We start from the raw sequence: 288,358 nt of genomic DNA, 5'->3' as shown, positions 1-288,358 counted from the left end.
TAAACATTATCTTAGGATTTCTAGCTCCTACTTGTTCCTGACAGTGAGGCGCCGGCTCCACAGTATAGTGTAAGTAATAGTCAGTGTGGTAAATGCAGTTGTAAGTCTAAGAAAGAAGAGTCTCATCCCTCATTTATCAAGTTAAACACAAATCTAATACACGTGTAATGGATTTTTGCAAATACAGTTAAGGTTATTAACCAGAAGAACTATAATTTTGAAAATTATTCTGTATTATCTGGATGGGTCTGGTGTAATCACATGAATTCTTAATGAATGAGTGAGACACATAGTTCAATTTATAAGCAACAGAAGAGAAAGGAGAATAAAGCAGGGAGACATAGAAAACTACTGAAACATGACTAGCACTGATAAATCTCTGATTATCTTGGTACATGGAAAAAGAGAGACACAAAGATCACATATCATGTGATTCAATTTGTATGATCCTTCAAGAAAGACAGAAAGTAGATTCGAGTCCTGTGGCTGAGAAAGGAGTGGATAGGAATGAAGTGAGAAGATAATTGATGTGATAGCAATGTTTATGTCTTCATTCATCAGAATTTTCACAGACACACACAAGTACATATGTATTACATATGATATATGTATATATTGCACATATTACATGCTATACATATTCCTTTTATACATATTTGTCAACACTGAATGACCTCTCCTCATTTTATGGCATGTAAACTTAAATTCAGTGTATCTTCTTGGTTTATGAAAAAAGGAGAAAGAGATCCAAAATACAATTGCAATGATCACTAAAACTTGCTATCCAACATACTGAATAAAAACCTGAACAAGTTGGGCACTGGTGGCTCAGGTCTGTAATCCCAGATACTCACGAATCTGAAATCTGAGGATTGTGATTCAAAGCTGGCCCAGATAGAAACGCCTCTGTGAGATTCTTATCTCCAATTACCCACTCAAAAATTGCAAGTGGAGGGGCTGGGGATATAGCCTAGTGGCAAGAGTGCCTGCCTCGGATACACGAGGCCCTAGGTTCGATTCCCCAGCACCACATATATGGAAAACGGCCAGAAGCGGCGCTGTGGCTCAAGTGGCAGAGTGCTAGCCTTGAGCGGGAAGAAGCCAGGGACAGTGCTCAGGCCCTGAGTCCAAGGCCCAGGACTGGCCAAAAAAAAAAAAAAAAAAAAATTGCAAGTGGAACTCTGGTTCAAAGTGGTAGAACACTAGCCTTGAACAAAAGAGCTCAAGAACAGTACCCAGGCCCTGAGTTCAAGCTCCATGACAAAAACAAACAACAAACAAAACCCCAAGTAAATAAAAAAAATTGAAAAGAAAAAAAACCGAACATAATTTCAAATTAGACATTCTTCTCAACTGGATTGTTCTATCTTGGCAACTTTTCTACAACACTGAAAGTCTGTAATAAATTGGAATACCTCTCTCACCATTTCTACCAAAAATTTGTCTCTGCTTTAAAGCTTTTACTTTTTTATTTTTTTTCAGGTTTTTCCTATATCAACCCCTCTAAGCCTCAGGAAATGCAAAAGACCTGGTAACTTATGAAATGGCAGCTTATATATGAGTCAGGTGAAAGGGAGACTAGCAGGCTGAAGAAAGTACTTCCTGGACTTACAGCTTGTGCTGGTACTTCTAGTTCTCAGAAATTGTGTATCTTTCCATAGGCAGAGCTGCTAGAATAAATTACATCTGGGCATCACAGACCCGGGGCTGGAAAATTTCCAGGTGGTTCCTGGATGTACATCTAAGGTGAAATCTGATCTGTGATAAATCATCAGCCCAGAAATAATCTTTTCTGCCTTTGCACCATATCCTGAAGCCATTTGATGTAGTTTCTTCTTCTTTTAGACTGCTGTGGTTGGTGTGAGAGTGAATGAATTTGGCCTCACTTTTAACAACGTTACTCACCCTGGCAGTTTTAGCACCTTTTCAACCTTTTTTCTAGTTCTAACATCTTTCTGTTAGTGTGAATTTCTCTGACATATCTATGACACACTCTGTACCCAGCACCTATGGCACACTCAATGAATCATGTTGCACTGTTGTCCTCATTACACTTGTCAACATCTTGATGCTTGTTCACTGTCTCTCTTGTCCTGTCCCAGAAGAATGGCATCCAACACCCTACCCTTTTACAAAATCCAGAGATGCTACTTAGCCCAAACTTATATTTGAGGAATATTTTGGGACAAATTAAGCTATACAATATAGGGAGAAATCTTTTTCTTTCTGTATTTTTTAAGTTTTTTTAAATTTATTTTTTATTGTCAAGGTGAAGTACAGAGGGGTTACAGTTACATACATTAGGTAGTAAGTACATTTCTCATCCAACTTGATACCCCCTCCCTCATTTTTCTCTCACCTCCCCACCTTCTCTGCCCCCTCCCCAGTTTTACAGTTAGTTTACAGAATATTATCTTGTAGTATTGCTGTTGCATTGTTTTGCCTTTTATCCTTTGTCTCACCATATTAATATTCCCCTTCCCTTCCCTAATTCAGACAGATATAAGCAAAATATCCAGGGTACCAGAATCAAATACAGTGACAACAGAGACTAAATCATAAGGAAAATGAGCAGAGAAAAAAAAGAAAGAATTTCACATATTATGTTGAAAATAATAGCCTCAATGATAAATCACTTGCTTACATATTTTGGAGGTCATTTCTCTTAGTGTCATCTTATGTGATCATATGTACATAGCTACTGAGCTATTGTGATCATCTGCTAGGACTATCCTAGATATAAACTAATTATTAGCAATAAGGGAGACCATAGAGTTTATGTTTCTTTGGGTCTGGCTCACTTCATTTAGTGTGATTTTTTTTCCCTAAGATGAATGGATAAAGAAATCATGGTATATATACACAATGGAATTCTATGCTTCTGTAAGAACAAATGGCATTGTCCCATTCATAAGAATATGGAAAGACATAGAAAAAATCAGACTAAGTGAAGAGAAATCTTTTTTGAAAAATATATGTTGATGCTTGATAAACACTTTACCATGGAGTTCTAGCACCACCTGTTTATAAAATTCTATTCTTAGGTGGGGCATGTAGGTGCAAGGCCCTGCGTTTCACACACACATACACACACACACACACACATACACACACACACACACTTTGCAACTTGAACTAGCTGGCTGGCTTTCAACCTTCAGTCTTCCTGCATCAGTCTTCTGTATGCGGGAATTACAGAGCATGACAATACTTTAGGAAATGTTGTTTTCACTATAGCGATCCTAGTATGTGAGAAGAGGACTTTAAAACATTCTATGTTTTGTTAAACAGATTCAATTTAAAGTTTACTATTTAACTATCTTTCAGCACACATATTAAGTGCCAATAATGGCATTCACATTTAAAAAAATCTACGTCCTGTTAACTAAAGTATGGTATGTGCAGGAAAGAATTCCAGTGTTGTAATTTCATTTGACAACTGACTTACAGTTTAACAGAGTGAACAGCAGTAATCTGAAACATGTGTTGTTAGCAGGGGTGAGGTCGCTTTGTGAGGGAAAGATGAACGAAGAAAGGAAAGGTGGGAAAATGCACTCATAATATTCAATGCACAAGTATGAAAACTGGAACTTGATGAATTGAAAGGATGGGTGGGGTTGGGAAAGATGGAGGAGAATGATGCAAAGAGTGGCACTGATCAGAATGCATTGTACTCAGAAACTAACCTGTTGCACTGTAACCCCTTTGTACAACTAGTTAAGAATAACTTTTGGGGCTGGGGATATAGCCTAGTGGCAAGAGTGCCTGCCTCGGATACACGAGGCCCTAGGTTCGATTCCCCAGCACCACATATACAGAAAACGGCCAGAAGCTGCGCTGTGGCTCAAGTGGCAGAGTGCTAGCCTTGAGCGGGAAGAAGCCAGGGACAGTGCTCAGGCCCTGAGTCCAAGGCCCAGGACTGGCCAAAAAAAAAAAAAAGAATAACTTTTAAAAAATTAAAAATGTCTATCTTGAGCTGTGAACCAGTAGCTCAGGTTTTAATCCTAGATACTCAGCAGGTTGAGATTTGAGGATTATGGTCAAAGATAGCCCAAGCAGGAAAGTCTGCGATATTCTTATCTCCAATTAATTACCAAAAAAGCTGGAAATGGAGTTATGGCTCAAAAAATAGTAGAGAGGTTGGGAATATGGCTTAGCAGTAGAGTGCTTGTCTTGCATGCATAAAGCCCTGGGTTTGATTCCTCAGCACCACATAAACAGAAAAGGCCAGAAGTGGCTCTGTGTCTCAAGTGGCAGAGTGCTAGCCTTGAGAAAAAGAAGTCAGGGACAGTGCTCAGGCCCTGAGTCCAAGCCCCAGAACCAGCACAAAAACAAAACAAAAAGTAAGAGTGCTAGCCTCGAGCAAAAAAACTCAGGGACAGCACCCATGCTAAGGCCCTGTGTTCAAACCTCAGGACCAGCATGTGTACACACACACACACACACACACACACACACACACACACACACACACACACACAGAAAAGAAAATTATGTTGAATCTATACTTTATTTCCAACATTATTCACTCTTGATAAGCAATAATAGTTATTCAAGTGAAAATATTTTCAAGTTATCACCAGCTACTAATAAGTGGTATATAAACAAAAGTTAACAATATTCAAATTAGATTTTTACTTTAACTTTCTTTGAAGCATTTTTAAATGAAGGCCAAGTTTAGTCTTTATGATGTATTCAACATTATTGAGGCACCAAGCAGATATGTACATTTCTTCTATGTAGATATCAAGGAACTTCACTTGATTCTCTGCCCTTTTCATGGTTCAGAGATTGCTATTTCAAAGCTACAAATAAAAGTTAACTGGAAATATGGAAATGTTCAGAGTGATGTTGCTTAGTGAATGAAGTTTCAATAATAGAGGAAAGACATGCAAGGAAGATTGGCAATATTTATAATCTTTGATATTTCTGGAAAGGAAAGAAAAAAGCAATGATGACTCAACAAGTCTAAATATCCTTTACTATAGTTAAACTATTTAATGAAAAAAATCTGAAAGCAAGAAATAAGCAATCTAAACGAATACCAAAAGAAGTTTTTTCCTTCTGCAAAAAGATTTCTCAGTGAGTACAATGACAAATTTAATAAAAAATTATGGCTCCTCTTCGATTTATGAGTATATTAATCATCTGCTTAGGATCTCATTGTCTCTAGTTGCGTTGATATCATGGCTTTTATTTTCTTTTAAACCAGGGCTGATTGTTACAATCAGTTGCATTATATTCCATGTCATCAAATTATGCCCATATTCTAACCCCTGGTATCTATGAATCTGATCTAATTTGGAAATAAGGTCTTTGAAGGTAAAATAAATGTAAGGTTCTTGAAATATTTCATGTGTTTTAAGGTGAGGCCTAAATCCAATGCTTAGTATCTTTTCATGAGGAAGGAAGTGATGCCATACAGAAACATATAGAAACAGAGGAGATGACCTAAGTCAAAGGAATATGGGAACACAGAAGTAGAGATTAAAGTGATATCTCAACAGACCAAGAAATGATAAGAATTGCCACCAACCATCAGAAATTAGGAGAGAGATATGGAATAGATAGGATTTTCTTGAGTCAGAAAAATCCATCCCCAAAGACACCTTAATTTCAGACCTATGGCCTCCAGAGAGAAAATGTTTCTGTAATTTGTAGTAATGTACTATGACAGTCCTAGGCTTTCTCTGTGTCTACAAATTTATAGATCAAGGCATCTTGTTACTTTGTAGACCACTGTGGGGCACTGTAATCTGCATCTTTGGGAAGTAGCCTTTGAAAGCTCTTTAATAAAAGCTTGTGTAGGCTCTTTTGCAATCAGTCTTTTATTTGAGAAAACAAGTGTCACATTTGATATTCAGCCATCACTAAAAGGTCTGTTTTCTTATTTGCTAAAACTTAACATTCTTGCAGAGAGAAAGTCATCTGTTAGCAACTGCTTCCCTTGGAAATAAAAACATTTTTTTCTTTAAAACGATTGCTTGATATAACTGTTCTTTATTGTGGTCTGTAATATTTTTATTTTAATGAATCACTTGCACATTGTCCTTCAATTATTAATAACATAAAAGAAAATCCAGGGAGTGGAAGAGTAATAATCTATGCTCTTCAGTGTTTATAACATCTACTATTGGGCTTGAGCTATAAAACTGAATTGATGATCTTCAAGGTAAAAAATGAGGAGTTAAAAATGTGCGACCTTTTGCAGTTACGTAAACAACTTGACTATGACTCAGTCATTGCAATAGAAATTTTTAGAAACAGTCTTGACAGCTACTTTGCTCCTTTCCCTGTGAAACCATACTGCCATTCCCATGGAAAAAAATCTTTTAAATTTCTTTCCGACTCTGTGTCTCAATGTCTCCACAAAGGCTCCAGTCACTTCCTGATTAGATATTCACAGTATGTTTCTAACCAGGCTCCCATCACAATTTGTTCCAATCCATCATCCAACTACTTTGCTTCTAGGGTTACATTCTTTTCTAAAACAAATCACTTCCTGTGAATATAAATTCCCCAGCATGATACAAAAGGCCTTTTGTTCTGACACCTGTCTAGTTCCCTAGTCATTTCTTCTGACTCCCTCCACCCTCATTTTGTGCCTGTTTGAACAGATGTTGGTAGTTGCCTACTGAATATCTAATCTCTCCCTTTTTCCTTATTCTTAGAGCTGTTTTATTTTGAGACATCTAGATACCCAGCTTAAGGGGGATATATATATATATTCTCCTCAATCTTATTTCAAGCCAGGACTGGTTGGCTGATGGAGTTCCTGCACATGAGATGCTGGAGGGAGGCTCTGGGAAGCATATAGTTTCTTGAAATAGTTTCCTCGTTTTTATTTGCTGTTTTGATTTCAGCCTGGCTAAGTGGACTGGGGGTGGGATAGTCTTCTGCTGCTGTGGGACAAACACAAAAGTTGTTGACCATCCACCATCGCAGTAGGTAGTAGTGCAGAGATGGAAAGAGCCTGGGGAATCACAGCTGTCATTGGGTCACAACTCCTGAGCCGCCTACTCCAGTGCATCTTTTTTTGAGAGGAAAAAAAAAATCCAATCTATGTTTGCTTATTCTATTAAATCATGTCACTTTGACATGTAACCAAATGTAATTATTCTAACAGCAAGGCCCATTAGTAATGTACCATTCATCTTTTCTGGAATAAGTCTTCACTATCAAGCTTCTGACGCTTGGTAATTCCTTTTGTGGCTTGAAAATAATTTATGTATTATTTACATTAAACGTATCTCAAATCATACCACGTCTTAAATGCATTTCATAACACCTTCCTTTGTAATGATTACCTTATCTCAGTGCCTGGCAGTAGGGACATAGCCTTAATTAAGAAATGTCTCTTCCTTTGAACAACTCTCTGGAATCTAAATCTTGCCTATAATTACAAGTACATCCACCTAGTATTTTTTCAGACTCTTCTATTAGAAAATCTGAAAAAAAATTAACTCATAGTCTATGAAATCGAAAAGAGAAGTTAACATTTAAGGGCCAGCCACAAGGGTACAGGCCTGTAATCTCAGCAGCCAACAGCTAAGGCAGAAGGACAGCAAGTTCAAGGAAGGCCCTCCTAGGCTATATGTGAGATGCTGTCTCAAAATGAAAAGGTAGACTAAGAAATAAATATTTTAAAATATATAATTAAATATATAAATAATATTATATAATAAGATATATTTAAAGTAATATAGTTGTAATTACCTTATGCATTAGAATGTACATGCGTGTGTATTTATATACATCTGAACACAGAGTATGTATAATATGTTCATGTGATTATATGAAAGGTTTAAATATTTATATAAAAGTGTAAATTCTTTGGGTCTGGCTGACTTCACTTAGTATGATTTTTTCTAAGTCTTTACATTTTCTTATGAATGGGGCAATGTCATTTGTTCTGATAGAAGCATATAATTCCATTGTGTATATATACCACAATTTCTTGATCTGTTCATCTACTGAGGGCATGTGGGTTGGTTCCATATTTTAGCTATGGTAAGTAATGGTGCTATGAACATGGTTGTGCTGGTAGTTTTAGTATGGGCTTGTTTGCAACCCTTTGGGTACATGCCCAGAAGTGGGATTGTTGAGTCATAGGGGAGCTCTATATTTAGCCTTTTGAAAAACCTCCACACTGCTTTCCAGAGTGATTGAAAAAGTTTACACTCCCAACAATGGTCCCACTCATTGATAATAATTAGTATATGTCTAGAGTAGTCATAGCCGATGACTACAACAGCTCAATAGCTATGTACATATGACCACATAAGACAACGCTAAGTAAAATGCTCTCCAAAATATAGAAACAAGTGGTTTATCATTGATGTTGCTATTTTTTAACATACTGTCTGAAATTATTTCTTTTTTATTCTGTTCACTTTCCCTATGATTTAGCTCCAGTTTTCACTGTATTTGATTCTGCTATGCTGGGTATTATATGTATGTTTGTCTGAATTAGGAAAGGGAAGGAGAATATTCAAACTGGCGAGACAAAGGGTAAAAGGTAAACCAATCCAACTGCAATACTTACAAAACAATATGTTGTATGTGGTAAACTGTACAACTCATGTGGGAGTGCAGAGGAGGGAAGGTAGGAGAAAAAGGAGGGGGGAGTAACAAGTTGGACAAGAAATATACTCACTACCTAATGTATGTAACTGTAACCCTTCTGTACTTCACCTTGACAATAATTTTTTAAGTGTAAATTCTTTATAGATAGAAATGGTTCTATTCTGTACTAGCACAAGTCACCTTTAATCTAGGATAATGTCTCTTGAACTTTTTAAATGTTAATAAAAGCTCATCTGAGGATTTTTAATAAAGATCCTTAGGGTGGGGCCTGTGACTCTTAATTTCTAACAAGCTCCAAAATGTTGTAGATACTGCTGGTTCCACTGCAACACTTTGAGTAGCAAGGACACAGTGAAGTCATAACCTAAATGTGTACAGACAAATGTCTCAGTACAGGTACAGAAATTTTATCACCATTTTGCCATATTGTCTTCTGAGGACCTACCAAAGAGAATAAACTCCTTGAAGACAAGGACTACATTTTCTTTATCTGTTGATGCACTTTCTAGCACTTAGTATATATCAGACACTTAGCAGTCATTTCATAAACTGTACCATATAAGCATTATTACACGTGTGACATACTGCAAGGGCTGTTTGTACTTGTCCTATGGATAAGAAGCCAAGGAGCTTGCCAAAAGGGGAAAGCTTACATGAGTTTTTATAGGTTGCTTGTGGATAGAGAATTTACATGAGTTTTTTAAAGGTTGCTTAGTGGATAGACGGAATTTTGAGCAGCTGAGACTGGAAAGGTGCAATTTCACCCACAGGAATTATGAGTAAAAAAAATTAAGTCATGCTTCATGAGTGGGAAGAAGTGAGAAGGAAGAACAATGGAAAGTACTGGTTATTGTGGATAAAAACTTAAAGTGCAGTGAGAAAGAAAAGAAGGCAGTAAATACATGAAAGCATTGGTAAACAGAAAAGGCAAGGACGTCTGCTTGGAGGAAGTAAATAAAGCTGCAAAACAAAAGCAGTGTGTGGAGATTTGTACTTAAGGTTCCTCTTACTGAGTTGAGAATCCAGTAGGGTTTAGAGCACAATAGGTTAAAAACACATAGCTCAAACGCCCAGCTCTTGATGAGCTTAGACTTGTAAAATGCTTTATTTTTCCATTTTTTTTTTGCCTCAAACAAGTCAGTATTTATCAGGAAGAACAGATAGAGAACCACAATCTATCTCAAGAACTATGAAGGTGAGATAGGGAAAGTGAGCTCTGAGATCAGCTTGAGAGCTGATCAGCTATGAGAGCTTGGTTGTATCTTGGTCAGACATTGGAGGGAGTGGATCAGGACTATATTTGATGTGGTCCTCATCTCCTGTGGTTTGGTGGGGGGAATGTCCAGGAAATCCACTCTTAAAAGTATGCTTTACTCTTCATACAAATCCTTATTTTGGTGTGGTCATTGGTCTTCCTGCCCTCTTGCCATCTTACTTGGAAGCTTCTCATTCGGCCTTCTCTAAACCTCAAGGACAACAGGCAACACCATGTTTGCTGTGTATATGTGGAGATATGCATTATCCACAGAATGAAATGATGGACAATCTCTACTATCCCTAAAAAGTAGGATAAATAGCTTATGCCTGTGAACAAATGCATTCACAGGCCATCTATGTGTGTATATATATATGAGCTTTATCTATGGATTCAACTAGTCTTGGATGGGAACTATCTGGGAAAAATAATTGCATAGTTATCATTATTTCCTCGATGACAATGTACAGGACATACTTACATAGCATTAGTATAGTATTAGGTATTAGACATAATCAAGAGATTATTTTAAAGTATACAGAAGGATACACATAGGTTACATGTCAATAGTGTGTCATTTCACTTAAATGTGATCTTCATCACCAGATTTCTTTATCTTTGTGTGGTCCTGGAACCCACTGGATACCCCATGGGCATGTGAGTTCTACAAGCAGGTAGATCTTGGTTTGAAAACAGGCTCTGCCTACCATTAGTATGTGTGACTTTGACATCGTCAAATGAGTTTTCTTCATCATTGAGAAGTAGGTAAGAAATGATACATATTCATCATAGAGATAAATCATCGAATACAGAAAGATATATAGCTAACCTTATAGGTTATTTCTTTTCACACACTCAGAACCTCTAATGTCTCTAGTGCATAGTTGTCTATTAGTTCAATTATAACTTACAAAGTCCACAAGAGGAACTGGGCTTGACCTAAAGTTCAAGCTCTTCTTTTGGGAAAAGATCTCCAGTCATATAGATTTACTTTTACATATGACTAAAGACTACTTATGAATGAACCATTGAGTTTACTCTTAAGTATAGTAAAATGTGGTATGTTAAAATGATCACGTCCTTGAAATTTCTGATGATAAATCTCGTATTTGGTAAGTGGCTTAGTTCTCAAAGAGCATTTAACATCTTTGCAAAGATCATGTGATCTACCAATAATCACAAATATTCAGTGTGACAGAGGCTGGATATCTATGCTCTCAGTTCTGTTACACTGGTAAATCCAGCTACACTAGTTTTTTAGCATCTGTTTGATTTAAGCATAGCCATGTCACCGTCTAGCCATTGTGACACCTATCCAGCCTCCTGTAATCTTTCCACAGGTGATCATTTGTGATTTTTTTTCATTTATTATCATCTTGATGGAGAGGCAGAGAAGAGAAAATCATTTCTTTCTTTCCACTCATTTTAAGTACATTGGCTGGAGCCTTGTAAATTACATTGAAGAAGAGAGATTAACACTAGAAAAGTATACACATTGTGTTCATTGTAAATTTGATGTGATATTATACATTAGGAAATGAAGATGTAAAGAAAAGGTTAATTCTAAGCATGTATATACCAGGTTTGATGGAAGAGTGAGGAAGTATAGAAAAAACATGACATGACTAAAGAACATAAGTTAACTGTAGTCCGTTGAGGGAACCTTAGCAAGCTTGTTCATTCAGATTCCTGACTGTGTTTCTGTGTCTGGGGTAAGGATGTGTTTTCCACTGGGTAGTTAGGGTACGTCTCATGTGATAGTCTTTTGATCCACCTCAGGGAAAGGCCAGAAGCTCCTGTTATTGTAATCCCTCATATTCCTTTTGTGTAAAATATTCAAAATGCCAACTTGTTATGCATTTGAGAACCCTATTACAGAGGGGCATGGTGAACTTGGAAGCTATCTGCTGGCAGAGACAAAAGAGAGAAGAAGCCTGCAACTGCCTTAGGGTTTATAGGAGAGCCCTCTGCTAGTGAGAATCAGTCATTTTGACCTTATACAGTGAGAAATAAAGCTTAGCTATTTATGCACCATTATAAAGTTTCAGGTGCTAACTTTCCAGTACATTGCCTACTGTGTTTAATGCTCTTAGAGTTTTATAATTTTGAAGAAAGATAAAATGAGAGCAGTACTTGATTAGAATGGGCTACAGTTCCCAATGCCCTTTATGTAAAATATCTTATCAAAATATGTATTTATATACATAATGATCTATATATCTATTCAAAGATGACTGAACCAAGCTAATTGTAAATTATGAAAATCATCTTCTAATTTGAATAGTTACTGTGTTATTCAGAGTTAAAGCAAACATTTAGAATGCATATAGTTTCTCCAGTGAAATGCAACAGAAACTGCAGGAAATGTTTTGGACAGAAAAAATAATAATATTATAAGAAAAATTCAAGGTGTGTGTTGCTTTTATTAAAATATGCATAAATGACAACTCAAACTTAAGAATAAACAGAACTTCTTTTTGAAAATAAATTTTAATGAGTAGTACTTAAAAGAAAAACCACAAACCCCCTCTTCCAGACATACAAACTTAAAGCATGGAAAAGGACATAACAATTCAAAGTATCAAAGTTCCCTTGATGAGTAGGTGAAGGGTAGGAAATTTAGAAAAATACTTGAGAAGTGGACATCAGAGAAATAAAACATAAAGAAAACCAATAAATGCTTCTAGGATCCATTAGTATTCTTTGTACTTCTACTTGCACATTCATACTATTTATAATAATGATTTGGGAGAATGATGAAGGGGGTGACATTGATCAAGATTCATTGATTCATAAAATGCTTTGTTGCATGGCAACTTCTTTGTACAACTAGTTAAAGATAATAAAAAGTTAAAATAGCCTTTCAAGTAAAGGCAAACTGAATATAATGGATTCACAGGCCTTATATGTTTCCTTTTATTTTATTTTCTTAAATATGAGCAAAGAAGAATAATTAGGGAAACCAAGTACAATGTAGCTCAAACCTGTAATTCTATTTACTCAGGGAGGCAGAGCTATAAGAATGAAGGTTAGAAGCCAGCCCAGGCAAATATAAGTTCTAGAGACTAGATCTCACCCAATGGTAATAACAGCATCCCATTATCAGACAACACAAGATTGGATGTAGTGGTATGTACTGTCACCGCCCCCCGCCCCACCCCAACACACATACACACAACACTAGGGAAGTAAAAGCAAGAGGATCATAGCCCTGCCAGGACTTAAACGTGAAAATAGAGTGCTGAGAATATGGCCTAGCAGTAGAGTGCTTGCCTCACATACATGAAGCCCTGGGTTCGATCCCTAAGCACCATATATATCGAAAAAGCCAGAAGTGGCACTGTGGCTCGAGTGGTAGAGTGCTAGCCTTGAGCAAAAAGAAGCCAGGGACAGTGCTCAAGCCCTGAGTTCAAGCCCCAGGACTGGCAAAAACAAAGTGAGAATAACCAAGTAAAAACCAATACCTTAAAAATAACAAAGGGAGAAAAGAAACTGAAGACAAAACTCAATGAGGAGAGCACTGAAAGATCCTGAGTTCAATCTCCAGTACTTCTAAAAAGAAACAGTTGTAGGAACATAGTAGATTTTATTTTAAAAAATGTTTATTTTATAGAAATGTCAAATAAAATTAGATCCTTATATTACATTGTCAGATATAAACAGATGAGATTATTATTTATATATTTTTCCTACTTAATCTTCACTTTTAGTTGTTCCTACTATTCACGTACCTCAAAAGAAAAACAAAAGCCCCAAACAATGCAAACTAACAACAACAGTGGTTTCCTGAAGCCACCCATTCAGTTTTGGAGATCCCACTTGGGCCCACTCCTGACTACTTGCCTGAAAAAGGCTGATTTGACTTGGGAAATTTGGGGCTATAATCGTTCCTGGTTTTGAAAGAGATCATGGTCAAGTTGGTAAGCTACCCACAATTTTGGCCCTTCCATACAAAAAAGAGATAAGGTGATCAGATGCTTAACATAGAGCAAAGATTAATTTTAAAATAGATTAAAAAAAGAAAGAAACAGCAAAGGAGAGATTTAGCAATGAAGACCACAGACTGGGTGCATGCCATGGAAAGTGGGCTGGCTGGGAGTGGACTCCTCATTGGCCCACTTTGACCAAGAGAGGAATTCACACCAGTTGTGGAACTTACTTGATCACTTTGCTGCAAGCAGATGCATAGCAAAGGGAGAGAAAGGGAACAAAATGGTAGTGATTTAAATGTTGCCATTTTCTAGGAGGAAGCTATAGCAAATGATGAAAAGGGGGCTCTCAGGATTATTTCTACCTTTCAGTTGTTCAAGTGAACTCTGTTGAGCAGACCCTGCATGTAACTGAAAGCCCACTGTGCCTCAGCTCTCCTGGAATTGATAAATGATGAAAGGCAGGGGGCAGCAAGCCCTGTGCCCTTTCAGCTTAAAAGCTATGCCAATTCGGTTCAACCCAGCTGTTTGAGAGTCCAGGGCAAGATATGTATATATATATATATATATATATATATATATATATATATATATATATATATATATATTTTTTTTTTTGCCATGAATTAAACCATAGCTTTGTGTTTCATTTAGGAATGCTCTGTATGAAACCCACCATGAAGCCTTTTCCCTCTCCAGTCTGGGGATTCAGCACATTGTGATGGTCAGGACACAGTATAGCACCTTGTTAACATGAGCAATTAAATTCCAAATTTTCACATGCAGACACAAAGATAGTGAGCAGGGTACCCTGAAACGTTGGCCATTCTGTAAGTGGAAAATGTTAAATATAGACTTTTCTCCACTTCAGATTTTCTATAATAATCAGCAGTTGTCATCACAAAAGAAACCTAACATAATTTCCAACTAAGTATTATAGACAAAGAAGCAAAGATAATTCTGGAGTGGTTACTCACTGAGTTGTATTAACCTTTAACCCCAACAGTAGTTAGGTATTAAGGAGTCATAGACCTGAAAAGTGACATAGCAGAAAGACAGCAGGTTAAAAGTCAGGCACTGAATCCTATCCTCACATGCTGTGATTCTGACAAAAGACTTCATTTTTGTATTTGTTTGTTTATTTATCTGTAGCCATTACTTGAGCTTGAGCTCAGAGCCTTTGAGCTCTTGCTTGGCTTTTTCACTCAAGCCTGTTAGCAATTACTTGAGCTACAACTCTATTTACAGCATTTTCTTTTTCTTTCTTTCTTTCTTTCTTTCTTTTTTTTTTTTTTTTTTTTTTTTTGGCCAGTCCTGGGCCTTGGACTCAGGGCCTGAGCACCATCCCTGGCTTCTTCCTGCTCAAGGCTAGCACTCTGCCACCTGAGCCACAGCGCCCCTTCTGGCCGTTTTCCATATATGTGGTGCTGGGTAACTCTTGCCACTAGGACATATTCCCAGCCCCTCCAGCATTTTCTTGAGACAAGAGTCTCCTGGATCTTTCTGCTCTGGCGGGATTCCTCCTATTTCAATCTCATGAGTAGTTACGATTATAGACATGAGCCACTAATGCTCCATTTGTGTTCCTTTATTCTTGTCTTATTATATTTTAGCCTGAATGCCTAAGGTAAACCTTTATATACCTTAAATATTAACAAAGACATCAGCAAAGGTAAAACTTATTCTGATCTGTGTTTTCAATGTCTAGCATATTGCTAAAATCAGCCATTCAGTAACTGTTAGGTAAATGTATGGCTCTCTCCTGCCCAATCAACTTACCGGATGAAAGAGTGAAGATGTATCCAAATTAAGCTTAGTCATTTCATAACACTGAGAGCCTGCAGTGTATCAGAATGTTGGTGGATGGTGATAATTATAAGAAAAATATGATTAAATCAGATGTAGAAGATATATGGAAATCAGAAAAAAATCATCACATGATGATGAGTTTAGTGAGCTGCTGTGATTGTAACAAAGCATAACAGTTCTAAAATTTTTATTAATGTATCCCTATATCATTTTCTATAGGGGAAAGTCTTATCTTAGTATGTGTAAGAATTCATTTCATCTTCTAGGAAATAGTCTTCCTCCTGCTTCCACTTGAATGGCTGATTTTCTAAACCTTCTTGGTTTTTGCTTTGCTCCACACATAGTGTGGTCTCTTGTGTTCAAAGTCTCGGAGGCAACAAATAAGTATTTTTAAATTTTTTAAATTTTTATTTTTTTGCCAGTCCTGGGGCTTGGACTCAGGGCCTGAGCACTGTCCCTGGCTTCCTTCTGCTCAAGGCTAGCACTCTACCACTTGAGCCACAGCGCCACTTCTGGCCATTTCTATATATGTGGTGCTGAGGAATCAAACACAGGGTTTCATGTATATGAGGTAAGCACTCTTGCCACTAGGCTATATTCCCAGGCCAATAAGTCATTTTTTAAACATTGAAATAATAGTAATATGTGACACAAATCACAGATTCACAAAGGAACAAAGCTCCTTTAATTATATAAACATATATGTGTATATATATGAATATCCAATCATGTTTTGTGTCTTTAAAGTTATAATTCTTTTTTATACCATTGCACTTAAATAAATTTTCCTTTTCAATGCCCATGAGTGAGTATTTGCAATTTTAACTTATTACCTTTCATGAGGGTAGCAAGGGCAACTGAAGATGTATTAAATATATATCACAGTTAAATCATGCAGAAAAGAAGTGCCTTTTTGCTTTTGGAATTTCAGCTACATTTATATAGCCTGAATAAAATAGGTGTCAGATTGTAATGTGCTCAAGTGGAGCAACTCATATTTTATGCTTTAAAAGAACAACAAGGTGAAATCCACAATGTTCAAATATGGACTTAAATACTTGTCATTAGCAGTCCTAAATGGAATTTCAGCCAAGATTTTTTTTGCAAAACACACAGGCTGCTTCTGACTTTTTTTTATGGAAATGCAGACAGCACTTATTGGCAGAGGTAATCTTCAATAAGAACAAAGAAAGCCAAATTGTTAGAAGTCAGTACCTGTGCTACTGCTGCAGTAATGCCACAGTGTGGTATCAGCTCACAGGCAGACTGATGGGGTAGAATGAAGGCACACCGGCAGGGTCAGCTGATGTCTAACCGGATGGCCCTGCAGTACAGTGTAGAATGATCTCTTAATACATAATGTTGGAGTGAGAAGAACACCAGAGTAACATGACATATTATAACACTTAATCTTTTTTAATGTTACATATTCATTGCACGTACCTTTTATGTTCCCTGTTCTTAAGAATTGCCTTGTGTTTTTTTCTTTACCTTAGTTTTGAACATACATATTATTATTAATGCATCCCTAAAATGGATCCATCCAAAATGTGACTTATACCCTGCAAAAAATTAGTTCCAGTAGACAAAAACCAAAGTACAAGAGTAAAACACTAAAGCTGGACAAATCTGTAGGAATACATCCTCATGACTTTGGAATAGGCAAGTGCTGTAGATGATTCTATAAACTTTCCTGGTTCCTGTTGGTGGCTCACACCTTAGCTAATCAGGAGGCTGAGGTCTGAGATCCTGTTTCAAAGACAGCCTGAGCAGGAAAGTCTCTTATGCCCAATTAATCAACAAATAAGTCCTCAATGGAGCTATGACGAGTGGTAGAATGCTATCCTAGAGTGAAAAAGGTGAGACACACATGCACATGCGCGTGCACGCACACACACACAGAATTTACTGTGTAGTTGAAACATGAAGAAACACCAGATGCCTATTATCAGTATAATGGCAAATCAACTGATACATATATATGGAATAGCACGAAAACACAATTTGCAGGGCTCACTGTAAAGTTGCCACACAGATGTCTTGTTTGGAAGCATAAGGTGCTCACAAGGAGACTTAACAACAAACCCTGCACTGGATGTCTTTCCTGATTTACTTTCACAAATGACTCATGGTGGGTGGATGTGAGTATCTCCCTAGTAAGGGGTAATCTTTCACAGAACCTCAATTGTTCTCATTGGATTCTTTGCATTAAACTGTATGATACACAAAGAAAATAGAGACGCTCCAGAAGATTTTCATGGGATGAATGTAGAAATGTGTCATGGAGCACTGTAGCCTTTTCTCCATTAGGCAGAACAGAGCCCTATGATTCCATGATGCCACAAGTTACAAAGGAAGCTGGGAAATACACCCAGGCACCCAGAATGTACAGAGAAGGTTTTGGTAAACAGACTATTTCTTTTCCTACAATCTACTAAAAATATTTATGTTTCTACCCTCAGTGAGTTTTAAACTTTTGTTTCCAAGTTATTTGCTCTCAGATGTATGTTGTTTATTTTGGAAGGATACATTCATACTATTACTACAAAGTACATGTGCTATTATATAAAGTTTCTGCCCAATTTTTTCCAGGCTATTACTTAATATTATTTTTAACATGGAGAAAGAGACCTTCCCATGGGTTCTACCTAAAATTAAGGAATAGAATTATGGGTGGATCATACCTATTAGACTTTTTTTTTTTAAGGAAGGGCCCAAACACCTTTCTTGAAGCAAAAGTCATGAATTAGCAACATTTCCTTGATTAACCCTGAGAAGAGGAGCTCTGATCTCCTTAGACATATGAAAAGAGAAGAAAATTAAAGAATGTGACAGTGAAGCAAACAGCTTAATTTTTTGTTTTGAAAAATAAAAGGGGGGGAAGTAAGTTTCCCCTCCTTCCTTAATTGGTCCCTAGAGAGCTTAATGTTTCTAATTCATCACTTCCCTTACAAAATAAAACACTGCACAGAAAAATTAGATTCTGTTGGGAGATGGGTCTTACTGTTGGTTTTGTCAAGATGCAATTATGGATTTGTACCCGAAAAAAGGTAGTGGCATGAAGTGCCAAGAATCAGAAGAGCCAAGGGAAAGCAGATCACTTTGAGGACCTTTAGAAGACTTGGTTGTAAGAGTAGAAAAAGAGCCTGACTAAGCTCATCTCAAGAATGGACCCCTGTCTTGAGTGTGTCTGGCAGAGCCCATCATTTATTCAAAGGGATTTTCAGACATCTGTATTATAATGATCCAAACTTCATAAAAAGACTAATGCCAACCTTAATATCTCTAGGTTGAAATGATACAAGGCAAGCACTCTAACACTAGACCATACATATTCCTAGCCTCTGGGCTGAAATGATAACGACTGAATGTAGCAGAGGTCCACCCCTTCTGCACCCCCACACAGTTTGGAAGTGTCCCAGAGTAGATGACCCTAAGCAAAAGAGGAAGAATAGTGTGACCCAGCTGTAAAGCTGCAGGAAACAGTAAGTTACAAGTGCTCTGATACAGAGGCTTGCAGGGTTTTTGTTGTTGTTCTTGCTGTTGTTGTTTTTGACCTTCCTGGAGCTTGGACTCAGGGTGTAAGCACTGTCCCGGGCTTCTTTTTGCTCAAGGCTTGAGCCACAGCGCCACTTCTGGGCTTTTCTATATATATGGTGCTCAGGAATTGAACCCAAGGCTTCATGTATATGAGGCAAGCACTCTTGCCACTAGGCCATATTCCCAGCCCAGAGGCTTGCAGGTTTATTTCAGAAAGTTTCTTGGGAACAGAAGCTGTATTTTGTACTTATTGGCATTACTGATTATGCTCAATAATATCTTTCCTATAGGAGTAACACTTTTAAAATGATGACTGACAAAAAGCACAGTCAATATAGTGTTGATGGAAGGTAATTAAACATTTGGAAATCAATCTTGTCTTGGAAGATCTTCCAAATAAATGACAGATTTAGGATTTTGGACAGTACATAAAACAAAGGCACACATTAAATAAGTAATTGACAAACTAGAAAAGTGCATTTTGAAAGGTACAGCTTAAAGGACACAGTGAATGTTTTACATGGGTTTGATCTACAGAATATTTTCCTGAAAGGTTCATATTTTTTGATACTTTGAAGGAGCTTCAAACATACTGCATTTGAAATTCTAGGTTAATTTTGGGGCCTTTGATAGATTTTTCATGGTCATTTGATTGTTTTGCTTTCAACCCAGTAAGAATCTTGAAGGATGGTGGTGAGTAAAAAAAGACCAAAACTTACTTGTTAGCAACTTACTTAATAAACATTATTGGGTGCCTTCCAAGTGAAAGAAACCTAAGCTGGGTGTATTGACAATAACAGATCAACACATAAAAATATTCAGTACATTTTGCATAATAACTTATGTGAATGAAAAATAAAACCAAAATAAATCGAGGCAAATGCCTTCTCTGTTTTCAGATTTGACACCCAGACTATCAAAGCCTTATTTTAAGTTTTGCTGAATAGTTTCTCAAATATCATAGATGACTTGCACTTGAGACAGAATCAGGCAACTGGTTAAAGCACTTTAGGTTAATTAAAAAATTACGACCAAGTGGTTTCTGGTGGCTCACACCTGAAATCCTAGCTACTCAGTAGATTAACATCTGGAGGTCTGAAATCCAAAGCCATCTCAAGCAGAGAAAGTCAGGGAGACTCTATCTCCAAAATAAAGAGCAAAAAAGCTGAACTGGAAGAGTGCCTCAGGTGATAGAGCACAGCTGAGCACAGAGTTCAAAATTCTAGTAATGGCAAAATAAGAAAAAAAAAATCATGGTGAGAGTCTGTGGTCACTCTTAATCGGTGCTGAGAGGGCTTTTCAAATTACTTTATAGTTTGAAATAAAAAAAATGTTTAGGGAATTCTTTTTATGTTCCTAAATCCTAAATCTTTTCTATATTCCCTAAATTTTAATTCTTGTAAACTCCCTACTGTTCAACCTGATGCTCTCTTTATATGCTTTCTTTTTAAGATTAACGAAGAGATTTCCCTTGTACTAATGTACTCACTACCTGTCTTACATAGTTGTAACCCCTCTGTACATCACCTTTACAATACAATGCAATACAGTACAAAGAAAACCCAATACCCCCCACAAAAATAAAACCCAAAGCCTAAAACTGCAGTACCTTTAAACAAATAAGCAAAAATGTTGCATTAAAAATATGAAATAAAATTCTTAAAACTTATGATCTTTTTAACTTTTTTGTATAAGCACATAACAGTAGGAATAATAACAATGATGATAATAATAATAAAGTATGTATCGTAGGCGGTGAACCTCCCCCCCATTAAATAATAAACACATAAGTAGGTGGCACCAAAGAGGTGACTAATTATGTCCCGACTCAGCTCCCGTAGCACTTCCGCTTGCAAACGCCGCGGCAGGACGGAAGTGACGTCAGGAGGCTTGGAAGTGGCGGGAAAACTCGTTTGGGAGTGGGATTCCTTCCTTACGGCGCCCGAAGCCGAGCGGCTATGAGCCTCTGGGTGGACAAATACCGGCCGTGCTCCTTAGGGCGGCTCGACTACCACAAGGAGCAGGCGGCCCAGCTGCGGAACCTGGTGAGTGCGCCGCGCGCGGAGAGCGGAGTGCGGAGCGCAGCGGGAATGACGGAGGGAGGGAGGCCGCAGCCATGCTTTCCCGGGGCCCGGGCGCCCCAGCTGTCCAGGCCAGCAGGGAATAAAGTGAAGAATGCACCCTGCGAGTGTGTGTGTGTGTGTGTGTGTGTGTGTGTGTGTGTGCGTGCCAAAACAAGTGCAAAACCCTTGGGTCGGGAGAGGGCACAGCTTGTCTGGGAACTTCTGGAAATGTAAAACTGTAGAAGAAAAAGCCAGCCTGAAGAGTCGTGGGAACTGAGTATGTTTGGGGAGGTTGACCGCGCCCCCAGCCCGCCCTTTCCACATCACTACACAAGGAACTGGGACCAAGCTGGAGGGTTTTTAAAAAATATAAATATATCATATATAACATATGTAATATTGTAAAAAAAGTATATGACATATTATATAATACTATCCTCTAGTTGTACAGGTGAGTTGCCATTCAACAAAACAGTTTATGAATCCAGTGCATCTTTGATCAGTGTCACCTCTTTCCTCATTCCTCCCCCATGTCTCCCAACTCCACCCCTTCCTTCAATTTTGCTGTGGAAGATTTTGAACACCGAAGCGACATCAGTTGACTTACTTTTCGTCATCTTGTTTAAAATCTGGTACACAGAGAGGTTTCCTTTCAACATGTGAAGTCCTCTGTGCAACCATTTAAAGATTGAAAGAATAAAACAGCATGTTTTTGTCCTTGTTTGCAAGGAAGGGGTGGGATTTCTTTCCTCATGTCATTTCTAATTCTCCAAGTGGGTTGTGCTGGGACTTCCTTGAGTTTAGTTCCACAGGGAAGATATTTTTCCTCTTCTTCACTCTGATTTCCCATTTTTATGTTGTAGTTGATAAAAAGTGCCTAGTGGCAGTGTGATACTGATGCTAATGGAAATATTTTTGCATAGCCCTCTGATTTCCAGGCACCATTTTGGAAATAGTAAATATTTTTAATTATGTAATTATTAGTACTTTTTAAGAACCAGGGTGATTTAAAAGAAAAGGGATTATTATATATAAAGGAAAATTTATATATGAAAGTCTTTAGCGAGGTCATTATTAGGAAATGGAAGGGATTTTTTTGTCATTCTTTTTATTGATACTACATGTACACTAAGAATAGATGTATTAGAGCAATATACTTAATGTTTATTACATTCCCTTTTTTTGCCTATTACATTCTACCAACTTTAAATGGCCTAGCTATAAATACATTTGATTTTTTTCCCATGTATACTTTCCATTGTACAGCATTTGGAAAATGTATAATATTATTCACATGCTTATTATTGAATCTACAACTTAATAAAGCCCTATAATATGTCAAGTGTATCTTTCATTTTTTGTTGTACTTATTTTCCAAATACTGTATTAGAAGAATACTTCCTTTCTGTTTAGGCTTTACTTTTGCAGTGGCAGAGATAAGTTCATAAGGTATTAAAGCTTACAGTAAGGAACACCTCTGTTACATTATTTATTTTGGCCAGTCCTGGGCCTTGGACTCAGGGCCTGAGCACTGTCCCTGGCTTCCTTTTTGCTCAAGGCTAGCACTCTGCCACTTGAGCCACAGCGCCACTTCTGGCCGTTTTCTGTATATGTGGTGCTGGGGAATCGAACCCAGGGCCTCATGTATACGAGGCAAGCTCTCTTGCCACTAGGCCATATCCCCAGTCCCCCTCTGTTACATTATTTAATTCACTTTGTCTACAATGATTATTCACAAAGCTTTACCTTTTATTATTAACCTGAAGGTAAAGCCTCTGTCCTTGTTATATTTATAACTATCATAACGCTTGTTCCCAAATCTGACTAATCATCACAGTCACGTTGGAAGCTTTTAAAAACCACTCAGGCACTTCCCTAAATCAGTGGACACAATCAATATCCTGCCAGTCTTAATGCTCTTAGTGTATGTAGACAATTTTCAACTTTGTACGTTTGTGCTGTGCCTAATGGCTTTTCTCTTGCTGAAATCCCTAAGCAGACTTGAAATGCCTGGGAATTATGCTCACTCTTTTTTCTATATACTTTCCTCCTAAGCAGGTTTCCATCTAGGACTGATGAATATTTCATATTCCATCTCCCTACCCCTTGGGTGGGTTAACATTGTATGTGTTTATATTGGCTTTGTTTCTCAACAGGGTAAAGCCCAGTTATCTATTGTGGTATCTAATTTAATAACACATTCTCATTGGCTGTCTCCCTTTTTTTTGTATTGCATTCCCACTTTCCTGTGAAGTATTTCTTTACCTCCCAAGTAACCTAACAGCTAAACCAAATGCCCCCCATTCTTATCACAGGGACTATTTTTGGGAGCTCACGTAAGATGAGCATCTGTCTGAAAATTACAGAGTTCTGATCTCTTGGATAATGGAGTCCAGTCCTAGGAGATTCTCTAGGAGATTCTGATTGCCAGCCTGGATTAAGAGTTCCTGCTTTCCCTTATTGACTATAGTATTTTGATGTTCTGTGCTATGTATATAAGTTAGATTAATGTCAGGGGAATAGAGTTTATTAAATATAAATTCATATACTTGAATGGGAGAGTTTGGTAGGTATGCGGTATTTGAGAAAAACAAATCTTTTGAGAGCATTTTGATTTGATAAAATAAAAATGCCTGTTCTCCACCGCCCCCCCCCCCCCCTGCCCGGCCCTAGGTTCAATGTGGTGACTTTCCTCATCTGCTAGTATATGGACCATCAGGTGCTGGAAAAAAGACAAGAATTATGTGTATCCTACGTGAACTTTATGGTGTTGGAGTGGAAAAATTGAGGATTGAACATCAAACCATCACAGTAAGCTTTTCACTTTGAAAATGTTTATGAAAATCTTTCATTCTCTAAATGTTCACAGCAGAGTCTCTCAGTTCTGGTCATGTCTTCACCCTCCCATCAATGGCTACCTAAGGTGTGATTAAGAAAGAATTTCAGGATTGAAGGTATAGCTCAAATATAAACACTCAGTTCAAACCTCATTACCCAAACCACACATACAAAAATAGAAACAAAGAATTTCAGGTATACTAGATAAGGAGAGTTTCTGATACTGAGGCCAAAGTCATTTATGTTAGGAAATATGGGATGTCTGAGAATGTTTTGACTGGAATAGAAATAAAATATCTGAGGTATTATTATTGTTGTTGTTATTAGTTTGTTTGTGTGATACTGGTTCTACAGCTTGAACTCAGGGCCTGAGTGCTGTCCCTGAGTGTTTTTGCTCAAGGCTAGTGCTCTACCACTTAAGCCACACGTAGCATCACTTCCAGAACTTTAGTGGTTAATTGGAGGTGAAAATCTGATCAATGTGAATCCCTTGTATAGTCAAGCTGTCTGAAATTGGAAGACATAATAAAGCATACTATAAGCATAATGTAGTAAATGCTAGCAAATTCAAGGACCATTTGTGTGTGTTTGTGTAACCTAAAATAGATGACAAATAGTAATTGTTGCCAGTGGAAAGTGTATTGTTAAATTGTTTAATGAAAATAGATTGTTCTCTTGACAAACACACATAGGCAAAAAATGAAAAACAAAATGTTCATTAGGATAATTACCTTTGGAACATCCAAACTAATGGCCAGTATAGAACTGTAACATACCAATTGTCTGAGAAGTATTGCCACAATACATTGTTAAGTAGGAAAAGCAAAGTGCTAGAGGAATGATTTCCAGTTTATGTCTTTTTCAAATTTATCTTTTGGGTTTAATATGGAAAAATCTGAAAGGATATATGCAGGTTGCTTATGGATGATGGTTTGGTAATAATTGAGGATGATTTGGAGATTTGTGGAGGAAATAAAAAAAATCAGTCATAAAAACAACATGATACCACCCATGTTATAAACATGTTTGCATACACAATAAGGATGAAGTTAATGACTACATTAAACTACATTAAGCTTTATTTTCAAGGTTCAGTTGCTTATATGATAGAAGAGCTCCACATGAAAAATACAGAAATGAGGGTAAATAGCCAGTATATAATGAAAAAATTATTTTTGTTTACAGACACCATCTAAAAAGAAAATTGAAATCAGCACTATTGCAAGTAATTACCACCTTGAAGTTAATCCCAGGTAAATTGCTACTAAGCAATTTTAGAGAAATGGTTGGAAATGAGCATCTTTACACAAAAGGGTTTAAGACATTTTAAACATTGTATCTCTTTAAGTAAAACCATAGGTGTGTGAGAGCACAGTATATTAAAGTAAAACTGCCTTCTTCAAAATGTGGGGCCTAATTCCCACTTTTCCTTCTCTGCCAAGTAATTTCAGTTTCAGTTTCTGTGTTCTACAGGGCTCCATATTTTACACAAAGTACATGGTATTGTCATCGACTTTTTGTTAAATTCTACTGTCTTACTCAGTGCTGATGAGCAAAGTGTGCCTACAAGTTTTAATGTGTATTTCTGAAACTAAATTTCAGTTGCCGTCTCTTTTCCTTGTCTGATGTTTTAGTGTCTAGTATGATATAGTAACATTAAAGACTCCTGCAGTAGAAGTGAAGATGGATTCTTGAAGGAGAAAGGAATGGAGGACTTTTTCAGGTCCATTTGAAAGAAAAGAAAATGAACAGGAAATGAGGAATAGAGTTTTAAGCTAATGTGGATATGTATGTAATAGGAACCACTGTGTGAAAAGCTTTCTAGGGACCATGATATTTAGTCCTGGAAACATGCTTAACAAATAGGTATTCATTTTAAAGGAAATAAAAAGAAATAAAATGAGAGGAAACAAAAGTTGGAGTGTTAATTCTAGAGGCAAGTGGGAAATTTTTTCAGTTCATGGCTCAGAAAATGATCAAAAGTGAAGCCCTGTATATATATTGATCTAATTATAGTCAGTTGGGAGAAGCTTAATGGCTATCTGGGAAAGTTAAGCTTTTTACTTCTGTCACTCACTATGCTCTGTCCTTATGAGATCCTCTGAGGAAAGGATAGCCAGTTAGAGATGAAGATGATTGTTTCTCAGGTGTTTGAAGTCAGTATTCATTTAGCCTAAATAAACTAGATGACTGACTCGTTTTGGCGTGAGAAGTGCTTTACCCAAGTGCAAAAGCAGTATATGGATTTAAGTGTAGACTTATGTCTGTAATTACTCAACAGTTTGTATCTTAAACGCCATTACTCAATTGTTAGAACTTAGTGTAAATGTATTACAGAAATATGTTCAGTGTTTGTTTGTGATAATCCAACTGGTACATTGTTTATATTTGTTCTTGCTGGATGGTACTGGGGTTTAAACTAAAGATCTCACACTTGCCAGGCAGACACTCTACTTGAGGAAGGCGCTCAGCCCTTTTTGCTTTTGAAATTGGTTCTCATGTTTATTTGCACTTGTGAGAACCTAGGCATGGGCTGGCTTTGAGTTGTGATCCTCCCCATTTCTGCTTTCTAGTTGACAGCCACTGTGTCTACCTATTAATAGTTTTAATGATCCTAAATCATTTCTAAAGGTGTTAACAAGTTTTGACCAAAATTTTAACCACTTAAAAATTTCAACAGTAGCCAAGCACGGTGGTGCCAAAGCAAGATCAGGAATTTGAAGCCAACAAGTCCTAAATAGTGTGTTTATGTCAGCCTGGCTGCATAACAATATCCTGTTTCTAAGCATAAAATAAAATATGCTGTTGAGCATTTTCCTTATAAGAATTAAGAATGTGGACATACATTCTCATAACTATTTTTCTTGTTTTGTGTAGTGATGCTGGAAATAGTGACCGGGTAGTAATTCAGGAGATGTTGAAAACAGTGGCACAATCGCAGCAACTTGAAACAAACACTCAAAGAGATTTTAAAGGTATGTGATGAAAGATGAGGTTGCTGTTACATGTTCGTGTCCCTGCTTTTTTTTTTAATTGGCGTTTCTAAAGTGAGGAAAGAGAAGCATAATTTTTATGCTCAAGGGAATTGAATTTTGTGGGAAGAGCAACATTATTTCATTATTCACATGGTGAGTCATTAATGGAAAAGCACTTTATTTAAAATAAAAAATTACATGATATTAAGATAATTGTTCTTAACAGGCACTGATGGTTTGCACCTGTAATCCTAGCTACTTGGGTTGAGATTAGAGGATGTCAGTTAGAAGCTGGCTTAGACAGAAAAGTCTGTTAGAGTCTTTATCTGTAATTAACTGGAAAAATGCCAGACTAGAGGCATGGCTTAAGTAGTAGGTAGAGTGCCAGTTGTGAACAAGGAAGCCGGCTGAGAACTCAAAGCCCTGAGTGAGTTCAAGCCATGTTACCAGCCTGCACACATGAAATTAAATAATAATTATATTTATGACCGAAGTGTGTTTTTTCCTTTTTTGGCCGTATTGGGATTTGAACTCTGTCCTTTGTGCTTGCTTGACTTGCTTTCTTGGTTACTAATGTACCATTTGAACTGTACCTCTAGCTCTTGTGTTTACTGTTTTTTTTTGGAGATGGGAGTCTGGAAGACTTGTGGACTGGCTTTGAATTACATCTTCTGGATGTCAGCCACTTGCGCAGCTAGAATTACAGATCCACTGGTGCCTGCTGTGATCAAATTTTGTTGGAGTATCAGTTATTTCCATGAATAGAAAGAAACTTAAAGCCCCGTATAACCTTATTCCAAAAGGAACTATTAAGGTTGGTCTCTGCCAACTAGTATTTTCCCTAAGCACCTAATTCTTACAGATGAGATTTTATGATGTTAAATATACCAATATTTAATGCTTTTTTGAAGTATTCTTCCAAATACTTCATCGGAAAGAAGAAGTAAATATGTATTTATCACCAACATTTACCAACACTGCAAATAGTTACTTTTAATCTTTGTCAGTTTGAGTGGAGAAAATACTTCATTTTTCCTTCAGTGTGACAATTCTTATGAATTAGTTACAATTTCTGTGAATTGTCATAATATTTATGGATTTGTTTTTTGCTAGTGCAAATGAAGTCTTATATTTGGCAACTTTTTTATTTTTGTGACAGTTACTGATGTTAAATATTTTAAATATTGTATATCCTGCTGTGTTGTTTAATTTTCTAATTGTAGTAGTCTTTGCTTTCTTGTGGATTTTATACATACACAACATACACATACATATTGTATATAAATAGGATTTTTATCTTCCTTTACAATTTGTGTGATTCTGAATATTTTGCCTTAATTTTGGCCAGATGCAGTATCAGATGTCTGGTACAGTACTTGGTGGCAGTGAACTGACATCCAAGTCATGATTCTGGAAGGAAAGCGTTAGCACTTACTCATTTAGTTACTGGACTCTGGCATGAGTATTTAGCCATAGTAACATTGTACTCATCACTTCCTATTTTATTGTTTCTACACTTTATCTAATACTTCTTCCACTTCCGTAAATGTGGTCGTATGTTTTTTCTTCTTTGTTTTATTAGTTTCATAGGTCATATTACTGATTTCCTAATATTAACATTTCTAATACTAAATGTTTTACATTTTTCACTTGGTCATAATATTTTAATACACTACTATTCTATGTCTACCTGGTACTTTTCAGTCACTGTAGGCCTCACTACACACCAAAAATAAAGGAAAAGATATGTAAACTTTTTAAGTTAGTGTTTTTTTTTTATTGTGCCTGTACTTGGGCTTGCACTCAGGGCTCTCTTGTGTTCTCATTCATGGTTAGCTCTCCATCACCTTTGCTTCATTTCTTCTCTGGAATTTTGCTTATTAATTTGCTCTGAAGTGTCTGTCTTTACTGCTGGGCTGGCTTCTTAATGCAGTCCTCAGACTCAGTGGTTTAGGACTACAGACCTAAGCAACAGGTGCTTGGACTTTGTCCTTAATATCTTTTGTTATAGTAAGAAATCTGCTTAAAAAATGTAAATGTTGATCGGTAGCACCTAACTATAAGGAGTGACATTGATTCCAATGCATTGTACTCATAAACTGGCATCTTAAATTGAAACCTCTTTGTAGAACTAAAGGTGATAAAAGAGAAAAACAAAAGAGAAAAACTCTAAAAATAAATATAATTATAAATTTTAACAGCTAAAGATGTTAGTAACATTAAGAAATACTAGCAGCACTCAATAATACAATTAAATTAGATCTCTAGTATTAAAAACAATCTTCTTACATTAAGTTTCCTGTCTTAAAAAAAACAGAACTACCACATAAGTAATATTTTAGCAAATATTTTTAAGTCGTCTATACCCATAAAGATGTTCTGCTCCTGCTCCCTTTTTTTTTTGGCAGCATTGGAGTTTGACCTTAGGGCCTCCTTTTGCTAGGCAGGCATTCTACCACTTGAGTCATGCGCTCAGCCCTCTTTCCCTCATTATTTTTTGGAAAAGGTCGTGTATTTTTGTCTAAGCCAATCTGGACTGCAACTGTCCTACTTACACTACCCTCATGTAGCTGGGATGACAGTTTTATCTCATCATGCTGGCTTATTGGTTGAGATGGGATTGTACTTTTGCCCCGACTGGCCTTTAATCTAGATCCTTCTGATAGTAACCTCCATAGTAGCAGGGATTATGAACATGAACCACTGTGTCAGGCTCCTCTGGATTATGACTCTGAATTCAGCTGTGATTTTTTTTCCTATTAAATATTTGTTTAAAAAAATGAAGTGAAGCCTGGTGCCATTGGCTCATGCCTGTAATGCTAGCTACTCAGAAGGCCGACATCAGAAAGTCCTGGTTTGAAGGCAGCCTGGCAGGCAGGAACGTCTGTGAGCCTCTTCTCTCCAATTAAACACCAAAAGCCAGAAGTAGAAGTGTGGTTCAAGTTGGTAAAGTGCTAGCCTTGAGTGCAAAAGTTAAGAGACAGCATCTAGGTCCTGAGTTCAAGTCCCAGAAATATCACCAAAACAAAAGATGTGAATTTTCCAATACCTTCTAGGAAGGAGGAGGCTAGAGAAATTTTCTAAGATTAGGGCTCTGCAAAGCAATAACACACATGATGTGTTCTGAGCTCTATCCACATTTTCCCTTCTCCCATTCTTTTAGCATATGTCTATCTCTTTCACACTCCAGTCACCTTGGATTCTGCTTCTGGGATCTCTTGCTGAGCAGTATCATATTAGTAGGGAGCTTGGTTTTGTCTTTTTCAGAATCTCCTGTTTTCCCAAACCTTACTGCATCAGGGTTTCCTCGCTTTCATCCACCATTTGGAGTCTGCTGTTTTCAAATTGTCTATTATTTCCACTGTATTCCTATGGGCAGTTTTGAAGTTCTTATCTTAAACTATTCAATGCCTGCTTCTGGAAGTTCCTCCCATTCAAGTGCTGAGGCTGTGTGTGTCTTTTCAGTTGTACTTACTCATGTAGAGTTTGGGGATAAAATTTGTCATTCATCTTATTACTATTTTCGTTTCAGTGGCGCTAGGATTTGAACCTTGTAATCTCGTACTTGCTGAACAGGCATTCTAACACTTAAATCATATATCCATAGCCTGTCTTTTAGCTTGAAAGTCAATCAGTACTCATGAGTAAACTTTTGTTTGGAATCTTTGTTTTGTTCACTTTTATGTGGTGATTAAAATACTAAGCTGTTGACACGGTCATCTTCTAGAGGTTATTTTTTAATGTGATGGAAAATTCACAAGCTGTACTCAGCCCCTGTCTGTGTACTGTTCCTATGTGACTTTAAGGCCAGTCCTAGATACAGCCAGGTAGAATCTCCCCATGTAAATGTTCAGACAGCCTTTTACTTTGTTGGCTATGTGCCGTATAGTAATGTTTTCCAGTGTATTCTTTAAGGTTGAAGATGCAGCATATTATACCCTTCTCATGGTAAATTGTAGTGCATATCAATAGAGTCTAGAATGAATTGGACAGCAAGTGTTGCTTACTTATGGAATTTTGTGTTTTATTTGTTTGTTTGTTTATTGGGTGTTGGTCCTGGAATTTGAACTGAGAGCCTGGGCACTGTTCCTGAGCTTTTTTGCTCATGGTTAGCACTCTACCACTTAAGCCACAGCTCTACTTCTTGTTAGTCAGAGATGCAAGTCTCACCGACTTTTGCCTGGGCTGTTTTTGAACCATGATCCTTAGATTTCAGTCTCCTGAATAGCTATTATCATAGGTATGAGCCACTAGCACCTAACTTGTTTATGGAATTATTTAAAATTAAAAAAGAAACTTACTCTTAACATATATGTAACTTAAATTTGTCTTTGTCAAGGGAAAGAGGAAAATACTAAGTGTGGTATTTTGAATTTGACTATCAATAATGAAAAGAAAGTAAAAGAGACAAGTTAACTCCAGGACAAGTTAACTGAAGTTAAAAATTGGCTTTATTTCTCTTCGAATCAGTGGTGTTATTAACAGAAGTTGACAAACTCACCAGAGATGCTCAACATGCCTTGCGGAGGACCATGGAAAAATACATGTCCACCTGCAGATTGATCTTGTGTTGCAATTCTACATCCAAAGTCATACCACCTATTCGTAGTCGGTGCCTGGCAATTCGGGTGCCTGCACCCAGCATCGAAGATGTAAGTCAGAAAAAATACTTCTCAAATCCTGTGACCTGACATGTTTGTTTTTTGGAAAATATGGTGAATTATCAATAATTTTAAAGATATAGATAGGATCTGAAGTTCAAACTATATATAGACTAACGTATATAGTTGTAAATACCCAAGACTAATATGTAGAATGTGTTCTTTTCCTAAATACACCTTTTGCTTTAAAGAAGTATTACAAATTCCATGAGCTAGATAGGGGTTAATTAATTATTTAGTATGTTCTATCTCAGTATGTTTTATTTGGTGTAGGAGGAAACTTCAGCATAGGAGAATAGATTTGGCAAGTAGATGATGTGGGAATACCTAGTCCCTATGTTGGGAATCAGAGTCTCAAACAACATATAGTATTGTTTCTATCATTCTTAACAGCTATCAACAAAACAGCTTTTCTACTATTAATAGAAGTTTGTAGATTTTATTCAAAGTAATGATAATATGAGCATTGTGGTAGGGGCAAAACAAGTAAAATACCTGTATTATAAGTTTCACTTGTCATACTTGTGGAATAATATGTTAAAAGCACACGTAAAGAGGTTATCAACAGAAATTTTATCAGTATGTTTTCTCCTATTTTTCTTATTTGCAGATTTGCCATGTGTTGACAACTGTGTGCAAAAAGGAAGGTTTGACTCTCCCACCACAGCTGGCTCACAGACTAGCAGAAAAGTCCTGCAGAAACCTCAGGAAAGCCCTGCTCATGTGTGAAGCCTGCCGGGTACAGCAGTGAGTGTCAGGGAAGTTACCTCCGGGAACATTGGGGCATGACTGTTCTTTTCTCTGATGGACTATGTTCTCCTCGTTCTGTAGATATCCTTTTACTGAAGATCAAGAAATCCCTGAAACAGACTGGGAGGTATATCTGAGAGAGACTGCAAATGCTATTGTCAGTCAGCAGACACCACAAAGGTAACCATTGTGAGATGGATGATAAAGCTTTCCTTATTGAGCTTTCCTTATTGATAGGTAGTGGCTGTGGTTTGTTAATACCCTGCCATTTAGAATTGTAATTAAATACTGAATCTAAGTGTTGAACCTCCAATGAAAAAGTCATATTTAATTCCTGAAACTCAGTGGTCCAGAAGAGTAAGTCTTTTGTTAAGCTTTTAACTTGTAAAAGTGGAACTTATACATAAATTTAAGCTTGGAATTTTTATTTTCCTCTCACAAACATAGGTGACTTAATACTAATACAGAATAATGTATCTGGCTTCCTAATAATGAAAAGAATAATGTATACTCTCACAAGTGAAGCATAATGTGCTAGAAAGACACCAGATTTCTAGTTAATATCCTAATTTAGCTGAGTATCCTTGAGTAGGTAAGTTCATCTTGGAGTTTCCACTTGTTCATTTGTGTCAGGAGAATGCTATTTTCATTACCTTGGCAACGATACTTGTGCCTTTGTTATGAGCACATAAGAGATTGTGTGATAATGGTTTGAGAAGTAGAAAGTGCTGTGCTCATGCCTGATGATGTCTATTAAGAACAATATTGTGATTTTCACATGAGTACTCAAAATATATTTTCCACATTTGCTGCAAAATTGTTTCCATTTACTGCTATAGGTCTATTATTAAGAGATGGACCATGCTGAAAATACTCCAACCACTCATTGTTTTATGACAGTTTTGCCTGAGAAAGACAGTCCATAGCTCTTTAGATTAAAAAAAAAAATGAGTCTCTTTAGGCTCAATACCTTTGGAAAGTGTGGAGGAAGTCCCCCAGACTCACTAGCCAAATATAGCTTCTTATCCTAGTAGCCTGTCAGAACCGAGAAACCGATTTTGAACTCAGTCATTTCAGGGTACAGAGTAGACTGAGTACAGTCATTGGACCTTCAGCTTCCCTGATTTAAATGAAACATGTAGAAGAGCATTCCATTTTTTTTTATCCTCTGAGTTGATACATCTGATGAATTCTAACTTTTCAGAGTAATTCTTAAAAGGGATTTTAAAACTCATTCTTTGTAGATAGTAATATATTAGCGTGACTTAGTATTTCATTGGGGCTTGCTTTAAATTCTATTTTAGTTGAAATCAATTTTCAAAAAATAACAAATGCTATATGTAGCCTCATCAGAAAAAAATGTTATCAGTTCCTTCTGTTAAATGTTGATGAGCCAAGTGGAGACATTTTATGTATTAAAAAGATAAAGTTTGAATAAAAAAGGCTTTAGAAATGATACTTCTATAAAGTATTTCCCCCATTGAAGTTGACTTTCTTGTTTTCTAATTTTAAAGAATAAAAACTAGTAGAATTTTCCTACTTCTAAGAGATTTTGGTGCAGAAGACATCTGTATGTTTTCAATTTTAGTTTGCATTGCCTAGTTCTTCTGTCTACTTCTGTCTTTGATTTTCCAAGAAAACTTTAGGAACTCATACAAAAAGCGTTACTGCTGTTTTGCACTGAAACTGTGAACTGTGGAAATTCATTCTTTTGTGCATATTAAAAGAACTTTTGCGCAATTCCAGAAGGCCTTGAGGCTGACCAAAAATACTGATAGGCTAATGTTATCTGACCACTGCCTCTTCTCATCAAATGCAATGTCAACTTTTGACCCTGTGGTCTTATTTGTTCTCCTGATTCTCATTTGATCTATGTTATTTATGACCTTCCAATTTGAAGAATAGCTAATACTTAATGATTACTCTGTTGTGTCATGTAACTCTTAGCCATCCTGTGAGAAAAGCATTATCATCATACTTTGTAGATGAGGAAGGGGATTTAGGGAGAAGTTTTTGGGAACATTGACTTATTGAGGTGGAGCTAGTCCTATAAAGCCCATATTTCTCTGACAAAAGATTTATACTCTTAATTGCTTGCAGCACATCAAGACATAAAAGGACACAAGCATAGTAAATTTAGATTTTATTTTTTGTGCCAGTACTGGGATTAAGTATATTAAATTCCATGTTGATAATAAACTCAGCCCTTACCGTTCATGAAGTTTAAGTTCTATGGTACTTTCATGATTGATATAATGAATGCTCTTAATATTCATTTCTACTTTATAAGAGTGCTGAAAAAAAATTAAATCAGTGGCCTGGGGATATAGGTAGCTCATTAACTGTTCAGTGCTGGCTTCTGTGAACAAGGCCCACAATTCAATCTCTAGCACCATGAAAACCAAGTTAAAAATGAACTGAAATTAAGAGAAGCTTCTGTATGTCCACCCTGTGTATGAGAAACTACTTCAAATTATGCCTTATTTTCATCACAAAATTGGCATTGTTTGTTCTTTGTTTCTATGTAGGCTCCTTGAAGTTCGTGGAAGGCTTTATGAGCTTTTAACTCATTGTATTCCTCCGGAGATAATAATGAAGGTAAACTGATTTCAGATCTCTACTTGTTTACAATCATATTTGGACTTTTCATGTGTGGTCATGGGACTTTCACACTGTCTTCCCTTTCTTTCTGTTGTATTGATTCCACAGATACTTAACATCTAACCTCTGCTGTCTGCTGGGCTCTAGTAGAGATAGCCAAGAAGGCAGGGACAGGGCCTGATGTCAGGGAAGCTGAGCTCTAATAGAGTGAAATAAGAAACCATGAGACAAGAGGATTTCAGAATGGTCCAAGGAAATAAAATGAAGTTTTTATAATGGAGAGTGGGACTATGAATGGCCACTGACAGCTTCACTGAAAAAGAGAATTATAAACTGACACTTGGGAATAAGAAAGGGGACACAGGTGAATAGCTAGGGATAAGCTTTGTAGCCTGCAGGACTGGACTCAGTGACCCATAGAGAATGAAGTTCAAGAGGAAGGCAGAGTCCAGACTGGAGGTTGTTTCTCAGCTACTTAGCCAAATTTGTTGATTGTTAGAGAACCTAGAGGTTTTTGTTCTTACTAAAAAAATCACATAGTAATACAAAAATCAAAGTATTACAAAAACATACAAAGAAAAACATGCAAGTCCATTTTTACCACTTTTAACAGACTTCACACTGAAACTAATACATTATATGTGTATGTAGTTTCAAAAAACAGTGCACTGCGTTTTCAATCAACAATTTAGCATGGACATTGTTTCTTGACTACAGATTTATTTTTAGTAGATGGATGATATTTCATTGTATGACTATTATAGTCTTTGTTAATATGGCCTCACACTGATGGGATTTTTAGATTATCTACAGATTATTAGTATTGTAAATAATGTAGCAGTGTCTTTGATTAAAAAGTCTTTATACTTCCATTTTTCCATGTACAATTAAATACAGACGTGCCTTGGTTTATGTTGCAGTCACGCTCTGATAAACCATTGTAAGGGGAAAATTTTATAAGTTAAAAAAAAAATAGCAAGTCGTGATGACTCACCAGCCTGGGCAACCTAATGAGACCCTATCTCTGTCTTTTTCTCTGTCTCTATCTCTGTCTCTGTCTCCTTCCTCTTCCCTCCTCTCTCTTTCTCTCTCTCTCTCCCTCTTCCTTCCTCTCTTTCCCATCTCACCCCCTGTCTCCTGTCTTCTCTCTCTTTTTAACTGTATTGATACAATTTTGTTAGCATATTGCATGGTGAACAGGACAGTAACCTTTAGAGTCTTGGTTATTTACTTCTTGATTGTGTGGTTTCTGGGGACAGTGGTATTCCCCCTGTCCCCAATATCTTGAGAGCACCTTATACTAAAATTCAAAATGCAATTTCTTCTGACTGTGTATTGCTTTTGCATTGTCATAATGCTAAAAAGTCATTCATTTGGACTATTGTTAAGTCAGGGACTGTATGAATTTGCAATTCATTATTTGGTAGCTACATTTTTATATTACCAAGTATGAGGTGTTTTTTTTTATTGAGGACTACTGGTTTACAAAAAAGAAGTAAAAAAATCTCAGATATATGAAAAGTAGCATGTATACATTTTACTTTCTGTGAGTGAGAAAAGTAAAGCATATTTGGCTAAGTTTTAAATGCTTACTTTCTGTGTTACTAACTGTTTTTCTTTAGGGCCTTCTCTTGGAACTTTTGCATAATTGTGATGGACAGCTGAAAGGGGAAGTGGCCCAGATGGCAGCTTACTATGAGCACCGTCTGCAGCTGGGTAGCAAAGCCATTTATCACCTGGAAGCCTTTGTAGCCAAGTTTATGGCACTTTATAAGAAGTTCATGGAGGATGGATTGGAAGGCATGATGTTCTGACTGGCAGTAATTTTTTCAACTGTTTGTCAGAATCAACATTTATTGATGATTTATATTAGGAGAGCTATGGGTAAAATTAATAAACTTTACTTCACTATGCCTTACTTCTATTTTTTTCTTTTACTAGTAATTCCTCTGTTTACTATTAACCATCCCCATGTTAAATAATTGCTCCTGTATTGTTAGAAGTATATTGAAAGGACACTGGTAATCATTAAAGCCCAAGAAAAGAATTTTACTGTAAAATAATTTTACTTTTGTTTTTCAAGTGTGTGTTTCCTTTTGTTCTCTTATGTCTGGTCTCTTGCACATTGAAAGATTTATTCACAAGGAAGCAAATATGATTCTTGTCCTCCACACCACCATTTGGCAATAGATACATGATTTTTTTTGCATGGCTAATCATACTTTCCTTCAACCAGGCAGTGTATTATTTATGGTACCCAACTTTATTTCAGTGATTGACAATATTGTGTTGGTCTTAAGAAATAAGCATTATTTCATTATTTTAATTTCTTGGGGCTCCTGAGGTATATGTATCATATAGTTCAGTGTCCCTGGTCAATGGTTTTGTGTGTGTGTGTGTGTGTGTGTGTGTGTGTGTGTGTGTGTGTATCTTAGAGCCTCGATGGTTACTTCATTTCTAGAGTCCTCTTTAATTTCTGATTCGTCTGGCAGTGGTCATGAATGATACCCTCAGCTTTGGGCTAGCAAAGCTGCATGTGGCTTTCCTTTATTCACCAAGTTTGCCACTTTTATTTAGCAGAGCTATAGATTTCCTTCTTCCCTGTACTGAATCATTACACTAGACTGAAACCAATTTTTCATGATAAAGGTTTGGATGCAGTGTGAATGTCCTCACCAAAGGCATCTTTGTAAACCTTATTACAGTCCACTCTGGTCTGTCTGATAGGGCCTTTGGGATGTTATTGGGAAAGCTTAAGGGCCTCAGGTGGGAGCTCCATAGGGGACTTAATGGTGACCATAAGAAAAAGAGCTAAATATATACTCCCTGCTGCTTCTGGATTCTGTTGACAAAAGACAAGAAGACTGGCATCTGATCCTGTACTTCCAGATCCATAAGCCAAAGCAAAGTAGGTCATAGTGCTACTTAGCCTTGAAATCAGTTTTAAGTCACAGGCCCAAGCCCCAGGAGATCTACATGCTGAGTCTGGACATTTTCTCTAACATGCCAGTGAGTGAATAGTGAATGGTGAAGGACAGAGAAAGAAAGTCTGTTAGGTGGCATAGGGCATGCTATAGGAAGAGGCAACGTCAGCTCTCTAGCAGTCTTCATGGTATAGACATGATATTTAGGTTTAAATAGATAATTTGGGTTGTGGACAAAAGGTATGAATAGATAGTCATAGGTGTGTTCTATTGTTACATAGGTGTGTTCATTGTTACAGCCCCTATTTGGGGAGGGGTAGCAGAGAAGCTGTCATTTGAGAGGACCATCATAAACCAATCATGATAAACTAGTTAACTGTTAACTGGCATATGGTCTTTTCTGGTAGTCTATTGCCTTGACAGTTTTATTCATCCCTCCTTGGAAACATAGACCAATCCATTTTAAGGTGACTGCCAAGTGAATGGATTAAATAAAGACAGATACAAAAATGGAGGCAGGAATGCCAAGCTTTTCTACTTACAGTTAATCTGTGGGTTCACATAAGGAGTGAGTGCTTTTCAGTAAAAGCAGTTGAACTTCCTGTTAGAGCCTCGGGTAAGGAAAATTGACTAACACTAAGTGACAAGTGCATGGTCATAGAAGGATTTAGTCTTGCTATCATTTTTTTTTTTACCCAAAGCTAAACAGTTTTTCAATTTGTTGTATGACTTTGATCCTTTTTCAGTGTCCTGCATTGTCTTTTTTGACAGCTTTGTCAACTTATATGCTTCTCTATAGAGGAACATCAACTAATATGTCTATTTCTATTAGTACAAGGATATTTCCACTGCTGCTTTCTAGCGTGATATTTTTCTTTGGCCTGAAAATAATTTCTTTAACAGTTTGGTAGTGTCCTATAGGTCATGGAGCTTCTTTTTTTTACAGCAGTCTTCTCAGTTGGAATGGTAAGAAATGCTTAAAAACTGCTCTTTTGTTGAAAAGCATTGATTTCTCCTATGAATTAATAACTAAAAGCAGCATAAAAGCTAGGCATCTCAGGCTCGTACTTTGTCCTGAGCCATTCTGTCCTGCACTTTCTTACAGCCATCTGAGAATCTAGGAAGGGCCAGACTTCAGTGACTATTTGTAACAAGACTTCACTTGAGTAATCCTGAGGCTGTGGACTGTCAGAGCACCGCACCTCACAACCTGCCCATGACTGGGGACTGTTTCAGTTCTATGTACCTATCTTACCCTTGCCTGTGTATTTAAAGCCATTGCAAATGCCTCCACCCTTGAAGATGTATTTAAGTGCTGTCTTCCCACAGTTACCATGTAAGAAATCTCTTCTCTTGGCTCTCATTTACCATTAGTTTGGTGTATCAGACCTAACATAAGCATAAGGGAGTCCTGGAGTTTAGGCCTAGGTCTAAAACGTCCCTTTTGTAACCAGGTGTGGTTGTGCACACCTGTAATGCCAGCTACTCAAGAAGTAAAGGCAAGATGATCTTGAGTTCCAGGCCAGCCAAGACTGGAAGGTAGTAAGACTGTCTCAACAACCACCACAAAAAAGTAGTAGGTAGTTCACTGATCTTTAATTTGAGTTGTTTCTGTTGCCTCAAGTTCACTAACTTTTTCCTTTCCAGTCTAAAGACTAACAAGTAAATATTTGAATTTATCAGTTCTGGATATTTATTTCTGACTATTTTCTACATTTCTCATTCTGTTGGTGTTTTTTTTTTTCTTCAAACCTGTTGACGAAGTGCATAATAGTTCTTTTGAAGTCTTTGCATATTGTATTATATTGGCTTTTCTGACTTTGTTCTGTTGACTGCTATTTTTGCTGAAAATGTCACTTTTACCTTTTTATTTGTGTGTTAATTTGTTGGATACTGCCTATTTTGGTATATTTGTGTTGTTAAGCTATCCAGTGTTGGTTAAAGTTTGTGGTGTCACATTTCAATGCAATTTTGAATTGCTTTTCTGCCTGAATTTTTAAAAACTTTTTAAAAACTTTTGGCACAGAACAACTTAATATCTTTTTGTGCTCATTTTTGTTGGGTGGTCCTAAAGGACCCTTTATTCTTAGCTTTGCCTTACAGCTGATACATGAGGTTTGTAATGTCTTTTACTGAATGCCTCAGAAATTGTTGAGTTGTCACCCTTAGCCTTCGGAACTAAGGCTTCCAGCCATGTGTGAGTTCTAGAAATTGTTTAGCATACCATTTCTAGTCTTTCTTTTTTCTTCCCCCCCCCTTTAATTTCCTCTTGTTTTATGCTTGTTTATCCTGTTTTGCTTTTTCTTTGCCTGGCCTAGTAGAGCCTCATACGCATCTTACTAATTAACCAAAGATGCAAAATTTCAGGAGTGCTTTTCTATGTAACTCTTTTCTCTCCAAATCTTTGTCCTGAAGATGCAGCTAAAACCAAGCTTTTAAATCCCAGGCTCAAGGTCTAGGAGTCCTGAGTTATATCTAGTCACTAGTCTTCATATACCAAATAAAGAGTCATGGTGAAGGGCAGATTTATTACTTGGAAAGGAAAGGAGATTTGTTACATGGTTACCATGTAATATATAAAGTTAGTACTTCAGTGCATCTTTCGCCATCATCAGAGGTACAGATTATTGGCTCCAGATTAAATAGAGAAATGGGGTAAAAATTGGGATAAGCAAAATGGCATTTAAAATTTAAACACAAGTCAGATATGGTCTGTTTGACCATTAGCTCCAGACCAAAAGCAGGGGAGCAGTAGTGTGTGTGTGTGTGTGTGTGTGTGTGTGTGTGTGTGTGTGTGTGTGTGTGTGGGTGGGGTTGAACTTTTGGGGTTTCTTTTCTCTCACCATGGTCTCAGTGATGTTTTGCCCAGCTTATTCACTGTATGGGAGTGAATCTAATCAGTTATCAACTAGTAGTGAAAGTCTAGAAGTTGGGATTCTAATCTATGGCTTTTGTTCCTGTGTGTGAATTACTGTTATGTAAACATTTCCAAATATATATATATGTATATGTATACATATACATATATACATACATATACATATATACATATACATGTATACATATACATATATACACACACATATATATTTTTTTGTCATTCCTGGGGCTTGAACTCAGGGCCTGAGCACTGTCCCTGGCTTCTTTTTGCTCAAGGCTAGCACTCTACCACTTGAGCCACAGTGCCCCCTCCAGCTTTTTCTATATATGTGGTGCTGAGGAATCTAACCCAGGGCTTCATGTGTGCAAGGCAAGCACTCTACCACTAGGCCACATTCCCAGCCCTTATATTCTTATAAGATAAACTTTTATTCCAAGGAATGATGTTGGACAATATATATCAATATATACAACAACAAGTCTTGGTTTTTTCCCAAGGTGCTGTTTTATATTGCACCTTAGTGAAATCGGAATTAAGTAATAATAAAATTTTATTCCTAAATTACAGTGCTCTAAATCATGAAAGCCATTCCTTAGAAATAAGAAGTCATAATTTGGGAGCAGTTTTCTCTGTACTGATATGCCAAGTAAAACAATCATTTCCTTAATTTCAGAATGATGAGCTAAATTTCTCTATTTATTTGCCCAGTTTTCTTTCCTGTTTACAATTCCTATGGAAATTTGGAGCATTATCACAAGATGGTATATAAGACTTTCACTAAAGTGCTTTTCTCTCTGTTGCTCTGCAAGAGTAGTAGTCTCTATAAACCTTAGCTGGTATCTAAATGGCAGCCTAATACTAATTTACAAATTCTATATGGTACATTTGTGGCTTAGTGCCTTATGTTTCTTCTGTAGCTGTGTTGATTAGCTGATTGCGTGCTGAAGTGACCTTCTTCATACAACAGCATGAGAAAGTGAGTGACTTCCCAAAGAGCAGCTGTGCAAAATAATCACTAGCTGTAAGCAGGGAGCAGTGGTCACATGATCTTTCCAGAATAATGTTAAGACCCTTGATGTGAAGGTGGTATGTCAGATTTTATGGACATTTTTTCATTTCTGACAAGCTTTGTGTGAGATATTATTATACAGTTTTACAGATGAGAAACTGGATCCAGGCAAATGAGCACAAGGTTCCAATCTGTTTCATAGTTACCAACCAAGAAATGGGCCCTCCACACTGACACTCTAATCGAGTCTACAATGCCTCTTTTAAAACTTCATTCAGGGCCAATAACCTTACTTCCTTATCTGCCAGCTAGCAAAACCAAATCTATGCATTCCATATTTCTAGGTCTTCATTTGTATGCATCCTAGGTTACTCTGTCTTCATTTGTATGCATTCCACTTTCTCCAGATAAAATGAGAGGTTGCTCAGCCTCCCACCCCCCTTTTTTTTTCTAATGTAATCCCTCTACCTGTGTCTTGAGTTTCACCAATTTTATCCTGTCTCAAAAAAAAACTGTTTAGTATCTTTTGTCCTTTCAGCCCCTCTGCAATAACTGGATCATTTCTTTGCCTTTGATTTTTCTAATTTTAAGGTTTCAAACAAAAAAATGGCAGCACTCATACCGATATTTTAAAATAAATATGTAACTGTAGTTGCTTGGTCCCATATATACCCATCTCACCATTCAGTCATCATTTTACATTTTTGATGCACTTCAAAATGAGTTAGACACCAGTATATTTCCTCCAATGCCTGTTAATATGCATGCCATTCACTAGATACTTTAATAAGATTTTTTATTTTTTAATTAATTTACTTTATTGTTATTATGGAGGTGATCTACATAGGGATTACAATTACAGGTCTATTCCATTAGGAAAACAAAAGGAAGAAAGGAAGATAGAGAAACCTTTTTTATATTCATGTATTAGATTATTGTTTTGATTGTTTACCTAGAAAATCATAACCAACAACTTCTTCTTTTGCGGGGGGGTTGGTTGGTTGTGGGGTTTGAACTCTCTGGGTGCAGTCTCTGAGCTTTTCATCTCAAGGCTAGCACTCTACCACTTGAGCCATAGTGCCACTTCTGTTTTTTTTTTTTTGTTGTTGTTGTTGTTTTTTGTGTGTGTGTGTATGTGGTTGATTGGAGATATGAGTCTCAGGGACTTTCCTGCCTGGGCTGCCTTTGAACTCAATCCTCAGATCTCAGCCTCCTGAGCTAGAATTACAAGTGTGAGCCACCTGTGCCTGGCTAATAATTTCTTTAACGAGTGAGTTTACCAAGGTCACCAGATATAGATTTAATATAGCTCTAGTCTATGTTAGGTTCTGCGGTGTTGTTTTTAAATTTGTTGTTGCTTTTTTTGTTCTCATACTAGGACTTGAACTCAGGACCAGGGAACTTTCTAGACTTAGTTCAGTTTATAGTTCTTTGCCAAAAAGATTGTGAGCAGAAGACAAATGTTCTCAGTGTTTTGCAAATGTGTTAATTTTAAAGCACACTCAGTATTCCTCATACTCCAATATCCATACATACATGTTTTAACAATGTTTTGTTTTCATGTTGACTATATTTTCTCGCTTCTCAACACATTTCTACCTGGTTCACTGTCCCATAGCTTCAAAAAACTACCTTGGTCTTAATGAGTGGTGTGTGTGTGTGTGTGTGTGTGTGTGTGTGTGTGTGTGTGTGTGCGCGCGCACGCGCGCGTGCATGTGAATGTTCAGTGAATTTCTGCTCTAAATTTGTATTTTAAAATTGCATTACTCTTTCTTCAGTCTCTTCTCATGGCTTCTAGGAAGCAATTTCTCCTGTTGTCCCCAGGCTGCTCACTTTACTGGCTAATTCTTAATAGCTATCAACTAACTGTAGACCATGGTTTCTAATCCTTCACTCTTTCTTGTATGATTTTCTCCCTACATTCTTATCCCTGTGCAAAGCTTCAAATGCCACCTCTTGGATGCTGACTGTATCTATGTGAGCACAGGCGATCTGAACTTTATACTCATACATCTATATACCTGTAAGACATTTGTTCACAGATATGTCATTTAATATTTATGTATTGCCCTTATGTCTTTTTCCTTTTTCACTTCTGGTCCATGGACCAACTTAGTTTTGAATTTGGAAGTGATGGAGCTAGATTCTTTAGGGACTTTTTTCCCCCCTGTTTGGTCCTGAACCATGATCCTCTGGATCTCAGTTTGCTGAGTAGTTAGGGTGAGTCATTGCACCTGGTTAGAAATCTTACCAACTTAGTAACTTTTCTGAGCCTCACATTTCTTCCCATAATGAGAATTAATAAGCTTGATTCCTACCATGCAGGCTTGTTACAATTATTAGGGGGAGTAAATATCTAAAACTATTTACAATATATAAGGTGCTCAATACTGCTGATTATTTTTGCTATATATTAATGTTATTTCATTTTCCACTAGATTTCTTGATAACAAAGAAATCTAGTGGGGCTAATCAAAAACTTTGGCAAAGTAGCAGGATATAAAATAAACCCTCAAAAATCAATGGCTTTTCTATATGCCAATGACCTGAAGACCGAGGCCGAAATCAAGAAAGCAACTCCTTTTGCAATAGCCTCAAAAAACAAAATACCTAGGAATAATCTTAACCAAAGAAGTGAAAGACCTCTATGATGAGAACTTTAAAAACATGAAAAACGAAATTAAAGCAAAACTGAGGAAATGGAAAAACCTCCCATGCTCCTGGATTGGGAGGATTAATATTGTCAAAATGGCAATATTGCCAAAGGCTATATACAAATTTAATGTAATACCCATTAATAACCCAACACCATTTTTTAATGAAATAGAGGAAGCAATCCAGAAATTCATATGGAATGATAAAAGACCCTGAATAGCAAAAACAATCCTAAGCAGAAAGAACAGTGCTTGAGGAATTACAATACCAAACTTCAGGCTGTATTACAAAGCTATAGTAATAAAAACAGCTTGGTATTGGCACCAGAACAGGCTTGAAGACCAGTGGAACAGATCTGAAGACCCAGAAATGAACCCACAGAACTACGCCTACTTAATCTTTGATAAAGGAGCTAAAAAAAATAGGATGGAAGAAAGATAGCCTCTTTAACAAATGGTGCTGGCAAAACTGGTTCAAGACCTGCAACAAACTAAAACTAGATCCTTATATATCACCTTGCACCAAAATAAATTCAAAATGGATCAAAGACATCGAAATCAAAACAGATACCCTGAAAACACTACAAGAAGGAGTTGGAGAAACATTTGGGCTCCTTGGCACTGGATAAAACTTCCTTAATAAAGGCCCAGAATTGCAACAAATCAAAGAAAGGTTGGACAAATGGGACTGCATCAAACTGCAGAGCTTCTGCACCGCAAAGGACATAGCTTGCAAGAAAGCCCAGAGATTGGGAAAAAGATCTTTACTGATCATACAACAGACAAAGGCCTCATATCTAAAATATATGCAGAACTAAAAAAAACAATTTCCTCCAAAACAAAACCTCAAAGAACCAACAGCCCCCTCAACAAGTGAGCTAAAGACTTAAAAAGAGACTTCTCTGATGAGGAAATGAGAATGGCCAAGAGACATATGAAAAAGTGCTCTACTTCACTTGCCATAAAAGAAATGCAAATCAAAACAACATTGAGATTCCACCTCACCCCAGTAATAATGTCCATTATCAAGAAAACTAACAATAACAAATGTTGGAGGGGATGTGGCCAAAAGGGAACCCTACTAAGTTGTTGGTGGGAATGTAAACTGGTTCAGCCACTCTGGAAAGTGGTATGGAGATTCCTCAGAAGGCTAAACATAGAGCTCCCCTAGGACCCAGCAGCAATGTTCATTGCAACACAATTTGTCAGAGCTAAAATATGGAACCAGCCCAGATGCCCCTCAGTAGACGAAAGGATCAGGAAAATGTGGTACATATATACACAATGGAATTTTATGCCTCTATCAGAGTGAATGACATTGCCCCTTTCATAAGGAAATGGGAGAACTTGAAAAAAATTATACTAAGTGAAGTGAGCCAGACCCAAAGAAACATGGACTCTATGGTCTCCCTCATAGGGAATAATTAGCACAGGTTGAGGCTAGATATAGCAGAGGATCACAAGAGTCCAATAGCTATGCCCTTATGAACACATAAGATGATGCTAAGTGAAATGAACTCTATGTTATGGAAACAAGTGTTATATCATTGTTGTAATTACTTTCAACATGCCATGTGAAACTGTAGCTTTTTTGTTGTTGTTGATGATGATCCTCTTGTATCCCCTTCCTGTGGTTGTACCTGCACTATCACTGTATGTCATCTGAGTACCCTGGGTACTGTATATACTGATATTAGAATTAGGGAAGTGAAAGGTAATATTAAAATTGAGAGACAAAGGATAAAAAAACAAATGACTCCAAAAGCAATATTTGCAAAAACCATTTGGTGTAAACAACTGAACAACTCATGGGGGGAGAGGGAAAAGGGGAGGGGTGAGAGGGGTGTGAGGGAGGAGGTAACAAATAATACAAGAAATGTACCCTTGGCCTAATGTATGAAACTGTAACCCCTCTGTACATCACTTTGACAAGAAATAACTAATTATTATTATTTTTTTAAAAAAAGAAGAAAAACTGAAGCCCCAAGAAATTAAAGTCAAAGTCCTACAATTAATCAACAGAAAGAAAAAACCAATCCTTGCACAATATTAAGAGAATGATAAGAGGGTGGATAATATTGAAATATAATGTGTCCATATATATATAATGGCATAAGGAATCTCACTGAAAGCTGGGTTAATTTTTCCCTCTTTATCCAAGTGCTTAAACCATTTGACTCCAATCCTTCACTTATTCATGTATTCTGAAAAATGATTTTGAGTCCCTATCAAGGTTCCAGATCCTGGAGCTCAGCTGCTGCCTGACTACACTGAGATGTGACTTTGGCTGTCCTGGAACATTATTGGTGACTCTCTCCTTTGCACCTTTACTGCTCAGATACTTAACTTATCTCTCTAAATGCTTATCAGTGGGAATGGCCATTTATTTGTTTAACTGAATTGCCTGGCTTCTTTAAATTTTAAGTGATTTGCTTTCAGGAATAAGATCTAGGACAAATCTGCACTTTCAGAAACTGAGACACTGCTTCTCACATAATAGGTCTTCTTTAAAGCAAGAACTGATCCATTTTGCTGAGGAAAATCTGAACTACGTTGTGTGTTTTTGCTTTTGTTTTGTTTGGTTAGTATTATTCTTTTAACAGTGCTCATCAAAAAAAAAATTTTTTTTCTGTAGGAGAATGCCAGCAATAGCCTGCCTAGAAAACTTGAGGTCCTGAGATAAAATCCTAGTACTACCAGATTAAAAAAAAGAAAAGTTCTGGGAATATGGCCTAGTGGTAAAGTGCTCACTCGTATACATGCAGCCCTGGGTTCGATTCCTCAGCACCACATACATAGAAAAAAGCCAGAAATGGCACTGTGGCTCAAGAGGTAGACTGCTAGCCTTGAGCAAAAAGAAGCCAGGGACAGTGCACAGGCTTTCAGTCCAAGCCTCAGGACTGGCAACAAAAACAAAACAAATAAACAACAACAACAACAAAACATTACTAGAGGCATGGCTCAAGTGGTAGGACTCCATCTGTGAACAAAAAAGTTGAGAAAGAGCACAGGCTCTGAGTTCAATCCCTGGTAACAACATACAAAAATAAATAGGAAAGTAATCATTGAAAACATTAAAAATGTGATTTGACTTATACTTGTTAGTATTTCCCCTCCTCAGGTTCTCAGCTCCTCCCATTAGCCCCCAGATCCACCCAGACCTAAACTCCCTGCCTGAGAACTATAATGGGCCACTCCCACTCACCATTCAGACCTGCCTAATTCCCCTTTAGTTCCAGACCTATATTAGCTACCACCTGGATAAGGTGCAGAGGCCGTATTGCTCCCTCTCCTGTGGGACATATCGCCCCATTAATAAACCTCCTTATAAACCTAAAAAAAAAAAAAGAAATCTAGTGAGATATTTTGTAAATTTCTTGATATAAAAGGGTATGTCTTCTCATTGTGAGTCTACTTCCAAGGATAAACAGCAAAAAGCTGGGCAGGAAGTGTAGCTTCAGTGGCAAAGAGCCAGCTGAGAAAGTGCCTGAGTTCAAGCTCCAGGGGAAAAAAGGGAGGGATAACAAAGTGAGGGGAAGAGAAGCTTGGCTAATTCAAGAAAAAATGCATGAGCATATTTATTTGCAATTGTGAAGAATGTTCCTATGTATAATAGAATCTTTCTAATGTGAAGAAACAATATATTGTTACAATTCAGTCATAATATTAATCATGATTTGATATGGAAAAGATGAGTAAGTTTGCCATTGATTTATTGACAAACCAAATTTGATCAGGTTTGGATTTTAAGTTGAATAAATATTCCTATAAAAATAATTATTTACTTGAAGTAAAGCTTGAGTTCAAATTTACTTAAAGTTGTCAGGATATCAAAACAATTTTCAAATATCAACTTAGGACTATTTTCATAAGTTAATATTCAGTATAATAAATATTAAAGAAAAATTAAATTTAATAAAAGTATACTATGACCAAATTATTTAAAAAATACCATGTTTCTGGTCTATTACAGCACAAGTATTTGAAATTTCACTGAATTAAATCATATTTAATTATATCAATGAGAATTTTAGTTTGAAAATGACACCCATGAGTATCTCAACATAAGAAAGTGTACTTTACAAAAATGTCTTGATGTATTTAGTATAAACTGATCAAAACTAGAAAACAAAGCCGAGGCAATTCTGTAGTAGTTGATGTTAATTTTGGAATTTTCTTTTTTGCACAAAATAAATCCAGCTGGAAGAATGTGGAACTTGAGTGTATTCCTTTCTACATTCTGCACAGATAGATTCCTTTAAGAAATAAACTAAACCTTTTTCTGGATGGAAAATTAGTCCCATGAACTAGATGCACTCCATGAAGTCTACATAAAGCAGTAGGCTTTGCTCAGCATTTGGGAGCATTATACAGGTATTTATACAAAGTCTAAGTGAATTGTTGAAAGAAACAAGTCTTGCTAATGGAATCCAAAGAAAAATCTACTTCAAAAATTTGCCTACTTCCTACACTAGTCTTGTAAAGATCAAATCCTGTGAATGGATAATAAACCCATCTAAATAGATCATGTTTTTGTGAGTAGGGCCATTCTTAAAGTATTCTTAACACACATGATTCAACTCACTTATTCCTATTAAAGCTCGGTATTCAGGAAACTATTTGGCCAGATATGATTTGGTTTACAGTCTTATGGGAAATCAATATCTAAACAATTACATAAAATATCTAAGTACAAATGCATTCCTCAGATTGCATAAAGACTGAATTCTTAAATTGGCTTTCTGGTATTTTATGAGAATGGATTATTATTGGTGTTATGAAACATTGATATACCATAAATGGGATTTATTAAATTGTAGTGCTATATAGTACTGAAATTAAATATGAGAACAGTTCACAATCAGAATTGAATAAATATCTTGAGAAAAGATAGCTCCAATATAAAAACCAGTCTGTGAAAAAATATAATGATATTTGCAAGTATACTTAGCTGGAAATAATTCTTCCCCATAAGCTTCTCGTGGATATGATTCATTAATTTAATTCCAAAGCCTTCTTCTAACTTTATACATCTCCTAGAGGGATGAAATACCTTCTTTCATTGGGAACTATGAGCAGAGTAAGCAAACCTACTTGATTGAGTGCTTTCTGTCTGTTGGGACTGAACCTGTGTGTTCTCAGTTGTAAATGTCACAGATCAGACTTCTTACATATGCCAAGGCCTATGCTGTGATTTCTGTTAGGTACAGAGGACATATTGGCTTCATCTTCTTCTGTTTTGTTGTACTTCTAAACCTGTTCTAAGCTGAGTGTAGAGTAAGGGTGATGTTTATTGGGCAGTAATCCTGGGAGGGCCCCTAATTTGGCATATTCTCTAGTCACATTGAGAACAACAACAACGAAGTGAATCATCATACTTTTAATCCTAACCACTCAGAAGTCTGAAATCTGAAAGATTGTAGTTTGAAGCTGTCCCAGACAGAAATGTTTGCTATACTCCATCTCCCCAAATAACCCAACAAAAATCAAAGCTGGAGTTGTGATGCATGTAAAGTACCAAACATGAGCAAACAAGCTCAGCAAATTGAGCCAGCACAAGGCCTTTATTTCAAACCCTAGTACCACTAATAAAAAGAAAAGAAGATGGGGCTGGGGATATGGCCTAGAGGTAGAGTGCTTGCCTCATGTACATGAAGCCCTGGGTTTTATTCCTCAGCATGACATATATAGAAAAAGCCAGACATGGCACTATGGCTCAAGTGGTAGAGTGCTAGCCTTGAGAAAAGAGACAGTGCTCAGGCCCTGAGTTCAAGCCCCAGGATTGCCAAAAAGAAGATGAAACTGTGAGAGAAAAGTGTTGTATACCCAGTGGCTACAACTGTGGGTAGTTTGGGGAAGAAAAATATCTGGTAGAGATGATTTCGTTATCAATGTAGGCCAAGGTTTTCTTAAATTGAGACAAGATTTCATTGTAAAGACTTTTCCACATATGCTAATTATTGGGGGCCAATGACCAACTTCAAACACCTGAGTTCTGCATATATAATACAGTACTTGATGGGATTTAGCTTTATCTAGTACCAAGACTATTAGGTAACCTAGATTGGTTATTTCAAATTCCATTTCTCTTCTAACATCAAAGAAGGCTGTGTGGAGGGATAGGCTAACCTGGAATTTATAGCCATTTCTTCAGTCTTTAGACACTATCTCACCACAGTATCTCAAATGGGTTCTGATTATACTAATGTGGTAAGTTTTAATCACAACTAGGTGCCCAAGACCAAACTTTTGGTTTGCCATTGACAAATATGTGTTTTGATTAATAATAAAAGGTGTGGGCTCTTATTAGAAAGAAACACCATGCCCTTAAGATAGAAAATCAACTGATGACATTCATAATGTGAACTTTTGCTACAACCCAGTCTGAAAGGCCATCATCCCACTGTCCTTAGATGCACTAGTCTAGGTAAAAATACATTCCTGAATACACTTAGGAACTCATAAAGGAATTATTCTTTGGTTTTAATTTTTTCTCTTGGAATTTAATAGTGAAAGGGAACTTGTGATAAATAAGCTACATCTCTTTGTTGAAACTTCATTGTGGAATCGTCTCCAAGATAGCAGTCTCATTGTGGAACATTGTCATCCTTCAAGGGATAGCCTGGGCATAGTTTTGGACAAAAATAGAACAGTAGATACATTTTTCAGCTTTTAGTAATGTATGGACTCAAAGTTTATGTATTGCATATATACTGGTACAATTCACTGTAGATTCTTCTGGTGATGACATCTAAGCTGCCTGTCATTGGAACCTTGGGGAAACACAAGCAGTAGTGAATGGTAGGTGTAGGGTTCATGGAGGCAGAGCATGGCTCTCCTGAGGTAGACAGCTTATTTGCTCACTATAGGCTTCATGCTTAAGACCAATGAGTTAAAGGAAAAGAACAACAGACAAGTCTTCTCTTGCTTTTTTTTCTTATAAAAATAACTTGGAAAAAATAAAATAAAAATAACTCAGTTATAATTTTGAGCTTCCTTCTGTCTTTTGATCCGTCTGCCTCTGACATGAAGATTCTTAGCCTGAGTCCATTTAGGATGAAGAAGAACTGGGCATGCTCAGCTTGCCTGCTTCTCTTGGAAATAAAGCTAAATCCTCCCTGATTACTCTACATTGGGAGACCTGCCCTGACCAACTACCTTGGCTAGTTTCAAACACTGGAACTGATAATTAACAGGTCCGAAGATCTAAGCTGAGTCCTCCAACTTGAGCTCTATTATATATAAAAGTGATATTTTGGCTTAGGTCTTGCTCTGTTTTGATAACTGATCTAAATCTTGGCGCTCTGTTCTCTCAAAAGGCTTTTCAGAATTCCTGACTTTTTCAGAAACCCTAATTTCTTAATATAAAATGCAATCCAATTCAATAAATATTTATTCAGTGCTTATATTGCTATGCTGGACATTAGAAAGACAAAAAGTAAATAACATTGCATTAGGTGGTGATACTTACATGCTTAAGTCTAATAATAGGAAATATTCAAACTGTAAAGCTAGTTCAGGGAAGAAACATGCCTGGTGGTTTGAAGGCAGGCAGTCATCAAGAAGAAAAATTATGAACACAATGACTAAGCAGAGGAAGCATATTTTGGCAAAGAGACCAGCAGATAATAATTACATAAAGATATGGCACAAATGTTATTTTAGGGCAGTAGAAATAATCAATTCCTAAACATAATTTCCATGTTATAAAATAAGGATGGGAACCACTTCATGTCTGTGCAAGAAGCCTAGTTATGAACTTTGCCCTAGGGCATAAACTGTCTCTGCACAGCCTTAATGTAAAATGGTGCATTCCAGATCACAAACTGGTCAGTTGGGCCAAATGACTTCCGTGTTTCCTTTAGCTTTCCAGGCCTCTGATTTATGTGCTGGGGCCTTGCTATGTGTTGACAACACTTACTTCTCAGCTATCCTAAATCAGCTGTGTGCCACACTTTACTAAGCAAGGTTAGATTTGTAGGCGAATTTTTGTGAAGCCTGTAATAAATTATAACACTAAATGAAATATAACAGAAGTTTATTTATATCATGTAACAGTTGGGAGAGACAGTGTGGAAAGTTTACAAACTTGTTGATCACTGTTCATCACTTTTATATCACTGTGACAAAATATTTGAGATAAATCACCCCTGGAGTGGGAAGGTTTGACTCACCTTTGAGGATGACAGTAGGGAGAAGGAAACTAAATAAGATATTGTAGAGGGTAACAATTTCTTCATGGCCAGAATTTAATCTTCTAGTCACAGGTGTGATTGGGGAAAGCTAGGCATACAAGTGTACCATTTCTTTTAGTCAAGAAGTAGAAGATAAATATCGAGGTAGGTAGTTTAGTTGTCTCTATTTGATCGGTGGGAAATTTTATGTATTTATTTACCTGTTTGCCTGTCCATAAAAACTAGAGAAAAAGATCGTTCTTATACAATATAGTTTTATTTATTTATTTTTGATGCCAGTCCTGAGGCTTGAGTTCAGGGCCTGTGTACTGCTCCTGAGCTTTCATGATCAAGGCCAGCCCTCTACCACACCTCCACTCCCAGCTTTTTAATCATTAATTGGAGTTCAGAGTCTCATAGACTTGCTTGCCTAATATTTCAATCTCCCAAGTAACTAGGATTACAGGCATGTGCTACCAACATTCAGCTCAATATATTTTTCTAATTCTGTCCTTCAATCTTATCTTTCTGTTTAGATGTCAGAGTCATGTTGACAGCATGCCTTAGTGACCTGCAGATCTCCCACTAGGCTCCACTTCTCTACCACTTCCCAATTGTGTCATCCTGGGACCAAACTTTGAACACATAGTTCTTTGGGGACAATCATGATCCAAATATATCAGTATGTTTACATAAACTTATTGCCAGAAATGAAAATAAAGTTTCCTCTTAGAGGTGCCAAGGGACATTTGGATATTTGCAACACCATTTTGGGGCCATACATAACATTCAGTCCATACAGACAGGCCTAAAGCAGCCAATGAGAGGTTTATGTGTCTGCCTGTCATGTGCCAATTGATTTTAATGGCCTTATAGAGTCCATAGGTCAAAGGTTCCTTACTCCTATGATAGTCCAAACAGCCTGTTTTATGGAATATTGGATGAGTAGAATTCAGTCCTGTCTGAATGTTACAGATTGAAATGTGTTCCTACAGAATTCACCTGTTGGTATCCAATCCTTCCACTTGTGACTGTATTTGGAGATACGATCTTTAAGAAGGTAACTAAGATGTCATGAGAGTAGGGAATTAGTTCAGTAGGACTAGTTTAAACACATAGTTTTACAAAATGTGTTGGCCCCCAAAAGAAACTTAAAACAGTTGAATATGATGTGTCAACTTCAAGCTTTGTTATAATACTGAAGGTGCTTTTAACATGGCACTGGATTAATCATGTTAGAAAGGGATCTCATTTTCCCAAGCATGCTCAATGTTGCTGACTTCCGGACAACTTTGAGAAGGGAAGAATGATCACATTTCCATGTTTTAAATAACATGTAGATTTACTTTCTATGGATGTGGTTTATTTTGGGTGAACAAATGCAGCTCCACTTAGATCCTCAGATGATTTTTAAAAATTCAATTTCTTTTAAAAAAAGTATGTGCTGGAATGGGGGATTTCTACTTCTGGGTTTATTGCTTGTCCATTGGAGAGAGATAGGAGCATACAGTATTTACTGCCTGGGTTGACTTTACACTGTGATCCTTAGATCTCAATCTTCTGCGTAGCTAAGATTACAGGTGTAAGCCATGAGTGCCCAGTTTACTAATCAATTTCTGACCAGAACTAGTTACATCATATATAAGGCTGTAACAAATAAGTTTTGTAACAAAACAAGCCCTGAAAAGGTTAGAATTGGATTTTTTAAGCAATAGGGAAAAATACATTTCTTGAAAATGATAAGAAAAAAAATTAACTTTTACTTCAGGTGCGGAAAGTTGCCTGCAAAAAAAAAAAAAAAAAAGCCTTCTTGCTCATTCATAGGAGTTGTGGAAAAAAGTATTCTACAACAAGGTTGCAAAGGGCCCATCCTAAAGCATTATAGGTTAGTTTTGTGCATCTCACTCAAAGACATTTTAAGATGAAAAGTTTGTCCTTTCAATTAATCAAAAGTGTTGTTTCTTTCCACTTAGCTAGGTCACTTGGGTCTCTCAGTCAGCATTTTCTATGTTATTTGGCTGACTTCCATCACTGAAGAATTAGGTCTGGTAATTAAATCCAGTCTCAGCAAATTTTTTTAAGCCAGTTTATTTAGGTTCTTTGCAAAATGAAATCCCTTAAGGACAGAGAATGAACATGTTGTGGTATATAATTGCTGCAAAACATATTTAACAGTTATTTTAGAAGGAAGAGCTTGGAGATTTCCCTTGTCTTGACTCATCTTTGATATATTGATGTAACTTTTTCTATTTATACTTCTCAGCCTTTGTAATTAGGTATTTTCTGTTCTAAATGCATAAATTGCTTTTGTCAACGACTTAATGTAAATCAATATGTCTCCCACAACTTCATATACACACATCAAAGTAGTTTTGAAAATGAAATCCTAGCGTTTAAAATGCACATAAAAGTACTATATGTGTGTACAATATATTAAGCTTAGGTATTTATAATATTCTGTATTTTAACTTTTATTTTTTTGCCAGTCCTGGGACTTGGTCTCAGGGCCTGAGCACTGTCCCTGGCTTCATTTTACTCAAGGCTAGCATTCTACCACTGAGCCACAGTACCACTTCTGGCCTGAGGAATTGAAGCCAGGGCTTCATTTATAGGAGGAAAACACTCTTGCCACTAGGCCATATTCCCAACCCTTTAACTTACTTTGATGTAAATATTTTGATACATAACTTCTGTAGTGTAATGGTATCTTAAATTTTATGTAATTTTATCTGATCTCTGTGCAAGTTACATTTTATTTTTTTCTCTTAAAAATTATCTTTAGTTGTACAAAGGAGTTTCAACTCAATATGTCAGTTTATGAGGCATTTTGATCCATGTCACCCCTTTCATCTTTCTCCATCTCTCCCCACTTCACCCATCTCCTCAAGTCAATTTCTCATATGTGCATTTAGTAATGTGGATTTTATTTGCCTGCCCTTCCTCCTCCATTTGTCTACCCCATCTCCCTTTGACCTCTGTGCTTTACAATTTAAATGTTTTGAATTTTTACCAGAAGTAGGAGAATCAGGATGTAAAATTAGAGTGAGGGTTGCTGTTTTTCAATCACCTCTAAGGTCATCTTATTTACTCTATCCCCAAGTTTCTAGCTACACTATTTCATCATAATATGTAATTTACAAACAGCTTCTCCATGCTCTTGGGTTCTTATTATGTATAATGAGTTTTACAGGAGTTTCTAAGAAAGATAGTGAGAGTGTGTTTCTGGAGACTCTTAAGGATAGTTTTTCCCACAGAGAGCTTTGGTGGGCTTGGTCAGTTAGTGGGTGGGTGTGGTTCTGTGTATAGGCATATTTAGAATCATGATTCTATCAGACACAAATTTCATAAATAGATAGCTGATTTTGCACCATAGTATGTATATCCATATTAATGGACTAATAACTGAATGTACTCATTCATACATTACATATAAAGATATATGTCATGTAACAACATGATGGTTAAACATAGACCACTTACAAGATACATGATAGTAGTCTGATAAGATTATAATGGAACTGAAAAATGCTGCCTAGTGACAACATTGCTGTGGCTTGGATAGGGAACATGTCTGTGATGTACTGGTATAAATAAACCAACTGTGTCTGTCATAGAATAGTTATATAGGACATATGATATTTGATGATGATGGCAAGTGGCCATGTTATTTCTTATTGTCTTTTTCCTGTGTATGCCAGTACTGAGGCTTGACTTTAGGGCTTCACATTGTTACTTGGCTTCTTGTCTCAGGACTGATATACTACCTCATGGACCAATCCTACACTTCCTGTACTACACTTTGCAGAGTGTACTTCTCCTTATAAAGAAACATATTTACTAGAAAACATTGTGCTGTGTTATTCAGCTAACAACCTCATTTGTCTCATGTGTGTCATGAGATCATATCTCTTGTTAGTATCTTGAATGATTGAACTGGACCATCTAGGTTTGTGTAAGTATGCACTGTACTATTCATAAAACTGCCTACCACATTTCTCACAACTAAGAATTTATCCCAGCCATTAAGAAACTCATGACTGGGCTAGGAAATTGGCTTAGTGGTAGAGTGCTTGCCTAGCATGCACGAAGCCCTGAGTTCGATTCCTCAGTTACACATAAACAGAAAAAGCAAGAAGTGGTGCTGTGGCTCATGAGATAAAGTGCTAGCTTTGAGCAAAAGAAGCCAAGGACAGTGCTCAGGCCCAGAGTTCAAGCCCCAGGCCTGGCAAAAAACAAAGAAAGAAAGAAAGAAAGAAAGAAAGAAAGAAAGAAAGAAAGAAAGAAAGAAAGAAAGAAAGAAAGAAAGAAAGAAAGAAAGAAAGAAAGAAAGAAAGAAAGAAAGAAAGAAAGAAAGAAAGAAAGAAAGAAAGGAAGGAAGGAAGGAAGGAAGGAAGGAAGGAAGGAAGAAGAAGAAAGAAAGAAAGAAAGAAAGAAAGAAAGAAAGAAAGAAAGAAAGAGAAAGAAAGAAAGAAAGAAATTCATGACTGGTAAGAAGCACCTAATGCATACATATAGATAAGAATCTTGAACATAAAGTCAGGCATTTAAATGATGATTGCTATTATTATTTTTGTTGTTGTTTTATTTATTTTTTAATTTAATTTTATTGTCAAGGTGACATACAGAGTGGTTACAGTTACATACATAAAGTAGTGAGTACATTTTTTGTCAAACTTGTTACCTCTTCCCTGATTTTTCTTCCACCTTCCATCCTCTCTAATCCCTTTCCCCCTGAGTTGTAGGGTTAGTTTTCAACATATTGTCTTCTAAGTATCACTGTTGCATAGGTTTGCCTTTTATCCATTGCCTCACCATTTTGATGTTCCCCTTCCCTAATTCATATAAATATATGTACAATACCCAGGGTACAAAAATCAAATACAGTGACAACAGGGGCTAAACCATAGGGAAGAAAAATTCAAGAAAAAAGAAATAATTTTACATAGTACATTAAAAATAACAATGATGAAAAAACATTTATTTCTGTATTTTGGAGTTCATTTTGCTTTAGCATCATCTTATATGATCATATGTGCATAGTCATTGAGCTAGGACTATCCTAGACATATACTAATTATTACCAATATGTGAAACCATAGAGTCTATGTTTCTTTGGTTCTGGCTCACTTCACTTAGTATGATTTTTTTTTTCCAAATCTTTCCATTTCCTTACAAGTGGAGCAATGTCATTCTTTCTGATAGAAGCATAGAATTCCATGTGTATATATACCACATTTTCTTGATCCATTAATCTACTGAGAGGCATCTGGGTTGGTTCCGTATATTAGCTATGGTAAATAATTATTACTGTTGTATCTGAGTTTAATTTCTGTTTGGACTTTCCACTCTGGTAGTTAGCATACATTACATCTTCGCTGATTTATGCTCTTCCTCTCTCCTGAGCAGGAGGAGCTGGTTGGTTGGTTGGGAGAAGGCAGGTTGGTTGGGCTTTGTTGTATTCAGCCATTGTGAGAAGTCATGAACTTGTGTGGATTTGTTATCTGACTCTAGACATGTCAGCTTATTCCCACTGGCCTTGGGTCATTTCATCCAGATAATGTTTTTAATGCTTCTAAACATAAGAACTCACAGCCCTAGGGGCTGTGTGTGTTGACTCCCCTCTTCCTCACTATGTTCTGCTCTCTAGTGCAATGGTATAATTTTTAACACTGCATGGACACATAGGACTCTATTAGCCCACCAAAGTCCAGTGTTCAAGATGTGCCTTTGGACTGCCAAGCAAGCCCTTGCTTTTGCATACACTGAGGTTGAGATCACAAGAATTTTTCCCCCATTTTTAGGGTTCTTCTATGTATGCATATGCTCCCTCTATTCTCAGTTTCCCAAATATTTTCAGTGTTGTTATTTTATCTTTTCTCCTCTTATCCTGAGAGGCTGGGTCCACTCAAGTGAGAATCCTTGAGGAGTAGTTCAGGGGTTCTTTTTGTTTATTTGTTTTGTTTTTGTTGCCAGTCCTGGGGCATGGACTCAGGGCCTGAGCACTCTCCCTGGCTTCTTTTTGCTCAAGGCTACCACTCTACCTCTTGAGCCTCAGCGCCACTTCTGGCTTTTTTCTATATATGTGGTGCTGAGGAATCGAACCCAGGGCTTCATGTATACGAGGCGAGCATTTTACCGCTAGGCCATATTCACAGCCCAGGGGTTCTTTTTGTAGGCTGAGATGGCAATTGAAGTGCTGCAAGAAAAAGAAAATAATTTTGTCCTAAGATGTCCAAGCCAAGTGACAGGTAGTTGAACAAGAATTGGGAACAATAATTCAAACAACGGATACTGTTACCTTTATAGGAAACTAAAATGATAGACAATTTGAAGGATATAAGTCACGTAGATTTTGGGTGTAGATAATTGATTATGAGTCTCCTGATTGGAAGCTTGCTGTATCCTTCTTGATACATTTAAATAAAAAAAATAAAATCTACTTATCATATGAAACGGAGAAAAGAGGCTTGACTTGACTTCTGTGATAAGAATCATATCCAGTACCTATCTCTGAGCCATATTGTGAGCCTGGAGCCCTAAGAGTGAAGGCAAGTCTGGGACCACAGAAAGGACCAGTTAGAAGGTCAAAGTGCTTTCTTTTTATATTCCTGCTGGTTTTCCTTGTAAGGATGATAGCCGTTATCATGGTAACTCAATCTTAGGGAAGGGAAAATGCCCAAGTATTCCAGAGAAGATTTCACAATGCCTCCACCTCAGGCTAATTGCTAGATAGCCCAAATTCTATTGAGGTCTACCAGAAAAAAGCAGAGATAATAATTAGAGTCCATTAAGTTTCTGAACATGGATATTTACCTACTTCCTAGTAAATTTAGACGTGTGGATATATGTATGTAAATATATATGCATACATACACATATATACCTACATATGTGTTGGCATATAGTGTAAACTATATATGTGTATGAATGCATGTATACATATGTGGATTGCATACTACGATTATGTGTATAGGTTACTGCTGGATTATGAAAGTACTCAACAATGTCATGAAGAAAACAAGTGTAACTTTAGTACTAACTGAATATCAGGACTATGGATACTTCCAACTTTCTATGTTTTCTGATTTTTTTTCCTCTGAGGAGCATGCAACTTTTTAAATAGTAAGTATATGTAATATATGTCTACGTGTACATACACATATCTGTGTATTTGTGGTTTGAAATAATAATGTAGTTGCCTAAGGATAGATGAGGCAGAAAGAGCTATCTGGAATAATTAGTAGATATCTTTATTATCTTTCTGACTCATGAAGTAAGGGCTGTTATAGTAAGAAACCCCAACTAGAAATTAAGTCATAGTAAAAGAAAGTAGTCAGTGAAACTCACCGAATTACTGATCTTATTCCCACAAGAAGCAACCAGCTTTACAGAATGGTCCAATGAAAGACAGAATACTCAGTGCTCTGATGTGCTTTGATGGCAACTGAAATGAACTACCCTGGATTCCACAACCAGATGTAATGACTGGAATTCAATAATTAGTGTGTGTGTGTGTGTGTGTGTGTGTGTGTGTGTGTATGTGTGTGTGGTGGGGGGGTCATCTACCTGGATGGTTCCCTTACAAAACTCAATTCTTTTGCCCCTGTGACTCTGCTTATGTTTCTCATTTTATTTCCTTTAGGAGAACTCCATCCTTCGACAAAGCATAACAGCTTTTAAGTTTCATCCTTTTTGTACCACTCATGTTATTGGAATAGCAAAGGGAATAAAAGAATTCATGGTATTAGCTGCGATGATTGATTCTGAGTTTAGAGAGGAAATGGGGTTCATTACCCCAAAAGAGAAGAGTATGGATAATTTTCTGGGAAGCATTCTGTGGTTATTTTTTTATCAAGTAGTAAAAGTTAATAAAAAACAAACAAATAAATGACAGTAGCCCATCCCATGCCAGATTCATAAGGACTAAGGTCTTCCAGATGGGAAAGATTCATGTAATCCATGTACTGTGGACTTTACCTAAGCTACAATACCAGCTAAAAACAAAGGACAAATGAGCCTCTATAGGGAAGGGAGAAATCCTGAATGCCAACCGTACCCCATGATGACTATTTCCTCCTTATCATGCATGTTTATATATTTTGACTAATTTGCTTTCTTTCTTTCTTTCTTTCTTTCTCATTTTTATAATATTTTTCATTGGATAACTTTCTATTCCACTTCAGGCTATTAAGGTGGGGGCAAGAGAAATTACATCACTCAGAGCAAGATCCTTTGAGCTCTTAGATTTTGAGCTGGGCTTTATAACTAATAGATCATAGGATAAGGTTGAATATGTCTTGTGATTTAAACTGTTTGAGGGCTATTGCATTACACAGAGGGGAAGAGTGCTTTCGAGTAAAGAAAATACATAGACACTGAGACTTTGTAGAACATCAACTATTGTTTGACTTCTTAGCATCCTGACACCTTGTATAATTCTTGGTGGAAGGGAGGCCTTTCTTCCCAATGTAAGCTGAAATGATCAGACACTCCTTTCCTGTGTCCTCTGCTGCTGGGCTCTGTGCTTGTTACCTAGCATTGAATATTTGAATATTCTTAACAGACTGACATAAGACTACAGAGGCAGGTGAAAAAAAGATTCTAGGTCTTAATTTGATGATAGTACCAAATCAATCAATAGCAGTGGATGGTGTTTGAGTTAGAGAGGCAAGAATACTGGAAGTATCTGGTGCTGGCAACACCGAGTTGCTATTGTTGGTGGCTTTGTGGTCCGTATGACACTCACATAGTGTACCTAGTTGCCAGATATTCACTCCACCCTCATCATTCTATCTCAGTTTCTCATCCTGGCTTCTTTGACCTTCCTGGGTTCTTTGATTGAGTGCATAACACAATATTAACTTAGTAAATGCCTTTTCTCCTTCATTAAAGTTAATGATATTTGGTCTGCAGCATTTTTGTCCAAGAGCTATGGCCTCTATAAGACTAATTCATGGGTAGCATTTGATTTTGATCTGAAGCTTGAGCCACAAAAAAACTGGAAGCTACATAAGCACAGTACAATTTCTTTTTGTAGTATGGTGGCTGTTTTCTTCACTCCTCTGCTTCTTCACAAAACAAAGTAGAAAACAATAGGTAAAATAGAATTGCTTTCACAACAGAAAATTATATGCTTCTGAGTAAATTTACTGTTTACCTACAAAGCAAGATTCTGTTAGATTTTCCATGTACTATTTGCACCCATATTTCTGCCTTTTATCTTAGGCTTATGTGTGATATCTTTGTACTTTTCTTCTTCATCTCCTTCAGCTGTTGGTTGGAGCTGCCTGGGAGTTACGTGGGAAAGGAAACCGAGTGCCTCAGCATCTTAGACAGAGTGGGGAGGAAGACAAGGACAAACCTTATAAACTTTTGACCTTCACACTGTGAGAGCTAATCTTTTCATTATATCTTCTTGTGCTAAAACAATTTCAATCACCTCAGCCTCAAGTCATGTTTTAAAAGGTCCTGATTATTGCTCAAATGTTGAGAAACTCTACATTGGAAGATGGTTGGTATTGAACACCTGACCCTCTACAAGCCTATGAGAAAAGAGTAGGCAAGTCTGTCTCTTTTCTCTTTTCATGAAAGTTTTTAGAAGGGGAGAGAGCAATCCTTGCTCAAGCTGACAAAATGCAGTATAAAATGTCCCTGTCAGAATTGCCAAGTACTTTAAATATGGTTCTTAAATCTGTACTTAGAATATTTTGGCTTCTATTTTGTTTTTGGTGAAAATCTTTGCAGAGTCTTGCAGTCTATAGGCAATTCACATTTTAGCTTCAGACTAATAATAATATAATAAAACAAAAAAAACTTTTCACAAGACTAGAAAAGGGGAAAATATCTAGGGTAGGCTCTTTATTGTAAAGAAAATAAACAGAATAATGGAGTTTCTTTAACCCACATAAGCTCCTCTTGTGAGTGTTAGAATGGGAAGTGGTGCAAAGAGAAATCTACTTCACTGACTGTTAGAGCACCATGGAAAGAAATGGCTGATATCATGTTTCTAAATATACCACATTGGGCAACAGCTACTTGAAGCAAAAGCAGAGGGTTGAGCACGGAAAAATAGTGACTTGAAGTTGCTGGACGCTATCCATGTCCAACAGTTTGTCAGGAAGTGACAGGTGTGGCTGGCTTACCACCTGCCACGAAGGCTGGCGCTTGCTTTTATTAAAATTACTGCACCAGAGCTGGGAGGCAACACCCAGTGGGTATAGTGGAATAGTGGGGCCATATGTCAAGTCAGAACCAAACAAAGTCATTTCTCCAAAATAAACCTGCCTAAGGCAAGCATCACTTTTTAATATATACCTTATATAGGAAGCAAAAACATCCCAAGATTTTACAATACATTATACATGCCTTTGTGTTTTCAGAACTGGTGTCTGGGATTTATGACCTGGGTATATAGTTGCTTGAAGTCTCCTATGGCACAGAGAATGTAATTTAAATTTTAGAATGTCATCAGGAGGACAAAGAAGATGTTAATGTTTTTTTTCTTTTTTAATCAGCACATAAAATTTTGCATATTTATGAGGTAACATGCAGTGTTTTAATACATGTATACATAGTATAATGTTCAAGTCTGGATTAGCATAACTGTCTCTCAAACATTTGTCATTTCAATGTGGTTAAACTACTTAAAATACTTTCTTCTGGTTATTTTTAAATATATAGAACATTATCATTCTCTATAGCCATCCTATTATGCTAAACTATCCCAGAATTTCTTACTCCTAACAGTAACCTAGACCTTTTCAACCAACCTTTTCCAACCCTTTTCCCACCTCTTCTCCCCTGCCTCTGGAAATCACCATTTTATTCTCAACTTTTTTTAGACCAACTTTTAAAGATTCCCTATCAGTGAAACAATGCACTATTTGCTTTCTGTGGCCTCCTTTATTTCACTTAATTACTGTCCTTCCATCTATGTTGCCTCAAATGACAGGATTTTCTTCTTTTTCATGGTTCAGTTGTACATCGCCATTGTGTTTATGTAACACATTTATTCATTCATCAGCCCATGGACACTACAGATTGAGTCTATATATTGGCTATTATGAGTAACACTGAAGGAACATGGGAGTGTAGATATCTCTTCAACCCGCTGTCTTTATTTCCTTTGGATAGTTACTCAGTAGTGATATTGATGGGTCAAATGTGGGGTTTTTTTGGGGGGGGGGCATGAGTCTGGTTTTGTTTGTTTGTTTCGCTTTTTGGTTTTTGTACTAGGAATTGTATTCAGAGCTTTGTGCTTACTAAATGAACACTACCATTAGAGCCATGCCACAGATCTTTTTGCATTCTGTTCACCTTTGTTTTTCAGTTTTTAAAATTTTGTTTGGGTTGGCCTCAATCTGCTATTCTCCTGTACTTGCCTCTTGAGTAATGGATTACAAGCATGTACCATGATATCCAGCTCTATTTTAACTTTTTTCAGGAAGGAGGATGTTAGTTTAAGTAGCTCACTTAGGGCTCTGTGCATTCTAGACTATTATAGCCACAAGAGTCCAGTCCTCTGTGTATAGTTAAATCAAGATGCAGACAAGTGACTTGTATAAAGATCTACAGTTGGTCATGGCAGAGTTAGAACTGGAGCCAAGATTGATTCTCATTCCTTTGCTCTTTTCAACTAGACAACATAGCTTCTCATTTGGATTACTTTCACAGCTGCTATAACAAATGACCACAAATTTAGTAGCTTAAAATAGCAAACATTTATCATTTTACTGTTCTGAAACTCAGCACTTTCATTGGATTGAAAGCATTGGTGTCAGTAGGATTGGCTCCTTGGGAGGCTGAGGGGATCCAATCTCTCAACCTTTCCCAGTTTCTAGAGGCTACTCACATTCCTGGGCTCATGGCTCATTCCTGTATCGATCCAGCATCTGAATTTCATCAACTCATCTATTGCTAACTCTGAACTCCTGCCATATAGATACCCATGTGAGAGCACTGCACCAGATTATCCACCATAATCTCCCGTGTCCAGAAACTTAATCGTATCTGCAAAGGTATAAACATTTTTGGTGAGATCACTATTCTGCAAACAATACCTGTCTAAGTTTCCTTATCTCCTTGGAAGCCAGCCAACATAGGAGGGATGTCTGAATCTTAGACCATGTCATTTACAATTTGTGGAACACATGGGTGTTTTTTCCCACTGGAATCAGCACCTGTGTTCTTCTGGGTTCCTCTGAGCCACGGTTGATTACAAGGACTAATATTACTCTTACTTTACAGATTAGTTAAAAAAAAGATGAAAGTTTAAGAGTTTTGTTCATTTAGAGATTGGTTCTTAAGGAATATTTGTTTATAGCAAGCAATATTTAATGGCAGTGTTATGATGGTATTTTTCTTACATTTCATCTAGATTTTTTTGGGGGGATAGCAGTTGAATTACACATTTTTCTGAAAAGCAACTCCGGCTTGAAAGCTACAGCAGTTTCATTTTATGACATAAATTCAAAGAAATATATTCAACTAGAGAAATCATAAAGCATCCATAAAAGGTCCCCAAAGCAAATTAACAATTAAACTGGATCTAGATAGCTTTCGACTTTTAATCTCCCTTATAGATATTGAATAAATAAATATCACATCATCTATCAAAATAATAAAAAAAAAATTAAGTGTCACCAACAAAATACCACTGGTGTGGTTCAGATTTCCTTCTTCTCCAAAATGAAGAACTCTTCATTTTAATGGGAATGTGACTCAAGTGATAGATTGCTTGCTTAGTAAGATTAAGGTTCTTGCTGAGTTCAGATCCACACACCACCAAAATCCTTTGGTTTGAATTGTTTCTGGTTAACGTTCAGAGAATGCACTTGTATTTATTTCCTCTTTCAGTGTTTTTCCTTTATTTGTATAGAAATGGATAAGTATTTGCTTAACATATTATTCAATCTCTAGCCCTTGTGCTATGCCAATGTATAGAGTGTATGATAAAGAAAATTTATTCGTCTTATGCATACTCTATGTGACCACTCACAATAAGGAAGTGGCCCTTGGTGAAGGCCATGAGCGAGGATGCAAAGAGGAGGCCTCATTAGAGGAGAGAAGGTTGTCACCCTGAAGAGTTCAGTCATTTTTCTGCTATTCACAGGCAGATTAAGCATGTCACTTTCCCAATTTCTTTCTAGACAATGATTAGAAGAGGCAGTGAAAATATTTACAAGTCATATGAACTTTACCATTCTCCAAATATCCCGAGTACCTGGCATTATATTTTATTAAAAACAAATCTAGTAGGCACGCAATAAATGTTTGTAGAGAGTTGAATGAATAAACGAATCATTGGTTGATTGCTCCCAAATGAAGCATGTTGTCTTTCTAACTTATTTGCTTTTTCTACATTGAATTATTAAAGTTGGGCCAAGTAAACTTTGGCCTATGGGTGAGAAAGGGTTTGCTTCAGTTCACTTAGAAGACAAAAATAGAAGGAAAATATTTTTCTAGACTCTGTAGAGACTTCACTTTTCTTTTTTTCAAAATAGTAGCCAGTAAGTTTTTCCACATTAATCTAATGGCTTCTTGACGTTGATGATTAATTACTTGTCAACTTGGCTGGCTTGGGAGATGCCTAGAAAATAGGTGAGGCATACTTCTGAGGGACTGACTGGTTAGCAAACCAAGTATGGAACCCTTCCCTTCATGTGGCCAGCACTGTCCAATAGGCTGAGGCCATGGATGGAATGAACTCACATGTGCTTGACACATCTTGAGTGGTTGGGTTTATATCTGCAGCTGTCAATTATAGTCATCATGCCCCAGATTCCTCAGCATTGAAGGCAGACTTACACCAAGAACTTTGCAGAGGTTTTCAGCCTGTTAGCCACAAGTGTGTCATTGAGCAATCTTTCCTTGGAGTGTTCTTAGTTTCTTGGCCTGAGGAGTTACTGGTTTTCCTAGCTCAGAAGCTTAGGGATAGCTAGGGGGACTCTTCGTGGGACTCTTCAGCCTTTTCTTATATAAGCCAATTATAACACACACACACACACACACACACACACACACACACACACACACACACACGACATTCTTCTTTGGGATTCTTGGAGAACCCTAACAGATTGAATAATTCTGTAACTCCAGACTTGGGACACGTCTCGGGGGAACCCTTGCAATTTCAGAGGGCATTGTAGAATGCAAAAGCAACCATTGAGATGGAGCCAACAAGTGTTTAGCACCTACCCTCTTCCAGCCCATTGCAAAGATATTATTTCATGAACTCTTCTAAATAACTTTATGAAATAGGGATCAGCCCATTTTCTAGATTAAGGAAGCTTTGAGAAAGCCTAAGTAATCAAGATTCAAGGCTCAAGTATTGCAAACCCTTGTGTTTTTTTTTTTTTTCAACTCCAGGTTCACTACTGGTTGTCTTGGTTTTGCCATGGTTTAATTTTACACCAGAAATTTTTTGTAGAAAAAATGGACAGAGAAAATACCCGTGGAATATCTAAGAAGAGAGCACATAAATTATCTTTTTAAAAGGAAGTTTTAGGTGATCAAGTGATATAGAGCAAGGTTTTTATAGTTTTGCAAAGGGCTAGGAATAGGAGCTCTAAAGTCCAGTGTGTTGAATCTCAGGTCCACTATATTAAGATATGGAAAGAGACCTGAACCGTTCTTTGTCCATTACCCCATCTTTCACATAGGGTGGGCAGCTACATCTGCTTGTTTATTCCTTGCTATTGTCAGTAGTGACATCTGTGTGATGTGCTTAGCACAGTGGATGGTACAGAGTAAGAATTCCAGTAAGTCCTAGCCATAATTATTTGGCGATGTCAAAGCCTTTTTAAAAATCAGAGTTAGTCTTCCTTGAAGCCTCTTTCCTCTTTAAATAGTCAGAGATTCTGAAGTTTTAGATTCTTATTTTCAGGATGAATAGGCTTGTCTGTCAATGTTTAATGCTTTGGGTATATAAAGATTTCCACTTTAATTCAAATTCCTCTATAAAAATTTAATGTTATTGCTCTTTTTCTACCATATCCTCAAGTCATCCCATTTTGGTCATAACTTTAACCTGTGTGCTATCATCTCCTTCAGGCCTACTCCTAAGAAAGGAAGACATTGTGTATCAGTTATGAGGCATCCATTATGAAATGAGTGGAAACCACAATAGACAGTCACACTGCCCACCACCCTACTCCATTATAATCATGGCTTAATTAGTAACAAACACAGCTGGGGCTCATCAGAGGCAGTGGGATGGGACACTGGCCAACAGCCAGCTAGTTTAGGTTCAAGGCCTAGCAGTGCATTCACTGTATGGCATCTTTCTCTTTGAATAGCTCCATTCCCTTTCCATGTGAGACTCTATGATTCAAAGAAGGCTGTGACTCTGACTGAGAATGACTCAATCCAGGAGGAAATATGTGCCTGAAAAATCCCTTCCAGATGGCAAACCCACATAAAATCCTTTGCTTGAGAAATGAAAGTAGATAAGGCAGTTGGTTCAAGTGCCTCATTTCTGTTTACAACCATATATTCGGGTTTATTCCTTTCCAAATATTTCTTCTGCTTTGTGTCAACAAATGGTAGGAAATGTTGGATTTGCAGATGGGATCTCACTTTGACTTTCATTTCATCCCAGGCCTGTAGAAAAGATTTTGAGAGCCCACCTGTGCTTTTGGTTATTGAGAACACAGCAGGGGATTAAGGCTCTACCAGAGTCTTCTAAAAGGCCACAAGATGGGGATGTTACTCTATACACGTAGATGCTTTCATTCATTCAAAAACTAAGTATTGAGTGCCTACTATGTACATGGCCTTGTGCCTGGCTTTGAGGTCACAGCAATGAATAAAAAGATCTTGTAAAGTAGAATTTTTGGTCACATTGATAAGACAGATGTCTTAGTGAGCTTAGTACTAAGTGGCAGAAGTCAAATGAGGGCGATTCGATTGCAAAGTAAGAACCCTAATCTCAGTTTGAAGAGGGCCTGGATGGAGTCATGGAAGATTCCTTGAAGAAAACATCTAAGTGAGCCTGATGGTACATCACTGGGGAACAGAACTCTGATCTAGACAGAAGACCCAGAGGGAAATCAAACTAAGCCCTTTTAAACAACAGGAAAGTGTTTAATTTTTTTATTTACCATTCAAAAAGCTTAAAAGTAGAGGATGGTGAGAGATACGACTGGCCTATATTTAGAAGGGACATGAAGGTCTTGTACAATCCTTGGTAAATAGGAAGGTGGCTCCTCTTAAACTGGATCACCATCCAGGAAGGTCTTTCCTTATAGGCAGGATTGCAGCTCCTCTTTCTGGTCTCATGTTAAATGGCCTTCTAGACATGGTTGTTGATTACCAAGGCTGGAGTCAGAGTATCTTTTGGGGGTTCCTTGACACACTGTATGTACTCCATCATTCATACACAGAGTAGTTGCTACAGATACCATTTAGGACATGGACTCAGTAGGCCAGGTAGATTCCTGTCCTATTGTCCTACTGCCCAGTGGTTTTCTTTTTCTTTTTTTTTTTCATGTTAAGTGCCCTTGTTGTAACCTTGAAAAATGCTGTGGCTCAGTTTCCTGTGCTAATCATGCAACTCTCCAGAGGGTTTTCTTGAACCCTAAAAGTGCCTAGTATATATTCCTGGGTACATAATAAATACATAATACATTGTAGCTATTGATTTGAATGAATTGATTTGAATGACTCCTAAATGTTAACTTTTGAGGTCTATTGTTTTGAATTATAGTTTCTTTTCTTTCTTCCTTCCTTCATTTTTTAAACTTTTCTTCTCTTTTCATTTCTTTCCTTTTCTGTTCTTTTCTTCTTCTTATTGCAATGGTGAGGTACATGTATAGAGGTGCTGCAGTTACATAAGTCAGATAATGAGTACATTTCTTTTTGAACAGTGTCACTTCCTCCCGCCTTTCTCCCAGTTTTCCACATGCTCTTCCTCTCCAAGTTCATTTACAACATAGTGTCTAGTGAGTATCATTTCTGCATTTGTTTTGCTTTTTGTTTTGTGTAGTTCCTGGGGTTTGAACTCAGGGCCTAAGTGCTATTTCTGAGCTTTTTGCTGTAGGCTAAGGCCCTACCACTTGAGGCATAACTACTTTACTTCTGGATTTTTGGTGCTTAATAAGAGTGTCATGGATTTTCTTGCCCAGGTTAGCTTCAAACCATGATTCTTAGCTTGCTGCCTGCTGAGTGTCTCGGATAAGAGATAGGAGCTGCTGGTGCCCAGCTTGTAGTTTCTTTATTGCTCATCTGCCTCTACTATTAACCCTGAGGTTCTTGAGAACATTGAGAATAGAGATTGCAAAGCCCTAGCTTCTACCTTCATGCTTAGAACAAGGGAAGTGCCCAGTCAATACTCAGCAAATAGGCATAGTCACTGTACTAACCAAGATGAACTTGGCCACACTGAAAACTCCCAGCAGATGTAGTTGACAACTTCATGGTAAAACTCTTCTGTGAATTCTCCTAGTAGAGAATTGTCTGAGTGCAGAAAAATTTATATTAAACTGAGCCCTGGTAGTGCACACCATTAATCTAGTTTACAATCTGGTGGCTCTCACCAGTAATCTAGCTCATGATCTAGCTCACATTAGCTACTCCAGAGGCCAAGACGCAGAGAGTAAAAGTTTGAACCTAGTCTGGGAAGAAAAAATGAAACTCTCTTCAGTTAACAAGCAAAATGCCAGACTGGAGGCATGGCTCAAGTGGTACAGCTAAGCAAGCCAAGCAAGTAAATTGAGAGAGGGTAAAGTCCTATGCTCATAGCCCTGGTACCAGCAAAAATCTATGCAGGGCTTTAAAATCTAACTTCATTTTATATTTCAAAGTTTCTCTTGATAAGCATTTAAATCACTATCCAGTGCTTTAGAAATTGAATGAGTCTTATAAAACTAACAGCCTTCAAATTTTTAACTCAGTGACAATATTCATATCATTATGTTAACCTTCATAAAGTTCTTCAGAAAGCATATTTCAACAGGGCCTAAGTTCACTTTTACTTAAAGTTTAAACTTAGCTGTAGACATGTACTTAAATGAACATAATCAGTTAAACATTTAGGAATTAAAAAGATATAGGGCTGAGAACCCTCTAAAATCTTGTACATTTCTTGGTAGTTGGAAAGGCATGAAATTATATATTGAGAGATTAGATTGATTTTGCCTTAAACAATCTGTGTAGCATTAAATGTCAACTTTTCATTTATGAGCCCCCATGTCATCTCTGAACTCAGCCAAAGTGAGCTGGATTTCAACTAAGTTTCTTTCTGAGCTCATAAATCTTACAGCTTGCTTTTTTGATGTTCAGATGGCTTCTGGCACAGTGGACTGATGCGTTTAACATTAAGTGTTGATTTCTCTTTACAGCCATACTTCTAGTGCCTGCTTTGCTGGAAAGTTGAGATTGACACTTGAAAGCTAATACTTTCGAAGTGATTTCTTAGTTAGGCTATGTGCTTGACATGCATTACCTAATCATATTCATAGGAAGTCCATGAAGTCGTTATTATTACTTGCTGTATTTTGCCTGTGAAAGGCTGAAGTTCAGAGCGGTTGAGTGACTCAACCACAGTCACACAGCTTTGAGTAGTACATGTAGGATTATTATAGAGCCCACTTGTCACTGGTATACTCTATTTGCTGATGCTTATAAAATCTACTGGCTGTCAGGCTGTTTGGTAGGAAATTTGTAAGCATCATTGAATGCTTACAGCATGTCTCTGGAGTAAATCTCATTAATTTCATGTGTTTTCTTTGTAAGAAGAACTAGACATGATAAAATTAAGGTGTGTTAGGGAGAGAGACAGTCCAAAAACATAAATAGCAAAAACCTGAGATTTCAGTTTACAAGCTGTTTAGGGAATGTAAATGTCCTTTTAAAGGCTGTAGCTTTCTTCTGACATAGATTTTCATCATTATCTACAAAGCTGGCAATGACTTTGTCTGAAATTCATTTATTTTGACACTAATAGAAAATAAGTTCCACTATAGGCTCTTAAAGCCCCCAGGAATCTCAGGTTTAAACTCTGCTCATGATTGTGAAATCTTTATTTTATTTTATATTTGGTGGTACTGGAATTCTGAACTGAAAACTTTGTGCTTGCTGGGCAGGTGCTCTCCCACTTGAGTCATGCTCCCAGCCCTTTTTGCTTTAGTTATTTCACAGATGGAGTCCTCCATTTATTTAGACTAGACAGGCTCCTCTGTAGCTGAGATAACAGGTAAGCAGCTTGTATTGGTTGAAATGCAGTCTTTTGACCTTTTGGCCTGGTCTTTCTTCAATCTGTGATCCTCTCAATCTCACCCTCCTGAATAGCTCAGTTTACAGGTGTGATTCACTGCACCTGGTTGGGAATGAGTAACTTTTCTGAGTTTTAGTTATCTCATCTACAAAGTGAGTGTGATTCCTATCATGTAAGGTTGTTATGATTATTAGGGACAAGGTATGTCCATCATCGAGAACAATATTTACAAAACAGAAGATGCTCAATATTTTTGTTATTGTGATATATTATTGTTGCCTATTGCTCACTAGATTTAATTCCTTGCTATCAAGCAGTTGATTTTCCTACACTGAGTTTCAGATAACAAACACAGACAAATATTTTTATGTAAGGGCTAAGGAGATTTGCTGTTATTATAGACCCTTTCAATTGGCTGGCTTGGTTAAGAGAAACTAATTAGAATACATTGATGATGACAAGATTCTCTACTTCATTAGAATTTGGACTCCCTAAACTTCTGAGTCTTTTCGTTTTGAGGTCTTTTTTTTTTAATTTTGTCCAGCCACTTTATTTTACAGCTACTTAAAAAAAAAACAACCTTCTGTCATTTATTTAAATAAATGCTAATTTGGAAGCACCAAACTCCATTTGGGAGAAAGTTCAAATGAAGTTAAATTAATTAAGTTTTGTGAAGAACTATGTTTGGTTTATCTTTGTTTTTTGTTTTTTTCAAATTTTTATTATCAAACTGATGTACAGAGAAGTTACAGTTTCATACGTAAGGCATTGGATAGATTTCTTGTACTGTTTGTAACCTTGTCCCTCATACTCCCCTCCCCCTATGTTAACAAAGAACCCTGATAATTCAGTTTAACAAGAAAATTCCTTACCTTTGATCTGAGATTGCCCTCTGTGTCTGATTGGGTTTCCTCATCCTTCACTTTTCATTCCTGTGTAATATATGATCAGATTCTTTTTGTTTTCATTTTATGCCAGTCTTGGGGCTTTAACTCAGGTCCTGGACTCTATTTTTGCTCAAGGGTAGCACTGTACTACTTGAACCACAGCTCTACTTCCATTCTTTTAGTGGTTAATGGAAATAAGAGTCTTTTAGACTTTCCTGCTCCGGCTGTCTTTGAACTGTGATTCTCAGATGTCAGCCTCTTGAGTAGCTAGGATTGCAGTTATGAGATGCAGGTTCACTGACAAGCTAGCCTGTCTTAAACAAGAATCAAGTTGACCTTACTCTGCTCTTTGGTTATGAATTTCCATTGTTCATTCCATTGCAGAAATGAACTCAATATTTTCTCCCCAACGATAGTACCCATTGTACTTACCTTGATGGTCTTGAGTTAAGTCTTCATTACTATGCTTTATCAGATATTATTCATTACCTATGAGATGGACATTTTCTGGAAATGGATATAGAGAGAGGTGAGAGTACTTCAGAAATCTAAAAAATAAAGAATGGTATGGATTTGGTGATGGAATAGAAATGTTGAGGGTTGAAAACAGTGATTATTTGTGGCTAATAGCTTTCTGGCTTCAGTGGTTGGGTCAGGAAAGTTACAAGAAGAAAAAAGTTGAGTAGAGAAAGGTTGAACAGACTTCTGTGGCATACTAAATCTAAGATGGGCAGTAGGCAACTGGATATATAACTATTGGCAAGAGCATTGAAAAAAGATCAAGAAATTATTTATGACTTTTATTCTAGCATCCACGAGCTTATCTGCTATCTAGATTATATTATGTATCAAAATTCTCTCTCTCTCTTTTCTCTCTCTCTCTCTTCTCTCTCCTTTGAAAGATCCTTACTTTGTTTTTGTATTTTCTTGGCCTCTTCTATTTGTTTTCAATTCCATATTGCAATTTAACATTGTTTTTCAAATCTTCAAAGGACAGGGGGACTTGGATAGCATGAAAAATACAGATAAGTGAAGATGGGATTAAATATGTGAGTTTGGGAAGTTTTAAAATAATTTCTTATCTCTCATTACATCCAGTCTTTTATTTATTTATTTTACTTCTATTATTATTATTATTGTTATTATTAGCGCGTGTGTGTGTGTGTGTGTGTGTGTGTGTGTGTGTGTGTGTGTGCTGGTTCTCGGGCTTGAACTCAGGACCTGGGCACTGTCTCTGAGCTATTTTGCTCAAGGCTAGCTCCACTTCCAGCTTTTTTTGGTGCTTCATTGGAGATAAGGGTATCCGGGACTTTGCTGCCCAGGCTGGCTTTGAATTGTGATCCTGAGTAGCTAAGATTACAGGCATGAATCACTTTTGGTGGGGCATATGAGAATACTAACTTGTGTTTTAGCATAATTTTTTATCATTTCCCCCTTTTTTGAAAATATTACTTTATGTTTTGTATTTTGACACTAACATTCAGTGTTTATTGTCTTCAGAAGCCATTAAACTAAGAAAATGCTAAGATGAAAAATAAAATCTCATCCGATAACACATAAATCTGAGTGATTGGACACAATAGAACAATTATAAAATTGCTTTCCAAAATAGAATTGAGCAGAATTTCCTAATGTTCTTAAAGATTGTATCATTTCTTTGTCCTTTTCCTGAAGCAAAATAGGTTAGCTAATTTTATCCTGAGTATTGAGAACTCCATTGTCATTTCCAGGCAAACAACTGTGTCTTATTAGCAACTCTGCACATAGAGACTCAGCTCAAGTCCTGCTCTCTTCTTTGACCCAACCTCTCACTTAGTCCTGTGAAGTTTGGGGTCACTTAGTCCATTATGAAGCTTCAATATGGTGGGGAAAACAAAAAAGTTTCCTGAGAGTTTAAGTATCACTGATTCATTGAAAGTCTGTTTCCTCTCAACTCAAATAAAGAAATAAAGATAAAATGAACAAAAGAAGGTTATACCACTTGTACTGAATTTTGAAAAGCTTTCTCTATTAGATTCTTATTGCTACTAGACAACTGCCTATAAACCTAGTGTTTTAAAACAACAGATCTATTATCAGACCATTCTGGAGCTTAGAAATCCAAAACTACTTTGGGCAAGATAAAATCAAGGGCTATGTTCCTTTTCAGAGGACCTAGGGAAGAATTTTTCCTTGCCTTTCTCAGCTTGTAAGCATTATTTGGGTTCAAAACTCATTAATAGTTTTAGTCTTTCTCATATTGAATCACTCGGATATCAATACTTTCTTTTTTTACTCTTTCTCCTACTTCTAAGGATGTTTATGGTTATATTAGGCTTGCTTTGATAATCCAGGAAAATGTTCCTGATTTATGTACTCTGTTTTTTCTCATTGTGACAGAATATGTAGAATAAACAATTTACAGGAAGGATTTATTTCAGTTTTTGAAGTTTGATGGTGGTGGGAGGTTGTGACAGAGGAGATGCTCACCAAATGGCTGCCAGGAATTGGAGAGAGACACACACACTCCATGGCTTGACTTCAAAGACCAGATTCCCCCAATAAGGCTTCATCTCCCAATAACACCACCAAGCTATGTATCATTCAAAGGATGAAGGCATTTGGTAGGTCACATCTCAGAATCCTAAGCTCATCAGCTGACAATCATGCCCTTAACACATTAGTCCTTGAAGGGGAATTTCATATTCAAATGATAACAGAACTCAAACCCAACTGATCAGCAAACCAAATTCCATCTGCTTACTTCCTCATTGTCATGTAACATAATATGCTCACATGCTTTACAGATTAGAATGTGGATTTCTTTGGGGGAGAGAATGTTATGCTGCCTATCATGCCCTTTTCATATTGAGCACACACGATAGTATATTAGATAGCACCTAATAAGAAAGGATGTAAAAGGTATGAGAGATGCATAATGGTGCCAAAAATCAATCAGATAAACGTGACATGCTGATAGTTGTATTTTGAATGTAGGAAGCCATGCCGATGAAAACTTGGAGTGTTGAACTTCTTAAGGTATGAAAGAGGAATAAAGGGTCAGGAAAGGCAGACTGAGTTAAAGTAGATCTTTTCAGGCAAATTTGTTCACTAGATGATGAACATGTTCTATTTCTGCACCTTCCGACATGGTTGCCATTTACCATTTCCTCTGAAATGTGGTTCCTGAAATTGAACACTAAGTCTCTACTTTTAAAAAGTCTAAATCTTAGCAGTCATGTGGTGCTACTAACTACAAAATTTTACATAATCAAGAATACAGAAGACTAGCAATTAGTACCACCTTATATTTTAATTCTTTGAATGGAAAGGTGTGTGTGTGTATGTGTAAGTATATAGATAGATAGATATAGATATATGCATACATTAAAAATGTTCATGGTGATTAGAAATCTATGGGTCAGTATTTACCTGTTAAAATACATAACAGGCTTAAAATAAATAACAGGCTATAAGTGTTATAACAAAAATGAGCAAGATGATTTGTCTTTATTATGAAATGCAGGCTAGCATTTTTTTTTTTTTTTTTTTGGCCAGTCCTGGGCCTTGGACTCAGGGCCTGAGCACTGTCCCTGGCTTCTTCCCACTCAAGGCTAGCACTCTGCCACTTGAGCCACAGCGCCACTTCTGGCCGTTTTCTGTATATGTGGTGCTGGGGAATCGAACCTAGGGCCTCGTGTATCTGAGGCAGGCACTCTTGCCACTAGGCTATATCCCCAGCCCAGCAGGCTAGCATTTTAAAAAGAGAATTTAATTGTTGTTCATCATGTTGATCAATCAGTGCTAGTCCCTTATGAGAAAATAGGAGTATGATAGGATTCATTAATTCTTTCATATTCTTGAATCATGAGATTCATTCATTAGTTCATCAAGTCCAAGGTATTTGTGTAGACTGAATGGGAGAAGCTCAGGTAAGCAAGGCACAGCCCCTTCCTCTAGGAGGATTACACTGGTCCATCTCTTTCTTCCCATTTACACCACTCTTGTTTTGGTCTGAGTGTCTAGTCTTCTAATTCCTGGACACACTCATACTCACTGTCATTATTTCATGGACTCTGGCTATTTACCTCCTTTCCTAGGGATATTTATTGGGTCTATTGTGCACTCAGGATCCACTCTCTTAAATTAAATCAGACACATGTTCACAGCCCAACACCTCCTGAACATCTCAGCCTCATCTCCAACCCTGTTCTCAGTTCCTTTGAAATACCAGCCCTCAGCCCCCTGATTCATTTGTCAATCACCCCTTCATAATAGAGAAGTCTTTCCTTTCTCTGTGTCTCCTCCGCTTGAATTTGTTCCACCTAGTTAGATAACCTTCCTATATTATTTGAGTGTTTATCTTCCCAAGCTCAGCACAGGGTAAATAAGAGCACCTCAGTATAAATAACCCTGAAGTCTGAAGTTTGAAGTCTGAAGTCCTGAGACTCAAATCTCAATTTGGCATTTTAACGAGCCGAAGAGCTATTTATAAGGGAAACTTATTTCATCTGCATGAATCTTAGCTGCCTTCTTTGTAAATTGACAAAAATATTTCATTTGCTTATTATAAAATAATTTTAGACTCACAAGAAGTTATGAGGTTAGTACAAGGAATTCACCTGTACCATCTTTCTAGCTTTCTCCAATGTCTGCATCTCACATACCAGACTACATGATGAAAACCAGAAAAATGAAAATGGAGGCAATGCTACATACTAAGCTACATGCCAAATGAACTAAGCTGCATACCAAATTCAGATGTTACTCATTTTTTTGTTGTCGTTTTACCAGTAAGCATTTGGAGAGAGGGGTCCAGTTCTGTAAAACTCTATTACATGTATAGATGGACTTTTCTTCACAGAATGGTCTTGAAACTATGCTCCCCTAGATTTCAGCCTCCTGAGGAGCTAGGATTATGGGTGTGTCACGAGAATCCAACTGACAGTCTGTTTGTTATGATAATTGCACACATGATAGTAAAATTTGATAGCATAATCTACTGTATCAGTGAATCCTCATTATTTTCCATGCTGACTAGTGTAGACCAAAGTCAAACAGTCCAGCTTGTAGGGATAAACCCATAGAACTCTAAGATACACTTCATGCCTGGGAGAAGAGACTGCATGGAACATTTGAAGACTCTATGATCAAGATCAATTGGTTTAATACTGGGTAGCAGCAGCTGTGGTCGCCATGGTGAGTAAGGCTCTGGCTATAATGACAAGGTTTGGCTGGCTGGATTGATTGCAGGGGGAAATTCTATATGAATAACACAGAGCTGGTCCCCTTACTCTGCTTACCTTCAGCATATTTCTGAGAGTCACCAAAAATTCAAAAGATGATACCTTTGAAGAGAGTGTAGAAACTGGGTCATTTTATTCTGAGGCTTTTCAAAGACTGTTCTTTTAAACCAGGCAAGGTTCTAAACAGCTCCCAGTATCTACAGCTAGAATTCAGAACTGTGGTCATGTGTTGACTTGACCTCATTTCCCAAAGTGAAGAATTATCTATTAGACAAGTAAAAATAGAATTTCCCCAAAGCAAGCACACTTGGGTCAGGGGCAGAATCCAATCAAGCTGAGCCTGTAGCATGCATTGAAAGAATGGGAGAGGTCAAGGTGGAGTTTTTCTGAGAGGCTATTAAGCATTTTTTTAAGAGTGAGTACATAATGTAGAAAAATATCATTTTCCTAGGTTTGGGTTGTTCCATATATTTCAATCATGCAAATTATTGTACAGCTATTCAAAAATAATGTTTCTAGATGATGATTAAAATATTGGTGCAAAGTGAGGGGCTTCATTATGGTATTTCCATACAATATACTTTGATTATATCCATCCCCTCTACTAGAGTTTTTAACTGAATCATGTACACTCTAAAATTCCAATGATCATTTGAAGACTAAAGACTGGTAAGAAAACCCAGAAATAGAACAAAGGGTTCTTGTGATTTATTGTTGAAATAGATTCAGCTTCATATGTTCACATGAAATTGTAAGAAATAATACAGAGAGATCCATGTACCCTGTACCCAGTTTCCCTCAGTGCTAAAATATCACATGATTATGATAAAGCATCACAAGTAAAATATTGACAGTGAAGTGATGCCTTCCTTATTCAGATTTCCTCAGTTATAGGTACATTCTGTGTGTGTCTGAATGTCTGTGTGTGTGTTGATTTTTTCTGAAATTTTTGTCACATGTATGTTCCTATATCACCACAGTCAAGATATAGAACAATTTTTTATCACCTTTAGAATCCATTATGAGCCTGACACTGGTGGTTCATGCCTGTAGTCAAAAGGTTGAAATCATGGTTTGAAGATCATGGTATGAAGGCCAGCCAAGGCTTAAAAGTATATGAGATTCTATCTCCACAAATATCTAGCAAATAAAAGCAAGACTGGTGGGATGGCTTAAGTGAGATAGAAGCAGCTAAGCAAGTTTGAGGCCTTGAGTTCAAATCCTGATATAGCAAAAACCAACACAAATCTATAGTATCATATTACACTATCACATCATATTATAATGGACTAGAAAAACATAAAAATTTTAGTTATTATAGGGGAAAAAACTAGTCTATCAAGATCTAGGTTTTATTAATTTTTTTCCCACCTGGGTTGCATAGTTCCTCCTTGCTTCACATTTCTCTGCAAATAGAAATAATATCTTTTCATATAATTTATGTTATGTAATGCGATATGTCATATATAATATATATTATTAATATAACATGTTATATATTATATATAATTTTATAACATATTATATATAACTATATAATATATTAAATATAATATATATAAAGCATACTGATCTTGAGAAGTTTAAAAAGAAACATGAATCATTAGAAGTTATAATCTCAAGTATAATTTTAGAAGACATAAAAAAGTCTTAATAATTTGAAAAAACAATAGTCGGTTCTAGAAACAAAAAATCTTCATCTTTTCTTAATCTGAGAATAGTTTGGATGCACAATGAATTACCTAACCAAGTCCCTTCCTTTATTTTACTTTCTCAAAATGACTAGCTTAAAACATTAAGGTTAAAAATTATACTTTTTCATATTGTTAATCTTTATGGTAGACCATTTCTGGACGATGAAGCATAAGAGTAAGTTATCTGGGTGACTTCTGTGATGGGTTCATCCTCCTTCAACCAAAAATCTGGAGGTTGATGTGATGACAAATTCCTATAATCCTAGCACTCAGGAAACCAAGGCAGGAGGATAATGTGTTTGAGGCTCACTTGGGCTATAAAGGGAGATCCTGCCAAAAATAAAATTATTCAGGCTGGAGGTAGAGCTTGGTGGTTGTGCATTTGTATCACATTCACACAGCTTTCAGCTTTTATCCTGGTATAGCAAGAATAAATGAGTTGAATGAATTAATTTAAAGATAGATAGATAGACAAAGACAGAAAGAAAGGTAGGTAGATAAGTGGTAGAAATGATGAGATGTTGAAATGATGCAAAGGTTCTAGTTAAGCAGGACATAGACATTATTTCTTAGAAATAAGTTCTGGAAATCTATTGCACAGTATAGTGATAATAGTCAATAATGTATCATATACTTAAACATTGCTACAAAAATAGATCATAAATAGTCTCACTACAGAAAAATAAGCATGAGAGGAAAGAAATATGTTTATTTGATTTAATCATCTGAAAGTGTATGCATCTACCAAAATATTACTTTGCATAGTGAAAATACACATTTTGGGGGGCTATTTTTGTCTTACAAAATCTCGGCAAAATAAATATAAAATCTAAGAAGAAATACTCAAGGAATTCTCAACTACTCAGCTTCCTGATGTATTTGCATACAGTAACACCTGGAATTATCTGGCACCAGGCAATATTAACCTCAAGATAAGAAACCACATATTGAGGACAAGGGTGAAAGGATAGAAGGTGCCTGGCTGTCATAGCCATGGCTGGAACCATCTTGGCACCATATTGCTTTATGTTTGAGAGAGAAAACTCTCTAAGACTAAGTTACCTTCTGCACTTCTACTTGGAGACATCCTATACACAAAAACAGTTTCCTCCTCCAGAAACACATGTTGAATCCCCATTGTTGATACACAACATAGATGATGCACTTAGGAATTGGCCTTGGGAAACCAGTCCTCATGTTTCATATTTATAGAACTCTAATATATAGAACTCTAATATTTATTGAACTCTAATATATAGAACTTGATCTGGGAAGTCCTCTATGTAGCTGATCATTCAAAGTTAGCCACAATTTTCTTCTAATGACATATTGTGATAAGGATGAGTTTTATAATATGTTAACTTACCACATATTATATGAGCTCTATGAGAATTTCCAGGTACAGAGGACATGTTCTAGTTATTTCTAGGGCCTTGCACATGTGTGTTCCTCTGTGTAATGTATGATCTTACCCAACTTCTAGAACAAAAGAACCTATTTTGGTGATGGTAAAGTTTTCATAATAGCAAAAACTATCCAGATCCCATCAGATTCCTAGAAAATATTAATTTTTCCCCATGAGAAGTTAGAAGGGAAGATCCAAAATTTAAACATTTGATAAAGAAAACCTTAAATTTATCTATCAAAGCTATTCTTCCTTCATCTCAACCTTTACACTTCGTACAGCTGTATCTGCCTTTGAAAGAGGAGACTGGATTTTGCATGATCATCCAGAAGCTTCAATGATCCATGACATCATTGAAAGATGCAGTTATGTTCAGTAGACTGTGCTTGGTAAAGCAAGACATTATTTACAGACATTGGGAAAAACATTAAAAACCATACAGGATTAATCAGTGTGGAAATGGGTGCCTTAACTCTTAGCTGGCAAAACCTGGTGCTCTCACTCTGTAGTCTGGGTGACCGTTCAAAGAACCGGCTATATTTAAATTGTATTCATTTATTTATGCAACAAAGACTTCAGATGGCCTCTTATAAGAGTTTTTTTCTGAGGCTAGCGATATATATTGTTGATTCATATCCTTGCAAGCCCTGATTTCATGGTTCTTTTATATTTATTCTGTGTTGCTGATATGCAGAAAATGGCCATTTTTAGGGTCAGAAATAGCCTTCATAGCTTCTTGACAAAGTCCTAGGAAGCACCGAGGCTCACAATTCTAAACATTAAGAGGAGGTCAACAATCTAGTGTATATCCTACAAAACTATGAAAAGTGAGGGAAGGGAAGGGGTAGGAGGGATGAGTAAGAATGTTAAAAGGGGTGACATTGATCAAGATTCTGTATTCATAAATTGCTTTGTTGAATGACAACTCCTTTGTACAACCACTTGAAGATAATAAAACTTTAAAAAGTGTAGATACTTACCTAGAGAGAATATATTTTTATACTAAACTCATGAAAGAACATTGATTTTATGTTATATATAACTTAACCTATACAAAACTGAAAACTTTTAGAATTTTTAATAGTGTTCAACTTTTTAGCCCTTTTAGGCAATGGTCACATAAAAGCACTGAAGAGTCCACCTCATGTTTCCAGAAATAAATAAACTGAGGATCTTTCATAAGCATGCTCTAAGTATGATATTAAATACTAAGAATGGCAATGATATTTTTTAAGCATTTGGTATGCTTTCAAATTACTGGCAGAAATACATGGCAGGAGTTCCAATAATAGAACTAATTCCCCCAACCTTAATTTTAATGTATTCTTTTTAACCCATGTCTCAGGGTCCCTTAAGATTTGATCTTGAGGTGTTAACAGGGAAATTTGTCACTACTAGAGAACTAAATGAACCAAGAATCATAGAACAAGTAAAAGAGAGAGTAACTTTCCTTTGGATGTTCAAGAAAATACTGGCAGAAATTCTGATACAATCAATTTGCAAATAACTTGGAGACAAGAAAGTACTTAGTTGATAATGACTAATGTGTCCTACTTAAAACAAAACCCTTTTAAGTTAATCTAGTATGGTAGTTCAAGGAGAAATAATAGATGTACTCTATCTTGATTACAGCAAATCTTGTGATTGCCTGCATGTTACAATGATCAACTAACCCAAAAAGTAATTGATGTGGAGCACACAGTTGATTGGATTATGGAAGCTACATAAATGTCAAACATCTGGATAAAAACACTCAATTCTTTATTTCTATTTATTAACACAGATTAACTATATTTAATATAACAATATTTATTACATAAATATATTATGTACAATAATATATGATATATAATTGATATATATGCACATGCACAATCACATTTGTAGAGAATACATATGTTTGAGTTTCTGAATCAAAAATTTTGATTTTATGTAAATTAGCTTAAAAATCTATGTTGCTATACATGAAGAATGTGAGAAGTTTCACAATTATGTAAAGGAAAAAAAGTTAAGACATCAGAAAGTAATCTCTAGAAGATACCAGGAAAATTCAATCTGAAAACAAAGAAGATGATTTAATAACATCATTTGACTATATCTATGTGATACCAGAACAATCAAGCCATTTGGTCAGATAACTAACCAAGTGAGTCAAATTATCTTTTTGAAACACCCGATAGCATTTTCAAATTAAAAGAAATCCAATAGCTCCACTCTAATCAGAAGCGATAGGCTTACAAATCATAAGTGATAGCTATCATAGGCATCTTAAATATATAAAGCTTCTGGTCTTTTGGAACTATTGCCTTTGGGGAAGCACATTGGCTAAACACAGACAAGACTTAGGAGAGAGCTGAAGGAGTGAGCAGGAAGAAAAGATGACGGTCAGAGCTTCACATGCCAAAAAAAGGGATGCGGATCCTGGGTGTGTTAATAGTGAGTTCTATCCAGCTGAAACCTGAGGGCCCTAACAATTAAAACCAGCTACCTTAGCTGCAGTGCCAGTGGCTCATGCCTGTAATCCTAGCTACTCAGGAACCTGAGACCTGGTGATTGAAGTTCAAAGTCAGCCTGAGTAGAAAATTTCATGAGACTTTTATCTCTGATTAACCAAAAAGTTGTGGTCCAAGTGGTAGAGCATTAGCTTTGAGCAAAACTTCCTCAGGAATAGTGCCTAGGCCCTGAGTTCAACCCTAGGACAAGTGCACAAGTACACAAAAACACACACACACACACACACACACACACACACACACACACACACACCCCACATGGGTCCTTCAGCTTGGAAGGCTTGGGGAAATGTATGTTGCACCATCTCATTTGTTTCCCCTTTCATTCTCTGTCTCCTTTCTTTAGCCCCAATCAGTGCTTCATTCTAAAGTGTCTACCTACCTCACTTCATCAAACCACGTGAGACCTCTTGAGTTATTACTTCTGTGTCTCCCACCAAGATTTCCCATTGTCTTGCTTTTGCTTCTAAACATACTTCGGTTGAAGGAAATGGAATTCTTAGAACCAGAGGGATCAGTAATGCAGTGCAAGTCTGAGGCTTGATACTCTCTGGATAACTACTAATAAAAATCTGCATTCAAAGCCTGAAGAATTTGGAGTCTGATGTTCACGGGTAACAACCACAAAAAAATCACACCTTTCCTCAAGAAGGGTGAACCATGCGTGCCTGCATGCACACAGGTTGCCTTGTTCTGCTTTGTGTCCACCCAGACCTCCAGTCCATTGGATGGTGCTACCCACATACACGGTAGGTCTTTCCCATTCAGTTTGCAGATCCTCCTGCCAATCTAAGGATCTGAGGATCTGCCAATCTGAGATCTGAGGACTGAAGTTCAAAGGCAGCCCTGGTTGGAATGTAATCTCCAATTGACCCAAAAGCTGGAAGTAGAGCTGTGGCTCCAGTAGAAGAGACTAGCCTTGAGCACAAAAGCTCAAGGACAGCACCAGGACCAACACACACACACACACACACACCCCTACAAGTTAGTATACACTGGTTCATTATCACTGTATGTACCCTAGATGTCCTCTTGACACTTCTGCTTGAATTCAGACATATATACAAATAAGGAAAATCCTTCTATATTTCATTCCTTGCTTTGTAGCCCAGACCTGTTCTGGGATAGTGCTTTTCTCCCTAAAGTCATGCTTCCTGTTACCTTTGCCCTATGGGAAGTGGTTTGGGATTCTCAGTCCTCTTTTTCAGCCATTATACTATCATTTCTTGGTAATAACTCGAATGCTAATTGATTACCTTCCAAGACTAAAGCAGAAATGAACTTATTTTGTCTACAGTTATTCATCTGCATTTAAAATTGTGCAGAGAAACAGTATCTTCAAGTCATCCTGCTTTATTAAACTGATCTGTCGTTTTCTTCCTTGCTGTGTGTGTGTGTGTGTGTGTGTGTGTGTGTGTGTGTGTGTGTGTGTGTGTGCTTCCCTATAAATTTTCTGCTATAGCACTAGTCTCTTGGTCAAAACACTTGCTTAAAACATTTATTTCTCTAATACAATTTGAGCCTGATTATTCTAAGGTAGTTTATAAATAGTTTTACCCTTTATTTATTTAGTTTACCCCAAGCTCTTTGTCTTTTGCATCCCACAGCACTTGAGATGTAGCAGACACTTTGAGAATTTGAATGTGTGCATGATTTGCCTCTTTTTTTTTTTTGGCCAGTCCTGGGCCTTGGACTCAGGGCCTGAACACTGTCCCTGGCTTCTTCCCGCTCAAGGCTAGCACTCTGCCACTTGAGCCACAGCGCCGCTTCTGGCCATTTTCTGTATATGTGGTGCTGGGGAATCGAACCTAGGGCCTCGTGTATCCGAGGCAGGCACTCTTGCCACTAGGCTATATCCCCAGCCCGATTTGCCTCTTATTCTGTAACTCAAATTAACATATTATTGTTTTCTGCTAAGTCAATTCTTCATGATTTTCCCTTACATTTATCTTGACGGCACCACAGGTTTCTTGGTTGCCCAGATTTAAATCCTCTGAGCTGTCTCCACTGTGCCCTTCTCATTTCCTATGTTCTTGGCTAACTTTGGTAAGTGTGACAGAAATGTGTTCCAATCCACTTTCTAATGCTGTGTTGGTCTCCTTCACATCCCTATCACCATTCATTGTGCTCCTGTGAATCATCTTCTCATTATCTTTCCTACCTCGTCTTTCCCCACATCAATCCACCTTCCTGGTGTTAGAGAAACCATCCTGAAGAGCAAGTCAGACCATGTCATATCCTTTAAACAGACCAGATGGCTCTGACAGCATGTGAATGAAATCCAAATTCTCTTGTGTGCCATTCCAGACCTTCCACCATCTGGCCTCTGTCTGCCTGGGTACTCTTTCCTTTCAGCATCTCCTCCCATGTTTGAGCTGCAGGTGAATTCCTGATAACACTTCCCTCAGATAGTAGTAGAGGCTCTATCAAGTAGATTCCTATGGCTACATAGACTAGGATGGCAGTGTTGGCCCAAACAGAGATGATAGGACTTTTCAGAGCCTATGAATGTTGGAGAACTGATATGTTGCCTGGGATATATGTGTAGAATGCTGAACATGAAATGCAAGGTGACAGTTACGGTGAGTGGAAAAGAGAGAGACAAAGCCAGAGACTTTGACAATGTTGAATTTTGTTCCATATTCAGGAGGCTAGAGGTATATGGGTACATGCTGTTGCTATGGTTCGTGTTGTTTGCCACCTTTTAACATTTCTAAAATCAAGATGGTCTTTGATTGTCAAATGGCAGTTGTGATGTAGTTGTCTGTACCTTAGAAATTCATTATCCACACTAGGTATGGTGGCTCATGGATCTAATCCTAGCTACTCCGGAAATTGAGATCTGAGAGTAACGGTTTGAAGCTAACTCAGGCACAAAAGTCTGTGAGATTCCTATCTCCAATCAACTACTCAAAAAAAGCCATAAGTGGTGCTGTGGCTCAAGTGGTATGGTACTAGCTTTGAGCACAAAGAGGCTCAGAGACAGCACCCAGGCCCTAAGTTCAAGGCCCAGGACCAGCAAAGAAAAAATAAAAAATGAAAAGACCAAAAAAGAAATTCATTATCTAATTTCACTTATCCTTTTCAGTATACCTATGAGTGACATATGAAAAAAATCAGGTGTGAAGATCTTCTCTATTAAGTATAAAATACAAATCGAAGTGGCAAGGAAAAAGGTCATTTGTTCCATTTTTCCATTCAGGTTTGATGGCCACTACAGGGGAAGTTAATTTCCCCTGACTCCCTTTCTGGTCCATGCAAAATGTAAAGGTAACTACTAAAATATCAAGGTCCATATCTTGTATTTAGTAAGAGCACAATAAGTGTTATTTGATTAGTTTCTTGTGACTTTATTAATGTTGAATTAAAATGGTCCATTAAGTTCTTCACCAAAGTTGGAATAATGATTGGAAAATGCACTTTGATAAATGTCTACCTTGATAAATGAATCTGTATACAACTGGGATAAAGCAACCAGTGTCACAAAATCAACTTCATCCCACCTTCTTTCAACTGTTGCTGTTCAGTTGTATCTGATGGGCCAAATAATGCATTTGTTTTTCACTACTTACCTCTTGTCTCAGCATCAAAATCATCATTTTGCCGGGTGCTGGTGGCTCACACCTGTGACCCTAGAAACTCAGGAGGCTGAGATCTGAGGACTGTAGTTTGAAGCCAGTCCAGGGGACTCTTATCTCCAATTAACAACTCAAAAACCAGAAGTGGCTGTAGAGCACTAACCTTGAGCGCAAATAGGCTCAGGGACAGCATCCAGGCCCTGAGTTCAAGCCCCACAAGTGATTAAAAAAAATCATTTCCTTAGTAGACTGTGGCTTATGTGTTTCTAATGCTATCTACATAGTGTCACCCAATCGGTTCTTTGATTGATGAATAAGTTTGTTTGTTTAAGTAGTGTATTAATCACATCTTCCCAAACCTAAAGCTTGGGCTTTAATTCAGCTCTTTTTATTACCACAGTACCTTAAAATTCTACTTGTGAATCTAACTTGGAACCATTCTATAATGTGTAATTCCGTATTATTTGGCTCATTGTCATTAAACCAAAAAAGATTGATAGTTGGATAAACCAATTTATAAGAATCCAATCACTATAAGAATCCTTCAGTTTACTACCCTTTAAGTTAAGAGTGAGGCCTTAATTCATAATGGTTCAGCAAACTTCTAGAAGATTCAGAGATGGTTAGTCTATAAACAAGTCTGAACTTCCCAGACTTAAATGGACATTATTCTGATCATGATTTTCTGGAGAAACATAAGTCTCACATTATGTATTGTGAGACATATATAGCCCCCCCCACACACATACACACACACATCCTGAAAGCTTGGCTTTCGTTTTAATTTACACACCTCCTTATTATGAAAGGGCTATAATTCTTTTAGATTTCTAACTTTCTGTCCCCTGCAGTGCCACTGTGATAATAAGTCCTAATCAGTGATACTAAATCTAATCACTTCTTTCCATGGTATGACCTATCCCTAAACTCTTGAATTGATATGTGAAATGGGAAAATTATTTCATGGTGTCAGCTTCTCAGGTGTAATATTCTTCTATCCTTAAGCCTGGACCAGAAATTCTGGATTGCTGCATTTTCCTATTTGTTCTCAAGCCTAGTGCTAGAGGCTGATGTCTATAATTCTAGCTATTCAGGAGACTGAGGGCTGAGGATTACAGTTGGAAGTCACCTGGGCAGGAAAGTCCATGAGACTCTTAATTTTTTTTTTTTTTTTTTGCCAGTCCTGGGCCTTGAACTCAGAGCCTGAGAACTGTCCCTGGTTTCTCTTTGCTCAAGGCTAGCACTCTGCCACTTGAGCCACAGCGCCACTTCTGGCCATTTTCTATATATGTGGTGCTGGGGAATCGAACCCAGGGCTTCATGTATACGAGTCAAGCACTCTTGCCACTAGGCCATATTCCCAGTGAGACTCTTAATCTTAAATTAAGCACCAACCAAAAAGACAATGAAACCAGAATTGGAGCTATAGCTCAAGTGATAGAGTGCTAGCCTTGAGCAAAAATTCTCAGGGACAGTGCCCAGGCTCTGAGTTTATGGTGGAAACTACTCAGGTCTAATATTCTTACACTAGGACAGGAACTTAAAGAAGGAAAAGAAGGAGGAGGAGGGGGAGGAGGAGGAGGAGGAAGAGAGGGAGGGGGAGGGGGAGTGGAGGTGGAGTGGGAGGGGGTGGGGGGGAGGAGGAGGAGGAAAGGAAAGAAAGAAAACAAGAAAAAAGGATCCTGGGAAAAATTCCACTCCCCCAAAGGTATGTCAGAAATTAAATACCTCCAAGATTAAACAAACTAGATGAAAAGCTAATTGTGATCATAGTTCATTTCAAAAGTTACACTTAAATCTACAGCTGAAAGTACTATTCTTGGTGAAGATGTCATTATATAATTGTTATGCGAAGTTTTAGAATAAGGAAGTTCTAGTAAATTTAATCCATTCTCATTTAACAAGAACAAAACTAATTGCTTCCTTGCTTAATTTAAATATTGGCACTAATCATCTTAATAGAGATAATTTAGAGCAAAAAGACAATGAAGAACCAGTTTTACGACCATTTGCCTGTCTCAAAAGACAACAATTGAAGCATTAATCTTTGGATTTGTGTGTGTGTGTGTGTGTGTGTGTGTGTGTGTGTGAAGTGATTTTCAAATGAATCATGTGGACTTGTGATCTGATATAAGCCCTGTTAATGGTTTAAAAGAAAAAAGTATGTAATCAGAAATGATGTATCATATTTCCATGTCCAAGTACTTTTACAACCCTTTATAAACTATTTGGGAATCAGTGCATTGCTATTAAAAAAAATTCCTGTATTCATGGCATGTATGTATTTTATGTCAATGTTTCCACAACATTTCCTATACTAGAAAGTGTGTCTGAAATAAAGGATTCAAGATGATAAAATTTCATTCTTTCCCAGGATATGTTGAAAGTCATAAAGTGCAAGTACTAAAATACTCAAAAGATATCCCCAAAATGTTAACATTAAGAACAAAATAAGGTACAAGGCATTTTTCTAAGAGAAAAGTAACATTATATGAGTTAATTAGGTTGCCAGTTGTTTACCAAAGAGCATACATGTCTGGAGAACGACTATCTTTTCATAAGAGACAGAAACATACTGCAGTCTTGGAGACAGAATTTGGAAGTCATCCTAGAACTTTGAAAAGCCATGAAGCAGGAGCTGTTGGTTTAGAGTCCTAGGATTTCTGGGAATTTTAACCTGAATGCCCCCAAAGTGTTGGTTATCTGAGTTTCAGGGGGGTGGGAGAGGTGAGGCTTTGTACTAGAAGTGCTGCATGATCTAGAAAAGTTACTGTGATTTGAATCGTAGTTCTCATAGAGATTGCCAGATCCACAGCATTGGTTGGAAAGTGATTTTGGTTTCAGAAAAGAGGAAACTATCAGGAATTAAGAAATCCCTGTTTTATTGGATAGATGATCAGGAATGGGATTACTGGGTCATAGAGAAGGCTCTATATTTAGGCTTTTGAGAAACCTCCATACTGCTTTCTAGAGTAGATGAACAAATTTACATTCCCACCAACATTGTAGTAGCATTCCATTTGGGCCATATCACAGCCTGTGTATGTTATTGTAACTTTTCTTGATTGTAGCCATTCTAACTGAGGTGGAGTGGACTCTCAGTGTTGTTTTGACTTGCATTTTTTTTTATGGCCAGAGATGTTGAACAACTATAACCCCTCTGCACATAGCCTTTACAACTGCAAAAAAAAAAGAATTCTCTGTGCTATAATTATGTATCAGTTAAACTTATTTAGAGAAATAGACAGACAGACAGACAGACAGACACACACACACACACACACACACACACACATACACACAAATATCAACATCCACACATTCCTGTGTCCTACATCCTAAGAGTTTAGATATGGCCAAGATAGACTGTGTCACTTGACAGCGATGGTGGGAGATGACAAACAACTAAATGATTGCAAATATTGTGATAAATGAGAAAGTGAGTCTGCCTGGGTTGCAAAGAAGGTTCCTAGGTGGGGTACTTTTCTAAGCCACAGAAATGAGGAAGGCTTTCTGGAAGGGCCAGGAGCTACTGGACTCTAGAATATTGGTCATGAGACCTGGAGAAGAGCAATGTGAGTGCAAGAGGGGAGAGGATGTGTCTTCAAATAGTTTGTGAAGCAGTGCAGCTACGTTGTTTGTACCTCCATCCTCTCCTGAGCTGGGGTTGGAGAAAGATAACAGAAGCCAGGCACAAAAGGCCATGCAAACCGAGAAAAGAATACAAAGTTCAATCTAAAAACATGCTATGGAAGCTGGATATGTTGATGCACATATAACCTGAAATAAAATTACAACCCCACTAAAAATGCTATGGATTCTTGTGGTAGCTTATGCAAAAGAGAGAAAAGATCACATATGTACTTTGGGAAGGCATTTTTTTTCATCATTTTAGTGCCAAGACAACATAGACTGCCTTGATCAAGAGTGAATAGAATTACTAGATAAGCAGAGGGGATCAACAGGGTTGAGAGAGATGGAGGGGGTGACATAGAGGTGACATTGATCAAGATGCACTGTAGTCACAAACTGACGTGGAATTCAAACCTCTTTGTACAGCTACTTAAAGATTAAAAAAAAGTGTGTGCAGACATTTTAGTTGGGACACTGCTGGGTAGTCCAGCTAGCTTGAGGGAGGCAAGCTTCTCTGTATGGCAATTAGTGTGATTGGCTATGTGTGGGGAGTGGGAGGAATAACTGGATGCATTGTACTCATTAGCCACTTCTCAGCAAACTTGTCTCTGACAGTGTCATTCACAGAGCAGGAACATAATCAAAGAAATTTGTTTTGTATTGAAATGCCTAAAGCCACCTAAGTATAGCTATCCAGCATAAAATAGGCAAGCAGAAATGTTAGCTTCTAGCCACACAGTTCATAAGCAGTTGCCATATAAAGAGACTCTTTGGATAAGGAGCTAAAATTCCAGCTGTGAATGGGAACAGAATCCCATTCTAAACAGACACTCAACCAGGCACTTGGGGGAGAGCAAGGGAGAAAATGCAGAGATGCAGCCTGCATGTGATGGTCAGAATCTATGGAAAGAGCCAGATATATGTCTAGATCTCTTCTTCACTTTACATCCAAGTACTACAAAAAGGCTCATAAAATGCTAAGATGCCCCAAGAAGTAAATTAACTAATTTTGTGATCAGCTCAAAGAACACAGAAGTGAAGAACATGAGCTTTCAAGTAGATCATTCTGGGGGCTGGGAATGTGGCCTAGTGGCAAGAGTGCTTGCCTCAAGTAGATCATTCTGGTTTAGAATCACATTCCTAGGTCACTTCCTACAAGATCTTAGCGAAATTGTACTCTCCAAACCTCCATTCCTTTAATCTTTAAATGGGATCAAACTACCTAGTTAGGTATAAGGCTAGTAGCTTATTGGAATGTCATTAGCATTAAGTAACATTTATGAAGTTGTACTTTGCAGGAGCTGCGAGCCCTTAGTCTCTAGTAGTATCCACTGATGGTACTGTTTTTTATTTTTTTTAACATTAAGAGACATTCAGAGAAAGCCGTTATCCTTTTTCTCAAAAGAGGGATGAAGATGCCCCTATTCACATTCATATGCACAGATTTGATGACTGTATCTCTATTTTTACCAAGAATACTTTCTTCTTTTCTTCTTTTAAGACCATCATCACACAGTTCCACAGAAATATGGAAGAAAAATGCATCCTGTGGCTAAGTGACATGCTTACATAATTACCGGAGAAACAGATGGCCAAGCCATCGTACACAGGTAATTGCCTTCCAAATGGATTTAGTTAAGGATTGGAAATGATGATAAAGTGCATTGTCCTTATGATGGCAGTATTTAGGAGGTTCATGGTCTATTACAATAAAAGTTATCACACTGAAAATAGCATCTTACTTCTACAAAAGTAGAAGCTGATAGGAAGCCATCAAGCTTCAGAAGAAAATGCAACGATTCATTGTGCTGGACAAATGCATTATTCTTGTCTGCTTTTTCTTCCAAGTAAGAAATGGAGCTTTTAACAGCACTGAGGATTGAACTCATGATGCCTTTTACTTGCTAGGCAAGCACTCTACCATTTGAGTCACACTCCTTTTGCTTCTAGTTTCTTTTCCAAATTGTGGTTTTACTAACTTTGGCTTGGGCCAGTCTCTGGCTTTGTTTCTCCTGCCTTTGCCTCTTGAGTGGCTAAGATTATAGTCAGTGTGCCCAGGAATTGAGAAGCAGTCTGTTCATTCATCAATCAACACCTGTTGAACACCCATCATATTAATTCATATACATCTCTTCTACCATACTGTAAAATGTATTTCTCACTTTGTTCCTATATACTCCAAACTCCCATAAAATTTTAGAAATGGGTACTGTGTACAAACACATAGCGTAGGGAAAGAGAACTTTGAACAAGCTTTTATGAGATTAACATGCTTCTGTTAGTCAAGTGTAAAAAAATATGTAATTTGATCCAAGAATCTTATCCTCTTGAAATTTATCTAGACAAAACAATCATACAGAACCAAAAGGGCTACTAGTGTGAAAACATTTATTGTAGAATTATCTGTATTAGCAAAACTCTGAAAATAAATGTTCAATACTAAATAATAATGAAAGAGTGGCAATCCTATACATAATGTTGTGCAGCTATTCACATTGTTTGCAAAATCTCTTTGGAAATGTGAACCAAAATAATAATTAGCAAATAAAATTTATTTGTAAGAAGGCACCATTTCCATCTTTACATTTATATGAAGGACAAGTATGTAATACAATGATGCCTGGAACTTGTGGCTCAAGACTGCCTGCAATCCTGTTTACTCAGGAATCTGAGATCTGAGGATGGTGGTTCAAAGCCAACCTGGGCAGGAAAGCTCATGAAACCTTATCCATAATTAACCACCAAAAAAGCCAAAAATGGAGCTGTGACTCAAGTGGTAGAGACTAGCCTTGAGGAAAAAAGCTCAAGGAAACTGCCCAGGCCCTCAGTCCAAGCCCCAGAACTGAACCAGAAACACACACATACACACACACACACACACACACACACACACACACACACACACACACACACACAAAGGGAGAGAGAAAGAGAGAGAGAACAAAACAAAGCAACTGATAGAAAACAAACTGAAAAATTGTGCTGCGATGAACATTGTTGTGCTGGTGGCATTACTGTGATTTTGTTTGTGGGCTTTTGGATAGATACCCAACAGTGGGGCTGCTGGGTCATAGGGGAGTTCTATATTGAGCCTTCTGAGGAATCTCCATACTGCTTGCCAGAGTGGCTGAACCAGTTTACATTCCCACCAACAATGAAGTAGGGTTCCCTTTTGGCCACATCCCCTCCAACAATTGTTATTATTAGTTTTCTTGATATATGACATTCTTGCTGGGGTGAGATGGAATCTCAATGTTGTTTTGATTTGCATTTCCTTTATGGCCAGTGATGTAGAGCATTTTTTCATATGTCTCTTGGCCATTCTCATTTCCTCATCAGAGAAGTTTCTTTGTAAGTCTTTAGCCCACTTGATGAGGTTGCCACCAGCACAACAATGTTCATCGCAGCACAATTTGTCATAGCGAGAATCTGGAACCAACCCAGATGCCCCTCCATAGATGAATGGATCAGGAAAATGTGGTACATATACACAATGGAATTTTATGCCTCTATCAGAAAGAATGACATTGTTCCATTTGTACGGAAATGGAAGGACTTGGAAAAAGTTATACTTAGTGAAGTGAGCCAGACCCAAAGAAACATGGACACTATGGCCTCCCTTATTGGGAATAATTAGTACAGGCTTAGGCAAGCCATAGCAGAGCATCACAAGGCCCAATAGCTATACCCTTATGAACACATAAGATGATGCTAAGTGAAATGAACTCCATGTTATGGAAACAATTGATATATCACAGTTGTAACTACTTTCAACGTCCTATGTGTATGTGTAGTTTCTATTATTGATGATGTTCTTGTATCACCTTCCTATGGTTGTACCTACACTATCTCTATAATCTTATCTGAGTATATTGGAAACCGTGTTTATTGGTATTGGAAATAGGAAATTCAAAGGGAATACCAAATTTGAGAGACACAGGGTAAAAAAAGAGAAATAACTACAAAAGCAATACTTGCAAAACTGTTTGGTTTAAGTGAACTGAACACCTGGGGGGGGAGGGAAAAGGGGGGAGGGAGGGGGGCATGAGGGACAAGGTAACAAACAGTACAAGAAATGTATCCAATGCCCAACGTATGAAACTGTAACCTCTCTGTACATCAGTTTGATAATAAAAATTTGAGGAAAAAAAAAGAAAACAAACTGAAAATAGATGAGTGAATCATTTTTCCCAATTTTTAAAGTATACTTAAATGGCTTTTTATATAATATATTAAAAATGAACACCAAAGAATGGATTGAAATATGGTCAAGATCCAAGATGGTATCTTACAAAGAGCAAATAAAAATTATTTCCTACTTTTAGAATTCAAGTAATCTTAAGGAAACACTCAAGGGTCTTTCTGAGATAGAACCCAAGGAGATAAAACCTACCCTGTTTTCTATTGTGAGAGACATACCCAAGTAATTGAGTTTTCTTGCTTATGAATTCACGTTCCTGCTTTTTAGCAAACAACCATATCCTCTGTTTGGCCTTCATAGTTGTACAGGAACTGTCATCCTTCTAACAGAGGATTCAAGAGCTAAAATCAAGAGGTTTCTAAATGCTACTTCTTCCTTTTCTAGATATGATCAAGGATATTACTAAATATATAGTCGTATTAACTGCTAACCTTTCTCCATGCAGAACCATAAAGTTTATTTAGTTTGAAAACATGTTGTGCAGACAGAAGGGAACAAATACACTTACTAATCAGTTTCTCTGTTAACAATAAAGAAGGAAAATGCTGGCTTTTCTGACAAAGATTTCTGTTTTTCTCATACTTTGGGCTTTCTTCTCTTTTCTTTGGCCTTTTTTTCAACTTCCTGAACTCTTAGTTTTCAGGATAATTTTGTAGTCACTGTGGAGTCTGAGAGATGAAAGCTTATGTTTGTTACTATCATGAGTGTTATATATGAGTATTATTCTTGTTGAGTTAGTAGGATTTCATGTAAATGACTAGAATTATTAATAATGCATGATTTTAAAGTTGAAGGAGGATAAGTCGATAGAGCTTTGTTAAACATTTGTAAGGAAAATGCTTAATTTCTAGGTGTGCCTGGTTGAGGTGTCTCCTATTTGCATTCTGCGTTCTGCGCATCCAACCTTTCTGAGCTCCTCAACCATCTGCTACAGACTGGAAGGTGCAATTCCAAAACTGCTCTCTTTTAAGACTCAGAATCTAAGGGATATTTAAAATTTTACTTAAGATAGAAAGTTAAAATAAAGTAATGCTCTTCCTTCTCCTATTTTATCCTATTCAAATCTCACTCTAGAAAAAAACAAAAACCATTGTTTTTTGGTGACAAAACAGATGTCTCAAAGAAGACTGGGTCAGACAAAGTCAGACTTAGCCTAGGGGGATGCATTCTTTATTGACAGCCATCTGGGTTTTGACTGGATGAAATGTGCTAATGAAAAATATTGCCTCAGAGTCCCTAAGGAGGTTTGCCTAATAGTTCCAGCGATGAGTCACTAAGGCCAGCCCCGGGAGGAAGTACTCGCAGGTTTAGATCATTGTGCTCAAATAATGACATTATGCTCAGTGATAAACTACAAATGGGACAGTATATTACCTATAAAATATATAATACTTTGTAGATTATATTACCTAAAACCACAAAGCTGTCTTACATCATAAGTTTATTTTATGATATTCATACAATGAAGACATTATCACCTAATGATGTTTTTTTTTTCCCAAACTGTCTCCAGTATTGAGTGGCATGTGACTATTCCTAGAACTATGTGTCCTGTGTGTGTGTGTGTGTGTGTATGTATGTGTGTGTCCATGAAAACATGTGAGTATGTATGTGTGTTTGTATGTATAAACATGTGTATAGGCGCATATAGGTATATCATACATATGTAGGTATGCATGTGTGCTTGTGCATGAATAAAATGCTTTTGTTCCAGTTTCCAAATATCTATTCCTTCTCATACTTCCAAGTGTATTGATGTAATTTTAAAAACACCAAAGGTCAAAGTTGTTATTTTGACCTTATGTTTTTAAGTTAAAGATGTAATTTCTAAATAAGAACACAGGAGGCATTAATGTGTTGAATTTCTACTTCTGGGAGCTTTGAAACGCATAAAAATAACCCAGGTAAGCTCCTAGACATAGTCCATGCTTTGAGAGCATGCAATGAAAGTGCCCTTGCAAGGAATGTGAGGTCCATGCATTTCCTGTGCAGCTTTTGAGTTATAAAGCATAGCTATGACTTTGTCTTTAGGCAAAGGTAGTTTCTCTGCTAGTTCCTCATTTTACAAAACACAAGAGAGGCCCTGTTGTTAAATCTATGAGCAAGGCAGGAAGAACTCAGGCTTCCATGGGCCTCATTATTGTAATCAGTGTAGATTTTAAAATGAACTTGACATTGATTTCTTGAAAGCTAATCATATACATGGAAAGAAAAGTTCACCTGAAGTGCTAAATTTTGTACAGTGAATCTCAATAGCATCCTTGAAATACTACAGTGCTCTCTTCTGTTTCGAAGCCTTTTCAAGCTTTATGTCACTAGATTAGAATCAAAAGAGCCACCTTTTTTTTCTACAGTGTTAAGCCCATTTGCCAACAATTTCATCTTAGCCCCTTTATACAACCTCCATACACTTGGCTCAGCACAACCTGGTGGTCAGATATCAGTTAATTTCCTTCTTGAGCCATTTTGTTTCATATATGTAATAATAAATCATAATAGAAGAATATTTTTCATAATAGTGAAATCTCCTCATTAGAAAATGACAAGTTTTCTGGGATTCAGAACCTTTCCTGATAGCACTCTATGTAAGATTTTCCTCATTTAAAATGAAAGGCAACCTCTCCTTCCACTCCACTAGCAGGATTCAGAGTATATAGACAGGCTGGTCTGGATTTTTTTTTTAAGTCTCTGCTTAGTGAGGAAGCTGATGGAGCAAGTCAAGGATGAATATAGCATATCAGATTTTAAGAAGCTCAGCATAATTATGGAGTTGATTGCCAAATGAGGGATAGTTGGCTGACCCCAGCTAGATAGGGGAAGAAAATAGCAACTGGGACAAAGTTCAACATTGCAGGGGACAATGAAACAGCACAAATGGACTTTTTTGTTCACATCAGCCCATGGGGTTCCAAGACTTTGACACACAGTATTACTTTTGGAAAGGCAAGCCCTCCCTCTTCCATAGTCATGCACCCAGGAAGGGGCATCCAATCAGAAAGGTCTCCAGGGTGGCCACTGCCTAACCAATCAAACCAAAGATACACTCTGCCGAAAAGGAGGAGAACGAGGACTGAGTATCTAGTGGGCCGGAAGGAAGGGATTATTAATAATCAGCCTGGGTTTTCCCTCTCTTGGAAAAGTCCATTGAATTGTTTCTCTATTTTCCTTACCCTCTTTTTCTCTGGCTTTAAACAAAGTTACTCTGTGTACTTTTAACATGTCCTTGCTTTTTGATTCTTTAATTGGTAGAGAGAGAAAACAAACTTGGTCCTAGATGGTATCACAATCACATACTTCCTGTGAGACAGTCAACATTAGCCAGTGTTAAAAATCTTTACAGCTGGGCAGAGTGCATACTGCAGTCAAAAAAACAGGCTCAGAAATATCAGCAGCTTGCCTAACTAAGGTCATCCAGCAAATGAGTACTAGAACTAGAATGTAACCCCGAACGCGGGTAACTCCGTTCTTTCCATTGCAACATACTACCTAACAGGACAAAGAAGTCCTCAACAAAGAAATGCTACACTGACAGGCTGCACAGTGCACTGGCTTGTATGCAGTACTTCTATTAGCAGTGTCTGACTTGAGTGGACAGTAACTGGATTTTAGATTCTTAGCAACTGCAGTACCATTACTACAATCAAGCCCCAGGCTAGGCTGCTAGGCTTTGAATCCTCACAGAACCACTGGCTGGCTTGGGGATTCCAGGCTGTCATTTCTTTGGCATTAGGTCTCTTGAGCCATAACATGATGATGCTAAGATATTTTCCTCATAGGGTTGTTGTGAGGTTTAAATGAGCAAATGCTCGCAAAGTACTTTAGGCTAATCAAAACAAAGTAGCTGTCATTATTCTCCAAACTGCACAGAAAAACTATGATCTCCCACCCCAGCCCTATTTTATATGGGAAAATTATGGAGGAAAATTAACTTCTCACTTGCTAGAAGCCCACAATAATAGTACTAACTAGACAAAGAAGTCAAAAGTGTGGAGTCTGCCAACCATGGAGGACATTTCCACAAAACGTGTGCCCTGTAGGAAAGCCCTGTTTGTCACAGATCATTGCTTCAGAGCTGAAAGCTTGTGCTGACTCAGCCAGGGGCAGGCCATAATCACAGGCAAGTTTATACGCTCAGGGTTGATGGGGCCATATTTCTACATTCTCTGAAGCAAAGTCAAAAGAAAAGGGTGATCAGAAAGTTTTTATAGTCCTAATCATGAAAACACGGCCAGCTCAGGCTTATTGATTTGCCTTTAGTTAACCTGGGGAACTCAAAAGAGTTCACCCAAGCAAAAGAAAAATGAAGGTTAATCAGGGGAACCCCTTTTGTCGTTTGGTCATTTCACCACAAAGACCTTGTCAGTTCTTCTTTATCTGGTGGGGAGTCATTGATCTGGGTTTAAAGTAAGTGTTCAAATGAGATTTCTCCAGGATCTATCCTAGTCATCCTGCAGCCCACCCAATCAATATTGCTTATGTTAAATGATGGGATCACCTCCCTACTGCATTGGAAATGTTGAAAAGTACCCACAGGAACAGTGCCAGCTCTGGCTTCAATTACCTTTTTGTATTCCTAATTGTGGAAATAAATGAGAGGACATGCATTTCACTACTAGTCTGTGCTAGTGAATCCATTGTTTTCTTGTTAAATGGTACTAATTGTGGTTGTCATGGAAACCCTGGAGGTACTTAGACTGAATTACCCAATCTACTTTTCTTTGCTCTCTCTCTCTCTGTAAGTGATTATTTCTTTGGCTGATATTGAAGTTCTTCTTTTAGAAAGCTATTATACATATGCTCACAAGACACTTGCTTTAGCTTAAGACGCTCCATAAATCTGTTATTCCAATTATATTTGTGCTGTGGTTATGAGAATCAGTTTGCTAGAAATATGAACTGATCACCCAGAAAAATTACTAATCCAGTTGGTTGGATATTTTGCACAAAGTAGTGACATAAAACCTGGATGATTTTGTTTTTACAAAAGAAAGATTTCTTGCTTCAAAATTTGAATATCATTGTATTTCTATGGGTATGCTTTTAGAATATCCTCTTGCTATAACTTTTTTTAAAAAAATGTGAACGTTACATTAAAGAATCACAGATGCTTCTTGTTAATGCCTTTGGCAGATTTCTCAAAAACCAAATAAATATGCAAGGAGCATATGTCTGTGAGTATAAGGGCCCTAACTCATGTCAGCCTAACTTACCCCATTTTGTAAAAGATTCCCTTTTCTCTGGTAAGGAGGCTGTTTTACTTTGTTTTGCAAAAGCTATTCTTTTTTTTTTTTGGCCAGTCCTGGGCCTTGGACTCAGGGCCTGAGCACTGTCCCTGGCTTCTTCCCGCTCAAGGCAGCACTCTGCCACTTGAGCCACAGCGCCACTTCTGGCCGTTTTCTGTATATGTGGTGCTGGGGAATCGAACCTAGGGCCTCGTGTATCCGAGGCAGGCACTCTTGCCGCTAGGCTATATCCCCAGCCCAAAAGCTATTCTTTTGAACTCAAGTAGAGCATTACCTGCATTTTCCTGGAAAGAATTCTAAACACATTTTGGAAATGACACAGAGAAACTGACCATACCAGAAGCTTCCTAGCTTCCTAGCTGAATGAAGACTATAAAACATCAGTGGTCCATTCTTTCTACACCTTAAATGCTTATAAATCTCAACCACACTCATGGCTGACATTGTCTATTTGTGTCTACATCCCTTTCCTCTCTTGCTGTACACTATCTTGTGGTATATTCTTCCAAACTCTTTGCCCCAGCCAAAGCCCCCAGATCTAATACGGAGGTTACAAGAGCTTCTGAATCTTAACTGAATAAAACATTACGACTACCGTCTAGTAATTGTGGGGACTTAATTAGGGTCCAATCCTCACATGCAAAGAAGAATCATCACTTCATTGCACTGTTGTGAAGATGAATTGTTACATGTTATTTCTTAATCTTGTCCTTGGATTCCAGGCTAACTGCCAGATGAACGACCTAGAACAAAGTCAAGGTGAATGATTTAGAACAAAAGAGGTAGGAGTGCAGCCTTGGTGGCTCCCACCTATAATCCTAACTATTTAGGAGGCTGGGATCAGAGAGTTGTGATCTGAAGCCAGCCCTGGTAGGAAAGTCTGTGAGACTCTTATCTACAAGTAATTATCAAAAAGCTAGAAGTGAAAGTTGTGGTAAAAAGCAGTGAAGTGCCATTCTTGAGTGAAAAAGCCAAAGGATAGCATCCTCACCCTAAATTCAAGCCTCAATATAGGAACAAAAGAAAGAAAAAAGGAAGCAAGGAAGGAAATACGGAAGGAAGGGAGGGAGAGAGGGAGGGAGAGGGAGGAAGAAAAGAAAGGAAGGCGGGAAGGAGGGAGAGGAGGATGGGAAGCAAGAAAGGAAGGAAGGGAAACAAAATAGAAAAGAATAGAAAAGATAAAAAGGTAAAGACACCAAGCTTTCCCCTGCTTTTACTTAATTCCTAAGGTTCAAGTCATGAGTCAGTGTTGTTTTTTTTCAGCAAACTGGTTTAAGTGCCTGGTAGGTACCACATTATCTTACTCAGGGCTTGTGAATATCTACTGTTAGTGAATGTCTACCATTTTCCCCATGCTACTAGCTGTTCAGGATTCAGAAATCATCGTTGTAACAATGTCTCTTTCCTCATCTCAATTAGGTTCAAGTCAGCAGTAGAAGAAGCTGGATGCTGGGAGCAGTGAACTGCCAGCTATAGGCATTCAGGGGCTCCTTCACCCTGTGAGGACAGTGAATGAGTCAAATCAGGCTTTGTAAAGGCAACAGTCTCCTCAAAGCAGTGAGCAGAAATTGTGCAACTCAGAAAAGAAAGTTGGGGAGAGGGCTCCAGGTAGAGTCTATTGGAGATGGTCACTGCTGGAAACCATACCCTGGTGGCTCATGCTTTCTTAGCTACTTAGGAGGCTGAGATATGAGAGTCCTGCTATGAGGCCAGTCCAGTCAGGAAAGGCTTTTCTTTGATTTGTTGAGTTCTTGGGCCCACAAGTGCCTGGGGAGGGTGCTCGTGACACTATTCAACAGGCACTGGTGACATGGATCCACAATCTTTACATTGTACATAGAGGATTGCATGTTTCAAGCAAACAGCAGAGCCGGCAGTTTAGCTCTGTGTTTCGCAGGCTGGGCTTATACCTGGGCTAGATAGACCCAACTGTGCAGCCTGTCAGGAGCACTTTGAAGTAACTCACCCGCCTCCCCTCACATCTCAGAATGGGGCCCTTGGGAACAGAACAAAGGCACCTGCTGGGATTTCTTTGGAAGTCCAGGTTGCTTATCTGTTATTCTGTACTTCAAAGACCCATTGGGTTCTCAAGAGGCTGCTTATTTAAATGCTAGGTAAGCAGGAGCTTGAACTAATTATCTAGAACTACTATCTAGAATTACAACTCTATATGTAATTGGGATATATAGCACGTTCATCAGGTCTCGTCATGTCAATCATCACATCAGTGTCCAGCTCCAAATGGAAGCTCTCTAGCTGATGAATCCTGATCTCCCTGGACTACTGACGTTACTTTCATGTTGAGTTTGTTTATATCTGTATCCATAACCTTAAGGCCAAGTGAGCAAGTGAGATCAGTTGCATGTCATCCAGGGAGCTCAGCAAGCTTGTGTCTTAGTTGCGACAGATAATTAATGCATTTGAATGACAAGACCTCTTTGGGAGGGAACTGAAGATTATCTGAAAATAGGTAGTTACTCTAGAAAAAAACAAAAACGTGCTTATTTGTAGAAGAACATGCCCAACTTTTGGCCCTGGTATAGGATTGCATCTAAACCAGCTTTGATAGTGGAGAAAAGGTTTTTGATGTCTTTTTTTTCCTCTGTCTTTCTTTTTGTATTATCTCAAGCCTCAGAAGAAGAGGATTTAAAGGAGGATTACATGATTTTTAGTAAAATAGAATGTTGTACTTAATCTGATTAGTATTGTAAATTTACCAAGGAAAGTATAAGAGAGTAATCTGATAGACATTCTCAAGGGTTTGGTGAGATGGTAAGGACAGAATGGACGTGTAATGGGAAGGAGGATCTTGTTTAGGTATCTGGCATATCTTTATTCCAACCATATGCAGCAAATAGTCTAAAACATTTTAATTATGTATATGGAAACATTTTGCATGTAAACACATCTTTGATTTTTGTATTGTAAGTCAATAATAAAGATGATTTTCTTTCCAGAGATTTAATGAATACTAAGTTTCATGGAATAATTGTTCCATTAAAGCTCTTTAAAGGCTATTTGCGTTATGTATGTATGTATGTATGAATGAATGATTTTTGGTGCCCCTGGGGATGAATTCCAGAGCCTTGCATGGGTTAGTATACCATCATTGAACTACACCTTTGGATTGTGACTTATAGTTTCTAAAAAAGTTATGTGGCCCCAAATATTTCCAATGTGATTTTTAATGTGTTCTGCTTTAAAAATGTTTCCTCAGTTAAATGTCATTTTTCCTTCTTATGGAAAAATTTGAAGATGTAGCAAATGAAAAGAATTTATCCAGAATTTCTCCTTAGAAATGAATAAAGTTAACATCTTATAGATACAGAAGCTTATTGTATTTTGGAGACCTTTGAATTTCTGCTATATATTTAGCTTAATAACCTCCAATTTCAGAGGGAATTTTTTAAACTTTGCTCATGCTATTGTAATAGACAACTGGGTTACTCCAATTCATGCTGTTATAAATAGTATGAAGGTTACCACTTTTTTATGTATCTTTGTCCATAGCTCTATTTATTTCTTTGGAATGGAGTTCTGAAAGGAACTTCCTGAGTAAGAAAGATTAAGCATTTGTATGCTAAAGTTCTTAACATAGCTTGCCAAATTCCTTTTAGAATATGTGTGATAACATTTCCATTAGCATTAATTGTTATATTTACTAGTCTCTCACAATTTACTAAATAAAAGCAGAACTGCACAGCTTGACATTTCTGGTTTTCATTACATAAGAGCCTTCCTACTACCATATTCCTGTATGTTTCAGCTCTTTTATTTTGCTTTTATGAGTTGTCAGTTCATGACTTTCCACTATTTCCCTCATCAAGATTTGGGGATTTTTTTTTTTTTTTTTTTTTTTTTTTTGGCCAGTCCTGGGCCTTGTACTCAGGGCCTGAGCACTGTCCCTGGCTTCTTCCCGCTCAAGGCTAGCACTTTGCCACTTGAGCCACAGCGCCCCCTTCTGGCCATTTTCCATATACATGGTGGTGGGGAATCGAACCGAGAGCTTCATGTGTAGGAGGCAAGCACTCTTGCCACTAGGCCATATTCCCAGCCCTGGGGATTTTTCTTACTAGAAATAAAATGTACAAAGCACCTCAGTGGAGGTAAAATAATATCTCAGCATAAAGAGGCAGCCTGCGTGTTTCAGACCTGTTGTTTTTTTTGTTTTTTGTTTTTTTTGTTTTTTTCTTTTGGCCAGTCCTGGGGCTTGGACTCAGGGCCTGAGCACTGTCCCTGGCTTCTTTTTGCTCAAGGCTAGCACTCTGCCACTTGAGCCACAGCGCCACTTCTGGCCATTTTCTGTATATGTGGTGCTGGGGAATCGAACCTAGGGCCTCATGTATATGAGGCAGGCACTCTTGCCACTAGGCCATATCCCCAGCCCCCCAGACCTGTTTTGTTAGAGTGATTCCTGGTTCTCTGTCTCACTTCCTTTATTTCCAGAAGAATTGGTATCATCTACTATGTGATTATATACTTCTAATGTTTCAAGCTGATCTAGATGTTTTTATTCTCCTTTCTTTTTCTTAGAGTGTTTTGTAGTGGAAACTTATGATTTGGAACACATTTACAGCTGGATAATTTCATCGTCTCCTGACTCAGCCAGTAGGACTGCTGTTGCCATTCTCCTTGACTTATCATCTTGCATTTTAGATATACCAGACTATGAAAATGTTATTAGGTACAATCATGGTGAAAAAAAATCCTATACAAATAGTTTTCAAGATCTTACTGGCTATGGAGAACTGGACAGGAGAGTATGGCTTTGGGTTGTGAGTTGGCAGAACAGCTCCTAATATTAATGAAAAAAGTGGACTGACAAAGGGCTGTGGATTGACTGGCAATGTGGATAGTTTGTTTCCTGTGTACAAAGGTTCTGAGAATGTTACATCAACATCATGTGGAAGGTTTATTAATGCACAGTTGCTGGGCCCACCCCAGAGTTTCTCATTCAATGTCTGTGGTCTTAGAACCACAATTTGAGAGTGGCTAATCTAAACCATCTGTGAGCTGGGCTTGAGATCACACATGATGGTGTATTCTGAGACACATTCATATCCTGAGATGTACAAAAGTTTAAATCTTGCCACTTAATTGGATATTCTGTGGGAAACTGAAATTGTTGGGACAATGTAGCAGAGATACCATGTTACTTCCAAGGTCACATGAATGGTAACTCTTAAGGTAGGTGGAACAGGAGAAGGGCCCTTTCCTGAGGCCCTTAATCCTCAAAGTGGAAATACTTTTCCTTTGTGGTAGATGACATTGCTTTTAAACATAGAAGTCCTCTTCCATTTAAAAAAAATTTGTTAAGTTGGTCATGGGGCTTGAACTCTGGGCCTGGGTGCTGTCCCTGAATTCATTGGCTCAAGGCTAGCACTCTACCACTTTGAGCCACAGTGCCACTTTCCCTCTTCCATTTTCTCTAAGGCTCCCTTGTCTTTAATCTGAAGACTGACTTTACAGTTACCTCTGTTTCATATTTTATTAAATGAACTCTCTTTTTTGTAGACTTTAATTATAGATGAAGTCAAGTTCCTTTTGTGTATTCTGTTAGGTGAGGATTAAAACAGTACATTGTTTTTCTAACTCATAATTTTCACAGTGGTTTCTGAATAAAACATTTGTTCTCCACTGGCATATGATGCTGTCTTTTTCTCAGATTATGGTAGATGCATATTTATATTCGGACATTATTTATATTGCCTTTACTGGACCAGCTTATTTGTTCTACAAAAGTTTCCCATGTCCCCAAGCATATAGAAGTATCAGGAGTTTTATTTGTAAATGCGTTTCAAATAAAACACATGCAGGCTCTTCATATATGGGATTACAGGTTGATTATACTCATCCAAAATTCTGGGAACATAAGGCCTTTTGGATTTGGGGTTTTTAAAATATTTTTTATTATTTTTAAGTAGTTGTATAAACGAGTTGCTACTCAGTAAAGCAGTTTATGAATCCAGTATATCTTGATCAATGTCACCCCTTTCAATTCTCATCCACACCTCTCCACCTATCCTTTCTGTCACTTTAATTTTGTAGGTTATGCATTAAATTTTTACTGCATTTAAAAATGCATTCAAATGTTTGCGTATACAAAATGAGATATCTTGGGGAAGGAATCCAGTTCTAAACATGAAATCCACTTTTATATTAACTTTTATGCATAGGAGAAGTTAGTTTAGCTAATTTTTAAAAAATAAATAATTGGTGTGTGAAACAGAGCTCCTTGAAGTTTTCCTCTGTGGTATAATGTTGGCACTCAAAGAATTTCAGACTTAGGGTGAGGGCATTCTGGATTTTGGAGTTTAGAATTCAAGATACTGATGTTCCATCGAACTTTCCATTGTTCATCTTTCTGTTCTTTCTCAGGTTTCACACTGATTTGGAGGCTTGGTGTTTAGACCCTAAGCTGAAAGTTCAGAGTTCATGTTAGGTGTGACCACTTTCCAACATATGCCAGTACAAAGATAGGGTCAAGGGCAGAGAAAGATGATTTTTTTAACAGGTGAAGCTAGGACTTCAGTACATCTTCAGATGTACAGATTCTGGTTTCAGGTATAATACAGAGAACTGGGGGCAGAGGATGAGAAAGGTGTGTAAAGTGAAGCCTCCCAAGTCACATGTGTATGGACTGACTGACCATCAGCTGAGCTTTTACTTCAGGAAGAATTCTGCAGTTTGTATCACTTTATTATGGGAAGAGAACAGGGACTAAGTGGCCTTCTAAGGTTTTGGCTGTTTGCTTTAAGTTAATTATCAGAAGACTTTGCCTACTTGAGAGGCAGTTTGCCTTCCACACAGGATGCTTATCTATGAATCTAGCTCTTTCCTGGAGCACAAGGTGGTTGCAAATTTGACTACAGGAGAGAATAGCTCAGATAATAGGGCACAGATACAAAGTTTAGTTAGTTCACAGGACCCAGAAAAAGCATCTTTGAAGTTTCCTCTTACAATTTTAACTGTTGTTGCTACAGAACATATTTTAATTTGTGATAGAAGAAATTCTTCTTCACTGACATTTCAAAAATAGCCTAGTGAGCAGGGAGGGAGAAATGGTCTCAGTTGAGGACAGTGATGGGGGGGGGGGGGGGAGTTGAGCTAATAATGGGGTAATTGAGGATAAAGATGACTGCAGTAGATGGTTTGCATGAATGAAAATAAAATAACAAAACTTATTGTAATTTATTGGGAAGGAAGTCTCCCTCCCCTCCCAATAAAGGGATGAGACAAAAGGGATGAGATTGGATTGCAATGCATTGTATACATGAGTGTCACATTGACCCCCCTCCCCACATGAGTAGCTAATGTATATTAGTAAAAAAAAGTCATAGTGGTCCTTGCCTATGAATTCCCTTAAATATGACTTAGAAACATCTTGTTATGGTTCAAGTTGGGGAGAAAGGTCTTTGTGACTTTGGTTGGAATTACCTCACAGTATGTAACTACTTGGAAAGAAGTACAATCTTGTATAAGATTGTACAGTCTTTGGTGGGTCCACAGGCAAGGAGTGGGGGTGGACATTGTCATATGACAAGAAAAGTACTGAAATAGAATCGCTGTACATCAAGGACAGCCTAGAACTTTCTATATCAAGAGAGTCATATAAAATAATGCACAGTTTACTAGGTATAAGCCCAAATCATTTCCTGCTTGGGTTGGCTTCCAACCCCAATTCTTTTATGCAGCCTTCTGAGTTGGTAGGAGTGAGGGAGTCCCCAAGGCCAGGCTTTATTCCTGGGATTCTAATGGATGGTATGGACTGGCTATGTGGTGCAGATCTGCAGGCAGTGTAAATACACCATACACATATACCATCTGTACGCCTGCTGGCATATGCAGATAATATGACATGGGCCTTTATTGTCAAAGCTTTTGCACACTTAATAAAATTGTACTCTCTTTACCCTTTAGAAAAATCCCAGACACTGCTATCCTTCTGAGTTACAAATAGTGATTTCATAAGCACTGGGAGCCAGCTGTTGGATCTCTGATACAAGCACTGTGGTGGACAGTACCTCCTTGGGATCTGTGGTTGCTTTTTGATTTTTCTTTTAATGCTTGCTAATGGCAAGCTAATAATAGAGCACACAGATAGACACCACAATGTCATCATTAGAGGTCAGAAAACATATGGAAATGTGGGCTAGTAAAGAATGTGCAAGAGCCACATCTGTTGGTCCCACGTTGAGCCCCATTGTGTTAAAATGAATTCCAATTCTCAGTGCTTGAGAAACAATGCATTTCAGAACTTATTATTGGTTTAACGATTTTTTCTTTACTACCTGGACTTCCATGGCCACTGTTATTACTATGTACTCAGCTCCTTTGACTGTGATGTTCAAAGAAACCTGGATGAATATAATTGTTATCATTTGTAACAGGGAGAAGATGGTCATCTATTTTCTCTGGTGTAGCAAAGAATAGATCGATGAGATGGTGGAATTTTGATTTGAATAATACACAAAGGATTTCCTTGTGAATGATGATTTCCCAAATGATGACTGAGGAAAATTGGAAATAAGGACAAAGAAAAATTTCTTCTATTAAGAATCATAGATTCAGCTGGGCACCAGTGGCTCATGCCTGTAATCCTAGCTACTCAGGAGGCTGAAATCATGGTTTTAAACCAGCTAGAGCAGAAAAGTCCCTGTGAGATTCTTAGCTCCAATTAGCCAGTCAAAAACCAAAAGTAGTGCTGTGGCTCTAAGTGGTTGAGCAGTAGCTATGAGCAAAAGAGCTCAGGGACAATGTTCTGGCTGGCCCTGAATTCAAGCCCCACTACTGACAAAAAAACAACAACAAGGAAAAGAATCTCAGATTGGCTTGGAAAGCAAGGTTAGTTCAGCTGAGTTGTAGTGGCAAAGGGGGCTAAAACCTGAGGGTTAACAGCTTGGGCAGTAAAGTTGGTGAGATTCCTATGACTAATTAACCAGCAAAAAGCCAGAAAAAAAAAGTAGAGATGTGGCTCTAGTGGTAGAGCCAAAGGCTCTAGCCTTTGGCAAGCCAAACCAAGGGACAAAACCCAGGCCCTTAATTGAAGCCCTACCACTGCCCCCCACCCCAAAGAAAGTAATCATTTACTTCCATCTTTTTATTGAGACAAAAGTATAAAAAATTCTTCATAGACCTAAAAATTAAAACTTCACATTTTAAAGTTTCATTAGGTAGCTTCATGAAATTAAGAGAAATGTCACTTAATATCAGGGGTAATAGTAGATCCAAGAATCAGTGCAGAAAGTGACTGATGCAGAGAACAAGAAAGACAAGGAGACAGAAATGGACGGAAAGCTAGAGGAAGGAGAAAAGGAGGAAGGGGGGGGGAAGAAGAGAAGTATAAGGAAAGATAGAAATATCAAATATTTCAAAATAGAGAAAAAAAGAGCATTTAAGAAAGCGACTGCTGGGTGTGATGGCTCATGCCTGTAGTTCTAGCTACTTTGGAGGTGGAAACCAGGAGGATCATGGCTGCTATCATCCCAGGCAAAAAGAAAGATTCCTGTCTCAATAAACAAGCAAACCATTATGGTTCACAGTATAATCCCAGCTACTTTAGGAGCAGATGTAGGAGGATACCAGTCCAAATTCTTCCTGGGTATAAGTGCAAGACTTTACCTAAAAGCAAACAAGAACAACTGAGTATGTATGGCTCAAGTGGTAGAGTGCTTTCTCAGCAAGTGAAAGCCCTGAATTCAGTTTTGTACCGCTACCACCACCACCACCACCACCACCACCACCACCACCACCACCACCACCACCATCAGAACATCGGACATCAGAATCAATCACTAGGTGATAGCCCAGTCTCTAAGTCTCATTTATATCCATAGATGGCATTATTTGCTGCCTCCTCCTCCTGCTGATTCCCAGCAGCCTGAGTGCTAATCAGCACTGAACCTTCCTGCATCTACTGGCTGGGCTGAAGTCTGATCTATCTTTGTTCTTGGACATTATTTTTCATAAATGAAGTGTATCTTTTTCTCCATGTCACAGTATCTCTTTGATTACTTCACTAATCATCTTCTATAAGCACTGTTTTATCTCTTCTTCTGGTTGTAGAATCCATGCCTACAATCCAAGCCCTGTGCCCTACCCAGTGCTCAGAGGGTGTGAACACCTGCTAGGCCTGGATGGCAGAATCATACCATCCACACTGATCTACCCACAAACCCCTGCATCCTTCATCACCCACTACCTAAACTATATTTTGGATATTTGAGCTGATGGGCTAGGTTGGATAGTGCTATAGTGGTGTCATGGTGCCTGGTCTGTAAGGTGACAATGTTGGGATGTTGGAGAATATTTAAAAGGCAGGACCTAAGGATGGGTTGCTAATTCACAGGGAACACATCTCTGAAAGTGATTAAGGTGGTTCTCATTTGACACTTTATAGTTCTCTTAAGTGGATTATTATAACAGGAATGAACTTGGCCCACCCAGTCTCTCTCTGACTTCCTGTCTGGCTAGACATTATCTTGCTTTGACACATGTGTATTTCCTGTAGAGAGACATCATCACTCTCAACAGAAGCCCAACTAATGGGTTCACCTAGTCACCAGTTTTTCCTTCCAAAACTATGAGATAAGTAAATCACCTTCCTCCTAAGTAGCTTGAAGCATATATTTCATTATAGCAACAAAACACTGAGTAACATAGACGGTCTTATTTGTTTACTACATGAGTGGATTATGTTAACACCCCCAACTTGTCCAATCTCTTGAGATTTCTTTTGCCTTGAGATTTCTCCTCCTTCCTTTCCTCTTCTTTCTCCTCCTCCTTTACTTTTTATTATTCCTCTCCAAGGGTTAAGGGAGCCAGAAACACATGTTTTAGACCAACTTCTCATTGGAACAATGACTTCTGATTGCAACCACCAAAGTGAGACAACAACTGAGGTAAGAAACACAATTGGAAAACTCAAGGGAGCTATCAGCTTCCTAACTGTGCTAGACAGTCTCGTTAACATTCAAATGCCAACATAGATTCTTTGTTCTTTGAGAACTTAGAGCTTTCTCAGTCTATCATTCATAGAAGGCACAGCATAAGCAATATCTAAAACTATGTGATTGAAAGGAATTAAATAGCTTGTGATATGACATCATTTCATGCCTGATTTGTGTGTGAGTCAAGTTTTGGAAACAGCTGAAGTTTTCTTCCTAATTAAAAATGACTGACTTGTGTATAAGTCAGGGGTTGAGCACAACTAAAGTTTCCTTCTTAATTAAAAGTGTCTGTGGGCGCTGTTGGAACACGCCTGTAATCCTAGCTACTCAGGAGGCTGAGATCTAGGATAGCATCCTGGCCCTGAATTCAAGGCTTAGTACCAGCACATACACACACACACACACACACACACACACACACACACACACACACACCAAAGAAAAAGTCTGTAGGCTAAGTGTTGAGCAATATTGAAATTTCCTTCTTAATTGAAATTGTTTTTGTAGTTAGGTGTGGTGGTGCAGTTCTATAATCACCATCATTGGGAGACTAAATCTCCCTTATACTTTTTACTCCTCTGCAAAATTACCATGTTGTATGACGATAGGACCCCAGACTTGAAAGAACATATAAAGACAATCAGGTAACTTGGAGAATGGGTTATGCAAACGTGTGGCCTTATCTAAAATTAATCAAACTGAAATTGTATTTTCGATTAACTTCTCTGCTTTAGAAATTCAAAGTGGTTGTCTGAGAGTGGCAAGATTTATTCCTGTAATGTGCTTCCCAGGGCAGGTGGTCTTATCATTGTTTTCCAAGCCACTAGTCTGTTAATATTTATGGGCTGCCTATGGAGTGCCTGGCCTACCCACGTTCTCTCCCTGTATAGCTGAACCTGGCAGGGAGATGGCTGCTCTCCCTGCTTTTGGTCACAGGACAATGCGCTACTGCATTTGCTAATCTGAAAGATCAATCAAGAAGAGAAACAGCCCAGGGACTTCTGTGAAGCTTCTGTTGCCTGATTTAGTTTTAAGCTTTTTTTTTTCATTTCCCCATATTCTCTCACACCATGGCCACAGTGTTTTCAGATTTCCCAAAGGAGTTCTTTAGTAAGTAAGATCAGGCATTTCAGAGCCATAGCTTAAGATAAAGTCCAACTACACACACACAGACACACACAGACACACAAGTAGACATGTATTTTAACATTATGCTTCAAAAAATAAGAACTGCAAACTAGATTGGTTCAAACTAAATTGGTAAGGTAACTTAAAAATATAAAGCAATTAGGAGTGTGCATATTAAATAAGTTGATTCGTTTTCCATTTCCTCCCTCAAGAAAATAGGCTGTATCCTATTTTTCACATGTTTTAAGATTTAGCATTTTCTTGGAGGTATATTTAAATTGATATATAGAATTATAGATATTCATGAGGTACCATAAAACATTTCAATACATGTCTGCATAACTTCGAATCAGAGTTAACCTGCCTGTCTCCACAAATATTTATCATTTTTTTTGGTCACGTGAACATTCAGAGTCCTTTCTTCTAGCATTTCCAAACATTTAGAACATTATTATTATCTACAGGCACTCTACTGTGCATTAGAGCTCCAGAACTTACTTCCTCTACCTATGTTTTTAAATTTTCATTGAGGTTTAGCACATCATAAAAGTAAAAAGCCTAATATTCAACTTGATGATTTTTTTTTCACTATGTAAAAACATTCCATAGAATACCACAGATTAAGAAGCAAAAAAATCCCTGGTAGTCATTGCTTCTCTCAAGCATTATTCTACATTTTAACACTGTTTTTAGGAACTTATACAAGTGCAGCCCTACAGTATAGACTGTAGAACATTATATACTATTATGTTTCTAGTTTTCACAACACTACATTGTGTATTTGTGAATTTTTTTATTAATTAAATTTTATTGACAAGGTGTTGTGCAAAGGGGGTACAGTTACATAATAAGGTAGTGAGTACATTTCTTGTGATATCTGTTACACCCTCATTTTTCTTTCCCTTCTGTAGATCAGGTCAGCATATATACAATATCCACTGTACCAAAATCATATACTGTAACCACATAGGATACGCCAAAGGAAATTCACCTAGAACATTGAATGTAACGTCAACAATAGAATCCTCCTGTGTCCTCTTGGAGTTGTTTTTGCTTATTCTCATCATAAATGATCATGTGTACATAGCTGTTGAGCTATTGTGATCCACTGATAGGTCTAGTCTAGACCTTTTTGTGTTTGTTTAGTAGTTGTTTGGTTTTAGATACATAATGTAAAGTCGCTGACCCAAACATGTGGAAATACCATTTGAAAAGAAGTTTGTTATTTTGCAGACCTGGTCTCTACTGTTCCCCACTCCCCACATGTACATACACACATATATCAAGCAGACCATGCCCCTTTGTTCTCTGTGTTCCAGGCTTGTCTCACTCAACATTATTTGTTCAAGCTCTGACCATTTCCCTGTGAATACCAATATTTTATCATTTCTAATCGCTATGTAGTATTCTATTGTGTACAGGTACCACATTTTTTGAGTCCATTCATCTGTAGTGGGGCATCTGGGTTGTTTCCATATTTTGGCTATTGTGAATTGTGCAGTGATAAACATGAATGTGCAGATGTCTTTATGATATCCTGAAACCTGTTGTTCAGGATAGATGCCTAGGAGTGGTATGGCTGGGTCATAGGGCATGTCTATGCTGAGCTTTTTGAGGAACCTCCATACTGTTCTCCAAAGTGGTTGTACTAATTTGCACTCTCACCAACAATGGAGAAAGGTTCCCTTTTTCCCACATCCCCTCCAGGATTTGTTGTTGCCTGAGTTCAGAGTATAGGCCATTCTAACTGGGGTGAGGTGGTATCTCAGGGATGTTTTTATTTGCCTTTCCTTTACTGCCAGGGATGTTGAACATTTCCTCATATGTTTCTTTGCCATTTTTATTTCTTCTCCTGTGAAGCCTCTCTTTAGTTCCTTTGCCCATTTAATAATTGGTTTACTGGGTTTGGAGGGGGTTAGTTTTTTGAGTTCTCTGTAGATGACAGATATTAGGCCTTTGTTGCTGTGCTGGTGAAGATCCTTTCCCATATGGTTGCTGTCTTTCTAGTTTAGTGGCTATGTCTTTAGCTGTGCAGAAACTATTTATCTTGTAGTAGTCCCACTTGTCAAGTCTCTCTCCTATCTGTTGTGCCCCTGGGACTATGTCAGGAAGTTCCTACCTGTGCCTATAAGTTCTAGAGTCTCTCCTATTCTGTCCTTTGGTAGTTTTAAGGTTTCAGGTCTGATGTTGAGGTCCTTAATCCATTTTGAGTTGATCTTGGTGCATGGTGATAGGCTAGGGTCTATTTTGAGTTTTCTACATGTGGCTGCCCAGTTTTCCCAGCACCCATGTGATTTTCTTATTCTCATCACTGAGTACAAGTGGTCTTCCATCCAGGTGTTCTGTATCTACAAGGCCAAGATCGGTGTATTTTTATAAGTTATGGTAAACAATAGACTCAGTGCTGCTATTGAAAATAACTCCTCCCCCCCACCCCCCATACTTGAGTGGCAACTCTTTTTTTTTTTCATATTGGGTTCAGTGTGATTATCGTAATTAACCTTAATTGATGGTACTTAGCATTAGTTTGAAAAACGAAAGTACTTAAAATAACAAAAATAGCATTCAGAGTAGGTTTATTAACTCCATGGCCTAGGGTAGAACAAGGACTATTGAAATATACTTGGATGTTTAAAATCTTGCAGATCTCATCCAGTGCAATTTTTTTGAGTATTAGAGGAACTGAAGAATCAGCCTTTCTTTCTTTTTTTTTTTGCTCTTTTTTTATTAATTAAATTTTGTTGACAAGGTGTTTTGCAAAAGGGGTACAGTTACATAATAAGGCAGAGAGTACATTTCTTGTGCTATCTTACACCCTCATTTTTCTTTCTCTTCCCTAGATCAGGTAGGCATATATACAATACTCAGTGTACCAAAAACATATACAGTAGCCATGTGGCATACGCCAAAGGAAATTCACCTAGAACTTTAAGTATAACGTCAACAATAGAGTTTGCTTATCCTTGTCTTATATGATCATACATATATAGCTTTTGAGCTATTGTGATCCACTGAGAAGTCTATTTTAGTCCTTTTTATGTTTAGTAGTTGTTTGGTTTTAGTTACATAATGTAAGGTCGCTGACCCACACCTGTGGGGACTCTTACCAAAAAAATTAAGGGCTTTATTGTGGGGAACTATTTTGGATCTTCTATTATGTTCCTCTGGCTTACTCATCTGTCCTGGTGTTGATACTGTAACCAGAGTCAGGAGCCAGAGGCCCCACTAGGGGCTGGGCAGGTTCCAAACATGTTGGGTTCCACCACTCACTCCAATATGACAATCAAAGACATGAGTAGCAGTGAAGACGAAATAAACCAATCACTAAATGGGCAAGGGAGTGGAGGAGAGACTTCTTAGAAAAAGAGGTAAGAATGGGAAAGAAATACATGAGGAAATGCTCATCATCCCTGGCCATAAAGAAAATGGAAGTCAAAACACCTCTTAGATTATATCTTAGCCCAGTTAGATTGGCCAACATTATGAATTTGAATAACAATGAATGTTGGCTGGGATGTGGAGAAAAAAGAACCCTACTGCACTGCTGGTGGGAATGTAAACTACTACAAACACTCTGGACAGTAGTCTAGAGGTTCCTCAAAAACCTAAACATAGGCCTTTCCTATGACCCAGCCTTACCACACCTGGATACCCTTAACATCATGAACCACGATATGATAAAGACTCCTACCTGCACATCCGAGTTCATTGCGGCACTATTCCCACATTGTGGTGATTAATTGGAGATAAGGGTCTCATAGGCTTTCCTGCTTGGGATTGCTTGGAACTAGAATCCACAAATCTCAGCTTCCTGAGTAGCTAGGATTATAGGTATGAGCCACTGGCACCTGGATAAACTGGTTAATTTTGAGATAGACTCTTGCTTCCCACCCAATTGTCAGCCTCAGCTGTGATCCTCCTACTACATGCTTCCCATGATTGTTGGGGTAGCCAGCATTGCCATATTCAGCTTCCTTCTGTGAAGATGGAGTCTACAACTTTTAAGCTTGAATTGTTCTTGAACCTCCATACCCCCAATCTCAGCCTTCTCTGCAGCTAGGATTACAGGCCTGTACCATTGTACTCAGCTATAGATTGAGAGGTTCCATTAACATTTTTTTTTTTAGTTTGGGCTGCTCTTCAATGGTGATACTCAAATTGACAGTCTCATAAGTAGCTAGAATAACAGGTGGTGGAACAATTCACTTACCTACAGGTTGAGAAAAGACTGATGAGTTTTTCTGCCTGGCCTAACCTGGAACTTTGAAATGCTCCCTTAACTAAATAGGATAACAGGCATGAAACTCAAGTACCTACTTCCATTTTACTTGCAAAAGGCATGTATCAAGCATTATAAACTGAGATGCTGGCAACTGCGAATTTAGTAATATTTAGCAGATATTTCACAATATATAATTCGTTCTGATATGTGTTTCTACAGAAAATTTGCCATATGAGCTCTAATTTTTGCTAACACAAGTATTTCAATTTGATACATTATTATTTTCTCAATATAATCTGAAATATTCTTACTGTTTTAGGAGGTATGACGACCTGCTCTATATCATATGGGTTTTTTTTTTTAACATTTTTAGTATGTAATAGATACTCTCCAAAAGTTTCTAAACACGTCCTATTGTGCTTGATGGGATTTCATCAAGTACCAGATTGACTGAAACATTTCAGTTTCCTTTTCTTCAACACAGTTGGAATGTGTCACTTACAAACTTTAGATCTTAGGAATAATGGCTCTTTGTGTAATAATTTGCTATTATTTCAAGGCACACCATGCAGTCAGGAAATATTTCAACATTAGCAGCTATTGCCATAAATCCAAACTTAAATACTCTTGGGAATTGTTTTAATTTCTCTTCTCTTTCTTCTTTCTCTTTCCTTCCTTCCTTTTCCTTCCTTCCTTCCATCCTTCCTTCCTTCTTTCTTTTTGCTGATTTACTGTGCTGTCTGATCATATTATTATACTTATATGACACCACAGGATTATAATTATTGTGAGGCTGTTCTTGGAGTATATGCTACTGATTGAAAACCCTTCCCCACATGCATACTTTCGAATGATCTATTGACTAATATTCCACTCTTACCTATACATCAGCTTCAATATTTGCATACAATTGGCAACATGACTATGTTGACTTGGAATAAAAATGATTCCAATGACAGTGATTGAATTCAAGTGATGATTAGTTCGTCAGGCTGATAAGTTCATGTGTACAACTGAGATCTTTAATGAGTGAGTGGTAAAAATGAGCATGCTGTTGGTAGTGCTCCATGAGCATTTTAAGTTTAAGTGAAGGAAGGGAGGAGGGACATGAAAATATGTCAAGCATAGTTGGATATAGGATCAATGTGGTTCTTCTTAACTTTTTTTTCTTTTCTCTTTCTTCCTTCTTAATTTTTTCTCCTTTTCTTGCTCCTGGCCTCCCTTCATTCCATCCTCTCTCCCTCCCTCTCTCCCTTAGTTCTGCTCTTCCTTCCTGCAGGTTCTGAGGCTTGAACTCAGGACCTAGGCACTTTGCTCTACCACTTGAACCACAGCTTCCTTTCTTGCTTGTTGGTGGTTGATTAGAAATAAGAGACTCAAGGGATGGCTTTGAACCCTGATCCTCACATCTCAGCCTCCAGAGTAGCTAGAATTATAGATGTGAGCCACAGAAGCCTGGCAGTTTATCTTATTTTGAAAAATGAGATGAAAATCTTTCAGCATAAGAATGCTGTGAAATGATAGAATGACCTCTTAAAAAGGCCTGCTATCAACCATTTAAAATACTTTAGTATATTTTGTTTAAGTTCAAAGCACAGGAATCTTCAGTCATGTACTTAATAATAATATTTGAGAATGGGACAGTGTTGTCTATTCTTACCCAGATATTTTTCTCTCTGTGTCTCTCCCTTATTCCCTTCGTGCTTCCATCTCTCCCTTTCTCCCTCCCCCCTTTATTCTTCCTCTTTTTTTCTCCTCTATTTTTGACCCAACCCAGAGCCCTATTTCTTTTTTCTTTCTTTTTCTTTTTTGCCAGTCCTGGGGCTTGAACTCAGGGCCTGAGCACTATCCCTGGCTTCTTTTTGCTCAAGGCTAGCACTCTACCACTTGAACCACAGTGCTACTTCCAGCTTTTGCTGTTTATATGGCGCTGAGGAATGGAACCCAGGGCTTCATGCATGCTAGGCAAGGACTCTACCACTAAGCCACATTCCCTGCCCCAGAGTCCTGCTGTTCTCTGTGCAGTCAAATGTCTGTCTCTGTAAGATCTATCCATGTCCCCCACTAATATGCCATGCATCACGAACATTTCCAAGATTTCCAGTGTACATTTACCCTGTTTTTCACTTACTCATATGGCTTTTCCTAGCCTACCTCTCATTCTTGCCACCCAGATCCTACCTGCAGCTGCCAAAATTCTTGAAGATTTCCCTGATTTTCTAGCCAACAGATAGCTTTCTTTCTGAAATAGGCCAGGGCTATTATTAAAAGCTAGAATTTTTCTTTTAATTGTTAATTAGTTGCATAGAGGAGTTCCAATTCAAGATGTCAGTTTCGTAGCTAGAATTTTAACAGTAAATATAACATGTTTTATTTAGTAACCAAATAATATGCACTTTGCCTTTTATTCCAAGGAGGATGATTGTTTCCTGAGATAGAGTTCATGTTTTGAATTCCAATTAAATGTTCGTTGCATCAAGTGTACTATTGGTACACCTAGATTTTTTTCATGATTATTATTGTCATTGTCCAAAGGAGTTTCAGTCTACAAGTCAGATTATGAGTACAGTGAATCTTCATCAATGTCATCCCTTCCATGGTTCTTCCCCATCTCCTCCATCCCATTCCATATTTTCAATAATGTAGTTCAATTTTTACATAATTTACATTGAATATAATGACTGTATTTGCTCATCCTGTCCTACACTGTTTATTTTTGTTTTTAGCACACTGAATTTTTATTCTATTATATTTCTTTGAAAAAAAGGCCTTTCCTATTCAACTAAATAAAGTAATTACCTCGAGAAGCTATCCAGAACAGACTTCAGGAATAAAGAGAAAATTTATAGTAAAGTATTTAATAGAACTCTGGCAGAATCTCTGTGGTTTCAAATCCATACTAGTGTTTATTATAGTAATCGAGAAAATTGAGGATAATGCTATCTAGTGCTTCTGAAGTGACTTTCTGTGGTAAGCAATAGCTTAGATGCTTCACATAAATCATCTTTAATACCACCGTTATCCTGAATGGTAGATGTTATGATGAATAGTTTAGTTGAGGGATTTGATTCAGAGAGGTTAAATAACAATCCCACAATAGAACAGCTTATAACTGTAGTAGCCAAGATTTCATTCTCTTATGCTGCACACTCCCTAGAATAATATCGAATTCAACTGATCTTTTTTGTTGTTGTTGTTGTTGAATACCTGCTGGTACAAAGTGCTACATTCGGTATATCACTGAGGATTCTTCCAGGTGAAAGAGCTCATAGTTTAGACCAGTGTTATTCATTGTTTACATTTTGTGAATAGTTTTCTCAGCAAGTAGTAATGACTTGGATATATGCAGTGCACAATTCTCATTAAGTTGCTGGAATCTGCTCCTGAGGCACATAAGGAATTGAGATTTATCTTGAGGATTCATTTTGTTTTTCATGCTTCATCTGGAAGCACTGTGTGTGTGTGTGTGTGTGTGTGTGTGTGTGTGTGTGTGTGTGCTTTCAGCTACTGTGGCTTGAACTCAGGGCCAACATGCTGTCCTTTAAGTTTTTCTCCTCAAGTCTAGAGCTTTATCACTTGAGCCACAGCTTTTCACTTCTGGCTGTTTGGTGGTTAATTTTTGATAAGAGTTTCACAGATTTTCATGTTCAGTTTAGCTTCAAGCTACAATCACCAGATCTCAGCCTCCTGAGTTGCTAGGATTACAGGTATGAGCCATCTGTGCCCAACTTGAAGCAGTTTTCTTTGAAGCTCTTCTTGAAGACTACTGATTGCACAAACACTCCCCAAGAGAGGAGAAAAAGGGGTGATGGGAATGAAAGAAACTCATCTGAAAGAGGAATTCTTAGAAGTCATAACGGGTTTCAAATTTACTCTTCCATATGTAGTCAGGTGTTTGATCTCAGGTTTTTATCCATAGATGCTGTAATTCTGAATTCATGGGTAGGCTATTTTGATTAAACAAATGGGAATAAAGCATATTATGCACACACAAAATTGTTGTTAAGTAGATATCCCATTCATCTGCCTGGTGATCCCTTCAAATAACTCTCTAATCAAGCATGATAATGAAACATTAATGTCACAGTCCTAGCTGAGAAGGAGGTTATGGACCTTTTCTCCATCCTCCAATATAACATCTGAGGACAGCTTGCAAAAAGCACTCTCATTGACCCAGCTACTTCTGGGTTAGTCATGAGGCTTGAATTCTGGGCCTACAAGCTGTCCCTGAGCTCTTCAACTCAAAGCTAGTGCTCTATTACTTGAGCCACAATGCCACTTCCAGTTTTCTCATGGTAAATTGGAGATGAGCCTTAAGGACTTTCCTTTCTGGGCTGGCTTTGAAATGTGATCCTCAGATCTCAGTCTCCTGAATAGCTAGGATTACAGGCATGAGCCACTAGCATCCAGCAAGCCATAATATTTTAATGTCAAGAAATAATTTTGTTTGTGGGCTTTTGGATAGATACCCAAAAGTGGGGCTGCTGGGTCATAGGGGAGTTCTATATTGAGCCTTCTGAGGAATCTCCATACTGCTTGCCAGAGTGGCTAAACCAGTTTACATTCCCACCAACAATGAAGTAGGGTTCCCTTTTGGCCACATCCCCTCCAACAATTGTTATTATTAGTTTTCTTGATATATGACATTCTTGCTGGGGTGAGATGGAATCTCAATGTTGTTTTGATTTGCATTTCCTTTATGGCCAGTGATGTAGAGCATTTTTTCATATGTCTCTTGGCCATTTTCATTTCCTCATCAGAGAAGTTTCTTTGTAAGTCTTTAGCCCACTTGATGAGGTTGCCACCAGCACAACAATGTTCATCGCAGCACAATTTGTCATAGCAAGAATCTGGAACCAACCCAGATGCCCCTCCATAGACGAATGGATCAGGAAAATGTGGTACATATACACAATGGAATTTTATGCCTCTATCAGAAAGAATGACATTGTTCCAATTGTAAGGAAATGGAAGGACTTGGAAAAAGTTATACTAAGTGAAGTGAGCCAGACCCAAAGAAACATGGACTCTATGGCCTCCCTTACTGGGAATAATTAGTACAGGTTTAGGCAAGCCATAGCAGAGCATCACAAGGCCCAATAGCTATACCCTTATGAACACATAAGATGATGCTAAGTGAAATGAACTCCAAGTTATGGAAACAATTGTTATGTCACAGTTGTAACTACTTTCAACGTCCTATGTGTATGTGTAGTTTCTATTATTGATGATGTTCTTGTATCACCTTCCTGTGGTTGTACCTACACTATCTCTGTAATCTTATCTGAGTATATTGGAAACCGTGTTTACTGGTATTGGAAGTAGGAAATTCAAAGGGAATACCAAAATTGAGAGACACAGGGTAAAAAAAGAGAAACAACTACAAAAGCAATACTTGCAAAACTGTTTGGTGTAAGTGAACTGAACACCTCGGGGGGGGGGGGGAGGGAAAGGGGGGGAGGGAGGGGGGCATGAGGGACAAGGTAGCAAACAGTACAAGAAATGTATCCAATGCCTAACATATGAAACTGCAACCTCTCTGTACATCAGTTTGATAATAAAAATTTGGAAAAAAAAACAAGAAATAATTTTAATCAGAATAACCCTCTTTCCTATTCTTTTATTATTATTTCTAGGTAGTTGTATAAATGGGCTTCAATTCAACATGTCAGTCTAAAATTACAATTCATCTTGATTTGTGACCCCTATCATAATTCTCCATCCTCCCTTACCATCTATCCCAATCCTTCCTGTCCCTCTAAGTTACTCATTCCACTGTCACATGTGTACATTGATTATTATGACTGTATTTGCCCAGTATTCTTCTATCCATTTATCTCCCACCTTTCCTTTAAACCTCATACAAAACATGTTTTAGCTTTCTAGTGTCTATTTTGTTAAACTGTCAGTTAATTGTTAGTTACATCATTGGAATCTACCCTTGCCTATGTCACACTTTAGTGAGTTGGATTATAATTTCCAGTTCTAGATCCCAAATCTATTTTCCATTCAAATATTTTAAACTATGAATATGTTCCTAAAAAAATGGCTAATGAAATTCTGCCTTGACTAAGTAAAACAAACATGAGAACATCTGTCCTTAAAGTCAGTATAGACTGAAAAGGAAGCAAAATTTAGAAGAAATTAGACACAACCTAGGGGTAAAGTTTAACTATACAGTATGAGCTTAGTGCTTACAATGCTTTTTGGTTTTTGGTCAATCATGGGTCTTGAACCCAGGGCTCCGGTGCTGTCTCTGAGCTTTTGCACGCAAGGCTAGTGCTCTACTACTTTGAGCCACAGAGCACTTCCAGTTTTTTGGTGGTTAATTGGAGATGAAAGTCTCAGACTTTCCTACTTGGACTTGTATAGAACAGTGATCTTCAGATCTCAGCCTTCTGAGTAGTTAAGATTACAGATGTCACCCACCACCAGCTCCTGGCAATGTGCTTATAATCCTTATGTGACTGTTTGGAAGGTATTCATTTTATAATTCATGGATGATTCTTTGGAGCTCCAGAGAGGGTCTTAGACTGTTTGTGTGTGTGTGTGTGTGTGTGTGTGTGTGTGTGTGTGTGTGTACAGGTCCAGGTGCTTGAACTCAGGGTTTTGGCATTGTCCCTGAGCTTTCATGCTCAAGTGTAGCCCTTTACCACTCGAGCCACTGCTTCACTTTGGGCAATTTTTTTGGTGATTATTTGGAGATAGGAGTCTCATGGATTTTCCTACATGGGCTGGCTTTGGACCGTGACCCTCAGATATTAGCCTCCTGAATGGCTTGGATTACAGCATTAGCTACTACTTTTTAACTCTGAATTAACAACTTTAAAATTTTTTTGTTGTTGTTTTACCCTCTAGAACTTGAGGCAATATTTTGCGAGGAATGAAAGAAAAAAAAATGCTCTTAGGAATGCCATCTTGTTCTGGAAAGAAAGCCAGGGGGATATAAAGAAAACAAAGTCATTTCTTCAGGAAGCTCTGGAATAATGACAGTGACGTGATTGAACCTGTTGTTTCTAGACAAAGAGGAAAAGGTAACACCTATTACCCAAGAGTGAGTAGAAAAAAAATTCTTAACTGTAGACATGTCATAAATACAATACTAAGTAAACTGTTGCAGAAAGAGACTCTTGTTTTCTTTACTTATATCCTGAGGAAAGAGAATGATTGTCAGTTTAGAGTCATGTTCCTTTGAAGTTATAAGTTGCACAATGACATAGTTCTGAAAGCCAGCTGAATCCCAAGGACCCAAGAAGTCACAGAAATCTAACCAGGGGGAGCCTGTTCTATTCCCAGGTATTTTGATCTTACCTAGTTCTCCATTTTTTTCTTTAGTGTTCTCAATATTTTTGCTTGAAAATTGAGTGAAATTTTGACATGACATATTGAAATGAGCCTTAAAGAAGTACAAAGCTAAAACATACCTATTTTGAGGATCACACATGTCAGCTAACATATCCTAGGTTAGAATTCCATTAATTGAGAAATAATTCAGATTCATTTTCTAGTTCAAAGGATATCTGTTGCATAAGTCTATGAAAATCTGACATGGCAGAATGACCTCAGGCATGTTCTCAAAGCAGTGCTTTTAAATCAGTATGCATTGTGACATTAAGAGAATGCTTTGCAATGTATGATTTTCCTGCAATGGCTCCCTATCCAAACAATTGACTAAAAAATAATAAAACCTTGATAAGGAGTTGAGAGAGAACAGAATAACCTGTTATCACTTTTCTTAATCAAAAGATACATTTTAGCAAAACAGCTTGAGGGGAAAATACCTATATTTACATGAAATCAATAGGAATCAAGATTATTAGAGTGTTATAAATATAACTACAGAAGAGAATACAATTCAAAACTACATTTATTTTGTCATTTCAAGAATACAGAAGACCTCTGAGTGACAGTCATTCTATAAGTTGTTCATAAGCTTGTGTTCTAGCTTTGGAAGACATTCATAATGCTTGAGCTATGATGATTTAACTATCATTTTAGGTTAGTCAGACCATTGCGAATAAAAATTAGACAATGGAGCTAATTTATTCCTATCTGCTTTCAATTTCACGAAGGCTACCTTATTCTGTTAGATAGCTAATCATAGGACACCCCCACCTAGACAGCTTAAACAACAAACATTTATCTCACAGTCAAGGAGGCTGGAAATTCAAGAGGGTTTGGCAGATGCTGGTCTTTAGTTAGCACAAAGTTCCTCATTTGCTGACAGTCATCACATGATGGTGCTACATTTGACAAGGACTAGAGAGAGCCTATGGTGTTAGAATTCACTTACAGAGGTACTAATTCTATTCCATCCTCTTAACCTCCCTGAAATGTTACCTCCAGATACCATCATATTGAAAGTATAGATTCAACAGTGGTCACCTCTTTTGAAAAACTAGCATGAAGCTTTAATATGAATGTCTATGTAACAGAAAATCAAATTAATACCAAGCCAATTGAATACTTCAACAATTTGACTTGAGTATTGGTATCTCTCTCCATGTGATAGTGTTCACTTTCCCCTTCCATGTCCATAAATGATCTCAGGAGGAGGGGCCATGCCACTGAGCTGTAGAAACAAAGTAGAGGGTTATTGTAAGTGACAAAGGTGGGAAAAAAAAGCATATAAGAAGCTAATTAAAGAAAAAATGACATGTGAAGTCCTATGAAATAATCAAGATTATGGACAAGCTGTCATTAATACTCACCAAGGGAAAACACAGCATAAACTACACAAAGCACAAATAAGTGGCTAAGTGGGTGAGGTGTATAAGAGAAAAATAAATATCTTATTTCCTAGGCTATAAACCTAATCTTAATCTCCCTCTATCCACAATAACCATTATTCTGTTTATAGAAACACTGGTTTTGCTCCCTACAATAATAATCCAGTAAATCGATTTTAAATACCATAACAAACTGGCTAGTTAAGTATAAGGTGTTAATTTAACCTAAGTAGCAATGTCCCTTAAGAAATACTTTTAAGTACATTTTTGAGTAATATTTTTTCTCAAGAAAGTCAAGTTTTATAATCAAATAGCTTCATGATTCTTAGCTAAGCCAAAGTTAAACCTGTTCTTCTCATGACTCAGTGTTTCAGAGAGTTTCATGGACTCATGTGAACTGTTCTACCTTAAGGGTAACAAAGTACATAGTATCTCCCAATGCTTTCTTCTCCTCCTCCTCCTGTTCTTTCTTCTCCTCCTCTGACTCCTGCTCTTTTTTCTACTCCTCCACCACCTGCTCCCTCCTCCTCCTCCTCTTCCTCCTCCTCCTCCTCCTCCTCCTCCTCCACCTGCTCCCTCCTCCTCCTCCTCCTCCTCCTCCTCCTGCCTCTTTCTCTTCCTCCTCCACCTCCTCCTCCTCCTCCTCCTCCTCCTCCTCCTCCTCCTCCTCCTCCTCCTCCTCCTCCTCCTCCTCCTCCTCCTCCTCTTCCCTCCTCCTCCTCCTCCTCCTGCCTCTTTCTCTTCCTCCTCTACCTCCTTCATTCCCTCCTGCATCCCCCCAACTCAGGGCCTGGGCACTGTTCTTGACCTTCTTTTGCTCAAGGCTAGCACTTGAGCCACATCACTACTTCTGGCTTTTTCTGTGTGGCACTAAATAACTGAACCCAGGGCTTCATGCATGCTAGGCAAGCACTCTACCACTAAGTCACATTCCCAGCCTCAAAGTACTTTTCTATGAACCATCCACACCCAAACATTCTCAAAGAGCTTACTGAGTTGGGGGATAGAAACAGGAATGTTCAAGACCAACCCAAGCCAATGTTTGTGAAGTTCTAACTCAAGATCAAGCTAGGCATGATGATGCACACCTATAATTAATCCCAGTTACATAGAAGATGGAGGCAAGAGGATACTGGTTTAAGGTGATCAGGCCTAAGAATGAGACTGTATATAAAAACATCATCTAAAAACAAAAGGACTGAGAGTTTGGCTCAAGTGGTATATATCTATAAATTAATCACAAGTCCCTTCTTTCAAACTCCAGTACTGCCAAGAAGGAAAGAAAGAGAGCAGGGGAAGGGGGCAGTAGAGGAAAGAGGAGAGGAAGGAAGGAAGGAAGGAAGGAAAGGAAGGAAGGAAGGAAGGAAGGAAGGAAGGAAGGAAGGAAGGAAGGAAGGAAGGCTTACTAAGAGCATAATATACAAAATGCTGGTTCAGGATGAGTCTCTCAAAATGTAAATACATTATGCCATTCCTCAAACACAAAAGAAAGAACAAAGCTAATCATGGTATTACAGGTTCCCTTCTTTTCTCTGGCCTGTTTGTTTACTCTTCAGCTCTATAAATTCAGACATTTCTGACAGTTTCCACCAGCAGGTAGAAAAGGACTTCTATGATTTCTTTTCTTAGAAATACACACATTGGAGATAAGAAAGAGAATACATTGTGGTATCTTTTCCCTTCTAATTAAAATACATTAGACATATTTAAACATATAAAGCAGTACATTGGACTGCATGTATTATAGGTTGAATTTTTAGGAAGAGTAAATTAAAGGGTTCAGTATTAATCTCAGAAATAATCCACAGTAGTGATTTCCAGACAACTGGCATAAGATATTGCTTGCTGGATGCTTGTGAATACAAATAAACACAGAAGAATGTGCATACCCTTAGGAATATTCAAGCCCAAATGAGGAAAGTTCCACCATAGAATTGCTTTATACAAAATGTACTAATCTACAAGTGAGACACACTACATTATATTAAAAATATTTCAAATGTTTAATGTCAAACAAATGATTGTCTACAGCTCCAAGATTTTGTTCCATATATCTTCTGCATCAACGGCATATAAAAGAGTGGAGAGATGTGTCATAGTGAGTGGGGTCCCATAAGCCTCTTCTAGTATGTGACCTTGGGTGAAACACTAACATCTGTTGAGCTTTCTTTGTGGAGTGCAAAACCAACAACAGGTTGAATGCCCCACAGATGTGTTCTGACAATTAAATGAGAAAATCTGGAACCAAAATTTCTTGTAAAATTATTTTAATTGCTAATAGAATATGAGCTCACATAGCTCCCTCATCATCTCCCTCTATTGTGTTTCTGTAGGGTAGATGTGTATGTGTCTGCCATTATCATTTCATCTCTCTCTCTCTCTTTCTCCCTCTCTCTCTCTCTCTCATCTCTCACCTAAGCATCCATCCAAACCTAGCTTATGTGATGTTTTTTCTTTTATACACATACAACTCTATTGGTAACAGTTTCTAAACTTGCAACTATAAATGTGTAGGTTGACTATGTATGACTATAAATGTGCAGGTTATTTTATTGTATATGTTGGTTATTTTATTCTTCTCTTTAATATTTTGAAGCTTCCCTAAGACTGAATTAAGAAATGATAGCAAGAAGCTGAAGAGAATAGATGTATTTGTGCCAGTCTTCCTAGAAGCCCCATTGGGTGAACAATCCAACATTTCCTTTTTTCTTTATTATACATAATAAAGAATAATAATATATAAAATATAAGTCATGTCTGAGAGGAGAAAATATAATTGGGTTATTTAGGGCTTATATTTTGTAATGACACTTAATTTTATAAAGAAATAGATACTGTTATGGCAAAGGGGAATGAAACATTGTATGAAATCATTAGGATCCAGAGCACTGCGGTTGGTGTGCCCTATGTATATTTTGACCTTACCAATACTCTTGATGACTACTAATTATTCCAGTTATTTTCACAGGGCATGCAGCATTTGTTTAGAAGTAATCTGGAAAAACAAAGCTTGATGCTGCTGCTCTGAAGAATCAATAATTCTTTTTTTTTGGCCAGTACTGGGCCTTGGACTCAGGGCCTGAGCACTGTCCCTGGCTTCCTTTTGCTCAAGGCTAGCACTCTGCCACTGAGCCACAGTGCCACTTCTGGCCGTTTTCTGTATATGTGGTGCTGGGGAATCGAACCCAGGGCCTCATGTATATGAGGCAAGCTCTCTTGCCACTAGGCCATATCCCCAGCCCCAGAATCAATAATTCTTTTACAAATGAAATACATAAAGCGTAAGCCTGGAAACTCAGAACTTTCTTAGGCACACTGAGATTGCCAGGCTTTCAACCTGTACACACCACTATGTTGTGGACCTTTACAGTCTACAACAACATCCAATATGAAGGTCTCTCGCATACAGGACAGCCAGGGGAATAAGTGTATCTTCCAAAAGACAAAGACAGCTGAAGACTTGGAGTCTCTCTAAGGTTACCAATCATTAGACTGGCGGTATGCTAACTGGCTTACCTACCTCCCTTCCTAATACAAGTGACTTCTGAATATTTGTATTTTGGCTTTCAGTTACTGTGACAAAGTAGCTAAGAAAAACACTCAAAAGGAGGACAAGTCAGTTTTGACTTATAGTTTCAGAGCAAGCAAGCAAGCGAGAAAGAGAGAGAGAGGGAGAGGGAGAGAGAGAGAGGGAGAGGGAGAGAGAGAGAGAGAGAGAGAGAGAGAGATGAGGGACCAGAGTACCAATATCCTTTTAATCTCCCTTTCAAAGGCAGGACTTCAATGACCTAACTTCCTCCCGCTGGGATCCACCTCCCAAGGGTGCACTAGGCTAGGGATTATGCCTTTAGCATATTTGCCTTGGTGAACATTTAAGATCCAAACCACTGCTATTATACCACACTCTGTTGCAGATGTTAGGATTAATATGGCAAGAAGACAGATACTAAACTTGACTTCATAAGTCTTGTGATCTAGTAGAGATGACAATTTTAATAAATTGTGTTAACAAAATGATATCTCAAGGTCTTGTAGGCACTCAGAAGGACATAGGCTAAGAGAACAAACAGAAAGGGGCATTTCTTTGGAGGGAGTTATTAGAGAAGGCTTCTCTAAGGATGGACTGTAGTTAAGAAAGTAGTAGTTATCAGATAAATTGCCAGAGCACAAAGAAGTTTCTTTTTGAAAGTGATGGTGCTGATGCGGGTTGAACTTTGCAAATAATGAAAAACAAGCTCTACCCTATGAGCAGGTGGGAATGTAAGAGGCAGGAGGTTTCTGGAGGTATTTTTACCTTGTTCTGGATCTCATGATAGGGTGGAGACTTACAGAAATGATATAGGTGTGTGCTGGGATTGCACTACAACAGAGCTAGATGTTTATCAGCCCTCAGAACTGGCATTTTCTCAAGCATATTTTGGATGTACACCCTTTGTCACAGCACAGAGACAAAATAAAAGGCGCTTCTGAGAAATGGGAAATTTACTGTCTTCTTTATTACTTAGGGGAGTTTGAAATGATGTCTAGGTTTAGGAATGTTTACCATAGATTCTGGAGAGTGTCAAGTATGTTTTTTTTATCCACCACTGTAGGTGTAAGTTGCTATGCTAACACTAGCAATTTGACCTTACTTGTGAAGATGGATACCTAAAGCTTGCTGTGCATCTTGGTTGCCATCTGTCTAGTCCTTATCTGACAGCTCCCACTAGCTCCCCATGTTTTGAAGTGCTAGGTATTCTAGAGGGCCTCCAAGACCTTAGCAACATCCATTCTGGTTAGTTGGAATTGTTGTAGGAAGTAGAGCTGACTCCATCTTGATTAGGGAAACATGGTAACAATTGTTAAAATGAAGCTAAATATTAGGTCAACCTGACCGCAAAATTCTGCTTCTGTAAATGGCTTGCTTAACTTGTTTGTTGCTTGCTCTACCCCCTGTGTCAACCCCCTACATATGTGCTATGCTTTTACCTTTATAAACCCCAGCTCCAGGATTGCTAGGGGTCGCAGTTTCAGCTCCCAAGTTTGTGCTGTGTCCCTGGCCGGTCAGTTCGCTTTTTGCTTCCCCAATAAATCCATCTTTTTGCTTGAGACTGCCTCTGAGTGGTGGACTCTTGGAGGGACATAGAATATCCTCCCTTGAACCCCGTAACAATATGCGTTTATTCTTACCTATTCAACATTTTGGATGCCACCTCTTTTACTTCCATGAAAATGCTTTAAAAAAATAAAAGCAAATTCAGATGCCTGGGCACAGTAGCCCAAGTGTAATCCTAGCAACTAGTTAGGAGGAGATAGAAAGATCAAGATTTGAAGACACAAAGGCAAAAAGTTAGTGAGATAGCATCTCAAAGAACAAGCCTGTCATGGTGATGCAACCCTGTAATCCTAACTATGAAGTGGGTGAAGTTATGCGGATTTGGGTCCAAGATTTGTCCTTGACCAAAAAAATACAAGACTATACCAATAAAAAATCTACTAAAGCAAAAGTCTGGGGCATGGCTTAAATAGTAGAGAACTTGACCTCGTAAGAATGAGGCCCCAAATTCAAATCCAGTCCCATCTGACTCCCCTACCAAAAACAATTTGGGTTCAAATAAATTGGGGAAAGACATAGGATTCAGCCTATGTGGACATGCTTGGGGGATTCATCCTCATGCAGTAGCTCAGGAGCTCAGGGATCCATGGATATACTTTAGGAAATTTTGCTCTTGTGGCCTTAGTTTTTTCCTTATATTAAATTCCATCCCATCCTTTTCCACTTGCTGTCTTAGTATTTTCTCTAAAACTCAGACATGCTTAGTTCCTGGCTTCTAAAGTAGAGACATTTCTCATGTCTGCAGTTTACAAACTAAATTCCTTCACAGGGCAAACTGTGACCTACCTGACTGTCAACACTTGTCATTCCTCATCATTCCCACCAAGCTTGTGTGGCCCTGGCACACAGGACATGGTAGACAGAGCCAGGACTTCATGGCTCCCTGCCTCTTCTCTCTATGTATTATTAACCTCCAGTCCTGCAAAGCCCAGCATAAACTGCTTCTTTCCTATGAAATTATTCTCAATTTCTTCACTCCTAAAGCATCCTTCTTCCCTTCTCCCACTAATCCCAGCAACTCATTTACATTCAGAAAAATACATCCCAGCCTTGATTCTATTATTGTTAGCAATTGGCCTTCAAAACTAAATTTCCTTCATCAGATAGTGAACTCTGACACAATATATCACCCCTTTCCCAACAGCCTACCTTCCCTCTCCTCTGGGAATAGCTTTATACCTATACCTCAATTTCCCAAGTTTCATCAACTTAGACAAACATGGAAAAACAGGTGATGTTAGTAAAAGAGCTGAAAGTATGGTCTTTTAACACAGTGGCCAACTGAGTAGTTAGCCTTGGCCACACTGTGTCCTGAAGGGATGAATGAAGACTCCAGTCCAAACCCAACTTCTCTGCAGTACCACTACCTTCTGCTTTATGTTGTATGGATAAAACCCCATCGTGCCCACTTTATTACAGATGAAACTGTAGCCCCTCTGTACATTACTTTGACAATGAATAAATTAATAAAAAAAATTGCGTTGTGCAGCCCATCTGATAAGCTTTCCTTCTACTGGTAGTGAATTTTCCAATTACAAAGGCTACTCATCTGTGTGCTTACAGTTGCTATGACAAGTAACCCAAATACACAATGTGTAAGTAAGCAAAGGTTTATATGGGCTTATGGTTTGTGAGATTTCTATTCATGGTTGCCTCATTGTTTAGGGGACTGTGGTGAGACAGATATCACGGCAGTGGGAACGTCTGGTGAAGGAGGCTGCTAATTTCATGCCCTGCTTAGAGTTAAAGAGAAAGAGTGCCATGGTCATAATATCTCCTCTTAAATCACACTTCCCTCCTTCCCCAGTCAATGACCACATGTTTTAAATTCTAGGCCACACTCATGAAAGCTTTCTCCACCTGCCAATAGCAATCAGGGAATCTTAAAACAAGCCTTCACGGGTGGGTCTTTTTTTTTTTTTTTTGCCAGTCCTGGATGTTGGACTCAGGGAGCACTGTCCCTGGCTTTCTTTTTTTGCTCAAGGCTACCACTCTACCACTTGAGTCACGCACCACTTCTGGCCTTTTCTGTTTATGTGGTGCTGAGGAATCAAAGCCAGGGCTTCGTGTATGTGAGGCAAGCACTCTACCCACTAGGCCATATTCCCAGCCCCCACATGTGGGTCTTTTAAGAATCAAACTCTAGCAGCATCTTTATCTAAATATTTCTGACTATCTTGAGTCTGTATCAAATGTAGCTTGGGAAGCCCCTATAAAGAGAAAGTGCTAGAACCAAACTGAGAAGCAAATCAGTATGGAGTGAGTGATAGCTCTATGTCTTGGGAGGAATCAGATCTCTTTCTCCCACTGATTTGGTGCAAGCATCTTTTCCAATCGGGGCACCTCAACCATCTGGGTACCTCAACCATTGGCCCACTTGCATTCCAGCCCTTTATCAAGGCCCATGTGAACTTAAACATGCAATTGCCATCTTTATATTTCCGCTATAAGTCTGCTAATGGTCACCAATGCCTTCAGGATCACATTCAGGGAGATTATCATGATTTGATTCCTACCTTCTCATTGCTGCAATCATGAGCCATTCCCCATCACTATAAGATTACCAGATAAAACAAAACAACAACCAAAAAGATTACTAGATAGACATCCATGATGTCCAATTGAATTTGTATTTTAGATAGACTGAGAATAGCACGTTAGAGTAAATACATTCCAAATATTTTCTGGGATGGTTTTGTTGTAATGCATCCTGGGTTGTTCATCTGAAATTCATATTTAACTGAGCATTCTGGATTTTTATTTGCTATGTCTGGTAATATTGCCCAGCATACCCTGTGGTCTCAAGGACTCTGCTGTCTTTTCTTGTTTGTTTTGATGGACATATTTCCCTCCCTCTTCCTCCTATCTCCCATCTCAAGGCTCTTTTCATTTCCTCTGTAAAGCCTCCATTTCCTCCCAATTTAATTTTGATGCTTCTCTGTTTTAGTCATGGCCTGTGTATAATGACATATATACTTAGAAAAATCTACCATAATTATTTATTTGTATTTTTCCTCTGACTCAGTAAACATTTCTTGAGAGCAAGATCTTTAGTCTGTTCTTTGATGTATTTCTAGACAGTATTTCTAAGTGGCTGGCCCATAATAAATGTCAAATAATGTTTGTTTGATAAGTCAAATGGTCTCATTATACTGGCTTTCTAAGGCACACAGAGAACAGCACATGGACAGAGCCCTAAGATTCTCAGAAGGAAGGAGAAAGGCATCAAAATAACTAATTTCCAGATGGTCCTAATTACATTTGAGAGGACTGTGGAAAGGATATAGACTACAGACACAACCCAAGGGACACCCCAAGAAGCACAGTGAGAAGTTCATGGCCAGATATTAGAGACTATGAACAGACACAAGAATCAGTGCTTTGCAAAGTTTATCATGTTAATGTTTATTACAGAATAAGCACCAGGATAATGTGAGTTGGATAGTAAAAAAAAAAAAAAAAAAAAGGATTGGTTATCTGGCTGAAAAACAAAGGTGGTAACTATGAACTATTTTTACTCCGTCCTGAAAGACGTTCAGCAGAAGACAGGAAATGGAACCCATGAGACACTCCCACTCCACTTCCAGAGGAGTGATGAACTGGTGCCTTCTGAGTGCTGTGGCAGGCTCTTGCACTGGGAACAGGAGGGATCCACATGTTTGGTGCAAGCAACCAAGCTTGCAAAGACAGGAAGGAAGCAGCTTTCTTTGCAAGACTTGCTTCCTCTTCTTTTAATAGACTGTTCATGCCACACTAACTTCTAATTTCAGAATTAGTTAAGCTGCAAGGAGAATTATGCAAAGAAAGATTTGATGAATGTGCTGCTGAAAGGGAAAGAAACCAGGGCTGGCAAGGTGATCAGTGACGTTGGACCCCAGCTCACCTTTGCTTTCATTCCCTTCTTAGTAACTTCAGCCCCCCACTCTGTTCTTTTTTCTTCTTTTGTGTCTTATCCATCTATCCTCAGCCCAAGTGAATGGTTTTTGGCCTAGTAGATACTTAATAATATATAAGTTACAGTACTATACTTTCAGAATGAATACTAAGATTGGAGAATCTTTGTAGCTAACAAAATACTTTCTTTTAGGAATGTCCTAAGGAAAACAAACCAGGCTAAATATTTATCTTCAGTGGTTCCCATGTACATAAATCTGATGTGGCCATGCAATAAAATAGTAAACAATCATTAGAGCGATATTATCTAGGACATGTTAATTACAAAGGGAAATATTTTTGGTTGTGATGATGGAAAAAAAAAGAACTTAAGTTCCAAATAATGTAATATTGTAAGAGCAAAAAGAAATATAGCTTTGAGGTTAGTAACATTAGCCTTAGAACCAGACACACTTAGATTTATTATTTTTTATTGAGACCAGCAAAATATACTGATCTTCAAAATGACTTCATAAAATAAGGAGAGTAGTACCTGTCTTGTAAAGCTGATTTGTGAATTTATATGAGACATCATTCAATTGCCTATTCTCCTCCAGTCATACAGTAGAAATTCAATAAATAATCTCTCTCTCTAAAATCACAGAAATACAAAAATACGTACAAAAATTAGCATCATGTGTTTGCTTTCTGTTAGTGTGCCAAGGTGTCCGGTATAAATCAGCTTAAAGGAGAAAAAAATTATTTTGGCTCACAGTTTCAGAGACTTCTGTTGATAATTGGTTAGCTCCATTGTTGTTTTGGGGTCTGTGGTAAAACAAAAGATCATGGTAGGGAGTACGTGGTAAAGAAAACTTGCTCACCTCATGGCAGGCAGAAAGAAAGGAGGGAGAGAGGAAGAGGAGGAGAAGGAGGAGGAGGAGGAGGAGGAGGAGGAGGAGGAGGAGGAGGAAGAGGAGGAGGAGGAGGAAGAGGAGGAGGAGGAGGAGGAAGAGGAGAAGGAAGAGGAGGAGGAGGAAGAAAAGGAGGATTAGACTAGGTGAATGATGTGCTGGTTCTTGTCCTGTGTTTAATAATTTCTTATAATTATCAATGTGATATTCCTATATAATAAAAACAGCATTGCCATTTTATCTTTTTTATACTTGGTCTTCCATTTTCTCATATATATTATGTTTATACATTCATTGAACAGAGAATAAGAGATCTGACATGTGTATGATTCTTTTATGTGAAGACATAACAGCATACAGACTTAATTCAAGGAAAAAAAATCCACTTGCAGAAATGACCATTTGGAGTTTTCAAACTTCCTTTTAAATTTGTAGCCCTGCAGAGTTAACACAAATTTCTGTTGCAGGGAGAACAAAATGTGTTACTATCCTGAACAAACTGATGTTCAAGTAAATTAAATTTTCCAGGAAAATTTTGTACAAAAATAAAGAAAGACATTAAGGCTAAATAAAAGTCATCAATTTTATTGTCATAATGATGAAGACCAAAGGAAATAAATGAAATCTTTTCCTTTTGTATATTGGTAGTACTTACAGTACTCTATTCTGTGTAGCTAGTCCCATGAAGTATCCAATTAAATTAAGAGTTTAAATAAGAGAAAATTTGTTTAAGGAACACTATTATTTAACCCCTTTTTAAAGTTAGTATACTAAATTCTCTGCAATATCTTACCCTTAAAAATGCTTCAACTTAGATTAAACCAGCGATTCCCCATTTGGCTCTCTCAAAGTTACTTAACAATTTTTTTTTTATTTTTAAAGAAGTTGTACTTTTTGATATCCTTAGGAAATAAGGCTCTATAGAATATACCTTTAGAAATTCTGTATGAAGGTAATAATGATTGACATGAAAATATAAAATACAGAGAGACACACATATCACCACTTCAAATGTGAATTCAGAGCTGGGTATGTCTCCTAACCATTGTTTAGGTTTAATACTTTACCTCTACAAAGCCAGCTACAGTGTGCTAGTCATTTAATCTTTTAAGAGTAAGATCATAAAATGAAAAATAGCTAAAACTTTCCCTAAACTTAGATTGATTGGCCTTTAATCACAGTCAATTTTCTAGCTGGGTACCAATGGCTCATGTCTGTAATTCTAGCGACTCAGGAAATTGAGATCTGAGGATCATGATCAAAAGCTAGGGAAGTCTGTGAAACTCTTGTCTCCAATTGACCATCAAAAATCCTAAAGTGCAGCTCTGGCTCAAGTGGTAGGGAGCTAGCCTCAAACAGAATAAGCTCAGGAACAGCACCCAGGCCTTTGAATTCAAGCTCTACAACTGACACAAAAACTGTCTCATGCATAAGTTATTTAATAATCAGTAGACTTGTTAATACCAAGGCTGTGCTTCTACTATATAATTCAGTGCACACTCTCTTCAGCAAAGGGTTGTCATTGTTATCCTTGACATTGCCTCTTCTCATGTTATGTGGAAAGTTCTGATTGTTGGAAAGAAGACACAGAAGAGGCTTTAAAGTTTTATCCTGACAAACTGACTGGATGGCAGCTCATTCCAATTTCATCAGCATACTAATGCTGGCATTGTGTTGACTTTACCAAGTCAAGCTCCAATACTCAAACTTACAGTTCACCCACCACATATTTTCTTTCATTCCTGCCATGTCCTCACATTCTCAAAGTCTGCCTTGCAAGAAGTTACACACATATGAACCCTGTCAATAAATGAGATCTGACAAGTAAACATTTTACAACAATGACTTTTGAAATCTGGACTTTGATTGCCTTCAATGCCTGATGATAGCGTATCACTGACTATTCACACGATACATTAAGAATGCCCTTCCTCTCTGTAAAGCCATGGGGAATCAATAAGGAATGAGAATTTTTCTTAACAAGCCACAATACCTCATAGCTAAAGCAATTAGTTTATGAAGCTTGACAATCCACCTTTCTGAAGGTGAGCCTTGAAAATACAAAGACAAGCTGTTTTAAGACAGCCTGTTTCATCTGTTTTGTCCTTCAGCAACTGGAAACCTGAGGAACTCCTGAAGAAGAGATTAGCTCAACACCTTACCAGCTGACAGGCAGAAAATCCCCACATATCAAAGTACATAGGACAAAGACACTCTCAGGCCACAAGAATGACTATTTCCAAGACACTTACAGTAATCAGAGTAGTAAATTTGTTATAGACTCAAGCTGACCTGGTACAAGTTTTGATTTACATGTTGGAAATAGAGGACTGAGAAAGAGGCCTTAAAGTAACACAGACTTAACATGTTATCCCCAAACTATTTATTTCTGGCTAATCCAGTAACACATGGTTAATGTTTAACAGATGATTAATGTTGTAGGTGGTGACAGGAGGTAAACTTCTTTAAGCCTCAATTTCCTCCTCTGAAAAATAATAAAACGGGATTTTTAAGCTCCATGTTCAAACTCCAGGAATCTCATAGGTGAGGCGCAGCCCCCCCGCCCTTAGACACCAAATAGAGACTGATTATGAGCAGAGTAAAGAAATTTATTATCCATCAGCCATAGGAAGGCGGCATATCAGTATATCTTTCATCCATTTTGTGGGGTACAGACACTGGTCTTAGATTAAATAGGGAGAAATAAGGGCAGGGGTGAAAAAGTATGTATAATGAAAACAGTCCCAGGTCATAGATGTGTTCAGATGAGGTCAGAGATGGTGTCACATGATCTGGTGGCCATTGTATCTGGATTGCTTAGATGAGGTCTTTTCTAATAAGGATCATTTACAACTGACAGGTGGTCTTGGCTCTTCCTGGATTCCAAGATGGCTATGAAGTGACTGCAGGAGAGAATGGCTCAGGATAAAGGACATAGATACAAAATGGAGCAGTCTAGTCTTTATCCTACTCCTAGTAAATTTATGGGCTCATAATGTTTAACAGGAAAAATCAACAAACACATAACAAATTCTTAAGCACCTCTTACAGTAATCTTTCTTGTCTTACTTCACAGATGAAACTCATGAAGACAATGAATGTGTGTGTTCTTTGTAGTAAGTCAGTGGCTGTCCTAATCTGAATTCCTCTAGAACCAAGAATGGCTGTTGGATGTGAGACAAAGATTCAAGTGCAGAAGTTTATTTGAAAGATAATTTCCAGTAAATACCTGTAGGATCAAGAAAAAAGAGGCAGTATTAGCCATGATAATACAAGATTATCATTGAATTAATGTGCCTAGGCACTCTAGGAAACAATGCAGGACATACACCTTTGATTTGTCTCACCTAAGAGTGGGCCTTGCTGAGTGCTGGCTCACTGACTGTTCATCTATGGAGAAAGGCCATTCTGGGGAAGACAAAGGTGTTAGTCAACACTTCAGTCTGCCATGTTCATGGATTGAACAGGCTCAGGGAAAACTATTAGCTTAAGAGATACCAGGGCTGGAAGCTGGAAAGGGCCTGGTGTGCAATACAGAGGAGATTTATGCCAACCACTGACAGCTGTGAGAGAGAATCCAGGCTTTCTGAACTACACTGTGCTGATCTTTCTCCTTTCTTAATTAAAAATATAAAAAAAATACAAAGTAGTACAGAGGAAATACAATGAATGTCAATATGCCAGGAATGTAAAATAAAGTTTCAATATTTGTTCATGCTTCCTCTTTTATTACAATATATTGTTATGATTATTCTGTTTTATTGTTACGAACTTTGAGTCAGATCATGAGAACATCAGACAAATCCCAGTTGAGCTACACTCTAAATAAAACCTTGCCAGCACCCTTTAAAGCTGCCAAAGTTATTAAGAACAAGAAAAGTCACAGACAATCTCACAAGAATAGCTGAGGGAGCCATAATTCATAATGTATGAATAAAGTGTTCACTTTATTAATAATATATTAATATGAGCCCATTAATTATGAGCATATACTATGGACTTTTCTGCCTGGGCTGGCTTTGAATCATGATCCTCAGATCTCAGCCTCCTGAGCAGTTAGGATCACAAGTGTGAGCCACTGGTGCATAGCCTGTCTACTCTTACTTCTTATCCTTACCTGGATAACAGGTGATTACAATGAAATACTCAGGAAAGACTGACTTTTTATTTGTTTATTTTTTTTTGCTGGTCCTGGGGCTTGAACTCAGGGCCTGAGCTTCTTTGTGCTCAAGGCTAGCACTCTACCTTGAGCCATAGCACCAGTTCCAGCTTTTTCTGCTTATGTGGTACTTAGGAGTGGAACCCAGGGCTTCATGCATTCAAGGCGAGCACTCTACCACTAAGCCACATTCCCAGCCCCAAGACTGACTTTTTAAAGAGATTTATTTAGCTCAAAGTCTTGCAACTACAAGTCAGATCAGGATAGCACTGTCTCTTGTGAAGAACCCATAGAGAATAGCATGAGTGCAGTGTAAGGCAGAGAAACCTGTCAAATGGGAAGTCAAACTGTATTTCTGTAGCTGGGATTGTTCTTATAACAACTTGCTTTAAGAAGGGCTAACTTAACCACTTGTGAAGGCAACACTGTCAAGGGCCTAAAGACCACCTACCAGGTCCCACTCTTAAAGGTTCATACACCTTCTAATAGCAACACACTAAGTATCTAATATTCACCACATGTACCCATTGAGGATGCAGTTAAAAGAGATCCAAACCATAGTACATGCCACAGAATTTATAACCTAAACTTACCTATTTCAACAAGGCTCATATTCTCTTTTCTATAGGGAACAATTTACAACCCTAAACCTTTCATTCTGTCAGAGAATCAATAATAATGAAAGAAAATAAATAAATAAATTTGCCCTGCTGCCCATAAAGAGGTTGATAATGAATCTTACAAATGGGCATTAATAAAATGTCATTGACCATCTCCAGAATTTTAATCAAATTGCACAAGTAGAGGCAATAGCAAAAGACAATTTGCTGAGTATTTCAAGGCTGTGCAAGAAGAAAAAAAGCCCAGGCTCAGGAGAGGCCCATAACTATCTCTTTTAAAGTGTTAGACCCTCTTCAATTTTAATAGACTTCACTTATTGAAAAGGCCACTTCTATGGTCATTCTCTCAGGAAAAAGCTATGTGCAGCCCCCGATTGACAAAGGGAAATGGAGACAAAAAGGGAATTTCCAGGCCAAAAAAAAAAAATTGCCAAGTGGTCAAGGTGCCTCTCAAGTTATTCCACATGGTGGAGTGAAGGAAGGTATGTTAGTATTCATGAATTTGAATAATTCAATATCACACTATTTAAAGTCTAGAAAATTATACACTTAGGACCTAAATATATATCTGAAATCAGCTTAAAATACTTCATGTATTAAAAGGGTCATATTCATTATGATCTTTAATGTCCTTGCTATTATTAGAGATAAAAGGCTACCCTGTATTTCATAGTCTACCAAGCAGAAAAATAATTCATGAACAGATACAAATAAAATGTGGTAGAAGAATAAATCTCTCTCTGTCTCTCTCTCTCTCTCTCTCTCTCTCTCTCTCTCTCTCTCTCTCACACACACACACACACACACACGACCTTATGTGTCTGTGTATTCTTTGTTCATAAATTCAAGCAATCATGGGCAGAAAACATTTAGGGGAGGTGTGATGGGGGGTGTGGGAATCTGTCTGCACTTAATGCATTTACATTTTTGTCATTATTCCCTAAGTAATACAATACCACAAATTTTTGCACTATATTAGGAATTACAAGTTATCTAGAGGTGATTAAAAGCATGAAGGGAGATGTGTGTATGTGATAGGTATGTGCTATGCCATTTTTAGAGAGACCTGAGAATCATGGATTTCAATATCCAAGAAGGTTCTGGAGCCAATGCCTCAGAGATAATGAAGGCTGTTTACACACACACACACACACACACACACACACACACACACACACACTTAATCTTCACTTTCTTAGAGAATATTTTGTGTCAGACATCTCATTCTCTATCCCTAGGGAAGAAACTGACAGTAAGGGGAAGATGGCAAATTACTTAGCATAGAGAAAAGTTTTTGTATTTGCCACATAGGATATTATTTCCTGTAGGTATAGCAAAAGATAAATTAAATGACCATGAAGCAGAGTGAAATGGCATGTTTGGTACAGTTGTTATTCACTTGTTTGTGTGAAATAGTGTTCAGCCAGGTAACAAGTCAGTGCTATGTTCTATGCTACCTCATAAGCGCTGGATCAATGATAAGCTCAAGTCATGTAAAAATAAATATTGATATGGTCTCTTTAGAGATAGTTTGGATGTACAGAGTTTCAGGGGATTCTTGTTTACGTTCTAAAACAAGAAAAAATAAAAACAAAAACGTCAAAACAAAATTAAACACAATATTAAAGAAACTAATCTTATGCATATATCTAATCTGATATTAAAAGCAGAAGTAGGTAAAAGACAGATGCTGATGGCTCACACTGTAATTCCAGGTAGTTGTCATAAAGATCATGGTTCAGAGCCAGCCTACATAGAAAAGTCTATGAAACTCTTCAATTAGCCAGCAAAAAGCTATAGGTGGAGGTATGGCTCAAATGATAGAGCACCAGCTTTGGGTGGCAAAAAGAAAGCAAGAGTTCAACCCTCAGCACCAACATACCTACACACACTCACAAACAACTAGGTAGAGTGTGCTGGTACACACCTAGAATTCTAAAACTTGGGTAGCTAACCTAATAAAATCATGTGATTGAGGCTATCCTGAGCTATATAGTAAGGAGGGTGTGGTGGCTCCTGACTGTAATATAAGCCATGAGGCAAGGATTGGGAGAATCCCAGATGAAGTCTACCATGGGCAAAAAGCTAGTGAGACCTCATCTTAATCAATAACTCATGTGTGATGGTGCATACCTGTGGTTAGTGATATGTGGGAGGTCATAGGTAGGAGGATTTTGGTCAGAGGCAAAAGCAAAAGATCCTGAAAAACAACTAAGACCAAAACGGCTTGGGGCATGGCATAAGTAGGAGAGTGCCTGTCTAACATGTGAGGTGCTGGGTTAGATCACCAGGGCCACAATATAAACAAATAGTAGAATTAATATCTCAGAATAAAACAAAACAAAACTTGTACTTCTAGGTCCTGACTAAACTCATTAAATAAAGAAAACCTTATTTCTAAGCAATATGTTCTATTTTACCTTCAAGCAGCTGCACAAAGAGATTTGAATTCAGCTTATCAGTTTATGAGCATAATGCATCATGAGTAATGTCATCTCGTCCATCATTCTCCATTTCTCCCAAACCCACCCATCATCCTTTCATTACCCAATTCAATTTTCATGTATGTACATTGAAATCATGATTGTATTTGCATACCATTTATCTCTCCATTCATCTGTCCCCCTCCCCTTAAATTCTTCCTCCCTCAGACAAAACAGTCTCCAGGTACTTATTTTATTAAATCGCAAGTTTTTAAAGGAGTTATATCATTGGAATCCACCCCTGTATACCTTTCTTCAGTAAGTTTGATGTTGTATATATATGCATTTTATTTTGCATTTATTTTCACATAAATTTATAATTTAGATCTAACTTTCACATATGAGAGAAAACATGAACCTCTTGTCTCTCTAAGCCTAACTTACTTCATTAACTTAGAGACTCCCAATACTTGGCCATTTTTTATATACAGCACACAGCAATTATCATATAGTTGATCAAATAGCTTCCTGGTTTGGGGAGGAAACTTAACGGGGTTCCTGTTTAGATTAAACTAAGGAAATAAGGCTAGTTGTCAAGTGTTAAAAAATAATGCTTTGACAGAAATAAAATGTGATAAAAATCTGCCAAACTAAAACATGGTCACTTTCAGTTCACACTTCTACTTGCTTGGGACAGACAGGTCAGCTGTACCCAGTTAAACCAGGAGCCAACTTTGACATGGGAGGTTTGTGGTAATGGGGGAGGAACTTGGTGAGGACTCCACCCTCAAGGTCTCCAATGGTGATATTGAATGTTATCATTCCTAGCCCCCCCCTCCCCCCAGCCCTATCCAAGGGTTCCAAAGCAATGAGCACTATGGTGTGCAATGCCTGGAAGTTGAGCAACAGAAAAGTCCGAAGTAATCACTCCTGAAATGTCATTTACCATTCATGCAATTTGTGCTGAACAATTCTTTTTGGCTAACCAAAAGGGGAAGCAAAACATTTGGTGACTTTTTAAATGGGAAAAAAATACATGAAGGAATGATATTTCCCTTGGTGACTGATGTCAGGAGCATTTTGTTTTGATAAGTTCAATTCTGCAATCATTATATTACAGTCAAAATAGAGCTTTTGACTGATTTCTACATTTCTCTCCTAAGCTACTCCTGCTCTCTGGAACTAAGACACTCCTAGTTCACAGTTATTTCTGCCTTGCTGATTCATATTGACATTAGTATAACCTAAATGAAGAAAAGTGAAATATATATTCACACAGCTGTTGCTGCATATCACCTTTAATCTTCTTTGCACTTTAAAATATGTGCTTCACAGAGAGGAAAGAGAGAGAGATATCTATTTTTGCTTTATGTGAATATAAAACCAATTTGTTACCATGGTGATAATTTTTTTTTTCCTCTAACCTGTGTTTTCCAAACATAGCCTTTGCTATAGGTTTTAGGTGCATAGGACTCTGGCTATTCTCTCTCTCTCTTTCTCTCTCTCTCTCTGTCTCCCCTCCCTCTCTCTCTCCACATATATATATATATATACATATATATACACATATACATGGGCAATATTTATATGGATAATATATATGGCCTATATATAGGTCATATATATGGACACTATATGGAATATTATATACATCATATTTATATAATATATCATATTTATGTAAAATATAATATATAACATACATATATGTCATTTTTCACTGGTCACTTTAGGCCAAGCATAAGTTAGTATACAAGATCTGCCATCATATTTGACAGTCTCTTTTTCTTTATTTCGTTTCTTCCTTCCCTTCCTTCCTTTCTTCCTTCCTTCCTTCCTTCCTTCCTTCCTTCCTTCCTTCCTTCTTTCCTTCCTTCCTTCCTTCCTGCCTTCCTCTCTCTCTTTCTTTCTTTCTTTCTTTCTTTCTCTCTCTCTCTCTTTCTATCTTTCTCTGTCTCTCTCTCCCTCCCTTCTTTTTTATTTATTTTTTGATGCTCATATTAATATGAGCCTCTTAACAGAGTCAGAGTCAGGGGAGAGTATTTCCAATTTCTTAGCCCTGAGATCTGACTAGGGCTAAAGTTTAGTTTTCCAATTTCCATGTCTCTCTTTACAAAGGAATTACTGCTTGTTTTAAACCTGAGCAATTCCACATTACATTTGCTAGCTAGCCAGGGGCATTAGAGTAGTTTTCTATATTCAACAAATCTTATTTATAATATTTTTAATAATACTACCAACTCTTCAATATTTTTTAAAAACAAACGTGAAAGTCCAATTATTTCCAACTTCAGAAAGGTAAAGTGGAAGAAATAAAGTAAATATAGCATGGGAGACTAATTCATAAGTTCTAGGAAATTAAATTAAAAATTAAGGAAAATTGCCTTAAACAAATTAAGGGAAGAATAATTTCACCTAATAAATTCCCAGGTGAGGGAAGATGGTGGCAAAAAGTACCATTAGTGGATTATATAATGCAAGTTTTGAGGTAGTGAGAGGCAGAAGGTTAAAAGAGAGCCAAAGAGGAAAATACAGTAAACATGGAGACATTGTGTAATAGTAGGAAAATTTTAGTTGGAATATTAAAGCAACAATGGCCAGGAGCTGGAGGCTATTATAATCTTGGCTACTCAGGAGAATTAAATTTGTGGGTAAAGATTTGTAGCCAGGGGCTGGGAATATGGCTTAATGGCAAGAGTGCTTGCCTCCTATAAATGAGGCCCTGGGTTCGATTCCCCAGCACCACATATATACAAAAGGCCAAAAGTGGCACTGTGGCTCAAGTGGCAGAGTGCTAGCCTGGAGCAAAAAGAAGCCAGGGACAGTGCTCAGGCCCTGAGTCCAAGGCCCAGGACTGGCAAAAAATAAAAAATAAAAAAAAAAGAGAATCAGGGACAGTATCAAGGCCTTGAACTCAAGCCTCATGACTGATATTTAAAAAATGCATTTGTTGGGGCTGGGGATATAGCCTAGTGGCAAGAGTGCCTGCCTCGGATACACGAGGCCCTAGGTTCGATTCCCCAGCACCACATATACAGAAAACGGCCAGAAGCGGCGCTGTGGCTCAAGTGGCAGAGTGCTAGCCTTGAGCGGGAAGAAGCCAGGGACAGTGCTCAGGCCCTGAGTCCAAGGCCCAGGACTGGCCAAAAAAAAAAAAAAAAAAATGCATTTGTATCAATTACAAGGATTCATGTACAAGTTCAATGTTTGTGGAACATATGTGTGGTCAAGATACTAACACACTGATGAAGATAAGCAGAAGAAGAGTGGTAAATGGGGAAGAGAAAAGGCTATATAAACACATGAGAAGGGAGCTAATAATGCAAAAAACCACAAAAACTATATAGAGATGTGAGAGCTATTGCAGTTTGAAGGCAATAGAAATTTTATCCTCTTCATATTAGATCCTTATGCATAATTCTGCACCAGAATCAACTCCAAATGGATCAAAGACTTCCAGGTAAGAGCAGATACACTGGAAGCATTACAGGAAAGGATAGAAGATACACTAGGGTTCCTTGGCACAGGACAAACTTCCTAAATAGAGGTCCAGAAACAACAAAACAAAGGCTGGATAAATGGGATTCTGTTAAACAACAGAGCATCTGCATGGCAAAGTACATAGCTAGCAAGAGAAAAAGAAAGCCTAGAGATTGGGAGAAGATCTTCACTAGCTATACAACAGACAAGGTCCTTGTATCAAAAATATACCTAGAGCTCAAAAAAAAAAAAAAAACCACCTTAATAACAAATCCCTTTAAAAAAGCAACCACCCCATTAATAAGTGGACTAAAGAATTAAAAAGGGACTTCTCTGGAGATGAAATAAGAATGGCCAAAAGACATATGAAGAACTGTTCAACATCTCTGGCCATAAAAGAAATGGAAATTAAAACTACATTGAGATTCCACCTCATCTGAGTTAGAATAGCTATTAGCAAGAAAACAAATAAAAACAGATAATGGTGGGGATGTGGCTAAAAGGGAATCCTATGATCTAGCAACCCCACTCTTGGGCATTTACTGAAATGATCACAAACAAAGCCACACTAAAGCTACCAGCACAACTATGTTCATTACAACAATATTTACCATAGCTAAGATTTGGAAACAACCCAGATGCCCCTCAGTAGATTAATGGATCAACAAAATACAGTATAAATATATAATGGAATTCTATCCTTCCATTAAAAATAATGGCATCACCCTATTCACAAGGAAATGGAAAGACTTGGAAACAATCATATTAAGTGAAGTAGTCCAGACCCATAGAAACATAAGATCCATGGTTTCCCTCATTTGTAATAGTTAGTATATATCTAGGATTGTCATAGGAGAGGATCACAATAGTTTAATAGCTATGTGCATGTGCCCAAACAAAATGATGTTAATTGAAGTTTACTCCAAGATATGGAAACAAGAGTTGGTGTGTGTGTGTGTGTGTGTGTGTGTGTGTGTGTGTATGTGTGTGTGTGTATGTTTGTGTTTCTTTTTTAAAAAATGTACTGTGTGAAGTTTTTTTATTTTTTTCTTTGATTTATCCTATGTTGTCACTGTTTTTATTTTGGTACCCTGTTTTTATTTTGGTCTTGTATATATGTTTATCTGATTTGGGGAAGGGAAGGGGAATAACAAAATGGCAAGACAAAAGGTGAATCAATTCAACAGTGATACTCACAAGACAGTATGTTGAAAACGAACTTTAAAACTTATGGGAGAGGGGAGTGTTGGGGATAGAGATGGGAGTAAAAGAGGAAGGGAATAAAAATGTTCAACAAGAAATGTACTCATTACCCTATTTATGTTACTCTAACCCCTCTGTACATCACCTTCACAATAAAATTAAATTAAATATTTTAAAAAAGAAATTTCTTCCACTTCAGATAATCAGAAATTCAGATAACAGGATTTTGAAAAACAGTTGAATTTCAAAACAGAAAAAAAAAGAAAAACAAATCCCTTTCTCTAGGTGTCCCCAGTGGGAACATACATATAAAGAAAATGGTTGAATAAAATGAGAAGTTGGACTGGATACTCTTAGAGTTGAGATTGAAATAGAATTCTTTGAAAATATTATTGTTTCTAAATTTAACTTATTTTAATCCACACACATTAATTTTACAAGAGTGCTTTTGCTGTAACATTTGCACACACACACACACACACACGTACATCCCAATCAACCTCATCCCCTCTATCACTCTGAAATAGAATTCTTACCTTCTCTACTTTGAATCTAAACATCAAGTCTCCAGAAGCTTACTGGTTTTAGTAAACAGAGTCAAAGATTCTGATCCAACTGAGTCAATGAAGATTCGAGATTGTCTTCTGAATCCATTTGGACCCAGAGAAAAAAGTGGAGTTGCACTTCTTTGATAGGGGCCTTGCTTTGTCCTTTCACTGGGAAAGGCTTGTATGTACCACCTCATCCAGTCACTACTTGATTGAACGTGTAGCTTCCTCAAATTTTTTAACTGAGCTTTAACAAAATAACAGTTTCTGTCTCCCAAGTAGCTAGTATTAGAGGCATGAGTCATTAGCTTGGCTGTTCTTGTGTCCTTTAACTCTATAATTTAGATTTCTAGAACCATATTGCTTTAAATTTAAGTGTATTCACATATAGTCAAATACAATTTGTACTTGAATGCACAGTCTATAAAACTTTAATGAAGAAATTCTTAGGAAAATACTCCATGATAATTTCTTAGAATTCAAACAATACGCAAGATTTTCATATTCGGTTCAGAAAAAAATGAACTGGCTAAGACTTTGGGATACCTGTCTCAAATACATATTTAATGGCCCCTTTATATAAAGGGAAACATGGACAGAATATTGTTATTACAAATTCTAACAGAAACAATTCAAATGTTCCTTTTTAACAAATGCAGATAGAACTTTCAAACCCTGACTGAAATAGAACATTGAGGGAAATACATTCAGTCTATCTCAACATGAGGATTCTTTCCAGGTCAACTCCTTGACAACTCTGGGGGTTTCCCTGGCATGGATTTGGGAGGAGGAGTAATAGAGGAGGCAAACATAGGCGTGGGAGAGAGCAGTTGGTAGTGTGCCATTGATTCAGTAGGGTGTAGTGATGTGGGTGTCTGAAACCACTATGGCTCTCAATCACTTGTTCTTCTTCCAGCCATGCAGTCGTTTGTTTACCTTCGCTGATTTTCTTCCATTTCTCTTAAACTTTTGCTTTAATTTTTTAAGTAATGTAGCATTTTACTTGGAGTTTCCCAAATGGATGTGTTGGTTTGAAATGACCTTCTTCAATATTACTTGTATCCTTGAATTTTCAAGGGCAACCATATCCTCTAAGATTAACTCGAACTGGTTTTTCCCCAATATATAGAGAAGGGATACCCAGCATTATTTCCATTAATTTCAGGAATTCGTGGAGAGTTTCATGGCTTTGAGTATTGCTGCCAAATTCTTCTCCTTCTTGTTTTTGGGTTGTGGATTCAATTTTATTGATTAATATCATACATACAGGTCATCAGTTACATAATGCAATAGTGTAGGTATGACTTGATTTTTAATTGTTATTATAAAGTGATATACAGAGGGATCACAGTTTCATTGATCAGGTAATGAGTACATTTCTTTTTGGACAATGTTAACCCTTCTTTCACTTTCTCCCAGTTTTTTCCTCCTCTTCTCACTCAGAAGTTGTATCATTCATTTTCAACAGTGTTTAGTGAGTACCACTGCTGTATTTGTTTACCGTTTGTTTCATTCTTTCTGTGTTCCTCCTTACCATCCTAAAAACAGATAAATGAGTAAACAATACAAAAGGAAAGGAAACAGGGCTGAGAATGTGCCTTAGCAGTAGAGTACTTGCCTAGCATGCATGAAGCCCTGGATTCGATTCCTCAGCACCATATAAACAGAAAAAGCCAGAAGTGGCGTTGTGGTTCAATTGGTAGAGAATTTGCCTAGAGCAAAATGAAGCCAGGGACAGTGCTCAGACCCTGAGTTCAAGCCCCAAGACTGGCAAAAAAAAAAAAAAAGAAAGAAAAAGAAAAACAGCAAAAATGAAAAAAAAAGACCTTCCTGTTTTTATTTCCTGGAGTTTTTTCATAAATATTATTTTATATTATCAGATACATATAGGCATTGTGCCTTTGTATTCCTCTCCTAAGAATATCCAACTTTGGTTTCTGTGTGAATGTCTGAAATCTTGTATAATTTACCACATTCCAGTGTATATCAGATCTAGCTTTAATGTGCTATTTGTCTCTCTGAGCTCGGCTTACCTCACTTAACATGATTTGCTCTGGGTTCATCCATTTTCCTACAAATGATATGTATTATTCTTTCTAATGGCTGTGTAAAAATCCATTTGCTGCCAAATTCTTGATCTTTTGCTGAGCATGCTTACATTATGATGTGCTTTCCTGTCTGTCCTCGTTTTTCTGCCGAACAGCTTCTGTCTTGTTATATCTCCTTTCTTATAAAGTTCCTCAGACACAGGGGTGAGGGACTGATTCGACTTAACTAAAACCTAGTGAAGGTATGGAAGTGACTTTCATGGAACATCACTAGTAACATAAGACCTAATAATGCATGTCTCAGTAGTTAAAATTCCTTAGATGTACTCAACATCCAGGCCTTTCTCACAAGGAGTACCTTTATTTGAACATCAGATTATTTTACAAAGCCCCTTTTAGTCTGTAGAGTGACTACCTCTCAGCGAACAACAGTTTCGCATGTCTTAGAGACAATTCTCTGTAGACTCTATCCTGAGCTGAATTCTAAGCTGACTTAGGTACATACAGATCATAAAGTACTTTATTAAAGGAAAAGACTTCTGTTCCAGCACAAAAACTTCCATGACAGCACAAAGCCTTGAAATAACCGCATGTCTATAATCTGAGTGAGATGTGATGGTTTAGCAGAACTGCCACTTTCTGCTTCTCATCATCCCAACATCATTATTCAAAAGCAGGAGTGACTTGAGTTTTTTTTTCCACTTAAATTCATCTACCTTCCTTCCTTCCTTCCTTCCTTCCTTCCTTCCTTCTTTCCTTCCTTCCTTCCTTCCTTCCTTCCTTCTTTCCTTCCTTCCTCCCTCCCTTCCTTCCTTCCTTCCTTTCTTTTCTTTGTTTTCTTTTTTTCTGTTTCTATTGTTATTGATCCAGTACTGGGGCTTAGATTCTTGCCTAGCTTTTTTCAATCAAGTCTATCCCTCGACCACTAAAGCTACACCTCCCCTTCTGGCTTCTTGCTGGTTCACTGAAAATAATAGTCTCTTAGATTTGTTTGCCTAGACTTGCTTAGAAATGAGGTCCTTAGATCTCAGTATCTAAACAGTGAGCAACCAATGCCTGGCAAAAACATCTTTCTTTTTTTCTTCTTCTTCTTTATTGTAAAAGTGAAGTACAGAGGGGTTACAGTTTCATATGTAAGGCAAGTAAACTTCTTTATATCTGATGTAAATAATTATGACACTTTGTACCCAGACAGATGAGTGAATGACACTGTGGGATGGCGTGAGTTGTCATGGTTCTTATGCACAGTATGTAAGGTGCCCCCCCATTGCCTTCAGAGCATGAAGGAAACTGAATGTTCTACTTTTGCTATGTTCATGACACTGGTGATAGGAGGAAGTGGAATCTGGAAAGGTACCTTGGAAAGACAAAGAAGACTGTGCTTGGATTTTATTTGTGAGTCATGAGAAGCCAGTAATGGTTTCTGAATAGAAATAGTTTCAATTTCATCATTTTGCTTTAGGGAGAAATTTCATGATTTGGATGGAGTTGACTAAGGTGGTGTAATGGAAAACAGTGAGAAAATAAAATGTGAACAGAACCTTGCAGGAGTCTCTTTTTATGCACCAGGTGTACCATAAATACAGGTTTGAAGTTGTTTCCTTCTTCAGTTCCTGAGTTATTTTCTGGATTTCTATAAAAGACTGGGAAGGATGGCTTATAACTTTGTTGAACTGAGGAATATTTCCTGGGTTGATAAGGTTATCATTCATGGTTATGGCTCTCAAAAAATTGATGAGAAATGCGTGACTTGGGTCTTTTCCAATAATTTAAGTTAATAAAAAGACTTTAATACTTTCTATACAGCACCAACCTTGACTTCAGTGGGGGTATATTTCTTATTAGCATTCCAAATGATAAAACTTATTTTAAAGAAATATGTTTCACATAATTCACTGTGTCAACATCTCAGTCCAACTTGATGCCACATTTGAGGTTAGACTCAGTCTGAGTTGAAATCATACTTCAAATCCATATCTGTGGGGGGTTTGAATATAAGAGAGTAGGGGAAAGAATGGAGATTTTTAGAAAGCTCTACCTCATACTTTTCTGTATTTTCTTTTTTTTTTTTTTCAGGCAGGAGAGAAAGTTTATTACCCAACTGCTGGCCTGTGGCCGAGATGATCCATGGCCTGAGAGAAGGGAGAGAGAAGAGAGCCCCACCCAGCCCTGCCTTATATCTAGGGCAGGGGCAAGGGGTGTGGCCAGGTGGATTAGGATGTGACCTCAGGGAAAGGGGAGGTAACTGCCTCCAGGTCTGCAGGTTACCCAGGTAACTGGGTGGAGACTTAATGAGGTGGGGGCATCTACATGTAGCCCTCAGGGAGAGGACTTTACATTCCAGCCTTTAATAGTTATGAAAAAGGGCGAAGACTCTCTCTGGCTGCTTCCTGCTGGTAAGGGGCATCGGCATTAGGGGTAAAAGGCAAAAATGTGGCCCCTCCTGGAGAAGGTGAGCAGCAGGGTCCCTTGGTGGTAGATGCCAATCCTTGAATGAAGCCTGGAAGAAGTCTCATGAGGCTGGGGCTGTACCTTGTCAAGAACTGACCAAATACTTGCCAGAATTCGGGCAGAAGTGGCAGAAGCGGCGGACGGAGCGGCAGAGAACTGGAGCAGCAGCAGTTTCACTCACCAGGGTAGACAAGTGGTGTGGAGGTGGAGGTGGATGTGGAGGCCAGCAATGGTATTAGTGAAAAGTGCCGTTTGGCGACTCGCAGCAGTTTGGTTTGCGGAAAAAGGGCCGTCAGGACTGGGGATACTCCCAGAAAAAGAAGAAAAATAGATGGGAATTCCGCCTGTTCTGACTCTTAAGCCCCATCTGAGTCACGGCACCATATATGTTAGGTTTTTTAAAGTAGGTAGCCGGTAAAGGAGAACACCACACGGTATTCAGGCAGAAGAGAAAGTTTATTACCAAACTTCTGGCCTGTGGCCGAGATGATCCATGGCTGAAGAGAAGGGAGAGAGAGAGTTTTCTGTATTTTCTTTTGTCTTTTTTTTCTTTCAGAAAATGCTGGAGGTTAAATCCAGGACCCTGCCAATGCCAGCCGAACACTCTACTACTAAAAACTAAAGCCCCAGCTCTTGTTTCCAATTTTTGTATGTGTAAATTGATTTCATATTGAGTAACTATCAAAACAAATTAAAAATATGTCACCTAGGCTGCAGCGTTAACCCTACTAGTTGGTGATGATTCAACTGGGGATTGTCTAAAGTTGTGTGAGCTGTTTTAGACTTCTGCATTTATACTGCTAAGCTATTTAGAAGTGAAGGAGAGGTGAGTATAGGCTAAAAGTAACTACTGTATCCCACTAGACTTGGGGATTTTTGATCTATATTCTTGCTCATTGTATTTCTTCTGAGGGATCAAGTTAAAGTTTCACCAAATTACTATAAAGTCTGAATTATACAACATTTTGCTTTAGGATCAAAGATTGAGAGTTTTGCCTTGCATAGTAAAATAAACCCTACGTACAAGAGGAAAGAGGTCAGATATGCTTACTCGATGTAAAGGAAGGTACTTTTACTAAGTACTCACTTTTTTCTACACTTGTGTCACTTGGGTTGACCAATTAATATGCATTGATACCCATTGTATAGAAAGGAAACACAAGTTCAGAGGAATTGGATAGTATAACAACAAAAAAAATCATATAAGAACTTGATAGAGTTATTTCTTAGTATTTGTTTATGTCTAAAGCCCTTATTTTTCTCCAAACACTCTACATGGCACTTATGAAATTTAACCCCTGTGATCTGTCTGATGTGACTGATCAGAAAAGTAAGATGCAAGCACTACACATAGCAACTTCCTTTGTTTGCCACAGCTTAACTTGATGACCTTGTTCGTGCATGCTGGGCTTCAGGAACCATGAAGCAGTCAGTAAAATAGAAGTTTTATATATCTATCTGTAAAAAGTAATTGCGTTTGCTCAAGTTGAGGAGTCACCATATATCCTGCTGGAGAGACAACTGAGTGAGGGCTCATGACAAAAAGTTCTCAATTCCTTTAAAATAGTTTGATGTAATGCTGGCTGGCAGAGTGGGGAGGAGGCTATTTTCCTGAAGAATTTTGCATGATGATTTCTGTGTGCTCATTCAACTTCTCTGATGTCGCCTGCTCACTATTCTACTCTCTAGGTTCAGGAATAACACAGGAATTAATATAGCTAAACATGTTCTATTAGAAGAACTAAGTGTGTCTGGTGAGGGCGGGGGATAGACACATCTAACGGGAAGATGAACACACTAATACAGAGGGTGGTGAGCCATCCATCTATCAGATATGCAACAGATGCGAGAATCTGGTTTCCCCTGGATTTTCGTCCCTCCTCTCCTAGCTGGCCTTCTCTTCGCATTTCCCCCTCATGATTGACAGTCTTTGCTTCCACAATAGTGAGGTCCTCCTCTACCAGGGAAGAGATTTGCACCAATTATTGTTCCCCAAGAATTGAGATGAAAGTGCTTTTCTCCCAAATTACTTGGAAAATTGCCTCCATTTCCTTTTTCATTTTTGCACGACTAGCCCTGTCTGCTCGCTGAGAGCGTCCAGCCCAACCATCCCATTACTGAGTGACTCCTGTAGGGCCATTTGGAAAATGCCATTGTAGAGTCACTGCAGCCTATTTTGGCTGCCAGATTGTTATTGCTCTGAACTCTGATAGCTTTTTCCTTCTGAAATGCCAAAGCTACTTTTCAAACTTCAAAAGAGCTCAGTATATGTAAAATGGAAAATAAGGAATATGATGAGATTATTAGTCAATTAGTCACCTCTGTGTTTATAACATTGGGTAGACTTGGTTCAGGTGTTTATTTTAATGTGATGTTTTCTCTGAAGACAATCTGCAATCCCTATAAATCACAGAGTTAGTCTAGCAAAAGGACATTGGCACTTGGATGGGATCCTCCCAAAGCACTGTAATTTATCTGATAGTTACATAGGCAAATTCCTAAGAATTTGACAATGTGTATTGAGTGTCTGTGTATCTATCACACGCTTTATTTCCTGAACTTTTCCAAGTAATTCAGACATTGAGGAAGGCAGATAAGCTGCCCTCAACATCTTAGCTTATGGAAAAGAAAAATAATTATTAAAGAGGCACTTGCAATGAAGATTATTAACAGTGCTCCGGTTGTATTTATCCATGCTCTAACAGGGCTTAGATGCTTTCCCCTTGTCCTAGAAGAGGTAGGTTTCTTGATCTGTCTCATAAAGGATAGTGGCTCATTTATTTCTGGCAGCATTGGGCATTAATTCTCTGTGACCAAAAACAGGTGGTCCAAAAACCAGGTATCCTTTGTGGTCTCTTTCATCTACTTTTATCAAACAAAGAGGAGACAGCCCTTAATACTCAGAAATCTAGGCTGTGGTGGTTTAAGGGTTTTTCTGGGATTAGCTAAAAGTGTTCCCTTTTGTGGGAAACAATGTTCTTAAATCTAAGCAAAACTAGGACTGAATCATGCATTTGATTGAGAATTTGATAAGATGAGAACAGACCAGTGTGGAGAAAGGCAACCAATGAATAAAGACTGCAGGGATTTTTTTCCCTTACAATGAAATTTGGTAGGAAAGGAAAATTGCTCAAGATAACCAAATTTCAGAGCAAAAGAATAATCAAGAATAAGGAGGACTGTGGAAGATTAGGTAGTAGTTCTAAATGTAGATATGAGCCAAAGGAATTTTCTAACACATGTTAACTCTAAAATATTATTTTTCATCTTAGGCCCTAAGTGATTCAGGTAATTGCTGTAAATGGTAAACTCTCATCATGAATTCCTTTCTACGTAAAAATGAATAACTGAAGTAAACAAAGCTAATCTGCCCTGCTTCTCTAGTCTTTGGGTTTGAAGTCTAAAGAACCATGCTTTAGAATTGAATCTTCCCTTTTCAACTAATTGACTCATTTTCAAATGAACATTTGGCTTTTGACCTTCCAGTATTGCATGTGAAATTGCATTTATAGTCTAGGAGGCTAGTTCATGGGTTCTTAGCTTGATTGTAAGCACTAACTGGCAAAATGACCTTGGGCTTATTTCCCTGTCTCTTTGTGTCCTTGGTTCCAAGATTATGCATTTCTCTATAAATGTCATGATCCTCAGAGCCTATAAGCAAATATGGCAGAGCCTGTCACAATAGTAACACCCTCTTGATATAATTTGGTGGGCAGGTGCAAATACTTGAGATAAATCAACTTAAAAGGAAGTAAAGGTTTATATTGGCCCATTATTTCAGAAGTTTCAGTCCACAATTGTTTGGCCTGGTGGTTTGGGGCCCAAAAGCTAAAAGAGAGAGACAGGAAGTAGTCAGTGCCACAATAGCTCCCTTAAGGATATGTCCCCAGTGACCTAACTTCTTTCCACGAGGCCCTGACTCCTACAGAATACCTCCATCCATAATTCCTCAATCTGGACACCAAGCTTAATGAGATAGACCATCCAGTGTATTGTAATTACAATTCAAAATGCCTCTATAAATGTGCCTGGGCAAATAAGAGGCATCATATGATGTTTTGTGTCTTGTTTGCTTGTTCATTTTCCGCCAATTGCTAAACGAGTGTGCTGTTCTTCCTAAAGAAAAAGGATTGTGATGTCAGGCTCTTTGTGTAGAATTTCTTTTGTGTTCCTTAATATCACTTAATACTATTTAAAACAGTTTGGTGTTTTCAAAGCCCTTTCAGAAAACCTTTCAATAGGGGCACATAACTATTGTGAATGGAACGTGTATGTTAACTGTAATTCTTTCTGCTTTTTCTACTGTGGTTTCTTTCTGCCTACATGAGGGAATTGGGTCTCAAGAAGGTGATTTATTTTGTTTCCCTGAGGGATGAAGATTGGTGAGAGAAGGAATTTGAATCTGTGTTATGAATTTAGATCTTCTTATTCCAGCATCTGGGTTTTCTCCATTTTAGCAGGCTACCCCTTCCCTTTTTCTTCTTTTTCTTCCTCCTCTTCCCCCTCCCCCTTGCCCTCCCCCTCCTCCGTTTTGAGACAGATTCTCCCTATAGGTATAAGCTACCATGCCAAGTAAGCTATAATTTTTTCTGACACATTTTGGGGACACTGGTCAGTCTAGAAGAGACATGGATATGCCTTTCTCAGAGCAGTTTCCCTAGCAAGGAAGGACTTTTATCGACATCACTGACCAGTCAAAGAGTTGTCTTTATCCTGCTTCAATTCCCTGCTTGCTGTGCCTCCCTTTAGCTCTGTGCAGAACTTCTGTGCCTGCATGCCCTGCTCACAGGCTTGAGGGAAGAACAGTAAATGCCAATTTCAGAGCGACAGCTAGAGGCAACCTATATTTTACAATCCTTCATGCAGAATTATTGCAATAATTGCATCTCCATCTATGCTGTGTATGGTTGCCCTCAGAGGGCAGCAGATCAGCAGCTAATCAGCTGTCCTTTGGCCCATGCTAGCTATTTGAGAAACATGCCACAGCAGTTAGAGAAGAAGCCACACACCCAATGTCTGAGCTCTTCTTTCTGTGTCTGACTTTGTATTCACATCCGGGAAAGCTCAGCTCTGGCAAGGTGAAGGGTCACCGCACCGCCTAGTCTCTCAAATCACTCCATAGTAATACTCTTTATAGATCCTATTATTGTCAGTAGAAAACAATTTTGAAGCCTGTATGTGATTAGGGCAGATGGCCAGCTGGAGGCATTTGAAGAAAATATCTTTTTATATTTCCTTTTATTGAATTTGGAGAATTCTCAGTTTAATGTAGACCTTCATACTGCATTTCAATAGAGCTAAAGTTGGAAGAAAATCTCTTTTAAGGTTACAGATGGATCCTGGTAGGGCTTTGATTAAATAGTTGTTAGTGAGCAATGGTTCCGACACTCATCACAGAACCTTCTCTACCCTTCGTAATTCTCACTTTTGATTTCATTATTTTTTGAAGTCAGACAGAATGGGAAATGAAATATAATTTGTCAATTTCTTCACCCAGCCAATGTGCAGAAGAGAAACCTAGAGGACTTGAAAAATTAAAAACAACAACAACAACAACAAAACAGCACACAGCCAAGCTTTCTAAGCATGAGATTTATTTTTAATCCAAAACCACTGGCTGTAGGATTAATAAATGGTTTCTTTCTGATTAAAATGTAGTCAACCATCAGTGATTTCTTTTTATCTTATACCATTTATATACATTGTTTTAGGTCAAATAATTAGGAACTTTTTAGAGACAGTGTGTTGTTAATCCTCTCCTTACAATGGAGAGATATTTAACAGTTTCTCACTCTTTCACTTTTGTCCAATCTGTGATAATAACATCTCGCTTTCCTATAATTCAGTTGCATATTTCTGAAAAGCAGCAATCCTATGGGAACTTCTGCGCTATTCCCCAAGCTTTGAATGAAGGAGGTATGCATTTTACATGTGGAAGGTGGAGGAAAGCAAATTCTAAATTTCTAAATTTTCTGTGCTCTAATTTACAAAACATATGGCTCACATTTGAACAGAGATATCTTCTTTCTTAGTTTCTGGCTTAAAATGTTTTAAATGCTTAAAATGTTTAAAGGCTTAAAATGTTTTTAAACAAATTTGAAAATACACGGAGTAGGGTTTTAGAACATCCATGTGGGCAATCTCAGAAATTGGAAGGCTGAAGGAGAGTCACAAGTTTGAGACCAGCCTAGCATACACAGTGAGGACCAGAAAAACATTGATGGTGGGAATTGTAAACCAGTGCAACCACTATGAAACACAGTTTGGAGATGCCTCAAAAATGAGATAAAGAATTACTCTATGATCTAGCAATACCACTCTTGGACTCTGAGACATTTATCCAAAAGATTACACTTGCACACCCATGTTCATTGATACTATGAAGAAATCCTTAAAAGTAATCAAGTATGTAGAATTTATATCAACTAAGAGTTACTTATCTGATTTATTTGGCTTTCAAAAGTGCCTCAAGTTTTCTGCCTTTTACCTTTTAACCTAGATAAAATTATAGACTTCATTTGCTGCAAAAGTCAATCATTCACGGTCATGTTTATTTGGCTAGTTGTGAGACTAGGGGGCAATCTGAGACTTTTTTGTTGATTTTGCTTTTATCTTTATGGGGAAAAATTGATTAAGAAGGCCTCTTTAGCAATCTCCTCATCTTTCAGAATTACCTTTGTTTCTTACCTTTAAGCTGTGCTTTGGTTTTTAAAGTAACCTTTCCTTTCTTGTGGACTCTTGGAAGATCTCCACTGATCTATTGATGAGAAGCTTACAGGGCTTTTTCTTATTATTAATTTTTTTGATTGGCAAAAGAATTGAGGGACATTCTTCTTATATGCACAACTGTGTTAATCCAAAAATCTGTTATCTCAAGAGTTCTAATATCTTTTCCTTTTATTTTAAAGTTGGAACCAGAGCTTATTATTATGTGTAGATACTTTTGTTGCTGCTGCCATGCTGGTTGTGGACTCAAAGCCCTTTGCATACTAGATAAGCACTCTATCACTGAGTTGTATCCCAGGCACAGATCCTTTAAAGTTATGAGGTATCTGATATGTCATGCAGGACTATGGGTATGTTCCTGCCTGCAGTGATTGACTAAGGCCTGATGAGTGGCTGCTTCCCATTGGGTACTCATGACATTCTCTACAAGTATCTACAACTCATCCACTAGGCAGTAACAGAGGTGGCTTCCTTTATATATGATATCTGCCTGCCCATGCATGGATTTGAATCCTGGATTTATCTGATAAATTGATAATCTATGTATCTGCTTCTGACTGTACATAATTGACAAATCAATTTTTAAAAATTTGTATATCTATTTTCCATATATTTGAGGTCATTCAGCAGCAGAAAGAAAGCTTTATGCCATTGTACTTTATGGAAGATCTCTCTTTCTTTCTTTCCTTCTTTCTTTCTTTCTTTCTTTCTTTCTTTCTTCTTTCTTTCTTTCTTTCTTTCTTTCTTTCTTTCTTTCTTTCTTTCTTTCCTTCCTTCCTTCCTTCCTTCCTTCCTTCCTCCCTCCCTCCCTCCTTCCCTCCCTCCCTCCCTCCCTCCTTCCCTCCCTCCCTCCCTCCCTCTCCTCCCTCCCTCTCCTCCCTCCTTCCCTCTTTTTTTCTTAATTAATTAAAAGGAATTACTAAGGTGTTAAAATATCAGGAAGGAATTCATCAAGGAATGTCCAGTTCTGCCATGGTATTCACAGGGCTGAAATCAAATTGTTGGCCAACTTGTTTTTTTCATCTGGAGGTCTGTGTTTTCTTCTAAACTCATTCAGACTATTAGCGTACTTCTTTTTTCTTCTCAGTAGTTGTAAGCTCAGGACTGTTCTCAGCTCCTAGATGGCACTATCAGTTCCTTGACATGTGGTCCCTTTCTGCTTACAGGACAGCATATTTCTTCAAGGATAGCAGGAGAGTGCTGCTGCTTGTCTTTTAAGAACTCATCTGATTACCTCAGGGCCACTCAGAATAATCATCCTTTCTATTCATAAGCAATTTAATCACATTTACAAAATCCTTTTTGCAGTAGATTATAATATAGTCATAGATAAATCCCACCTACAGGAGGAAGGGATTAGGTAGAATTTATATTCTATAAAGTAGGAATCTTGGGGCCATCTTAGAATTCTGTCTAAGATGGTGTACCTCTTTGAGATAATGAGATTGGTCTTATTAAGTGTCCTTAGCTTGGTAAGATAGAAACGCTACAGCAGAAAAAAATAACCATGCAATTAGAAGGTTATAACATACAGTTCTACTCTATGAATTAGGGGGAAATGGGGACAAAGGAAGACAGGATTTAGTAACAAATGGCTAATGATTTAATCAACCATATCTACACAGTGAAACCTCCACAGGCACCCTTGAACAATTACACATTTAGGTTAGTGAACACACAAAAATGCCAGGAGGGTGGTGTACCAGAGGACAGTGCAGACCTTCTAGCCATGGCCCCATGCCTTGCTCTATTATCTTTCTCTCTCCTTCCTCCTTTTTTCTTCCTTTCTTCCTCCCATACTTCCTATCTTCCTTTTCTTTCTCTCTCTCTTCTTGCTTTCTCTCTTTATTATTTTTTATTTCCGTACTGGCACTTGAACTCAGAGCTAAGGCTCTCCCCTTTAGCTTTTTCACTCAAGGCTGGGGTTGTAACACTTGAGCCATAGCTCTACTTCCAGCTTTTTATGGTGGTTAATTAGAGATGAGAATCTCATGGAATTTCTTGTTAGAGTTGGCTTTGAATTATCCTCAGATCCAGCCCCAGGACTAGATAGGATTACAGGTATGAACTACCTGCACCTAACTTGTTCTTCTTAAGAGTTGTGATGGTGCCACGCATCATTTTCCTTCAACCTAGGAGACTCCTGTAGCATTTCTTATAGTGTGCCCATCAGCTAGGCTAGTTTTTAAAGATGCTATTGTTAGAATCTACTAGTTGCAAAAGGTAGGTTTCATTGTGATATTTCCATACATGCATATAAAATACCCGGATCAGATTTAACCCTCCATCAATCACCCTCATCCCCCTACCTCTTCTTAAAATAACCTCAACTTTTTAAATTTTACATGCATAGAAAGTACTTCCACTATATTCATTCTCAGCATTAGCTCTTCCCTCTCCTTCTAGTACCCACCACAGCCTGATTTCCTTTCCTGCTTTCAATTTAAGTGTTTATTAATCCTACAAAGGGATTTCACCAAGATATTCTACACATTCATATATTACATTTTGGTCAGATTGTCCTCCTCCACTGTTCTCTCTTTCTCTGCCTCCTACCCCATGAAGAGGTACTGACCTTTGTAACTAGCCTGACTTTTGATCCTCTGCACAGAGTCCTGAAGAGACCTAGAGTTTTCAGAGTGCACCTTGCTAATCACTTTGGAGGTCTTCATTGGCTTTTTGTAGGGAAATGATAGGTACAAATACCATGCTTGGACTTACTCTCCCTTTTCTTTGTTAATTTTAAAGGTGTTGCAGTTACATAAATAAAGTAATGAGTACATTTCCTTTTGAACGGTATCACCTCTGCCTCCTTCGCTATAGTTAATTTCCAACATTGTGTCAAGTGAGTATGACTGCTGAATTAGTTCAATCTTTACAACACCATTTTAGTGCTTCCTCTTCACCTCCCCAAATAAGATAAATTTACATACAAGACAAAGGGTACAGAGGTAAAAAAAAAAACAGTGACAAAAGGAAAAAAAAAAGAAGAAAATAAGGAACCTCAAGCAGTACAATAAAAAAATCTTCTTGTTTCCATTTCTTGGAGTTCATTTCCATAAGCATCATTTTATAGGATCATATGCACATATCACCCTTGTGATATTCTCCAAAGAATATTCTTCTTTGGTCTTACTGTGTTAATGTTTGCAGTACTGTTTAATTAATCATATCCAAGTATAATTTTTTGTCTTTTACTTATGGGTTTACTGATAGATTTATAGGGCCATTCTACTTATTACAAAAGAGGGAAACCATGCAACCTACAGTTCTTTGGGTTTGGCTTACTTTGCTTAATATATTTTTTTTCCTAATTCTTCCCATTTCCTTATGAATGGGGAAATGTCATTCTTTCTGATGGTAAAATAGAATTCCACTGTGTATGTATACCACATTTTGTTAATCCATTCATCCACTGGGGGGCATATGGGTTGATTCCATATCTTAACTATGGTAAAACAATGAAATGGCATTTATCTCCTTTGTATACAATGAAGGAATATCATATGCCAGGGACTTATTTTTTTTTAACACTAGGCTACAAGTATTTGATGTGCCTATCCTTTGCATGTTAAAAATTGAATGAAAGCAAAAGTAACTCTATTAATTATGCCATGAAAGCAGGTAAGCCAAAAATTATATAGGTGGTACATTTCCATCACTAGATGATTTTATGACAGCAATAAAGCTACAAAAGAACTGGTTAGCAGTGGAAATGCTGACACTGCTTCCAGAGAGCAGTACAAATGACACCACAAAAATTATAGCTGCATAAAATGTTTTCTTCTCCGAAGATTTAAAGGATTCCATTTAACACACACACACACACACACACACACACACACACACACACACACACACACACACACAGCCCCACTCCAAACCTTGCTTTCATTACTTGGACTTCTGAGGAGATTCCCACTAGGGCTGAAAATTCAGAAAACAAATGACCTGCCACTATCATAAACGATTAAAGACAATTAACAACAACCAACTCCCTCCCATGGTGATCTACTTGCATGGCCATAGCCAGAAATGAGCAAAGAATGAAATAAGCTGCCTCATGCTGTTCGCTCTGTTGCCTGAGTTGCCTCTGTAGGCTTCCATATCTATAACTATCCACTACCTTGTCACCCACATCCCCAAATCCCTTGTTCACATGTCCCATATTTTCATAAATTTTTGCTAAATTATTTTCCAAAAGAATAATTTTTTTCTCTCCAGAGTTTGTAAATAGTGGGAAGAAAGATAACAAGTGCACCAGAAACTCACCACTTTACATTTTAAACCCTGGGAGCTTCTTTGTCAAGCAACAGGTTTGCTTGTCTATTATTCATGATTAATGCAATATTTATATTTACAGAATACCTCCATCCCGCGTTGATCCATTCAACAATTACCTCTGGCCCCCAGAGAGAACAACACTTGGCCAAATAAAACTTACACATTGCCTTTGTTTGCTTTCAGAGCCTCTTAGCTTCTTGTTCATATGTAGGGGTGAATAATTTGTGAAACAAAATAAAGAACGAAAGAGCTGAAATAATAAAATGTAAAACAGGAAGAGTCTGTATCTAAGTTGGAGAAATCCTGAAGCAGATGCAGAAAACATGTTTTGTTTATGGTTCCATTTCCTGTTAAATCCCTTTCTAATGAGAAGGATGGTGGTGACAACTGGAGTGGAGAAGAAGCAATGAGATTTCAGCTAGGTACGTTAGTGGGGTAGAACAGACACAGAGTAAACAGCTAGCAAGCAGAGGTTCAAGAGATGTCTAATGACCTCATGAAGTAGAAGTCTAGAAAACACATAAAAGATCAAAGATCAAAGATCAAAGATCACATCTCATTCCCTACAATAGATGAATAGATAAAAAAATATGGTACCCATACACAATGAAATTTTACACAGCCATTAGAAAGAAGAATATTTTGTCATTTACAAGGAAATGGATGAAACTAGAACAAATCATGTTTATGTGAGGTAATCCAAGCTCAGAGAGACAAAGGTGCATTATTTCTTCTCATATGTGGAAATGAGACCTAAAATACATAATAAATTATACAGGTCTCTAGTCATCTACACAGTGAGACCAAAGGAAGATACTCTTAGAAGAGGAACACAAAGGCACAATGCCTATGTGTACCTGATCATACAAAATAGTATTTATTGAATTGAACTGAGGGAAATGGAAACAAGAGGGTTTTTAAAAAATGTTTTTGTTTTCTTTTCTTTTATGTTCTGTTGGTTTACCTGTCTTTGGGAGTGTAAGTGGAGTCACAGAAATGGAGGGGCAAAGGGTGAACAAATGCAGCAATGTTACTCACTGGACACTGTTGGAAATGTACTATACAATTTGTGGATTGGGGACAGGAGGGAAAAATGAAGAGAGTGAGGGAAGTGGTAACATTGTCCAAAAAGAAATGGACTCTACCTGACTTACGTACTATAACCCCTTCATACATCACCTTTGTGATATATAAAATATAAATATTATAAAAATATAAATATAAAAATATTTTTAAAACTAAAAAAAATTATATCTGAAGATGAATTGTTTCCTCATAGTACATAATAAATTGTTTTCAAATAATTACCTTGCAATAAATGCAGACATAAGGGAAAGTTAAAGGGTAGTATAAATACAAAAATTCTGCTACTTCTTTTTTTTTTGGTCAGTCATGGGGCTTGAACTCTGGCCATGAGTGCTGTCGCTGAGCTCTTCAGTTCAATGATAGTGATCTATCACTTGAGCCACAGCTCCATTTTCAGCTTTCTGGTTGGCTAGTTGGATATAATAAGCGTCTGATGAATTTTCCTGTCCAGGCTGGCTTTGAATCTCAGTCCTGAGTAGCTAGAATTATAGGTATGAACTGTTGATACCTCACCGCCCCCCCATCACTAGCATTTAATATTCTGTCACATTTGCTTTGTCATTGTGACTCTCACACATTTTTATTGTCTTTAAGCTACTTAGAGGAGGTTGCATAAAACCATGCTCCTTTCCCTTTTGATCTCACCCTATGTTCCATAACAGTGAATGGTCTTTTAACCAGTGCCCAATTTTCATGTTCAGAAAATGTGACACTGAGCTATTTTGATCAGTGATACTGTCAACACTTCAAGTTAACAGTTGTCCCCAAACATACTTTTCAAAATTTGTTGTTATACAAGACCTTGTCTGTAATGAAAATATGCATGTAGTTGGTTATTTTTTATTCTTCATTCTGGAGTGCTTCCTAATTCTTTATCATTAATGATGTTGATTCTTTTGAAAAACATGGGCTAGATATTTTAGAGACTATTTGCCAATCTGGTATGAATGATAGCTCACCTTGGATTTGGGATTTGCATCCAAGCATGATATGTTTGCTCTTTATTACAGAAGCTAATTCTGGTCACTCAAGTAAGGTAATGTCTGATTTCTCTGCTGTACAGTTGCTCATTTGCCCTTTGAAATTAAGAGGAAATTTGTGGAGAGATATTTGGGGCCATGTCTGCCACCTAGATCTAGCATCCATTAATTCTTACCTTGATTATGTATGTATGTATGCCTTTCCTGAGACTTGAAATCAGGGTCTGGGTGCTGTTCCTGACTTTTTGTGCTCAAGAAGATCAGTACTGTACCACTTGAGCCACAGCTCCACTTCTGGCTTTCTTTCTTGCCAGGGCTGGCTTCACCCCATGATCCACAGATCTTAGACTCCTAAATAGCTGGGATTACGAGCATGAGCCACAACCATAGGCGCCCAGCCTCACTTTGTTTTAGCAATGATGTTTGCAAAATAGTAAAGTCTCTATTTCCCTCAAAATTTATTAAACAGATCTAATATGAAATAACTTTTCCTTCTCTTAGATTCTCTGTCTTTGATTCGCTCATTCATTATTAGTATCATCTTATGGGTTTTTATATTATTCAATGAATTGTAATTTGCTAATTCCCTTTGGATCACTTGCTCCTCTCTCCCTCTCTCCCTCTCTCCCTCGCTCCCTCTCTCCCTCTCTCCCTCTCTCCTTCTCTCCTTCTCTCCCTCTCTCCTTCATTCCCTTTCTTTCTTTCTTTCTTCCTTCCTTCCTTCCTTCCTTTCTTTCTTCCTTCCTTCCTTCCTTCCTTCCTTCCTTCCTTCCTTCCTTCCTTCCTTCCTTCCTTCCTTCCTTCCCTCCCTCCCTCCCTCCCTCCCTCCCTCCCTCCCTCTCTCCCTCCCTTCCTTCCTTCCTGTAAGGTTTATTAAATTAGGTAGCTGATAAAGGAGAATGCCACCTGGTATTCAGGCAGGAGAGAAACGTTTATTCCAGGAACTGCTGGCCTGTGGCCAAGGTGATGCTTGGCTGGAGAGAGGGGATGACCCCTGCCTGGCGCTGCTTTATCTGGGGCAGGGGCAGGGAGGTGTGGCCAGGTGGATTAGGATGTGACCTCGGGAAAGGGGGAAATAACTGCCTCTAAGTATGCTGCTTACCCAGGTAACTGGGTGGAGACTTAACCAGGTGTGGCCATCTGCACGTCACCCTCCTGGGTGGACCTTACACTTCCCATGAGAATCTAAGTTCCTTACTATAGAAATTGCAGCTTCTGGGCTGGGAATATGGCCTAGGGGCAAGAGTGCCTGCCTTATATACATGAAGCCCTCGGTTCAATTCCTCAGCACAACATATATAGAAAATGGCCAGAAGTGGCACTGTGGCTCAAGCAGCAGAGTGCTAGCCTTGAGCAAAAGGAAGCCAGGGTGAGTGCTCAGGCCCTGAGTTCAAGGCCCAGGACTGGCAAAAAAAAAAAAAAGAAAGAAAGAAATTGCAGTTTCTAAATGGATTGATTGTCTTGATAATAGCTGTTTTGCCTTTTTATTAACTTTCAGTAAAAGCAAGCCACAAACATGAATGAAAAATGCATGATTATAGACTAGATTGCTTGTCTTTTGCCTTCAACCATTTTTAATAGCCAAGCAAAGTGCTTAGTATTTCAATTAACACCTTTTAAAAACTGCCATCCATGAATGAGTAGAGCATTCAGTGGAAGGTGCTTCTGGCTGGGCACATACTATGTACAACAATGTTTTGTGAGAGAAAATCAAAACTTATCAGGAACACACAGAGTGGAGGATATCTGGGGGGCTCTGACATCAAGACATTTCAAATACCTGTGTGAAGGCACTGCAGAGTTGCTTCAAAGGCATCCCATTCCTTTGATCTTACCATGGCAAAGACCAAAGTCTCGTTTGGACTTTGTGTAAGGACATCCCTGATGTGGGTTGGTGTGATGCAGCTCTTTGGTGCAGGAAGAAGAGCAGAAGGGAATATTTCCTTTGCCTTCACTGTGTTTGAAAAGAAAGAATACATGTTGTTTCAGATGAAGTCACAGAGGCTCACTGGGATTTTGCTATTGAATGCTACTTATCCTCCCAATGCCTATCTATGGTGGCGATCACATAAAAATAAACAATCATATGACACCTCACATCCCTAAAAACTGACCCTTTGAGGGGACACCTGCATAGTTATGGCTCATGACTTGAGCTTAATTGCCCCCATTGCCTTCCTTAAAGGTGCTCTCATACCTTGTTATGCAGACTGACCTAAGAGCATTCTGCCCAGTGGCCATCCAGGCAAGTGGGCATGGAAGGGTTGCCGTTCTCTCCCCAGCTTGGAGGAAAAAGCAGGCAGACATCATGGGCAGCTCACCAGCTCCTTCAAAGTCAAGTCTCCACAGTGCAACTTCATTAGTTTGATTAGAGCATCATCAATTCCCTAAATGTCACATGAATCTCTGTTCAAATATCAGCAAAGAAATATAATCCAAAGACAAACATAACTTGTTTGGTGATTATTCAGTGTTTATAAATATTCACGCACTGGCTTTCCTCCAGGGAAAACACAAAGGAACATAGAGAGAGTCTGAGTCTTGATCCAGGTCAGCCATCCATTTATTGAAAACTCAATTTCCTTATATTGAAGGGGGAGGGGTAGATAAAACTAGCCCCTCTGACAAAGTGCCATTTGGTTAGGTTCTGAGACTAGTGGACTTATCTCACAGACATGAAAATGACTCAGTTGAACAATTCCTGACCACTATCATGTAGCATCTCATGATGGTTATTCCATACCTAAGCATAACTTTATCCCATCCTTGTATGACTTTTTTGCTGCTGTACTTAATTACTTAATCACCTAAGGAGCCACGCACTGATGACTGATATCTGACCTGGAAGATCGTGGTTCATAGCCAGCACAGGCAGAAAAGTACTTGAGACTCGTACCTCTAATTAACCAGCAAAAAGCCAGAAGTGGAGCTGTGGCTCAAGTGGTAAAGCATCAGCCTTGGGTGAAAAAGCTAAGGAACATCACACAGGTCCTGAATTCAAGCCCCACACTCCTGGTAGGTTTGGTACAATATTCTTACAAACATTCTGTTTACTCAATTGTGATTTCCCAAGGCAGCTTCAACCCTTACATTTTCCAAAGTATGTTCTTGGGAAATGTAATTCTATGAGATATTTGGTGAATTGGAAAAACAGAGTTTACAGTGAAGCATGATATGAGAAAGTTATATATTCTCTTTCTTGGAGAGGTAGAAAAACAATGAGCAAGTTAAAGTCTTTGAGAAATTCTAAAAATAGTTTATGTTGAACTCACAAATTTTCAAAGCGCTTTGAATAACCACTTTTGCATATTTGTTTTTGGGTAACATGAAGTCAAACACTAAGCAAATGCTCTACCACTGACCTAAACTCACAGTCTGAGTCATAACTCTTAACTATATCAGGTCCCTAGAAATTTTCTCTTAAGACACCTCTCTACATTTTTGTTACAGGAATCATCCTAAAATATAATCTGAGTGTGTTACACTGCTGTGTAAATGTTGTAGTGACTATTCATTGCCTATAAGGTCAAATTCATAACTGGAGAAGGTTAAATTCAAATTCCTACCAGGGATATAAGATCCTTCATCATTTTGTTTGTGGTCAGCTCACAGCTTTCTTCTGAACTCTGCATGATATATGCATGCCCTATTTTCACAGCACACAAGCTATGACCTCCTATACTCTTCTATTTGTCTAGATTCCCCTTCTCACCATGTCTTCATGGAAAATCCCCATTCAGCCTTTAGACCCAACTTGGTTACCACCCTTAGTCAGCCCACAATCAGCAAGATTTCTGTTTTTCCTTCAATCTGGAACATTCTCTGTGTACCTATTTATTTATATAGGTTGTATTTTATACTTTGTATGCATTTTCTCCACTGTTATTCAAAATTCCGGGACAGCAGAGCTATGGCTTATTTATATTAGTACCTTTTGAAATGGGTTAAAAATAAGACTTTGGTAAAGTTTGGTAAAAGAACAAATGAATATATGTGGAAAATTGTCTAATATATAATTGTAGTAGTAGTATGTGGAGAGAGTTAGATTGAATTTTCTGAAATTCAATCAAAACAAATTTGATTGAATCAGATAAGAAGAGAGGGAGATTGAATTCTCTTGAATTCTCTTTGGGAAGAGAGGAGGAATATGTATAAAGTACTTTAATTATTCTCAGGCTATTGAATTTACTTCCTGCTTCAAGGCTCCAATTTATATTCATATCAGCTGATCTTATCTAGATAAATTTACAAAAATTCTGAGTTGGGGGAAAACCTCACTAGCCTTACAGTCCAGTTATTTAGACATCTAAACATGTATAGCATATCCTGCTAAAGTCTATTATTGACCTTGTACTGAGCATTTGATGACATGAGAAAATACAGCTATTTGTTATGTAACTAAGTACAGTATAGAGGTCTGGAACAACATCTAACAGACCATGATAGTTAAGCTTAACCACAGGGCAGGCTTAGTTCACCCACATTCAGAGTCAAATATAAGAGTTGGAAAGCCATTTGCATCTTAGGAGAATGCTGGGTTACAACATTGGACATAAGATCAGCATTTCCATTAGCACAGAATCCTCAAGCAAAGCCAAAGCTAAACCAGGACTGTAACGAAATGGAATGCCTTTGCTCAATGCCCTTGTTTATCTTCCTGCATTAAAGTGATAAATGAATCTGTAACTGCCTTTGAGATTTCACAACTCTCAGAAGCAATGCTTTTCTTTTAAGATGATTTCAAAGGAAAAATCAAATATTAAAAAAAATGTAGGCAGGCAATGCTTAGAAGACTTTGGGAAACAGATATGTTTCTTCCCAATTAATTAGAAGGGAAAGAAAATCAACTTGCTTTTTTTGGTGTGTATCCTCCAATATTTGCTTTTCTTAAGCAAACTGGACATTGTTCAATGAAGATATCACAATAACAGAATATTTTTCAATAATGATACTGTTGGGTGGGATATGATTTAATCCCTCATAGTTTGTGAACTATGCTAATACTAGAATCAGGGATAATGTTATTGAACTATCATTCACCAGTCATGCACTTTTGAGTACTTTCCTGTACGGATAGTGATATTTATTTTTCTCTCTAGAAAAAATATGAGTTCTACACTATTTTGACTATTATACCAGAGGTATACAGTGTTAGGTTTTTAAAGTAGGTAGCCAGTAAAAGAGAACGCCATGCGGTATTCAGGCAGAAGAGAAAGTTTATTACCGAACTGCTGGCCTGTGGCCGAGATGATCCATGGCCGGAGAGAAGGGAGAGAGAGAGAGCGACCCCCACCCAGCCCTGCTTTATTTAGGGCAGGGGCAAGGGGTGTGGCCAGGTGGATTAGCAGGTGACCTCAGGGAAAAGGGAGGTAACTGCCTCCAGGTCTGCTGGTTACCCAGGTAACTGGGTGGAGACTTAATGAGGTGGGGACATCTGCATGTAGCCCTCAGGGAGAGGACCTTACATACAGCAGTTACTAAAGATGGCTCTTGGGGGGGAGAGGGGGAGGAAGGAAGATGGCGCCACAGTAGGGAGGCACCCCAACTTGCTCCAACTGAATAGTGAACTGAGAACTCCAGCACCCAACACCCCATCAAGAATCCAGCAAACACAACAACCAGAAGCAACAGAGGAACTCAGGAAAAAAAAAAAAAAAAAAAAAAAAAGAGCCTGTAGCCTCCATGGAGCCGGAAAATCTCCGGGGTACCCCTTCCCACCACCCCCCACCGCCGACCCTGGCCCGAACAGGGCTAGGCTGGGAAAGGGGACCAGCAAACCAACTGCCGAAAAGTCATGCCAGGAGTGAAGAGTTCAGATGGCAGGAGTTCCACGGACCCCAGAACTGAGTGCAGACCGACAGAGACACAGTGTTGTGCCAAGTCGCAAGACCACCCCCAAGAAGACCACCGAGATTCAGACACTCCGAAATGCAAAAGCAAGGCAAGGCTTTATTTAACGAGCTGCCAACTCGGGCCTCGTCCTACCCACCGACACAGCGGAGGTTAGGAGGGAGCCCTGAGCTGTGATTACACAGGGCTTATAAAGGCAAAGAACAAGGTTACAACAATCAGGTGTGCAAGCAAGATTAGGACACAGGTACAAATCTGATTGGCTCAGGGTTTAATTCTAAAATGGGGTTCACGTGTCTGGCACTTCATTTCCCCCTTTTTCTTTTTGGTACCTTGGGAGCCAATCATGGCTCCATTCTGTCCATTTCAATGGCTTGCATGTCTAGGTGATGATATAGAGGTAAGGTATGGGCCAGTAGGGCCCAATGTAGTAACCAAAGGGCCTGTCACCATTTCTTACAAGTATAGTCTCTGTACCTCTGTTTTGCATGCCTCTAGTTTATCCTGCCTCATCTTCCCAAAAACAACTCTGGTCCCTTGATTTTAAAGGGGGGCTGATGGGTGAAGATCATCCATCTTCTGTAACTTCTTCAGGCTGACTCAGGGGCGTAGACCTTACCTAGTCAGGAACCTATAACCTTAGTCTCAGTCTAACTTTCTTTTCTTGAGGCGAAGGCAAAGCGGCTGAGTTGGGTGCTTGGAGACCTCCCATGTTCCATCATGGTAGTTGTCATCCAGGGCAAAGGGGTCAGCTGGCCTGGCGTGGAAGCAATGAACCCAAGTGGCGATGCGGTCTAGGGTTCCTTCCACCGTGGTTCTTAGGATTTCAGTCCCCTGGTCTGAATAAATGGGGAGTAGGGACAGAAGCAGAATCATATAATGCCTTAAGTTGGGGTCACATTCTTGTACACGAGCTGCAAATAATCGAGTTTACACAAAAATTCAGCATTATCCAAATCAGCAAGCAATTCAGTCTGAAGGCTAGGGATAATGGGCGGGGGGTACCCGTACATTATTTCAAAAGGAGTAAAGCCAAGCTGATAGGGAGAATTTCTTACTCTAAGCAGAGCAAAAGGAAGGAGTGACACCCAGTCTGCGCCAGTCTCTAAGGCCAGTTTAGTTAAGGTTTCTTTTAGAGTCTGATTCATTCTCTTTACCTGTCCTGAACTCTGGGGTCTATAAGCACAATGCAATTTCCAATCCATCCCCAGTGCAGCAGCTATTCCCTGACTTACTTTTGAGACGAAAGCCTGTCCGTTGTCCGACCCAATGGTGGATGGGAAGCCATACCTGGGTAGGATTTCTTTCAGGATCTTCTTAGCCACTACATTCGCAGTCTCATGCTTTGTTGGATAGGCTTCAACCCATCCTGAAAAGGTGTCTACAAAAACTAGCAAATATTTGTAATTTCTGTGAAATCTACTTCCCAATACACGCCTGGCCTATTCCCACAGAGGCGAGCTCCTTTAGTAATCTGTTGATTGGGGGCATTGGCAAGCTGACAGGTCTTGCAATTTTTATACCTTTGCAGGCCTTTAACAGATCTCAATACTGCATGGCATGAAGACCTTTGAATTTAAACTTAGTACTGCAGTCTTGAACATGTTCACACTCACACATGCACACACACATACATTTTCAAAAGATCTTAAAGCGCGCTGAATAAGTATCAGCCATACATTTTAAGACAAAAACCTTTAACAAATGATTTTAGCATTCTCCAGCCTCATTTTCCAGGGCTTGATAGTTTTAGTAAAACATTTTTAGTCTTAGTAAAACATTTTAGCGCACCAATTTTCTGCTTAAGAAGGCTGGGTGGGGGTCCCCTAGAGTTCTTTCTGTGGACACTCACACTCTGATTGTGAACCATCGCCTGTACATCTTTCCAATGAGCTATGCAGGTTTGACACAAAAGAGACTGTTAGACTTAGGTGTTGCAAAGTCCTGATCTTACCTATGTCAAAGCTCCCTCAATTAGCTCCCTCAAAGGTGGGTCATTCTGACTTGCACAGGGTGATCCACTTTTCCTTCTTAAGGGCCACAACCTTGGTTCTGAGCTATCTCCTTAACCTCCCTCCAGTGAGCTAGGATCAAGTCTAGGGGGCTAGATGGAGGTCCTCAAGATAGAACATTATCCATAGCTCTGATCAGATGTAATACAAAAGGAGGAAAACACACAGGCCTGAGAACAAGAAAAGCTATGAGTTGGAGATCTCCCAAGCTGGCCCACAACCTCCTACAAGGTTGCAGAAGGAATGGACCCGAGTTGACCCACAACCTCCTGCAAGAAGGAGTGGACCCGAGTTGGCCCACAACCTCCTGCAAGGGTGCAGAAGGAGTGGACCTGAGTTGGCCCACAACCTCCTGCCAGATAAGCAGAAGGAGCAGACCCAAGTACAAGGTGGGTGGGTTGAGTCTCGTTTAGGAGGCCCTCCTGGTCAGTTCTGGCCAAAAACCAAACTGACTCGCGCCCTACAAGTATAAGCAAAAGCAAAACAGACAGACAAATTACAGGACAAGACAAATGAACAGCGCTGTTTTCTTACCTTCGGAGTCTGGGATCTCGGGGTCTCTGGGGCTATCCCGGACGAAACCCCAAATGTTGTGCCAAGTCGCAAGACCACCCCCAAGAAAACCACCGAGATTCAGACACTCCAAAATGCAAAAGCAAGGCAAGGCTTTATTTAACGAGCTGCCAACTCGGGCCTCGTCCTACCCACCAACACAGCGGAGGTTAGGAGGGAGCCCCGAGCTGTGATTACACAGGGCTTATAAAGGCAAAGAACAAGGTTACAACAATCAGGTGTGCAAGCAAGATTAGGACACAGGTACAAATCTGATTGGCTCAGGGTTTAATTCTAAAATGGGGTTCACGTGTCTGGCACTTCAACAGGAGCTGCGGGACCAAATGGCTGGGATCAGACATCGGCAGACGGGAAGAGCCGGGGCCGCCACCACCAAAGGACTGATCACCGAACCCCAGCACCACAGCCTCGAGGAACCCGCAGCGTGGGATGCTCACACAACCTGGGACCAGTAAGTTCCCCATTTACCGCCCCCTCCATGGGAGACCCGCCCTAGCAGAGACCCAAGGCCTGCAAGGAGGCTAGAGCTCCCTCCTTACCCCTCCCTACCCCGAGGGAACAAAGGAGCCAGCCACAAGTCAGGCAGCAAGGGCCCTCCCCCCTCCCCCCGCAGTCTCTGGGAGGATACAGGAGCCAGCAGAGGAGCCGGGCTGCACAGGCCCCGCCCCCTCCCCAACAGGGGCCCAGGGACCAGTGGGTATTGGAAGTCCCGCCTGAGGCGCCTGGTCCTCCAGGACTTTTTGAACAGCAGTCACAGGCTCACTGAGCCTGAACACACGCCCCCCTCGCAGCTGAGGCACAGAGTCTGTGGGCACCAACCCGCACCCGGACACTTGGCCCAGCTGGGGCTCGCGCATACTGGCCCCCTCCCAGCAGACTTGCAAGAGGGCACAAGCGCCCCCCCAGCAGCTCGGGGCAGCACGCCCCCGGAGGAAGCACTGGAGTGCACACGCATGCACACCCCCGAGGGCCAGCGTGGGCCAGCGTGCTAGCCCTCCAGCAAGAGGACCTCCTGCCCAAACCTCCACAGGAGCTTCGCACAGGTGGGCGGGGCCCCTAGTGGCAGCGCCAGCTCTGGTGGGCACACTCTGCACAGGTAGGCAGAGACCCCAGCGGCAGCACCTGGTCTGCTAGGCGCATCTCTGCACAAGTGGGTGGGCCGCCCCTCAAGAAAACCGGCCCCAGAGCAACAGCCAAACTCAAACCCAAAGCCAGGACACAAACTAGTCTCTCACTGATGGACCAGTGGGAACCAGCACAAAGCCAAACCAGGGAAACCACCCACAGATCTCCAGATGCGCAAATCACAAAGAAATATAACGAGTTTCATCAAAGGGCAAGCCAACTCGCCAGCTCCAAAAAGCAGCACGACTGAAGAGGAGATGGAGAATAAAAAAACAACTGAGGCTTTGTTAGCAGAAATGATGTAAAGCATCAGAAACGAAATCAGAAAACAATTCCAGGAGTTCAGAGTAGAAGTCTTGAAGGACATCCAGGAAGCCAAGAAAGAAATGGAAGCAAAAATGGATACAATGCAAACCTCTGTCAAAGAAGACCTTAACATCTTGAGAAGTGAAATGCAGGAAAAAATAGATCTAAAATACAACTCTTTAAAGGAAGAAATTTCCACAATCAGAGCTGATCTGGCAACCATAAATAGGTCTCTGACATCCATAAACTCCGCAATTGAATCCACAGCACAAAGAATTGACCATATTGAATCCAGAATCTCTCTCTTGGATGATGATGCAGCCAACAAGAACCCGAAAATTACCACACTCCAAGAAAAGGTAAAGCTCCAGAGCAGAAAAATCCAGGAGCTAGTGGACAAAGACAAGAGATATAATCTGCGCATAATTGAAATAGAAGAAGGACAACAGCAGTGACAAGAAGTTCAGGTCCACACCGGGTTCAGACAGGGGGACCCAGAGCGGCAGAAGGAAGGAACTGGGGAAGCCACCACGACACTTCACCACCCCCTGAAAGACCAACGGCTGCGCGGGACACACACACAATGCAGGATCAGTGAGTCCCCCATTACCCCCTCACCAAACAGGAGACCAGCTATCAGAGACCCAAGATCTACAAAGAAGCTAGATCTCTCTCCCTCCCCCTCCCCACCCCGTGGGAACAAAGAACCCCCAAATCAGGCGGGAAGCTCCCGTCCGGCGCTGGGAAGTCAGTTTACCAGGGGAAGGGTGGAGCAGCCCCAAAGCCCCACAGGTTCCTGAACTGGCAGAACCGGCCCCGCCCCCTTCCCAACAGGGGCCAGGGGGACAGCTGGCAGTGCAAGCCCCACCCGAGGTGCTTGGACCTCGCAGACTATTACAACTAAAATCACAGGTGCTCGTGGGCAATACCAGCACAGCAGGGACACCTGGGCCTGATCACGTCCCCCCCTCGCAGCGGAGGCGAGGTCTGAGGGTGCTAACCCACACTCGGACAGTCGATCCCACTGGGCCCCACACATACCGCCCCCCCCAACGGACTTGCAGGAGGACGCAAACACAACCCAACAACCCGGGGCTCGCTCTGGGAGGCATACCCTGCTAAAGTGCCTGTTGTAGTGGACGCACAGCACACAGGACGGCAGGGCCCCAGGCGACAGCGCCCGCTCTGGTAGGCATACCCTGCACTGGTGGGCGGGGCCACAGCGGCAGCACCTGCTGCCGTAGACACACCTACACAGGAGGGAGGGAAGAGCTACAAACCAAACCTGAGAAGCCATCCACATATCTCCAGATGCGCAAATCACAAAGAAACATAACCCAGTTCATCAAAGAGCAAGCCAACTCGCTAGCTCCAAAAAGCAGCACAACTGAAGAGGAGATGGAGACTAAAAAAGCAAATGAGGCCATGTTAACAGGAATGATGGAAAGCATCAGAAATGAAATCAGAAAACAATTCCAGGAGTTTAGAGCGGAAATCTTGAAGGGCACCCAGGAAGCCAAGAAAGAAATGGAAGCAAAAATGGATACAATGCAAGCCTCCTTTAAAGAAAATCTCCACATCCTGAGAATTGAAATGAATGAAAAAATAGATTTAAAATACAACTCTTTAAAGGAAGAAAATTCCACGATCAGAGCTGATATGACAACCATAAATAGCTCTCTGACATCCATAAAATCCGCAATTGAAACCATAACACAAAGAGAGGACAATATGGAATCCAGAATCTCTCGCCTGGATGATGAAGCAGCTGACAACAACCAGAAAATGACCACACTCCAAGAAAAGGTGAAGCTTCAGGGCAGACTAATCCAGGAACTAATGGACAAAGACAAGAGATATAATCTGCGCATAATTGGAATAGAGGACGGAGCTGAATACCAGAGCAGAGGGCTCAAACATGTTCTCATTAAAGTCATTGCAGAAAACTTCCCCAATCTCACAGGGGACCCCATCCAGGTAACCGAAGCCTATAGGACACCTGGCAGGCCAGACCCCAGGAAAGCCACCCCAAGGCACATAATATTCAAGACTACAGACCTCAAGATTAAAGAGCAAATTCTGAATTCAGCCAAAGCGAAGAAGGAAACTTTTTTCAATGGGAAGAGGATTCGAATAACATCCGACTTATCCACACAAACTTACCAAGCTCGAAGTGAGTGGAAGAACACCATCCAAGTACTTCAGAATAACAATTTACAACCTCGGATCAAATACCCAGCGAAACTGGAGTTCACATTCGAAGGGAGAACCAGATCTTTCCACACCAAAGAGGAGCTAAAGGAGTATGTGAATAAAAAACCAGCCCTACAACGAATTCTAAGAGGGGAGCCCCACCCAACAGAGATCGTAAAAGACACACAGACAGAATCAGAAAGAAACTTCAATAGCCAAAGTCCAACAGAAAGATCAGCTCACTAAAGACAAGAAAAAAAAAAAAAAAAGAGAAAAAACAGCCCAACAAGAAAATGGAAGGAGAAAAAACACCCTTATCCTTGATCTCTTTAAATATAAATGGTTTAAACTCCCCAATAAAGAGGAGCAGACTGGCAGAATGGATTCACAAACAAAAAGTTGACATCTGCTGTCTACAAGAGACCCACCTTACAGTAAAGGAAAAAAACAGGCTCCGAATGAAAGGATGGAGCAAGATCTTCCAAGCAAACCTACCTACCAAAATGGCAGGAGTAGCCATTCTGATCTCAGACAAGCTGGACTTTTCATTAAAATCAACTCAAAAAGACAAAGAAGGACACTACATTTTAATACAAGGAAAAATCCAGAATCAAGACATCATGGTGATACATGTATACTCACCGAACAAAAGTGGCCCTACATATGTCAAGCAAATTCTCACAGAACTACAGAACAAGATAGACCCAAACACAATCATAGTGGGTGACTTTAATACCCCACTCTCTCCAAGAGACAGATCCAACACCCAGAGGATTAGTAAGGGAGCTGAGGACCTAAGTAACACCATATCCAAAATGGATCTGACAGATCTGTACAGAATCTTCCACCCTACAGAGACCCAATACACCTTCTTCTCAGCAGCACATGGATCATACTCCAAAATAGACCAGGTCATAGCCCACACAAAGAACCTCAGCAAATAAATACAAAAGTATTGACGTCATCCCATGTATTATATCTGACCACAGTGGAATAAAGGTAACCCTCAATAACAATGGTTACCACAGAGGCTATACATACTCTTGGAGGCTAAACCCCACACTGTTATCCAACACTTGGGCCACAGACCAAATTAAAGATGAAATTAATGAATTCATAAGCCACAATGACAATGAAAATACATCACAAAGAAACCTATAGGACACAGCTAAGGCAGTACTGAGGGGCAAGATCATCGCCCTCAGCACTCACATTAAAAGAATGGAAACAGAGCAGGTGAATAACCTCATGATGAAACTGAAACAACTGGAGAATCAAGAAATGATCGAACCTAAAATGACTAGGAGGAGAGCGATCACAAAGATTAAAGAAGAGATAAATCTGATTGAAAATAGAAAGACCATTCAACAAATAAATAAGACTAAAAGCTGGTTCTTTGAGAAAATAAATAAAATTGACAGACCCCTCACAAGACTTACAAAAACTAAGAAGAGAAAAGACTCATATACGTAAAATCAGGGACTCCACCAGAAAAATAACAACAAGTACACACGATAGTCAAACAATCATAAGGAACTATTTCCAGAACCTCTACTCACTAAAAAACAATAATTTTACAGAAATGGATCAATTCTTAGAGAAGTATAAACTGTCCAAACTGAACCAAGAAGAAATAAATCAACTAAATAAACCAATAACTTACAGCGAGATACAGGGGGTAATCAAGAACCTCCCAACAAAGAAAAGCCCAGGCCCAGATGGATTCACCAACGAATTCTATAAAACCTTTAGTGAGGAGCTAATACCAATACTCCTCAAACTCTTCTGCGAAATAGAAATAGAGGGAGAAATCCCAAACTCATTCTATGAAGCTAATATCATACTCATTCCCAAACCAGGCAAAGACCCAACAAAAAAAAGAACTACAGACCAATATCACTAATGAACACAGACACAAAACTCCTCAATAAAATATTAGCTAACAGGATCCAGAAACTGATCAAGAAAATTATACATCATGACCAAGTAGGCTTCATCCCACAGTCGCAAGGATGGTTCAACATCCGTAAATCAATCAATGTACTTCACCACATAAACAGAACTAAAATCAAGAATCACATTGTTATCTCCGTCGATGCCCAAAAAGCCTTTGACAAAATACAACACCCATACTTATTAAAAGCTCTGGAGAGAACAGGAATAGATGGAACATTCCTCAAAACAATAAAAGCCATATACAATAGACCAACTGTTAACATCATATTAAATGGAGAGAAACTTAAATCATTTCCCCTAAACTCAGGAACAAGACAAGGATACCCACTCTCCCCACTTCTTTTCAACATAGTGCTGGAATTCCTAGCCATAGCAATAAGGCAAGAGGAGGACATCAAAGGGATCCACATCAGCAAGGAAGAAATCAAGCTATCCCTATTCACAGACGACATGATCTTATATCTGAAAGACCCAAAAAACTCAGTCCCCAAACTCCTACACCTAATAAACCATTTTGGCAAAGTAGTAGGATACAAAATCAATCCACAAAAGTCAGCAGCTTTTCTGTACACCAGCAATGTACAAGCAGAAAAGGAAATTATGGAAACAATTCCATTTACAGTAGCCAAAAAAAATAAATAAAGTACCTAGGGATCAACCTAACCAAGGACGTGATGGACCTATTTAATGAGAACTATAAAAATCTAATAAGGGAAATCAAAGAAGATACAAGGAGATGGAAAGACCTCCCATGCTCATGGGTAGGCAGAACCACTATAGTGAAAATGGCCATATTACCCAAATTGTTATACAAATTCAATGCAATCCTTATCAAAATCCCAGTCACATTCTTCACTGAAATAGAGAAAGCAATCCATAAATTCATATGGAACACCAAAAGACCTAGAATAGCCAAAGCAATTCTAGGCATAAAAAAAAAAGCAGTGCAGGGGGTATCACAATACCAGACTTCAAGCTCTTCTATAGGGCTATCATAACAATAACAGCCTGGTATTGGCATAAAAACAGACCGGAAGACCAATGGATCAGAATTGAAGACCCAGAAATAAAACTGCACTCTTATAGTCAGCTGATATTCGACAAAGGAGCTAAAGACATACAATGGAATAAACAGCCTCTTCAACTACTGGTGCTGGGAGAACTGGGCAGCCATATGCAGAAAACTCAAAGTAGACCCAAGCCTATCACCATGTACCAAGATCAACTCAAAATGGATCATGGACCTCAATATCAGACCTGAATCCTTGAAACTACTGAAGGACAGAGTAGGAAAGACGCTAGAACTTACAGGCACAGGAAGGAACTTCCTGAATATAGTCCCAGGGTCACAACAAATAGGGGAGAGATTCGACAAATGGGACTACTACAAATTAAAAAGTTTCTGCACAGCTAAGGACATAGCCACCAAAACAGAAAGACAGCCAACCATATGGGAAAGGATCTTCACCAGCACAGCAACAGACAATGGCCTAATATCTGTCATCTACAGAGAACTCAAAAAACTAAGCCCCTCCAAGCCCAATAAACCAATTAGGAAATGGGCAAAGGAGCTAAAGAGAGACTTCACAAGAGAAGAGATAAAAATGGCAAAGAAACACATGAGGAAATGTTCAACATCCTGGTAGTAAAGGAAATGCAAATAAAAACAACCCTGAGATACCACCTCACTCCAGTTAGAATGGCCTATACTCTGAACTCAGGCAACAACAAATGCTGGAGGGGGTGCAGGGAAAGAGGAACCCTTCTCCATTGTTGGTGGGAGTGCAAATTAGTACAACCACTTTGGAGAACAGTATGGAGGTTCCTCAAAAAGCTCAATATAGACCTACCCTATGACCCAGCCATACCACTCCTAGGCATCTATCCTGAACAACAGGTCCCAAGATATCAAAAAGACATTTGTACTTCCATGTTTATCGTGGCACAATTCACAATAGCCAAAATATGGAAACAACCCAGATGCCCCTCCACAGATGAATGGATCCAAAAAATATGGTACCTATACACAATGGAATACTACATAGCGATTAGGAATGGTGAAATATTGTTATTCACAGGGAAATGGTCAGAACTTGAACAAATAATGTTGAGCGAGACAAGCCTAGAACACAGAAAACAAAGGGGCATGATCTCCCTGATATATGACTGTTAAGATGGGGTGATGGAGAGACAGTAGAGACCAGGTCTGTGAAACCAAAAACTGCTTGTGAAATGGTATTTCCCACAGGATTGGGTCAGCGACCCAACGTTATGTAACTAAAACCAAACAACTACTCAACATATAAAGGTCAAAAATTGACCTCTCAGTGGAATACAACAAAAAGCTCAAAAAGCTATGTATGTACGTTCTTATAAGACTACTGTCGACATATTGTCTAATGTCGACATTACATTTAAAGTCCTAGGTGACTTTTCTTTGGCGTAGGCCACGTGGCTACTGTATATGTTCTTGCTACATTGGGTATTGTATATATGTCTGCCTGACCTAGGGAAGGGAAAGAAAAACAGGGTGTAAGATATCACAAGTAATGTACACACTGCCCTACTATGTAACTGTACCCTTTTTGTACAGCACCTTATCAAAAATGTTTAAATTAATAAATAAATTTAAATTAAAAAAAAAGATGGCTCTTGCTATCCTAGTAGGAAAAAATAAACAATCAAAAGTTTTTTCGGCACTGTGGTATAATTTCATTCTAGACATAAGCACAGTTGCTATTGCTATGAGTGTACATAGTAGAGCACCTAACCCTGCTTGGGAGCATGGGAATGGTAAATACCCACCAAGCAACAGTAGATCAGGTACCTGAACCCCTGAGTTAGAATCCGATCTGTGGCTGGTTCCCACAGTCTCTCTGGACATGTTCAACTCCTTCTTCTAGTTAGAATGAAATAACTTTGCCTCTTATTCTACTGGAAATTCACACTTGTAGTTATATCTTTAATTTTTAATTGAATCCAGGGCCTTGTATATAGCAGGCAAGTTCTGCCACTAAGTTCCATCATCAATCCTAATGCTTCTGTTTAAAAATCTAGAATGCTTATCTTCTTTGATGGGAAAGGACATATGCATTTTTAGCACCTTGTGCAAGAAGCTCAAATTATTTTACACATATCTGAAAGTCTTAGTCAACCCAGAGCACTAGTGAAAGATAAGAGGAGGATTATATATTCAGATTTTTACCTTTTGATATAAACTTATTGGAAATGAGGTTTATATTTCTACTAGATGATTATAACACAATGTATTACCATAATGACTATTATACTAGTAATAATCACAAACGCATTAGGTTTAAACTTGAAATTTCTCTATTTTTTTCTTTTTGGTATGTAGGGAATAGCTTAAACTCAGAGCTTTGCACTTTTGCTTGCATTTTTATCTCATGGTTGGTACTTTACCATTAATCCACACCCTCAGTTCTAACTCTTTGCTGGTTAATCGGAGGTGAAGTTTTGTGAACTTTTCTATAAGGCTAGCTTAGAACCATGATCCTCAGATCTCAGCCTCCAGAATAGGTTGGATTATAGGCATGAACCATGGGTGCCAGGCTGAAATCAAATGGCTCAATTAATGTCAATACATATACAATAATTGATAAGCAATGAATAGTAGCCTATATGCACTGTCTTTTATTTCCAAACATATGAATGTACTTCTTAGCATTTCACCAACATGACATAGATTGGTATTCTGTAACAGCCCAAAACAAGGAACAGAATTAAGCAACTCTTTTGGAAAAAGTACTGTGTTCATCCCATTGAGGTTTATAAGTGATTTCTGTGTTTAGTTCCTGGGTCTTAATTTATTATGGTGACTGAATGATGGCATGGAGAGGTTAGTGCTACTAAAAAAGATCTTAAATTCACACAGATCCACAGGAAATAAGTCACCCCATGTCAGTCACAGTGGTAAGGAAAAGAAAGCAGCATGGTCAGGAAACCCAGACACCAGGAGCAAAAGCAAGATTTGGGCCTCAATCCTTTCTGAGCTTCTGCAGGTCGCTGAACAGGTGAACAGTGAACAGGTTAGGGTTGGCTACATTGGATAATTCTGGCAGTCATCATGCTACAGAAATGGAGTTCAGTTTCCTACACCTGGTTCTGGGATGATTAAGGCAAAAAATATTACTTCTGTGGTTTAACACGTCAGATAAACAAATTGATATTGCAGGCTGATTCTTTCATATGTAGAAAATCTGCTCTTGGTTAATGCGTTCCTTAAATTTAAGATTTGTCTAGTGTCCAGGAGGAGCTGTTTCCAAGTTTTGTAAGATGTCAAAAAAAAAAATCATATGGTATAGAGGTTTTTGAAAATTAGAATGATAATGCAGTCCAGACCGAATCTAGAATCAGGTCTTACATCATAAACTCCATTTCATAAACAGGTCCACTCTGGGCACAGGTGATCACCACCTATAATCCTAGCTTACTCAAGAGTGTGAGAAGGATTGTGGTAATTTAAAAGCCAGCTTTGGAAGAAAAATCTATGTAATTTATCTCCAATTAATGAGCCAAAAAGCAGAGCTGGAACTATGGCTGCAGTGGTAGAGAGCCAAACATGAGCAAGCAAACTGAACAACTTTGAGGCACTGAATTCAAACCTCAGAACAAGAAACAAATAAAAGTTAGGCACCCGTGGCTCATGATTATAATCATGGATCTTCGAGAGGCTGAGATCTGAGAATCTGAGTTTGAAGCCTGCTCAGGGAGAAAGATTGGCAAGACATCTATCTCTAATTAACTAGCACAAAGCCAAAAGTAGAGATGTGGCTCAAGTGTCAGTGTGCCAGACATGAGTGAAAAAGTCAAGCAAGAGATCAAACCCTAGTACTGGCACACACACACTCACACACACATACAAACACACACACGCAGAGAGGGAGAGAGAGAGAGAGAGAGAGAGAGAGAGAGAGAGAGAGAGAGAGAGAGAGAGAAAACGTGACACATTTATTCTGAACACTGGAAAAAAATTCTAAATAGTCTCTTAATAATTTTATTCAATAAAATAAAATATAATTTAAATACAATAAGGTTTTAAGTCATGAATAGGCTTCTTCAAAGCTCTTTGGGGAATTCTTTTAGAGATATGTGTCTCCTTAAAGTTGAAATTCAGGTTTCTTGATTTATTTCCAACAATCAATAAAGACTGAAGAATCAATTTGTCTGTGCCCACGCACACGCAGGCACGTGTGTGCATGCATGTGTATGTGTGTGTGTGATTGTGTTTGTCTGCCAGCCCTGGGGCTTGAGCTCAGGAACTGTTACCTGCACTCAGCACTCTACCACTCGAGCCATAGCTCCACTTCTGACTTTTTGGTAGATTAATAGAGATAAAAGTCTTACAAACTTTCTTTCCCAGGCTGGCTCTGAACCATAGTCCTCAGATCTTAGTCTCCTGAGTAGCTAAGATTGCAGGTGTGAGCCGCTAGAGACCAGCTAAAGAATCAATTTTAAAGTGATTCAATAAACAGATCAAATACCTCCTAGGAAATCAGTGTCATTTGGTGAGGGCCAATAGCTAGGTGAGAGATATTCTTGGCTTCACTGTTATAAATTTGTCTTGCTTATCTCTGGGCTTCTCAATTGTCTTCCTGGCCTACCAGGCCCCATTTACCAACCATGAACTTCTCAAAGGAAATTATCTTAAAAATCATATATATTTATATGGTTTATGGCATATATTTTTATAAACCATATGCATTTATAAATCTTATTAATCTCTTATAAATCAGCCCAAGAATCAATTAATTTTTATTTTTTTATTTTATAGGTCATATAATGTAGCTATAATGATGTTCCAGCTAACATCTCAGAAGAATTAATTCATTGAGGAAACTCATTCTGAATCTAACTCTTCTCTAACCAGTGGCTCCCAATCAATTAAACTGTTTGTGCCTGGGCCTTTTTGTGCCTACCACCCAGTCATAGAAGATTTAACCTATAATATATATTTCTTTACCTGACCCTAAGCTAGATGTTTAAACACAGAAATACTGCATACCCACTGTTCCAATAGTGCTCCACACATTGTAGGTTCTTAATAAGTGCATTTGCAATCATGTTGTACAGTTCCTAAATGAACTCCTTTGGAAGGTTTTTTTTTTTAATCTTTCAGTTTGAAGTAATTTTATACTTCATGAAAATTGCAAAATTAATATAATTTATCTGCCATTCATTTAGTCTTTCCTAATGTCCACATTATACTCTCATGATCACAGTCTTGGGGCAACAACTCACATGAGATCTGGGGCAGAGCAATGTTGACTGAGAGAAAGTATATGTGCAAATGTCCTGAATGGCAAGGAAACCAAGCTAGTAGGATGGGGAGGAGAGAATAACATGAGAATAGCTGAAAAGCTCCATGAAGGCCAAAGGATCAAATTGTGGAGTTCCTGTAAATCATGAAAGAATTCTGGATTTTCCTCAGCAAGGAATTAAAAACTATCAGAAAAATTTTTAACAGAGCAGTGGAATGATTTAGTTGATATTCAGATAAGAATGCACCTGCTACTGCATTTTACAAACACTGAACATAGACAAGGATAGAAGCAAGAGATTGAAGCTCTTTGGGTGAGAGACAAGCAGCCAGGAAATCTGTGTGAATGCTCAGGTGGATGGATTCTGAAACAGAGATTCCAGGATTTGCTAATAGCCTATAGTAGATGAGATGAGAGATTAAGGTAGTGTCAGTCTCACCTATTTTTCACCTGAACATCTCTAATAAACTTTAACGAGGAAGACTACAGAGGAATAAGAAATGGAGGAAACGGCAGGAATTTAGGATTTGAAGGCTAAACATTTAAGGAGAGATTTGTACTAAGTAGTTGAACACACAGTATGGTATTCAAGGAAGGTTCAAGTGAATGGTATTCTGAACCCTGAAACTGGATCAGACCCAGGATACCATGAGTGTGGATAGCAAAGAAACTCAGATCAAGGATAGAACCCTAGAGCATACCTGAATTTACAGGTTGATGAGGTAGGCTTCTAAGCATAGAAGAAATGGCCATTTAATAGTGGTCCAGGGAAAGCATTTATTTTCTACTTATAGGAAAAACAATGGAGTTTTTGCCTAATAGAGCACAGGTTCCTTATCCTATCCTGAAGAAGGAGAGGTGGTCTGTCAGTGGCCAAAGTTAGTTTAATGAAGGTATCAGACACATTGTAATCATGACATGGGCATAAACATGATTTATAAGAACAGAATGTATCCTTGGACCTTTGACACCAGTGTTGTGAGTTTAATGTGTCTCCTTCAAAAATTCATGTTGAAACCTCATCCTCATTGTAGTGGTACTAACTAGGGGAGCCTTTTGAGAACTAAGTCTTGAGGGGTCCACTTCTGTCAGTAGATTAGTAATTTATACAAAGCCTAGAGGAAACCAGCCTCACCTTTTCTTGCTCTCTATTCTTCTATCATGTGAAGAGTCTTGGGTCTTGTATTTTCCATGTGTTGTCTTGGGAGGACAGTGTTCAAAGCACCATGGTGAATCAGGGCCTAGACTCTCACCAGACATTGAGTCAGCTGTCACCTTGTCTTTGGTTTTCTAGGACTATGAGAAAACAATCTATTGTTTATCAACTTACTTAGTGCCTGATATTTTATTATAAAAGCCTAAAGGAACTAAAACAAATAAGGAAGTCAAATGTCTCTGTTTTGTGTAGTTTTGCTCACACCTGTGCCTGATGTAATGTGACTTACTGGTCCCTGTAGACCAGAACTACATAATGGATTCTTTGTACTCCAGCACCGCTCAGGGAGCCACAAGGAGGTCCTAGGGGATGCTTCTGAGTCAAGGCAGCTCCTTGCTTTCCTGGTTGCCCCACAGGCCTTTCTCAGGAGGCTCTCATGGTATCTTTTCAAACATCACTTCAAACTTCCTCAATGGCATGTCAAGTTATATCAAGGAGACAATGTTGCTGGATGCTAGTTGTAATGGGGAGACCAGATCTGCCCAGTGCCATTAATAGCTGTGGAGGGACTTCAGGTTGACTCCAGCTCAGATTAGAGCAGAAGCCAACTCCATCTCCACTAAGCCCTCCCCCACCCTATTCAGGGAAGTTCCCTTTACTATGTAGATTGACTACCTGAGGCCTGGGTGCTTCAAGGGAACCTGTGTCCTCCTCTTTATTATGATAAATTATGTAGATTAACCACCTGAGGCTTGGGAGCTTCAAGGAAACCAGCTATGAATAGGCATATCCGCCTGCATCATGTGTGCCCCGCCAAATCCATGCGTCAATTCTAACTAGAATGATAGGTTAGTTCAAATGAATATTATGAGACAGACTGTAACTCTATTGGCCACCTGCGTGCGGCCTAGCATGCTCTGTAAGTGTTGTATCTTCATTGGTCACCTGCGTGTGACAAGTTTGTCTGTGATGTTTGCCTTATACCAGGCTGGAAGGCCACACGGGGGCGGTCCCAGCTCCCGAGTCTGGGCCGCCCAGGTGTGTACAAGCCCAGCTCCCGAGTCTGGGCTCCACACGTGGTCGGCAGTTTCGGCTCCCGAGTCCGTGCTGCGACCAAGGCCGGTCGGTTCACTTTTTGTTCACTTTTTACTTCCCCAATAAAACTGTCTTTTTGTCACCTTGTAGCTGGAGACTGTGTGGTGGACTCTTGGGAGAACCAGGAATCCCTTCCCTTGGGGGGAACCCTGTTTCATTGTAGCGAACCCCCACTCTACTTCACTAGTAGCTCATGCCTTTAATCTAAGCTATGTGTAAGGCAGATGATCAAGATTCAAGCCAGGACAGGAAAGTGCTTAAGACTCTTATTTAAATTATCCATCCAAAAGCCAGAAGTGGAGCTGTGATTCAAGTGGTAGAACTCCAGGCTTGAGAAAAAAGTTAAGAAACAGTGTCTCAGCCCTGAGTTCAAACTCCAGTACTGTGCTAGCACGTCATCCCTCAAGTAAACCAGGAGAAAAAAATTCTGTTGAAATTTATAGTTGTAAAATCAGAAAATCTGTCCATAAAACAGAGTGAATTCAAAGCACAAAGCCAGGACACATATTTTTCCCACAAGAACTCAGGTGCACAGCTGTTCCATCTTTGGCAGTGGGAGATTCTACACCTGCTGCAAGCAACAGGAAACTCAAGTTCAGGGGCCCAGTCTTCCTCTCACTCAGAGCCTAGGATGAGCTTGAAGAGAATGCTGGATATCTGCCAACCATGCATTTGCATCAGAATCCTTTAAAACTAAATGACAAGAGCAAACAGAAATGTTCCCACAGCTGGAAGAACAAAGGATGTAGTCTTGTAGGGAAATAATGTCGTTTGCATGCATAAACAAACCTTGTAGTAAACTCTTTGTTGAAACCTCAATAGAAAACTACTGAGCAAATAGATGGAAGGGAAATAGGAAATGAAATGACTTGGATTGCACCCTTTTTTTAAAAAAAGAAAACAACCATATTTTAAATTCCTCAGGCATTGGAAGAATTTCAGAAGGTTTCTCAGAGACAAGGTACTCCTGAGGTTGCTTTCCTGGGTCACTAGCTGGGTCACTGATCTTGGTCCACAAGGGACCAGAAGTGTGATTCATTCTCTCTCCTCCTTCACCCCTACCCTGTCCCCCACCCCCCGCCCCCCACCCCCAGCTGGGAAAAGTAGCCACCTACCCAGGGAGCCAGTGATTGAATGAGCTTTTGAAAGTGAGACAGTATCATCACTGTTAAGAGACATTTTAAAAGCTAGAGGCAAAATGCTTCCTGGGAACAGCTCAATCCTTTTTCTTTCTTTCTTCTTTGGATGCCAGTCCTGGAGTTTGAATTCTGGGTCCCACTGTCCCAGAGGCTAAGGCTACTTGAACCACAACTCCCTGTCCAGCATTTTGGTGATTAATTGTAAATAAGTGTCTCATGGACTTCCCTGTTGGGGCTAACTTTGGATTGATATCCTCAAATCTCAGGCTCTTGAGTAGTTAGGATTACAGGTGTGACCCACCAGCATTAATCAAATTTTTAAGACGTTTCACTTATTAGCTGTTTGATTTTGTTAAAGATATAACACATCCACTGATCTCAATTTCCTCAATGAATAAAAACAGATTTAGTCTGTGTTTAGGAAAAAAGGGACAGAGATACTTGTAAAATAATATAGCACAGTATCTGTCACATAAATCTTTGTTCGCTAAGAGACTACAATCTATAAAAAGTTCAGTCATTGGATCACATCTTAAGTGAGGAATTTTGATCTATCAATTACATAAGGAGAATACCATTTTCAATGTATGAAAGGGTACCTGGGAAACAAAATCCATAACAAAGTGTCCACAGAACACTAGTACATTTTAATTAAGATAAGAAACTACCTCTGATCCTAGGATTCAAAAGAAATGCAAATTGTGGAATTTACCTTTCAAGTTCAATCATGTTTGGAAATTTTTACCTCCTAATGCTCTTCTGTCTAGGGTGGCCTCGTTGCCAGGACTCAGATAAACAGAACTGGCTCCTTTTTGACATCCCTTTTAGCACAATTATGCAACTCGTCAGTAGTTTTCATTTGTTATTTTTAAATCTGATCAAGAAAATGCCAAATGGAATACATTGTTGATGAAACTTTGAACTCTAATTTCAAAGTTAATGAGACCTATTGGACAGAAACTTGGCAACAAATGAATCCATATTGAAAAATATGTGAATGTTAGTGTTTTTATTTATTTATTTGTTTGTTTTAGAAAAATTGACTTTTTATGTTGAATTTTCTTCAACTAAGCCAATGCTTCTATTTTCTGTGATAGTAGCAGTAATAGTGGCCATTTGTCAAATATTCATTATGTATGAGGACTTAAATAAATGATCCCCCCGATCTTTACCACAAACTACATTATTTTATTATTACAACTTGACAGGTCAAAAGTCTTCTAGAAATATCATAATGAGACCCTTCACTTTGTACAATTAATGTATGCTAATAAGATTAATTTTATTTTTCAAGCACTGTTGGTTCACACCTGTACTCCTCGCTAGTTAAAAGGCTAAAACCTAAGGGATCTCAGTTTCAAGACAGCTAAGGCAGAAAAGTGTGAAAGGTTTTATCTCCAATAAACCAGCACAAAGTGAGACTGGAGGCATGGCATAAGTAGTAGAGCCCCAACCATGAGCTAGCAAGCTGAGTGCAAGCAAAAGGCATTGAGTTCAAGTCCCCAAACTGACCAATAAATATATATTGAAAGAAAATAACTCCTACTTGTGGCTCCTAGGAACATTACAAGTTATGGTATGATGATATGGAATTAGATGGTATAAATAGTATTTTAATCTTATTCTTAATTGAAATTATAGATTGTCTCTAAGGAAAGAGTTTTAGTATTGGGTAGTTAAAAGGTGAAGAATTTACTTGACCTGGTATGTGTCTAATGCCTATTTTCCTAGTAATTGGGAGGTAAATATCAAGAAGACTGTGTTCAAGGCCAACCTGAGCAAAAAAGTTTGCAAGACTCCATCTTAACTAGTAAGACCTGGGTAGAGTTGAGTGAATCTATCATCCTGGATACATACAACATAGGCATAAATATGAGAGCCTGTTGAGAAGGTAACAAAAGAAAAAAGGGCTGGGACACAGCTCACATCATAGACTAACCTGACTACAAAGCACAAGACCTTGAGTTTAAACCACAATACTATTACATAAATAAATAAGAAAAAAAAAACAAATAATTGGAGATTTCTGGTTCCATCCATGAAATTGCATGCATTTACTGCTCTGGTATTTTTTTTCCTCCCTTCAAATCCAACTAGAAAATAAAACAGAATATAGAAAATGATAACTTTTAGACACTGAACAAGAGGCAGCACAGGACTAAGATTCCCAGAGAAGGTAAGTAAATGAGGTGAAGCCTATAATTGCATCAGCCTCACAGGTAATTTCGGTATGTGTAGCACAAGTGAGGCAGCAAACTTGCAAAGGGATCTTTGCGAGTTGAAGCAACAGACATCAGAATGGAGGCAGTGGGGATTTTTATGGGCACAATACTAGAGAAGAAAAATCTGTGTACACCTGTGCAGAGAAAGAGAGAGAGAGAGAGAGTCTGTGATGGAGACAGACAGGCAGAGAGAGAGACAGAGGCAGAGAGAGAACTGTGAAAATCTTTAGAAAGTCCTCTGGCATCTTTGGTAAGTGATGGCCCTTATGGAGGCTAGGAAGAAAAACAAAAACACACAAACAACAACAACAACAACAAACCCAGTAAAGCAACAGGGAAATTCTTGGAATTCATTCAAGATTCTTTTAATTTTAATTTTAATTTTAATTTTCAAACTGATGTACAGAGAGGTTACAGTTTCATACATTAGGCATTGGATACATTTCTTTTACTGTTCATTACCTCCTCCCTCATTCCCCTCTCCCCCTTTCCCTTTCCCTCCCAAGAGTTGTTCAGTTCATTTACACAAAACAGTTTTGCAAGTATTGCTTTTGTAGTCGTTTGTCTTTTTTACCCTGTGTCTCTCGATTTTAGTATTCCCTTTCAGTCTCCTAGTTCTAATACCAGTATACAGGTTTCCAATGTACTCAGATAAGATACAGAGATAGTGCAGGTACAACCACAGGAAGGGGATACAAGAAGATCATCAATAATAGAAGCTACGGATACACATAGCACATTGAAAGTCATTACAACGGTGATGTAACAGTTGTTTCCATAACATGGAGTTCATTTCACTTAGCATCAACTTAGGTGTTTATAAGGGCATAGCTATTGGGCTCTGTGATCCTCAGCTGTGAATAGCCTAAACCTGTGCTAATTATTCCCTGTGAGGGAGACTATAGAGTCCATGTTTCTTTGGGTCTGGCTCACTTCACTTAGTATAATTTTTTCCAAGTCCTTCCATTTCCTTATGAATGGGGCAATGTCATTCTTTCTGATAGAGGCATAAAATTCCATTGTGTATATGTACCACATTTTCCTGATCCATTCGTCTGCTGAGGGGCATCTGGGTTGGTTCCACATTCTAGCTATGACAAATTGTGCTGCCATGAACATTGTTGGGCTGGTGGCTTTAGTGTGTTCTTGTTTGTGGTTTTTTGGGTAGATGCCCAAAAGTGGGGCTGCTGTGTTATAGGGGAGCTCTATGTTTAGCCTTCTGAGGAATCTCCATACCGCTTGCCAGAGTGGCTGAACCAGCTTACATTCCCACCAATAATGAAGTAGGGTTCCCTTTTGGCCACATCCCCTCCAACAGTTGTTATTGTTAGTTTTCTTGATATAGGACATTCTTACTGGGGTGAGATGGAATCTGAATGTTGTTTTGATTTGCATTTCTTTTATGGCCAGTGATGTAGAGCATTTTTTCATATGTCTCTTGGCCATTCTCATTTCCTCATCAGAGAAGTCTCTTTTTAAGTCTTTAGCCCACTTGTTGAGGGGGCCACTGGTTCTTTGCCCATATCCAGCATTGAACTATAGATGGATTTCCCTCAAGATTCTTAATATGCACAGCATCAGGTAGAATCCTCAGGAAAATAGTGCTGCTGGAGGAATTGGGCTAAATTAGGCTGCTCTAGACTTGCTCTAAGAAAGCTTAAAAGCAAGCAAGCACCAAAAACATCAAATTTGATCTCAAGCAAACTAACTGCATTCTGAAGTACAATATCAAATTCATATCTAGCATTAAGTAAATGTTTAGCAGGAAGTCTAAAATAGAGGGAAATATAACCCACCCAGAAGAAATAACTCAACCAAAGGGTAGATCTAGAGGTACTAGAGAGGATATTGTTAACTAATAAGGCCCATAAAATACCTATGTGCGAGGGTAAGTGCATATAATCATGACATGGGGTAAAGGGCCAAACAATAAGCACGTTGCAATGAGAAAGGGAAGATGGCTAGTTTCTTTTATTCCGCCCCTCCCAACCCCAATAGAGCTTCTAGCTATGCCTTTTGTACCATCTACTTGAAAAACTGAGGCAAGAGAATTGATCATATCCATATAAAAAGAATTCTTTGATGTGAAAAATGTAATGTCTAAAATGAAAAAAGAAAATCAGACTAAAGATGGATTAGATACCATAGAAGAAAGATCAATCAACTTGAATAAATAGTTTATATAAATGATCCACTCTAAACTTAAGAGAAAAACTGTAAAAAATGAGCTGAACAAGTTGCATGCTGGTGTCTTCTTGCTACTCAGGAGGTTGAGATGTGAGTCTCACAGTTAGAAACCAGCTCAGGCAGGAAAGTCCATGAGACACTGATCTCCAAGTAACTGGAAAGAGGTGCAATGGAGCTGTGCCTCAAGTAATAGAGCACTAGCTTTGAACAAAATGCTCAAGGATATCACCCAGGTCTGAGTTCAAGACCCAAGACCAGAAAACAAACAAAACAAAAACAAAACTCAGTGATCCTTCATGAACATTTTTACATATGTGAAAAGTTTTTGAAGGGGATAGGCATATTTTTGAATAAAACTATGAATAAAATTTATGGGCCATAACACTTCTCAGAAGTAGACCTACACATAAGTTCTGAAAGATGTCAGGAATGTATTCTTTTTTTCTCTCCCACTTGTACTTTCTTCTGAATTTTGTCTTCACTTTATAGGATGGCTATCCATGAGAAAAGAATGAGTGAAAGAAAATGTATATTCATCCCCTTTCTGTTTGGCTTTCCCAAAGATTATAAGTAAGTTAATTCAGAGAAGAATTCTGAGTGGCCAAAATTGAGCCACATACCTACCTGGGCAGTTCAGATCAGAATGGTGATGACTCTGACCTCAATGAGGTAGCACCTTTGCAAGTACCTCACAGTTTATAGTGTGTGGCACAAGATGTAAGAGAAAGAGGAATTTCTTTTTTTAAATTTAATTTAATTTAATTGTACAGGTGATATACAGAGGGGTTACAGTTACATAAATAAGGTAGTGAGTACATATCTTGTCATTCATACCTCATTTTCTCCCACTTCCCCCAGCCCCCATTTGTAAATTAATTTCCAGTATAGTGTCTAGTGAGTATTGTTGTTCCAATGGTTCACCTGTTGTCCTTTGTCTAACCATTTTGTGATTCCCTTTGCCTTCCCCAAATCAGAAATACATATATACAAGACACAGGGTACCAAAATAAAAAACAATGACAACATATAATAAACCAAATGAAAAAAGAAATGAAAGAAAAAAAGAAATAACTTCACGCAGTACATTAAAAAGAAAAGAAAAAGCAACTACAAAAAATCATCTTGTTTCCATATCTTGGAGTTCATTTTGATTAGCATCATTTTATATAGTCATTTGTACATAGCTATTAAGCTATTATGATCCTCTGCTAGGACTAACTTAGTCATATACTAGTTATTACAAATGAAGGAAACCATGTAGCCTCTTTCTTTGGATCTGGCTTAGTTTGCTTAATATGATTTTCTTCAAGTATTTCCATTTCCTTAGGAATAGGGTGATGTCATTCTTTCTGATGGAAACACAGAATTTCATTGTGTATATTTACCACATTTTGTTGATCCATTCATCTACTGAGGGACATCTGGGCAGATTCCAGAGGTTAGATATTGTAAATAATGCTGCAATGAACACAGTTGTGCTGGTAGCTTTAGTATGGCCTTGTTTGTGATCATTTGGGTAGGTGCCCAGGAGTGGGATTGCTGGATTACAGGGAGATCTATGTTTAGTCTTTTAAGGTACCTCCATACTGCTTTCCATCAACAGTGTAGTAGCATTCACTTTTGGCCACAGCCCTAGCAGCATCTCTTATCATTTGTTTTCTTGATAATGGCCATTCTAACTGGGATGAGGTAGAATCTCAATGTAGTTTTGACTTCCATTTCTTTTATGGCCAGAGATGTTGAACATTTCTTCATGTGTCTACTGACTATTCTTATTTCCTCTCCAGAGAAGTTCCTTTTTAATTCTTTAGTCCTCTTACTAATGGAGTGGTTGCTTTCTTTTTTAAGGATTTGTTATTAAGGGTTTGATTGTTGTTTTTTTTGTTTTGTTTTGTTTTGTTTTTGACACGAGGTCTTTGACTGTTATATGGCTAGTGAAGAACTTCTACCAATCTAGGAGCTTTCTTTTACTCTTGCTAGCTATGTCCTTTGCCATGTAGATGCTCTGCAGTTTAATGCAATCCCATTTATCCAGCCTTTCTTTGTTTTGTTGTTTCTGGATCTTTATTTAGGAAGTTTTGTCCTGTGCCAAGGAGCCCTAGTGTATCCTCTATCCCTTCCTGTAATATTTGCAGAGTATTGCTCTTACCTGGAAGTCTTTGATCTATTTAGAGTTGATTCTGGTACAGGGTGATATATAAGGTTCTAACTTCAGTTTTCTACATGTGTATAGCCAATTCTGCCAGCACCATTTGTTGAAGAGGCTGTGAATGAGAAAATTTCTCTAAAGGCAGTAAGAGTACTATGTAAATAAAACTAGCAGATGTTCAAACTACCATCATTTCGATTAGCTCATCCAAGGACTTTTAAGGCAAATTATTTCCCTGTGAAATACTCAGCATTGATTTTCCAATTCATTTCCTAATTGTGCATCATGTGTGTCATTGTGTTCAGTTTGTTACTTAGCTCTCATTCTGGCTCACATGAACTCTTCCCTCCAGCTATCAGATATTAAAGCCCTAGGGAGCAGTGGCCTTGTCTTATATATTTTTAATCTCTCCCAAGGGCAGTGAAGTGTCTCTCAAATGGTGGCAGAATAAATGTTTGTTTTGATGAATCTGCTTCATGAACTAGTCAAATACTCTCATTAAGCTAAAGAGAATTTAGATTGAGTAAATACCCTCAGCCTATGTCATCATGAAAGAAGAATGAAATGTTCATTAAAAACTAATTGGTAAGCAATTGAAAATCATATCCCTTTCCTTTCCCTTCCCTTCCCCCTTTTTTTTCCTCCCTCCAATCTCTTTCTCACTTCTTCCTTCTTTTCCACCATCTCTCTTTCTTTCCTCCTCCTCCCTCCCCTCTCCTCCTCTTCCCCTTCTTCCCTTCTCCTCTCCTTCTTTCCTCTTTCCTTTGTTCTGTTTGAGTCCTCTAAAACTGTGATGAAAATGCCAGGGACAAAAGGTAGTTTCTAAAACAGTAAACAATGACAATAATAATGGTGAAGAAAACACCAGATGAATCTTTAAAACACATTTGTTACTAATACCATCTTATTGCACTGATTTAAAGACTAGTTCTTTTTGGTATTCTTTCTTTCTTTCTTTCTTTCTTTCTTTCTTTCTTTCTTTCTTTCTTTCTTTCTTTCTTTCTTTCTTTTGGAAATGAAGTTGTTCTTTGCAGCTTAACATATAGCTTCTTACATTTCTTGATGCATAGACCCCTTGCCCTCAAGCAGAAAGGTAAGTGCCCACATGATGGGGTTTGAAAAGAACCGAATATCCCTCTTGCCCTTAATATCTCTTTTGGTGTTCAAAAATATAGAATAGAGCCAGGTGCCAGTGGTTCATGCCTGTAATCCTAGCTACTCACGAGGCTGAGATCTGAAGTTCATGATTCAAAGCCAGCAGGATCAGGAAAGCCCATGAGACTCCTATCGCAAACAACAACAACAACAACAACAACAACAAAAGCTAGAAGTGGAATGATGGCTCAAGTTGTAGAGCACTGGCCTTGAGCAAAAGAGCTCAAGGACAGTGTCAGGTCCTGAGTTCAAGCTGTAGGATTGGCACCACACACACACACACACACACACACACACACACACATATGTAAATGTATGTATACATATGTGTATATACATATATGTGCATATATTTATATATTAATATTATAAAATAGAATGTCATTGAAGAATATAAAATATACCTCAATTCAAAGTGAAATATTTCAAATTCAGTGCTATGCTTCCCAAAGAGTCATTTGAAATGCACCTGTACATTAAACGTGTGATTGATTGTTTACTGTCATCATGGCCTACATTTGTTTTTCCAAGCAGTTTGATAACTTAGCAGATCTCCAAAACGAAGAGGTAAAAGGACATATATGTTTCCTAGGATGGCCAGAAGGAAAGAATGCTTAGACAATGGGAAATTACATATCCATCTCAGGAGGTATGCTTTCCAATACAAAATGGTAAATGAGGAAAAGACACTACTACATGGATTTTTTTTTAAGATTTTTGGGTGGATATATTACTGGTAAGATCGTCATAGCAGAAGACCACAATAATCCAATAGCTATGCCCCTATGAACACATAAGATGATGCTAAGCATAGTGAACTCCAGGTTATGGAAATGAGTGATACATCATTGTTGTAATTATTTCCAACATGCCATGTGAAACTGTACCCATTTTTTTTTTCTTTTTTGCTCTCATATTTCCTTCCCATGGTTTTACCCCTGCTATCACTGTCTCTGATCTCAATACCCTGGATACTGTATATATGTATATTAGAACTAGGGAAGGGAAAGGGAATACCAAAATCGAGAGACAAAAGATAAAAAGACAAAGCATTTCAAGCCATTTGGTGTAAACCAACTGTATAACTCATGGGGGAGATAGAGAGAGGGGAGGTGGGGAAAATGAGAGAGGAGGTTACAGGTTGAATAAGAAATGTACTCATTGCCTTACATATGAAACTGTAACCCCTCTGTACTTTGCATTAATAATAAAGAAGAAAAATAAAAATAAAAGATCCTTCTTGAGGTCAGAGTTTCAAGTTGGAAAAAAATGTGTTCTTAGAATAAAGAAAATATGGTAGAGGAAAGAGAGTTGGTAAGTCTTACTGCATAGATAAGGAAATCTTTTGGAGCCAGGATCTCTCAGTGATCACAGAGAAGATAGACATAGAGAAGCTCTTCAACCTGAGGATACAGTCCAAATGTCTTCTCTCAAACTTGTGCTGGACAATATAAGACGGCAGGACTTCAAGAAGTGGTTAGTTGATGGCATTCTGTCCTCATGGATTTATTCTGTTATTGAGGAAACAGGTTTGCTACTATAGGAGCAGGCTTATGGTAAAACAATAAATCCAGCTTGACTTCTCTTTTGACCTTGGGCATGTACTTCCTGGTCATCAGATAGCATTTGTATTGATACAGCAAGTACAGCAAAAAGGCCTTGACAGATACAGGGCCGGGAGGCTGGATTTCCTAGCCAACAAAACTATAGGAGATAAATCATTTTCTTTATAAATTTTCCAGTCTCAGGTGCTCTGTTACAGCACCACAAGCATAGCTATGATGCCTCCCAAGCTAAATAGTTTACTCACAGAAGGTAGGCAAAAGAAAACCATTTATTTAATTATCCCTGAGCCATATCATATTTTGGGCATCAAAGACACCTACCTCCAGTAACCAGGGCAGAACCTCCAAGTCAAAGCCCACATAGGCAAATTTCAAAGCCATGACCCCAACATGATGATCAACAGCCTAAAAGAAGAGGCAGAGAGATGCCCCCTCTTCCAGTGGATGGGGCTTCTTTTGTGGCAGCACCTCAGCTCCTCCAGGCTGGCTCCCTGACAGCCACTGAATATTCAATTGCCGTCCCCCTATTCCATCTTAATCATCTGTTTGGGGACATTGCCTACCAGCTTTCCTCATGACTTTCTACCACATCTTTTGCTCTCATTTACAAATAGCTTTCAGAAACCTGAAATGAAATTGCGTTTACTTTTCATTTCCTCTCGTCCATCTGAGTCAGTTTCTCTTGGAATCATCTGTCCCTTCTGGGAAGCATTATTTTCACGGAGGTGAAAAAAAATGATCACTCTGTAGGTTACTGCACAGCAAAGGAGGATGGGAGGCCACTTTCTCACCCTTTCTCAGATAAACTCACATTCCCTTGCCTTTTAGTAATTGTGCACCAGCTCAGTCAGTCAACCCAGATTAAAATGCTAGAGTATAGTTTTCCTGTATACATTTTAATCTGGTTAGCAACGGGGTCTATTGAAGGACCAGTTTCTTTCCCTGCTCGGTAATAGCTTTCACTCTCTAAGTCATTTCCTCCCTCCTATGACTCCGGTGCTCATATTAGCTGTGCACAATTTCGGCTCAGCACAGAGGGAAGGAAATCACCAAGGAAACATTGGCTGCCCACACTACAATAGTTTTATTGTGGGCGTGTGTTTTTTTAATAGAAATAACATGCAGATAGACTCTTCTTTCTTAATGTCTCTAATGAGTTGGAAGAACCCAAATTTCTGCTTTTTCTTAAATTCATGGGAGACTTAATATGAGCCACAAGGAGGAGGAGGAGGTATTATTTGGGTGTGAAGGACCAAGAGCAATACAAAGCTAAAGAGAATACTTCCTTTCTGGTGCATTTGGGGCTTGAGTATATCTGATTGCAATGTTTGAGGAACTTTTCAAACAAAGCCACATTAGGAATGTTTTAAAAATCTCTAATTTAGATATTTGATTCCAAGGGCTTTGTTTGGCTACATTAGCACCAGGGCTGGCCTGAGATACATAAACAAACAGTTACCCTGTTCTGGTTCCTTATAGGGAGACTATTGGCCTTTGGTTCTTTCACCTCCATCTCCTAGGCTTTCATCGTCTTCTGGTTTGTCTTCTCCTGCCTAAAGGCCAGTGTTTCTCAGAGCCCATGTCCCATCTTTCCTTGTCTGCCCTGTGTATATCCAAGTGGACCTGCTTGATGAATAGGCTATCCTTTCAGTGTCTTGCTCTTTCCTTTGTAAGGAGATGAGAGTAATGAATGTTTAACCTTCAGATAAACATCTGAACATAGCTTTTTTTAGACCATGAAGAAAATGATTACGTTATTGAATTTGAGAAAGTTGTTAAGAACCTGAAGGCTGGCCTATGGAAAGAAGGCAACACTTATGCTAAAGTTGGGTCATTGTGTCCTCATGCCTGTAATCCCAGCTGCTTGAGGGGCTGTGATCAAGAGGATTGCAGTTGGAGACCAACCTGAGAAAGTGTTCTGGACCCCTTCCCACAATCTTAATAGAAGATCCTCAGTGTGTTGGTATGTGCCTATCTTCTCTACTACAGAAAAAGCAGAAATAGGAAGAACACTGTCCAAGGGACCCTGGGCAAAAAGTGAGAATCACTCAAAAACAAACAAATGAACAAACAAATGGAAGCAAGGCTAATGCAGTAGTTTGTTCTTGACAAACATAAAGACCTAATTTCCAACCCCAGCGCAGTTCCCCCCCCTGAAAAAAAAAGGAAATTGAATAAAATACTGATGTTGCTATCTTGCTGCATAAGTATAAGCACATGAATTAAGTTCTCTTAAATACTCGTAGTGTCAGTGTATTTATCTTTATAATAAAGCTAACGAAGTACATTCCAGCAGGAAGTTGCAGAAACTAAATTAGATGGGTTTTGCAGATTTCATATTTACAGGACCTGGCACAAAGGTAACTACATTAGCATTGGAGATGCAGTACTTGGTTTCTAAAATCTCATACCAGCCATGTGTGTTTACAGAATTATGTTGGTTGCTATCACAGGCTTGGAAATGCTTTTAAAATGATGAAATATCAGCATATTATACAGTAGCACAGGATCCATTGGGTAAAAACAAATATAATTACTTCTCTTCCTCCTCCTTTTTGTTTTTCCTTTTCTATTTAAGAATTAATCAAGACAAATACTTAGATTAGAAGTTACTCCCTAATCTTGTCTTTTATCTCCTATTTCCAGTCCATTATTGAATTCCTGCAACTCTCATGCAAAAAAATTCCTTTTATACATTGATGTATCCCATTTCCACTGCTGTTCCTCATTCTAAGCAACCTCTAAACCATTTACAGGTCTCAGTAAAGGGAACCTCAGATCTAGAACTTCTGTGCAGCCACTATTTGAAAATGCCTTATATTGACAGATGATGAATGTAATTGTCATTGATCTACTTTCCCTAGACCATGGAAGTTGTCTGAGTTGGGCATCACCATGCCCTGAGGACAGTACTGCTTAGTATAACTAGCCGATGGTTGGATCAACAAGGATTCTAAGAATTATTTGTATTCATTAATGTGCTCTTGAAATAATCCATTGGGCAGGTATTCTTAGTGAATTTACAGATCAAAGGCCTGGGAATATTCTTTTAGGTGATTAGACCTTCTGTGAGAGGCCAAGCATCAGGTGGATCCAATACCCTTTGAACAGATTTTATGGAAGCTAACTGCAATTTAAAAAAATGCAGGGGGCTGGGGATATGGCCTAGTGGCAAGAGCGCTTGCCTCGTGTACATGAGGCCCTGGGTTCAATTCCCCAGCACCACATATACAGAAAATGGCCAGAAGTGGCACTGTGGCTCAAGTGGCAGAGTGCTAGCCTTGAGCAAAAAGAAGCCAGGGACAGTGCTCAGGCCCTGAGTCCAAGCCCCAGGACTGGCAAAAAAAAAAAAAAAAAAAAAAAAATGCAATGAACCAAAAAGTGTTTTATCCTGCAGTTCAGTACAACATTCATATTTTACTGGGCATATTTATTAAAACTTCTTGTAAATAATTACTACAGCTTTTCCTCTACTGAGTTTCAGTGGACAAAGGCTGAAGCCTTGATTTCTGTAGATAGAACATTGGAGTATTCATCATACTGTTGTTTCCTTAGGGTTTGCAAAAACGATGTTGCTTCCTACCCTCTTTTGGCTAGTGTTCTGAGGAGAAATCCAAATGAGTTCTGTCCTTATGTAATTTGGCATGAAGAGATTTATATTATTATAGTGTTAGCCTTGGGTGACATATTATATTAGCAGTTTTTATTTCCATCACAAGTGTGCTCTCAGTAGCAATTTTCATTTGCACCTATTTTACATTAACATTGTTGACACTGTATTTATCATATCTGAGTATATATTTAGAAACTAAACAGACACTAAAAGCAGGGTGTTGCTACTGGAATGCCTAAGGTAGCCCTATAAACTCTTAGGAAATCTAATATTTGTGTCTGGACTTTCTAATTATTTGCTTTCTTGTCCAAATGATCTGCCTAAATGACCATTAGGATAGATGAATCAAAATCAATGCAACATTAACTCCACCAAGGCAGAGTAGGATTGAATTAAGTAGCTGATGTGATAGACTAATGCGGGATGCGTGAGAAGTCATCCGGATACAGAGAGGTTATTCTCATTCTTTATCCATGTCCCCTAGATGCTTAAAATTATAGCTTGATGTTTTTATTTTTCTTGTGTAGAAGAGGAACTGATGACACTAGAGGCTATCAACCCTGAATTGTTCAGTAAATGTGAAATTCAGCTAAGGCTCATTGGGTCAGATGCCAAATTGTAAAGTGATCATCAGTGCCCTTGAAGTAGAGATCGTGGAGTGATGAAGTGAACTCAGTTTTTTAGTAGACAGTTTTTCATGGCTGTGGATGTGGGCTGAGGTGTGAAAATGGTGCTCATCTTTCACTATACATGCCTACAGTGAGACACACAGAAAGAGAGAGAGACAGAGGCAGAGGGAGAAACAGAGAGAGACAGAGGCAGACAGAGGAGATATTAATATTACTTAATTTAGAGCCATAATTATAATTTTCTGGAACAACAGGACATGGACATTTCTTTGTTTTTCTGATGTTGGTGAAGTTGGCTTTTTTAAATTGTAAAGGTGATGTACAGAGGGGTTACAGTTACACAAGGGAATGAGTATAATTCTTGTTGAACATTGTTACTCCTGTTCTCATTTTTTTCTCCATTTTCCATCCTCGTCCAACAGATATTTGTTAATCTTAAAGGTTGAGACTATGAGAGAGTTGTTTTATGTGCCTCAGCTAATACAATGAACAGGAATTACATTTGTAGTTGAAAAAATCATATATTTAGCTATGACAAATTGTGCTGCGATGAACTTTGCTGTGCTGGTAGCTTTAGTGTGATTATGTTTGTGGTCTTTTGGATAGATACCCAAAAGTGGGGCTGCTGGGTCATAGGGGAGTTCTATGTTTAGCCTTCTGAGGAATCTCCATACCACTTGCCAGAGTGGTTGAATCAGTTTACATTCCCTCCAATAATGAAGTAGGGTTCCCTTTTGGCCACATCCCCTCCAACAGTTGTTATTGTTAATTTTCTTGATATAGGACATTCTTATTGGGGTGAGATGGAATCTGAATGTTGTTTTGATTTGCATTTCTTTTATGGCCAGTGATGTAGAGCACTTTTTCATATGTCTCTTGGCCATTCTCATTTCCTCATCAGAGAAGTCTCTTTGTAAGTCTCTAGCCCACTTGATGAGGGGGCTATTGGTTCTTTGCGGTTTTGTTTTGGATGAGGGTAATTTTTTTAGTTCTGCATATATTTTAGAGATGAGGCCTTTGTCTGTTGAATGGCCGGTAAAGATCTTTTCCCAATCTGTGGGCTCTCTGTTTATCTTGAGAGCTATGTCCTTTGCCCTGCAGAAGCTCTGTAGTTTGATGTAGTCCCATTTGTCCAACATTTCTTTGATTTGTACCCTTTCTGGGACGGAACTGGAAGTTCCGTCCAGTGCCAAGGAGCCCAAGTGTTTCTCCTACTCCTTCCTTTAGTTTTTCCAGGGTGTCTGTTTTGATTTCGAGATCTCTGACCCATTTGGAATTGATTTTGGTGCAGGGTGATATATAAGGATCTAGTTTTAGTTTGTTGCATGTGTTGAACCAGTTTTGCCAGCACCATTTATTAAAGAGGCTATCTTTCTTCCAGACTATAGTTTTAGCTCCTTTATCAAAGATTAAGTAGGCATAGTTCTGTGGGTTCATTTCTGGGTCTTCAATTCTGTTCCATTGGTCTTCAGGCCTGTTCTGGTGCCAATACCAAGCTGTTTTTATTACTATAGCTTTATAATACAGCTTGAAGTTGGGTATTGTAATTCCTCCAGCACTGTTCTTTCTGCTTAGGGTTGTTTTTGCTATTCTAGGTCTTTTATTGTTCCATATGAATTTCAGGATTGCTTCCTCTATTTCATTAAAAAATGGTGTTGGGATATTAATGGGTATTGCATTGAATTTGTAGATAGCCTTTGGCAATATTGCCATTTTGATTATATTAATCCTCCCAATCCAGGAACATGGGAGGTTTTTCCATTTCCTTAGTTCTGCCTTAATTTCATTTTTCATGTTTTTAAAGTTCTAATCATAGAGGTCTTTCACTTCTTTGGTTAAGGTTATTCCTAGGTATTTTATGTTTTTTGAGGCTATTGCAAAAGGAGTTGCTTTCCTGATTTCAGCCTCGGTCTTCAGGTTGTTAGCATAGAGAAAGGCCGTTGATTTTTGAGGGTTTATTTTATATCCTGCAACTTTGCCAAAGTTTTGGATCAGCTCTAGTAGCTTGGGGATAGAGTCTATGGGATTCTTTAGGTATAGGATCATGCCATCTGCGAAGAGAGAAAGTTTAACTTCCTCTTTTCCTATTTGGATCCCCTTTATATTTTCTTCTTGCCTAATTGCTCTGGCTAGGAATTCTAGTACTATGTTGAAGAGAAGGGGAGAGAGTGGACAATGAAAATGTGGTACATAAACACAATGGAATTTTATGCCTCTATCAGAAAGAATGACATTGCCCCATTTGTAAGGAAATGGAAGGACCTGGAAAAAATTATACTAAGTGAAGTGGGTCAGACCCAAAGAAACATGGACTCTATGGTCTCCCTTATAGGGAATAATTAGCACAGGTTTAGGCAAGTCACAGCAGAGGATCACAGGAGCCCAATAACCCTTATGAACACATAGTATAATGCTAAGTGAAATGAACTCCATGTTATGGAAATGCTTGTTATATCACAGTTGTAAATACTTTCAACATGCCATATGTAACTGTAGCCTCTATTATTGATGATATTCCTGTATCACCCTCCTGTGGTTGTACCTATACTATCTCTGAATCTTATCTGAGTATATTGGAAACCGTGTATACTGGTATTAGTACCAGGAAATTGGAAGGGAATACCAAAATAGAGAGACACAGGGTAAAAAAGACAAACAAATACAAAAGCAATACTTACAAACAGTTTGGTGAAAATAAACTGAACAACTGAACAACTCATGGGGGGGAAGGGGGAAGGGAAAAAGGGAGGGGAAGGGGGGAATGAGGGACGAGGTAACAAACAGTACAAGAAATGTATCCAATGCCTAATGTATGAAACTGTAACCTCTCTGTAATTCAGTTTGATAATAAAAAATATATATATATAAATTCATATATTTAAAAATCAAATTAGAACTTTTATGTTTTTAGTCATTAATTATCTTGATAAGTCATAGTTCTTATCAAGAATCTAAGAATCATGGTCATAATAGAAGCAACCCTGTCCACTGATGGCTTCTAAAATTAACTACAAGCTCCAGCTTATTACCTCTGTATAGTTACCATTGCAGTATGATTTGTTTACAGTGAACTAGTCTGATCTTAGGAAGACAAATTAACCCATTTGAAAAATTCACATGTCCATGTAACCCACATATCTATCAAAATATCCATTATTTCCAAGTCTTTATCACCTTCATGCACAATTTCAGATGGCTACAGATACCACATCTTGCAACCACTGATTATATTTTTGTTCCTATAGATTAGTCTTCTGGTCCAGAGCTTCATATACCTAGATGAAACCAACCAGGCACACATATTCCTTTAAATTTGACTTTCCTCAAGCAGCATAATACTTTCAAAATTTGTCCAAGAAAGGCAAAAAGTCTACTTTCATGAAAGTTAGTAAGTATTCCCTAAGTGGAACCAAGAAAATAATTTTTAGAAATCAGTGAATAAAAGTGAAATTCAGCTGCAAAAAAGTCAAATGGCTAGCCCTGGATATATCTGGGGTTGGTGGATCTGCTTTGAAGAGAGATTTGCACACATATATCTATCTGGCCCCTGGGTTGGGAGGACTGAAGATAGATTTAGGTGGGATTCTGGGACTCTTAGCTACAGTATACCTCCCTATACTATTTGTGCTTTTCAATAGATAGCACATGTGATCCAAGAGGGAATATTCTGAGAGAGGGATTCCTGATAATGAACATTCCAGCACAATCAGGCAGAAGTGCTATAGCTTTCTAGGATGGACCATTGCAACTTAGAGAGATTGCCTCTATACTACCTATTGATCAAAGCAATCACATACTCAGATTCAAGACTGTACCCTCAGTGGGAGGAATGGCCAAGAAGTTAAAGCGAATTACTTATCAGATCTATGAAGGTTACTCATGTGCCCAAGAATTATGGTCTACTACTTTTTTTTTTTAAAGAATTACTTAATAGAGAAAAGGTTGTAATGCATGGTTTTTGCATAATTGAATAGACAACGTGAATGAGAATAATAAGAAATTCTGAGCATAATCACTTGACAAAACTTCTGCCATGTAAAAGATGGAATTTTTATAAGAAGAGTTACAGTGAAGTAGATCTGTGTGGTTTGAAGGAGGTTGTTAAGGAACCATGGATTGGAGACCAGTTTTATATAGAGAAACACAAAATGCTTTGTCCACTTAGAGTGATTTACCCAAGTTACTGAATATAGCTCTGTATGTATTATAGGACTGTAGAAGCAAGATAAGTGGGAAGATAACTGTATTTTAGTAGGCTAGATAGAACATTCAGGTGTCTTGGACACATAGATACCAATGATGATCAAGTTTGTGGTAAAATAAAGATCTCTGCTTCCCATCTCTCAAGATATCTATGTCCTTATTCCTGGCATCTCTGAATTCTCTTAGATGTTGTGGAAGAAAAATCAAGGATATAGATAGAATTGAGGTAGTTATCTTGTGTTGAATATCATATTAAATATATGTCTTCCCGGAATCTTTGCATATGACTCTATTGTAGATATAGTCATGTTAAAATGAGGTCATATGGGTTAGAGTAGCTCCTAAATTCAATATGACTCATGAGAGGAGAGTAATTTGGGACAAAAGACACATTAAAACTGAGAATGTTATCCAAAGATAGAGATCAGAGTGATAGTTCTACAAGCAAAAATAAGAGTGAAGTATTTTCTACAGCCACTAGAAGGGATGAATGAATAAACAAGGACTGATTCTTTTTTGGAGTATGCAGAGAGAGTATGGTTCTGCTGATACCTTAGTGTTGAACTTCTAGCCACCAGAACGTGAGAGAACAAATTCATACTTTTTTAAGCTGCTCAGTTTGTGGTAATTTGTCATGGTGGCCTTACAAAACACTTTATTTCCAGTTTAGTAAAGAACTTCATAAATGAAAGCAAGAACCAGAAGCAGGAATGAGAAAGGGAAGGCAGTATGAAAAAGACCTGGCTTAATGTTGTGGCTTTACAAAGATAGAAGGTGAGGCAAAGATGCAAGTGTCTTCTACAAACAAATAAAGACAAGAAAATGCATTCTCTCTGGAGCCTCCAGAAGGAATATAGCTCTTCGAATACTTAGTTTTATCACATTTCAGGTGGCTAATCCACTGGATATATGATGGTTTTGTTTTACTAGCAATAGGTTTTTAATAAAAACAAAACAATTGACCCTTTGGCTCTAAGTAGATGGCATGCAAGTCAGGTGGGCTTTGGTAAATGGAGTTTGGCAACATCAACCTATCCTCTTGGGATAGGTTCTGGGCAGGGTAGGCGATAATCTGAATACTGCTTCTTGGTCAGAATCTCAGATTTCTGTAGAATTGTGGAACAATACTTTTCTTTACAAAAATTATTGTAGACCGTTCCCTGAGATCCTGACCTTAGGGGTTGTCCTGATGCATGAGCACCTTCTTGGTCAATAAAATCACTTTTTTATTTTTTCTAAAAAAATATTGCAAAGGTGATGTACAGAGGAGTTACAGTTACATAAGTAAGGTAATGAGTACATTTCTTGATGAACATTGTTATCCCCTCCCTCATTTTCTCCCAGTTTCCTTCTCCTCTTTTCTCTCCCCACCCCAAGTTGTAAAGTTCATTTCCAACATAATGTCTAGTGAGTATTACAGTTGCATTGGTTCACCCTTTGTCTCACCATTTCTGTGATTTCCCCTCCCCTTTCCCAAATAAGATTAACTTATATACAAGAAAAAGTGTCCTGAAATTCAAGCAAAATAACAACAAAACAGTGACCACAAGGAATAACCAGAGGAGAAATGTGAAAGAAAAAAGAAATAACTTCATATAGTACAATAAAAAACAATAACAAAACAACTTTTTTCGATGTCTTGAAGTTCATTTCCATTAACATCATATTATATCATCATATGTACATAGCTATTTTGATCCTTTGCTATGAATATATTAGACATATACTCATTATTACAAATGAGGGAAACTAAGTACCCTATGTTTCTTTAGTATGGCTTACTTCACTTAATATGGTTTTTTTTCCCAAGTCTGTATTTCCTTATGAATGAGACATGTCATTCTTTCTGATGGAAGCATAGAATTCATATATATATATATATATATATATATCACATTTTTTTGATTCATTCATCTATTGAGGAGCATCTGGGTTGGTTCCATATCTTAGCTATGGTACATATTGCTGCAATGAACATAGTTGTGCTGGTAGCTTTAGTGTGACCTTGTTTGTGGCCCCAGGAGTGAGATTGCTGGGTCATAGGGGCTCTCTATGTTTAGTCTTTTGAGGAACCTTCAAACTGCTTTCCAGAGTGGTTGAACTAGTTTACATTCTCACCAACAGTATAGTAGCATTTCCTTTAGGCCACATCCCCACCAGCATCTGTTATTTATTTTCTTGATAATGGTCATTCTAACTGGGGTGAGATGGAATCTCAAGGTATTTTGACTTTTTTTTTTTATGGCCAGAGATGTTGAATGTTTCTTCATGGAAATAATAGTTTTCTATTGTTTAAGCCACTTATTCTATGATGCTTTTTCATGCCAGCAGAAGCAAACAGATTTAGGTTCCAAACTCTTCCCTCATTATCTAGATTAGGGCTCTAAGACTCTAATTCAGGAAAATAAACAACTCAAGTCACATAATCAGTGGCACTGTAAGGCCTAAATAGATACTCTGGATTTCTTGAACAGAGTTTTGTGAGGTGTTGTGTAACCTAAACCTGAAAATTCAGGACCTAAAAAGTACACACTTCATACTTTTCATCTAATATAATAGAAGCAAGCATATTAGAACAAACAAGCAATCAAACAAAAAAACTAAAATGGCCAAATGGTCACAAATTGGAACCCATGCTGTATGTGAATGTGTGAAAATGTAACAATAAAGCCTGATGAGATTGATTTCAAATAACACACATATGATCAGGATTCATTGTTTATATTGATGGATAAAAGCCCCAGGACAACCAATTAACACTAATAAAAATATAATTAGACAAAGATAATATTGATTAGATGTTATTCTGATATGATTTGCTTCAAGAATGAATTTCAGGGTAAAGTTCACTGAAAAGAAAAAAATTCAGAGTAGATTTCTCTGAAGAAATATACTTCTCACTTACACTGATAATCTATTTTTATTTTGTTACAGTTACAGAAATCTAACTTATACCATCAAGGGGTGCTAATCTATTTTTTAAAGACTTATTTGCCTCAGGATGACCATATGCAGGAAGGAGGCCAATTAGTGGCTAAACACGTCTATACAGTACAGTAACTGACTGTAATTTGTTGTAATTGCTTTGTGTACTTAACTTGATAGAAACATCATTGTTAGGGAACCTGTACATGTGAACTTGACTGGAAACCATTTTCTTACTCTGTCTTGTCAACACGATACACTGCAAGGCATGTATATGTTTACTTATTGGATCCATTTGCAAATAGATATTAATAATAGATATTCCTAAATAAATTACTCCCTTGCAGATTAATTTAGATTGGTATTTTCTATTTACTTTTATTCAAATCAAATAACCTTGGCCTCAAGTTCTTTTGAGATGGAAGTGGCTTGCTTTCCATTCTGGGTATGTGAGAGTAATCTAAGCAGGTTTTACATTATTTAAACTGGTTACTCTGTTCCAATGCATTCTAAACAGCCCTTTGAATTATTAATGAGGGTGTCAGATCCTGCAATCTGAGTGGCAAATTAAAAAAAAAAAAGAAGGAAAGCTATGTTGGCTTTAATTACTTTAAAAAGAATAGAATCAGATTCTAATCTTATTAAAATCAAATCATAGGCACTCAATAACCTGAAGTGAGAAAATAGCTTGAGTTTTATGCTTCCAAATTCTGAACCTATAAAAAGAACAAGCCTATATATTGTTTAAAGAACCCCTTAGTTACTTCCGATAACTTCCATACATTATTTCTTTTAGTCTTCACAGCAGTATAAGAAATGGTTGATGGTATGTTAGATTTCTGTTACTGTAACAAAATAAATAAAACAATCAATTTATAAAGAGTAGTTTTCCTGCATGGTGCTGATGGAACAAAGCTCTTCATCTCATTGCTAGGACACATACACACACACACACACACACACACATACACACACACACACGTAGCATGAGTAGCTTTAAAAGCATATTCTCAATACCTACATGTCAATCTAATTTCTTAAAGTTGCTATTACCTACCAATAGCAACATAGGAACCTTTAGGGGACCTGCCAAATCCAAACCATAGCAATATTGTAATGCTTACCCTACAGAGGAGTAAACTCTTTGAGAGATTGATATAATCGCTTAGCTCCTAGTCTGAACTAAGATGCATTCTGTGAAGTCTACTGGACTCCAAAACCCATGCACCATGCTATTATACTGATCTTATTTCATGCTTTACCAAGTGCTTTTAAAAATATTTTATTTGAACCTCCAAAAATCCTATGGGATAATTCTCTATTTTATGGTTGAGAATGCTGAATGTTCTAGCAATGGGCCCCAAATAATTAAGTTGGAAGTGACCTCTGATTACTTGCTTCTTTACCTGAAGCCCTGTACATGTGCACACATATACCACCCACACATCCCATATATGACAGTCCACCCAGGCAGGTAACCCCAGCCTGTCTGGGGCTAAGGGCCAGTCAGAAACTAACTGGGCAACTTATATTGAAGAAAAAGATGGAGAAGCCTAGAACTTCTTCTCTGAGAGCCACTTACTTACAATTGGTTTTAGTAATATTGGAGGCTATGAAAGAGATACCTTTCTATTAAAAAAAACCCCATACACTTGTTCAATGGAATTAAATGTCAGAGTTTCCTCTTTACTATCTTTAGTAAAGTGCTCAGGTAAAGTGCAAGGCAGCCACTTAAATTTTCAGATAAGCAATGACAATTTTTTTAAATATAATCCTATTATCATTGTTTTGTTATTATTATATTTTTCTGGCTGAGGAATCGAACCCATGGTCTCATGTCTGCTAGGCAAGCAGTCTGCCATTAAGCTACATTCCCAACCACAATGACTACATTTTAAATATAAGAATATTCTAAACATCACATTGGATAGACTTATACTAAAAGACAAATTTTATTTACTTGACATTCAAATTTAACAAGATGATCTGTACTTTTACTGGATAAATCTGGCAGCCTTACCTGAGGTAGAATTATGTGGAAGACAGATGAGACTCATGGCTAGAGAAGTCTCTTAGCCACCAATAATAATGTGAGAAATACTTATTAATAAGAGTAATCCTGCTTACTACTTGCCACACTTTTGGGGAAATTATATGACTTCCCTTGTACTTTTGATCTTGCTGTAATTCTCATAAAAAAGAAGTTATATATATGTATAAATATATGTATATATTTATAAACAAATACATATATACATATATGTATGTATAAATATGTAAAATATATGCATATAAATATGTAAGTGTATAAATATTTAAATATATGTATATATACATATATGAAAATATAAGTATACAAATGTATCACTATATTTTAATGTATACATATATGTATATATTTATAAATATATATTTTAGCTGGGCACCAGTGACTCATGCCTGTAATTCTAGCTACTCAGAGGCTGACATCTGAGGCTCACAGTTCAAAGCCAGCCTGGGCAGGAAAGTCTGTGAGACTCTTATCTCCAATTTACCACAAGAAACCAAAGTGGTGCTGTGGCTTGAAGTGGTAGAGTACCCTAGCCTTGAGAAGAACACCTCAGGGACAGCACCCAGACTTCGAGCCCCATGACCACCAACAAAAAAAAAGTGAGGTGGTGGTGGTGGTGGTGGTGGTGGTGGTGTGTGTGTGTGTGTGTATGTATAATATCATGTAATATTTGTAATGAAGCAAAGCATAGAAAGTTTTAGACAAAAATGAAAATGAAGCAACCAACACAAAGATAATTTATATTTTAATTCTATAATTATGTAATTATTCACACTAGTGGTTTTCAAATCTTAGCAAGCATCAAAATCACATTGGAGGTGGGGGTTGAGGAAACACAGACGGCTGGGGTGGGGGTCCAGCATTAGTTTCTTTTTTATTAGCTGTGTTTGTGTGTATGTGTGTTCATTCACATTCTCATATTCTCAAACAAGTTCCTATTGATCTTCATGCTGCTATAGCAAGGAACACATTTTGACAATCAGTGCTTTCCAGCAACATGAAATATCAAGTTACAATACTGCAATTCAACTTCTTCCAACAGTACTCAAATTAATCATGAAGAAAACAGTAGCTAATTGAATTTGACTGATAATGCTGGTTGAGTGCTGAAACAGATTTTTAACACCTGACCAAAATTTCCTCTGAGCACATTTATTGTCCATAGGTGGCAGTTTAATAAATCATGAAGGGAAAACCAGCTTTCTACCACCCTCTTCTGCATATTCTTAAATTCTGGGCCAAAGCACAATTCCATGTGCCTACTTGTGAGCACATATTCATTCATTATCCTTTATTATCACCTAAGGCTAAACATATAATGCCTCAGAATTACAACCTGAAAAACTTTCTATAGCATCAGTGTTCTATAGGTCTGAGCTCTGAGGTAATTTGTAAGGATATATAAGAATATTTCCTGTAATTAGTTTTTCTGCATCCTTTCCTATTTTCAACATATATATGTATATATACATATATATTACTTGATACACACTTATATACATACATATACGTATTCCCTCCATTCCTCCCGTCTCTTCTTTCTTCCAGTATTTTAATGCCTTACTGAAAACATGTGAAGAAAGAAGATGGAGCCCATATCCATTTCCTTTCTTTTTCAGAAACAGTATGAAGGGTGACAGAGTAGGCCACCCTAAAATCTCCCATCTTGTCATAAAGAGACTTGGAGCTGAAAACTATTGAGAGGAAGCAAATACAAGAAAGAATCAACTAGAAGCTGACTCTATAGCCAATTAACCACCAAAAAAACAGAAAATGGAGCTACGGTTCAAGTGGTAAAGCACTAGCCTTGAACAACAACAAAAAAAATCTGAGACCCTGAGCTTAAGTACTGACACACCACACACACACACACACACACACACACACACACACACACACACACACACACACACGAAGAAAACGAAAACAAAAGGAAAAAAGAAAAATTCTTCTCTACACTGAAAAGCATATGATAAACATACAAAACTCTTCACTTTGTCCCCCCTTCCCTCTATACCAGAAAGGATAGAAGTTCAATAACAGCATGCAGGAGCTTTGTAACACATTTGACTAACTAGTCTTTGTCTACTATATGTTTTGCCTTTCCACAATTCACTCTTCTTTCCTTTGGTCATGTTACTTCTCTAAAAGTTTGTTGTTCTTTGTCAAAGAGGAAGTACAAGCCAGGGGTTTAAGCTATGTCTTTGAGTTATTCATTTCTAGGTACTCCTATGTGTTATGCATCGAGTATAGGCATTAATAAACTCGCACGGGGCTGGGTATGTGGCTTGGTGGTAGAATACCTGCCTAGCATGCATGAAGCCCTAGGTTTGATTCCTCAGTACCACATAAACAGAAAAAGCTGGATGTGGCACTATGGTTCAAGTGGTAGAGTGCTAGCCTTGAGCAAAAGAAGCTCAGGGACAATGCCCAGGCTGAAGGACCAACAGCAGGAAAAACCAAACAAGCAAACAATAAAAAAGTCAGCAGCATTTACTTTAGTGGGACATCACATATTCATATCTGTGAGCATTCCAGATAAATGAAGGCTATTTTTTCACTTTAGCCTCTGAATGAAAACAGCAAAATGACATTCACTAAAAGTTGATGAATAATAGTGGATAGTAGGAATAAAGAAAGCAGAAGTTGGGGTCCTAGTGGGAGAGAGTGAGGGAAAAAGAGATGGTGAAGGATGATGAAGAGGGTCAAGATATTTTATGTACAATGGTGAAAGTGGAGCATGAAGTTTGTTGGTTTGTGGAAAAGAGGAGAAGAGGTTAGGAAGAATGACTGAAGGGAAGAATCTGATCAGGGTACATTGAGTGCATTTACCAACATATGAAAGTAAAAGTCCTTTATATAGCTCATTGATGCTAATAAAACAGGTGCAAAAAAGTTAAGTTTAACCCTGTGTTCAACATGGCTGCGTGCTATTTCTCCTTTCTTCAATAAAATACAGAAAGCCCCTGACTTAATGATGGTTTGCCTGAATGAGTTTTTTAATATTTCATGTGTATGTACAGGTATAGGGGCTTAAACTCAGGCCTTGCACACTTGGTTGGAAAATTTGCTCATGACTGGTGTTCTGCCACTTAAGCCATACCTTCACTTCCTGCTCTTTTTTTAATTGGACATAAGAGTCTTTTGGATTATCTGCCCAGGCTGGCTTTAAACCTTGATCTTCAGATTTTAGCCTCCTGAGTAGCTAGGATTAGAAGTGTGAACCACCATTGCCTACATGACTTTATCAACACTATGATGGTACAATATGATGGTACAAACATTTAGTAGCAAGTAAATCTCAAAGGTTGAATTTCTGTTCTCTCCTGGGCTAGTGTAATGCAATCTGATCCTGTTTCATGATGCAGAGGCAGCGAGCCATAGCTTTCAGTCAGCCCATGATCACAGAGGGTAACAATTATCTTCTATGGTGTGCTATATTACTAAATTACCATGTCCCATAGGTCACATGTATTAGATACATTTTTGACTTAACAATACTTTTCAGCATGTTTTCAACCTAAGAGTAGTTGTAATAACACTGTAGATTGGGTAACATCTCTATACTGAGTTGTGTGATCTCTCATTGATTCAATGTCAACATGATGTATCTGGAGTTTGTGCTTCAGTGGTTTTGGCTGTAACGACAAAGGAGGCAGGGCTATTGTCAATGACTCTGGGAATTTTTGATGAATTTGTCTTTATAATCCTGCTGTCAGAATTTTGTAATCAGCTTGTAAACAGGCAACTTAAAGGACACTTGGTCTGTGTCTTGTAAATTAACCAAAAGTCCCTCAACTTTGTATCTGAGCTACTATCTCATGTAATCATTTTCTTTGCAAGAGAAAAGAGAAGATTGGAGTAATTATCATGTGTGGAAGGTGAACTTCCCTTCAAATAGGAAATGTCTTAGTATTATCTTAAGGCAAAAAGTCAAAAACACAAGAGGCTATCTGCTGTTCCTATTTTGTTCTAATAATAAAGTAATAACTTCTTCTATACTCCTTCAGAGACAAAGATGGTTGACCAGGCAGTACCTTTGACTTAGAACTATTTTAACTATGCACACCTTTCTCACCTCCCATCCCCAATATTCCTTATTTAACATGAAGCCAACATCTGTACCCCTGAAGATGGATGAAGATGTACTCAAGTGCTGTCTTATGGTTGCCACGTAATAAATCTCCTTTCTCTCTCGCCCTTCACCATCTCGCTTTATTTGATATGCAGTGATAAGTCATCAGACCTAACTTAGGCCTCTTGCGCTTTGATCCTGGGGTCTAAAAACTGCTTCTCCTTCTTATTGTTAGTTTCTACTAAGTTTTCAAATGGCTCATCTCTTCAAGTCTCATTAGGAGTCAAGTACTTGGCATTTATGACTTCTTTTATCTTTGAAATATCAAACTGTGCTTCTTGTGCTAAAAACATGGCCTTTATTTAAGCATGTGAAATGATAAAAGTTGTTTCTACATGTATAGATGCTGCTAAACACCACTTCTAGGACAGTTGGGACTTTGGTTTTCTCATAGTGATGAAGCCACATATTCTTGTGAGCTGGGACATGGGACTCCTAGAATTTAACAGTGACTTGAGAAGGGTTAGCCCAGGGTAAGACTGTGGAGTAAAGATGAGTGTGGGAGAGCTCAGCTTCCTCTTCCCATTACTTCTCTCCAACTGAGAGATGTCGAATTAAATATATGAATAAGAGCTACCTTAGAAATTGAGATAACCTCTTACTACTGTTCTAGTATAATTTGATTGCAAATTCGAATGTTATATACTTTATCTGAAATTAAAATTTAGTTGGACATTCATTATCTTGTGTTCTTATTTATGTTTTTATTTTATCTCTAATCACAAATCACACCATCTCAAATCACACCACATTCTGTTCTTTTCCAATTTATTTTGGTTTTTATCATTATTGTAGAGTTGATATACAGAGGAGTTACAGTTACATGAATCAGGTAATGAGTACATTTCGTTTTTAACGATGTCTCCCCTTCCCTCGCTCTCTCCCATTTTTTTCCTTCTTGTTCCCACCCACAAGATGTACAATCCATTTTCCATATAGTGTCTAGTGAGTACAGTGATCCCCCACCTACTGCGGGAGTTACATTCTAGAGACCTCACCCCGCCCCCCGAAATAGGTGGGATAGTAAGGGATGACTGTACCACTGTTGTATTTGTTCACCCCTTGTTTCACCTTTTCTGTGCCCCCCTTACCCTCACAAATATGAACTAACCAATAGGACAAAATGAAAAGAAAAAAAACAGCAACAAAACAATATCTCTTGTTTCCTTATTTTGGAATTCATAAAATATTATTTTGAATGACCATGTTCACACAGCTATTGAGGACATTGATTTTCATTAGCAAACTTATTGATAAGGGAACAATTGTAAAATTATTCAATCTAAAGTGTAAAATGATAGGTAAAAATTAAGGAATGATAGTTGTCTTTAATAAAAGTAGAATATTGCATATATGTGGAGATCATTCTGTATCACATTATTACTCCATACTACATAGGACAATAGCTTTGAGGTTGTGCTTTGCTCTGAGTGACTATTTTGTAAAACAACAGTTTTCTCCAGTTGCGTATAAATGCTGCAGCAGTGACTTCATATCTTGTTTGTTCAAACTAAACACGCTCTGTCCAGCATAAGCAACAAGGCACAGACTGACAAAGAAGTTATTTATGTAAATAAAAGTTTACCACTGGGCTGGGGATATAGCCTAGTGGCAAGAATGCCTGCCTCGGATACACGAGGCCCTAGGTTCGATTCCCCAGCACCACATATACAGAAAACGGCCAGAAGCGGCGCTGTGGCTCAAGTGGCGGAGTGCTAGCCTTGAGCGGGAAGAAGCCAGGGACAGTGCTCAGGCCCTGAGTCCAAGGCCCAGGACTGGCCAAAAAAAAAAACAAAAAAACAGTTTACCACTTATAAGCTAGGTGTCAGTGGCTCAAACTTGTAATCCTAGCTACATGGGAGGCTGAGATCTAAGGATCATAGTTCAAGGCCAGCCATGGAAAGAAAGTCCATGAGACTGTTATCTCCAATTAGGCACCTGAAAACCAGAAATGGAACTGTGGCTCAAAGTGGTAGAGCACTAGCCATGAGTGAAAGGGCTCTGGGACAGTGTCCAGGCCATGAGTTCAAGCCCTATGACCACCACCAACAACAAAAAATACCACTTATGAACTTAAGAAATTAAATTGGAAACATCTGAATGCAAGCAAATATCAAAACCATATCAGAGAATTCAGGCTTGTGAGCCACACCAGATGTAATAACCTTACCTGTGATTATAAAAGAAGCCTTTCAGGTCTGAGAATGGCAGGCACATTGACCTGCCACCTGGATACATTCACCAGCTTTATGATACCTGCCGGTTGCATCTAGCAGATACTATGATGGTGGAAAGGATGACTCTAGATACATAGCATAGTTAATAGAGGCAGAAGAGATGCCCTGGGTCAGACCCCAATGATCTCCAGAGCTTGCTCAATCCTCTGGTTTTAATTGGTAAGAGAATACATGTTAGTTTTAGGCAATTTCATTCACAGAGCAAAGGGTACATTACAAAAGGTAGGTAACAGAGTATTGGGATGTAGTAGAGATTAGTCACATAAAAGAACAGATACTCATTCTGTCTTTGGACAGGATCACTATGCAATTAGGTAAGCAATTAGAGTCCTGTGTCTGTGCCAGTTTGGCTCAAACATAGGACAGAGCAAACACAAGCAAGTAGTTTTCAGCTGACATTGGGCTTTCTCTGCACACATCATTCAAACATAGCTTCCTGCACCCAGTCCTAGCTTTCAGGGAACTTTAGGGTCTTGACATTATAATTAAGATTGAAATAGCCTACCACCAGTGGCTCACACATGTAATCCTAGAATCACAGCTCAAAGTCAGCACAGGTAGAAAAGTTAAAAATAATACATCTTCAAAATAAACAATCATAATCAGGGCTGGAGGTGTGGTTCAAGTGGTATAATACTAGCCAAATCCCAATACTACCCCTCCCCACCAAATATTCCAAGAAAATAATCCATGCTATTGAAAGGCTACATATAACAAGTGAAATCAGTAGTACTAGATAAATGAAGCCAACAAAATTTAATGCGACTTGTGAATTTATTGTTAATATATTCTGACATTGTGAAAACTATTATTTTTTTGACATTGCCCATTCATGGCAATGGGGAATTTAAATGATCAACATCATAGTGGTCTTAACTCCTGGAGAGAGAGGGTCTCTGGCTTCTGTAATTCTACTATGAGCACAGCTTCTGTTGTTGGTGTGAAGGTTGACTTGCGAACCAGAGGTCAGGAATCTTGACCTCCTTCTGCCTTAGCTATTATGCAACTGTGCAACTCCAAGATGACACTTAGCTTCCTTGCCACACTTATGTATTACCACTGCCACTTAGTTTTATGTCACATAGCTCTTTGATATCCTAAGTATATAAGCAGTCAGACCTAACCATCTCTTCATCTCCTGAGGCCCTATGATGCCATCCATGTTCACATGAAAATATCAAATAAAGTATGTATGGTTTTTCTCTTGTCAATCAACTTTACATCACCCTAATTGTCATGCCCGGTTATTTAAGTTAGTAGAGAAAAAGTTTTCCTTACCTAAAGCTGGTATTTCTCTTTCTACCTCGTCTACTTGGTTAGGTAGACATTTTTTTTTTTCTTACACGAGACTAGTCAAAAGACAGTGAACTTCTAACATGGTGACCCAGTTTCTAAATATAGCATTTTCAAAGATCAAGAGCAGGAGAAGCCGCAATACTTCCTATCTAACCTCACAAGTCATGGATCTTCATTTCTACTACATTCTAGTAGTTGCAAAGTAAGTCACAGGGCCAGCCAAGTATTCCAGGAATTATGGTTGACCGTGGGGCTGTCTTTGGAGTCGAAAAACCACACTCACAGAAATTCAGATTCTGCCTGTACCAGATGGGTTAGAATGAAGATGCATTTCTGTCACAATGCATTTAAGGTAGCCTGAGTGACATTTCTACCAGCATCTCCATTTTCTCAATATTTTATGTAATGTTTTATTTATATAACAAAATTAGAGTGAGTTATACATTGTTTTAATGTTATAAAATGTCTCTATATAAAATTGTGTGCCATATAGATTAATATATGATATGTATACATATACATGCATGCTCTTAAGTTGTCGGTTGTAATGAACGTGATGAATTGACTTCCTTTGATGCTTCTAGACTGATAATGGCTAAGGAGTGTTTGTGGGGAGTTGAGAAAGTTACTGAAATGGTTTTCTGTGGGAGAATTCTATTACAGAATTAAAGTCTAAAAGATTGACATCATTTTGTAAAAGTTAATCTAGCTCTTTCTACATCATTCCACTCACATGTTCTATTATCTTGAATTTAAAGATGAACACAAACATTCTTTCCTGAAAATATACTTTTCACTCTCTCCACAAGCTGATATCTTTACTCAGTACAGATATCCATCCCTATGTATGCACGTGTGTACATAGGCACACATGTGCACATATGAGGAAGAGGAAATGCATGAAGAATGTATAGCTCTGGAGTACATTGTTATGCTAGTTTCCATGTATCTCTTCTGATCATTAGAATCACTCCTTAAGAAATCAATAGCTGACACTTTGATTACTCATTAGAATTCCTTGTGGAGTCTTCCCTCTTTTCATGATAAACCTCATCAGCATGAGCTATCTGTTGCTTGCTCACAACTCAATGCCTGTCATTCACTTGGAGAGTTTCATGAAGCCCTTCTCAATCACAGGATTTATTTGAGAACACGTAAATTTTACTGCTAGTATCTAGCGAGGCAAAGGCTTTTGTGATACCAGCTACTTAATTTGATATGTTTTTTGATTTGCCAATCAGATATTTTTGGTTCAGGTGTATTTAAGAGAAACCTTAAAAAATGAGGCTCTTCAGAGTTGTATAAAGTTACAATTCCCTCTTTGTACTAAAATGTTTCTCTGATGAAGTCTATGAACTGCACTTTGCTAAAATGTTTGTGTAGGTGATTTTCACAAAATGTCCTGATGTGATTCACAGTGTGCATCAGGCAGGGTTCTCTAGAGAAACAGGAGTAATTGTATACACAATGTATAGGTATGTAGAGGGGTTTTATTATGAGAATTGACTCAGAGTTAGGGGGCTAAAATGTATGTGACAACTGTCCGTAAGCTGGAGAAAGAAGGAAGAGAGAGGTATATTTCACTCTAACACAAAAGGACTAAGGACTACAAGAGCAGAGTGGGTAGTTCTCAGTTCAAGGCCAAAGTCTTGAGCCCAGAGTGTTAAGAAAGAGATGTGAATCTCAGAGTCCCCAAATCTACCAACCTGGAGTTGTTGTGACCAATGGCAGAAAACAAAAAGGATTTTCAGCTCTAGAAGAGAGAAAATTTGCTCTTTGTCTTTTGCTCTATCTGGGCTCCGAATAGATCAGATGACACCAATTTAACACGAATCTCTTCTAGAAACTAAGACATATCGTACCAATGATCTGGGTATCCCTTAATCAAATCAACGTCATAGGACCACACACCTCTATTCTCAATGATCACTGCAAAACTTAAACACCTTAGTGAGTATTATTGTGCATATGCTTTGCCACTTAACTGAAGAACCAGTGGTCAATGTTATTTGGATTCTTTTCCATGGTACACAGTTTCCTAAAACAAAATGGTTTGATTTGGTGAAAATAATGTTCTTCTTTGTTATTTCCTCCACGAATATCTTATCAATGAACTGTCATTCTACTTTCACAACTATAGTAGTTCTGAAGTTTTTATCCTTTGCCCCTCATTTATAAACATTTTGTGTGGAAACATCTTGATTCCAACAATTCTCAGTAACCCATTAGTTCTGAGAATTTGCATTATCAATGGAAATTCAGAAAAATCCAAATGTTTGTTCTAATGCAGATGAACAAACTAAAGTCCAAAACCCAGTAGGAAGGTAGTACGGAGCTGATAGAAATATTCTGCTCCTCTACTAAGTGCTCAGCATTTGGATGACTTGGTTTGGTTTTCATATCATTAAACCAGAAAAACACACACACATACACACACACACACACACACACACATTGTTCTTTTTGAAAGAATGGTGGCTAGTGGGCTAGAAACACAGCAGTTGTTTGGGGTCTTTTAATTAATATATTTTCCGGATAGGTGCAAGTGAGAGAAATAAGTGGTCACAGGTGAATGATAAAGTATGGGGAAGGAAAGATTTTTGAATGTGGAAATCTCAGTGTAAGAAACTCAGAGGCTGTGTTGACAAGAACAAGGCAGTTGTTGGGAGGATATTGATTGTTCTCTTAACACTGATGCTTGTCAGATTGTGGTGTGCATTATTTGGGGTACCCCAGAGATCACTAGTGGGAGCCTAGCAGCTGCCGTTAGATATATGAATGCGGTCGCATCTAGAGACATCTCTGACATTCGAAGCTTCCTGGGGCAATCCCAGATGGCTCACTTAGCAGGAAGCTCATTTATTTGTAGCTCCAAACACTTCCTCGAATCTCTAATGTCCATGTAAACAGGACTACAAGCTCATAGTTGCTCCCCTGTGGTCAATTTGTAAGCCACATAAACACTTTCAGACTAAGAGGGTTCCATTTGGAAACAGGTTATTCATATTGTGTATTATTAATTCAGTGAGCTGGATTTTGAAACAATGAAATTAATTCAGCAGAGAAGCTCTGAGTCAAGGGCATCTCAGGCTGGTTCTGGGATCTGGGTTCAGTTATGCCTGCTTTTCAGAATTTTCCTGCTGGAAAATTCCAGAAGGTTAAAATATAATGCTCAGTAGGAGATACTTGAATAATTAGAATATTTAGGAGGCTGAGTTTTAAAAAAGGAAAGGCTGAGGGCTTTGTTGAGAGAAAATGTGGTCTGGAATAAGGGTCAAATGAATTATTTGATATATATGACAATGTAGAAAGAACGTGATCTTTGTGACTTGGATTATTAACTAACTCTGTGTCTCTGTGTGTGTGTGTGCGTGTGTGCATGTGCGCTTTCATATGCACACACACTTATGCTATACTGGGGCTTGAGCACAGAGCTTCATACTTTCACCTGGCTTTGCCACTCAAGGCTGACACTTTCCCAGTCGAGCCATACTTCCACTCTGGCTTTTTAATGATTAATTGGAGTTAAGAGTCTCACAGACTTTTTCACCTGACTGACTTCAAACTATGATCCTCAGACCTCAGCCTTCTGCATACCTAGGACTACAGTAATGAGCCACCAGCAAGCATCTAGCTCTTAACCTTTTGATTGTTAGTTTATTTATTAATCAGATAGTGAAATATTCAGTTTTATTCAATCATAGAATCCCTGAGTGTCATGTTGAAGGAAGATACAAATCTCAAGAAGTAGGAAAGACCCGATTTCAAAGGCCTTTCAATGATATCTAAAAAGATTTTCTTTTCCTTTTTATTCTGCCCTTCAGCAAATGGTGAGTAGAAATCTTTAAAGAAAGGAGTAAAATGAGTAGGTTTGCTGTACATGGAAGCAAATACTGATGACAGTTGATGGAAGCAACTGATGTCGGTTGCTAAGGAAACAAGAAGCTCATGCAATATTCCAGACCAGAAAAAAGATCAGGATAAACCACAGTGGTAGGAATGGAGATGAGAGGCCATCTATTCATTAATTCTTGCTGAGTAGCTTTTATGTACTAGGCACTAAGTTTTATGTACTAGGAATACAGATGAATAAAATGGGCCTGTTACCTGGTCTCAAAGAATTTCTATTTTAGTGGGAAAGCCGATAATAAATATTCGAATTAATGATAGGATTTGTTCATCTGGATTCCTGGCATGGGAAACAGCCAGGATAAAGAATGTAGAATGAAGAATGTAGGCATGTGGGAGCAAGTCTGAACAGATGAGGAGGGGCCCTTACAATGACATGTGTAGGACTGAAGACTGGAAGGCTGTATAGGAGAGCTTAATTCTGAGTAGTGGGTGATCTAATCTGGTTTAATTTTAAAAGAGATCACTAATTGTTGTATGGAAACAATGAAGCTATTTCAGCAGCACAGGTGATGGCTGCTGCCATCTTCAGTCAAGGTGGTAATTGCAAATGTAGAAATGGCAAAAATCTGGATATGGAAAACTAATCAGACTTTAAGCTTTTGAGAGAAAGGTGGTTAGAAGATTCTTCACAAATTGTTAAATATGAAAATATAAGCTGTGATTCACCCCCAAATCAATTAAACTATACATTTAAAAAGCTGTCATCTTCTTGGTTCCTAAATGGCATGGCTACTTATACCTTGATAGGTAGAGAAAAACAAAACCTCCATGGAATGGAATGTAGCGTATGGCCAAGGGCAACACAGATAGCAAAACATGTATTTAACAGAAAATGATATTTGTAGCAGCAGTCATCTATGGAGGAGGCAATGAAGAATAACTGTAACAAAATCCTTTACTAAAAGGAATACATTTTGTCTGCTGGCCTCTTCCATGACTGGGGTTGATGAAATCTGCATATAAGAGTTGGAGCTTGGCACTGGTGGCTCACACCTGTATTCTTACTCAGGAGGCTGATGGCTCAAGAGGTAGAGCTGTGGACTTGAGCAAAACTGCCAAGGAACAATGCCAAAGACCTGAGTTCAACCCCCAGTACTGGCACTCCCCCCCTCCCCCCAAAAAGGAAAAATAATTGGAAAAGGATGATTTGTTACAAAACAGAGAAAAGAGCTGAGTGTCAACACTCCCTGTAACTCCACAGCTCTCAGAAAAGTCTTTTCCCATACCTGTGTGAGGATATGGGGGGGGGGGAATTAACACTTGCCTTTGAACTATTTAAGTTCATGGTCAGGGGTCTGCCAATTAACTGACAGTAAACAAGTTTGATAGAAAACGTGATTACACATATAGGAGTCTTTAGACAAAGTATTTGGAAGAGTTAGCTGTTAGAATTGAGAAGGAGTCTGTAGGTATCAAAACGGGCTTTAAGAAAAGCAAATAGGAGAACCAATAGAAGACAGGTGAATTCGTGATGTTTACATAGTCTCCCTTCCAGTGGCCTCCTTCCTGATAGTGAAGCTTCTCTAAAGAGAGGGTTGGTGGCCTGCTTCACTAACTCTTGCAACCTTCTGCCTGTAGTCAGGTAAGAGAAGCTTCTCGTTTGTTCTGCATCTGAAGTGCAAATACCTTCCATTTAAATCAATCTTCAAACCAACTCTGTGGTTCAAGGGGTTCCTTCATTGTATTCAGTGAGGCCAGGGAAGAAGCCCTGAGTCTCACTTGGATCCATGTGTGTGAGAACAATAGGACCTAGCCATGGGCTGGGGGGTTATCCAGACTTGCTGGAAATTTCAGCAGGACTTGAGCTTCCTTAGGAATAGAATTAAATGTGGAGGCCACTTTTGTCCAAATCATTCAGTGTGCAGTGAGCCCTTTCTAATGACTAGCATTAATTCCTCTGCCCCAAATTAATTTGCAAGTATACCTTACATAGTTCGTAGGTGTGACAAGTGCTACAGGGGTGAGAAGAGAAAGGTGCCATGTGAAAATGTAACAGGTCAGGTCCCCAGTGGATTTGCTTTGACTCTTTACTAGCTCTGCCACTTGCACTTACGTGTGATCTTGAAGACACTGGTTCACATCCCCTAGATTTCATCATCTATATAAAAATAAGCAATGTAATTCCCATTTTTTAGTGTTTATTTCATTGACTTTTTCCAGTACTACCAGGTGTTGTTGCTTAACAAACAAAACACCCTTTAAATGTTAAGAAGATTGTCCAAGATCACACAGTCAGTAAGTGATGGAGATTCAAAAAACTCTTACAACAGCAGGGTGCTAGTGGCTTACTGTAATCCCAGCAACTCAGGAGGCTGAGATCTAAGGATAGTGGTTCAAAGCCAGCCTGGGCAGGAAAGTCTAAGAGACTCTTATCTCCTATTAACCACCCAAACCTCCCAGAACCAAAAATCAAATCATGAAGTTGAGGTGTGGCTCAAGTGATTTGAGCAAAAAAGTTAAAGGACAGTACCCAGGCCATGATCAAGCCTATTACTAGCACAAAGAATCTTATAACAGAAATCACACACACACACACACACACACACACACACACACACACACACACACTCACTCACACACACACAGAATATTAAACATGAATACATTGTAAGTTTATATGAGATGAATGAGTACTATTCTAATTGTCCAAGGCAACTCAGAGAATAGAGACTTAATGGAGGCAGAGTCTAAAATGAAGTATTCATAAAGAAACAGAAACTAAATTGAACAGATTTCACATGGTTCTTCAATGGTTAACATGATTTCCCTAAGTACTTCATTGACAATAGAGATTAGTTTAAGCAGTGGATGAGTATGAGTCACTTAAATGCTCCAAACCATGAATCACTTGGAGTAGCATTATGGATAATTTTAATACACCATCCTTAAGGTCTATATTTCTTTGTTAACTGCTTCCATTGAATTTAAACAAAAGTCCAATTTTATTCTAAATTTAAATCCAAAAGAGATTTGATCTTTTCTTCCTGCCATTTGTAACCAATGTAATTTCCCACAAATGCCTAGAATGAAGATGTGAGTCAGAACAGAAAGCTGCATAGGAAGGTGAATGGAATACCATAGTAGAGTGAATTTTTTAGAGCGACATATCCAGTAAAACACAGCTGAGTTGCTTCTCTTCAATTTCTGAGATATCTTTAACTACACTAGTAGACAGGACCACTAGGTTAGCAAATACTCATAATCCTTGCTACTTAGGAAGCTTAAATCTAAGGACTGAGGTTCAAAGCCAGCCAGGACAGGAAAGTCCATGAGACCCTTAGCTCTACTGAACCACCAGAAAACCAAAAGTGGCACTGTGCCTCAAAGTGGTAGAGGTCTAATCTTGAGCAAAAAAAAGCTCAGGGACAGAACCCAGGCCCTGAGTTCAAGTCCCATGATCAATAGAAGGAGAGCGACATAGAGACAGAGACACATACACAGAGGGCAGAGGGGGTAGGGAGAGAGAGAGAGAAAGAGAGAGAGAGAGAGAGAGAATAGATTGATTGTGTCTCATGGTTTTATTCTATGATTGGTTAATCATGTTGCCCTGGGTCTGAGGAATACACAGCCAAACAAGACTGCTGGCCTCATGGTTTGGAAGTGAAAGAGAACAAAAGAAAGAGACCAGGAAAGTGGTATAGCACTATCCTTGAGTGGAAAAAGCTCAGGGACAGTACCCAAGCACTGAGTTCAAGTCCCATGATGACTATTATCACCACCATAAAAACCAACAACAACCAAAAAGAGAGATCAGAGTCCTACAATTTCTTTTGACCCCAATGACCAAAATACCTCCCATCAAGGCCCGCCTCTCAAAGTTTCTACAAGCTCCCATTAGTGCCTAGCTGGCATCAGTCCTTTAAGACATAAGCCTTTGAATGACAATGAAGAGCCAAACTCTAGTAACTATTAATATTCTGCTGTTATATCACTGTGAAATTAGAGAAAAAATAGTTTAAGAATATTAAAAGTGGCCTCAAATGCAGACCTATATGTGAGTATTAATATCATCTTTATTCATAAAGCCCCAACTCGGAATATCCCACATCTCTCTCCATTTGTAAATGAGTAAACAATTTTCAGCACATCTATTTAGAGAACTACCACACAGCAATAAAAAGAACAAACTCTTGATATGTGCGGTGATAAAATTAAAATCTCTGAACATTATGCTAAGTGGAGAAAACCAAGCACAAAATCAGCTACATAGTCTATGAATATATATCTTCCTTCCTGGAAAAAAAAAAAAGCTGTAGGATCTTCAGTCAGTTCATTAAATTTCAGAAGCCAAGATGGGATAGGGATTGGCTGAGAAGTGACAAAAAATAGTTTTCAGCATTGAAAATTATGTTGTTTTGCTATAACAAAGTATTACAAGGTGAATGCCTTATGGACCAGGTATTTATTACCTAATAATGAGTTATCTCACTTGTTATTACAGTGTGTGTGAGTGTGTGTGTGTGTGTGTGTGTGTGTGTATACATTGTTACGGGGACTTTAGTCCAGAGCCAGCCTTGGCTGGCTTTCAACTGCTATCCTCAGTTACAGTCAAAAGCCATCAGCACCTGACTACTTCTTTGTAGTTATATGGAATAGAAGTCAAGGTAACAAACAGTACAAGAAATGTATCCAATGCCTAACGTATGAAACTGTAACCTCTCTGTACATCAGTTTTATAATAAAAACTTAAAAAAAATAAAAAAAGAAGACTAAGATCAAGTATAACATACATATACACACACATATATATGTCTATATATACATCCAAGTGAGAACACCTGGTTTCTAGGCTAAGTATGGATACACACACACACACACACACACACACACACACACACAGACCCTCACTCACACATACACCAAGAAACAAACGAAACAAAAGAACAAGAGAAAGGACAAGGAACAAGATGAGGTGTGCTATGCTATTTTAAGCCAGAGCCTTCTGCACTGTTAGGAGTCATGACCAGTAGTTTACCACTTCCTGGCATAGAGAAAAAGACACCCATAGAAATGGAGACTTCCTTTGTGAATGTAACTTCATAAATGGGAAAATATGCTCTGTCTTCAGATATTTTCCTGTATGTGCTGTTTCTCAAAATAATCAGGTGAAAATATTCCTTATGCCAAAGCATATTTGGTGGTTGAATATTTTAGTCTCCTGCAGACTGCATCCTAAGGATCTGGGGAGAACACAGTTCAATCTGTAACAGCAATGAATGTTATCTGTGTTGATAGGGTGGTCGTTACACAGCTCTGTGTATGTGCTCAGTTGCAGCAAAATGAATACTTCATAAAGATGAAGTACACATCAATGAACCTGATTTTGAAATTACATGTCAATAGACCTTGCTTAAAACAAAAAGCAGCAGAGATCGGTACTAGTTGCTTAGGAAACTAATTGTGAGGGCTCCCAAGCTAGTCAGTCTCTTTCAGTATTTCTCTCTATACTCTATCTGGGCCATCTATTTAACACTTTTGCAGTTATTCATGATTCTCTACATCCAAAGAACAATAATACAGGTGCTCATGACACATTCCTATTGCTTTAATTTTATCTGTTTTTATTGGCTGGCCTGACTTTTTATTCACTGGTAACTGCTTGCTACTGCCTCTAACACAGAAACTCTCTTCTCTCTTTCTTTCTGTATCTCTCTCCCTCCTTCTTTCACACACTCTCTCTCTTACCTATACAGATATAGATGTTTTGTATCTCTAGTGCCTAAGCTTTCAAATATAATCTGTTTAAGTGTCCATATCTCTTCTTGCTCTGGATGTATCTATCCCACCTGCACAATAAATCTCAATTTTCTAGGGTACCTGGCTATTCATATTCCCAGGCCATGGTGAGTGTCCTTCCTTTAGCTCCCCAGTTCCCTATGCAAAGTTCTTTTGGTGCATTCACCAGTCTTAGACAATTATCTAAAGTTTCCACAGAATGAGTTCTTCATTGAATATACCAGTGCCTCAACTCAATTCTGATGCCAGCTCTAGATTCAGAACTGCCAGCTTCCTGCCTCTGAAACTCTACTCACCCTTCCTTATTCTGCCTCCAATGACTTCCCCTAGGTCATGCAAACTGGGACCAAGGGAATGCCCTGGAAAATCTCCCTTTCAATGGAGGAAAGGAGTTTTCTTTCATTTCCTTTTATATTTCTCCATATCCCATATGTATTGTCAGTTCTCTTCTGGTAGATAGTTTGGGAGACATTCTGTACATCATAGTACAGTTTATTTAGTTATTTTATTTTTTGCACTCCTTTTGTGTGTGTGTGTGTGTGTGTGTGTGTGTGCATGCACGCGCACGCTAGTACTGGGCCTTGAACTCAGGGCCTGGGCTGTTCTGACCTTTTTTGCTTTTTACTTAGGGCTAACACTCTATCAATAAAGCCACGCCTCTACTTCCAGCTTTTTGATTGTTAATTAGCAATAAGAATCTCCTGGACTTTCTTTCTAGGCTGGCTTTGAACCATGATGCTCAGATCACATCCTCCTGAATAGTGAGGTTATAGGTGTGAGTCTTGAGTGCCAGACTTACAGTACTATTTATCGAAGCAAATCACTTATTTATAAATATGGGCAGTGAAATCCATCTTGTCTACAACAACAATCAAGATTTCAGAGGTCTTTTTTTTTTTTTTTTGCCAGTCCTGGGCTTTGGACTCAGGGCCTGACCACTGTCCCTGGCTTCCTTTTGCTCAAGGATAGCACTCCCCACTTGAGCCACAGCGCCACTTATGGCCGTTTTCTATATATGTGGTGCTGGGGAATCGAACCCAGGGCTTCATGTTCACGAGGCAAGCACTCTTGCCACTAGGCCATATCCCCAGCCCCCAGAGGTCTTTTTTTCCTTCTTAATCCCACTTACTTCCCTTTGTCCCAACCCAATCCTGCATCTTGGCATCACCTCCCATGTCAGAAACCACTGGTCTCCCTAAAAAAGTTAGGTGCAAAGGCGCCATGCCAAGGATGCCTAGGCAGAGTGCAGAGGTGTGAGCAGGAGAACAGTGGCTCTGGCCCCTATCCCTGACCCTTCTGCCAAACCAAGATAAGAAGACAGCTGGTTAACTCAAGAAAGTTAACTTAATGAGTACATGCTCACCTTGGCTCCGTGACCCTTCTCCCACATCAAGGTAAGAAAATTGCTACTTTACTTAAGAAAGTTAGCTTTAAGCGCATATGTTCAGCTTGGGGTTACTTTGCTAACAAAATGAAGTCTGTTTTGTTAGAGAAGAAACTTATTTACTCACCACTAGTTATGTATAAAGTTTACTGCCTTTCCTACTACGTCATGCTGGATAATAAAACCTGCCTGGGAGATAAACTAGGGATCTCTGATCTCTGAGACATCGTGCCCCTTGGTTTCCCTGCTTTGAGTTCTGATATCATTTTTGTGTCTTTCTTTTTCATCCTGTGCTATCTCCCTTCTGGGTACTTGTCTGTCTTGAAGAGCTGGTTGTAGTACTCCCACATAGAAATTATACCCCATTGTTACACCTCCTGGCTGTATTGAGCCTTTTATTAGTATCTAATGAATATGTTATTAGTATGGCTTGTTCTATTTTCTTTTGCTTACTATTTACATGGTATGCTCATTTCCATCCTTTCACTTTTAACCTATTTGTGCGACTGGATTTAATGCAGATTTCCTCTAGACAGTATAGAGTTAATAATAGATCAGTTTAAAAAGCTCATTCTGCCAATCTGTATCTTTAAAAAAATATTTGATAGTAATGGGACTTGAACTCAGAGCCTAGTACTTGCTAGGCTCAAGTGATATCACTGAGATATTCATCTAGCCTTATTTTTTTTTTACTGGTTACTTTTAGCGTAGGGTCTGGCTTCCTACCTGGGCACATACTTGAGCCATGGTCTACCTACTTTGATTTTCCCATCATTGCTGTGATCACGGGTACCTGCTACAATGTCCAGCTTCCCTCTGTGGAAATAGAGTCTCAAATACTTTTCTGCCCAGCTGGCATGGAATCTTGGCTCTTGCAGTTACAGCTTCCCTCATAATTTGTGACAATAGGCGTGGGCCATTGCATGCAACTCTGGATTGAGAAGGAGCCTGGAGAACATTTTTGCCTGGGCAGAAACAGTGATCCTCCTATTCTCAGCCTCCCAAGTATTGCAGATTGTAGACATGAGCCACTGGCCACTGGCCACTAAGACTTCTAAGGGGAAATTTTAATTTATATATATATATATAAATTATATACAATATAATATATATTATATTATATGTAATATATAGTTAAAATAATTACTGACAAGGAAGGACTTGCTCGTGTAATTTTGTTAATTTTATATACAGTATATCGCTCTTTGTCTATCATTTCCTGTGATACTGTATTCTTTGTGTTAAACTGAATTTATTCTATTTGTCACCAGAGGTTGAAATCAGGATCAGGATCTCGTACTAGTAAGAAGGTGTCTATCACTTGAGCTATGTCCCCAGGCCTTTTTTGCTATAGGTATTTTTTTGTGGGGGTTGAGGGGAAGGGACTTGTGTATATGTATAACCTTCATTACAACTCTCCTATTTATATTTCCTGTAGAGCTGCAGTGGTAACTGTGTACTACATCATTTAGCTTTTGCTGGTTGAAATGAAGTCTTTTGAATATATTTAACTGGTCTCTAACCAAGATCCCCCCAATTTGTGGGTCCTAAGGAGTTGAGATTATAGATGCAGACCACCATTTCGTTGATATTTCTGTAGCAAAATTTCCTTCTCATTTCCTTTTGTATATATTCTATGGCTATGGAAATTATATTTAACAACCTAAATTTATAACACTAATTTGAATTTGTGTCATCTTAACTTCCATTACATACAGAAACAATGACTGCTCTTTTAGCAGCTAATTCTCTACCCATTTCAGGTGTTGATGCCACAAAAATTATTTTTGTATACTATGTATCCACAATCATAAGCTAATATGTTAATGCAGTAGTCTAATAAATTGTGAAGACAGTACAATGTTATAGGTATAAAACAAAGATAAAACAATACCAACACCTACTTTAATAATTACTTTTAAATGTATCTATCTCCTACATGATATAGAAATCTAAGAATGGAGTTGAGCTCTGTATTTCTTCACAGGACTTCAAATTACAGTCTAGGTCCCTTGGCTTGCCTTATAGGGCAGGTCTAATAACCCAAACCTAATCTTTTCCCAAAGGCACCACCTCCAAATGCCATTATCATACAAATTGGTAGGTTAAGTTCCCAAGAGATGAACTTTTGGGAGACATTCAAACTAGAGCACCTTCTAGCTCAGTCACCTCTAGGCTTTAATAGCATCTCTAAAGTTTAAATGGCTTAGGGAGTTAGGGCTAGTTTTAGCCTTCAATTTTGTTAAACTAACTTGGGAAGAAAGAGGTCAGATGCCATGTCAAAGTCTTTAGTCTGCCCCAGTACATATCCACCATGACTTATTTGAGTAGGTAGTGCTATCCTTTACTCTAGATTAACAAAATAGTTAATCCAAGTGTCTACAAGGAAACCAAGGCAATAAGAATATGCTGGGAGCCTGAGGCAAGAAGAAGAAGCTATCCTAAACAGAGAAGCAACTAGGCATATCTCCTGAGCATATTGGAAAAGCCAGTTGCTACTTTTAGGCAATTCAAAGTCATTGTATCACACATTCCTCCCAGGCCATCCTTAGGCTCCAAAGACAGAACAAGTATGTATGAATTATCTGTACCATTGCTAAATAGCTCCATTCTCCAGGAGAGGGCAAAGAGGGACATCCTGTCAATGAAGGTGGAAGGGAAATGCTGACACATGTAAGAACTGGCACCTGAGTTGTGTTCTGATGGCTATCCAAGGTCTTTCTAATTCCCATTTCTGCAAAACATGTTATTGTAATCAGTTTCCTGGTTTGATGCTCCGAGGCAGTAAACAAAATCCAAAATTCAAAGATGACAAGCAGCTGGCTAGTACCATCTAGTGGCAGCAAAGAAACAATTATGAATTTAATGACCTTTTCAAAGGAGGGGTAGGGGACACTGAAACTTTACGTCCCTTTCCATTCCAGAGTAGCCAGATGGTTTATCATGGAGATGAGATAATCTTTTTGCACAGGAGCTGCATAGCAACCCAATATTAAGGTACTTGCAAAGAAAAGGGCCAAGAGGCTAGTATAATTTCAATGCCCTGAAAGTGGGACACATTCAACTGCATGTTTTTGTTGTTGGTGTTGTTTATTTTCCTGTTGTGGTTATTTCTTAGAATAAGAGGATAGCACTGCAGAGTTCTATGATGGATCTATGGGTTCCTGAGACCTAGTTTCCTTGTCTTTAAGTGGCATTCTGGCCATAGGGATGGGTTTTAGGGACTCCATTGTGGGTGAGACTTGCCTCCTGGTTTCATGCACCAAATTTCAGAGCAGTGCATATTGGTGAGCATAACATTTCTTTAAAGCCTTTAGGCTGAGGCAGCTGCATTCTTCTCAAGGAATAATGATAATTACTTTGTGCCAGGTGAACCCTTTAGCTGTATAGGCCAATTGAATTCTGCAAACCACTTCTGGGCAGGTATTATGGGTCTCATTTACATATGAGGAGGAGTGAAGCTCAGTGAACTCCTGTGACTTGCCCAAGGGCATACAGTTTAGAGAGATTGTGCTGAGAGTCACACAGGAATAAATTTGCCAGCTGGGTCACACACTTGCCAGCCACTGTGCAGGCATGATTAACAGCTTCATCATTCTTTTTGTCTTCAGAAAGTTTGTGATATTTTTAGGAAGGTGGAACATGAACTAACATAGAAATACACCTTTTCTGCAAAATAGTTATGGCTTTAGAAATTTCTGATCAATGGACAAAGCTACCAAGTCTGAGAGACATGCCAAGACTTTGAAACTTTCTGCATATCCATGTAGCCAAGATAGTTTCAGTTAGCTACCCTCATTTAATACTGCTCAAATTTTGGGTTAACCCATTAGTTAGCCACAGTGTGGAATACAGAGGTGTTGTATCTAGGAAGATGACAGCAGGATGGATTCAAGTGATGATTCTGGAGTCAGGGACTATTAGGAGGCTGTTATGATCCTCCAAAACTCAGAGACATTCACTGGAACTGAAGCAACATCTGTGGCTATGGAGCAAAGAGCCTGTGGGCTACACGTTGTCACAGAACCATAGAAAGAGAATACTTGAGGCCCTTAGTTTAAGATGGGAGGCAGAAAGATGACTGATAACAGAAAAAAAGTTGTGTGTTTGTGTGTGTACACATATGTGTGTGCACGTGTGCCTGTGCAAGTACGAATGTGTGAGTTAGTGCGTGAGTGTGTGAATGAAATAATGTGGGTGAACATATGTGAACATGTGTATGAATGTGTGGGGGTGTGTGTGGAAAGAGATCGAGAGGTTTATGTATAGAATGTAACATGTCTGAGTTGTTTATCAGAGTAGAGAAGAAGCTTCTTAAGTTGATCTATATGAGTTGAAGAAATTTAGCTCACTAAACAGGAGGTATTTAAATCAAATAAGCACACAATATAGCATTTTCATTGGATGAAGTGGAAAGTGACAAATGTTGACCCATTTATCCTTATGTGCCCTCTGATTCCAAAGTAGGAGGATTTCAACTTAGGAAATCTGTTCTTTTTTTTTTTTTTTTTTTTTTTTTTTTTGCCAGTCCTGGGCCTTTGGACTCAGGGCCTGAGCACTGTCCCTGGCTTCTTCCCGCTCAAGGCTAGCACTCTACCACTTGAGCCACAGCGCCGCTTCTGGCCGTTTTCTGTATATGTGGTGCTGGGGAATCGAACCTAGGGCCTTGTGTATCCGAGGCAGGCACTCTTGCCACTAGGCCATATCCCCAGCCCAGGAAATCTGTTCTTGTATGGAAGGGACTGAGGGTGGACATGAGTAGAATAACCCACCCTGAAAATAATTTAAGGAAGAGAGCTAGAGCTGAAAAGCAAGGAAACAGTCAAACGATATGGCCTCTAGTTTGTGACCTGGGTTGAATTTCCATGTAGTTTTTATGTGTATGCATGCAAACACCTAAGTGCACACTCAGACACATAACACAAACACAGACAGACATATATAAACACAAAAACACATACGCATGCGCATACAGTGCAAATGTGTGCCTACCCATACAACACAAGTACATATGTATGTTCATCTACTTGCAAGCATACATATCTCACTTATGCACATAGGCACATATACAAAATGTATATGTCTATGCAAAACACATCCACACTAGCAAAACATCCTCTAAGAATGTTTGAATAGCAGAACAAAATGTCTACTTCTCACTTGAGACACACTTGAAGTTGTGCAGAGGTGAAAACCATGCAATATTATTAATTCAACTTTAAAAATCTTGCTTGGGGGCTAGGAATTTATGAGACAAAGTACCCAAATAATCATGTGAGCAGCTCTCTCTGACCACCATAATGCAATTAATTTTCCCGGACTCTTTTGGTGTGAGTAAAAATGTGCTAAATATTATGTTATCCCCTCTTTCTCAAGGTTAGATGATGCAGCTACTGCTTAGAAAATTGTAGACAGAAATAAAATGATGAATTCCTTGTCATGCCTTTTGAGTTTGAGGTGGTAAGGAGATTTCCTTGGTTAGAAATAATCTCCAGAGAACAGAGTAGGGTAGAGTGTAGGTGAAATTTTTGAGCTAGGACTATAAATGTAGTTATTAGCATCATAGAAGGACTTTTTAAAATTAAGAATTAGAAGAACTCAGACATATTTTAGAGTGCCATCACCACTGGGAATGTCAGCTAATATGACTAGGTAAATATCATTCAAAGAATGTCAGCCATTAATGAAGACTCTCTAAATGTTTTTTTTTTTTTATTAAACCTTAGTTGATAGACTCAAAGGGTTCTGCATTTGTTCACACAAGTTTATTTATTTTCTTAGTAGTATGTAAATGGATTTTTTCTCATTGGTGAGCCATTGCCTTAGAGAAAGGCTATGTTGATATGACCCTAAACTCTCAAGTCGTAATTAATTTGAGGCTTACAGTATGCCCAGAAGGTGATAGAAATAACTCTGGAACTGACTGATGAGTAGAGTTCATGTTTACACAAATAAGGAGACAGGGAAAGATGGAGGCAGTAAGTACAGAGAGACTTTATGACATGGCTCACACCATCAAGCTATCAAAAAATAATGTAATTTGAAATCATTAATAATTATATGAAGACAGGCAAGGGTGTCTCATGCTTGTAATCCTAGTTACTCAGGTGGTTGAGTTCTGAGTTTCAGGGTTCAAGGTCAGCCTGGGTAGGAAAGTTTGTGAGGCTCTTAACTCCAAATAACTAACAAAATGCTAAAAGTTAAGGTGTGGCTCAAGTGAAAGAGGGCTAACCTTGAATGAAAAAGATAACAGTGCCCAGGTCCCGAGTTCAAGTCCCAGCACCAGCATATACAATACACAAAACATATGAATTAATTTCTTGGTTTCTAAGAATATAGATATAGATAGCTAGATATTTATTTATGTGTATCTATTTTTATCTTCCTATAGATAGCTCTATTATCTATCTTTATATAAATATCCATGTATATCTATATCCTCACTTCCATTTCATTCTATCTTCAAGTCTCTACATGCATAGATTCTCTCTCTCTTCCTCTCTCTCTCTCTCTCTCTCTCTCTCTCTCTCTCTCTCTCTCTCTCTCTCTCTCTGCATTGCTTGGCAGGTACCCGACCACTTGAACCACATCCCTAGACTCTTTTACATAGAGTTGATTTTTTGCACAGAGTCTTACCTTCATTCCCCTTTCTGTCATTCCTGTGTCAGCCACTGGCCAGTTTCCTTCTATGTAGCTGTGATTATAAGCATGTATCTTCACACTTGGCCCTAGATGTTTCTCTTCAAAAAAATGTAATTATTATAAAAGTGGTCTATAGAGGGGTTACAGTTTCATAAGTGAGGTAATGAATACATTTCTTTTTGGCAAGTGTCACCCCTTCCTTCACTCTCTCCCCGTTTTTCTCTTTTTCAAATAATTATTTATTGTCAAAGTGATGTACAGAAGGGTTGCATTTTCATACGTAAGGCAGTGGGTACATGTCTTATACAATTTGTTGCCGCCTCCCTCATTTCCCCACTTCCCCTCCCCTTTCCCTCTCCCCCCCCCATGAGCTGTTCAGTTGGTTTACACCAAATGGTTTTGTAAGTATTGCTTTTGGAGTCATATGTCTTCTTATCCTTTATCTCTCAATTTTGACATTCTCTTTCCCTTCCCTAGTTCTAATACCAGTATATACAGTTTCCAGGGTACTCAGATGAGATACAGTGATAGCACAAGTACAACCACAGGAAGGGAATACAAGAGGATCATCAACAATAGAAGCTATGGTTTCACATGGCATGCTGAAAGTAATTACAACAGTGATATAATCTTCATTTCCATAACATGGAGTTCATTTCACTTAGGATCATCTTATGTGTTCATAAGAGCATAGCTATTGGGGTCTTGTGATCCTTTGCTAGCCTAAAACTGTGCGAATTATTCCCTATGAGGGAAACCATAGAGACCATGTTTCTTTGGGTCTGGCTCACTTCACTTAGTATAATTTTTTCCAAGTCCTTCCATTTCCTTACAAATGGTCTCCCCATTTTTTGCTCCCTTCCTCCCACAGTTGTTGTTTTTTCAATCCTCATTCTTTCAAAATCTTCTCTCCCAGCTTTTGCTATGGACCTGAAAGTTTTGAAATGTTGTCCCTTGGATTCATTCTAAAGAACTTCTCTAAGAAGTTGCTCCCTTCTCCCTTTCTTTTCAATAGCCCAGGTTGCTTTACTTTGAAATACTTCCATGGTGTTCTTGATTTTTTTATTCTAACTCCATTGTCCCTCCTTTGTATGTTTTCTTGGAGTCATCTCTTGCTATGAACTTGACAATCATCCTTTAGTTTCCTTCTGAGTGATTTGTACTCCAAATGTAGAGTGATTTTGTTTTAATGTAGCTTTCTGGGGTTGCTGGAGTACAGATGCATTGCAGAATGATTTAAAGGTATAGCTTGAGAGACTGGGAGTATAAAATTACAAAGTAGCCTGTACCAAGATCACAAATCAATCTAACAATCTCTAAGAATCCATGGGTAAGCGGGAGCTCTCCTTTTTGTCATCTTCATTCTGACACAGAACTGGTAAAAGTAGCCTCTACCTGAATCATCGCTTATTGCTGAAGTGGACAAAAAAAAAAGAGAGATAGAACTGTATCTTGGCTTTTAAAACTACTGCCTTGAAATCACTTGTACCACTTCTGCAAAAAAAAATTCATTGGGCTAACTCGAGTCACACAGTCACATTCAGTTTTACAAAGGCGTTGTCTTGCTCTCCTGCTATGTGACTAGAGGAGAGATGGAAGTATTTTCTTTACAGTCCTGATGATGACCCAATTCTTTTAACACACATTCAATTCACTTGCAACGGGAATTATTTCTGCCAAGTTCCACCAAATCACTCTATCCCTCTCTCAATCCAGGATTTTGGTCCTGACATGTCTTCTCTTATGACAGCCACTTGCAAAACAATAAGGAGAGTTTATCTATCCCTTGTACACTCAATATACAACAGCAAAACCAGGTCAAAGGGCCCAGATTAGACATTGAGATGGAGAGGGATGGAAAAAGTATCTTAATCATTGTTGTGCCATAATCCACTGGGGAAGATCTGGGGCTCCTCAACCCCCTGAGAGCAGGGGATGCCGGTGTATTAGGCCCCAGCCCAGTCGATGGTTTCCTGAAGTTCCTAGATAGCCCTGCATGAGGTTTTTCTCTTCCATTACCCTCCCTGGGAATTTCTGGTTATATGTCTTCATTAGGAACTGCTGCATTTTCTCAGCCTACTCCTTGCGTATTGATTTTTGAGAGCCTCGAGGTCGTTTTTGTTTCAAAAAGTTGAAAAAAAAATCTGTGTTAGTCCAGAGTGGTAATTCTTTTCTTGCTCAAAACCACATTTAAAAAAAAATCTGTTCCATGATAGTTTCACCTGTCAGTAGTCACACTCAGCCCTCCAGATCTTACGCATCTGAGTTTCCCTGTCAGCTGTGTTTCTTTCCTTCCTGAGCTACCATCTTTACCTCTCCTAGGTTCATTGCTGCCACCTGTGCCCCTGTGGCATGGCGGGGATGGATGGGGGGATGTGGGGAAGTCATCTTTATGTTCTTTTCCCTGGTCCACCTTAGCCAGGCAGAAACACAAACTGGAAATTGTATTGTAATTTAATATTTACCTGGAGTTCATTCATTGGCCCAGAGAGTCTCACAACAAATCCTCAATTTGGTCCTGAGCATCAGGCTCAGGTTTTTAAATTTAAATTTTGGTTTTGTGTTGTTCTTGGGGCTTGAACTCAGGGCCTAGGCACACTCTGTCCTTTACCTTTTTCAAAAACCACTGGAGCCACAGCTCCATTTCTGACCTGTTGGTAGTTAATTGGAGATAAGGGTCATATGGACTTTTCCGCTGGAGCTGGCTTAGAACCATAATCCTTTGGCCTCAGCCTTCACAGTAGCTAGGATTACAAGTGAGCACCAAAGGCACCTAGCTCCAAGCTCAGCATTAATGGGTCTTACATTTGTGCTCAGTGTTCCCTGTTTGAAGAAAAATGCTGCTATTTGCTGAACTTCAAAACCCAATTCATTTTTTTTACATTATATTTACAAAGTGGCCATTGGTTTTAAGGACTCATTTCTTTTTCTGAGTATTGTATGAAGGGCAGTCCACTGTAGTCCTCACACACTACTGATTGTTTTCCCATCTTTTTCTATATTGCTACAAGTTCATTATCATTGTGATCTGCTTAAGAAATTACTTTAATTCCAGATTCAGTGATACATGCTTGTAACCCCAGCTACATGAGAGGCAGAGTTGAGAGGACTGCAGTTCAAGGTCAGCCCAGGGAAAATAGTCAATGTAATTTTATCTCAATAAATAAGCCAGCTGTGTTGGGCTGTGCCTGTGTTGCAAGCTACCTAAGAGGCAGAGGTAGGAGGATACTGGTGTTAGGGTAGCCTTGTTAAAGACACAAGACCCTTTCTTGAAAAAAAAATAAGGTAAAAATGTCTGGAATGTGGCTCAAGTAATGGAATATTTACCTAGCAAGTATAAGATCCTAAACTAAAACCCAATTCTGTCCAAAAAAAGATTATGGTTATCATATTTCCTTTTATTCCCCTCTAAGTGTTTTCATTTTCCCTTGCAGATGCACGTGGTAGGAGTTTCTTCCCATTTCCCAGGACTCACATCACTTCTTCTTTTGCTCATGATTTTTCTTAGATCTTAACTGTTATTTGAACTCTCTCTAAACTGCATTGCATAATAAAACTATCTGCATCACTTGAAATGAGACATTAACAATGTTAATATTCTGTCTGATGTAAGTGCACATTGACATCATATGCACAGTGTATAGAAAATCATAACTGTGTCAGTTTAAACCAGAATAGGCTTGGCTCACAAATCTGGTTTACACCTTACTTCTCCACATAAAACAGCATATCATTAATATCTCAATACCACCAAAGGTTCTTTTTTTTTTTTTTCCAGTCCTGGGCCTTGAACTCAGGGACTGATCATTGTCCCTGGCTTCTTTTTGCTCAAGGCTAGCACTCTACCACTTGAGCCACAGTCAGTGCCACTTCTGGCCATTTTCTATGTATGGGGTGCTGAGGAATGGAACCCAGGGCTTTGCCACTAGGCTATGTTCCCAGCCCCACCAAAGGTTCTTTTATAGCATAATTAGTGATTGCTGTGTTTTATAACATCATACATGATTTATTAAATTAATGAATTTTTATTATTCAGATTATTTCCAGGTTTTTTTTTTTTTTTTAACAATAAAAGGATTGGTAGGTGTAGGGGTTGGCTGTGTCTTTGAGACCCGGGACTCCTGGCTGCTAGCCACTCCCATCTCCTTCCAGGTTCTACAGAAGAGATGCCAAACCAGCCCCGCCTCTCCTCTAAGAGCACACGTGCCACCATGGCACCAGCTGAGCCAGGAGGCTGAGCCAAGAGGTCGGGCCTCTGCGGGAAGTTCTGTGACATCACCGTGATGGACACAGTTCATTAGTCAATCGTTAATACCCAGTTAGTCCCGCCTCTTCCTGCCACCATTACTGTTATATAAACCCCTCCCTTGAATAAAACCCTTTGAAAGCCGGTAGTCCATCGGATGGCTCCCCCGGAATCTCCGTGTCCAGTGTCTTCTCTTAAACATAAGGGGGACGGCTCCCCCAGAATCTCCATGTCTAGTGTCTTCTCTTAAACGTAAGGGGGGCTGGGGACGCGTGGGGGGGGGGTGTTTCGACAGCCCTATCTCAGCTCAGCTTAGCCCGACCAGGACACGCTCTGCCCTCCCACCGGCGGGAGAAGTGCGCAGAGCCGAGTGTCCCCCACAATTAAAGGCTTGACGTCTCCCCAGGGGAGACGTGGAAATTAAGCCCGACAGGCTGGGGTTGGTTTTCAGGTGTTTTTTTCCCCCCCTAGTTTCAGGGCTTGAACTCTCCCTCAGCTTTCTTACAGCTGGCACTCAACCACCAGAGCTATGGCTTCCAGTCTGGCATTTTGCTGGTTAATCCATGAAAAGTCTCAGACTTTTCTTCCCTAACTGGCTTTGAACTGCAGACCTCTAGATCTCAACCTCTTGAGTAGTTAGGATAACAGGTATAAGCAACAAATCCCTCATTAAAGAATACAAGACGATTCTGAAAAAAAAGAAACTTGATTACAAACTTCAAATAAAACTCAACATAATTTCTATACATGGGAAGTATTTAACATATACCCAATGTTACTGTGAGAAGGTATTTATATTAGAAAAATTAATTCAAATGTATTCAAAATGCAGTATCACTTTTCACACTTTCGTAATATTTCTTCTTGTTGAAATTTCTTCCCTTTATTATATTACTTCCTTGCAAATGAATAATACCTGACTAAACTAGGAAGCCTCAAAGAGTTTATATACTCTCTAAAACTTCCCAAGCGTAAAGCTAGGAGTGAACCTTGTACGTATTTCCAATTAGCATGGGACAGGACAAATGTAAGGAGGCGTGCTGAGTGTATTTCCCTTCTCCTCCTTTGATTTCTAAAACCACAAAGTGCCTCTACGAAGAGCCTCAGATTTAGGAAAAAGATGAAAGGTAACACAGAGCATTTAGTAAAGTTTGCTTTCAAAGTAGTTTTGTTGTTCTTGTTCCTTTCCCCTGGAAATGATTTCTAGAACCTAATTCACAAATTTATTAATCGATGCTGAAGTCAAAGAAATAAAAGGGTTGCTTGTTCCTTGCTGGTTATGTTCTGTGTACCTCCTGCTCCATCACTCAGCACCAGGATAAGCCTTTACTCCCTTGTGCTTTGTATAGCATGTAGGATGGCCTCAACATACCTCTCTTAGCAACTTTTTTTAAAGAGAAATTTATTTTCACTGAAAAACTATACATATGTATACACACACACACACACACACACACACACACACACACATATTCTTTTGTGTATAGTAAATGAGAAGGATACCAAAACCCATGAATGGGAGGAAAACAACCACTGTTTCAAATATATTTATTCAATTTAGTAGGTAAGCCAGGTGTGGAGGTACATGTCTGTAATCCTAGTACTCAAGATTTTGAAGAAGGAAGGTAGTGAGTTTGAGATGAGCTTGTGTTACCTAATTGGGTTTCTGTCTAAAGGAAAACAAATCAGAAAAGTATGTATCAACACAAAGGTGCTACGAGGTTATTTTCAAGACTACTCTGGCTGTTGATAACATTTCAGAATTGAAACACATTTAAAAATCTATTTAGAGGAAAGAGGAAGAAGATGAAGGTGAATTTCCAAGAGTAGCTGTTAGTGCATAATAGAGTGACTGCCTTTTCAGTTACCATGCTTTGCCTGTGCTCACTGCTGATGTATTTTCTCTCTTAGCAAGGCCAGATTTCCTCCTCCCCCCTCCCCCTCCCCCTCCCCCTCCCCCTCCCCCTCCCCCCTCCTCCTCCTCCTTCCCCTCCTTCTCCTCCCCCAACTCCATCTCCTTCTCCTCCCCCACTTCCAAGACACACTGGAGAATGCTCACAGTATAACTACAGTTGAGAAAATTAATTAGTACCTGTTGAAAACCTAGGAGAAAATAGGCCAAACCTGTGAAAAAGAATCACCCTAGAGAAGGAAGACTGTAAGTATAGTTCAGAAGCAGATTAAAATGATGAGGAAGAAAACCTCTGTAGTTCACTAAAGAGTTTGTATGACCCACCTGCAGTCTGAATTTAAGTCAGGAAAGTGGCTTTCTTTCACTCTTCTCAAATGTGTACCAGCCACAGAGACTAAGTTTAGGGGCAATACTCACTGGAAAGTGTAAAAGATTTTATTTAGGAAAAATAAGTTTCATTTCTTCATGGACATCGATTGGAACTTAATATTATTTTTTGTTTATAAAGGCGATATACAAAGGAATTACAGTTATATAAGTCAGATAAGGAAAAATTGGCGTTTAAAGCATGCACTACTTGATGACTTTCATTTTCTATCTAAGAAAAGTCAGTCTACCTAATGATTGTAAAAACTTCCCCCCTACTTATTTATTTATATTTTCTATCCTTAACTTTCATGGTTAGGTTTGTAATCTGTACTGAACTGATTTTTATGATTGTGTAAAGATATGTTATTGCCCAAACAAATATTTAGTTTCACTACCATTTGTTGAAAATTCTATTTTTGTTGTTGTTGGCCCTACTCTTGAAGATCTCTTAGCCATGTGCAAGCTCCATTGATTATTATTAGATTACCAGTGTCTTTAAATGCCTTCAATTTCTGTTTTATCTTGTTATCATTTATTTTCAAATAGTATTTTGCATGGTTGACACTTTAGCAGCAACTTTAGAACATTTATATCACTTAAAAACAAACATTTATTGATGATAAGCATATGGGTCTATATTTCTGGGCTCAATTTTTGTCCATGTTTGATCACTACCTGTGTTCAACTATTATGATCTAGAGATATATCTTCAAGATCATGGACATTATTTTCCCTTGAAATATAGACATTTTTCAAATTATTAAATAAGGACCATTACCATTACATCATTAAATAAGGACACGAATGCCTGTGTTTCTATGTATGTATCTTTAAACCTCACTGAGACTCTAAAAGGAAATGAAACTCAGCCAATCACTAGTGATCAGCAAGGCTGTAGGTATAATGCCTTGAAGTGACCAATGAGGTGCTAGCTATAATGTTTTGAACTGACCCCTAGGACAGTCCACAAAAAAGGTAATTATTCAAACTTTATTCAATCAAATAATTTCTTTGCTCTGCTTCTGTGTTTAGAGTGTAAGTGTCTCCTTTTGCCTCTGTACCAGAACTTCTAAATCACACATGGCTTGGTGCTATCTGGTTTGTGAATTAGTTTCTATTCAAATAAAATAAAATAACCTAAACTCAAATAAACTAAAACCTATGTGATCAGAGTTAGAGATGAATTTCTATGAGGTTCTCTCACTACATATGCCATTGTAAATTACTTCCTTGGGTTCCTTCTGAGCTCAGAATTCCATGATTTTAGCCCCAATTCTGCAGAAGCAGGGAATTATTCTCCTTTGCCTATCCAGGGAACCATTGCAATTGTTCTGCTTTTGGGAATATAAAATAATACAGCTGCTTTGGAAAAAGAATCCTGAGGACCTTTTTTGTTGTTATTGTAGATAAATATCCATTACCAGATGTCTTAGTAATAAGGTAAATACTGTAAAAGGTCAGAACCTATAAAAACACACATCAACAAACATGTTTCTGCAAAAATATAAAGAGAGTTTTACTTATTATTTTAAACCCTAGCAGTGACTCAAATGTACAGCCACAGAAGAGGGCATAAAAAATTTGAATTTGTATAGCCAGACAATAAAACACTACCCAGAAATAAAGAGGAATGAAATATCATATCCTCAACATATGTAGAAACATTTTGCTGAGTGGAAGAGACCAGATACAAAAGAGTGTGTATGTATGATTCCAATGGTAAGAAATTCTAAACTAGGTAAAACTAGACTACAGTTAGTACTACACTGGGGCCAAAGATAGAAGTGGAGTTGAACTTCAAAGGAGCTTCCAGCTATGAGGTTTGAAGATCAATAGATGCCCTTGCTTCATTTGAATATGAAACCAGTTATGGGAGTCAAAGAAGTATTTTTCAGCATTTTCCTGACACCAAAGCCTGTAATATCCTGAACTCTCTGTGCTTAGTATGTGCTTATTAGTAATTATGTTTATCAGTCAGTTTTAAGTTACACTTTTCAAAACTTAGAATTCTACATTTAACATATAAGCATTTTATTATTTGTAAATTTTATTTCAATAAAACAGACATATTGATTCATCTTTTTTATAGAGTTCTTGGAATAATTATACCAACAAGAAACAAGAACAAAATTATGCATTTGTGTTTAAGAGGTTACATTGTTATGGGGTGTTATATAGAAGTTAGGCAATGATGGTTAAGATATAAATTATATTTAAATTACAAAAATAACATTAGTTCTCAGATAGCTATTTAGAAACTTAGGCTTAAGTGAAAAGGGAATACCCAAATCAAGAGACAAAGGATAAAAAGAAAAACCATTGCAATAGCAATACTTACAAAACCAATTGGTGTAAACTGACTGTACAACTCAAGGTGGGGAGAGGGCGATGGGGAGGGGGGAGGGGGGGAAATGAGGGAGGAAGTAACAAATTTGATAAGAAACATATTTGCCTTACATATGAAACTGTAACCCTTCTGTACTTCACTTTGACAATAAAGAAGAAAAAAAAGTTTAATATTGGATCAGCACTCAACTTCAGTGGTAGTTAAAAATCTTAAAAGCTACATGTGAGTATTATAGGTAAATTGGGAAAACTGAATATTCTACCTAAGAATAATTACTTTTCTGTTTGGCTGTATTAAGACTAGTGTTGGAACCCATGCCATTGTAGTGCATAGCATGATAAAAGATTAAATGATAGAAATTTTAGCATCAAAGGGACTTGGATTAGTCATTGTAAGTCTATAAGGCACTAAAATACAAGGAAAAGTGCTATATATAACAACTTAATCCAATAGTCTTTTTGATATAAAGATTCCAGAGCTCTAAACAGCTTGAGTCTCCTCCTTCCCTCTATTGGTTCTGGAGCTTGAACTCAGGAGCTCATGTTCCTGCTTGTTTTGTTTGCTCAAGGCTGGTGCTCTACCACCTGAGTCTTCCTACAGTTCCAGCAAATAGCTGAATCTCTTTTACATACTGTTTTCATAGAAAACTGATAATGAAGGAAAGAAGCTAGGTAAATCAATGCCTTTGTTTCATTTTCATGTAAAACTATCCTTGGGAATCTGATGAAAGTTTTCCAACATTCTCCTGACAAAACCGAATTCTGAAAGTTTCCTAAATCCCAGGATACTGTAAATCTTTCCTTTAATTAAATGTGATTTGCAGTAGTAAAATTAAAACAGTACCTTTAAGGAAAGAAAGGAACCTTTATATAATACATTATGATACTGTAGCCTATTCAGTGTAACTTTATGATGCTTGAGTTTGATGACAGTATTACCCACTGTTAAACTCCCCTAAGGAGTCTGCAGGTCATATAAAGTTGGTGTTTAAACTCGGTGTTATAATCACAACTCAATGAATTTGCATTCCAGATCTTTATCAGATTTTTATCATGTATGTGGTATGGCTTCTATGGGAAAATTAAATTGTGTGTGTGTGCGTGCATGTGCACGTGCATGTGTGTGTGCGTGTGTGTATGTGAATGCTTTCATGCCCATTCCAGGTCTTGAACTCAGTGCCTTGAACTCTTGCTCAACACTTTGGCCCGGAGTTGAAGTCTACCAATTGAGCACCATCTCCAGCTTCAACTCGTTGCTAGATAACTGGACATGAAGCTCAAGGATTTGTCTGCTCAGGCTGGCTTTGAACTGTGATCCTTATATCTCAGCCTTCTGAATAGATAGCATGTTAGGTGTGCACTTATAATAACATTATTAAATAACACGATTAGGTCTAAAGAAATTGTACTCTTGTGCTATGGCAAGAATATCTATAGATGAAATAATGACATTTACCCTTACTTCATATCATATACAAAAAGTAGCTGAACATCAATCAAAGATCTAAATGTAAGGGTTGATTTTTATACTTATGTGAGAGAAGAACCTTTACCACAGATTGTGGGATCTTTTTTTGGATAGTGGAAAATGCTGTAAATTGATGTGGCACTAGAACAATTTTGTGAACATAGTAACACCAATTATATACTTTAAATAAATAAACTTTGTGGTATAAAAAGTATATGTCAACAATACTATTGCTAAATAGTTTTATTGGCTTTCTTTTGATTTACAATATTTTCTGGCAATATAACTCACTGTATCACTGGCCTTTACATCTATGAAAGTATTACAGCCACAAATTGGAGATACATGTCTTTTCAAAATGACTAAATGCTGACTATGATGTAAAGCATTTCAGCTTGTGCATGTGTCAGGAGACTTGCCACATAGTGAGTGTGGGTTTTAGTGGAAGCATCTGTTACAGAGTTGTGGTGAAGAACCTTGTGCTCGCTAGTAATAAATAATTGGATTTATTCATTATCAAAGTAGAAAAGTTTTCAATGTTAGAAAATGCTTATTTTCAGTGAAATGGTTACATGGTTACATGTCTCCCCCCTTCTCCCCCCCCCCCCCCCCCCCCCCCCCCCCCGCGAACTGATCATGAGGGTAGAAAATGGAGGAAGCTACAGTTACCATGAGATTGAGGAAGACAATGATTCAGAAGTTTAATGGCTATACTCCTAATGTGAGCAAACAGAAGTACTTGTAAGGTTGCTGCAACCATAGACTAATTCATGATTTAAGTCACCAAGATCTACAACGGACATGAAAGATCAACATTATCCAGGTGCCTGTGGGTCATGCCCGTAATATTTGCTACTCAGTTCACTTAGTATAATTTTTTCCAAGTCCTTCCATTTCCTTACAAATGGGACAATGTCATTCTTTCTGATAGAGGCATAAAATTCCATTGTGTATATGTACCACATTTTCCTGATCCATTCGTCTACTGAGGGGCATCTGGGTTGGTTCCAGCTTCTCGCTATGACAAATTGTGCTGCGATGAACATTGTTGTGCTGGTGGCATTACTGTGATTTTGTTTGTGGTCTTTTGGATAGATACCCAAAAGTGGGGCTGCTGGGTCATAGGGGAGTTCTATATTTAGCCTTTTGAGGAATCTCCATACTGCTTGCCAGAGTGGCTGAACCAGATTACATTCCCACCAACAATGAAGTAGGGTTCCCTTTTGGCCACATCCCCTCCAACAATTGTTATTGTTAGTTTTCTTGATATATGACATTCTTACTGGGGTGAGATGGAATCTCAATGTTGTTTTGATTTGCATTTCTTTTATGGCCAGTGATGTAGAGCATTTTTTCATGTCTCTTGGCCATTCTCATTTCCTCATCAGAGAAGTCTCTTTGTAGGTCTTTAGCCCACTTGATGAGGGGGCTATTGGTTCTTTGCGGTTTTGTTTTGGAAGAAGGTAATTTTTTTAGTTCTGCATATATTTTAGATATGAGGCCTTTGTCTGTTGAATGTCTGGTAAAGATCTTCTCCCAGTCTGTGGGCTTTCTGTTTATCTTGAGAGCTATGTCCTTTGCCGTGCAGAAGCTCTGCAGTTTGATGCAGTCCCATTTGTCCAACCTTTCTTTGATCTGTAGCCTTTCTGGGTCTTTGTTAAGGAAGCTTCGTCCTGCGCCAAGGAGCCCGAGTGTTTCTCCTACTCCTTCCTTCAGTGTTTTCAGGGTGTCTGTTTTGATTTCGAGGTCTTTAATCCATTTGGAATTGATTTTGGTGCAGGGTGATATATAAGGATCTAGTTTTAGTTTGTTGCATGTGTTGAGCCAGTTTTGCCAGCACCACTTATTAAAGAGGCTATCTTTCTTCCAGACTATTGTTTTAGCTCCTTTATCAAAGATTAAGTAGGCGTAGTTCTGTGGGTTCATTTCTGGGTCTTCAATTCTGTTCCATTGGTCTTCAAGCCTATTTCGGTGCCAATACCAAGCTGTTTTTATTACTATAGCTTTATAATACAGCTTGAAGTTGGGTATACTGGTATTGGAAGTAGGAAATTGAAAGGGAATAGCAAAATTGAGAGACACAGGGTAAAAAAAGACAAACAACTACAAAAGCAATACTTGCAAAACTGTTTGGTGTAAGTGAATTGAACACCTGGGGGGGGAAGGGAAAGGGGGAGGAGGGGGGGGGGGTATGAGGGAGAAGATAACAGTACAAGAAATGTATCCAATGCCTAACGTATGAAACTGTAACCTCTCTGTACATCAGTTTGATAATAAAAATTTGAAAAAAAAATTTGCTACTCAGGAGGCTATTATCTTAGGGTCCTGACTTAAAGCCATCATGGAAAGGAAAGTCCATAAAACTCTTAGTTCCAGTTACCCACCAAAAGCTGGAAGTAAAGCTGTGGCTCAAGTGGTAAACTAAAACCCTTAAGCAAGAAACTTAAGGGGACAGAGTTCAAGACCCAGTACTGGTGCGTGCGCGTGTGTGCACGCGCACGCACGCACACACACACACACATACACACGCGACCAATAATACATACTAAGTAGATACATAAGTCCTGCAACAAGGATGGATTTTATTGGTGAAACTCCAACAAAAAAGTTTTCCACTTTGAAGCTCAAAATCAACCTTTCCTCAATTGTCAGGGAATCAAAAAGACTCATGAAAAGGATGGGAGAGAATGATGAAAGGGATGACATCAAAACTGATTCGTTGAATCGTAACTCCTTTGTGCAACTACTTAAAGATAATAGAAATATAATTTTAAAAAAGAAGGCCCATGAGGTGCCAATATGGCACTGAAGTCCATAGTGGACCCTGGTGAGGAAGTGATACTCTCTACCACATCAAAGACCTCAAGAAGCCTGTGAACCAGGGATCTGGTGTAAATCATTCAGGAACAACATCAGAACATCACTAAGACTGAAGACCTACTTGGCCCAGAGCCAGGTTTGCTGATTTGGGACATCTGGAGGTGATAGAGAATGAGTAACAGAAAATGCTCCAGCAACTTCCACGCAGCTAGCATGAATGGGGCTACCTCCATAGTGATGAGAGAATAAAGAGTTTAAGGGAACCCTGAAGCTCAGTTTCAAACAATGTGTCCCAGCTGTGGACTGCGGAGAACCTTCAGCATGAGAGAGAAAGCATCTGTGAAGATGAAGGCACTCTGTTTGAACAAAGGCTACAGGTTGAGTTGAGTGCAAGTGGCTATCTCTCAATCACCTATGGGTATGTGCAGCTGTAAATTCAAACTCTGCTTTCATGTGGACCAAGTGTAGGGAGAAATGCTCATTCCTGTATGTTGGTTCTTTTAATTTGAGCATACACACATCCCTTGCATCATATTTGAATCTGTAAAACAGCAATAGATTCTGGCTCTGTTCAAGCACAGTATCCATTCATGCAATATTTGCTGTTGTTACAGAATGTTACATTAATGAGTTCAGTTGTATGAAGGCATACAAATATAGATTGTATATGTACATGTTATGTATAGTATATGCATATATTAAATACTATATATAATGTGTGCTTGTGTACAGATATATGATTTTGCAGACAGAAATTTCCTCTGTGTGAGTGTGTGTGTGTGTGTGTGTGTGTGTGTGTGTGTGTGCTGGGTTTGAGCTCACAGCCTTTCACAGTTTGTTAACTTTTAAAGTCAAGGCTAGTCCTCTACCATTGGAGCTATTCTTCCACTTGTGGCTTTTTGCTGGTTAATTGGAGATAAGAGCCTGTCAGATTTGTCTACCCAGGCTGACTTAGGGATTGGGGTCCTCATATCTCAGCCACCTGAGTAATTATGATTACAAGTGTGAGCTACTGGCATCTGGCCAGTAGAGATCTTCTAACAATAAAAAGAACTCAAAATTTATGATATTTCTCTCTGTGAGAAGACCTATTAAAATGATCTGTGTGCATTTGTTGGGGGGGTCAATTTTTTGAGATCGAAGTATATTTTAGATATGAAGCCTTTGTCTGATGCATAGCTAGTAAAAATCTACCATTCTGTGGGCTTTCTATTTATCTTGCTAGCTATATCTTGTACAATGAATTCACCTCAGTTAGAATGGCTCATGAAGAAAATTAACAATAACAGATGCTTGCAGAGATGTGGCTGAAAGGGAACACTACTACACTGTTGGTGGGAATGTAAACTTGTTCAACCACTCTAGAAAGCAGTATGGAGGTTCCTCAAAAGACTACACATGGAATTTCTCTATGGCCCAGCAATTCCACTCCTGGGCATTTATCCAATAGAACACAAATAATGCCACACTAAAGCTACCAGCACAATCATGTGCGTAGCAGTATTGTTTACCATAGCCAAGATAAGAAATCAACCCAGATGCCACTCAATGGATGAATGGATCAAGAAAAATGTGATACATATACAAAACAGAATTCTACTCATCCATCAGAAAGAAAAATATTGGGCTGGGGATATAGCCTAGTGGCAAGAGTGCCTGCCTCGGATACACGAGGCCCTAGGTTCGATTCCCCAGCACCACATATACAGAAAACGGCCAGAAGCGGCGCTGTGGCTCAAGTGGCAGAGTGCTAGCCTTGAGCGGGAAGAAGCCAGGGACAGTGCTCAGGCCCTGAGTCCAAGGCCCAGGACTGGCCAAAAAAAAAAAAAAAGAAAGAAAACTATTGTACCATTCATAAGGAAATTGAGAGACTTGGAAAAAATTATATTAAGCAAAATAAGCCTCAAAGAAACATAGGTTGCATGGTTTCCCTCATCTGTTGTAACTAGAATGTGCATATAAATCTACAACACTGGATAGTAAAAGACCAAATATACACTTGGATATGATAAATTATACATGTCTCTAGACATTCACACAGTGAGACAAAAGGAGGATGTTCTTGGGAGCATATGATCATATAAAATGTTGTTTATTGAAATGAACTTCATGGAATGGAAACGATTTTTGTTACTTTTTTTTAGTTTTTCTTTTCTTCTTTGCTGCTGCTTTAGTTTTCTGAACCCTTTGTCATATATGTAAGTTGATCTGATTTGGGGAGTGCAAGGGAGAGCACAGAAATGGTGGCACAAAGGGTCAACAAATGCAGCAGTGGTACTCACTAGGCACTGTGTTGAAAATGAACTATACAACTTGTGGAGGAGTGGTTGGGAGGGAATAACTGGGAGAAAATGAGGGAAGAAACATCTACTCATTACTTGACTTATGTAACTGTAACACCTCTGTTTATCACCTTTACCATAACAATAAAAGTTGATCTAACAGTTGAGAACTGCTGGTGCTTACACCTATAATCCTAGCTAGGATTGAGGTCTGAGGATCAAGGTTCAAAGCCAGCCCAAGCAGAAAGTCCATGAGACTCTTATCTCCAATTAACTATCCCCCCAAAGCCAAAAGTGTAGCTGTAGCTCATGTGATAGAGTACTAGCTTTGAGCAGAAAAGCTCAGGGACAGTACCCAGACCCTGAGTTCAAGTCCCAGCACCAACACACACACACACACACACACACACACACACACACACACACACACACACACACACAGAATATTACAATTATCAAAACAATTATTAGACAACTATTGGTCAGAAAGAAAAGATATTTTTTCAGAATCAGCTTAACATTTTTGAAAACAGAACACAATATATTTAAATTTGCTTTAAACATTATTTTGTTTTAGATTCTAAAAAACTTCAGTTATAGGGCTTCTTGAAAAAAAGAATTTGAAAAAAATTAAACAGTAAAAAAAGTAAAGGTCATTGTAAAGACTATGACAGGATATCTGAGAATGTTATAAGTTTCTATTCAGGAATAATTATGCAATCATTATTCAGCCTTAATTTCCCACTAGTTGATGGCTTTATTTCTGTTGCAAGCCCTTATCCCAGAGTGACTGAGTAAGTTAAAGGACAAATCCTTATACACATCCGACTTGCCTGATGGCTTTAAGAGTGTCTGTCCTGCTTTTTCTGCTGTCTTGTTTGCTTGGTCTTCTTAATCACTAAATGAGAGTGGATTTAATAAAGAGAAAGTTTTCTTTGTCACTTCACTGCCAAGTTCTTTGTCAAGGATCAGGCCTTTCCCTTAAGGAGGAAGACGCAGGTAACTGCCCTGAGAATTTTGATTCCAAAATCGCTTCTCACATCGTCAAAATTTTCAGCAGAAGTTATCTTACCATAATGTAGTGTTACATATTCTGTGATGAATTTCACAGGGGCAAAGTGGTTAAGAGAATCAGAGCTCTTAATTATCCTTCGGGGAAGAATAAAGCTGTCTTTTCCCTTTGATCATGTTCTCAGTTTTCAAATTAATTTTGACAATGAACACTTGGTCTCAAGCAGAAAATTTTAAGTAAAGCTATAAGAAACATTTTTCCTACAAATGTTACTAAATAAAATCTTTATTTGGTACAGAGCTTATACACTCTCTTGAAAGATACCATGTTTTATTTCCAGAAGATGAATACTTGTACCTTATTTTAAAGTCAAATGTTCCTATGGATATTAGCAAGAAAAACATGTACTCTTCATCACACCTCTGCTATGATTATTTCCCAGTCCCTAGAACCATCCTTTCTGATTATAATTCCTCTGATGAATGGCAAAAGACCTCATTATTCTCTATTGTTTTAGTGGTTTGGGATATTTTCCATTAGCTTCTTTCTATGGTTAGGAGAGATTTTGCTTTACTACTACTAGCAAATATATATATATATATATATATATATATATATGTATATATATGTATATTGCTCAAGGCTAGCACTCTACCACTTTTAGCCACAGCACCACTTCTGGCTTTTTCTACATATGTGGTGCTGAGGAATTGAACCCAGGGCCTCATGTATACGAGGCAAGCACTCTACCACTAGGCCATATTCCCAGCCTCTATTAGTATATTTTTGGGGCTTGTAGTACTTTTTGTTTCCCTGAATATTTACATTCTTTCATCTTAATTCTTCTTACTTAATTTCTTGGTCAAAGTTGGCCATCTGGTATGCGTGAGTATATTTCCTTTCTTGTAAAGATGTTTATTTGATATGTTTTGTGATAGGGGCTTGCTATGCAGGTTAGAGTGGCCTCAAACTTATGATCCCCCTGCTTTCTCTTCCCTTAGTGCTAGGATTACAGGCAGATGTGTACCACCATACTTGGCTCTTGTAAAGCCTTTTGATTTCTTTGCAGTTGATAACTGCCTCCTTTTTACTTTGTTTTTATTAGATTTCAATGTGCTAGTAATAGCTTATCTTTGTGAGAAGTATAATTATACCTTAAGTAGGTTCAATGAAATAGATAATATATGTGTGTGTGTGTGTGTGTGTGTGTGTGTGTGTGTGTGTGTGTCCCCATGTTGTTGTTGTTCTTTCTTTTGGAGATAAAACTCCTGAAGCTTTGCATTCTTGTGTATCAATTTGTACTGGGTGTTCTCTTTTTAAAAAAATATTTATTTATTATCTTTTATTTCTGTGGTACTGAATTGAACTCAGGGCACTCTATCACTAAGCCACAGTCCCAGCCTATACTGGTGTTCTTTAAGCATGATATTGGCCGTCGTCAATGGAGGGCCCTTCTTTCTCCCTCTGTTAGAAGACCACATCCCAAAATTCAAATTTCTACTTTTTTATATTTCTCTTTAATTTGCAAACCTCATCTAGTAACTCCATATGATAAGGTACCTGAAAGGCAAACTTTTGGCAATACTAACTTATCTGGAAATACCCCAGCATTACCTACATGAAACACCCTTCACTGATAGTTTGTTCAGACATTATTTTTATATTAGAAATATTTTTGTAGACATTTGAAAACCTTGAATCACTTCTTATTGCTTTTGGAATATTTACTATCACTTTTATTTATGACTCCTTATATGTGCTTCATTATTTTTCTCTGGGAGCTTTATGTATTTTGGGGGGGAGGGGTTGCAGTTTGTTTTTTCCATTAGTATTGTTAAACTTCATTGGCTGCCTCTGTTTTCATGGCATTTTCTTTCTGATATTCCAAATTGGTTTAATCTTAGGAATTGTCATTCATTTACATTCTTCTTTTTACCATTTCTTTTTATCTCTTAGTTTGTCTTTTTTCCAGGATACTTTGTAGCTCTCAACTTTCCTTTGAATGTTTGTGTAAAGTTCCACATCATATTTTTATCTTTGAGTTACTCTTTTCTGAATTATTCTTTAAAAATATCTTTAATCTATTTTCTTAGATCTCTAAAAATATATTACTTTAGTTTTTTCTGTTTGTTTGCTGACTTAGAGTTTTCCCCTTTCTTATTTCAGCCAAAAAAAGCTAGAGACTTTCCAGTGATCCAGTGATGTTTAGAACATACATGAAATATGCTTTGCTTGTGGCAAGGCCTTATCAATTTCTGCATTTCAGTGTAGGGGTGACTAGTTATGGGTTCCCTATTTTGTGTGCCTCTGTAAATTCTTTCCAATGGGTAGATCATTTTTTTTTAATTTATTTCCTAAGAGACATAAATAGAGATGTCAGCTTTCTAGAAGCTGAGTATTGCAAGTTGCTGAATGCTTCACAGTTCATGGTGTCAACATTTGCATTTCTTGTCTGTTTCTAATTCAGCCCCTTGGCCTGGCCCTCCCATATCTCTCTTATGAGCAAAGACCTTTTGTCCCAATTTCAATCCTCCAGAGTCGACCTATAGGCTCTGGCTGATTTGAGAAAAGGTTAGTGCACCAGAGGAGGTCAAATATCCTTTCAAAATATACAGAACATCTTGTAATTCATTCTTTTGTTCCCAGTCACTTGGCCTCACCTTTGAGAAGCACATATTACCTCAATTTCCAGACCAGTTAAGAGGGCCCCAAGGTGACCATCAATTTGCATTTTGTTGGTTTATCCCACTTTAGAATTAGATTACTGTTTTCTTGTTTTGGGAGCCAGCTGCCAATCATAAATGTTGCCAGTATCCATATTTTCTTGCTAAATCTTGTCTGTCCTGTCTCTGTGCTTATTTGCTTTGTTCTTAATGGTTTTCATATTTATGTCTTTAAGTATTCCTGAAAAGAGATGGAGAACCATGCTGGGTGCACATATACAATTCTAGCTACTTTGGAAGCAGGGATAGAGGGATTGTGTCTGAAGACCAGCCTCAGAAAGAGTTGGCAGGATTCTATTTCAAAAACAAGCCAGGCATGATGGCATACACCTGTAATCCCATCTATTTGGGAGACAGTTAGGCAGATTGTGTTCTGAGGGTAGCCCTGGGTAAAAAAAGCACAAGACTCTGTTTGAAAAAAACAATTAAAAAAGTACTGGGGTACAGCTCAATTGATGGTGTACTTTCCTAGCAGGAAAACGGTGCCTGTGATTTCAATCTTCTATACTACATTTACTGTCCCTTCAAAAGACAATGAAAATCGAACGTGTATTTAATCTTCATGCTTAACAGGAAGACTCCACATATGGAAAAAGCAGTGTATTTCTGAAGAAACAGTGAATATCTTGCGAAATTTGAAGGGCAGTATAGAGATAATTTGGTGTGAAGCTGGAGACTGGAGCAAGACTATATAAAATAATTCCATTTTATAAAGGTAATTTCCACATGAAGTTATGACCATGAGGAATCTTAAAAAATCTTAAAGCAATCGTCCAGGCATTGAACATTTCAAGCCAGAAAGGATCCTGTGGTATCCTCAATCTAATTATTTTCAAAAATCCTGTCATACAGTCCTGCTAATGACTTCTGATACACTTGTTTTTATTAGTCAAATTTTCATCATGTTTGATGTAGAGTTTGGTGTTTTGGCTGGTTTATAATACAGTTAACCACTATGATACCATTTTGGATTCGCCTCAGAGCAAGAGACTCAGACATTGCAATCTTTTAGAACATGGCTTAAAAATTACCTATGTGTGGAGATCCTGAAAGCTCATGAGATGGATGTTATTCTAGTGAATTTTTTAAGAAAGATTAACAACTACCAAAAGAGTAGCATAGCACTTCCTCTGCTCTGATGTAATCAGCTTGATTAGACGTAAGGGACCCTTCCAGGGCTGGGTGCAGTGTTATGATAGGGCAGGAATAGCAGGTGTGTAGCACCTTACTCCTTTGTTCCTAATTTAGTTCTTTCATTTATGCTCTGCATTGTTTTCCTCTGAATCTGTGTGTGTGTGTGTGTGTTTGTGTAACCACAGAAACTTTTTTCTCTTTGTTGACAGCTATGACAAAATATTGCATTTGCCTTCTAATCTCATCCCTATTTGCCATTCTTCACTTAGGCTTGAAAATCCAAAGAAGGCATCAAGTTCAACAAACTTTATGGAAATAAAGAAGAGAACCTGTGTTGGTTATTACTTTGTCTTTATTTGTGAAAACCAAGGAAAAATGTAGTCCCCCAAGCTCCTAAAAACAACAGGGCTTGTAAAATTTCACTGTCTTAGAGTTTATTCTTGGCTTCTATAACTCCATTTTGGTGACTCCATGCTAGAGGGCTGCAACCCCACCCATGTGACTAGTGCCTTGTACTTTGACACTTAAAAATATATGTAGTGTGTAAACCAACTGAACAGCTCATGGAGGGAGAGGGAAAAGGGGAGGGGGGAATGAGGGAGGAGGTAACAAACAGTACAAGAAATGTACCCAAGGCCTAACGTATGAAACTGTAACCTCTCTGTACATCACTTTGACAATAAATAAGAAAACAAAAAGAAATTGTGTAGTAGGTTGTTCTTAGGAGTTTGTCCTTTTTATAAAGTCTCTATGCATACATACCTTTGGGGACCAATTACCTCCAGCATTTCTCTAAATAAAGCAGTGGCAGAAACATATATATATATATATAATATATATATATATATATAATATAATATAATATAATATATATAATATATAATATATAATATATATATATATATATATGTCCTTTTTCCTCTTTGTATTTAGGTAGCAACCATAGTAGGAGATACAGAAATGCCATGGCTACTGTTAGGTTGATCCACTTATGATTGAGTACTGGATTGTTTTAGCCCACTCATTCTTGCTCAGTTGATATTAGAGGAACATGGTAACGATTGTTAAAATAAAGATGCCATTAGGTCAACCTGACCACGAAATTCTGCTTCTGTAAATGGCTTGCTTAACCCATTTGTGACTTGTTCTATCCCCTGTGTTAAGCCCCAGCATCAGTGCTATGTGACCACCTGCTGTAGAATGCATAGCTTCTACCTTTAAAAATCCAGCCCTGTGGTGGCTCATTGCTGTTCTTTACCATCCCAGTGGTGGAGAGAAGATGCTGTGCACAGCTAAATAAGGACTCCTAGCCTGATTCACTGAGTGCTGGTGACTTTCTTGTAGTGGGTGCTAATCCTGGGTGGCCAGGATACTGCATTTCATGATAAAATATCAGCAATAAACACTTAAAAGGAGGAAAGGTTTAGTTTTGACATGTGCTCTGAGAGGTTTTAATCCATGTTCAGTTGGCTCTATGGTTTGGGGGCCTACAGTGAAGCAGAATATGATGGAGATAAGGCAGGGTTATGGAGCAATGCTGGTCACCTCATGGCAGCAGGAAAAAGTAAAAAAAAAAAAAAGAAAGAAATAGAAGCCAGAGTCTCAATATCCTCTTAAAGACCATGACCTGACTTCTAATTCTAACCTCTGCCTCCTCCAGATTATAGAACTATCAATATCATCTTCCTCTGGTGTTGGGGTTTTTTCTCTGACCCGGCTCGGATGCTTATTTCTTTCTCTCTTATTACCCTTCGTATCGTCCTCTCCCCTAACCCTCAGCCTGCAGGTAAGTTAGAGTGAGATGTAGGGGTCACTCCGGCCTGGCGTGCGCGTGACCTACGTGGTAATGTGGCCGCTATCCTTCCCTGGGAGCTAGCGTACATAGACCATGGAGTTGGCTTCTGAGAGCGAACTAACTTTATTGAGAGAAGGTCAAGGGGAGATGATTCCGAAGGAAGGGGGTTGGCCAGGATTCCGATAGGCCAAGAGCTGTCACATGACCTCCAAGGGCTATTTTCACTCTGAGCGCGCCGAACCAGGGCGGGGCTGGTAGGCGCCGGGCTGGCTGCCGGCTGAGTTGGGGGGCTATTTGCCCAACCGGTTTCTCCGGATTCCAATGTAGAGAGGGTGGAAGGGCCGCATTCCCCAGCGGGGGGAGGTGCATCAAGCCCCTTCCATCCAGGGGGGGGGAGATGGACCCCAACACTCTGGGACCCAACAGTTCAACGTGTGAGCTTAGGGAGACCTTTCACATCAAACCATAACAGAACTAACATCTATTGGGATCATTGGAAGCTGGGAGTTGAAGACACAGATTTGTCACCATGAGAAATTTTCAAGTTTTCTTACGTCTTTATTTTCATGAAGATATAGGATGCTGAAAGTGAAAATGACTTCCATGTCAATGCCAAGGGTACTCAAAAGGTGAGACTTTTCTGAGTCATAATCATAAATTCCCTGAATTGGAGTGCAGTGGGATAGTTTTACTGTGTTCTGAAAATTGCCACCAGAAAGGGTCACTTAAGAAAACAATATATTTAGGTGCATCTCAATGGCCAGACAAACATCATAAAATCTATACTAATTATAACTTACATGAGTGGATCTACCAGAATATTTGATCTAGTTAAAATCAGTCATATTAAATTCTAACCACTAGGGTTTTCTTGTTTGTTTTTCCTTGAAAGTCCTGGGGCTTAAACTTAGGGTTTGGGCTCAGTCCCTGAGCTTCTTTTGCTCAAGGCTTGCACTCTACCACTTGAGCCATAACTTTACTTCTGGATTTTTGATAGTTTATTGGAGATGAGTCTCATTGACTTTCCTGCCTGGGCTGGCTTTGAACCATGATCCTCAGATTTCAGCCTTCTGAGGATTACAGATATGAGTCATCAGTGCCTGGTTAACTGTCAGTATTTTAAACCGAAAATAAACTTTTCACACTGTGTTCAAGCAACTCAAATATCTGTAAGTTCCATAAGAATACAAATGAAATAATATCATTATTGATATTAGTATTAACATTAGCACCAGTAATTTATTAGTATTAATAATCTTAGGCTTCTCTTTGGACTTCTGATAGGGGACTATGAGTTTTCTATCTCTAGAAGCCTCCCTATCCCATAGTGTCACTCATAGCTGTGAAGAGACATGTCTTTCTTGATCCTCTGCTTTTCTTCTTCTTTTTCATTTTTTGCAATATAATAATGATACATGGCCTACTCTGCTAAGAGTGTGTGATGAAACTCTCAGTTAATCTTCATCTTGTGCCCACAAGTCAGGTGCCTTTGATAAGGAAAACCTTCCTTTATCAGAACTAGCTAAATCTGGTAAAAAAAAAAAAAAAAGTGACTGCAAGTAAGTTTCAAGGAACTAACCATCGAGATATGCCTATGCTCTATAAAAGGCTTGCACTTCTGTTGATAGGGGCTCAGACTTAGGAGTAGGAAGTCCTCTGGGAATGCTGGCACAATAAACCAGAGTTCTGCCACTCTCCAAGTAATGTTTGCTTCTTACTGGAGTATTTTCCATTACACCAAGCTTGTCCTAAAGCAGTTCATAAATAAGTACACAGAGAATTAAGGTGTTATGCAAGTGTAGGATAACAGGCATTTTCTCCTTTCTTTCCTTTCTCCTCTTCCCCCTCCCTTTTCTCCTCTCCCCTCCCCTCTCTCTTCTCTCACTGGCCCCTATGATGTGAACTCTCCTCCTGCAGGAGACAAAAATCCTTGTGGAGACTTCATATTTTCTAGAGGTGATAAATCAGGTAGAAGCCAAGTGCTAGAGGCTCATGCCTGTAATTCTAGCTACTCAAGAGTCTGAAAGTTGAGTATTGTAGTTCAAAGCCACCCTGGGTAGGTAATTCTGTGAGATTATTGCCAATTAACCAGCAGAAAGGGCAGATGTGGAGCTGTGGCTTAGGTGATAGAAATTAGCCTTGAGCAATAAAGTTCTGGGACTGCACCAGAGTCCTCCAGGAGCCACACCCCTCCCACAGACATGCAAACAATTTTTTTTAAAAAAAGGAAAAAAAAGAGATGTAGAGTACTGTCATTACAAGAATATGGGTGATCTGTGGATCTGTGATGGTGGCTTAAAAAAAGTGCAGTGAACATGGACTTGCAGAAAACATGAATAAGATGGAGAAAAGAACAATTCTAAGAGCTTTCATGTAGGTCCCTGATACTTAGGGATTCTAAATACAGAGGAGAGAAGGAAAACATTTTATATAAAATAAACTTTTAAAATTAAGAAATCTTTTAAAACAAGTTCTTGGTATTGTGGAAGGTCATAGCTACTTACCTAAAACACAGTAATGTGTTTACAGGTAGAATAGAAACAAAATATTATAAAACACAGTATTAGTTCTGCTCCAATACTGAAGAAGCCTTTCAAATTGTGCAGCCCAATGTAAGTCACCAGAATGTAAGCCACCAGAATTAGGAGAATCAAAGAATATCAAGATTATATAGATTTTAGAATCTGTGGGCTCAACACAGCCCAAGGTCAGTGCTCTGTGACCTTGTGCCAATTGCAGATAATAATACCTCTCTAACCATGCTGATAGAATAACATGATAAGCTGTTAGCATGGAACAGGGCATGTAGCAGGTAGCCCATTCATTATAGTTTCTCTGGGAAAAACATTAACAAAGAAAATGATTTGAAAAAGTTTTTCATCTACTTGGGTGCTATAGGGACAAGAGTATAATGATAAAATATAAAGAATTCTGTGAATAATATGATTTAAGTGCAATTCATATAGAGAGCATAATCTGGCCCTAAAATAATTTTAGATTTCAAATAAATATTAATTGAACTGTTCTCAGTCAAGCAGGACCATTTTTTCTGCATAATAGAATTTTTGCACTGCTTAACTGCTCTTATCTAGAAGACAGAGACCAAGTCCCTTAAAAGTTCCACCATATTAAGTGTGTATTTAAAGGGGAGGGGAATAAGAAATGTCCTGGCTTACTGACATTTAAAATATGAATCTGCTCTTTTAAAAGGCCACTATTGCCTGTTATTTATTAGTAGTGTGATCAACATTTAAGGGAATTGCCAGAATCTGTCTGATGTAACTTTCTGATTCACAACTATGTTGTTTTTTTTCTTTTATGCTAAAAGCACAATGTTTTCTATAGAAACTCACATCTATGAACTTGGAAGACCTCTGGAAAATGATTCCACACACAATAAGCATTGTTACCGCCATTGTAGGACTTGCTAAATACTAAGTTCAGATGGTACTAGGATGATCTGAGGAAAGGTAGATCAAAGAATACAGAAGGGGCTCTATGGTTTTCCCCTGACAATAAGGTCCTTACCTTTACTTCTTTTAGATTTTCCCCCATGCTTCCAGCATACTGGAGAAATAATAAATGCAAACATGCTTACTCTGGCCTCTGAATAAGAAGGAAGTGGGATATGGAGTGAGGGAGGAAGGGAGACAGAGGCTCAGCAGATCCTGATGCAGACGTTGATATCTACTTAAACCCAACATTTTGGTAACCCACTAATCTTCTCAGAGTTCCTGTTAATCAGAAATCTGGGCATGGCTTATCTTCAGAATCACTGACGATATAATCAAGGACTCAATTAGTGTAAGGATCCCTTCTGGAGAAAAAAAAAGAAAAAACCCACTTCAACGTTTCCTAATGTTGCTCTTGACCTCTGGTAGCTGTTAGACTGAAGGCTTTGGGCCATATTCACTGCTGGCCAGAGGCTTCTGCTCCTTTGTTAAATGAGCCTCTTTAATGTGGCCACTTCTCTTATCAGGGCCAATGAGACAGAGAATCTTCCAGCAAGATGAAAGTAATAGTTTACAAAACCTAATCATGCAAGTGACTCCCCTCAGCATTGCCTTCCTCTATTATCTAAGAGTAAATTATGCCAAAGGACAAGGAAAACTAGGAGGTGGATGCTGTAGGCACCATCTTGGAGATTGCTTCCTATAAAGGCAGCTCTTAATAGGGAATATTTATTTGAGGAAGTAAATTTCTTTGAGAGAGTAAAAGTTTGTCATAATACAAGGAAGAGTTTTCCCAGAATAAGGGAATAGTAAGTGTGAAGAACTGCAGGGAAAAGCGTCCTTTCCCTCCAAGGGACAAGTGGAAACTGGGGCTCCTATGACAGAAGGGAGGTTGCGGTAAGAAGTAGGCAGTCTACTGGATGCAGGGTCTTAATGAAGGCTATGGAATTCTCTTTGGATTCCATTCTGAAGGGGAAGGGAAGTCATGAAGAATCTTTAGGGAGTACAGTCAGACCGATGACTCACCTCCTAAGAGGCTCTAGCTGCTGTGATGGTGGGATGGGGAAATAAATACACACTTGGGGATGCCACGAGAGGGGCCAGGTAATGCTCCAGGTAAGTAATAATAATAAGTAATACTGAAGATAGAAAAGAGAAAGCGTTCAATTGATGTCAGCTACAGTGCAATAATAATTGCCATTGTTACTTAGATCAAGCAATTGTGTGCTTTCATATTACCTGAGAAATTTGTTCTGCATACACACTTGAGGTTCTACATTTAGGGGAAGTGATTTCATATGGCCTGAAGGTAGGGTGTAGAACAAAATTACTTTGTAGGTATTCAACTGATTATTCTGATATAGATTGTCCTTAGATATTACTGATACTATTCACAAAAGAAGAAGAAATGCCTTATGAAGAAAGACCCTAACATTTTCCTGCCTCTACCACACACAACAGAATTCTTTAATTCATTTTTAGTGCAATCTGTCATGTTATGGAGACGTCATTGATTCTGCTGTACTTTCCCATTACACTCCTTCCCTCTCCGACCTCTGTTCAGTTCCCATAAAATGGGGAGCAAAGTTGAAGGATATATATTTTTCTTTTCTTAATTTCTGCAGGTTACTCTGTATTCAGGTCTGCAAATGTGATTCTGTATTTTAATCAAACCTCAGATATATTTTCAAAGAAAGCATGTGGTACAAATTACCAATTCAGGTATTAGAGATAGAATTATGTTTCTCTCATGTAATCTTGACAATGCAGCAGATTGTGTTTGACACATTGATAATGACACAAAAGCTTGAAAAATGGTTTAGAGGTGTAATAAACTAAGCATGTTGCTTGGACAGCTTATTCTTACTGATAAAATGTAAAATCACACCCAGTAAAGCCAGTGGTGACTGGCTTTTCATGTGTGTATGTTTTGTGATTATGTGTTTGTTGTTACAGAGAAGCTTTATTTGTTTAAATAATAATACTTCAAGGGCATATGATTCTTTAGGAATTATGAAATTTAAAAATTCCTTATTCTCTTTCCTTATCTAATCTCTGCCATAGTATTCAATAGAATCAGGAAAGCACTGGTGGTTCATGCCTGTAACCCTAGCAACTCAGGAGGCTGAAATCTGAAGATCATGGTTCAAAGCCAGCTCAGGCAAGAAAATGCATGAGACCTTTATCTCCAATTAACCACCAAAAAGTGGGAAGTGGAGCTATGGCTCAGGTGGTAGAAGGCTAGCCTTAAGCACAAAATAACCAGATAAACTGGGCTGGAGGCATGGCTCAAGCAGTAAAGTGCTAGCCAAGCAAGAAAGCCCAGCAAGCCCGAGGCTCTGAATTCAAGCCTTGTACCAGCAAAAAATTTAGAAAAATGTTTTGTCTGAGATTGAGACTTGATTTCACACATTGGCTGGCATTCTACCACCTGAGCCATGCCTTTGACGAGAGGGTTGGTTATTTCCTTATTTTCTACAAGACCAACACCCATATTTAAATAAAGAAATTTAATTGTTCCTTGTAATAATCTTGTTTCTGGGTCTTTTTTAGGAAGTTTCAACCTGTGTCAAGGAGTCCTACTGTTTCCCCTATCCCTTCCTGTATTATTTTTAGATATCTGTTCTTACTTTTTTTTTTTATCCATTTGGAGATGTTTCTGGTACAGGATAATGTAAAACATTTTTCTACATGTGTACAGTCAATTCTGCCAGCACCATTTGTTGAAGAGGCTGTCTTTCTTCCATCTGATTATTTTGGCTCCCTTATCAAAGATTAGGTGGCCATAGGTCTGTGGGAACATTTCTGGGTCTTCAATTCTAATCTATTGCTCCTCAGGAATGTTCTTGTGCCAGTACCACGCTGTTTTTGTAACTGTGGCTTTGTAATAGAGCTTGAAATTTGATTCTGATATTCCTCTAGCACTGTTCTTCATCCTAGGAATTATTTTTGCTATTTGGTGTCTTCTATTATTCCATATGAATTTTAGGATCAATTCTTCTATATCATTGAAAAATGTTGTTGGGATTTTGATGGGTATTGCTATGAATTTCTAGATAGCTTTGAGCAATATTGCCATTTTCATAATGTTAATCCTCCCAATCCAGGAGCATGGGAGATTTTTCCATTTTCTTAAGTTTGCTTTAATGCCCCATATTCTAATGTGAAAGTCTTAGTAGGTCTTGAGCTTAGCTTTCTCTTTTCCTATTGTGATGTAAAAATAACAGCCAAGGGCAGTGAGAACCATTCTACACATCCTGTCTCTCACCTGGGATTCAGAAAACTTATTATACAATAAGGACAGTTTCCTTGCAACTGTAGGAAACAGTCACAAAAATAGTTTTTAAAGATATCAGAGAGAAGTCCTTCCTAGAGGCCTGAGTTCTCATTTGCCACTTGGATCAGAGCTGACCAAATTACTTTCCTAATCATAAACTAGCCCATGAATCACAGGAAAGTTTTTATACATGGACTTATTTCTTAAGCCAGAGAGTGAGTGGAAAGAAAAAGAGAGAAACACTATTGATTTTCTTGGCAAGCAAAATAAATAGTAACTTATTTTCTACCACAGTTAAAACCATGTACCGACTTTAACCTTTCTTTCATCAAATAGTCCAAGAAAGAGATGCGGAATCTTGGGATGACTAATTTAATTGAACTCATGAAGTCAGATTCTTTATAAGAGGTTGTATTGGTGTTTCAATCACTGGCATGAAGTTTTCCATTTGGGATGTTCTTTCTATGAGCATTAGCCCGGCCTCAAAGAACATTTCTTTGATTAGGGTCCCAGAATTTCTGAAACAAACCTAATTGGAGAGCACAAACTGGTTGTTGAAGCTCGTGGTCATTAAAATTAGAGCATGACTATGTTCTGATATATAAGAAATATGAGATTTTTCCAGCATTGAACCAGCGTTGAACTCAGAGCCTCATTCTTCCTGATGTGCTTGCTTGGCCAGCACTCTGCAATTTGAGCCATGATTCAGCCTGGCTTTATGCCAGCAATTTTGAAGTTGTAGTCTCCCTGACTTTTCTGCCCAGGATAACTTTGAACTGTAATCCTCTGTATCGCAGCCTCCTGAGTAGCTAGGATTATAGGTTTGAGCCAACTTTACCATTACTTTGGACCCAATAATCTTACTAGAAGGAATTCATACACATGGTTCATTCTCCTTGTATAGATTTGTATTCAATTGTATAAGAAAAACACATGAATACACATTCAATTATTTCAAAGTCACTTTTATGACAACATTTTCGAGTTGTTGATATGTGGTGTTTTGTTATGTTTTTTAGGAGGTATTAGAAAATGGAATGTGTTTATGTGATTTTGTAGCTGGAAAGTAAGCTTGATTCTGTTCACAGCATGGAGCAGTGGGAAAGAGGCATTCCAATCACCCACTGATTTTGTGCTTGAGGTCTTCTTGTTCTAAAAATGCTTATTTCTAGTATTTATTCTTTTCAAGGCATTTCTATGTTCTGCACATAAATTAAAGCCATTAGATTTAGGTTTATGCAGAGATACATTCAGAGGTTGGACAGGCCTTTATCTTCCAGGATGATCATAACAAACTGGTGTCCAAACAGCAATACTTTCATAGTAGCTTCAGCACAAGAATGAAATTCAACTTTTCCTTTCAACATTTCTTGAACACTAACCCTAATGTGAAGATCAAGGTCCTAGCCCTCAGCTGTCCTGGGTTAGCACATTTATTGGTAGCAACAAGTGACTGAGGCTATGGTTGAGTAGAAAGATGGAGAAGCATCTGGATTTATTTCAGCTTGCCTTCCCACCATGGAGCATTTCTAAGTGATACTGGAAAGTTAGAAACTTCTCAATTTAGATTCAATTTATCAAGGCTGACATTTGGCTGAGCTATGATCTGTCCACTGAGTCACTGCATTCTGGAACTAGACCTCAGTCCATGAACCAAACAAAATTCCTCTACTTGTAGGAGTGGAAATAAGCCCATCCTAAATCACTAGTTTATCCCCAGGACCATTATAAGCTTGGTAATTTGATATAACCCAGAAATACTTCAAAATGTTTCAAAATGAACAAAATAATTTCTAACAAATATCTGTACATTCATGTCATCTTTGTGGAAGATTTTGTTAATATTTTTTCTTTCCTCAATTATGAGCTATTTCATTATTGCCAGAATATATTGGCATTAAAATTCTATAAAGTGTATCAATACCACATTCTTCTGGAATGGTCTGATACTCAGTTTGCTGTCTAGAGTACAATCTTTGCCTCTGTTTTTCCCTTGAGATTGGACATTTGATAGTTGCAATTCTCTTGAAATAGATTGATCACAATATTTTCATTGACCCACACATGAATGCCCTGTGCTCATGCTCTCTGAGGTTATTCTATAAACTATGATGTGTTTCACAAAACATAATTGTTTTCAAAGTGCATAGGATTTATGTCAAATCTTAGAGACCTTTACAGTTAGAAGTATCTTCATTGCGGCAGTGAAGTGCATCTGTAGACCTAGTATTTGGAAGGCTGATGCATGAAGATTGTGAATTCAAGTCTAGGTTGTAATACATAGCAAGAGTCTGCCTCAAGACATAAGCTAATCAACTAACCAGAGTAGAATTTAAAAACAAAAGAAAATTAGAAGCATCTTTAAAAATCTTGCCAAAGTATCCAAAGCTTAGGCACGTTTCATCACTTTCCTGCATCTTAAATTTTGTCTTTTATTCTTGGGCTTGTTATTTGCTATACACTTTTAAATATGTTTTCTTATATTATAAAGTGAGGTAATCATACCTTTTTCTTCCTGATCCTCCACTACTCCTATCCTCCACTTCACTTCTAGACTCCAATGAATATCAGCTGGAAAAATGAAAAGGGGTGATGAGATTCCTGGTTGGCACTCTCATTATACCAATGCAGGCTTTTGTCTTCAAATGTATTATTTTGGCTAGCTATTGTCACAGTGCTTGTGTCTTCTCTTTCCTTCATTCAGTCACCATATTCTAGTGATTATTTTTTCTCACTGGCTCTGATGACCATCCTTTCCTCCATTTCTGCTCAGTCCTTTGGTTGAAGGCATATTCACTATATGTCTTAAATATTCCAAAAGCCCCTTATTCATTTATTCATTCAACAGCATTTTGTTGAATATTTGCTTGTGTCAGGCTCAGATTGTGTCAGGCCCTGGGGAATTCAAGTATTCAAGATAGCACATATTCAGAAAGAGCTGTATCTACAGGGAAGGAAAACAAAAGAACAGAAAAAAGTGTAATACACTTTGGATGAATACTATTATTAAGACAGAAACAAGTGTGTTCGCAGCTCAAAAGAAGAAGGGATTTCCTATCAATTTAGTTTGGGTATTATCCACAACTGCAACATCTTAGCCAAGTCACACCCTCTATTTTGTCTCTTGATGGCTCTTACACTAGATTTCACTAAAAGATCATTTTAATCACACCTTTTCCTGAGAGTTGGCCATGATTTTTCCATGCTGATTAAAATCCAAAGTTTGTATTACACTAGAGTTTGCAACCAAGTGTCATCTCAGGTTTTAGGGAAACCTCTTCAGAAGCTCGCCTCTTTCAGTGGCACCATTCCTAATATGGCCAACAGCTTCCTCTACAGCAAGAATGGAAGGAGTTCACAGAGAATAAGCAAGGGAGATTGCAGTCTTATAGTGACCTACTCTCAGAATTGATACCTCACTACTTGTATTGGATCTTACATAGGGGAAACAAATCTCTAGGTGAGTCAGACTATGTTAGAGGAAAGATCTAAGACCAGGAGTTAAAGTCCATTGGGAACCACCTGAGAAGCTGCCTGTTGAGGAAGTGTATACATGGTTTCTTTCTTTTTTTTCTTTTTAAATGTTTTTTAATTTTTTATTGTAAAGATGATGTACAGAGTAGTTACAGTTATATAAGCCAGATGTTGAGTACATTTCCTTTTAAACAGTATCCTCTTTTAAGAATTGAAATTTCTGTCTCCTACACATGTTTATACTATTTGACATGTCATTTTTAGATAATGGATATGTTTCTAAAGTGAATATGTCTATGGAATTACCTAATTTAACTTAGCAGTAATGCATTTCCTTCCTCACCAGGTCTTTCTACCTAATTGAGAATGAATTAATTTTGTGACATTTTAGTCAATAACAAATTGGAAATTAGTACAGGTTTTCTTTCTGGCCCATTATTAAATCATGTTTCCCCATACCTATATTTTAACCCAATTGACTTATTAAAGTTGTTGACTACTCTCACATATTAAATATGTATTATGCTTTAAGGCTTTAGAAGTTCACTCTGGAGTCCTGGGTAGTTGTGTCTTCATGGAAGCCAGGTGCTTGCAAGGATCTGAAGAGAAGCTCTGCCCAGTGGGACCCAGCAGGGTAAGATGTCCGTGTACACCTTCTTCACATAGACCTGCTGGGAAGAGCAAACGAAGAAGCATCAGAACTCTTTGAAGTGTTCAGAGAGATGGAGGGCCATGTCTGCCAAGGAAAGGTGGAAGTTTGCAGACATCGCAAAAAAATGACAAAGCTCACTACCACTGGGAGATGAAAAATTACACTTCTCCCAAAGGTGATAAGAAGGGGAAGAAAAAAAGATCCTGATGCTCTGAAAAGACCACCATCTGCCTTCACCATCTGCTTTCTTCCTGTTTTGCTCAGAATATTACCCACAGATGAAGAGTGAGTGTGCGTGCACACACACCCACACACACCCACCCACACACACCCCACACTGCTCCATTGGTGATACTGCAAAGAAATTGGGTGAGATGTGGTTTGAACTATCAGTCAAAGATAGGCAACCTTATCAGCAGAAAGCAGCTAAACTCAAGGAGATATATAAGAAAGATATTGCTGCCTACCAGGCCAAGGACAAAAGTGAAGCAGGAAAGAAGAGCCCTGGTAGGCCAGTTGGCTCAAAGAAGAATGAACCAGAAGATGAGGAACAGGAGGAAAAAGAGGAAGAAGATGAAGAAGAGAAGGAAGAGGGTGAAGATGAGTAACTGGGGATCGTGTGTGGAATGTGTGTGTGCTTTTGGGCAATTGCTTGGCTAAGACTGTGAATTCAAGCTCAGCATTAGCTTCAGTATAAAAACTGTACAGATTTTTGTATAGCTGATGAGATTCTTTGTAGAGAAAATATTTTTAATGCAGATTGTAGCTTTTTGAGGGGTTACTACATACACTAAGATTTTAAAGCATTTGATGTTGAATGTTCCTAAATATTTAATGGTTTCTTTAATTTCTTGTAGCACAGCAAACTTCGAAGGAATGAGTATCACAAATTTTGATTTGTTTTAGAAAGTTGCATTTTTAAAAAAAGATTGTAATAAAATTATGTATATTAAAATGTTTCAGAATCTCTTTAACAAGAACTTTGACTCATTTTGTTTTGCCCTCAAAATCCCTTACCATGTTTCTTAAGTATTAATATGTCCGTACTGAACATCTATCTATATAACATCAAGTACTTATATTTTTTGTTTTGTTTCAATGACAAATTGCATTGAATAACTTTTTAAAAATTAATAAACTTGAATAGTCCTTCTTCCAATATAACTCTTTAATATGTCTTTTCATCTTTCACTTGAGTTTTTGTGGAAGTGAATTTTTTATGGCATTAATTACTGACTTGTCTGAGTTGGATTCATTAAAGAAAAGCCTTAGTACGTATCTGACAAGCCAGATATCTTAATCTCAAGTTTCACTTCTTTTAAGCCTTGAGTACAGGTAGAAGCCTCTAAACACTGATTGCCACTCAGGGTTTAGGGTTGATGGAAGGTGAGAATGGTTTTCTTCAAATGCAAATAGTCAATTAGCTTTTATAACCACTCTTCAATTAAAACAAAAACAGCATTCTCTGGGGAGAAATCTAGCTAGAAAGATCCCTCCACTGTAAGTAGGCCAGTCAATTTTATAAGAAAAAAATCCTGTAGCACTATGCACTTGTGTGTGTGTGTGTGTGTGTGTGTGTATACAAATATTTACTGAGTACATATATTGTCTAAGGCATGTCAACTTATATGTTATACACAGAGTGACATGGCTCAGTTTTGGCAAATCAAGGACTAGTCTCTCATACTACAACTAGAACTATTTATTCCGAGTAAAACAACAAACCATTCAACCTAAGAGGGACAGAGCCTGACTATGATTGGCTGAGACTAAGTTGTTTAGTTACAAGGATATTCTCTCATATTTTGGTAAAAATTGATGTAAACATCAGATTCAGATGCAGGCCACTATATACTGAAGAGGCTGAGCCAAACTTTTTTTTTTTTTTTTTTTGCACCTGAGCACCTGACTGTCCCTGACTTCTCTTTGCTCAAGGCTAACACTCTGAAACTTGAGCTACAGAGCCACTTCTGGCTTTTTCTGTTTATATGGTGCTGAGGAATCAAACCCAAGGCTACATGCATGCAAGGCAAGCACTCTAGCACTAGGACATATTCCCAGCCCTGAGCCAAACTTTTATTACTTTCATCACTCTTTTATGGAGGTAGATTTAGTTTATGTTTGTTTCAGTTAACAGAGGCTATTGAAAGATGGACTATTTGTCCCTGAAATTTATGCTACTCTTATGTTTATGAATAAAACAGTGTTTTACATACATGAATATGAACGTGCATTACATTTTTCAGATAAAATAAACTATTTCTGTACTTTTTACAAGGTAGAGTCAATATTATTATATCGTGTTTGCCTTAGAAAGATGATTGACAGAAGTGGAAAACCTCAGAATACATTTAAGGATCCCTGAAATACAGGGAAGCAAAAGGGATGTAGATATATAAAGCAATAAGCAACAATGGAACTATACTAAAATATTTAAACACCTAAAATGTGTATAGAGAAGCAGGGACAATCATCTCCTTAGCTCATTAAATGAACAATTGATTCTTGAAGTAAAAGATAATTCAGGGTACTAAAAACAAAAACAACTCTAATTAGTATTTTCAGATAGATACCACAGTTATTAGTGGAATTTCTCTACTTATTTATTATCCTTAAGCATTCTAATTTTGAGAAGAAAAATAACATCAACAACACAAATAAATTATCTTCTCTATCTTACATTCCTCCCATGCAGGCTACATTTTTCCCAATTTAAAAGCTCCCTTTCCTCTCTTTAAAGGGCTTGCTTAGTTTTCCTGTTTAGATTCTGATTTTACCCAATATAATGCAATTACATCCATTAGTTGTGAAATAATGATTATTTTTCAGGTAATGAATTTACACCCTATAACGTCATAAGGAGAATCTTTTGTGAAGGACGCTAAAATAGAGTTTTACTGGGCACCTCTGTTGACAATTTGTTTGGCAAATCTTTCTTCTCTCTGTGTTCTTTTCCTTAATCCAAAGAAGATGGCTCTCCATCTTCATTCAAAGTCTATACATACATATTTTCATGATAATATTCTATTTTAAAACGTAAGATATATTCCTTTTGTGCCTAGAGACACTTAAAAAAATAATTTTGAAGTGGAAACAGAGGCCTTACAGATTTAAAAAAATCAAAAACTTATCCCATGTGGCACAAGTATTCACTGTCCATTCGTGTGTTCATCGATGTTTCTTCATTTTCCTTTGAAGTTGGTTCAGACCACTAACTGATGAAATGGGTGCAGTCCTGCCCAGAAGTTACCTGTCAGAGGGTCTGCCATTCCCATTCTCTCTTCCACCCTCACAGGCAGCTGGATGACAAGAGAGCGTCCCCACAACCAGAAAAATGGGGACATGCTAGATTCCCAAGTTACTCACTGTGTTGCTGTCTATCACTAAGACAAAATGCCTTAAAAATCAAATTAGTAAGGGAAAAGGTTCATGTCTGACCATGGTTTGGAGATAGGCAGGCAGAGTTGGGTTCACTGTTTCCAGAGCCACTTGTAAAACAAGCCCACAGGTCTGCCACTGCCTTAGGACCATTCTGAGACCCCTTTTAACTCTCTGCCTTATGATCATCAAAAAGTACTGATAGATGTCCTGTGGGCCACCTGACAACAAGGATACTTGCTCAGAAAAATAAGACACATGTGTAGTACTGCATTTAGATATCCCTACATGAATTTTGAGGATAAACTCCTAATGAAGGCCTCATGTTTATATACTGCATAGCATTTATATTATAACAGTATGCATTATCAGAATGGATATAGGAAGCTGAAAAATTGTAATCACCATCTGTCATTCAAATTTGTCTGTCATAAAGGATGTGTCCTGTAGGAGGAATGCTTTCTGACCCTCTCCTCAATCCATAAATCAACTTTAAATTTTCCCAGAGAGGGGCTGGGGATATGGCCTAGTGGCAAGAGTGCCTGCCTCATATACATGAGGCCCTGGGTTCGATTCCCCAGCACCACATATACAGAAAATGGCCAGAAGTGGTGCTGTGGCTCAAGTGGCAGAGTGCTAGCCTTGAGCAAAAAGAAGCCAGGGACAGTGCTCAGGCCCAGAGTCGAAGCCCCAGGACTGGCCAAAAAAAAAAAAAAAGAATAAATTTTCCCAGAGAGGATTCCTAGGGAACTTGGAGCTCTGCTTCTCTCATTACTCATGTGTGTTTTGCTCAATTCTTTGTTCACCATGCCTGAAATGACATCCAATCAAGATCACATCCGCCAAAGTTTCAGATGTTTCATTTTAAGTTGATGTTTGGTCCTGTTGCTTTGGGTCTGCAGCAGCATAGTACACCATGGCAGGAATGCATGATAAAGGAATCATCCTGGTGCTTGCTTGGCTGTTAGGAAACAAAGAGACTGAGAAAGGATGAAAAGGGTACATTTCTGATATCCCCCCCTCCAAGACATGCTCCCACTATTGCTTATCTCTCAAAAGTTCTATCACTTTCCAATGCAAATGACCAGGCCCTTAGGATATGGGCTGTGGGGAAATGTTTAATATCCCTATCTAGCACTCTGTTTGGAAGCGAGCTGCACTACCTGATTTACACTGAAATAACACCAAGACAAACACATTATTGGTGGTAACTTATGATTAAAACTTGTGTTAATGACTAGTACTTGTTATTGCACAAGAAGTGTCTATGGAGAATACTGGATTTGTTGGGAGATTCTAGTTTCATCACGTGTGCTCCTGGACAGCAGCTAAATGAACAAAGAGGACAAAGGGGAAAAGAGTGGGCAACAACTTGATGTGGAGACAAAGGGACTGGGTTCTTCCTAGAATGTCAGTGAGAGGCAGTGACTAGCATCAGCTTGGCTTGCTTGCCACTTATTGCAGTGATAGGTGAGTTTTTTAGATACCAGATAAATAACTCATCAAGTATTATTTATATTAATCACCTTCCTGTATGTTTGATAGATTAATAAGAAAAAAAATAGCAGTTGCAAGAGCAACATCTTGATGTTTATTTTTCAGTGAATAAAAGAACAAGTGCATTATATGTGCAAAAATGTCGTTATATGTGCAAAGTCATATAACAAAAAGCACAATTGAGAAAAATAAAACAGTTGTGTTTTTACCAGAGGACTTCAATAAAACCCTGTAATATCTATACGAATGTAGGAATATAATAAAATGAATGCATCTCACACTGGAATAATTGAGGGTCATTATTTTCAAAAGCAAAAGTACAATTATCAAGTGGAAAAAACCCTTAAAATTATTCTGCTACACTATTGTAATATCAGTATGGAATGCATAAGACATCATTGTGGGTTTTTTTGTAGCATTAGAAGATTTCAGAATGTGACTGTCAGGGTAGAACACGGCTTTAAAGAATTAGAATTCCGGAGATGTGTTCAAAGTGAGCATTCATTGCTTGATGTTTAATTACTGTTACCATTTGTTGATAATAAGAAGTGATTTTGAGTTGTAGAACACAAAGGTGCTCTATGAGATCTCATTTCATCTTCAAACTAACCACAGCAAGCCCAGAGCAAAATATTCTTTTTTTTTTATATAACCTCAGCTCCCAGAGCTGGATTCTCAAAGTGGCAGTGAAAAGGCAGAGCAATAATGGTTCTAGTGTGGGAAGTCTGACTATGCATGAGCCTTGGTCACTGACAACACTTGTCTAGAACAGCCTGCTTAGATGATATGGCCTAAAATTTTCATGAACAATTTTTAAATAACTTTCTAACTCAATTTTCCCCATCTAGAAGTTAGATATGACTGTCACCAGGGTCAAAATTGAGAACTCTTCATTTGCGATGTGTATGTTCTTGAGAGAAAATGAGCTGCAATATCTGATTTTTTCCAATACTTAAAATCTATAAACAAATTGCCTTAGGTATGTACAAGTGTTTCCTACATTATCAACATCTGTGAGCATTTGGGTGTGTGTTATTTTTATGGGGAGTTAGCCCTCAAATAAATATAACTCATCTTTACTTGTTTACAAATCTTGAGTGGAGCTGACCAACTTTCTAGAATGTAGCATCTTAAAATGTATCATTTTGATAGTTATTATCATTCTGAATACTTCATAATATCAGATTCCTCCTTTTTTAAATGATGTCTAATTATATTGGATAAATATAATGGAGTAAATATTTGCCCATTACAAATTGGGGATGCAATCCAATTTCATCTTGCTTTCAACTCTTCAATTCTGTTCCTAGCAAAAACAAACAAAAAAAAAAGCAAAAAATTAAATCCAGTTGTTAGTTGTCAACTAGTTTCTTCCAATTTACAATGTCTTTTGCTAGCTAACTAAGTCTCTGATATTCAATCAAGGCAAAATTTGAAATTTTCAAAAGAGTGATTGATCTTTTCTTGGGTTTAAATCATCATCTTTCTTTCCAATATGCCATCTGGGTGGTGGGGTTCGTTGTGTGCAATGAGAAAATAAGTGTACAAATAGACATTGGCCAGTCCATATGTTAACAAAGAACTTAGTCATAAGCTATGGCAACCTGGCCAGGGAACTAACCTCTTATCTACAATAAACATCCCCAGAAGTCAGCCTGCTATAAATCAGATTCACAGGAAAGCCAGATTTCTACCTCCAGTGGCAATCCAGGAAGCTAACAATAACTCTGTTAGCATTGATCCAAAATGGCCAGGATTTGATTAATAACTGCCAGCTCTTCTAATCTTTGTGCCCACTTTTACCTCACAACAAACAGAGAAATCCAAATAAGGATAGTCTTTACCAATCCTATGGGAGCTCCATTTCTAGTTAGCTATCCCATAGCTTTTCCAGGTCAATAGCCTCCAGTCAGGACATACTTGAGCCTTCTATTTTTCACTAAACAACTTCCCCCTTCCTCTGTTGGTCTTTAATCTTGGCTGAAACCTAAGTGATGATGGCCAACTCTTTTGCTATAACAAGCATTTGCTTTACCCAGGTGGCTGGTCTTCATTTTCAACAACTTTATGGCACTTATAGGAAGCAACAGATGTGCATTTTCTCCTCCTTTGTGGGTGCCTGTTGACTTCCTTCTGAGACATGATGGGTATCTGGACATCGCTTTCATCCTTTCTTTCTCTGTTGATGAAGTATTCTTGGTCAGTGTGTCATGAAATCTATACCCTCTTGAAACATGGGAGACAACGTCATGTTGTTGCTGGTTTTTACCCTACATAAAAATTACTTCAGCTGTAATAGTTTTGCTGTGCAGGTCTCTAGAATATTAGTGGAAATTCAGTCCATCTTGGTCTGTGAGTCCCACAGTCTTTGCTATGAGTTCATCTCACTTGCATAGTGCTGGACTTGGAAGTGCTAGTTTGTCTCTGCCTAGACTGCCCACTTCACTGTCACTGTTAGGAGGTCATATGTCATCCCTCATTTCAATGACTCTTTCACAGATCAAGTAGGATATCAATTCTTAGCCATATTCCCATAAACCCAGGTACACAGTCTTATAAAATAAGAGCTAAACAATGAATGTAGAGGCCTCTCTATTTCACCACACCATTTTATCCTCACACCTACCATACTAGTTTAAGAGAACATGGCTGACAAGTTTCTCAATAGAAAATGGGCAACTGGTCCCTTTGATTTTGCTTAGGATCCAGGTGTTATGCCTTGCCATGTCTTTCTTTCTTTTCTTTTTTTCCCCATTGGTGCTGCTTCTAGGATAAAGGAATGTTTAGGTGTGACAATAGCAAGATTCAAGATATGTTTCTCTCCTCCCTCAGGGCTTCCAAAACTTTCTTTCCCTTCTAGTGGGTCTAATAAAACCAACCCCAGGTGCTCTGTCCTCATTTTCTCTGTCTTGTGAACTTCTTACCTTTATATGGCTCATTTACTTCTCTTCCTTGGGCAACAGCCATATGATTAGATCTGACAGGAGAAAAGAGGCAGAGCAAGAAAACACATTTTAGGTAAGGGATAACATATGAGGAAATATTTTTAAAAATCAATTCTTTCATTACTCAGTACTGGGGATTACTTCATAATGTGGTAATGTGGATCAACTAGAATAAGAACAGGAAAGGAAGTTCTTTATCATTGTGAAGGATTGGCAGACATGAAAGGTTAGTATTTGAATCAGAACTTTAGTCATAATTCAATCTTGTTATTTGAAGAGGTTTGCTTCTTTGACTTCTTTCAAAAAGATTATTCTGTTTCCCCCCTTGTCTTTTGAAGAGAAGTTGACTTTAAACTTTGATTCTATTATTGTCATATTCAAGGTGTGAATTTATGACAGTTTTCTTGAATCAGTGGTTTTGTACAGTTATCTTGATTTAAACTCCCCCTTTAGAAACCAGGAAAACAAATTCCAAGGATTTTATTGGATAGATATTTCATCCCTGGTTAGAGAGCACAAGGAAAGGTGCAGAGGGTAGTGGATTAAAGCCCATCTGCTTCCAGATCCTTTCCTCCTCCAGACTGCGGACAATAAAACTCAGCCAGGATAGCTCTGCCTATCCATAAACATATGGAAGGGTAAAGAGTCCACAGCCCCTTTAAGGTGGACAAAACAGGTTTTCAGCGCTGACTATTAAAAACAAGAGAGCAGCTGGGAGCTGGTGGCCCAAACCTGTAAACCTAGCTATTCAGGAGGTTCAGATCTGAGGATTTCAGTTCAAAGCCAGCTAGACAGGAAAGTTTATGAGATTCCTATCTCTAATTAACCACCAGAAAACCAAAAGTGGCTCTGTGGCTCAAAATGCTAGAGCACTAGCTTTGAACAAAAGAGCTCTCAAGCACAGCATCCAGGTCTTCAGCTCAAGCCCCATGACTGAAAAACAAACAAACAAACAGAGAACCCAATAAAACAAAACGTGAGGACAATCTGCTCTGCCACTGAATAAAGCTAGAATTGTTTCGTGGGCTGGGAACATAGGTCTGTGACAAAGGACCTACCTAGCATGTATGTAGCTCAGTGTTCAATTCCCAGTACTGAATGAATAAATGAATGAATAAATAAGTAAATATCCCAAATAAGTAAATATCCCAAACCTACAATTCATGTTTATTTAATACACTGTAATTTATCAGGGCTTAACCTTATTTCTAGTATTTCTTTATGAAGTAAAAATCGGTACTTTACAGTTGAGAGAGATAGAATTGCTTAGAAGTAAAATCAGCTAGCTACTAAATGTTCATGTCCTTCATGAATAGGAGTGGAACCCCCATGGAACAATTTATTTATTCCATAGAATAATACCTAGAGTAGTAAAAACAGGCTAGGAGATTTCCCTGAGTGAACCAATAATTCAGTGGTGTTATAATGGGCAAATAGACACCATGAAGAAAGAGGTCTTAGTTGAATTGTGTGTGTGTGTGTGTGTGTGTGTGTGTGTGTGTGTGTGTGTGTGTGTGTGTGTACCCTGGTTTTGGGGCTTGAACTCAGAGTGTTGGCACTGTCCCTGAGTTTATTTTGTTCAAGGCAATAGTTTACCACTTGAGCCACAGTTCCACTTACAGCTTTTATGGTCCTTAATTGGATTCTTATAGACTTTCCTGCCCAGGCTGGCTTTGAACCACAATCCTCAGATCTCAACTTCTTAAGTACCTAGGATTTTGGGTGTAAGACCAATGCCTGGCAGTCTTAGTTGACTTAACTGGCAGTAGCTCACTTGTTCCTATAGTTTTCTGGTGATAAATAACATAAATTATGTATGTGAGATCAACTATATATAACATAAACTTCCTAACCTGACTAACTTTCTATCATTATTTCCCTGTGTCATGTGACATTAGGATGGTTATCACTTAGGGGATCCAGTTGTACCATATCTATGTTTTAGATAAACATTTTATCAAAATAATAGCTAGAAGAAAAGAAAAAGACACCTCGAGGTTAGGTTTAAAAACATTTTTTTTTTTAAAGAGAGGTCTGGGCTTGGTGTTGTATGCATGTAATCCAAGCTATGCAGGAAGCAGATACCAGGAGCATCACTGTAAGAGACCAATTGAGGCAAAAAGTTAGTGAGATCCTAAGAAACAACTAAAAGTAAGAAAGGACTGGGGTGTGGTGGAAATGCTAGCAAGTGTGAGGCCATGAGTTCACTTTTTTTTTGTTGTTGCTCATGTGGTTATTTTTTGAGTCTTGCTTTATCTCAATGTTCTATTTTAGCCAGCTCCCTTAGATTCAGTAAGTGTGTCTGGGGAAAATGTATGCTCTATTCACTTTGAAAGACAGCATTTTGGGGAAAATGTCTTACTGTATCATAAAGCCTTTTAACTCCAAAGGGGCAATTTTGAAACTAAATCCTACTCCTTATCACTTTCTGTGGTCAAAGCTCACAACAATGCCATGGAAACAACTTCATAGTTAACATTTGCCATCAATCAAATCTATAAATGTATATTTGGAAACAATGTCTCTATGGCAATGTAGTATTTTCCAGAGAAGTAATTACCATAGCACAAACGTCTTAATGGTTGGGTGGAGACATCACACCTGTTTCTAAGTGAATTGTAAGTTACTCAATATGTTTCCTTGCCAAAATTGCTTACTGAGAATATACATCCTTTGCAGAATAATTCACCCACCATCACTCCTTCAATGATTTATTGTTAACTTCATGCTTTGACAGACAAGAGTTAAAGTTATGTTAGTTTTTGTTGTTGTTGTTGTTATTGTTGTTGTTTCTGTTGGTTGTGGGACTTGAACCAAAGGCCAGGGTGCTGTCTCTGAGCTTTTTGGCTCAAGGCTAACATTCTACCATTCTGAGCCACAGTGTCACTTCCAGTTCTCTGGTGGTTAATTGGAGATGAGAGTCTCATGGACTTTACTGGCCAGGTTGGCTTCAAACTGCAATCCTCAGATTTCAGCTACCTGAGTAGCTAGGATATGCCAGGTTTTAAACGAAAGGAAGAACTTGATGTTGAAAATGCAAAGAAGAGGCCCTCCCCCAGAATGTTCTGATACAGCAGATATGGAGATGGAGCATGATGAGTTAAATGGGGAAATCAAGAGAGATGAGGGCACACAAAAAGTCACAAGGAAGGAAATGGCTTGCAACACTGAAAGTGTAAGAAAACTTACTAGGAAACACTATTAAGGAAATGTCATGAAAATAGGAGAAAATAAAAGAAAGGGGAGATGGAGGAACATGGGAGAGACTATACTGTGAAATTTTTACTTATTCACTTATTAAAACAAGGCCAAACATACGTTATGGTTCAGGAAATTCTAAGGGGGACCTATGACTTAGAAAGTGAAGTGAGTTCATGTAGACAATAAGTAGCTGACCTTGACTTTGACCTAGACCTTTCAGACCCTGAAATCAATGTGCTTTTTTTTTATCATATTGATGCCCCAAGAGGGGTTGATTTGATCATTTTTCTTATATATTTTTACATTTTCTGGATGACAAATATGTTTGAAATGAAGTAGCAATGTGGAGTTCTAAATGTTCAAGAGAATGAAGGCAGAGATTCGTGGCTCAGACCTGTAATCCCAGATATTCTGGAGTCTGAGACCTAAGGATCACAGTTTGAAGCCAGCTCAGGCAGGAAAGTCTGTGAGACTCTTATCTCCAATTCGCTGCCTCAAATCTTTCCGTGGATAATTGACTCAGGTGGTAGAGCCCTAGCCTTGAGCAAAAAAGGTAAGGAACAATGCCCAGGCCCAGAGTTCAAGCCTCAGTTACAACACAAGTATAAACAGAAAGAGAGAATGAGGAGGAGCAAGAAAGAAAGAGAATGTAAACATGGGTAAACTTGATAGGAGGAAGATATGAGACTTGTTTTGTGCACTGAGAAGTGGGAAAACTGAAAAGAAGATCAGGGCATGTGGAGGGCTTCTTGAATGAGTGGACAAGGTCTGTGAGACAGACTGCTAGAGATTCTAGGAACTTCCTTCTTGTTTGTTTCATTCCATTTTTATCCTTGGTAGGCATGCAAGGTTTGTGGAGAAAACTGTTATGGGCTTCATATTTTGGTTTAATTACTATTATATCTCCCCTCAATCACAAAGCAGGAAATAGTATATTAGATCACAAACTACCATTTAGTGTTTTTATGAGCTAAGACCTCATTGACAAGATATTATCCAGAGATGAAAATCATTTTTTAATGTTGACAAAAATAAATGTTCTCCCAAAGAAATTATTTTCAACCTTAATGCAGTGCATCAACCTGACAAATTAATAATTAATGTCAAACAGCATCACAGTGGAGATTTAGAGGCACAATCTTCATAGAAAATTGCCCAAAGAGACTGGTGATTTTCAATTTAATAAATCAGTTATTCTGTAATCTGAAAATGACATTAATTTGAGGTTAAAGTAGACATAAACTTTCCGCCTGAATTTCATTAAATAATTTTAAGACTACTCAGGAAGGGCACAATAGCAAAATGAAGTAATTTATCCAAATCAATCAGCTCCCAATCTCAAACATGCTTTTTGCAAATGTGTACGTGGTGTCAGGCTATTTCACATTACCTGTCATTTCTTATTTCCCAAGGTAGCCCTATTCTGGTTAGAGGTGGGCTCAACTCTTTGGAATTAAAGCTTACTAACATTTAATGGCTTATTTGCATACCTCAACCCTTAGGAATAATTTCACAATTGTGATTGAAGCAATAGTTAAAAAAAATGACACACCTATTTACAAGTAATTCTCCACATGTACGTTTGGTTGTAACTGAGTATGTATTGCAAGGATAAGTTAGTCTGATGCTACAAAGATCCTCCAAGTTGCAAAATTTTATTTCTTGCAATATGTCAGTGTGTATATACATGTGTATATATATATATATATATATATATATATACATGCCTTGATATATAATGAGACTAAGTTTCATTTAGTAAGGGCATCCAATAGGAGTGGAAACCAATACATATACAAATGCCTAGGTATGTGAGTCAATGAGTATCTGCCAGGAGGTATAGGAAAGGGAGGGAAGATTAAATACAAGTAATTTATGAAGGCTACCTGGAAAAAGCATGCCTTGAAAAATCCTGAGTATGGTCTTAGAACACTAATGGATTTAGTAAATACTGGGCAAATGGATGAATGAAGTAGGAACAGAAGGACAGGGGGAAAAGCATGAGCACTCCAAGCTTGGGGTGGGGAGGAGTGTGTGGGGGAAGGGCTGTGGTATTTCCACTGTATTTTTTATGCTAACCAAGAATTTCTCCTTATCTAACTCTGATTTCCCAAATGATGATTTCCCTTGATCTTTCCTGACTGCCAGTACATTCATGGGCTTCCTTCTGCTGCTCAAGATGCTACCACATGTATACAATGGTTTAATGATCACTCTAAGTGATCATTATTGTCTTCACTTTACAAAATTCGAACTCAGAGATATACCAGAAGACCAGGTAGAATAGATATTTCCTGACTGGACTCATATCGCCAAAATTATTTTTAATAAATGATCACTGGAAAAAAGGAAACATTCACTGTAGTGAAATGTTAGGGAGACTCTACATATTATTTCTTATCTTCATATATTAGCAAATCTCATCACCATATCACAGTCCCTGCAAAACTGTGTCATAAAGAAATACATGAATGTCTTAGCCAGGTGCTAGTGGCTCGATAGATATAATCCTAGCTACTCAGGAAGTGAGATCTGAGGATCACAGTTCAAAACCATCCCTGAGCGGGAAAGTTATTGCCACTAATACAACCAGCACAACCATGTTCATTGAAGCATTGCTTACCATACCCAAGATATGGAATCAACCTACATGTGGATGAATGGATCAAGGAAATTTAGCATATATACACAATGGAATTCTACTCACCCATCAGAAAGAATGATATCATATCATTCACAAGGAAAGTGAAAGACTTAGAAAAAATTATATTTATTAAGTAAGCCAGACCCAAAGAAACATAGGTTGGTTTCTCTTTATGGTAACTAGAATGTGCCTATAAATCTACAAGTGAACACACTGAATTATATGTATATATGTATGTACACACACACACACACACGGTACATGATAAATTACATAGGACTCTAGACATTCACACACTGAGGCCAAAGGAGGATATGCATGGTTGACAAAGGCTCAATATTTACATGTATACGATCATAAAATAATTAAAATTATTAAATGAACCCTAAGAAAAAGAAACAAGAGATTTTTAGTTGCTGTTATTGCTGTTTTAATTTTCTGTTCTTTTTGTTTTGATAATTTGTTTGTATTTGGGAGGGCAAAGGGAGCACAGTAAAGGTGGAACAAATGACGAACAAATACAACAGTGGTACTCACTAGATACTATATGGAAAATTAACTGTACATCTTGTGGGTGGGGATGGAAGGGGAAATTGGGAAAGAGCAGAGGAAAGAGAGACATGGCTGAAAAAGTATTCTACTCATTACCTGATTCATGTAACTCTAACCCCTTTGGTGTATCACCTCTATAATAGCAATAAAAATAAAATAAAATCTTTTTTTAAAAAAGCAATAAAGAGAAAGTAAAGGGACAACTCCCAGGTCCTGAGTTTAATCCTCACAAAGCAAAACAACAACAAAAAAACCTCTAATTTTCGCTCACAGCTCTAAAGAGGAACTACTGTACCTTGATCTCAGACTACCAGCATCAAGAACTGTGGGACACCAAGGGTAAAAGGTGAACCAATGCAACACCATAAACCAACTGTACAACTGGGTGGTAAGGGACTTGAGGAGGGGGGAAGTGGGAGAAAAATGAGGGAAGAGGTAGCAAGTTTGACAAGAAATATACTCACTGCCTTACATATGAAACTGTAACCCTCTGTACATCACTTTAACAATAAAAAAAAAACACTCTGGGACAATAAATTTCTGTGGTTTTGGCCACCCAATTAGAGGTATTTTATTGGATCAGCTCAAGAAAATGCTACACAGATTACTATCTCTCTCCTTCCTTCCTTCCTTCCTTCCTTCTTTCCTTCCTTCCTTCCTTCCTTCCTTCCTTTATTCCTTCCTTCCTTCCTTCCTTCCTTCCTTCCTTCCTTCCTTCCTTCCTTCCTTCCTTCCTTCCTTCCCTTCTTTTCTTTCCCTCTCTCTTTCTCTCTCTCTTTCTTCTTTCTTTCATTCTTTCTTTTGCTAGTCCTGGGGCTTGAACTCAGGGCCTAGGTGCTGTCTCTGAGCTTTTGTGCTCAAGGATAGCATTCTAGCTCTTGAGCCACAGCTCCACTTCCAGCTTTTTGGAGGTTAATTGGAGTTAAGAGTGGACTTTCTTGCCCAGACTTACTTCCAATCATGATCCTCAGATCTCAGTTGCATTGCTGGCATGAGCCATAGCACCTGCCCACAGGTCATTCTTTAGCTCACATTTACATGAGACTTCTTTTTATCAACAGAAACATCACCAACTCTGTGATGCTTTCCTTGACCTCCCCAGCAAAAATAACTGCTCTCCACCTTTTACTCCGAGGGAAAATTCTTGTTGGTTCTAAACCTCTTAGTATTCTAATTTGACTTGGCAGTCACTGAAGAGTATGCTGGCCCTCCTTTAAGTGGCAGCCCAGTAAATGTGTTTTAGAATAAAGAACTGAATGACCAATGAATCCATGGTGGTTTTGCTCCTGACTTATTATATGTCACAAAGCAGTGGACTAGTTGCCATGCTATCCCACTGAGATGGCACAAATCGATCTCAACAGAGTAAGCATAAGATAAAGTGGTCATTAGCACCTCTTAACAACCCTTTGTTAGAGGCTCAGATGAGATCAGCATGTCAGGAGCACCCCTGGGCAGATGGCATTAGATTAAAGCACACTGGCTCCCAGCATCCTGTTTTAATTTCATATTGATGCTTGAAGGAGTGGGATTGGATATTGCAGGGCAATTGCTTTATGGTCTTAACTGGAGCATTCAGTACTCCTGATCTCTGCCTTGGTTCTAATATGCAATGTAGGGATTTTTAATCAGGATCTATACTATAGATTTATTTCCTTCTCTGCAAATAGGAAAAAATATTGATTTAATAGTTACATTGCAAGAAAACGTAAGCTATTTTTATGTCGTATATGTGAGTTATAACTAGTGCATATTGTATCAGCAACTTCAGATTAGGAATCAGGCTTATGCATGATGTATAACTGTTTCCTGTTAATTTACTCTGGCCCTCTTGCCTATGTTTGTTTTTATTGTTATGCTGGTATTGGGCCTGGAACTCAGGGCCTTGTGCTCTGGCTTAGCTTTTTTCACACAAGTCTGATATTTTTCCATTTGAGTGACACATCAACTTCTGGCTTTTTGTTGCCTCATTGGCAATACACAAAGTCTCACAGACTTTTATACTCCTGTTGACTTTGAACCACGTTTCTCCAATCTTCAGCCTCCTAAGCAGCTAGGATTCCAGGTGTCAGCCACCAGAGCCTGGCCCATGTTGCCTCTCCTAATTTGTCTTCGTGGATTTACAAAACAAAGCACTCATGTTGACTTAGGACATTAAGTTTGTACCTAAGGTGTTGCCAGCCCTGATGTGCTCAGGACGAACCCTTTGACATTAAAAGTTTTACATTCTAGTGAACTTTTACCCATGGGATGGCCTAGACAATTGCTCACCTTTTTTGTACCATTAATTTTAGATTAATGTTGTTTGATGATATTAGTTGGAAATATTTTTTGAGTACTTAAATTGCAGCAGGTACTGGGAGAGTCAGAGAGATAACCACACTGTCTTCTGACTTCAGATTTAGTAAGCAGGATGCAAGCTCAAGAGAATGTCAAAGGGAGTGGCTTTCTGGTTGCTCTGCAGGGCCTGTAGGTAACTGTGAAATTGGCATTCCAGGACAAGTAAACCTACACAAACTTTAGAAAAAGAAACATTTGCTATAGGGGAGGAAATAGGAAAACATATAACTTAAGTTCAGTTGTGAATGACTGCATGCTTATATGGCAAAATGATGAAAAGAATATTAGTTTGATGGTCAATAAACATGATAGGAAAAATGCCTTGTCTTACTACTTTATGTGTGTCTATTTGTTTGCTTTTGAAATACTAATTGTAAAATATACATAACATAAAATCTACCATAGAAATATGCAGTTTGTTGGCAATAAATACACTACCCTATCAGTAACTAGCCCAGGAAGAAAGTTTGAGAGGCCCTATCTCAAAAATAACTAACAATGTTTGTCAAGAAATGTACTCATTACCTTATTATGTAACTGCTAACCCTCTGTACATCACCTTGACAATAAAATTAGATTTAAAAGACACATTATATCCATAAACTGCTTTGTTGAATGAGAAAATCTCTGTACAACTTCTTAAAAAAAGATTATTTAAAAAGTAACTAGTATAAAGCAGAAGAGGAAGTGTGGTTCAAATGATAGAGTATCATCTTAGCAGGTACAAGCCCCTGAATTCAAACCCACCAAAAAAAATCACAAACTTATATGTGAGTCTATGTATATGGTGTGTGTGGTGTGTGTGTGTGTGTGTGTGTGTGTGTGTGTGTGTATTTTCACTATGATAGGGTTCCTACACCTTGACAGGAGAGTTCATCCTCTCTGTCTGAGTTTTGTCATCTGTGAAATAGGAATAATTACATCAATCTTGACTGGGTTTTGGTGACCATTAATTGACTTAATCTCTATACAATTCTTGATACCATATCTGACACATCATCAGTACTCAACAAATGCTAGTTCTCTTACTATCACTTCAGGTTATCAGATCATCAAACTTTAAGGGAGATTTTATGTGACTGAGTGCAGTAAAAGAGCTATACAAATATACCATGTCCTCATTATGAAGTTGTATTATAGGTAGAATAAAAAATCCACAACATTAACTGTTTGAGAAGAATGAGATGCTCCTTTCATTTATTCAAGAGAATGAGGGAAAGTCTGCATGGGTAATCCAAAGCAAAGTATTGTTAACTTAAGCAAATTAATTTAAGCATTATATTAAGTATTATTGTGTGTCCTAACTCTGTTATCCATCAATTAACAAGAGTTGTTCCAAGAGAGGACAGAATAGGGAACATTGATCTGAGAGGTAATGCTCCCTCTATCTGAAGCCCCTTCTCTTCAGCCAATAGTGACTTTAACTTCCTAAACCTGAGGAAACTGGAATGAGTCTGGGCCCTTCTGCTGGTCTTTCTGTGTCATTACCTGATGGCCAGTTCTCACAAAATGTTTCAAGAGATCATGATGTGTGATCTGTTTGATCTCTGGTCCATTCTATCCCCTGTGTGGATCCTGCCTTGTATCTTAGAAGAGTGTTTTCTCCAGGCTGGCTTGCAATCAACTTCCAGATAGTTTAGGTCAAGAGGCTGGTATTTCTTCCCAGCTTGTTCTGCTTTAGAAGTTGGCAAAAACTTTTTGCTCATGGCTCCAATCCTTGCCAGTAATACATCTCTCTACCAAATATCATTCTGTCACACAGTTCTATTTCTGGAAGGTAGTCTTCTCTTAGACTTTTGAAATGCCACCTTATCCTATTAATACTCAGTTCACTGTTAAGGATTAACAGATGTTATTACAGTCCTATTCTCCTTCTCTACTCTTAACCAAATTTGCAACCTATTTCTTACAGTCAGTCCCCTCAGTTGAAGGAGATGGTGAGGATTTTGTCTTT

The 288,358-nt window shown here is 38.2% G+C and overlaps 1 protein-coding gene and 1 pseudogene across 1 annotated transcript; both read left to right on the top strand.

Annotated features, from left to right (window-relative positions):
* The first annotated feature begins 20,999 nt into the window (after window positions 1-20,999).
* Rfc3 (replication factor C subunit 3) lies at window positions 21,000-37,070 on the top strand. The gene is made up of 9 exons (XM_048341520.1): window positions 21,000-21,164; window positions 23,856-23,993; window positions 25,206-25,273; window positions 26,898-26,995; window positions 31,466-31,647; window positions 32,267-32,403; window positions 32,488-32,586; window positions 34,935-35,004; window positions 36,630-37,070. The coding sequence occupies exons 1-9, from the start codon at window positions 21,078-21,080 to the stop codon at window positions 36,819-36,821; spliced, it is 1,071 nt and encodes a 356-aa protein (XP_048197477.1). The 5' UTR covers window positions 21,000-21,077; the 3' UTR covers window positions 36,822-37,070.
* A 120,778-nt stretch (window positions 37,071-157,848) lies between these two features.
* On the top strand, window positions 157,849-270,455 carry LOC125347604 (annotated as a pseudogene).
* The last annotated feature ends 17,903 nt before the right edge of the window (window positions 270,456-288,358 follow it).

Source organism: Perognathus longimembris, chromosome 3 (assembly GCF_023159225.1).
Source record: "Perognathus longimembris pacificus isolate PPM17 chromosome 3, ASM2315922v1, whole genome shotgun sequence".
Classification (NCBI taxonomy): domain Eukaryota; kingdom Metazoa; phylum Chordata; class Mammalia; order Rodentia; family Heteromyidae; genus Perognathus; species Perognathus longimembris.
This window is presented reverse-complemented; position numbering and strand designations above follow the sequence as displayed.

What these genes read in the sequence shown, in the direction of transcription:
- Rfc3 (XM_048341520.1), top strand. Translation starts at nt 21,078, where the DNA reads ATGAGCCTCTGGGTGGACAAATACCGGCCGTGCTCCTTAGGGCGGCTC. An exon ending in CACCTTGAAGTTAATCCCAG is followed by an intron (nt 25,274 to 26,897) that starts GTAAATTGCTAC and finishes TGTTTTGTGTAG; the next exon opens with TGATGCTGGAAATAGTGACC. An exon ending in CTCCGGAGATAATAATGAAG is followed by an intron (nt 35,005 to 36,629) that starts GTAAACTGATTT and finishes GTTTTTCTTTAG; the next exon opens with GGCCTTCTCTTGGAACTTTT.